This window comes from Corapipo altera, unplaced genomic scaffold (assembly GCF_003945725.1).
Source record: "Corapipo altera isolate COAL_440 unplaced genomic scaffold, ASM394572v1 58, whole genome shotgun sequence".
Lineage (NCBI taxonomy): Eukaryota > Metazoa > Chordata > Aves > Passeriformes > Pipridae > Corapipo > Corapipo altera.
The window spans coordinates 2,123,265-2,369,342 of NW_020884898.1; the positions used below are offsets into that span (position 1 = coordinate 2,123,265).

Below are 246,078 nucleotides of genomic sequence, written 5' to 3' on the forward strand. Positions count from 1 at the left end.
CCCTGAAAGATCAAAATATCATTCATTCGCTCTTGGAGCAGCTACTCCACAAAGGGTGACATAATGCCTGGTTTTCCTCTAATTTCTCTCTATGTGTCTGTCCTTTGACTGGGAACTTCTCTGATCAGAGAGTTCTCGGTGCAGTTCTAACATGTACTTGTGGCTAATTAATTGTCATCAAAGAGAGACCTGTAGGCACAGAAAGATTTCTCACCTCCTTGGAGAAAACATTGCCTTTCTCACGTTCCATATCTGCAAAGGAAACAAGTGCCCCAAACACCATCCATTGTCATCAGTCTGTTGTAAAATTTAGGGGCTCAATGATGGGAAAGGCAAGAACATGTCCTACCCAAGAGTTCTGAGGAAACTTCCATCCCCATGAGTAGACACAAGGCCATTCAGATGTTGAGAAGACACCCATATCTCAGCTATTGGAGCTAAATCCTGGTGGGTTCACTTCTGCCTGCAGGCAGCACAAACCTAACACTCCCCCAGAGTAACCAAGATCCCTGAGACAGCAATTTCTGTCTCCTCAGCAACTCTCTGCAATCAAGACACTCTTTTCCTTAAAAACCTCTCAACATGGAAAGCAAAAGCCAGACTCCAGAAGAAAGGAACAAAAGGAAGGCAGCTAAGGAGATGAGCCTAAAGGAGATTCCTCCATCCACCCCTTTCCACACCCACGTTAGCACAGCATGCATCCCAGGAGAAACTTCCTCTGGGAATGAAACTAACCAAATGCTGCTTCTCTCTGAAGGTTTTTGGTGCAAAGGTACACTCTGACCAAATCACAGAATCACAAAATTACAGAACAGTTCATGTTGGGAGGAATGTAGTCCAACCTTTTGAGGGAAAGGAAGCCTGCATAGGGTTATTTAGTACCTTGTGCTACTGCATCTTGAAAACCTCCAGTGATGGGGGCTCTACCATATTCCTGAAGAGATCGTTCCTCTTAAATGTTTATGTTCCTTAGAAGCCTCCTGGTTCTGAGGCAAAGCAACACAAAAAAAAGAGCCATCCTCCTGCCTGTTGCAGCAAAGATCTTGACAAGACATCAGGTATAAGTACCTACTCATGGGAAAACAATAACAACTGATCTGTGACCAAAACCAGTCTGCATGACGTGGACATGCAGGACAATGAAGCATGTTAATACGACACACTCAGACGTGTGCCTTTTTTTGCCCTTTGTGAGTGCCAAGTGTAGCAGAGGATATTTTCAAAAAAAAAAAAAAAAAAAGCCAGTTTCTCCCAGAAGAAACGGTATTAACATGCAGAAAGGGTGATGACTAATGCTGGACAAATTAATTTTGTTGCAACATTTGTTTTATGAAAAGCCTCAAATGAACCTGTTTAGTTTATTTCCAGAAAGTGATGCTCTTTACTGATGACTGACTTTTACTGATGGCATTCTTAGTAACCCACAAATGATCGGTTTGGGGGTTGTCAATGTGACTATTTGCAGGTGATGAAGAAAAGAAGTAAATAAAAATAAGATTTGACATTTCATTAGTAATGCTAGAGATGGCTGTGCACAGAGCAGAGGCAATAAATATTGCACCTGCTGGAGTGCAAGCAATAAAGGCAAATGCATAGCCTGCTCTGACCTCTAGCCTTCATTACCCAGAACAATATGCCATTCCCTGTATCCAAAATCATACTATGCTTGTGATAGCAGCAACCAGTGGCTGGATTTACATCCACACAGCCGGAGTTAAATTGCTATGATTCAGCTACCTCCTTCCTTTCTCTCTTGAACATAACCTGTCTCCTAGCTAGACTGCTGCCTTTCCAGTTGGGAATAAGCCACCGTTTTAAAGAAAAAGAACTGTGTGGGTGGAATGAAATGCTTGGAGGATACAATGCTTTGCCATTTAAAATTTTTTTTCCCCTAATAAAGAAAGGGTACGAAAAGGTGTTGGAATCCAAAGCACAAACCCAAGTGTGCGACTGTATCTTGGAGCTTCTTTCTTGATCATTTAGATAATCAGATAAAAAAAGGCAGAATACAAGATTCAAATTTCCAGGCTAATCCCAAGAAACTAGTCCAAATATTTAAATGGTAACAAAGATTAACAGTAACGTGATATTCCTCTATAAATATTGTGGGAATTCATGCAGTTTACAGTGGTATAAATAAGATGAGACTTTGACCTTGTATGAACACATAATCAATCAGTGAGCTATCCTGTGAACAAAAAGCCATTTCATTGTACTTGATACTTGAAGAGATTATGAGAAATGATACATTTTTTTATAAAACATAGTGTAATGGCTTGTGCCACTGCAGCTTGAAGGAAAGGTTTCATTCACAACCCATTATTAAGAAGAAATTTATTTTTCTGCTCATTCTTTACTTCCTTACTGGTAGTTCTTTACTTCAAAATGAGAACATCTAGTAAACATTTTTAGTTTTCCGGATGGTGGGGGTTATAAAAATCATTTCCCAGTTCCAGTCTTGCATAAGGTGCTCACATATGGCTCTAACGGGACCAGTGATCAGTCTCAGTGAGAAGTGTGCTAGGATAAGCTGGTATGTGAAGTCCAGTAAGTTAACCTTCATGGTGTCTTCTGGTAGAGAGAGTTGAGCTCAGCCAAGTACTACAATTTCCCTGCCCCACAATCCGTCAAAACTGAGTGCATCATCATGGAAAGTCTAAAGGTGTTTGTGAAATGGCTTTTTCTAAAGGTCTTTGTAATGGATCTGAGCTCATCTTGAATAAGGAAATTAGCTTTATGCTCGTGTAAATCTAGAGAGAGAGAGATACATAGTGAAAGATATACACTTATTGATGTATACACAAAGACATATATAAAGATATAAAATACATAAACATTTGATATATCCTTCTTTACAAATGGGCTACAAAATATTTATTTTTTGTCCAGCAATTCCTGTCTCTGTTTGGAGAGCTGTGCAGTCTCTGACAGCATCTGTTTGTTGGGTTAGCTGTCTGTCTTCCTCTTTTGGCCACCTCCCTTCAAAAAACAAATGACTTACAGTGCTTCATGCCTGAATTAATGAATGTCTCATTCCAGTGTGGATGGAAATCAGTTCTCTTGTTGACTTGGTTGATCACACACACACAAACACCTTTACAAGACACAATCCAATGGTACCTGGAAAATTTGTAATAAGGCATGGTCTGATGAGGATGATGAGAAAACTGAAGAGTCCCTCAGTGGAAGCTAGTGAAGAGTAACTATGCTGGTGGAAACACTGCCTAAGTGCTGCACAAATGGCAGAGCCTTTCCTGGAGACCCAGGCGATTAGGGACAAGCTTTTCTACGTGGTCATTAATTCAGATACAAAGTTATTTTATCGTCATCTTGCGATGTTTAACTCCTCTCTGTAATTCAAAGGATTATTGCAGGCAGCAAGGAACAGAGCTACCAGCTGTTATCAGTAAGGCTGCATCTAGGATACCTGATAGCACAGCATTTATGGTATTCATGACATGGGTGGGGGACACTGGCACATTCACTCACGCAGAAAGTGCAGTTGAATCAGTGTCCCTGTAGGTAGGTATGAGCCGTGACTACAGCTCTAAGAGATGTACCAGCATGTACCAGCATGTACCAGACATGTACCCACCTCTTTTCCAGATTCTCTTTTGCATGACAAATGGTCAGTAAAAGATATGCAGTTGATACAAACAATGACCTTGACAGTAAATAAAACATACCCGCAGAAAAATATTACTCTTGTGTTATGTAGTTATTTATGAAAATACTGGCCTAATCCAACAGAAGCCCTCATCAGGTGCCAGTATAATACAGAAACTGAAACAGAAAGGTAAATAAAGAAGATTAAACCTTTCTGAAAGCATAATGATTTAGCATTATTAGAGCATTAAGAGTGCAAGGGGCAGGTGAGGTATCTAACTCTTGTCGTTATTCAGTGAAGTCAGCATTTTGGTGCCTTTAGAAAATTTCCCTCATAATATCTGACAAAGACCTTAGACAGTAAGAAGGGAGGAAGTGTCACGATCCCCAGAAAAGTGAACTAAACAGTCCATCTTACTGTCACGTCTGTGCAGAAATTATTCTGAGCACGATTTCTGATCCATTCTGAATCACATCTTCACTCTATAAGGCAATAATAGGGACGGTACCTAGTCTAACATATCACTTACAATCCATAGCACTTGAAGTACCAGACTCATCCTTTGAATGACCTACTCAAATACAGAGTCAGGACTTTACAATTTGTTCTCAAAAGAGTGAAAGGGAAGTAGCAGCCATGCTCTTGTTTTGTCCAACTAAAATCAAAACTTTCTGTTGCACTGCGTAAGCCAAGAACCATAGGTTTAGGCCACAATGTCATTCAAAATATGGTCCAGAAGGCAAGCACAGAGTCTGGGGACTATCCATAAGCATATGTTTAAAACCAAGAATGCACCCTTTGCTGCTGCATTCACCAAAGGCAAATGTCCAGCACCTTTGAAGCACTTCTTTGACCCACAGTCACTGGATCTGGGCCAAGAGAGAAACAAATTCCTGGCTTCAGTGAGCTTTGCAACCTGCTCTCAGGTATATAAATCTGAAGGCACCTCATCTAATTACACTTTCGAGAGCAAAATATTGGAGGAAGTAGTTTTAAAAAAACATTGCCATCGCTTCTGCCACATAGATATTTATGATCTCATCTCTGTCTGCAGGGTCAACACTTCCACCTAGAGGTGGTTTTCTGTAAGAATGTCAAATTTATGTTGACGCTTTTGTAGAGCCGTTCTGCAGAAATGAATGGGCTAGAGACTGGGGAAAGCTCATGTCTGCAGCCAATTAGTCCTGTTTGGCAGTACTCCTTTCTTCTGTTTTTAAGTTGTGGCCTATCATTTCCCTGTGATTCACTCACACTTCAATGCTAAAACAATGTACAGATCCAGCACAAAGCTTAGGCAGTCAGAAGGCTCCAGTGGGTTACCCACTGAAGCCAGCTGGCAGTTCAGAGGAGTTAAAACTGATTTGTATACTATTAAACCTTTTCTTCCCTGGCTTGCTGGAGGGCTGGAGACAATATAAGGGGAGTTTTCTCATCCTTTCATTGGTGATCACTCCTGAAGTCTCTTCTTGGAGAGGATGAAATCTTCCTTCCAGCTAACTTGAAGACATCTGCAAAACTCCATCCTTAAAACATACTTCAGAAATGTTGCATAGGGCTCTCTACACAGAGGTGAATATTACAGGGCAGTGGCACATCAATTTCTTTAGCACATGCATATTGTCTCTGAAAATCCAGCAGTATGTTCTTACTTCAGAAATGATCAGTTAGCATAACATTTTTGCATTCAGTGTCCCTGATTCTGTTTTCATGAGCATATCTTGTACCCTTCAAGCATATATAACTTTAACCATATTCAGATACAGTTGCTCTAGTTGTTGACAGCAGAAGAATGGTTCACATTTATTTCATCTTTGTGACTTAGTACAGAGGCAAATGGTGAGTGTATTTGTTTTAAAAATAGCAAATTGTTTTCAGCTTTAAAGTTTCCTTTTGATTTTGGAATGCAATTGGCATTATATTATTCTGAACTGTGAAAACCCTCAACAATAACGCTGTTCTTGGAATACCAGGACAGTTATGTCTGTCAAAACCAATGCTGTCCTACAGACCATGAATCAAATCCCAGTCACATTGAAATCAGTTGTACAATTTAAATTCATTTCAGGGAAGCCAGAAATTTATTACCAACCATAATTATTCACAAACTGGATATAATACCTTTGCAGGGGCTTTCTACAGATCTTCACATCAGGGTTTTCCAGAATTTAACTGAACGTAAGGTTTCTGAACAGTCTTGATGGGGAACAGCCTGCTTTGACACCTCCATGTTTACATTGCTGTTCTTGTTTATCAGAATGTATTTTAGAAAACAAGTTGGGTACCTAAAATTCATAAATTTTAGACAGTACAAACAGCTTGTTAGGTCTTTGGGTGTGGGTTTTTTGTTTTGTTTGTTTTGTTTGCTTTGTTTGTTTTTTTTTCAGAAATGCTGCTCAGCTGGCAGCTTTGTGCAGAGGGGGTAAGAGAGCTGCAGCATGCCAAGTTGTGCCCACCAAGCTCTCTGCTTGTGCCAGCCACAGCACAGGTGTTTTTCCCCCACCAGAACCTGGAGCAGCCCAGGTTAAGCTCTCTCCATGCCTGATGATGGCTCGTGCAGGTTGCCCTCCCAGTGGATGCTGCCACCATGGAGTTATGGCACCAGCCAGGTCACACTCCACAGAGATGCTCCCCCCAGCCAGCATCCTGCTGCTGATCATGGAACATCACCCTTGGGGGTCACAGAAGCTCCCCCTCAGTCTTTCTCTGCCATGCTTCAAAGACAGAGTTGCAAATCCTGCTTCTTCTTCCGGTTTCCTGAAGGAAGAGGCGCCAAGAACACAGCCGCTTAGCATCCTGACATCTTAGCTGTAAAAACAGGGGTAACGCATTGCTTCTACCTTTCAGAAACCCCCATGAGGATGCACTAGGACTGTTAAAGTCTGGCTGAGGTCTGAAACTCACTGATGTGCAACATCCAGAAATGCCTTGTTTGTTTTCCTCCTGACCTATGTGCAGCTCCTGACAAGAGAAGATGGCACGCAGTACTGTGAGTCTTCCACACTTTTTTATAGGCTTCATCTAGAAAAAAAAAACCACCTGTCTGCTCCTTTTTATTACTACTGTTTGATAGTTTAGGAAAAGAAGTTGCAGGCAATATGTGTGCAAACCTTTTCTGTATCATTTGCTCAGTTATACTATCTCAATAACTGTTGAGATCAAAGTAAAGCAGCTCCATAACCTTTGCTTGGCTTAATGGTATTTGAAGCTGGTTCCTTAGAGGAAAAGGAAAGAACCGTATCATGAAACCTTGTCTTTACTGTCCCACCTGGCCAGTTACCAGTACAACCACTCAAAAATCTATTTCTGAGGGCAGTACTTGGACCTCAGTCATGTATTAGTATGAAAGTATGGTTGAACCTGTGCATGGAGAATCCTTCTTCACATATGAAGATATCTGACTATTTTGTCAATACTAATCAGTGCTCTCAGCAAGCAGTGGGGCTTTTCCAGAGGTAGCAGAGGTGCTTTTACTCTACCCTTGTTACCTACTGCTGCCAAGCTGTTCAGTGTTCCCAAAGCAAACATGGTGATATCCCAAGCCACTGCTAGAAGGAGGTTGAAGGTCTGACATGTTCAGATAACCTGTAACTGGCTGACAGGCCACTGACTGAGCATCCCAGCATCAGACAAAATATAAAGCAGTCTCACTGCCTTGGCAAGCTAAGCTGTCATCATTGACTTCAGCAACAGGAAATAAAGATTTCCATGCTAATTTCAAGTGAACTGCAGGGAAAAATTCAGAAAAACTCTTAAGCATATCCGATACTATCTTTTGAACCTGCTGCAATTTGCCACTCCTCATCCATTAGACCTTACCCCAAAACATTTCATGGCACCAAACACAGTGGCTCTGGCAGGGGGCTGCACTGTTCCTCTCCCTGAACCCTTGGTCACTTACTATGACCAAGTTAAAAAAAGCCTTAGAGATAACAAGGGTGAACCTAAGCCCAATACAGAAAGAAACAAGATCTGTATCACAAAAGTTAAGCCTTTGTGTTGCTCTCTGCACCCACGAGGCCTGCACTCTGACAGCTATGAAGGGATAGAACCACCACTCAGGACTTAGACTTCTACAGGAGTGGAGAAGGGAACCTTCTTACTCAAAATATCTAGCTGGGTAATCCACCTCAGGAAGAAAAAGCACAATCACATGGCGGGGAAAAGTTGCTACTATGTTTTTTCTTTAATATTCTGTTATGCATAAAGTTAATAGTTAACCACCTAGGTCCACATGGTATGTTTGATAGTAGGGAGGGTGTGAATGAGGAAGATTAAGGGTTGTATAAACATAGTCGTGAAACTATTCAGCTGATTTGTATGAATGTCCTGGTGGTTTTACCCATGCTTCTTCCTTTTTGTCTTTTTTTTTTTTTTTATGAGAAAATATGTTGGACGCAATCCTGGTCTCTCTGAGATGAATGGAAAAGAACATTGACTCACTTTGTGTGGGCACTGTGGAAGAAAGTGGTGGGATTTTTTTCAGGGAGAACTTAAATAACAGGCTGGATGGACCAGCATAGTGAAAGACGATGGAGAGTGCTGTGCAAAAGTGGTTGGCGGTGTTGTGATTTTTTTTTTTTAAAGAAACTAGGGCAGAAAAAATATTGTAGGTAGCTTGCTATTTCATTGGGGGTTGAAGATGGTGGAGTGAGCACATCCATTTTGGAAAGCTGAGCAAATAGGACAGAGTGCCACTGAGTAGTCATGGTGTTGAGCTGGGAATATGAGGAGCTACAGTTTATTCCCACTTTTAGCGGCAAATAGAGGTTCATGCCAGGCAAACCATTTTACCCACTGTAGCATTAAACCTGCATTATATGGGAAAACTGTGGTTTAAACAGGTTTTAAAATGGCTTTTGGTGGTGTCTTTGCAAACACATGCTTCTTCTTCCCAGCACCCCCTTTGTTATCCATGCAGGAATGTCCTGGGAAGGTGTCCTGAGGTGTGTCCCATTGGCCTTTGTTAACCTCTTCCTGTGATTGGGTGTTCCTGTAAACCCCTTGAGACTTCTAATTGGTTACTCTGTGAATCCCCCTAAACCCTATAAATGTAACATCCCCCACAATAAACTCTCTCTTGCCTCCTCTCCACGCCCGGTGTCCTGTGAGGTGTCTCCCTGCCGGCCATGGGGCCACGTGCGGGGGGGGAGGGGGGAGCACCTCTCCCCTCCAGGCTCAGAGCCTGAAAAACCCCCTGAGAAAAACCTGGAGCTCCCTTTCCCCATCCCTCAAGGCGTTGCAATGGTTCTTCAGATGGAGAAGGAACTAGAACTGGGCCAGCCCCACGCCGTGGATGGGGAAAGAAATCCAGAACCCACGCTGCCTTCTCCAAGTCCCTTTTCCATGACTGTTCCTCAGGATTGCTCTGCAGGGCAAAGCAACATTCCTGACTCCATTTCTCAAAGTATGGTTTAGCTAGAAAGCCCTAAATTGTTTTAGACCCACTCTTCCTTCACCTTGCCAGTGGCCACCATGATGCTGGGGCTTTCGCCTCCTTGCTGAACAGTGTGGCCCTATCCATGGCACCTCACGCCGTGCACTCAGGGATCCTGACTTTACTCCTGGCAGCATTGACTTGGAGAAGTCCTTAACAACCTCCTGGAGCAAGGCTTTGTACTCATACTTCTGGCAAATTCATGTGATGTATTAGCTGTCCAGTTCTCGTACCCTCTTGTAATACAAACAGTAAATAATGAATAGAAATGGCAGACATTCACTACAGCTAAACGTTATCCACTCCATAAAACTCAAACAGAAACAACTAAGAAATGTTCCATTGCATAATTACAACTGGAGATATTTCAGGCATTTAGTAGTGTGAAGTAATACCAATAAAAAGACAAAGTACGCTCTGGAGCCTAAAAGTAAATAAATATTTGTTTCAAAATTGATAATTTCATAAATTATGTTCACAGTCTCTTCAAAAGAGTCTGAATATTTACTGGTTAAGCCAGAGACCTGTGACATGGCCCTGGGCAAAACTGATGAGTGGGTGATGTGCTGCAGGCAATTTATACTTTGCCCTTAATCCCAGTTTCAGGGTATGATGCTGCCTGCAAGCCATTGCCTGAGAACCACTTCTTTGCATCAACATTATCCAGCCTTTTATCCTCAATAGACTTTACCTCCTTCTTCTAACAAATAAGAAGTTTCTGTCCAGTGTTCCTGATCCCATGCTTTCCCAACACTTGAGGACTCTGTCATACAGCCCCAATAAACAACTTGGCACAGCTCCACAGTCAACTATATGAATAAGAGAACACCTCCATTTTGGTCACTTAACACATCTGCGACTTGTTAGTGCAGTCAGACAGTTTGAGGTCCCTGAGAAAAAGGATAGCAGGAAGCAAGCTGAGAGATACCAAACCTCTGAGCAGGGAACATTATTTGTTACCTCTGCATGTTTGACAGGCTCCAGGAAAAACAAGGAGCAAAAAGTAGACTGTATTGAATCTTGTGACAGGGCTGAACTCTGCCCACTGGAAATTATTACACTTGTTTTAAACATATACTGTGGCAATTTATTGGTACCCCATACTGGATCCATGCATTTTTCATGGCCACAAAAACAGTAACAAATTTGTAATTATTTTTTTTTGTATCAGCACATTGTGTTGGGTTTGCTTGGCAACATTTTGGTAGCAAGGGGAATACAGGGGTGACTTGTATGAGAAGATGCCAGAAGCTCTCCCCAGGTCTAATAGTGCCAATGCCAGACAGCCACAGGGTAGACCCACCACTGGCCAAGGCTTGAGCCCATCAGCCACAGTGGTAGAGCCTCTGGGATAATGTATATGAGAAGGAGGAGAAAAAAACCTGGGCAACAGTGGCCAAAAATAGAGTGAGAATATGTGATAGACAGCTCTGCAGACACTAAGGTCAGTGAAGAAGGAGTGGGAGGACATGCTCCAGGCACTGGAGCAGAGATTCCACTGCAGGCCCTGTTGAAGACTATGGTGAAACAGGCTGCACCCCTGCAGCACATGGAGGTCCACAGGGGAGCAGATATCCACCTGCAGTCCATGAAGAACCCCATGCCAGAGCAGGTGAATGCCTAAAGAGGGCTATGACCCCGTGGGAAGCCCACACTGGAGCAGGGTCCTGGCAGGACCTGTGGGCTCATGGAGAGAGAAGTGCACGCTAGGGTAGGTTTGCTGGGATCCTGTGGGCAACCCATGCCAGAGCAGCCTGTTCCCAAAGGACTGTACCCCATAGAAGGGACACACACTGGAGCAGTTCATGAAGAACTGTAGCCCACAGGAAGGGTTCGAGTTGGAGAACTTTGTGGAGGACTGTCTCCTGTGGGTGAGACCCCACACTGGAGCAGGGGAAGAGTGTGAGGAGTCCTCCTCCTGAGGAGGAAGGAGCAGCAGAGACAACACATGATGAGTTGACCACAGACCCCATTTCCCACTCCCCTGTGCCTCTGAGAGAGAGAGAGAAGGTAGAGAAAATTGAGTGTGAAGTTGAGGCTGTGAAGAAGGGAGGTGTAGGGGGAATATGTTTTAAGATTTGGTTTAATTTTCCCCAAATTGAGCCTGTTTTGTCCAAGATGGTAACTGGTGAGTTACCTGTCCTTATCTCAACCCACAAGTCCTTACTTTTATTTTTTTCTCCCCTATCCAGTTTAGGAGGGGAATAACAGTGCTTTGGTGGACATCTGGCATCCAGCCAGGGTCAACCCACCACACACATAAAAAACCCAACACTATCCACTCCTGAGTGACACCAACACAGTCTTGCTATCTTAACTGCATTAATATCAGAAACCTCCTTCACTGGTTAGGTCAGCAGTCACATTTCTTCAGTTCCTATCAGAGTAGGGTATGCTCAATTTATTTGGGTTCCAGCAAGTCATCTTCCCAGAAATAGTAGATTTTTATCAACACAACAGAAGAAATGTAATTCCCTTATCATAAAAGATAGGCAGGCTGTGTCTTAGAGATTGCTGCTATGATGAACTCTACACTTCAATATGAACTAAGATACTACGTCCATTCTGAAAATATATAAATAAGGTGTAGGGAGAGATCCTTAGCAGCTTAGAGCATTGTAGTTCTGTTGATTTCAGTGAGCTATATTAATTTACATGAAATGTAGGTCCAGCCCTGCATTTCCAGTGCATCCTTCTCAGATGGAGGATAGAAAAAAAGTATAGAAAACACGAGAAGAGGTAACACTGTAGATCCAGTCCCTCAAGCTGAGTATTAATCAAGATTATACAGACATAAAACAGAGAGTAAAATCCTGATTTTATTTCTGATGGTGTATATTCATTTCTTTGGATTATTTCTTGTTTTCTCCATCTGAGTTAAGCACAGGTGCATAGGATCTAGACCATATCTTTAAGACTTCCTCTGATTCAACATCTAATAGTGTTTATCAGTTACTGATTTAAAAGGGGCAGAAGTCATCAAGTAATTGATGCCTTATCTGCAAGAAACAATTCTCTTGATAGAAGTCTCTGAGTAGCACAAAACCAATTATTATTTCCAGTAACTTTTAACTGAAGAAAAATGCATCCTTGAAAAATAGGAATCTAATTCCCAGTGATAAAACCTCATAACTCAAATGTTTTGTTCAGTTTTAATAATTTACAGCCTTTCCCCTGGAGAAGGCTATGTGCAGTGATCAGAGTGGTCATCAAATTAGGTAAAGTTAGGTTTCCAATGCTCTTAATTAGCTGTCCCATGCTCATTGGTTTGTGGCTAATAAGAGCTTGCAGTGGCTTCATGAACTACGATGTTGAAAAATATTTAAAAAATCACTTTTATCTATATCTGATAGACTTAGTCTGTCTTCTAAAGCTATTCGTCCTCCTTCCCTGAAAAGTTAGACCCAATTTGCTGGATTTCAGCTAAAGATTTGAGGCTGAGAGACAGAGAACAGAGAACACTGTGGATACCAAAGCCCATCCATGGAAATCACAGGCAGCCATCTGGCTGTCTCACTGGCTGCTTATCCCATGTCCTCAGTACACCTTGCTTTTCCGTCTTACCCACTGGAAATATTTGATTCACAAATGCTCTAGAAGATGCCCAAAGCTTGACAGTGTTCTGTTATAGTTCAATGGTGAATTGAGGAAAAGACTGGTAGGAAAGAATTTTTTGATTAAAGCTTTCAGCATCATTTTTTTTGTAAAAAGCTTTAGGATAATAACATTGAGGATGGTTGCCCTTGCCTGTTTTCCCTGAGTCCTCAATGGTGACAGCTGGAAATCAGAAAGAGCAATTCCAGTGAGGTGGTGCCATCATTTCTCCTCTTTTTCTCTTTGAGAGCAATAAACACCAGGCCTGACTTGTTTTCTCCCAGAGAGGTGAATGGGATGATTTCATGTGTAAATGAGGAAACCTTGGCAGTCTCAATGAAAGTTATAGCAGTTAATGTTTGAAAAAGTCAACCAAATGGAGTAGTCTCACTGTCAATAAAAATAAATGATCTAAAACAGTAGCTAAATCATAGAGAAAAGACTACTATGGGCAAATGGGTCTCAATAAAAAGAGCTGTTCTGGAATTATGAAATTCCTCGAGCAGTTTTGTAGAAAACAACACACATTAAACAGCCATCAGTCCAAGCTGAAACACAAATTAAGACTGAGTTAATTATTTTCTGGAAGAAAATGTATTGTGAGTACTTTTACTTTTTTGAGAAAAGTAAGATAAGTCTCTAGAGATAAATTCAAGCTCCCCTGTATTTTTATGTTACATGACATCTGTGCAAATTGTCTGAAGCATTTATAAACAATCCAGCAGTTTGTATTAATATTTTCAGAATCCTGGTAAGGTTATTATCTGTGTGATAGTAAATTACAGGACAGTCCCCTAACAAATAACCCATTTCTTTTTGCAGGATCTGGTCAAAATTCAGTGGTGAACTCTATGGTCATGTAACACATACATCAACAGCTGCATTCTGGTCTCCCTTACAGAGGGACCTCTCTAGTGCCACCACCTTTAGAGAAACAGAACCACTTTTGGAGAATAAATGGCAAGAGAACCAGTGACCAGGCAAAAACTGACCATGGGGGATTTATACAGGTCAAAAAGTGTACCTCCCCTGACATTGGGACATTTTGAACCATCTAAGGTGGTTCAACTTGCATTGGATCAGCTCAGAACACTGTGTGGATTCAGTGGAGCTGCAAAATTTTGTTCTGAAAGATAAAATTCAGGCTTTAGTTAATTCTTGCCAAACCCACTAATAACAACGTAGAAATATGGCTTCAGGTATGAAGGAATGCATGGACATGGATTAAATCAAGGAAATGTCTGCTTTGTAGTCTTTTAATAACACTGTTCCTCTGTCTCTTTATTACATCCATCACATTCATTTTGTATGGTCAGATGGTACAAGCTGTAACGTCTTGCAACTTACTTGTTTTTTCTGACTAATTTATGATCAACCTGATTATGTTTTCAATTACCAGTTCTAACATCTCTTGCCTATATTTGATTGCTTTTCTTGTTCCAGATTTTCTCTCTGAGACTCCCTGTATTTAAACAGACTGTGAGTCTGAACTCGCACTTTGTGACACCCATTTTGTGTATCCCCAGAGGCCTACAAGGTGCAGATACCTACATCTAGGACAGTTGTTCTTTACAGCCAGTGGAAGGAATTAGGCACTTATAGGATGTGATTTGTATGATCTATTTTAGACCTACATTAGATGGAACCAATCACAGCCTTGATGTGCCTATTTTGCCTTCTGTGGATTCAGAGGAAGCCTGGAATGAGTTATGTAGCTGTGTATATTTGCAGTTGAGATGCCTACACCATAGATATCTATATAATGTTAGATGGATCATACCTTGGTTTGACAGCCTTGTCATAAAATCAGTGTACCTTTCCAGAAACAGAACACACTCTTTGGTGAAGACATTAATCCCATTGAATTTGGCTTTTTTTTTTTTCCTTCTGGTATTCATGCCCAAATATTCTTCATTGTTAAGAGGAAAATGACCATATCTTTTGATGGTTTGGTGTATTTTTGAAATTGCTTCTTACATGTGCTTTTCCTTTTTTCCTTTTTCCATTCTTCCTCTTAGTAATGCTGTTAAACAATGAAGCAAAAAGAAATAGCAAAAACAAATCTCCATTTTCTACCAGGGATCTGATGATGGTTAGTCAGAGAAATGATGGCTTGGATTTGTATACTAGGTGTAAGGAATTTATGCTGGTTTTCCAATGGAAACCAATGGAAAACAATTGGTTTTCCATTCTAAAATACAATTGTTCTTTAATAGTTCCTGGGCTCTTGAGAACAAGAGGGTAAGGCTGTCCATGTTTCCCTATGGTTCACCATTTTCTGAATCCTGAATTTCTCATTAGGATGAGGCACATCCTAAAGTAGCAAACTTTTCTCCATGTCTGTAGAGATATAGCTCATAACAGTTTATTGGGGCAGAGTTCACATAGTCATGGACACAGACACTCTATAATTCAATACTTGAATATTACAGGACCTAAATTACACTGATGATGGAGCCCAAAGAGTTTGCAAAGAAGCAACAGGACGAGGTGAATAGCAGGTTGTTTCAAAGAGCAGATTGGATACTTTTTCCCTTGCGACTCAGGCATGCTATTAGAAAGAAGAAGGAATACAAGAAATAAATCAAATCATCAGCATTACAATGCCAAGTAAATGTCCAGAGGAATAAAAAATAAGGGAGATATATTCACCTGCTTACATAGGACTTGGTCAGAAAAAGTATACAGATTTCCAATGCAAAATTGCAGATACCCAATGCAAAAGTTACCTCTATCTCAGCACATGACAGTGAAAGCCAGAAATCCACCAAAGGCATAGACAGAAGACAAATAACTTCAAAAGCAAATTTCTCAGAGAAAATACTGTTTGTTAGATATACTGGGTTTGTAGCAAACACCGTAGCAGAGAGCTGCTCCAGTCCTTAGGTCATCCAGGGAAAAGGGAGTGGGAAACAACTGGAGAGTACACTCAGAATGAATCTACAGCATCTCTCAAAGCAGCAGGATCTCCAAGTTAGCTTCAGAAAGCCTCCATCAAGCAGCATATAAAGGGGGCTGTAGCACTCAACTACTATGAGGACACACAGAAGGCAACACAGGGAAAACAGGGATGTTGGATCCATGCTTGCGTCAGAGTGGTGGAGAAGGGACACTGATTCAGCCTGAAAAAATCATAACTGGAGAGCAGGATGACAACCATGGTAATCCCAAACTCCTGCAAGGTCTCCCCTTTGCCATCTCCCATGGATATCTAGGCAGTCCACACACGGCATGACAGAGTCAAGAACCAGTACCTAGTTTATATATTACTTAAGCCATTTAAGTAGTACTTAGCTAGAGATAAAAGAAGAAGGAAGTTCTTTTTTTGCCCCGTGTTCATCAGAATAATGTATTTTATATCTTCTCTTAGTGTAGCAAATGTAGGCTTGCGGTGGGTATACACTCAGGGATACATAAAACTTAGGAGCGTGTTTAACCTAAAGGGCAAAGCTGGCATGGAAAAGGATAGTCCAAAACTAGCTATGAGTAAGTTGACAACCTCCTGCATCAGAGATGCCCTGGAGCAACCTTTCAGGAGGAAGATGAGGGAAGGAAAACTATCCAGTAAAGTGACAGATTTATAAAAGAGGTGGTATGACCTGTTTGGCTGTGATAGAAGATAGCTGGGCACAAGGATTTTTACGCAGAGCAAGGTGATGAATACATCAGTTAAACCCAAATGATGGCTTTTGTTTATTACAGCCTTCAGAGTACTTTCCCGTTATCTATCACTGCTTCCAGAAAATCCTTGTAAAAAAAATTAGCTCAGACATATTAAATGTGGGAAGAGAGGAAAAGACAGCACAGGGCGGGGTGGGGAGGAAACATGTGCATGCACTCTGACTCAATGTTGCATCCTTAGTTCCAAACCACCTGAAGGAAAAAAAATATATATATCAACCTGTTCAAGCAGCAGCATGAACCAAGGGACCGAGTGCTGGCCTAGCTCCAAGGGTGCAGCTTAGGTCTTGGCATGCTGGATGACCTTCACCGAATCCCTTTATCTCCTGAGGTTCCCCATCAGCAGTGATCGTCAGTGTTGGTGATTACAACCCCTTTCCTCAAGGGCTTTGAGAGCTACACATTTAAATTACTGTATGAATTAGATCTTATCACTTTGCACAGATTTCGTGACAGAAGATTTCACTGTAAGCCTTATCCAGTACAATACTGTACACTCTTATTCCTACATGAACAACAGGTCCTTGAATATGTTCTTTAAAACTGTTTAAGAAGCAAACACTTAAAATGCCTTTTTAAATATCAGCCTTGGTAATTAAAAAAAAAAAAGGCAAACTGTAATCTAAACTAGAGCAAAATTGCTCAGGCATTCTGAAGTTTATGTGCAAATAGATCTTCACAGAAAAATGGAAAAATAGTTTGCTTTAGATTTTTAGGTCTCTAAAAATTTGTTACCAATATTTTTGAGAATGTGCTGAGCAGCACTGGGGGTAAGACCCTGCAATGTCCTTCGAATAAAGAAAGCTTTGGTTTCAGTTGACTCTGTTCTGATTTAGCACCCAAGAGAAAACTCATGATGGGGGTTCATCTTACTTCATTTTTCTTTAATGGGCTACCAAGAGCCCATACACAAAGTCAAATGTTAAAATTTCTAGACTGACATTAACTATCACACTATATAGACAAGGGACTACAATTTCTATCTCTAGGCATTGCCTTTGTATGTTTTCTCTCTTCATCTTGTCCAAATACCCTCGTCCCAGACAGAGAACAAGATGTAGCAACCTGCAAGCATTAAATGATATCACACAAGGAACAACTGGGCTACTCACACTTCCCAGGAAAAGTGGACCCATCAGAACTGTATATCTTCTAAAGACCATGCTGCTGGTTGGGATTATAGCTCCATAGGTGGCTTACCTCTCCATTTACCTTACTTTTTGTCCCAAATGTTTCAGGCTGATCTTGCACTCACTGCAATGGGCTTTGTTTTGTAGGAACTCAAGGGCTACATTACTTACTGAAAATAAAGCTGACCTGGCACTCTGGTGGGTATATTAATCACCAAAATTTGTTTTGGCACATACCTTTGTTTTGGGATGTGAAAAACATGGTGTGAATTTGACTTTGTTTCACCATATTACTGAATGACTGCATTTCCTTTTGGTACGTTTTATTCCAACTGAATTATTTTCTCCAAACTGCTTTTGTTTTAAAGCTGCTTTCTTTTTGTCGAAGAAACAATAAAATGATTGAAAGAAACTCTCTAACCCAGAATAAAATGTTTCAAGTGAGGTCACATGAAATATATTTTTAATATAGTTCTCTTTGAGATTTTTTTTTTTTTGAATGACAAATTAATCCAGTATCAGTCAGTCATAAGACTCTCCTCCCACTCCCTGCATGGGACTGCAGACCGATGCAATCAGGCCTGCGGCATTTTATATGCACTTCTGTTTGAACAAACACAATTAAAGGGTAAAGTAAAATACAGGGTAACGGGGTATCAGGGCTTTTGTCTTTACGGGTGATATCCATGCACTGCCTGTACAGTTTGGGCAGCAGTCCAACAGCCAGAGTTGACACAGCTGGCCTCTAGAGGTAGTCTTGCTTTTCCGTAGTGTAAACTATGATAAGGTCTATATTGCAAACCTATGCGGGGACTGAAACAGATTATCACGGTGTATTTGGGAATTATAACCAACAACAATGTAATTCCTGCCATTTGCTGCACTGAGTAGATTTCGATGCAGTTGAGAACATGGCCTGGTATCATTTCCTGCCTGGAAATTTCCTATTTGTTCATCTTTTAATGCCTTCAGCGAGGGAGCCCAGAGTATATTAAGAAGTTTAATAGATACCAGCAATAACAGGTTACATTTGTAATAATGTACATGTTCTAAACAAGCTTCTGCCAATAAATTTCATCAATTAATCCCAATGTCCTAAAGCAAAATTCAGTGCCTAAAATACAATACTTAAATTTTTTCTTGAGCTCTCAGATGACTTTTTTCAACTTCTGGTCCTTGCTTTTAAAAAAGAGAATGTGTGTATGGTGGAAAATGTGCCACAGGACTTTGGTTGAAATGAAAGAGCTACATCATCATCTTGAGCTGCAGAGATGCAACATCATTCATAAAATGCGTGAGTAATTATGTGGCATAATTACATGGCCTATCCAGGTAATTGCATGTGAAATTGAGCATGGTGTCATGTGGTAATGAGGATTACGGCTACACTTAAATTTTTGTGTTTATGATTGCATTGATTAAGATATTTTAAGTCTGCTCTTAATAGTAAGGGCTATTCAATTGTCTGGTCTAACTACTCCCAGCAGGGTGAAAGTCTACCATCACAGAAGTTTAGCACAAGGCCTTTTCATCACCGATATTTTTCAAGCAGAAATTAAATGTGAGCTCATTCCCCTCCCACTGTTGGTCCAGTTATTCTGTAAAAAGATGCCTAGCAATGATCCATTTCTCTTGTGCCAGTGGAAATCAGGAATAAACAGGAGAAATCAGGAAAATCGCTGAGGTCCTGCTACCACTGTCATGTGTCAATAGGCTGTGAACAGAATGGGAGATAAAGCGTGTCATGTACAAGCTGGGTGTTTAGTGCTGACATATCAGAGTGGTATACAGATGGTTATCCTATTGCCTCAGGGAGGGAGCAGGAGGAAGGCCTGGTAGACATGTCCTGGCATGGTTTTGCTCCTCACGGTGGTGGAGGGTATGTTCAGCCTCTCTCAGAATGCTGTTGCCCGTGTTATTTCGATATATTGTGGAGCCCCAAGGGTTGGTTTGAGGCTGGTGCTCTGCATAATTCCTGCAGAGGCCACTGTCCCCAAAGAACCTGCAGCACACTCTGCTTCCTGGTGGTTGGAGTCGCTTGCAACAACCATCATATCTCAGGGGCCTTCTCCCCTACATCAGGCCGGAGGAATGAACTGCATCACCACCCATGTGTAACAGCAGTCCTTCTCCACACTCATCCACCCCCCTGTCTTCCCTACACTCTGTCATTAGGCACTGGAAAGCAGGGAAGGGTCCACAGCAACAGCATGAGCTGGTCAAGTGACCCTTCTTGTATCCAGTATTACCTATTGTTACCACTGTCTGTGGGTATGGGAAGGCTGAATAGTCCAGGAGAGTTGGCGGAGGGGGGTGTGCCTGACCAAGGAAATTAGAGACAAATTAAAGGCTCATTTACAAGGAAGGTGAGATCATACCCGAACACAGCACCTGGCCTTTCTTGCAAGTTTATAATACTAGCACCTGCTAACATTTAAAAAAGTACCCCATTAGGAAAATTATTTCACCCACACTGTCTCACAGTTGTCTTTCCTTTCATTGGAAAGGGTACATTAGCACCAAAATCTTCTGCTGCTGTGTTCCCACTGGCTACAGTAATACTGGAATCAAGTCTAAATGTGAATATAATTGAGAACTCTTTTGAATAAAATTATCTCATTCAGACGTACTGGTTCTAGGAAGTCAGGCTAATGCAATCATTACAGTGGGAGTCTAGAAGTCCAGGGCTGCTTACCTCTCCCTCTGATTTGCCTACTGACTTGTTTTATGACTTTAGAAGCAACTTAACTTTTCTGTGAATCACTTCCTTCAGCTGGAAGATGGATATGATAATGTTTGTTTATTTCAATTAAGTCTTGAGTGGTTTAAAAGGGATTAATTAACCTCCATCAGACAACTTGGAAAGGTACTAATGCATAGTGTTAATAATACTATAATAACCATAAAAATGAGGACAGGGAGGACATTTTAGAAGAAGTTGCAGAGCTTTAAGCTTAGAGGTGTTGTATAGGAAGGCCAGACAGTATTTTGATGAGTGGGAATAGAGAAGCTACTACTGTCATCTAGTCCACTCTTGAGCAAGACAAGTCAGATTTTGTGTATTTATTTATCAGGGAACCACAAGCATTCTGTTTACTCCTTAGCTGCTAATTTGTTCCATCTAGTTGGGGAATGTTTTTGCATCTGTTCTCATAAAATCCCATTCATACCCTTCACTATTTCAAATAAATTATCCTGGCTTAAATTTGGGTATACTATCTACAGTTAATCCTTTCAAGGGTATCTTACACTGTTAATACATCCAATGCACAGTGCTTGGGAAAATAGACCTTGAAAGAGCATCAGATTTGCAGCCTACTCATGGCCAGCATGTTTTTTTTCCAGCACAAATTTGCATTTTGGGAGCTGAAAGTCTGAGCTGATAGTCTAAGTGACTTGAAGCAAATCACTACAATTTCTCTGAAGGCAATTGAGATCATAGAATCATAGAATCATAGAATAGATTGGGTTGGAAAAGACCTCCAAGATCATCAAGTCCAACCCCTGATCCAACTCCAATTACTATATCATGGTACTAAGGGCCACGTCCAATCTCTTTTTAAAAACCTCCAGGGATGGTGAATCCACCACCTCTCTGGGTAGGCCGTTCCAATGCCTGATAACCCTCTCTGTAAAGAATTTCTTCCTAAAGATACATCCATTCACAATAGCCAAGGCTCTAGTCTGCCTTAATAATTACCAGCTGTGTCTGTGTCAAAAATGTATAGTGTGAAACTGTACTTTTCTGTGTATTTTTAACCAAATAATTTAGTGTTAAACTCAGTCCTCATGTACAACTGTGAAAAAGCACCTGAGGGCAGAGTTGATTCTTGTCATAAATGTCATCGGTGTTTTTCTGTACCTTCCTATAGAAAGCATAAATCTGAGGACCCTTAGGCTATAAGATCTATCTCTTTCTATGAGTAGGTTAGAAGGAAATGGTGCTCCAAAGGTAGAGTTTGTGAGTGCTGGTGTGTGTCACCAAGTTATCGTTTAAGTTTGTCAGTGTTTTCTGAGGATTAGGCATTATTATGTCATGCATTTATAGGTTATATCTGCAATGACTAGAGCCTTGATTTAGTCCTGTTTGGAATACATGCCAATACACAACCAAATTAAAAATGATCACCATTCTCTGTGCAGTTGACCACTTTCACCACATCATCAATAAGATAAATAATACTAGAACCAAAGTTCTTGGGCGGCAGCTCACTTGTCAGTCCTTTTCCATGGAAAGATTGTCATAGTGTTGAACACCTTCTATGTAATAGCTCCTTCCTCTGTGGAGGAGTTATTCTTCTCCAAATATTAGTTTATTTTAATTAGACTCTACAGTCCCCAAATACACCACTTGGTCTCATCTGTATGCAGCTTCCACAGTTTTCCTTCGTGGATTTATTATGAATCCAGTATTGATGGTATTTTAGTGCTTGCAGCAAGTGGCTGTTTCTAAGTATTGCTCCTAGGGAACTTGTGGTAATGTTTTCAAAAGCACCTAAGAGCCAAGTTCCACTTTCAGTGGTGAGCAAGGTGCAGCCCGCAGACAGCCATTTCAACATCTGCCCCCAGCACTATGGAAGTGCAGAAATCTCCCAGCTTTTGATCACATTGGGCTGCTGAAGAGAAACTCGTGTTCACAGAGCCTTCTGGATATCTCCTACCTCATCTGCATTCATTCAGTATCCCTATGGCAACTAGAGCAGCAATTGCTCACTTCGAATAGTCATCTTAGGACGGTGTTATATCATTTCTTCTTTTAACTAATTTAGCATCTGAAAATAAAAGAAAAGAGTCAAAGACCATCAATGACCCAATAGGTCTATGGAAACAACATACAACTACTTAACAGGACCTGGAGATGTCCAAAGACTGCTACTTGGAACAACTAGACTCAGTAAAAATCTACAGGCATCTTTTTGGGCAGCACAGGACTTTTCCTTGGCACTAAATAGAATGTGGACAGGGAGAAATAGCCCTTAAATAAGGAAGAAACATCAAAACTCACATTTAGAGGAGGAGTAGCTTTTATTAAGTCAGTGTATCTGAGGTGTCTTATTTGTAGCATCATTCCTGAAAGGCTTTTGCATCTGTGAACTGAAATTCTTTATCATAGACTCTAAACGGCAATGAAAATCATACAGTGAAGGGCTCAGTTACTACTGGGAGATGTTTCTCTGCTTCATCTTATTATTGATTAGAATACATATCAATGCTTGGTGGGTTTGGTTTCATCCAGTTACTGCAGTAACATTATACTGTCTGCGTACCAGTACCTACAGGATGTTTTTCTTGTCTCTATCCACAGCCATTTCATGGAAAATGTCTGCTAAAATTCTCAGGTCTTCATAGTTTGCAGAAGTTTATGGTGTTTTGTTTTGAAGATCCATAGCTCAATCCCCAGTGTCAGCAAAGGTGAAGTCTCTCAGACCATTTCAAGGCCCCTACGCCACTTTAAATCCAATTTAATTTAATCACATGAAGATACTTTAGTGACGTACAATACTTGTGCTGGGCCTTCTTTTGTTCTTTAAGAGGAAATATTAAAAAATACCTACATTTTCAGGTCACTTCCAACCTCGGTTATTCTATGATTCTATGATTTTGATTTTTTCTAGATACAGTTTTCCAAATTGGTCTCACTTGGATTGGCACGTTTGGATTGGGCTCACCTCCAGTTTGCTCAGATTTCAAGTTGAATACTACAAGCAAACGTGCAACAGGTCACAAAATTGTAAGCTTAGCTTAAAGGTTAAAATGTTTTAAAATAGTAATATATCTCTTCTGGAGAAATTGTAGCTTTATGCAACACAATGACCTTTGTAATACGTACTAGTAAATTTGGCCATACGTTTGTAAAATAATGACTGGTTTAGGACTAAGAAATTAATTAAAGTTTCTATGTTTAGTTCCTATCAAAGCTTTATGGGAAAACATATCACACATGAGTGAAACACTGGTCCTGACAACACAGTCAGAGACAAGCTGGAAAAATTTCTTCTTTATGAAAGGGTTGGGATGTTTTTTTATCTACACAAGACCAAAAAAAGAGAAAGTTTCAATGCAAGTTATATCTGTGTTTAAAAAAAAAGACAACCAAAGAACAGCACACCTTCATGGCTTTAACTCTGAGCCTACCATGTGTTCTCCCACATGAAATGTGAGTGAGAGGAACCTCTGTGGGGGTGTATGTGTTTGTATACATCTAGTCACACAAATATTTTAAAACACTACTGAAATAAAACATTTGAGGATGAAATGTGTCCTCTTTGAAGCCAATGGCTAAACACCAACCTAAACATGTCCATCATTACCTGTAATTATGTCTTGAGACTGAAACCCCTAACTTCAGGGAACTAATGGGAAAACCTTTATTTCTGTCAGTGGAACCAGTCTCTCCTCTCCTAGTTTATTACAGATGGTTCTTCCCATGAAGATCAAGAGAAATTGTAAAAGGCAGGAATAGAAATCAGATTTTCCATTGGTGTATGGGAAATCTGACTGGCAAAAACATTCAAATTTACTGAGATGGAAATCTGAAGATACAAACATGGACTACAATTATTTGAAATATAAACTTTATTTAATTCAGAACTGAGAAATGGTAACAATTTTAGCTATTTCACACATTAACTTTTCTTATTTTATAGTTATATGTAAACATTAAAAGTTACAACACAAAAATACATGTTTTTGCAAATTTATACTTCAAAATATATTACTTCTCATGAATTTCCTTTTCATATTTTAAACACTGTATTTCGTTGTGAGTTAAAAAATAAATCAGAAAAGAGAAAAGAAATATATAGAGATATGTACATACTTTTATAATCAACATATGTTTAATTAAATTGTATTTTGCAGTGAGGTCAGTCTCCTGCTTCAGAAGCCTTCCTGAAAAATACATTTGTGTGGATGAATCATTTTAAGATTCAGCAGTCAGTAGAAGTTGACAGAGGCTTTTCATATGAAATATTACACAACCTTATGAACATCAAAATTATGTGGCAGGAACTGTTCTGTTGAGCACTACAGTCACTTTCCCAGGATCAGATCAATACATTTTCTGTCAAAGAAAAAAAATCTCCTAAAACAACCAGGAAATTTTTTGCAAGAAAATGCTATTTTTTATACAGTTAACAGTGCAATTCCACGCCAATACACATAGGCTCTAACATGCTTTCTGATAGAAGTGAACTTAGGAAGTACTACACAGGTTTTTCAGTACATTTTCACAAAATCAGGCCCATCCTGCAAAAACTTATGGACATGCTTAACTTTTCACAGAAGTGTTTTTATTTCAATAGGATAAGTCTGCCCACAAAGTGTGCACATATGTTAAATTTTTAAAAAATCAGTCATACAACATCTTTGGTTATGATCATAAAGGCAACTGGGATGAGCAATTTAAAGCTCATCCGTTTAAACTGGCTAAATCCCATTTAAAACATGCGAAAGGCTTGTCTTCAAAAACAGGTCTCAAGGTATAGCCAAATTCTGGAAACATTCTGCTTATGCATAGCTTTTCAGGGGGGCTATAATTAAAGACTACCTTATTTGATCCCAGTGGATCTAGCCATGGTTGCAGAATTGTTTTTAAAGACTTTTTATGTGCTAGCTCTTTATGCACAGCTCATGTGGAGGTTTCTGAGTAGCTTTCAAAGAATGTCAAGACCTCTTTCTGTATGATATGATACACAAAGATAAAAGAAAGGGTTGATATTTGCTTTTACAGAAATTAGAGTTATCTGAAGGACCAGTCATCATTTGCTCTCTTTGGCTTGGTAGACCTCTATTCTCACTCTCTAGCAGTCAATATTCCACTGTATCAGTAAAAATAGTTGGTTTCCTGTGTTGGATTTAACATAATTGCATTGCAACAATTGTAATGGGGTGAGGAATTGGGTAGTTGTTGAATTGGGTCTTTCTTTTTCGAGTTGCAGAATGTGTTTGAACTGTATGAACCGGATTATTTGAGGCACGGATCCCCGTATTCTTAATTTAAATCCAGTAGATAAGAAATTGGCATTTTTTAGGTTCTCTGTTCTTCTAAATCTTCATACAGAAAAACTAAATGGAACTGTGACACCATATAACTTCATGCACATATGTAACTCTGACAAAAGACAATCTCCTCAGATTCTGTTTATAGACAGTAAGAGGAGTTGAGCAACCACCAAAAGAAATCCAGAGTGGGTCCAGAACCAAGAGGATCCTGTATGTCTCTTCACCACTTACAGACAAAAACAAAGGAGATCCTACCTAAACTGAATACCCATCTAATTTTACTTGTTCTAGGCCTCATAATATATTGCTTACATATTCAAAGGACCCAATCACTTAACAAAGAGACAGCTACAATGAACTTAACCTCCCCATTCACAAACCCTTTGGTTATGAGTCTGTGCACAGGCCCACTTAGTCATTCATAGATTCTCCTTGAAAAACTGTGCCCGAAGTTTTACAGTTTTAATCCAAATTAAAGCACACGACTTGATAACAATGTCTTTGTTTGTCCTTCACCTTTTGCAGGAGGCTTAAGGTGCATCACAGCTGCCACTTCTAACAGATGCTCAGGGAAAGACATGGAGCGAGGACAGCAGGACACCTTGTGAAGTAACCACAGAAGATGGCAATAGCTGCAGTGCCTGGTGTCTTGCATGGGAGTCTCACACAAAGCCAAGGTCTGAGTTTTCAATGCCCACCTCCACTTTGGTGGTGCTTACATGGACAATGAGGCTCTGGGAGGGTGCCCTCCTGCTTCCTGATGAGCTATCATCAACCACATCACCTTCAATCAGGCAAACCCAATATGAGTATCTGCTGCTGTCAGTGTCTGAATACCAGCTTGCTCCTCTGTCTAGGAGTAAATTTCTCTGACAGGAAGGACCACTTAGGTCCCTAGGCTGTTTTTTGAACTTCTGCCAGTGCCAGAAATTTCTTCAATTTCCTAGCTGCCATGAAGACTCCCTGGAGCTTGGGAAAGGTACATTCTCTTTTCTTCTCAGAGATCATAGTGTTACTTTTCTTCAATGATGTCACAGTCATCTACAAAACCCATTTTTGCATCTGGGTGATGCAGGCCATGGTGTAAGAGACTCAGTCCTCCACTGGCTCACACTCTTCTCCTTGAATTATTGCAAAAAGAGAGAAGAAAAGAAACCAAGACTATGTGCTTTGCCCTCTCTGTGGACATCAGGAAAGCCATAGTCCACCCCAAACATCCTTGGACAAGTTGCTCACCAGTCTGCAGTACCATTTCATATCAGCCCACCTACAAATTACAACTGGTGTTGGTAGAGACAACTATCCCTACCCTTAAAAACCCTTGGTTTTATGCAATCCTGTGGCTGGTCCTGGAGTGACAGCAAAAGTGAATGTTTGTGATAAATTTCAACTCAAATTCTCTTCAAACATTTCTTTTTGCAGAACTGTGAGGCTTCAAATTTTCATTGTCTCTAGCCAAGAGAGAATGTAAAATGGCTTCATCAGGTGCAGCAAAGAAGCACTTCAGAATCCACCTATAACTCAACAGACACAAAGTAAATGTATTCAATAAATATTTTATTTTGACACATAGTACATATTTGTACTTTAAGCAAATACTATAGCCAAAGGGATGCTCACAAAAACATTGACAAAAAAGAAATAGCAAAGCATAAAATTATAATTTTCCTGAACAGAGATATTTTTGTACTTAGAAGAACTTTTATATTATTCATTGAGTACCATTTATGTGCTCTGTACTGCTAAGAATGTATAGCCAGCCCTGGGATAAATATTTTCAGAGTCATTCAAGTGATTTGGAGACTAAGACCTACTGACTGTCAGTAGTTATTAGGTACTTTTGATGGTGTTACCTGTCTTGTGCAGTCCACAGGGCTCCCTAACTAAACCCTTGAGGCCACTGAGACTTTCTGTTTACTTCAAAGGCTCTGTGTCAGGTCTGCAAGGTGCTGTAAGATCTCTACAAGGATATGGGAACGTTTCTGGAACAACAGACTGCTTCGGACTACAAGGATTCTTTTACTGAGGATAACATCAAGCATTTTTAAGGAGATGACACTCACTGTTAAAATGCAAACAGCTGAGGGAGTGGCTCTAGGATAGTGCTGCACGTGCATTTTGTCCTTTCCAGTGAATTAAGAAAAAAACCTACAAAAACAACATCCTAGTTTGCTTCAAACTGCTGCAGTCTTCACTCACACCTTATCCATGGAAACCTCAAGTAATCTTTGGCAAACCTGCAGCATCCTATCAAGATTAGCAAAGGAAAAAAAATTACTCACCTTGCTATCTTCTGTCTACTCGAATTTATAAGAATGACGGCTGCCTTTTGTTATGAAACCCAACCTTGTAGGGATTCCAAGCTGAAGAGTACGAGTGCCTGAAAATATCAGAGAACTGTGCCTTAGCAAGAGAAATAGGGAGTGAGTAGATGAGCCATTCTGTTGATTTTGGAAGGAGTGGTAAAAGTTCCACTGACTTCAGCTGGGCATGAGCCAGGCCCACTGGGCATTAAACTCCTCTTGGCATGTCTTCCATCTTCCACATACAATACTGACAGGGGTCCCACAGACAAAATTTAATTGATTGTGGCACTCGGACATCACACAGAAATATTTTCTTTGTGGTAGAGTCTACCCGTGTGTAAAGAGTCAGCACAAACAGGACTACGAGGGACTTGGATGGCACATAGACCTTGTTTTGTTCCTCTGCATAATTGAATTCCACCCTTGGAGAATAAGCAAGGAAGTCTACTTCTTGTTGGTTAGTCTTCTGTTACAACACATGATTGATGACTGTTTTTAAAATATTTGCAAAGGCATGTATGTATTATACTAAAGAAAGGTGTTAGTTTGATGGCATTGGGGAATGAAACCTTAGACTTAGAGATAAGAAATAACCCTTTAATACCTTCATAAAATCTCTGGTTGAAATAAAGATACAGCAGCATCCTACGGCTTCATCAGTCCCCAGCACTACAACTGTTTCCTAACAGATTTTTACAGAGCCAAATACAGAGGACAAAGATCAACAGGATGCTATTATCAAGCACCATGTGCTGGGAAAGAGTAAATGCTGAAACAGTCTGTGCTAGCATCCTTGTTGCATTATCTCTGCATCCATGGATAGTGAGAAAAAGAGGACTTCTTAAAGAACATCTAAAGAAATTGACCTTCATCTTATTATTATGTTAAATTACTACTTCATCATACATAAAGGAGTCTCAAAGTGGACTAGGACAGTTGCCATATTGAAACTTCTGAATTTTGTAGGATATTTCTCCTGTCTTTGTTTTACACATACACATACATGCATGACTGTTCAGCATGAAAGTTTACTAGCCAGCAATCCACAAAATTTCTCAAAGCACACAGAAGTTTTGCAAAAGAAAGGAATTAGTTCCATTGGCAAAATATGTGTTTGGTTACTGCCACAAGAAAGCAGACTACTCCTACAGACCTCAGTCCAGGGATGACAACCTGGCAAAAACACACTCTGGACTTACTTCGGTGTCATTGTAAAAGCTCTGAAAAAAGCTGGAGAACAGAAGAGGTCAAAACAATATTTTAGAAGAGAGTTTGTATTCTAACAAAAACAGCAACAAGATTTCACCAGCTGGGTCTTTTCTTGGGAAGACACTGAACTGTAACAGGGAAGGTAGCAACCACACAGTTTTTTAGCCAAAACCAAATTAGAACCTTGGAGAAAGTACATTATTATTAATAGTAACAGGAAAATGCTTAAAAAATATTTGGGCCCTTTCATTAAACCATCGTGGTTGATTACATAAAAACTAGTTTTTAAGAGGGATTCTCTATCTGCTACTTGCCCTAAACCATAAAGGAGTACAGATGTGAGGAAACTCATTTTTCCTCCATTAAAAGTGCTACTGAGTTGTGTTCAGCATAAGGAGACATACTCAAATAAGAAAAGCAATAAAATAAACTAGTGGGAACAACAATGGGCGTAGTTTCCATCCATATGTTGGCAGGGTGAAAAAACAGCACAGAGAAAAGATAAAAAGAGAAGTGAAGGTGGCAGTGGAAATACGTGAAACAGAGGGTGCCCATATTCCTACTTGAGTGTGTCTTGGAGTACAAGGGGCGTTCCAGCCTTTCCTACCATGACAGAACAACTCAGCAGAAAGCACAACATATAAACAGCAAGATTTTTTCCCTCAGGGGTCAATGCTTATAATCAGAAATCAAATGAAATTAATACAGAGGCAAAACCGACAAAAGAAGAACCACAAAAAAATCCCTAGTACAGGACCCCCTACTTCAAGAACAGACTTTGAATGTGTGGTGGCCCTTGCACTCTCATTTTCCTAGAAAATATTTTTTCTACAGGGCTACAGACAGATTAGGCCTAACCTAAACATTGAAGGAGAGGTGCTCTAGCCATTCTGCCATGCAAGATTATAACTCCCAGCCACATGTTGTGTCCAACTGTTGGACCATTTAGAGGCACTGACGTTCAAAGCAGCTCAGTGAGGCACCTGTGAAACCAGGCTCTTCCACCTAGTAGTGTTTCAAGGCCATTGCTGCTAGTTCAGTTGGATTGGCAACATTCCATTCAGAGAATTCATATTGTAAAACATCTCAAATTATTGAACTAGCAGACAGCTAAAGTGATTCTTGCCTTAGCTCCCAGTAAATTTTTTCCAAATGCAACTGACATCCAATAGTTTCAGTCCACATTTCATGTTTGTGTACACTGTATCTTAATAGTGTCCCTGTTTTCCCTTCCCCATTTCAGAAACAGGATTAAACATTCTGTAAGCGGGCTTGACAATTAAATATTTTAATCCTTAGGTATATATGTTGTATTACCCATGATCTTTCCTATGCTGATAGGCACAAATTTAAGAAAAACTATTGTATTTTGGTCATGTTCATCCCTGCATGATGGGATGAACCTCACAAAAATGCTGGGTGAATGTAAGTTTTGTGGAAGTGAACTTACTCCTGGAAATAACCTGTATTCAGACTTGCATGCTTACCCCATTTCCATATATTTAGCTCTTTCTGCTTGTAAATTCGTGTGTACAATAGAGTTCAGCCTATAAGTGTATTAATAAGCAGGTGAAACTGTGGAGACCTTATTCGTGTTGGTGGGCATTTACTTAGGTCATTGCACCTCCCGAGAAAGTGCTTGTCAACACGTATTACAGCCCCACAGTCTAGCTTCACATAATCAGGTTCTGCCTGTATGCTCCACAATGAAGCATTTCCATCCCTTGAAAAAGAGCTGCATGTGGAATCAAGCAAGCAGATATTTTTACCCATACAATTTTCCTCTTGCCAGAAAGCTGGTTGGATTTCATTTGCTTTTTGTTTGTTTGCATATTTGCTTGTTTGTTTGTTTTTATGAGGCAGCCCATGGGGAAATGCCATTTACACTTAATATTTTTTTTATTTATTTTGATAGTAAATGCAAACAATTCAATGAAGATAAACATTCTTGTTGGAATTAGTTGCACAAGAAATATGAAACATTTCTAATGAAACGTATTCATTTGAAATTGGAAGGTGAAGGGGTTCCTGTCAAGTAAAATGTGAAATACTAGGAGGATTTGTCCTTAAGGAAATAACACTTCCCACACCAGTTAACACTCTATGTGGTAAGGAAAGGAAACAGAAGAGGGTGCATGGTCACAGCTTCTACTCCACTCATCCACACACGCCTGTTACACCTGCATATGCGGATATAAAGATGCTGAACTCTAAATTATACCAAAGCCAGCATGATGGCAGAGCCTTGAGAACTGCCCCACACTGATTGACATGAATGTGATCCTTTCCAATAATTTTGTCAGGGTTTGGTACAGCACCATTCTCAGAATGGGTTCACACAGCATCACTACTTTGTGAGGGCAGTCAGGGAGCAGCTTCACTTTTTTGGACAATTCAGCATCTTATTTCAGGCACAGGGATGGTTCTAGGTGTATGTCTACAACTTCAGGATGGAGAAAACTTGGTTTAATTTCCTCTTTGACCACCATTTTCCATTGTCGCTTAGGAAGAGCCACTGTTCCTCTTTGTGCCTCAGTTTTCTACCTGTAAAGCAGACATAATAAAACCTACTTTCTTACCATTTGGAAATGAGGTGAACATACTTTGGAGTTAGTAGTACTCTACATGTAAGCAGCATGGGTAAAAGAATGGATACAGGACTGGACTGGTTGCTACTGAACCACAAGGTGGCTTAGATACAGGCACACTCTCCTATCTTTTCAGTGACTGAATCCTGCAAGCGCTTGTTGAGACCTCTATGTTCCCTCACAGCCCTCTAAAGCTAATGCCGAATCCTTCTGCAAGGTTGCTACAAGCCCTTTGTGCCAACAATTTTCTGTAGAAAGCCCAGTACACCCATCTGCCCACTGTTGTTACTGTTTGCACACAGAGATATTACTGTTACCTGTCACTTCAGCTGCTTGAGATTCTTAATCTACCCCCTGCTCTACCATGGTATCTGTTAGATTTTCCCCTGAATCCTTAGGGTCACATTCTGCTGTCTGCATACCCTTGGAGGGGTAAAGGCCCAGGTTAATTTGCTCGTTTCCTCACCTGCTTTTATAACACATATTTAATGCAACAGGCCTTTGGTGCAGCAGCAGGCAGAGAAGAGGAGCTGGGGGGGGGTGCAGTGGTTTCCCCTGCTCTAGAGCTCATGTGCTGATGCGTGAATCTCCACATGCCACCCTGCTTGGTGGCCAGTGTTATTACTCCCCCTTGTAATGAGCTTTCTGTGACAGCCTTGTCCTTAAGGAAACATCTCTGACCCCACTGGCAAATGTCATATTTAACTTTTCATCCTCAGATAAAAATGGCTTTGAACCCCAAAAATATGAATACCAGAAGTATTTTCTTGTTACTGAAGTATGGGAAAACCAGTTTTGGTACAGATGTGCCAGTGAAAAGCAATTTTTGTTTGGCTTTCGGTGCTTTGCATACCCATTCAGAAGTACAGTGAGAAAAATATAAATAAAAATAATCTATATAAAACTACATAAACAAATGTGGTTACACAAATGAATTCCCTCAATTCTTTTCAGTAACAAAAACTTGGGATGTAGCACTGGCTGAATGAGAAATCTCAGACCAGGTCTTCAATCTAGTTGTTGCCGTCTGTATTGCAAAATAAGAGAACCTGACAAGTATTTATAAACTGATGATAGCAGAATATTCTGCTGTAGTCAATGGGCTCCATCACTGCTTTTCATGTTGTCAGGATTTCGCTCACTGATTGTAAAGTTTTGGAGCAAGAAACGCATCTCAGCATAAAGCTCCAGCTTCACAAGGAAGACAGAGAAGTGACAGACCTTTGAAGCCAGTCACTTGTATCTGGGCAGGTCTCTTTGGAAGCACCAAGGTCATGCAGAGGCTTAAGTTTGTGTGCATGAACAGTTCCCTAGAAGTCAACAGATGAGTACATAAACCTCCCTTTGACTGCAACCTAGGTTTGGATGTAAGGCGCTCTAGTACTTTTCAGAATAAGGCTTTTATATGTGCAGAAAAAGCAGAGTGGAATCAACAGTCAGCCTGGAAATTTAAGAATGAAGGGGAAATAATAATTAACTCAATCTGAGCACTGCTGAGCATGCATGACTTGAGTTCCTCTCAGTAGGACTTCAACAGAGTCACAGATTTAAAGTTTCTTTATGAACATCCAGTTCATCACAGACCATAAATCTCACCATAGATCTCTGCATGCCTTCCACAAGTTCAATCTGAAAAAAATGCAGACAGGGCTGTGCAAACCACCAATTTTTCAAATTCTGGAGGTTAAAAAAAGGAAAGAACAAAAAGGGACAACAGATCACTTGTGGTAACCTGGATTGATTATTTTTCAAAAACTTAGGTTGAAGCAAGTTGATATTGAAGGCCAGGAAAGTGCACTAAAAATGCTATATTTCAGGTTGGAGCATTTTAAGGATTTTCGTTTTTTAACTGAAATATGAAAATGTTTAATTTGTAAAGCAATTAAAAATTTAAATTTTTGCAGCCAAATAGAGGTACTTATACCTCCTCTTCCTTTCACATACATAAATGTAAATCCCCAAACCAGCAATTGACAAAACTCATCATTTGAAAAGAAATGGCCTGGTATTGTCAAAATGATTTTTGCTGATAGGGTTAGAACTTAAAATGTGGATCAGCTCCACCACTTACCTTTTACAAAATTACAAGGAGAGACAGCATTACAACCAATGAAGGCTGTAACTTCTACTGATGCAGAGATCTCAACACAAACAAATGCTTATGGCTAGAGCTGCAAACAGTCAGAATCCACCACGGGTGTTTGAGGGCTAAACCAAAGAAGCTTGGCAGACAGACTGCAGTGTGCCTGCTTTATAAAGTATCTTCCTTGCTTTACCACTGTCACTGAGGAAAGTCACAAGAACCTGCTGAGTTCAGGGAAAAGCCCCATTAAGAGGGCACGCAGGAAGGCACACCGTATATTTTAAAAGAGCTAGTTCTTACAGACTGGTCTGCCAACAATTCTCATGTTGGAGCAGGGAGGACCAGGAGAAAGTGCCCTTCTTAAGTTTCACCTTCTTCTCCATTTGACCCTAGTGGGACAGAAACAATGCAATGTTCTGATTTAATTTTCTCTCATGAGGCCTCTCACCTGGATGCACTGAAGCAGCACACAGCCTTGCTCTTGTAAGAATATTTATAGTGGGTTGCACTAGTCCAAGACATGAATTTTTATTCCTTCCTTTTTTCCCCCCCCTCCTGGAAGGCCTCAAGATCCATCCTGTTTTGCTCCCCACTCTATCTTTCTTTAAAGCTGATAATTTTAATTCCAAAAGCAATGCCTCCAAAAGGAAAGGTTAGATGTATTTGTGCTCCATACAGGCTGTTGTATTTGTGTACCACTGGATTGGATGCTTCTTCTCTCTTTGACAGAAACTGAGCTCTGTGTCCTCTGCCTTTGCTATGTCACATGGCTACCACCTGAAGGAATAAAATTCTGATCTCTGCCTCTTTGAAGCCTCTCCTTTGCAGCGATGAACAAGATCCCTAGTATTACATCTGCAGTGCTCTTTATTTCCCTAGATATAATAAGAGTCAAATACAATGTATTTGAGTAGTTCAGTGACTAATGCATGGTCTTGTTATTTAGGGTCAAATGGTCACTTGCTTTATTTACTTTACAAATGGTAGCAGCACTGTGTGGCCAAAGGAGCATGCTGCAGTCTCACAATGAACATAACTACAGGCATGAGAGTGGGGCAATGAGATGAGTCTGGGAAGCTCACCAAGCTGTAAGAATTCATGCTCAGACCTAATGGGTGCTGCTCTTTCACTTGAGTCACTGTAGGGACTTGCCACTTCAGCCAAGCAGTGGATTTAGCAGGTTAAGAACTTTTTGATCCTTAATTGTCCTTGTTCATCTAGACAGAAGGAAATAGATATTCGTGAGGTAGATCTAAAGTCTCTAGTGGTATACTGGAGGTTGGAGGAGGACACTAGAACACAGTTGTAGTTTCTGTACAGCATCATGAACATTTATAGAAAAGCAAAAACAAGTAAACAATCAAATAAATGTTTGAATAATACCAGAAGCAGAGATAGGAAAAAGAGGCCCTTGGGTGGAGGAGGGAGAAAGCTACTTGATAGTACTAAACTGTAATAAGGGGAAAACAATCTAAAATTGAAATATTAGTTCCAATTACATTTTATGCTTAAAGCAGTTAAATATTATTGCAGTTTACATGAGAGATAAAGCAGTAACTGTAAAAAATTGGAAGGGTGGCATTGAGGGAAAGCTTCTATCCTTTGGCCCAGCTTTTAATGGGAACTTTTTCAGTAAGTCTGAAGGAATCCCAAGTTACTGGATGTGAATGACAGACCCCTTGCTCTCATGTTGCTGGCTATGAAAACTGATTTGCTTGAGTTAGACTAACTCAAAGGGCTACATAACCTCATGTGAGCAGGTCTGACCTGATTTACATATTTTCTGTAATGCAGTATACTTGTATAAACACAAGGAAAATCTACTGAGTTTAGAGATTAGCAGGCAATTGTTTCATTAGTCTAGACACTGTATATTTCCCATACACTAGTGTGTTTAGTTAATATATATTAGTTTAACATATACATAAATGTCTTGCAGAATCAGCAGCAGTTTTTTACAGAGGTGATAGACTCGGATGGATGTGGATGTTCTGGCTAACCTATTACTCAATTCTTCTGAAACAGGAAAAAATAGCTCCTCAAGGTGTAGTAATATTTCTCTGAAAAAGGGAGGCACTATGAAAGAGAAATCTCAGAGCAACGGAGAAAGAAATGCATGGAGCAATACATTGCAAGTTAGAAGGTCAGATTTGATTTTTTACTTTCCCACTTCCATACTATGAGACTCCTGGTAGTCATTTTACCTGTCTGTTCCCTTTCTTACTCTCTTGTCTAACTTGTCAAAGGAAACTGCTAGCAGCTTAGGCCAGTGGTTGCTTGTAGGATCTAATATTCTTAGTGTCTGGTTCTGTTAGAGGGTTGTAGTGGTTTTTTACTAACTAGTAAAAAGAGGTATTAAAAAAAAAACCAAAAAAAACAGTTGACAGGAGACAGTGGGAATTAGATGCACAGGTATAGAAAGAGAACACTCAGAAGCAGCATCTCAAAATTATGAAGAAAATACCCTGATTATTCTAATGTTGTGAAAGAAAAGGAGTAAGGAATAAGAACAAAGAAATACAGTCAGAGTTTAACTGTGCCCTCCTACAGAGAAACCAACAGAACAAGTTGGCCCTTTCTTTGACTTCTACATACTTCTGTTGAGTTCTCAAGAAACTGAAAGTGGGGCTGAGGTGGGAATAATAACTTCCTAGAAGTGTGGTTCTTGAAGAATGGCTGTCCTGCACTGATCCCGTGGCTCAGTTCCTACTCTGCAGAGGATATTCTGCAGCTTTAGTTCAGCTAAAATGCCTCCTCCCTTCAGTGCTTGCACATAAATTGCTATTAATGTTACCATGTTATACAAGTGCATTGGGGAGGAAAATAGGCCCACTAATGCATTGTCCTGCTCCAGTGTTTTTTAACCTGGAGGATGCCACGCTATTCCATGGACTGTGGGTGGGCACAAGCCACAGGAAAAAAGCAACAGAGGTGGGACATGCTCCATAAGGCTGCATCTGCCTCACCCTTTCTTCCCCATGCTTCTCCCCAGGCTGTGTGCAAAGCTTAACGCAGATAAAGCATATGCTCCCAGAGTTGCCTTATGGCCTTCTTTCCCTGCTCACATGACAACCGTCACTTGTAGTCAGCCATGGTAGCAGCTCAAAGGGATCCAGGGCCTGCAGGCTCAGGCTGCAGCTGGCTAGTCCAAGCTTCCCTTTTATTATCCGAATACATTTACAATGGCCATGGAAGCACACGTGTACCTCAGCCCGGAAGAGCTACCAGTGGGCAACTTGGTTCCACAGTCAGCAGGTAGCTTCCACCCTGGGCAGGAGGAGCAGAGAAAATGGTAATCAAGGATCAAACTTGGCCCCCTCCCCAACAGTATGGCAGGCCCCAAAGGAAGGGAATAGAACAAACCCCAATTACTGTTATATATATTGATGTTACTATTTTTCCTGTTATTATTACATAACAACAAAGCGAAATTAAGTATTTTTTTCCCCTCTTGACAGAGCACAGACACATGGCTGCTTAGGTCTTTCATGTTGTGCCACGGATTAATTAGGAGGGGACATGGGGTTGGGAAGGAGACACTCTGCCGTCAGTTGAGCACAAAACAGGCAAACCCAGATGAACTCAGACTAACGCCACTGATGTGCAACTTTGAAGCCCCAAATCCCACTGTGGGTGCATCAGAGCAAACCACTTTATCTGTGCTGAGGTGCACTGACTCCAGCAGAGTGCTGGCTGTAACAGGAGCACATGGGAACGTGCCACAGGGTAGGGTTGGGGCACCTCACTTTTAAAAACTAATACCAACTACACAAGAGTGACAGAAAAGTGCCATCTGATGACACAAGACTTTGCAGAAAAATCTAGAAATGCAACTTGTGTGAAGTTTTAAAATAACAATCAGCAATTTTAAAAATTGCGGCACTTTCTGTCCCTTGAAAAATTCCTCACAGACACTTACTAACACCTTATAACTCTTGATAACAGTGACTGACTAAAGTCAGAAATATCTCCAAGTGGTCATGCAAAGAGATTAATTTGCTTAAAATCATATATAGAAAAATGGAAACCCAGAAATATTTGCTAACCTCTCCCTCTCCCCTTCATGACCTCAATGTTTGCAGAAGGCCCTGGATTGATAGCCCAAGAAAATACAGTTCTCTCTTTCACTATAGACAAAATAAATCAAAGGTAGTGGAAATGCAAACATTTTATTTTCTGACCATAGCAGCATACCTCAGCTTACTCATCTCTTTTAAAGGGTGACAAAATACTTCTGCTTCTACAGGCCTAATAGGTGACCTGCCTTGCAACTAACCCATAAGCCATTTGTAACTGTACAAAGCAGACACAAACCACAATTGTTCTGTTTAGAAGCACTGTGTATCCATTTTGTACAGCTGTAAAAAACTACTTTACATGCAAGGTGTCCTTAGCCTGGCCTCTTTTCTGAAATGGCCAGTAAAGGCATCAAGTGTAATAGAGAGTTCTGTTAACAACAAAATTAAGCATCTTTTAAAATGAAGTTCATGTACACTATGAAGTGTCTACATCACTTATATTGCTCAGTAATTACCTGCTTTGGCAGGATTTTAGCAATGAAGAGGTATAAGAGGCTCCATGGTGTGCTATTATTAATATGGGTAAAAGAATCCAAGAAACAAGGCACTAACACTGACATGTAAGAAACTATACCATATAAATTTTAACTGTCTGGATTAGGCCTCTTACTTTTACCAGCAACTACTTATGCATACTGAAAAGATGCTGCTTACCCTCTACTGCAAAGCTCTTCACAATCTACAAATGGTAGGAGGAAGCTCTGTCTAAGAATCAGGCCAACCTTGTCATATGTGACTAATGAAATTTTTGTGCCTTCACTTGCCAGTGTCCCAAACTGTGACACCTGACATGCACCTGACTTCAAGTAGATGGTTGGGTCTGCCTTGAAACTGAAATAATGAAGTAGAATGCATTAATTACAAGAATGTGTTTATCCTGTTATTTTTATATTATTTAGGCACTGACAAACCCATGCCTGCTTACAACAAGCAAGAGGGAGGGGCATTTACAATACTTTTCTCACATCTTAAGAAAAATTTAAAATGCTAATTTAAAATGCTTTCTTAGAAATACAGATGCAATTTAGTTTTCTAATATCAGCTTGTACTTTACCCCACTATATTATTCAGACATAAGAAATATTATTTCACAGTTATTCAGCATAATTCTGCCATACTGGAAAAGGTGGGAGGAATGAAAGAAGAGCAGAAACACCATGGGAAGATGCTGAAATCAACTGTATCACAATGGAATAAAGCTCAGGACTGAGAACATACATGGAACAAACGTTGCAACATCCTTGGAGCGTTGGATATGTAAAGTCATTGTGAAGCACAAACATTGCTCTTTTATTGGAAAAAAAACAAGTACACTTCAGTTTCCATTGCTGTTATAACTATTATTATTTCTGACCCTTTTTTAATATGCCAATTGTCACCATCCCGCCTAGAGACAGTGCCACACACAAAAATTAGTGCTTCTTAACCATAAGAATAAATGCCATGTGTCTTCTCCTTAAAAGCCATAAAGGTCTCATGTTACATATATTCAAACCCTCACGAACATTAATACACAGGGTCAGTGTACACAGTACGCCTTCATGTTGTGTTTGATTTCTGCAGTAGAAAGGAGCTTCTCCAAAAAAGTTAGACTACATTTCCACAGGGCTTTTCCAACACCCGTCAGCACAATCGCCATGCAGCCACCCAAAAGCTGCTGGCCTCACACTGTCGCTTTGTGCGTACCAGCCCGTAAGTCACAGAAATTCTCAGATGAATTTCACATCCATGTGCCTGGTACCGCCCGCGAGGTGCAGGGCAGGGGGCCGGGCAGGATGCGGAGCGTGGCGCAGACCCCAGCGCTATACTCGGCTAGTTCTGCCGGCCGAGCTGTCTCTACGGGAAGCCGGTGTGAAGCCGGCCGTGCTGCCGATGCTGGCCCGGTGAGGGCCTCTCTGCCACGCCTGGGCGAGGATTCCTCCGGCAGCGGGCACCGCCCGGAGCTCCGCCGCATCCCCGCGCGGCGCCGCTGCCTCAAACCCCGTGGCCGGGTCAGGGGGCACCGCCGGCTCGGCCCGTCCGGCCCCGGGCCGCGGGGGTGGCTCCCCGTGTTTACTGCCCGAGCAGGGGCTGCGCGGATGCGCTGCCGCCTCCCGCAACTTCTGGCTCGCCGTGCTTTGGCCTCTGAATGAAACCCGCCCAACTCGGGCGAGTAAGTTACCGGGGGAGCTGCTCGGGGTGCGCCGGGCCGGGCCGAGCCTGCACCCCGCTACCCGCCGGCGCTGCCCAGGGCAGGCGTAGTTTACTCTTGCAGCACTGCCCGGGCGACCAATGGACAGCGGCTGCCCTCGCTGTGTCCGGCACGGCTCCGCGCTGCCCCGGGCGGCCCCCGCTCCCTGCCCCGCTTCGGCACCGCCGCCGGGGGCTCCGCGAACCCCGCGAGGGGCAGCGCGGCGATCTTTGTGTGAGTGTGTGCGGGGAGTGTGTGCGCGGAGCGTGTGCGCCGGCGGCTCCCTCGCGGGCCGCGGGTGTAACGGCAGCGCTGAGTGGCCGGCGGGCCCGTCGCTCAGCGCGCCGGCCAATGGTGGGCCGGCTTATATCGCGGGGAGTGTTGTGGCGCTGCCCGGGTTGCATGGCTCTGTGTGGAGCCGCGTTCCGCGGGCGCCGGGGCGGAGGGGCTGCGCTGCGAGCCGCGTCCGGCCCAGCGGCGCGGTGCGCGCCCCGCCGAGGTGAGTGAGTGCGCCCGCCCGCCGCCCCGCACCGGGCGGGCGGAGACGGGCAGCAGCAGACAGGGAGGGAGGGAGAGGGAGAGAGAGAGAGAGGGAGAGAGAGAGAGGGAGAGATGGGGTGCCCTCGCCCCACACTTTCCCATCCGCGCCCCAGCGGCGGGGCAGCCCCCCGCGCCCCCTCTGCGGCGCCGGCGGCCGGGAGGGCGGCGCGGAGCTTCCCCTGCCCGGCGCGGCTGCTGCCGCGGCTCCCAGTCACTTTTCCTCCCTCTCTCCAGCCCTGCCTTCGTTTGGAAAGTTTGGGCAGCGGAGGACGGGTGGGTTGGTGCCGCCAGCCCTCCGCCCGGCCGGGAGGGCAGGGGTGACTGGGGGTGTTTGACGGGGAGGGGGCGAAGTGGATCGCGGTACAGCGCAGGGCATTTAACACACCAGCGAGCCGAGCCCGAGAGGCGGCGGGGGTAGGCCAGCCAGTGCCAGGCTGCGTTTGAAACCAGGCACCTCTCGCCGCCACAGAGAGAGGCAAGAGCAGCGGCGGAGGGAGGAAGGGGAAGGAGGGCGAGGAGGAGGAGGGATGGCCACCGGCCACCGCTCGGTGCGTGCCTCCGGGAGGACTTGACAGGGAAATCGCGGCAGGCAGAAACGAAACTTCATCCCGCGGGGCGGCGAGGCGCGGGGGAGAGTGCGCGGATCGGTATCGGCTGCCGCCGGCCTGGGGGGGCTCCGCGCCGCCGCCGGCAGAAAGGGTGGTGGGGGATATAAAACCGGAGAGGGGGAAGAAGCTGATCCGGCGGCCGCACAGGGAGCGGGAGGAAAAACCCCGGCGCCGACCCCGACAACAACAGCGGCCGCCGGGCTCGGCCGGAGAGTTGGGCTGTGCGTTTTCCGGTAGTCATCGGCGATGCACCCGGGGCGGCGGCGGCCCCGGTGGGCAGCGGGGGGGCGGGCGGACGGCGCTGCCGGAGTTTCGCGTGGATGCGGGATTATGTTGTGTCAATAAGTTTAAGGTGGAGAGGGAGAAAGGGAGGGAGGGAGGCGGGCGGGGGCCGGGGGGAGGCGGCGGCAGGCCTCGGCCGCGCGAAGTCCTATTTCTGAAGGTAAGTTGTGACATTGGGTGGTCGCGATGACAGAAAACTTGGCGAGGGGCGCCCTGGGGAGGGGGCAGCCGCCTCGGTGGGGGCTCTGCCGGCCGCCGGGAGCCGGATGGGTGCTCGGCTGTTATTTGCTGCTGCGAGATCGGGTCGCTGGTAAATTACAGAAAGCAGCCCTCCTCCTCCTCCTCCTCCTCCTCCTCCTCCCCCCCCCGCTCCCCGCCAGCCGCTTCGCTCTTCCTCCTCTCGGGTTTATTTGCAATGTATGAAACTTGCATGGCTGTGAGGAGAGCCGATCCAGTGTGGGTTTGCGAGGAGGAGGAGGAGGAGGACGGGGAAGGAAGGGTTGGAGGCAGGGGAAAGGAGGCAGTCGCGTTAATCCCGGGCGCCGCACGGCAGCAGGTTTGCGTTAGGAATATCGGTGGCAGCCCATTGCCGCCGCTGAATGAGGAAGGTAAAACGAAGCGATGCGAGAGCCGCCGAGGCGACATGCACGGCGGCTGGGCGAGAGGCACCGGCAGGCGGCTGCCCGCCCCCTCCCTCCCTGCCTGCTGCCTCCTCCCTCCCTCCCCGCCGGGGCGGGGAAGGACCGTGCCCGGGTCTCCCCCGCTCGCCGCCAGCCGAGCCGGGGGGCCGCGGGGCTTTAACCGTGTGCGGGGCGGATTCGCCACTTTTTCCGGGGGAGGCCCGCGGTTAAAAGTTTTCTGCGGAGGTGAGTGTGTGCGGGGAGGCCGGGGCGCCGCCAGGCCGGCGGTGGTCACTCGGGCCTGGGGCGCCGAAACCATTGCCCGTCCTGCTGGTGACACGTCCAAGTCCCGCAGCCCGGCGGGGCGGCGGAGGGGCCCGGCTCGGCCGCCGGGGCAGGGACGGGGTGCTGGTCTCCATGTGGCTCTCCCGGCGGCGGCACCTCCTCCCCGGTGGCAGCGGCGGCGGCAGCAGCGGGATCATCGCCCGGGCCCGCGGGGAGGAGGAGGGGAGCAGCAGGGAGGTGTTTGCTGCCAGCCTGCCTCGCCGGAGCCCGCCGGGGAGGGCAGCTGGGAGGGCCGGGGAGCCCCCCGCGCCCCCTCCCCGCGCCGCCGCCCCTTCCCTGCGCACCCGCCCGCCCCCAAAGGTGTTGTGGAGACTTTTCCCCCGGGAGGGTGAGATTTATGCGCTGCATTATTGCTCCTCTCCTCCCCCCTCAAAGCAAGATGGACTCTCTCTTCTCTCTCTCTCTCTCTCTCTCTCTCTCTCACTCACTCTCTCTCTCTCGCTCTCTCCCCCTCTCCCGGTGTCTTGTCAGCCTTCAAGATCGACATTTTGTAACTAGGATGCAAACTTGATGGTGACGGGGAGCGGGGGGCGCGGCGGGGCGGGGGGGTGTAGACGGGAAAACCCTGGGTCACGGCGGTCTTTCTCCATATTTAATACCTTTTCTTTCCACCCCACCCCGGAGCCCGAATTCCGGTGGCCCTACACTTTGCACGGGCGGGGTGGGCGGCGGGCGGGCGGTGGCTGCGAGCGCCGCTCCCCCCGCGTTGGCCGGGGGTCTCTCCCCGCGGGCTGCGGTGGCCGAGGGGCGGCCGGGCGGCTCCGCTGGGCTCTGCCGGGGGGGAACGGGCATTACCTGAAACTGTGCTCCAGCCTCGCAGCCTGCCGTTCGTCCCTCTCGTCTGTCTGTCTGTCTGTCTCCGCGGGTGGATCTCCTACCTGCGGGCTGGCGGCTCATTCTTGTTGTTAATTTTTGCGTTGTTTGGCTTATCCACGCGCGGGGATTGCTCGCTGACTTGGGAAGTTCCCGGGGGTTATTGTTATGTATGCCTCCTTGCAGATGGTGGTCAACTTTCTGCCTTTTATTTTGATAATACGTGCGAGTATCTCTGTGTGTGCATGTAAATAATTACGTGATGCATCCCTGTGTGTACGTATATGTGTCTGTGTGCGCGCATAAACATGCATCCGTGTGTGCGAGAGACAGAGGAAGAATAACCCACCCTGCTGATGCACACTCAGATGATTTGCTCCATTTGCCCACTCCGAATGCCCTTTAAAGACACGATGCATCTTCTCCTTGCTCCTTACCGATCCCTGCGACTGTCATCTTGTTTTAATGACAGCTTAGCTGGGGTGGGGGTGAGGAGGGAGCAAGTTTCAAGTTTTGGGATCTCTCCTCTTGTTGGCGTTGTGGTGAGTTACAATACTGAAAAATCATGGTGTGCTGATGATGTGCCTTTATTTGATACTTTATAGGTCACTATCACATGACAGAGGCTTTGGGACAGCTTCATCTTCGTCTGTCTGTAATTTCCATTTGCTTTCCTGGGTAAGTATGTAAACTGTACACATGGAAAAAGAACTCTGTTGTTGTTGACAAGATAGAGGTCCTCATGCTGCCACTGTTTGTGTGGAAGATGGTTTTTTGGGTTTTAGCGCCTCAGAAAACACATCTTCTCTGGGTGCTCATAGCAACTGCTAGATTACAAAGTTTGTATGTAGGGGTGCATCCAAGTAACCTGGGAATTAAAAGGCTGTGCATATTCAGAGCTCTCTTCACTTGTTTGTTTTTTTTTCTTGTGTTTTTTTTTTTCTTAAACTTTGTTTTGTAAAGATAGCTGATTGACTTAGGGCAAAAGTTTGAAACAGAGTAGCATTAGAATATGCAAAGTGCAACACACAGGTCGAAAATTTCATGAGCATGTAAAGTCCTTTTAAAATTCAGTGGTAGAAAAGTACAAAAATATAAACAGAATAGGTAATTAGAAAACTCCGGAGGTCAAGAATCAGTGAGAAGTTTAGCAGAACTGTAGTGCTACTGCAACAGGAGTCGGTTCAGTTTTAACACATAAACTGAGAGCTAATTAGAATTCCTTCCATGCTCTTTCTGTGTTAGTGTTTTTTCTTTTGGCATTGATTAATGCAGGTACCAATCAATTTGAAAGATGAATCTTAGTGACTAAATTCCTAAGCTTTCAGGTACACAACAACTTTTTTTTTATCTGTATGCTGGGGAAAGTTTTGACACGGTTTGAAGGGTTTGACACCTTTTAAGCTGAAGTAGAAGTTGAAAGAAGAGGTTCTAAATTTTTGGGGTCACATTCATAGATGACATAAAATGAGTGGCATTTGCAGCATTTCTCATATGATCGCCCGTGGTGGCACTGAACTGCATTTGGTCCAAAATGGGGAAGTGGGAGGTAGCATTTCTTTTTGGTACTATTGTGTACATAGTTAAAAACAAGACAAGACATGTATTTGGGGTAAGCTTAGTACTCATAAATGCAAATGATTAATAACATACTCTTGACCTTTTCCAGGCAGTGTATAGCAGACATAGGATAAGTGATGGTCCCAAACAGGCTGACTTGAAGAGGGCTGTTGGGAGAAGCTGTTCTGGTCTGATATTATGACCACAAAGCTAGTCCTAAGGCTGGGATAACCACTGTGGGAAGTTGGTTTGAAGGGAGGATTCGGCTGTTCTCCAGTTCCTGCAGATTTACACCCAAATTTCAGGCGTACGGATTTTGTGTGCAGTGAGGTTGGTATGTGTAGGTTTAGGGCTATAAACACCAAATTCGGTTACTGAAATTCTTTGACAGACTAGTTGCATAGGAGAATATTGCTTTTGGTTTTATAGCATTACTGACAAGGATTGTGTTCTGTGTAGAGTAATTGGTGCGACAATTTTTTCCAAGTAAAAACGCATTTGGAAATTCAAAAACTGGCAGATAGGCTTCAAAATGTTGTTCAGGGCTGAATACAAATGTACTGATTTCTGAACTTAGTTTTCTATGTGTTCAGGTAAGAGTCCTATTAGAGGGCTGTGAGTGCTAAGGACTTTTTCTTTTTTTGGAGTAATAGTAAAGGGTACTGAATGAGAGTAGCTCAGGGACCTTTCTTTAGGTAGCTTCTTCAGTCATTATCTGGTTTTAGTTTTATGTGATGAAGCCTTTTGGATGCATGAAATATTGATCCTGGAAGTGAAGTGGTGATTGTAGTCTTCCCACGCTGTAAGAGGAGTGGACCTTGAATTTGTGCATAATGCTGAATGTAGTTCTTGCCTGATGTTGAACTGGCTTGAAAAAAGAAAAGAAGGATAGGATATCTTTCTGACGAAAAAGACATAATAGAAACTTTAGAGGACGAAAAGAAATACATTTCCTCATAGCTTAAAAAAAGGCAATAAAAATAATGTGCCTAGTGAAGGTGAGAACAGAGATTTCATTAGATTTGTCCATTACTAGAAACCTCCATTTACTTTAGGGAGCCTTTATTTTGGTAAAAGGGAAGATTTCTTTTATTATACAGTTCTCACTGAAGTAACTGTTCATGAATGGGTTTTAATAATTCGTTCTTGAGGTACAGGAGAGACACTTGAGTTCTGGTCTTGCTTAACAAGTGCTAGTGGCAGTGGTGGTGTGTAACAAGCTGGAAGGCAAAGCTGCTTAGAAAGGGGCCTTGTGAATGCTTCAGAAATTGGCCCATGGTCTCAAAAGTTCATTGCATACTACTGTCCCTCTTGGCACAACAAGCTGATAAACCATGTCAAGCAGACACATAATTTATCGGAAACGTGACTGGTTTTCGTGTTGAGGTAAACTCAGACTATTTAAGAAGCTTGCCCTCGATGCTTTGGAGTTTTTGGGCACTGCTTGCCGTAAGCTCATTGCCTGCAAAGCTTCCATTGGCTTCAGCAGGAGGTTTATTTAGGAAAGGAGTGTAGGAGTGATGGTGAGGATGGAGAGGAATTTGACCATGTTTTTTTTCCTGTTCAAGGAAGAAAACCTTTCTCTTTCATAGCTGTTTTGTGAATAATTAAAGATATTAAATGTCAGTTTTCTACATAAAATATCAGAGGTAATTGTGCAATTATTTTCTAGCTAACGTTTTTCCTGTTCATCCAGAATGATCTTAATACACTTTGTTCGTAAATTAGTGGTTCTGTAGCTTGTGATCCTGTAAGCATGTGAATATCTTTAAGCAGATGACAACTCTTGTTAAATTCACTGATACAATTGCTCACATTCCGAGCTTAATGTTTTTCCAGGTTGCTGCCACTCGTGGTCTGCAGGCTGAGGATGCACAGTGTCTCTGCAGCTCAGTCAACATGGCGTGAGGCAGGGCAGTCTGCTGGCGTAGGCATGGGAAGAGAGTGGTATGAGGAGAGGGAATTTTGACCAAGTGAGCTGGGGAGAGTTACTCTTTCACCACGTGTGTTGGTGGGAAAAGTGCCAGTAAGGTAGATGAGACCTGTGGTGTGCAAGGCCCTGCTGTAGTGTGAAGTTTGTAAGTGCACCTGCAGTGAAATTTAGACACCTGGGAGGTGAGACACTGACTCTCTTTCAACAGTACATGGCTCGTGTAGCATTCAGGCCTCCCTCTTTATCTGAAGGCTGTTCCTTGGTAGAGGAAGGTACTATAAATTAAAATTGAAACTGAACCAAAATTTTAGTTTTAATTTTGAGTGTGTCACAGGCTGTTTCTGAACTCTGGCAAGTGATGTAGTCAAAACCAGAGGCCACTCTCCAGATTTTGGACCCAAGTTGGACTTTCTGTGCCCCTTCATGGGGGTGGCCTGCTGCAGCTGCTCGTGGAGTCAGCAGCACTGCTGTGGCCTGCTGGTGGCTTCCAGGGTCTTTACTCTTAGAAGCACAGCCAGATGTCCCTTTGCCACCTGCAAATGGAGACTAACGGTACTTCCCTGTATCGTTAAATCATATGGTGCCTATATATTAGGACAGTTTTCTTGAGTGAATTAAGTTTGTTTTAAAGCAGTAAAGTTGCTTTTTTACCTTATTGTAAACTTAATTTATGTTTTCTTTATTACTTAGGAGTCTATAAAACTGGACTGAAATCATATATGTATTTCAAAATATTCTTGAGAAGAAATAAGAAAAAGTCAACCTTCTGACTTCTGTACTATTAAGTTTCTTTCTTTTCCTTCTACCCCTTTCCTGGGATGTCATTGCCAGAAGCTTTTTTGTCCTGTTTTATGTCAAAAGATTATTAGGGCTTACTTCCTTTTTATTATTTTGTTTTTATTTTTTCAAGATCAGTGATGATACAGTGTTTCTATCTGAGAGCAATGGGGTGAGAGTGGTATTAGTGGACAGGTGAATTTTGCAAAAGACTCCTTCTGCTGTCACCCTTCTTGATAGTTTCAGAAGGGATAAAACCTGAACCAGCATTAGGATTACTCCAACTTTAAGAATGACTTGGTGGGCTGTCGTTAGGTTGCATTGCTTGGAAGAGAAAAAAGCACATGCTATTCTCTCAATAATAATGATATTATTAATAATTGGCAGTTCTAGACATTGTCTTATTCATGTGCTTTCTGTCTTGTCTGGCGAAGTACATAAGCCGTGCTGTAATCACACACCTCAAAACCAGGAACAATCATTTTTATCCCTGTTTTAGGCATCTGAGATACAAAGCTGTGAAAGAGCGTAGGCTTGCCTGCAGTCACTTAGCAGGTTAGCATTAGCAGGGAGTGGAATAGAATCCACATCTGACTTTCCAGTTTTGTGTCCTTCCCCTTGGTGTATGCTGCTGCTCTGAAGCTTTCCTGGTAAATGCCTGTCTTGAGATGTGAATAGTCTCATTGAATTCTGTGCCAGTTGGGCATCCTTTGCTAATACTCAACTTCGATTCATAAAGCTGCTTTAAAAAAAAGAATCTCACCTTCAGAATAGTATGACTTGTTACTGACTTGTAATAAGTTACTGACTTGTAACTTAGTTATATTTATTGACAGGCGAGTCTAAAGTAGGAGGAGAGCTTACTTAAGAGTTTTTGCCAGTAAACATGGTATTTAAACATGTGTTTATTGCACTATTTATTAACCTTACGTTTATTTAATACTAACTTACTTCGTGAACTTGATAAAAGGAAGGGAATGGTTTTTCATTGCAAAGCTTTTAAAATATGATTCATGTGAAATAGTTCTTCACAATTAAATTATTTTTTGTATTCATAATTTAGTGCGAAATCACAACTAATTTTCTTATGAAACACAGAATTGACAGAAGCAGCTACTTTGGCACTCTGGCAGTATTGTGACAAGTAGGGTAACTTACTTATTGAACTTTTATTTCTAGACCCAGTAAATGTGTAAGATTTTCAGATTTGCTGTTCACTGGTGTTTTGTTACTGAAAATAAAAATTTGATGTAAAAATTGGAGCCGTATTTGAGGAGTAAAGAATACTTAATGTCTGAGTGTAGATCGAATCGTAGTATTCTCATGATGATAGCAGCATTTTATTTTTAATATTTATAAATTTGGTTGCATAAAAGATGAATTGACAAAGAGGAAAAGCATGGGTTTGGTGCTTTCCACTGTTCATGCCTTTTCCTTTATAGCACACAAATGCATAATGTAATAGCAAGTCTTTATGAGCATGGACAATTCAGTATGTGAAAATAAGCTAGCTTCAGGCATATCTGAGCACAAAGAAAGCTAGTACAACAAAATTTCAATTTTTAGCAAGGGGAAGGAAAGTTAACAGGATTTTATGAGACTACACTAAGAAAATCAGTTGCTTAGGAAGCATGGAATTTTTGTTGTCAGAAATCTACCATGTGGATGTTTCTATGTAAGAGGTTTTATAAAATGTAGCAAATACTGAAAATAAGAAGCAGCATTTTATTGACCCTTAATGTTGCAGAGTCTCATTCAGCAAAGATAAAAATAATTCAGTGGACTTGCACAACATGGGATCTATGGAACTTAATGCAAGTGGAAGCTCTCTTGACAAGAAGCTTATCAAGTCCTGCCTATGCCTCCCCTTTCTGAGGGGAAGCAGGAAGGTGTCTTCCCTCTGCTTGTTTGGTGTGTTCTGCTTGGGGAGTTTTATTATTTATTTATTTATTTATTTATTATTTTTTCTTTCTGAAAGGCAGTATGCATGTAGCAAATTGTTGAGGAGTCTGCTCTGAGACGCTGTGAAACCACATGAACTTCATTCCCGGCTGTGGGGTCCCTCTCCTCTTATGCAGCTGTAGCAACAGGAAGGTTTCTGCTATCCATGCTCTCAGGAGGGGCTTTATCCTGTGCTTCTGAAACCCAGAGTTCCCCATAGCAGGGTTGGGTGCACACATTAAAGGCCTTTCCCTTATTACTGTTAATGGGGACTGAGCTGGACCATTGCAGGATTCAAGGAAGGGTTAAGCCTGGTCCTGGGCCTCTGGTGAGCTGAGTCGAGGATTGGTGACTACACTGTCCTCCTGAGTGTTGGGCAGTACTTTACTGCTGTTGGGTTGATGGCTTTCAACCAGTACCTTTCAGTTCTTTCCCCAGTATGCTCTTTCTGCGGGCTACAAAAGGACTTTTAAGCTTATTCCGTGTTAGAAGTTGTCTCTTTTTGTTTTGAGTTTGTTTTTTATTTGTATCCCTGTCCTACACAATCAAGAGTTATCCAGCAACGGCAGTGGGGAAAGCATGTCACATGATAACAGGATTATATCCCTTGTAGTAGAATAGTATGTCTTCCCTCTGCAGCCTGTGTGTGCTTTTATGAAGCAAATAATCCTAGTTTTTTTGTTTCTGTATGTGAGAGAATGCATTTTTCTGTGGTTGTCAAAGCAGTATTTAAGAGAGAGACATCACAACAAATTTGGAGATGAAGCTGGATAAAGAAACCATGGAGTGAAAATGGAAGGAGTGAGGGAGAACTTGAATTCTTACTTTATTTTGTCCTCTTCAGTGTGAAGTAGCTCCGTGAAAGTCAGTGGAGCTGAAATGCTGGGATGTTCTGCATTAAAATTTGTCTGTAGAAGTTGGAAGGAAGTTGCTCTTTTTTGTCAGGTTGATGAAAAAGGCATTTTTGTGGTTGGCCATGTTTTGGTTTGCTTTCTGCAAGTGGTCTTTGAGCCACATCATGCCTACATTTAACTATAGTTAGCAACATCATGCTTAATGTTTTTTTTCCAAACTGTATGGGGTGAAGTACAGGAACATCAGTTTGTCTTGTCCTAACATCTAAAGAGCTCAATCCTGCAGTTACAATTGTGCAACTGGATTCCTGAACAAAAAGCCAGAACCAGAGCTGCATCAGCAATGTGCACTCCTTTGCAGGTCTGCTGCCTGAAGTTCCTGGTGGCCTGTAATTCCTCAGGAAAGCTGCAGATTTCACATTATTCTTAATTATTGATGTTCAGATAGTCCTGCCAGGGTCAGGCACCTGTTGTACTCTGTGATCAACGCACAAGCTTATAGGCTGTCCCTGACCTGATGATGAACAATGTAGGAAGAGCTGGGAATAGAGAGAGAGACATTGCTGAAACATGTAGAGTTCACGTAATTGTGAAGAGGGTGGAAGAGCATGAAGTGTGAGAATGCCATTTGGTAGATGATAAACCATTTTGTTTGAGTGTATTTGCTTCCCAAGTTGGTTATCTGGGTTCGGGAAAGAGAGCATTCTGATGTACTGCAAATCAGTGGTCAGAGATGATAGATTTTGAAAGAAGTAACATTTTCACCTCCACTTCATTGATACGTCTGGCTTTAGATGTTCTTCCTCTTTGCAAAAGGCTTCTTTATATCCAAATATCATCTTGAATAGTGTAGAATTCTTGCCTGGCTCAGTTCTAATCAGTGAGTGCTCTGTGCCACAAAGTTGCGAGTTCCAGGGTTTACCTTTTGTTTGAGTATGTGAGTGATTCTTTTTCATGTTTAGGTAAAGTGTCTTTATTTGTATTTCTTCCCTCTAATTTGTTTGAGATTCTATTTCGTACATTGTGTTAAACATCAGTCATCAAGTGCTCATAATGTATTTTGAAACAAGTACACAAAATTGCAGCATGATCCAGCACTGATTACATAACTATAGCATATGAATTAATAAGAAAATAAAAATAGCATAATTAATTTCCAGCTGCTTTTGGAGAAACAGAGGTGTTTATAGGGAGAAATTTGGTGTCTGCAAAATGAAGAAAGGCAAAACTCGTAGCAAATGTATTAATGCAAGCAATTATTCACAATTTACTTCCTCTATTGTATTGATTAACATTGTGTTCCAGTGTTGAAAGAGTAAGCAGAAGCTCCAGTGCCATTCTTTTAAAACTGTTGGACTAAATAAAAAGCGCAAGTGTCAGAAGTACAGCAAGGGAAGGAAGTTTTTAACTTTATTTCTTAGTATAGAAAATCTTAAATAAGGGAAGTAAATTACACATAGATAAGTGTAATGGTTGAATGTGTCCATTTCCCATTGCTATGAGAAAGATATTCCCATCAATATGAGAGAGAATTGCCTCTGTGTGTGTGTGTGTGTGTGTGTGTGTGTAAAATAATCTTTTAAGTGTTTCCCTTGGTAATAAATCAGTATTTTCCTTGCATCTCTTGTGTGTGCTTGCTTGTGCTCATCTGCCTCCCCTCAGCTGTGTGTACCAAAGCAGCATAAAGTCTGTGGGTAAACGTGACCTGGGCAAAATCGTGCACTGTGAGGGCCCTCACCACACTTTGGTCCCTCAGTTTCCTTTGGAGGAAGCTGTTGAATGGATCTGGATACTCAGTTGCAGATTTTGAAATGTCCACTTAGTTCACCCTTACTTGGGGTTGGCCTATTGTTCAGGTGGGAGCTCCAAACAAAGCTTTGGGCCTGTGTGGCTGCAAAGTCTTCCTGGTTTTTAATCAGCAGAGGAAGATCCTGCCCTCCTGAGAGACACGTCTAGAGGAAGCAGATTATTTATTTATATAGTGAAGTGGACTCCCGAGGATGTCCCTGTCGAGCTTTCTGTTTTGCTGCGCTGTGTGATGACGGGGCCAAAGTGAGTGAGAGGATGCTGGGGTATGAGGAGGGAAGCACCTGAGAAAACTGGCCAGATACTGTGTTTCGTCTAAGAATCGTCCTGCTGTTTCTCTACCACAAGTGATCTAGTTTCTGTGTGCTGTCCTGGATGGACCCACAAGACTGCATTTGAAGTTTACTGTTATTCTTCGCAGAAAGAGCAAAATCAAAACGGGAGGTGAGTCTGTCATCACAGACATCCCCACGCAGTGGGTTACAGGAGAGAAGGGCACAGTTCAGGTCCTCCAGTGAGGACAGTATGTGTTCTCTTATTCAAGGATACTAGAGGGGAAAAAAAAAAAATCTTTGTGAGTGGGGGATGGTGTTTTGTGGAGCACTAACAGGCTTTGCAGAGATTGAGCAGGGCTGAAGGATAGCGTGGGGGCAGGCACACTGGAAGGAGGGAGGGTTTATGCCTTGTATTCCTGGCCCTTATGAGCCCCTCTGTACGTTCACTTGCGTGTCTGCTGCCTTGACATTCCAGTTATACCTATTGAACTGATTTAAATCATGATTTTAGTCAGTAAACACTTGGTTTAAATTGGTGCTTGTAATCTCATTTTGCTTTGGTATTTTTGTTTGTTTTTTCAGAAGCAATCTCTATTGGTAGACAGCCGTTAAAATATGTTGCTAAATATAGCCTTTACACTAAATTTGGCACTACTTTTTTGTTAGTTCAGAGGATGCACTGTATGCCTGCACACTTTGTAAGTGATTATATGACTTACATGCATTTATTTAGATTGCAACTGTTAAAGTTTTTATTTAGGACATGACAAATGATGCTGTTTTTTAATTGTGGCCTTTAAAAAAGTCCTATTTATTAAAGCCACACTCATGCACAAACACATATGTACACACAAGTAAATGCAAATAGAGTTTACACTTAGAATATCAGTAAAGTATTAACCCTAATACAGTAACCCATTCTACTTAACAGAATGCAAGCTTTTAGAGCTGGTAGAACTCAAACTTCTCTGCTTTGTTTTCTTAGATGAGAAGGAAAAAGAAATGATCTTGCTTTTTCAATTCCCATTTAGTTTCTCAGCTTTACAGCAAACACCACTAAGTGACTTTATGGAGCAAAGACTCTGCAAGGGCAGTGAAAGGTACTACTTTCAGGTAACTTAGTTCTAAACCTAATACTTGTTCTTGGTACTTCAGTGAAGACTTACCTGTTGAGTATTTGAGCTTTATTTACAGTTTTGACATCAAACATTTGCAATTTATTTTAATTTAATATATATTGAGTTATATAATATTATAGTAGAGTTTAACATTGATTTGTAATAATTTAAAGGCAAGTTGCAATTAGGTATTTCTATTAAAATACATTTAGCAACAATAACATCTGAAATTTGAATATGATTTCTTTGTTCGGAAGGAGTTTGCTTGTAACTGTATCTGTTTTTGTGAACTCGAATATGTATTTTTTAAATTACTTCATTATCTATTTTCCAGAGTTTCTGTTTGTAATAGCAGATGCCTTGGGCAGTATCTTCTGCCATTAAGGAATGCAGAGTAGCTCACTAGGTAAAACTGTGACCATATTAACCTTTCTTTGTGGGTACTAGACCCCTCTGTAGCTTCTAAAAGGTATAGATGTAAAGGATGTTAAGATGAGCAGATACCTGTCTGTTTACACAGATATGTACTTAATATTAAAAAAATTGATTCTTTTAAAATTCCTGTTGCAAGCTTTCCTTTAGACTAAGTGGCATGTGATTGTGACTTTAATTTGCACTCTCAGCACGTGAGAGCGTACTTTACAACATCCAGGGAGGAATCTAGCAGTACTGGTGACCAGAAACCGAAAAGTGAAACCAAGTTGTTACTAGATGATTCGTGTGTTACTAAGGTATTAGATGGGGAAAAAAAAAATTAAAAAAAAAAATAATTGGTAAATATGCCATAGCAACTCTGTGGGCTGACATGGGTAAAGAATTCTAACCCCCACCCTACCAAAATATTAATAGCATCCGAGCAGTCAAAGAGCTTGATAACATATATTGACTCTGCAGCTCCAGGCGGGTTTTCTGCAGCAGGGGAACTGTGTAGCAATTTCTGTGACCATTAAGGAATGCAGCGTTAGACCTCAGGTAGTAGAAGGGTTGTGCTCAGAAATGTGGAGTGTGGTGACACGGTTACACAAACTACTCATATATTGCTATTTTGCCCGCCCCCCCCCCCCCCCCAAGGAGGAGTTACACACTTCAAGAAGTGGTTTTACGGCCTCTCTCTGGAGCAAACTTAGGTTCATGATCCTGTCTTTGTCTTGTTATTCTTTTGTATCAATGTGTAGGGTATTCAAAGGTTCAGCAGTTATTGAGATCTTGTATAACTAAATATATAAAGATAAGATTAGAAAGCTAAATAGAAATCAGAAGAAAATCGAAGCAAAGGTTAAAATGTTATTGCAGGTCCCAAATGTTTAAAACACTAGATTTTTATAAAGAATAAAAAGAAAAACTTCCTCAAAAAATTGAAATGAGAAGGTTACTGAGTACTACCTATTCTTAAGAGAATAAGCCAATGTAAGATGAATCACTTAACCTGAAAGGGTTGTAATTTTCGTTTTCATGTACATTTGGTACAAGATCAGTAAGAAAATATAGTAGTCACATATTTAGGCAACTTTTTGGTAGAAGCTGTTTATTGCTGAAGCATTCATGTTTTTAGGTGCCCTAAAACAATCAGCTCTTGTTTAATGTAAGTGTTTAAACAGAATGCTTTACTTCTCCCTCTCTGCTGTGCTCTTGTGACAGCACACCTGGAGTACTGCATCCAGCTCTGGAGTCCCCAGCATAAGAAGGACATGGACGTGCTGGAGCGATTCCAGAGGAGGGCCAGGAAGTTGATCAGAGGGCTGGAGCATCTCTCCTGTCAGGACAGACTGAGAGGGTTGGGATTGTTCAGCCCAGAGAAGAGACTGCTCCAGGAAGAATTTACAGCAGCTTTCCAGTATCTCAGAGGTCCTGCAGGAGAACTGGAGAGGGACTTTTTACAAGGGCATGTAGTGGTAGGACAAGAGGAAATGGGTTCAAACTGAAAGAAAGTAGGTTTAGATTAGATATTAGGAAGAAGTTCTTTACTGTGATGGTAACTGCACATTGTGATTGTCCCATCCCTGGAAGTGTTCAGGGCCTGATTGAATGGGGCTTTGAGCAACCTAGTCTAGTGAAAGATATCCCTGCCCATGGCAAAGACACCTGGAGACTGGAACTAGATGATCTTTTAGGTCCCTTCCAACCCAAACCATTCTATAATTTTATAACGCAAAAGATTATGTAGTTACTGCATTTCCATAGGATTGAATTATTCTTGTTCTAATTTGCTTCTTTCCCCCCCCACACACACTCCCTCTTAGACATGTGAAATGTCGAGGCTTTCTTTCCTTTCAGAAAATAAGTATTTGAGCCAAGATTTTCTGTGGAGAATTCGTATCTTTGATGGTGTTCTGTCTGAGATCTCAGAGAAACCTGTTACTTAGCATGTGCTAGGCAGTGTTTTTCTGCTAGGTTACATTGAAATGGGCTACTGGTCAAGCTAAAAGATCTGGATGTAAAATTCATTTTGGTCTGAAATCAGAGTTGATAAGAGCTTGTGCAATTCCACTGAGGCTGCTGAACAGAATTTGGCTGCGTTAGTCACAGGGATTGTGGCAAAACCAGGTAGAAGCAGCATGTGTTTAAAACATTGGTGTAACTATATGAGTAACACTTGATTGGAAGAATGTCCCCCTTTTTTTTTTTTTTTTTTTTTATTTGGGGAGGGGGGAAGTGGTTGTGGTGTCACATCACTGCAAATAAAACTCACTTTTTTCCTTTCCTTTGAAGAGTTACTCAGATGAATCAACTCAGTGAAATAATCCACCAACAGTTCATGTTTAGATGATGGGTGGTCTCTTTTTTGGTACAGTATTGTACTCAGGAACTTAGAAAATTTCTAGTCACAACCAGAAGCACTTCTGCTAGTGCTGAACCAAACTAGTGTCTCTGCTAAGCAGTCTGCTCTCCTGGCAGCTCTAGACATGCATAGAGGGAGTGGAAAGGCAGGTGCCCTGTCTTAGCCTGAGCACTCTGAATCTGTACATAAGATAAGCTGCAGGGGAATGTCCTTTACAAAGCATCATAGATACTGTGTACTGTCTGCAAAACAGATTCTGTCACTTCCCCAAGTATGTCTTCTCCCACATGCCCAAAAGTGATGGGGGCAGTTAACCATCTGTGTGATTCCCCCACCTCCCATCCAAAAAAGAGCTGCTGCCTTGCCCAGGGGCTGTGCCCTGTTAGGTCTAATCACTGGCATGCTGAATTCAGAGGGAACTTTGCTATAGACTTCAGAGGAGGTAAATTTTGACTTCATGAATTTCATTGAGGTTTCTTGAAGGATTATCTGTACTTTACCAGTGTAATGATACTAGTGATTGGTGTGAATTTTCCTGTTTTACAAATGTTGGTAAAAGTATGTGGTTACCTTAGAGTAAAGGTACAATGTGCCACTACAACCTTTTCAACTATGGAGACCAAATAAAGCAGTAAAATCCTTTTCACAAAGATGTGTTTGCATTTAGGTAAGTTTACTTTTTAGCCTTTTGAGGTATGCTGGTATAATTGGAGTAGAAGTGAAGTGCACACCAAAAAAATCACTTGCTGGGTACAGACTTGTGTCCTGGTGCTGTAGTAATTGGTCCAATTGTCTTCTAGTATAGCTGAAGCAAGGCTATTTTCCAAGGTAGACAAATTCATAGAATAATGCATAGATTATACTTTAATGGTGCAAGGAGTGAAGAAGAGGGATCCTGGAGTGAGTTTCTAGTAAAATATGTCCCAGACACTGGATGAACTTTCTTGAAATATGACCTGGGGCACGCACAATGCTCTATCTAGTATAATTTATTATTTAGGCTCAAATATATTTAGAGGAATGAGGGAAAATACATTCCAACTCTGCACTTATATTTTAACAAGCAAATGAAAGGTTAGTGCTTCCTTAAAGGATTTTGGCAAAGGTTGAAAATTGTGCCATATGGAACAGAGGAAAAAAAACCAAACCACTGGCTAGTGCTGAAGTTTTTGCCATTAACTTGCTTCATGCTCTTGATTAGATTGCTACCTCTTTCTTTCTCTGTTTTTTCATTTACAAACTTGGGATAGTGATGGCTTCTTCCTTTGTGAAGTGTTGTGCAGTCTGAAAGAAAAACTTGGTAGTGAGTAGTGGGGCAGAAAGTTGAGAAAAATTGTCCAGATTATTTGGTTTTTGTTTGGTTGGTTTTTTTGTATTACCATGGGTTGGCCCTATCATAGGGTAAAATGGCAGTGACATTAATTGTGGTGGTGATGTAATACTTGGGGAAAATTTTACACTGTTTTGTTTGTTTATGAAGATCTAGAAAAAGATACCTGCTTCTTTCTCTGGAGAGATGGACTTCAGGTTGACTATTAGAATTTCGTTCTAACAGAGTCAAAACAATTCACTTTCTAAACAGATACATAAACAAAGTGTTTGTGTGTACTGTAGAACACAGGTGGTTTTGTCATTTATATATTACGTATTTTGTTAAACATCATATTGTTAGGGTGTAATAACACTTTGCTCTTCTGTTGTGTACTTTTACAGGCATCAACTAACTACATTTTACAAACATTTCAGAACCAGTGCTACCTGCCCCCGTTTTGCAGATGGCAGAGTAGACGCAGGGATGTTCAGGTAAGACCAGATGACTGGTGGCAGAATCAAGTACAGAATTTGTGAACTTCCTGGCAGTTTCTACATGACTGTTTAACTTACTACACCAGCTACCTCTTTATTACTAAAGCATTTGCCTTGTGTATGTCCACATTACTTTCTCCATATTGGTAGGTGAAAAAAAAATGATGATGAACTGTCATCTGTTGACTTCAGGCTTACTGGTTAAGTAATTGTGAACTTACATACTTGTGAAGTCTGTTAGCATCCAGGTTCAGTTCAGAATTCTTCATCTACATTTAAGAGCTTGTGCTGCATGATAGAAAAATAACCTTGCAGGTCAGAGCTTTTGGGCCTGGTGTTTTGTTCTTCCAACCCAGAGTCTCTTCTTAACTCAGTGCTGTGTGAATACTGCCCTCTGTTCTTCCTAATTCTCTGAAAGTGATTTGTGCAAGGATGCATAGGCATGTTTTGTTTGTGGCCCAAGATGTGTGAAGCTGATAGAAACATTTTTATGCTGGTTCCAAGAACAAGATAAAATGTCCTGTTGCTCAGGAGGATTTTGCAAGTCAGGCTTGATCTGTACCTATGTATTTCAGTGTGTTCAGTTCAGCTGTCTGTCCAGAGCTTCTTGCTCTAAGGGTTGGCCTGGAAGGAAGTTGGCATTGTGGCAGTGTGGGGTTTTATGGGGTACTTTGTAGTTCAGGTCCCAAGTTTGAACATGTAGTTTTGTACTAGGTCAGTAGCCAGGAAGCCTAATGACTGTCTTTCAAAGCAGATTAGGCTGAGAATCCATGGATCTTGTGCTTTCATTTCTCAGGCTAGTACAGTTCAGAGCTGTGGACTTTTGTGCCAACCTAGGGGTTTAAACATGTGCTGCTTTCTCTGGTACACAGTCTTGAGCATTCCAGAACTTGATTTCACAGAAAACTCTCTAATATCTTGTTCACCTTCTGATTTCAAATTAACCATCTGTGTGGTGTACTGTGAAATAAAATGATAGAAAGCTGAGAAGATAATTGGTAAAAATATATAGATCCTAAGGAAGTTATCCCCCATCCTTGCTCTACAGTTCCAACCAGCACTATCAGGATTTTTAATTGCTGACCCTTTTTTAAATGCTGACAAACTTCCATCTTTTGGACCAAGTTTTTCCTGTGTTGGGCTTATATCTTTAAGACAGGGGCCCTGTAGGGTTTTCATCTGAGGGAGATGAGAAAGAATTATTAAAATAAAAATATGTATCTTAAAGGAAAAACAAAACAACCGAAAACCAAATTCTAAACAAACCCCAACAAAACAAAAAATGGGTAAACGGCCTATAGATTTTAAGGAGCTTGGCCTGAAGAATGCTGGTCCTGCTTGTCATCCAAAGAATTGATTTTTATTTCACAAATACAAAAGTTTTTTGTTCAGTTCATTTTTAAGAATTGTGCTTCAGTCGTGGAGAGGACAAAGATCTTTATATACTTGATTACTTTAGTGCCCAGTCCTGCAATGCCCCTGTCACACAGTCTCCCTGAGCTATTGCAGTTGCAGGATTGAAGCCCTACATGCAGCTAATCTTACAGGGACCTGATCCTGCTCCAGGGCCTTTTTGGCACAGATCCTTGGGCACGTGCACAGTTCTGGGTAAGCTGTTGTGGCTTGGCATCAATGAAACAATGGTGAAGATGGATCTGATTGTGTATTCCGGTTCATGAAGCAGGGAGGTTCCTCTTGGAAATCTGATATGGCTGGTTACATACAGAAGTTTGTAAAATCTGTAACCTGAGTGATTTTTTTTTTTAGCGGTGTTTCTTAAGAAATAGGACATTCAGAACGTTCCTCTTTTCTCTTTGAAATGTAAGGCTAAGCAGATGACAGTGAAAGGAGATCAATAAGGATATGGATAAAATAAAAAACAGAAGGAGTAAATGGCCCAATAATGTTTATTTTGGTTTGGGTTTTTTGTTTGTTTTTAAATACTTTTTCCTACAGTTAATACATGAATACAATAATCAATTTGTGTAATTTCTTGGAAAGTTCCCTCAATAAAAGTTTGCAAAAGTCAAATAAAGTTTTTGTAGAAAAATAAATATTCTGAGAAAAAGTAAAACAAATCTTACCCTGACAGCTAAGGAGTGGGTTTCAGATGGGAACCAGGCTCAAGCCATGTCGTGACACTTCCTTGACCTGGACCAGATGTTTCTGTCTCCTTGGAGAACTCACAGTTTTAAGCAAAGTTAACGCTGGTCAGTTTTTGCTGCTGGTGTTTGGAATGTTGTAGACAACAGTGAGAACTGAAAATCATCAGGTATTTTTCATTCTGCTGCTGCTTGGGAGTTCTGCTTTATCAGGTCCAACTAAGTTACACTTACCAAGAAGGGGTCGTCTAGTTGGGGTACGAGAAGTGTGTTTATGCTTGCACTGGTTTCAAAGTATCCTGAAGAATAGGGTACTAGCTTGGCTGCCTGGTGCTGCAGTTAGGCTGCCATGGGCATGTAGGCACCAGAAAGTTAGTTCAGGGATCTTCCTACTGGATTAGTAACACTGCAGAATGTAGGATTAGTGGAGAAATAAAAGGAAAATAAGAGGATGTGGCTGGATATGGTTCACTTGCATCAAAGGGGAATTTCATGTGGGGTCCTAGTATTTTCTTCTTGTGCTTTATGGTGTTATTGAGACCTGCAGTGGGTGTTGGATCTGATCCATTCTGTTGCTAGAGCCTGCTATTTCTTTTCCCTTGTAGCCAAGGACTGAAGGTGGCTCTTAGATACATGTCTGCAATTACTAGTGCTCTGTAGCAGGGAAAAGTCTGAACCAAATAGCTCTGGATAAGGAGATGTGTTATATTTCTAATACTCAGAGTGAGGTAAGAGAATAGTGGTGCCTGGCATGTCCTGTCCTTGCAAGGTGCTGGCTGTGTTGGGATTGGCAGAGTGTGCCTTACAGTTCTGATCCCTGAACATCCAGATTGATGACTCTCTTCTATAGCTCCTTGCTAGTTTGTCTGTCTGGGTTTCCTGTAGTGGAGATTGGGATGGGTGAGGACAGCTGTGAGGAGCATTTTGGTATCTTCCAGGCAGTCAGGATGCAGACACATCTCAGTCTGGGAGAGATTCTCAGTATTGGAGCTGAGGTGTGGTCAGAGATTGTTGTGGACACCTGAACTTTGCCTTGTAAGTTAATTGTGTGGCCTACTAGGACTTTATGAATAGGTGGTGATAAGGTGTTGTGTAGGGGGGAATATGATGGCTGTCAGAGACAACCCCATTTGTGAAGTTACCAGGGAAGCTTATGAAATCATGAGACTTATTATTTAAGAACATACAATTTCTGTCCCTCAGGTGCACTGTGCCAACTTGATTCATAGCCTGACGTTTTGTCATTATTTCAGTGTTGAGCAAAAATTCAATCTGTTTATGGATTAAAAAAGACATTCCCGATATATTTCCCTTGGCTGTGAACCTGTAATTGTTGTTCTTGAGTTTGTTTGTGAGCTACTATGGCCTTTACTAGCGGTGATTTGCTTGTGGCATCAGGAAGAGCTGTTCCTGTTTTGAGTCTGACAGTTTTTCCTTTAGCAGGAGGAAGTTCCAAGGAGTTAAGTTTCATACGGTTGGCATCAAGTACGCAGTGTGGTAGATCTCCAGCAAGTTCACTGAAGCAGTTGTGGGATGTTGGAGGGGAAGAAGTGCTCCTCCCTAACTATTCTTGCTTTCTGTGCACCTGTAACAAATCACTTGGCACCAAGAATAGAAAGCAGCAGTTTCATTGAGGCTGTTGATCAGGTTCATGGAGTCACATCATCTGCAGTCCTCTGTGCTTTTTCATTTTTGGCATTTAGAGCAGCAGAGGTTTTGCTTAAATAGAGAGAACCTCATCCCTTCTCATTGATTGCTGCTGCTCTTGTCTTTTCCACCTCCACAAAGTAGGTGTGACAAGTTACCTGTCTGAGGGGCAGTAGACAACATGTAAGACACGAGGATGAAGATTCAGGCATCTTTACTGACTTGTTACTGTGGTGATAAAGTTTTTCCATTCCAGTGGCCTTATTCTTCTTTGGAGAACTTCACTCATTCATTAAGTCAACCATGTATAATAGAAGTGGAGGGGGATGAGGAGAGGAAAAACATAAAATAGAAAATTATAGTTAAAAAATAAACATATGAAATCAGATCTTTTGGTAGAACTAGGCATGTTATCACCATATTAAAAGTTAAACATATGTATAATTCCTTGTGAGACTGAGATTGTTATTTGGTTTCCAAACTGCACCTGACTGCAAAGATTTTTAGCCTAAATTTGTATTACTTCTGTGTAGAATCTTTGTCAAATATGTGAAGTTTACTAGGGGTGACAAGTATTTGATCATAATGTTATTTTAAACTTAGATACATCAGCTTCCAAAACTTAGGATTCTTGACAGGTATTTAAATATTTAAAACACCCTCCATAAGACTACGAAATACAGCAATTCAACTATATAAACAATGCTAGGGATAATGAACTAGAAAATATTCAAAATGGCATACCCTCTCCATAAATATTTCTCTCTTATTTTAACATTCACCAGGGTGAATCACAAGGAAAGTAAGTCTTGACTGTTTATTTATTCTAACTCACTAGCTTACTGATACAAGCTTTCAGGGAAGTCCATGAAGTCCCACAAGGTGGCAGGAGCTAACTGTTTTATGCTAGAGTCAAGGTCTGAGGAAAAATAAAGGTAATAAACTGATTTTGGTAGTTGCATGCATTCAAATCATAGGCAAATTAGGCCAAAATTTCCAAAATCCACTTTTCTGTTTCTTACACTTCTGAATAATTTTGTCAAATGAATGAGATTCTGTCCTCAAGAATCTTCAAAACAGAAAGTTCAAGCATTCTTACTTTGTTACCAAAACAGGACCTTTATTTTTCACTAGGTGGTGGTGATTTGCTTGTAAAGTGCATTGTGGCTGTGAATGGAGGTGGGGCACAGCAACAGCACTGAGGGACTGGGGAAGAGAAGGAATTCTCTGCTGCTTCAGTGAGGCTGCAGGGATGTTTTTCTTTGGAAAATGAAGAATCAAAACAGCATTAAAAGTGGCAGAGTTTGGGGATTGTTGGAAATAATTAATATGGTTTATCTTAACTAGTGAGACTGTGTTGCCTAGTATACAGAACATAAGGCTGAAATTTATTCCTTTCTCTTCCCAGTACCCTGATCTTTATTAAGGCTGTTGGAGTTCTTGTTCCACTTTTTCTTGCTTTTGTTTCCACTTACCTGCTGATGGTCAGCTCTTCCCTGAAACAGTGTGTGATCAGGATGTGAAGCACTACAAAAGAGCCAGGGGTTTAATCAAGAGTATCTCATCAAACACATTATTTGAGAACTGTGGTTATATCCTCATGCTTGCTTAACCTTGCACTTTGAGTTCCAAGTCTCTAATTTTTGAAAAATCTCTCAGGCCTGTCTTAGAAATCTGTGGACTTGAGAGTTTCAGTTGGCGAAAGTAACAGTGAAAAAAACAGTAATAAGACAAAGTGACTGTCTCTGATTCAATGGACCACGAAGTGGTGTTTTGAGACTTGTGAATCTCTTAATTTGTGATGAGATTTTATTTTAAATCAGCAAATGCCCATTTTTATTTTTTTGAATGAGAGGACAGATATGAGTATTAACCAGGTATCTTTGGGAATGTGGGCAGTGCTGTTTATGTGGACAGACAATGCAATTCAATAGGACTAAGGTGAAGGTGAGAATAGGTAGTTTTCTGAATTAGTAGATAGATATTGGAAGAAAAATAATTCAACTCACAAGAAATTTAAGTTTCTTCCATCCCACTTGGTGTCAATTGCTTGTCATTATGATGTAGAAGAAGTTTCTAAGCATGTGTGATGGGGCTATCTGGAACAACTATATGAATGAAGTGAAAATTCTTCCGTGCCTGTATGTGAAATAGCATTGTTGTTTTTCCAGCAATGATAGAAGGAACTTAAGGACGTTTAAAACCAATTGTGTAGTGACTTACAGACCTGTTGCACTGGTGTGTGTTGTCCAGTAAAATAGCTACACTTTGTTAGGGACAGGGGTGACAGGACAAGGTAGAGATGAGCATTCTCAGCAGCTGCAATAAAAGAATAGCATATACCATCCTCTTGCCAATTTATATGAGCTTCAGAAGCATTTCTTTTTATACTTCTTTTTGCAGGAATTATATATTTGTTGTTAGGGCTGACTTGAGTACTTTTAGTGGCTGCAGTCAGACAACACTTTTAATTTCAAAGTGAAAACTTTGCGATTTCCAGTGGTTACACCTTTCACTTGCCTCTAATTCGAATGGAATTTTAGTTCTTACATAAACAACCTAAAATAATTATTAGAAAGTAAATAATTAAGCAAAAATTCAGCATTTGATGAACATACTGTTGAAATCTGTTCTATGCAGTTGAAAAGGTGCAAATTTAGAGTTCTGTACCAATTGGTTCAGACTATCAGTATTTAAATGACTATCAGCTTGAATTATTAAGCAGTTGTTGCTTATTGAAAGAAACCTAGCTACATCTGTCATTACTTCTGTTTGAAATTTTCAGTCACACAGGTGAGATAGATGCCTCATTCCCATTGCAGCTCAGAAGCAGTGGGTCACTTAAGCTGATGAGAAATTCTAAAAAAACTCCACGTATGTAAATACAATTAAAAAAATCAGTGTCAGACTTTAAGATGGGAGATGCTGTGTTGCTGTGGTGTCTGTGTTCAACAGTGTTCTTTAAGTGTAGTCCCTGGGTGCTGCAAACGTGGAACTTAATGTGGCTTGCAAAGAGTTTGCTACTGCTGCGTGTTCAGAATACTATATCAAGGTAAAGTTTGTTTCTTAGGTTTCTTTATGAACAAAAGTTCAATGATCATGATAATACCAGGGTTAGAAAAAGTGGTACAAACAACTTATTTTGACCACAGAGTGAACAGAGAAAAAGGCTCTGGACTGTGTATTGGGCAGAGGGCAGCTTTCCAGAGAACAGTGGACAAATGGGTGGAATTGTTTCTCAGCAGTGACATATAAATGATCATGAGATATACCTACTTTATGGTGTATGTAAAATTATTACAGTGAACTGGGAGGTTCAGTAAAGATTACTGAATAGTTTGGCAATTGATGGCAATATCTGTGTGCATCCAAATTAATTACAATATTTCTAGAGGAAAGAGATGTGGGAGGTAAAGAGGACTGCACGGGGCGTGTGCCTCTCCAGTGTAAGTATCTTCTTCCAGGAAACCCGGGGTCTTCCCTCCCTATCTGCCAAACCCTCAGTTAAATGTTTAGCTGGTCTGTTGATTTTGTTTAATTTAGGGACAATTGGAGTTGTCCCATCCACCAGATCCCCTACCGAGGTGCTGAGTGCTTTCTCTTCTCCATGACCAGCTTGGGAATTCAGGGTATCACTAGCCTCTGGTAAATGCCCAACTCAATAAAGAGTCCAGCCAGACAAACAGACAAATATATACTGCCTGTTTATTAACAAAGTTAGGAGTTCTACGTGTCCCTCCCAAGGCTAATTTGAAGGATTTTGAGGTCTAGAGAGTTGGGTATGCAGAATGCAGTGTCTTTTAAAGAAAAACTGGAAAGATTCTTTACTATCAACTTTTTAAAAGCACCTGTTAAAATGTAGCATTTTAAAACACAGCCTATTGATAAAACCTGGCATCATCTGGAACCTTAAGAGTGTGTGTCTACATGGTTTTGTAGTTACCTGAGTGTGCCTTCAGTAAGGCAGAAGGAGTATCAGAAGGGGTTTGGCAGTGATAGTGTGGAGCTCTGCGCACGCTGATTTAACTTGCATTGAGTAAGAGTTGGTTGGATCACGCAGAGCTGGGCTGGGCTGCCGTAGTTAGAGTTCCTAGTACTCGATCAGTTGGCTTAAAAATCAGGTTGCTGTGTCTAGCAGCTACCAAAACTAACTGGAGTCTTTGGGGCCAGTCACTGACAGGTGGTGCCATATCCAACGAGGGCACGTCCTGGACGTTCCTTCAAGAGGTAAAAGCTGGTTAGGCTGCAATAACAACTCTTCCTGTGCTAGCAGGCTGCAAATCCTGTTTATGGATTTCTTTTATAGCACTGGATGTTAAAAACAGTACTTTCTCTTGGGAAATTATTATTCAATTAACTTGGTATTTATTTTTATATTAAGTTTTGTTGTTGTTGAAAGTGAAAAGTAGTTGGGGATAAGATCTGCTTATTAGAGGGCTTTTGCTTTGCTTTTATAGAATTGGAGGAGGTGGGGGAGGATGAGCTTACTGCCTTTGGTGCTCAAGGTAGAATTTTTGCCATGCTCTTCTGCCCTTCCTTAAAGAAGCTGTCATCGAAAACTAGAGCCCTTGGGAATGTCCGTGAAATACAGAAGTAAGTCAGCACTGAGGCCAAGTTACCTGTGTTTGCATCTAGTATGTGCCAGTCCATTTAGTATCAAGGCTGTGTTTAACACTCACCCCTCCTCACCCCCTTCCCCCCCCAAATGTGTGATAGGAAAAGTAAAATTAAAAACAAAATAACAGAACAGTTAGTGTGCTGAAGATTTACATAGGTGTCCATTGACAGGGAGTTAATATGTAGGTGTGGTTTATATACTGCATTGGTTTATAAGTGATGCCATTAAGTTCACAGGTCACATGTACACCACACCCAAGCAGAAGATCAAATTGTAACAGTGGAATCACTTTGACAAAAATGTGAACATTAGAGAAGATGTTGAACTCCACTAGGTCACTTGTTACAGCAGCCTCTTGCTCCTAGAGAAGCGCACTTGCCCTCTCTCAGGTCTTTTCATCACCAAAGCTAAGGGTTGCTGCTTTTGCTCTCCTTCCTTTTCCTGGGCTGTACCAGGCAGGGTCCCAGAGAGCAGCAGCAGTGGTGGTCAGCTGGGTGAGACACGCGGGGATGCAACTGATGACTTCTCTAAAGTTCAACATCAGCAGCTGGAAGTTTCACAGTCTCCTGTGGGTCATTGTACCTTTCTGTTGCAGTTCAAAATGCATTGGTAGAAAAAGCAGCAGTGGGTCAGCCCTGCAGCCGCTGCATTTCACAGCACTGTGGTTTTCATGTAAATACTCTTACTGCTAACCTGTGTTGAACTTAAGGAGTACAGGACAAATGCAGGAATAGGAGAGTTTGTGTCACTGGCAAGCCAGTGTTGCAGCCTAACAACTAAAGTGTGTCTGCGTAGACCAAGGGTACAAGGTTTGTATCTATAGAGCATTTCGTCCTTTGGTAACGAGTGGCCTATTGTAAACCTTTTCTTCCTGTCACTTAAAAACAAACAAACAAAAAAACCCCAAAAAGCTGCTTGTATATTACAAAAGGGCCAATATATTAATGCTGTTATTGTGCTTGTATTTATATAATTAGGTAGCTAAAATGTAGATTGGCATCTGTTCCTTGCATTCATGCTGGAGTGGCAGGAAGAGACCCACCCTCTTCTATAGTGTCCCACAGATGTATTTTAGACTTGAATGCAAGAAACCTATATGATTTTTCCTGATGAAGATGTTTGTTGTTTTTGTATGTGCATAAATCAATACTTTGCATACTGCTTTGACTTCTGATGGCTGAACCTAGAATTTAAAAAAGAATAATTTGGTTTTGGATTGGGCTTTTTTGGGGGTGGGGCTTGCATGTTTGAAGCAAAATGTGAATTTTGGCTGCTGGTAATTTGTTTTGCGTTCTCTTGTAGTAAAGTGAAGTGTTGCATAATAAAAACTTCTTTTAGCTTTTGGGTCCCCCACAAACTGGGGAGAAAACCACAGACCAGAGGAAAAACAGTGTTGTCTTTTTTTTTTTTTTCTTTTTTCCTTTTTTTTTTTTTTTAACTTGAATGACCAAAATTACTCATTTAGCTTTAGATAGTATGTAGACAAAACATAGAGAAAGTTTTAGAGGGGATGTAGTAGCCACTGATTCACATATCCGGCTTTGGTATCAGATCTGTAGATAAGAGTGAACATCATCACAGGTGATACACAGCAGATGTTTTGTTCTGGTATATGAAACAGTAAGCAGCACTTATTGCTGGACATGAAATGACACTTTATTTTTTTTGAGTTTGAAATTTGCAAGTTTTGCTTTTGCAGAAGCACCTCAAGTTCAATTAGTTTGCAGTCATTACTTGCTGGTAAAACAAAAGAACAGCTGAACATTGGGTGACATCTCATAAATCCACAGGAATAGTTGAAAAATTTACTTTATTTGCTGGATTTGCATGTTGAGTCCTGTATTTACATGGTGCTTTCATGCTGGCATAACCCCCCTTCCTCATGTTTCCAGGGAGGAGTCCTGTGTCCTTGCTCACAGCTGCGGTGGCCTTGGCTGGGGCCAGCCATCTTCCTAGCAGCTCTGCTTCCCAGGGATGGCTGTACCAGGCCTGGCTGTTGCCAGATCTGTGGTGTGTGCTGATGTGCCCCAGTAGCAGGGCAGGCACCCTGGGACAGAGTGGGTGCCTGGGCCCCCTCTGCCAGAGGGCAGGGGTGGGAGGGGGGAGGCTGTGGAGGTGGGAGAGCAGCTGTAGGTTAAAACAGTGTGAGGACAGTTAAAGGTCAGGCTGGGTTTGCTCTTAAGTAAAACTGAATGAAAATTATTTCCCTGCTGCCTTTGTTGCCCTGCTTGCTTTTCCAGAAAGCATGTTTATGGAGGAAAATATAACCTGAATATGCCAAGAACGGGATGGCAACCCACCTGCAGGGACCTGACCTCTCCTCCATGCTTGCTCCCTCCCTTGCTCGGTGCTGCCACAGAGACTGATCTCATCTCCTGCCGTGGCTGGCACAGCCGCCAGCTGTCCACAGATGTGGACAAAACACATTTCTTTAAGTCGTTGCCTGTTTCATGAATCTTACCCCCTTTGTTCCCCAACTTATTCCTGTGCCTACAGAGGTCTGTCAGATTTTTGGCCCTTAAATCTGAAAGGAACAGGTCACAGATTACATCCCCAAACAAAGCTAAACTTAGGGAATTTTTGCAAATGTGATACCAGTGGGACTAAGTTCCAAAACTCTGAGCTCTGATTCTGGAGCGCTGAAGTCTCACATGGCACTTGATCACCATCTTAATAATCAATATTCGAATTAGTACCAAACTTGGGCTTTCTACTGTGCGAGGTAATACTGAAACCAGAAGAAAATTACAAATGTATCCTGATTGCAGAAGTCAAGCTACCATGGTGGTTTTTCAGCATTTCATTAAAATAAATTAAATTAAAAAGATTTATTTTTATATGTATCAAGATTTGAATTCAGTTATGTACTTAGTGAATGAGATGTGAAACTGGAGGAAGTGGGCTTTTTTCTCCCTGTAGAAAAGATGACAATATTTGGCCCAAACACTAAAGGATTCTGTAAAAACAATTACACATACTCTAAAGGAAATCATTCAAATAAATAGTTGTGTGTAGTAGCTGTTTCTAATTGGGCTCAATGTTTTATCACAGTTAGTTTTCCATTTAGGAAGGAGGATAGGAACCATAAAACTTGATGCAAATTAGCAAAGTGAAATAGCTTTCTTTGCAGCTGCTCTTTGAATCTTTGCATGTCTTTTAAGTATATGCTTACAAAATATTGCATCAGTATATCTAGGGAAAAAAACTGGGTTGTTTTAAAAACAGAAGTATATGTCCTAAGAAAATGTTTCTGATAGAAATAGAAAATAAACAAGATTGTACTAAAGCAAGTTTCTTTTTAAAAGTGTGTTTTGCATTTTAACCTCATGGAGAACAGCTCTCATTATTATTAAAGCAAAAACTAGACAAAACCCTCCTAATGTTAAGAAACTTTGATACTGTAAATGTGCTGGGGGGTTTTTTGCTACAAGTAATGTGTGATCTTACATTGTGAGAAGCAAACTTCTTCATGTCTGAATTGGCTGGTAACTTGTTCTGGTAAGTCTAAAAAGGGGTCAACAGTGTTAGGATTTTATTCTGCCACATTGTATGTAGTATCTGAGTACCTTCCACCTACCTCAGAGAAGAACTGAGATTAAACTTCTCAGGATAACAGTGTGGGGGAGGGATAAGAAGGGACAGCATGCTGCTTGTGGTAGGATTTTTGGCTTGGGTATTTTGTGCATTATTTAGGTATGACGTTTGTACCTGAAGTTTTTCTGACGCTTGTGATGAGTGGGTGTGTATAGCAGGTAAGAGGGCAGTGGCTTTCTGGTGATGGAAATGTACTGTTGTCTATGTGCTGTTAATGTACTACATGGCTCAGAAAGCATTTGTGTTTGTGTGTGCATATATGAAAATATTTGATACAACTTCTAAAAAGTGCTGAGATACAGGAATCATAAAACGGTGATTCTGCTGTTTCTGAATACACAGATGGTTGATGTTGTTTTCTGGGATGTTTTATGAATCTGTTTAGTATTGTTTTAAGTGTGGGGTATTGCAGTGTTATATAAGCTTTGGATTGGGATTGTATCCATTTTGAGCTGAGTGGTGACTTTGTTTAGATTTAGTAGTTAATATTATATTTCTTCATGGAATTGCAGTAAAATGCAATTCCATACTAATACTTTATTAGTATTGCTGCAGTACTCTCTGTGTATATGTGAGCACAGTTCTTTTGTGAATTTTACAGAAGGCAAGGTTACAATAGTTGACTGATATCACATTTGGTTGGGGAATTGTTTGGATGTCTTCAATGATAGTCACTTCCAGGTTAAGTTTCAGAGTTTTTTAAACATGCCTTCAAAATGTTTGTTTGTTTCATTAATGTTATTGTTTGCTGTTATATTTCCTTGCTGGTTAGCAGGAGAAAGCTTTCAGCTATGCAGTGTTACTTTTTCCCTTTCTGTTGTCTTTGACCAGATCTTCCCCATCTTGGTCATTTACTAAGTTATTTTAGTGCTCATACAGTACCGGAGCAACAAGCCAGAAGTCATCCTGTCTTGTCAGTTCAGGAGAAGATATATATATATATATGGACGGAGTGAGTAAATTTGTGATCAAACTATCTCTGGCCTGACTTGTTTTAAATAAATATAGAAACAATTTGGTGCCTAATCTCCACCTGCCTGTAATGCAGGGAATGAGAGATGAGAAACTGTCACATATAAATGAATTTTGACAACTGTAGTTTAAGCAATACAAAACTTCAAGTTAGTTTTAAAACAGTGCAGAATGACTACTTGACTCAAAGTGAGTCGAGTTCTAAGTGTGTATGAATGAGTTCAAAGCACAAGAGTTCATATACTTGTAGATGTTTCCTATTTCCTACTTCATGCCTTTTTTCTGAGGTAGGTTTTTATCTAGCAGCTGAGGGATGATCCCTTTTCATGACTGTGTTTAAGCTTTCGAAAAATTTGTATCTCCCTACAAGAAAAAAGCTGACTCAATTTAAAGTAATGAGTTTTCAACTTTTTTTTTAATTACTCTAAAAACACTAAAAAAATGTCCTGTGGGTGATACAGACGCCTGAAAAATTAATGTAAATCTACGAACAATGGACTAATCCTCTTAGTTACTTTTGCAGATCCATAGGAAGTAATGACTGCAGTGTTAAAAACTGCTCATCTACTGCTGTATCTGTACTGAAGTTGGAGACCTCTGGACAGGGTAATAACACTGGTCAGCAAAGATAATGACAGAAGTCTAACTGTTTGGTAGTGCTAAGCACAAACTGTTTCACCTTGAGAAGAATGGTTGCCTAACAATGACTGTCACAGTCCTGCCCCTGAAATCCTACTGAAATGGTAAACTTTGATTTTAAAATGTACTTGTTATTTTCATGACCTCAGTCAAGGAATCTCATGAGGGGGAAAGAAGCAGAGAGGGTAATTTGAAGTACAAGCAGATGCTACTCTAGTTTCTCAAGGAAGTTTCTTATGTAGAAAGGCAGGGTTAAAGGAATGGAGCTTTTTGTACTAAAAACAATGCAATGCTTTAGCCTTTGTCTCCAACCTTTCCTTTGTATGACCTGTCATCTTGAGGATGAAGTGCCTTCAACAGTAAAAGACTGAAGTGGGCTGATAGAGAAGGGTATTTCAGAACGCTTAAAAATTGTTTGCAAAATAAATAATAGCAATTTAATTAAGAAGGTAAGAGAAAGTGTTTTATTTTGTTACTAAATCAGGATAGACTGAAGTAAAAGATATGCCTTTGTTGTTAAAGATGTGTATTGCTGAAGTTAAAGATATGCCTTAAGTGATTTGTTAGTTAACCTCATAAATTAGTTAATGATATTTATTGACTACTAAAAGTCCTCTTTGTTTAAAAAAAAAAAAAAAGGTGCTTTTGAGGTTGCTGGAATAAATTGTCCTTGTCTGTCATGTCAAGAGTGTCAGAGATTGCTCTTCTGTATCTAATGAAATGTTATCTCTGGTGCACGTGTACTTGAACTGAAGAAGCAGAGAGAAGGAAGGAGGCTGTACAGTACACTGTAGCAGCAGCATACCTGTCCAGTATTTGTGAGAACTGAGGAGTGCCTTTTCAAAACTGAATATCAACTTGAAAAGCAGGGGGAAAACAGTGTTCATTGTTTTAGAATCTGTCTTCTAAAAAGCAGGTAGGAAACAGCTTCCCTGAAATACATGGACTAACCCTAGGATTGGAGTTGGGCTTATGAGCTCATTTATCTTAGGTGTGGTGGACTCCCAGAGCTGTGAGTGATACTGTAGAAGTGTTGGGTTTGATTTGAAGAGAAGCCTAGGCATTTATGTAACAATACATATACTGGAAAAGCTTTGGGAATGTCCTTGCTGTTTCTCTTAGTTTGTTTACTCTTAAGAAAGAGCTCTTACCTGTATTTTCACCTTGTCTGCTGTTGTTCCACACACCACCCTCAGCACAATATCCTGTGCAGGTTTTGTGGCTTCTTGGTTTTAATACTCACTTAAATCTGTTCAGCTGAGTATAGAAATTACATTCCCACTATATATTCTGATATAGTTCTGGCTTTAAGCTATATGTTTCCTTAGTAAGGAAGCAGCTGTATGTCACTCCAGTGCTAATAGTTTCCCCAGAAGGAATAATTAAGTTCTCCTGGGAGTGAAATTAGTGTCTCAGTGTGTGAATGAAAAGGGTTCAAGCTGCCAAACTACAGGTGCAGAAATGGCATTGATACTAAGATGGATAGGATGTGGTGTGTTGCTGCTTGTACACTGGCTGGCCTAGTCTGCATGCTGAGATTTGGGCTGCCTTCCTTTCCTTGTGGCTATTTTGATGTTGCTGCAGCACCAGAAGATACTGCTGCAATGAGGCTTTGCATCCGCTCGGTCGGAGCTGACTGCTCCATCGGAGTAGCTGTACAGAGGGATGTATGTCTGCATCAGTGACCTTCAGCTTACAGCCTGAGGAGTTGATGTAACTGCAGTCACCAAAGGTAGGCTGTGAACTGGGAAGGCTGAAGACAAAGGCATGAGTCCTGCCTGCCCACTCTTGGAAGTGAAGGCCATCAGGCTCTGCAGAGAGGCTGGGAGAGTGGGATTGTTTTTCCAGCTCAGTCTGGATTTGTCTGCAGACTGATTATAGGACATACTTTGAAACAGTGTCAAAAAGTGAACAAACCACAGTGAATTTCAGAGTCATTGAATGCTTTCTTAGAAGTTGCTGATTTTCATAATGTGATCTTCCAAATGTGAGTTAGATATGCTACAGGTTCCTATATTGAGCAGACAAGAGAAAATACATGGAAGAAATGGTAAAAGTAAAATTGATTGGCCACCTTGCCTCTGTCAGTATAATGTAGAGGACATCAGGTAGGATTTTCAAAAGTGTAAGAACTTGACTTTAACTGATTTACTGTTTTTGTTTTTGCCCTGTGTCCATTCTGTATCCAACAATACAAAGTACTACAAATCTTGCCGTGCAAAACCACTGAAACCTGAAAGAGAGAGCAAGACAAGTGTCTTAACAATGCAGGGTATTCCTGCTTATCTTCATAGTCTCACTTAGGAAAATCCTAAATGCATGGAGAATGTCTGCTTTTGACTGAGAAATATAGATCAGATCCTGGCTGTGTGAGTGTTAGGAAGATCCATTGACATGCTGTTTCTTGTTATGGGTTTTAATTATTCTTTTGAAACACTGGCCAATGGCTCTAGTGATAGTCTGTCCACCTTGCCTTGTAATTTTTTGGCTTTACTTTGTTTTCCAAGCTCACATTTATTTAGAATGTTATATATTGCTGTTTTCTGTGGGGTTTGGAAGGCTATCCTAATGATACAAACAAACCCTGCTCCTGAGGAATGTGGGGACAGCATGGCAAGCAGCAGGTGCAGTCTGACTCCTGCAGAGGCCGGGAGGGCAGGTGGGGGTGTCCCACCCTGCAGGAGCCAGATCAGCCCTCCCGGCAGGGAACAATCCTGTGGGGAGCAAGCTCCCTTGGCCTCCTTTCCCCTGGGAACTGGGGCCTTGGTGGGGCTAGCATATGTTTTTGGGAGAGAAAGTTCTTACAGGGTGGGAGGTGCTGTCGTCGAGTTAAAGCCCTCCTTGGTGTCAGTTTGAATTTTGGCATGAAAAGCCTCTCCGTTCTTTAAGCTGTTTCCCTAAAGAATCCTCCCTCTTTTCTTTTTCTTTTCTTATTTTCATTTTTAAACTTCATCAAAGGAAGTGAGTTACACGCTAAACATGGCAGTCCAGTCCTTTAGAAGATACCATTTTTATTTTTTTTTTACCACGCAATAGGAGGTTCCCCCAGTTGCAAGAGCAGGAGTAGGACGTGCCCTTTCAAACCGGCTCACGCATGAAAGCGGGCTCAGCGTGGCACCCACGGCAGCCCTTTGCCCAGGCCAGGGTGAGCAGGAGAGGGTTCGGGGGCGCTCTGGGCCCGGTGGTGCCGGCAGGGAAGGCAGCGCGGGTGGGGGCCGGGTACCTGTGCAGGGAGTGCCGAGCGCGGGGCACACGCCAGCGCTGACATGGGCCTGTGCGGTGCCCGTGTGTGGGGAAGGGGTGTTGCTGGCCTCTGTGTCAGCCGTAACGCTGGTATTTCAGTAATGCGGTGGTGTTCGGTCGTACTGCCAAAACCAAGCTATAAGCAGCGAGTCTTTGCTCCACTTTTCCTCGCTCCATGCCTCTGCTCCGCCCCGTCCGTGCTCCCCGCGCTGCTGAGATCAGCTTCCTGCTTTTCCTTTTCCTCGCAACGACGCTGCTACTCCTCCCCTGAAAGAGTTATTTTCATCGGTCTGGAGTTAATTTTTATGAGTGGCTGCGGGCTCTGTTTCTGACAGGCAAACACGTCAGGCTGGAAAAGCGGTATCGTGGTGATTTTGTTGTGTTGCAGCGAAGCCGGGCTGTAGGCAGGATGGTAGACTGCTGCACCGAAAACATTTCTGTGCCAGCTCCGTGACTGGGGAAGGCTGAAGAGGTGAGTGCTGGTTTTACGTCCTGTAGGTTCATGGAGTGGATGAAGGAAGGAACCAAGTGTCACAACCTACCCAGGCTCAACAGCAAGAAACGAGCAATTATATTGTTATGATCTCTGATTAGATGATTTTGCTTCTACTAATATTGTAATGGAGTATACGCAGGAAATGATGTTTTTTGCTGTAGCAAAGATGTGTAGTCAATGAAAGTTTATACTTTGTAAATTTTCTCATTGAAAAGTGTAGATAGATATGACACAAATATAGCCGTAAAGGACAGATGATAAAGTTCACTCCAAACAACTTAAAATAGAAAAAACGCTCAGGTTGTTTCAAAACTTTTAGATGCATTGAGTAATGCTAGAGAAGAGACTGTACAGTGGTTTAGTAATAAATGTGGATCTAGAACAATGTGATGTATTTGAAGGAGTGTCGTGATGTTATAATATGAGGAAATAAAATTATGGAAACAAAATACAAAAAGGAAAAAAAATTCTTTTTACGGTTGCCTCCCTCAGAAAGGAAGTCAAGTTGGTTGAGAGAAAATGGAGTGTTTGAAAGAGTATCTCAGTTACAATGAGCGGGCAGCTTCTATGGAAAGGCATCTTCTTACATTGTTGCAATTTTTTTATTTGTTTTTCTTTATGGAGTGAAGAATGTCAATGTCACAGATTCATTAGTTAACTTTCAGCTTTTTAAGGTGAGCACTATTCTCTGTATTTCTTCTAATGGAGCTCTGAAATTATTAATCCATAACTGGTGGCAGGTTTACACAAACACTTTGGGGTATTTTGCTTCTCCACCTCTTCATTACTTCCTGTTAACAGATTAGTGGGATGACATTGTTCGTTCTCCCCGTGATGCTCTGAGTGATTTTGCAGAGGACTCTTCATGAGAAGCCACTCCAAACACGTAGCTGTGGTGGGCCAGCCAGGTGTTGGATGCTGCTGTCACAGCTACAGGGCACCAATGCAGGTCTGAGCAGCTCCCCAGGTGACAGGGGACAACAGGAAGAAGTCAAATATCTTGATGAGGATCATGGGGGATTTAGTGCATCCCAGGCTCTGAGGCCTGAGCAGAATTGCTTGTGCTCTTGATCCAGACCAGAGTGTGTGCTTTGAGTAGCTGTTTTCTGTGCTGCCAAATTTAATTTATTCGTTCTGCTATAAAATGAAAGAAATATAGGCTTTGATAAGTTCTTAGGTGAAGTTCTCCGGTAGCTTTGCTGAAAGCAGTTCTGGGGAAACAGAGGTTTCAAAGTTTGATGCATTTTGATGGAAAATGGGAGAGGTACAGTAAATTAGAAATTTTTTCACCTTCAGTTCACTACATGTGTAATGTTGACCCCATCTTCAACATAGATAGAAGATACACATATTATTTGAAATACAGCTCCCTGACAAGGAAGTGGAATAAAACTTATTTGACAGAGGTAATAGGTAAACCATGTTTAAATGGCAGCACTGTCACTGAAAGAAACAGTCCAAGCCTTAGACCCTTGCATCCTACCTTATGGGGCCGTGCTAGTGTTTTTGTAGTTGTATAATGAACTGGACTGGAGGACTGATCATTGCTAAAATTAGTGGGTTTTTTATTAGCTTAACTCCTTCTGCCCAATAAAGATAGAACTCACCACTATTGAGTGGATCATATGTCATGTTAGGAGTCAGACTGGAGAACTGAACAGCTCTATTGCCCCCAAGAATGGGTAGTAGAAACGGGACAGGGGACACAACTGCTTTTGGCTTCCGAGCTGCTTTATGCTTACTGCTTGTCAAGGAAGAGCCTTAAGGGCAGGCTAAGTGAAGTGCAAGAGGAGGAGGATGTATCTTCAGAAGTAGACCACTACTGTCTGTTTTTTCTACTAGGGACCTGTATGTCTCTTTTAAACATGGTTTTGCAGTCTGGATAGTTTCCAGAGCAGATAGCGTCAGTTGGTTACTGATGCTGAAGATAACGTGTCTTAATTGTGATGTTGCTTTTCTCTTTCACCTGTGTTCCTTTCTGAAGTAGGTGATGCCTTGCATTGCTTGCTTTTGTGGGACCCAGCACAGCATGCTACATGCCAGGCTGTTACTAAAAGTTGCATGGGACTTTCAGTGAGTGCGTTGATGGTTGATTTTTAGCAAGATAGCTCTGTCTAGATGCAGAATACCAGTTTACTACAGATTCATTGTGCTGGTTAAATTTATAAGTCTGGAGGTGGTGCTGTAAATTATGATCAGTTACTCTTGAGATTTTCACTAGTAGTGGACTACCTGAAAAAGAGAAGACCGCTTCGCCTCCAATGGCCTATAAGAAGAATATGTATCCCTGGAACATATAATAATATTTTTTTATTTTTTAGATATCAGGTTGATTGTAGTTGCTTGTGTTTACAGAGTTCAGGAAGTTTTTGTTAGCGGTTTTCAAGCTTTTGTTATGTGTCAAGTGCTGGCAAAAACACCAACAAATATTTCTCCATGAATTCACTGGGGTTGTGTTTTGGCTAGGGTGGTCAAATGTTATATCCCAAGTTAAAGATCCTATTTTGAGATTTGCTAACGTAGACCTGTGCATTTGGTTAGGGCCTTGTTACCTTCTGTGAGACTCCTTGCAAGTACAGAAATCCATGCTAGTGGATTTTGACAAGGGATTAAAGGATCAGTGTTTACTTTGCTTGGAAGTTGCTCAGATAGTAAAGAGTTGAAAATACCATCTCTGCTTCTTCCCTTGCCCTGCGAAAGTAAATTGAAAACCCATAGCAATATGTGGCAGATTGAGTCCTCAGATCTTCAAGTAATATTTTAGAGTACCTTAAGCTACAAAGTTATACTGATCAATGAAAACTTTATACAGACCAAAAATTATATTTGTGTGAAAGTAACAAAAGGAATGATAGTTTCAGAATGAGAAAGAAAACTTATTTGAATGTTTCTATCAAGCTTGCACAGCTTTTATAAAGCCAAAAGGATTGAAAGAACTACGTAGAAACTCTCCTTTTGGAGGGAAAAATAAGGCTCTCTCTTTTTGCTGTAAATGGAGAAGGTACTTATTAAGAGTAAACAACAAGAATAATGCTTTCTTTGTTAGGCAAATTATGGCAAAATACAAGGGACCTAATACCTCAAGAAAATTGATGCAGCTGGGCTGTGACCACGGTTCTGTAAATACACAGCTTCAGCTGGTGAGGACACCGAGGTGCTGCCCCTCTTGCAGCACCTTCTTACAGTGGTGTATCCATCCTCCTCATGGACATGGTGTAACGGCAGCAGCATTCTCCATGGACTTCTGCATGGATGATACTGGGAGAGCTGCACTGGGAAGCGTGGTCACAGCTGTGGAGGGACAGGGCAGGTAGCTGGAGTAGTGTGTGGCTGCCTCAGGACTCATTCTTCCTTGATGGCCAACTAACCTGAATTGAAACCCTGGCAGCATCTGAGATTTTTTCAGATGTGATGAAATTTGAGTATGGAAGGACACTCTTTTTGTAACGAGAGCTAATGCTTTACAGGGTACTTCTTATTTCAAAAGCAGCCCCAGAAAGGTGCTACCAGAAAAACTCGTGCATCTCAACTGAAGATGAGCAGGATCCACTGGAGGGGAAAGCTACTCAAAATGGATCCCTCACCTTTTATCTGTTAGATCACTATTGTACAGTAAAGTGCCTTTTATGATATCAGGAGGTTAAAATATTTTCAAATTAAAGGGATATCTATATGCAGGTGTTCAAACAAAATGTTTGTTTCCCAGACTAATTCCAAAGCGAAATGTTCTGTAGGAGAAATGAAAATAACTTGAGTTTTCCTGTTCCCAGCTAGGTACGAGAATGTATGTGGGCTTTTTTAAGTTTAAAATCATAGTAATATAGCTACAGATGTTCCCATACTTGGCTAAATTACTTTCTTTGGTAGCTGATGCTGCCCCTTGAAGCTTGTTAGTGTGTGGAATAACTCAGAAGTACAAATCAGGTGTGTAAACACCTGGAAGTTTCTTGGGTAAAAATGCAAGCAAATTCCATGTGAGACTACATGTGTTGACAAAAATCTCAATAAGCAGCATTTTAGTGAAACTCACTTAAGAAGCAGGTTCTTTCTAGTCAGGACCAATACAGAGTTACTAGGTTTCAGCTCTTTCCTTCTCCCTTCAAGACTTCAATAAGGCAGGCAGCTAGCCAGGCCCATTTGAAAAAAAAAACAAAACTGTGATATATTCTAACAACACAAGTGAGACCTTCCCGTCTGTGGCAGTGTTCATGGTTTATTCAAAGTGCTCACAGGAATAGGACTGTGGTAGAGGTTTTCCAGATTAGATGCTGGGCTTTCACTGAATGTCTGACTTTGAGTCCCTGCTCTGTGAATTCTGAATTTGCACCTGGAAATTTCTGCTGCAGGTGCTGACATCTGCTTTCTGGTGGACCTCTAGTGAGACAAGGAATCCAAATTGGTGTGTTGGTGAAGTGGTGGTTAGGCAGAGGAAGAAGAGGTACTTTGCAGATGAGCTTTCCTAATAAAATGAATATATTCTAAGTATTGTCATCAATTTACGCTGTTGCTTCTGACTAAATTTCCTGCAGTATGAGTTGACAGATGTACATAAAAGCAGATAAATCCTTTGCTCCTGGCAGTTCTGAGAGGTATATCAACTTGTCCTGCAAGTCCTTGAAGAAAGGCATCTTCAGTTGACTGATACTGTTTAACACATTTCTGCTGAGTAATTAAAGTGCAAATAGAGGCTGTTGAGATGCTTAGGCTTCAGTCAGTACTGTGTTTGTTTTAAGATGGTCAGCCTCCTTGATTTATACCTGGAAATAATTCTCAAACCATGTGCCATCTCTGGGAGATGAATGTAATACACTCCCTTAGTGAAATATCTCGGGGAGGCAGAGGCAGCTACCCAACTAACCCAAGTTCCCAGGTGGTGTGTGGTAAGACCTCTAGGAAAGGCAAATTATGGCTATCTATTTGGATGATAAAAACCTGGTCAATATAATAAACCATTTATGAAAAGGAAATGGGCCAGCCCAGGTATTTGCAGCACTAACAAAGTACATACTTTGTACAAAGTACCATGCTTTGGCTGATCTGCATATTAAGAAGTGATAGAAGCTCCAGAAGGAGCTTCCCATTTTAATTTTACTGCATGGAGGGAAGTATTTAAAGTGTGGATGTGGTATTTTGCAATTTCTAGTCTTTTTCAGTGTGCCACTCATTTATTTTTTTATTGTGTGGCTACTTCGCAAACCAGCCTACTGTGTGGTGTTTGCTTTTATCTTGCACGTGCCTGAAGAAAAGTATATATTGATAGATACACACATAAATGCATACATCTGTGTATATATGAATATGTATGTCATATAAAAAGTGTGTGCACCTTTCTTGTAATAACAGGACAAAATGGGCTTCAGTGGCTATTCCTAAGCCTCATTCACTCTTGCAGTTCACTGAAAACATGGTGTGAGACAGGACAGTGTGACTTGGCCTAACATGGTATACATGAGTAGACTTCTACTACTGTCTGCCACTCATTTCATCAGTGAAGTTTTTTGGCATGCTGTTTTAGGCCAGTAGTGAACCCACTGTTTCATTGCTCTTACCAAAAAATATTTTCTGTGTAAAATACATAAATAAAATAAAGAAATAAAATTAGAGTGAGTCAAATTTGCGTGAAAGTCTTAAGAGTAGCCTTACCTTTTGTGTGATGTTGGACAGTTAAGGCTGCAAAATATTGATACTATTTTTATTGACAAAGCAATTAGACCCTGAGATTGGCTCAGTTGGTTAGAGCATGGTGCTAATAACATCAAGGTTGTGGGTTTGGTCGCTGTATGGGTCATTGACCTAAGAATTGGACTTGATGATCCTTGTGGGTCCCTTCCAACTCAAAATATTCTGTGAAATTAGGCCTGTTTAAAAACTAGAGAAATAGATTTAGGGCATGCCTATACAACCCTCTAAGTGCTGCGGAACTGTTGTCTCACTGCCTCTGTGTTGAAGCCTTATTGAAGTCTTGAAGGGAGAAGGAAAGAGCTGAAACCTAGTAACTCTTTATTGGTCCTGACTAAAAAGAACCCGCTTCTTAAGTGAGTTCCACTAAAACGCTACTTACTGAGATTTTTGTCAACGCACGTAGTCTCACATGGAATTTGCTTGCATTTTTACCCAAGGAACTTCCAGGTGTTCACATCTGTTGTCTCACAGTACCTCTGTGACTGGGCCCCTGAGCAGTGAGTGGCAAGAAACAGCTCTTAGTGATTTAGTGACCTAAAAGGGTAAGGTGTCCTCCACTTTAGAGAACCAAATGTGCTTTGGGATCAGTCTTTCTGTGGGTTGTCCATGTAAAGCAGATCTGACCAAGACTTAATTTGCTAGACCTGTGAAGCAAGGTGCAGGTGCTGCCTGCTGAGATCAGGGGGCAACTGAGCCAAATACCAGCTTTAAACATCATTTTGCTGCTCATGCCTCACCATCTTGAAGGAACCTTCTCTGTTTAATTCTGACATTAAGGCTTGCAGGGCTCATTTTTCTTTTCTTTCACGTGTTGGTATAGTTGTGGTACCACTGTTTTCCACCTTCAACTGAGCTGGAAATAGGTCAGAGCTCCTTAGTCATACCATACTCATAATTTGCACTTTTATACCATTTTTTACTGGAATTGCCTAAGTGATGTATAGGATGAAAAAAGGTAGTTGACACCTTTGTGACTGAAGTGACTGAGGCAGATAGAGGCTCTGAGTCACAGGGAGGTTGAGTATGAATTTAAGGAAGTCTTTTTGGCTTCCTTTAGAGGTCTGGAGAACAAGATATTTCCTTATTTTGGGGAAGGGAAGCTGCTGCTGCTGCTGGAATGGAGTTACAAGATGGTAAACTTCATGGGGGTTTGTGTGAGAGGGGTGTTATAAAATGGAGGGGTATGTGTGTGTATGATAAGTAACACCTGATGCTCACTGTATTAGATTCACCTCTGACCAGCAATGCAAAACAGTTAAAAAGAAAATATATAAATAGCAATCCCTACTCTGTGGAGGAAGAGTAGCATCATGTTCTTCCAGAGCGTGGCATTAGAGTGGCAGCAAAGTGATTTCCAGAAACAAAAAAAAGCCTAGTACAGTCTTACCTAAGGTGTGTTCAGGTGCCTGTGATTCAGTCACTCAACAGGTAATGCAAATTAACTCAGAGTAAAAAAATGGATCCGAGTTTATTTTAAAACTAAGGTGTTGATGTGGAAAACCAGTACCAGTGTTTCACTTTTCTAATATAGTTGAAATGACCATTCATTTGAAGAATGAATATTTGAGATTCTCATGTAAAATTATACTGCCTTAAATTTCTGGAGCTGTTCAACACTGAAGGTGTTGAACAGAGAACTGATAAAGCATTACAAATTTTTATGAAGCTTAGTAAGATCTTTATAGATGTTAATACTGTTCATCAAAGTGTTACTTTAACTCATACATTAAATACATGTTTAACATGTTCCAGTTCTCTCTGAGTTTTGCATTGTTATTAGGTGGATGGTTCTTCTGTGACTGAGATATCTTACCTAAACACCCAGGAGCTTTGTCCAAACCTACACACAACTTTATGGTAGAGGAGGGATGTGAGCTGGAGTAGGACCATTTGGCTTGCTATGCTGCTGCTTAGCAGTTTGATCCGTGTCACTTGAACGAGTGCTTCACACAGGTAGCGACATTATTCAGGGAAGGCTTGCCCACCCCTGAAGAGGAACAGACAGCTACATATGGGTTAGAAACAGCACAGCCTTGTCTACTCCCAAGCATGTTTAAGAAGAATAGAAGTTGAATTTGGCCTTGATGTGGGCCAGAAGTGGGAAACTAACACTTAGCCATGCTAGGGAATATGGACACGGACCATCATGAACATGGATGCAAGGACTGTATCACGGACCTGCAAGGACTCTTGTCAGTGCTTTAAGGGATCAAAAACCTTGTCTTGCCCTCGCAGCCTGACTGCAGAAGCTGCGAGGCTGCAGGAATTGTCTGTGGCCACTAGATGACTCCTTCAGCCTGCTGGTAGATAAACTCAAGAGTGGAAAAAAAACTGTGAAGAGCTGGTACAGGAAGGAGGTGCTGTTCTGGGTCCGTTCTGAGAGACATACACCAAAATAAACGGGTTATGTATCTCCCAGCTGCTGGAAGTGTTAACGTGGTTTTTAGTTAAGTAGTTACAGGATAATAAACATCTACTGATCACTAATTTGTGGTGTTTGTTGATAAGTACTTCAAAAGGATTTGCAAAACAAAGGTCCAAACGTTCTTAAGGTCAGGCTAGATTCACTGAGGCAGTGAACGTCTAAAGAAGCTAATTTTACAAGTTGAGCTACTTGTTGTGTAGACTACAAGTGATACCTGGTTTTATGTCAAGCTCTGCTGTTCCAGCTCTTACTTTGCAAGCTTTCACAGAAACACTAAAAACTTCTCCCAAAGCAGCGGCAACATCATGCTATCTTTACTGCTTCTTTGCATCTTGCAGATTGGTGAATGAAGCCTTTTAGGCTGGGAAAAATGTAAACAGACTGTTGAAATTAAGGCCCAGACAGAATTCCCACAGCCTTGCTACAACTTTCATTGTATAGGCAGAGGGTCCACTCACCTTGTGATGCTCAGGATTAAATAATCTTCCTGTCATTTAGAGACAGTGTAAACAATGCTTCAGTTTCATAAACGTGTATTTGCCAGTGTCTGTATTAAGCATGTAGTTCCTTTATCAAGGTAATTAGTTGATGAGGTGGTACTGTTGTTGCTCCATGTGTTTCCTGACATCCGTTTTTATTTCTGAGACGTAATAATGAATCATTAGTTGCCCTTAAATATGACTAGTTCCTGGTGCAGAGTATGTGCTGGACAAAACAGTAGTACACGTGGCTGATTTATTTTTTTAATTCAAAATTGCTTTTGTAAGACAAGAATCCTATAGTGTTGAGACTTGACCCTGAACTATGGCTTGATCTGTGAAGGTGGTGTATTATGCTCTGAAGCTCTAGTGTCTGAGTGCTTCAGTGTTCGTGGTAAGTGTAGTACTAGTCCTGTTTTTAAACTTAATACACATTAAGAGTGTCATGTTCAGAAGTTTTCTTCAGCTAAAATTTTCCCTTTTCTCTCTGAAGTACTTAAAACCTGTTGATAAGTCCAAAACCTCTTTTGAATTAGCTTCCAGAAATGCAGTTCTGGATTGAGTCTTTGCAAACCAGGACTAGAATTTTCTTGACCCAAAACTATGTCTCTTTTCAGGATTATGTTTACCCAGCAGCATATTGGGGTTCACACGTTCTTTGGATGTGTGACAAAGACATGATATAAAAGCAGTTTTGTATGAGATTTTCAGTTACTTTCTATTTGTGCATATAGGATATGTATGTAATACAGTTCTTTATATAAATATACAAACATCCCCTGTCTCTCATTTTCCAAATATACGTACTTTGACATATATGCATGGCATCCTTTCCTTTCTCCCTTATTTTCTGCCCCAAGACCCCATCTTTGAGATCTGTATGTTTGAAAGCCTTAGATGGCAATTTTGTACTGATCTAAAGGGAAACTGCATGACCTATAGTTCAGACTAATGAGGAGAAATACTGAAATAAGAAAATTGTTTTCAAGTATTTGCTTAAATCGTTTCCATCTTTCTTGCTGCTGCGTCATCATTTTATTTGTTTACACTGAGTGTTCTGTTTAGCTTGCCTTCTGAGATTTTCATGTTTTTATCTGTTTACTTAAAAGCTATAGTTCTAAGGAGATGCCTTGCTTGGTTTAATTGAATGGTCAAGGAGAAAGGTTCAGGGGCAAGGCCAGGGGCAAAGCTAATCACTGTCTATTTAAACTTGGTTTGAGTGTATTCAGTGCGTTAATCTCCTGTGTGCTTCAAGAGAAATAAAATTGTGCTGCAGCGTACTAATATCAGGCTAATAGAATGTTTAAAAAAAATTAAAGAAAAAATGCCTAATCCTGTAGTTCTCATTAGCTTCTCACTTTGAAAAGTGTTTTATTGTTGGATTTATGCTACTTTTTCTGCTGCTGTCAGTGATGGTTGTAGATATGAATAGAAGGCAGCATGTAGCATAGATCAAAGTGAGGTGAATGAGCTGAATTGGAAATTCACCATGCTTGAGCTAATCTGGCTCTGGAAATGACATGAGCGGCTTGATTTTATTTAGAGCTGTGTAAAGGGAGAGGCATTCATGTGTGTGCATGTGTGTGGGTCCTATCTCCCCAGCCCTCTGCTGCATCCCTCTACTTGCTCTCCTGGGCCCCAAGTGACGTGCTTGGGGATGCACATGTTATCAGCTCTGAGGGCATCTGGCATTTCAGGAATTAGTTGGGCTGCTGCAGGAGTTGGGAGCACATGGGAGTAAGGTATATTTTATGTTCAGCCCCTCTCTGAAGTGGCTGAACTGAGTCAAGTGGCAGGGAAAAGGCTGAATGAGACCTCTAGCTCGCAGGACTTAGTGTGCTTGCCTGGCTACCTTCCTTGTCTGCTGACTGTCATCGGGTGATAGAACAGCCAGTCCCTTGGATATTGCTTTGTTTCAGCCCTTAATATAGTCTGTTTTCAGCGTGGTTAATAGGCATACTTTGTAATGTTATGTCTCGTTGTACAAAGACCCAGGAAAGGGAGTACTGAGAATGGTCGGGCAGAAACAGATAATGAGAGTTGCATTGTGTTTATTTAGGGGGAACAAAAACCCTGAAACACAAAACAAACTCTTTCAGAGTCTGAGAACCTTTTCTGTATGAAGAGGAGAATTTTGTTTGAGACAAGTTTGTACAGCAGTTTTACTTAAGTTACTGTATTTAGGATTCAGAAGGAGAGCTTCAGATATTTCTTTACCCACTTATAACAGTTTTCACCTCAAATACAAGCATTTGATTATGAAGTAAGATTTAATTGTAAATTTGAAGTCCTGTTGAGGACTGTTTGCAGATGTCTGAAAAAGTTTATCTTTTTCATTTATGTATTAAATTACATAACTGTAAACTGAATGTGTCTTAAAACAAGAACTCCTAAAATTTTTGATTCATCCTGCAAAACCCCAGGATATTTTCATGCATTACATTTTGCAAAGGTCTGTACCTGTATTACCATAGTCTGAAGTACAGGTGACATTGCGTTAGAGCTCTCATGAAGTTTCTGTCAACTGGAGTCTTTCCCAGCATCAGTTTTAGAAATCGGGTTTCATTTTCTAGTGCTAATATTGACACGGTTCTGAGACGGGTGTATTTAGCATTTGCTCTGAAGAGGGTGTGTTCTTTGATGTGCATCCAGAAAATTGTTTTGGTGTGGGTGGGATTTCTATTGTACATGGGCACCGGGGTGCCCTCTAGGATTAGATTTCCTCATCCTCCCAAAGCTGCTTTGAGGAGAATGCTTTTTGTACTGCTGAGAATTGGATTTGGTGTAAAAGCCTGTTGCAGTGCATTGTGTACCAACTGCCTAGGCCACCCTACGGTGCACGAGAAGTCCTCCCCTACCAGGGTGACCCAACTCCTACCATCTTCTTTACCCTTCCTGACTTTCAGAACAGGAAACCTATGGGAAAAGAGTGCTGAAATGCTTAAATAGCAGTTGTTAGTACTAATACCTCATGTTAGGATGATACACATGCTAATTTTACTGGTTTGTTAAGAATCCTTTGATGTCAGTCATAATCTCAGCCTGTCTTCTTTCCAGCATTGTATTTTCAGGTAATTTGCAACTAAACAATCTATTTATGAGTTGTGCCAGTGCATCATGCTGGATAAGAGGACACATCACTTTTTGCATGTGAAGTAAGGAGGATAAAGAATCTGTGTTTATTTAATAAAGCTCAGTTCCCTAACTGAGATTGCAGCAGAAACTCCACATGAGGTGGTACTAGACACCTAAAAGTAACACCTGACACTGGCCAAGCTGGCAGCCAGGAGTCTTTCTCAAGCAGTTTAAAGTTGCAGATTGAGTCTACAAAGAGATGGACTGTTTGTATCAGAGGTTTTACAACCTGAGATGGGCAGCAGTTCCTGTGTGAAAGTGGAATCTTGATGGTAGCTAGTTGAAATATATTCTGACTTTCTGAATTGTTTCTGTTATTCCCTCTCAAATGTAAAGGAGCAGCAAAACAGGCTTCTAGTACAGGACTTGATATTTATTTGTATATAGTACCCATTACATCCACGTGATTGATGGGTTATCTCATTTCATCTTGTGGTATATTTCTGCATCAGACACTTTCTTTAAATTTGGTAGAGATCTGTAACACCTCAGTTTGTGATAGAATCACTAATGTGATCTCACAAACCTGTAAGTGCTATTCATTAAAAACAAAAAATAAAATAAAAAATCACATGAATTAAAGGCATCACAAAACCAAACCCAAACAACAAAAAAAAAATCCCCAGCTATGAATAATTTTATGTATACCACAGCTCTGCAGTCATCCTTGACTTTGTGCTGTTGACTGTCCATATCGCTGGAATGGGTAAAAAACACTGAATAGTTTTCTTTACACTGTATTGTTGTTGTATTATTGTTTTTTCACAACTGAGTCTTAGTGCAGATGCTTTGCAAGTACGGCCACAATACATTCATTATTTTGTAAGAAACAACTAAATTACATATATGCAGTGTTGGAGACCCAAAGTATCCTCTTTTTTTGTCTAATGGACACAGATGAGGCATAGTAAGGAAATCCAGGTGGAAACTTGAAGAGTTGTCTTGATGCCACTTTCTCCTATGCTGGTATAGGCACTAGGACTGGAACTGGGTGTGTTTATCCAGAAAACGTGTAAATGAGCAGTTCACTTATTTTGTTTCCTGACTAAGTTTTATTAAAAACCAGTCATCTTTATTTGTAAAAATTTAAATAGTAGCAAGATATTTGTGGTTTTTCCCTCTGTCCCTGGCAAAAAACTGTTTTAGTTGACCATTCTGATAAGGTCTGTTACTGCATGATTACATAGCATTGGGGAATGAAGGAAAATACCATGCTGCTCAGCAAATACAGTCTACAAATACAGGTTAATGGTTAACTACATTTAAGTCTGGAAATGATCGTATATTAATTACAGTTAATTATGAGATGATACAGGCACATTGCCGTGCAATGTGCTCAGAACACACTGTAACTTCAAACTGTGCTGTTAGGAAAAGGATTTGGGTATTACCATGTCATTTTAAGACAGAAATACTGTTCTTCACAGTGAAATCACCAAAGAACCTTCATGGCCATGTCTGGTGCTGATGTGCAGACTCATCTTCCTCAGTGAGCTTTTCATATATGTACCTCTAAAGAAAAATGAATCAATTCCCATTTGAACTGCAGTGATAGCAACTTGTCCAGCTGTGCAGATCTCTGCCTGTGCTTGGCCCCAGAGCACATAAAGCAAAGGTAGTTTCTTCTGATGCATTTTTGGAACTGCTTTGAAACTCGTCCCTTTTAGAGTTGCCTTTAGGCAACTCCTAGCGTGCTATGTTTTGGCTTCTGCATATCTCTTGGCTGCACACCAAGCTGTGATACTTAAGAGTGTGCTGTGCTCCCCTCTGACTCTCTTTCTCTTTTGGGGCAGCCTCTGTGAAATCAGGATTTTTACAGCCAGTTTTCCCTGCCTTCCTGCCCTTAAATCAGTGGCTGTGACAGGAAAAAGAATTTTCTTTCTGGATTACTTTTTTTCAAGGCAAAATTAATCTGTTCTTCATCCCATGGTCTTTATCCCTTTTATAATACTACTACTACTATTTATTATTATTGGCTTGCACCTTTTGCTGAAAGTCAAGAATCTAAAAAAAATTTCAGCTTGTATGACAGGGACTTCTGTGTGCAATCCGTCTCACTCAAGTTTTGCAAGGTCAGCAGGAGTGCTGCAGCAAGTGAGAGCTCAGAGGTCACAGCTCTTAATATCCTGGGAATATTTACATGAAGGCATAACTTCTCCACCAAAGCTCCCTTCTGTTGACCTCGGGGATGACTTGTGTATCCGAAATGGAGCCCAAATATCAGCTCTTGCAAGTTCGTGAGAACAGGAAGGGGAGGCAGGGTGTAAATGCACTGCTGTGAAGGGCAGCATTCATTTTCCTGCTCCCAGGCTGTTGACTGGCCATCCACATGGTCTGCCTGGTGTCCTGGTATTGCTCCAGAAGACAGGCATCTTCTGGGGGTCCCCTGGCATATTTGCCAGCCCTTGGAGACCTCTTGGGTATTTCAGACCTTCTCACATGCTCACAGGTAATGATGGCCTGTTTTTAGGCAACAGTGTCCCATTCTAAGTTGTTTAACTCCATTTCAGAGCGATGAAATCTCTACTGAATTGGCAAAATTGAAGTCTATAAAGCAGTACTTTTATTTCAAAGAGTAACTTTTCTGAAGCTCTTAATAAAAATGCAGTAATTACTGAAATCATTGTCAGGGTCATGACCAGCTACTGCATCAATCTCCCAAGGCAGTCATGATTATCCAGTTTTCTTTAATACGCTGGCAATGTTCACAGTGTTGGAACTCATGCTAAGGAAGAGGTGCAGGGCTGATGGATGATAGTGGTTGAGTTGGTCTGTGTGTGATATTGGTGGAGGGGAAAATAAGTTGTCCTTTTGCCCTTTCAGGTTGCTTCCATTCTCTGTCAACATTCCAGTTACTGTTTTTTAAGAAACAGCTCTGTGGTACCTGTAAATACGTTTTATGAGGAGAGGAGAAAGTACTTAGATAGTTGCTTTCATTAATTAGATATTAATATGAATACTCATACATCTGAGTGGTTGCACAAAGTAATTAAGCAACAAAGACATCAGCATTTCTTTTTAAAAGAATGATTTTTTTTTTTTACCCTTTTTAAGTTTGATTTGGTTTACAAATGATTTGTAACTGGCCACTCACTGTTATGGTAAAACTAATTTTGGGTAACTAAGCAATGAATGTTTAACATCATAAAAGATAACTCCTGTAGTGAATTTAAAGTTGCTTTCTGTTGTGTAGTACAGACACAAATATGTGACTTGGCACTGGGGGATAATAATCCCTAGCTGACACCTAATGCTTCTTACTACTGCATTACTATGACTCTTCACAGAGGAGTTAATAGGTGTTGTCCTTTGTTTTGCAGAAAGCTGGAATAGGACGTATGTCTTGGGTTGCCAGCTAGATAGATAATGAAGTAGAGCCCTTTCAACACCTCCAGTTCTGTGTTCATTCTTACATGACCTCCTGATTTTTACAGGAAAAGTCAGTTATGATGTGCAGTGCTAAACGTAACAAACTTCCCTAATTAAGATCCAGAATTTGGGAAAGACTTGGAAGTGATGCCTACTGATTGAGGACACTTTCTTAAGGATCTCTGTGTAGGAAGATTTTCTGTCTTTGCAAAAGAGTGGGCACTGACACTGACCAGCATCCAAACAGTTCTGTTCTCATAGATCTAAATGGGAAAAGCTTTTGGGAAAGCCATGAGACTGTCTGTCTTCTTGCCAGCAAATTGCTACCTGATCCACAGTAAGATGATGCTCCCATCCCAGCATGCCTCCTTGTTATTGCACCCAAATTTATGTGAGGGCTGCCTTGAAAGTCCGGCTTTTACCTCTTCTGCATAATTTATATGAACCTGAAGAGGAAGAATAGGACTGAAGATGTAGCTGAAGGCACACTCGGATTAAAATTATCAAAGAGCACAAAGCATCAAAAATCTATACATTTATAGCAAGTTTATGTAATCTGTGTGTGAAACTTGGCACCATAGTACAATTTTAATGTTGTATTCCTGAGATGAAAAAACAAAACCAACTGGGATTATTTACCTTAAAACCTCCACAGCTTTGTTCTAAAACTCTTGTAAGTCTGGTTTTAAATACATCTTTGTGGACTTGTAATCATATTTAGTGTGTCTTTATTTCCTTAATTTAAATGCAGTGCCTCCTATTCTGAAATATAAACAGACTGGACAGGGATTATGAAGAAGGCAGCCTCACTGTGAGAGAGTCCCTACTTTCCTTCAAATTAATTTGGAACAGAAGTCTTACTCGAGTGTAGTTCTTTAGTAAGACCATTTTCTCTGTCAGACCTGATGTACTGAAAATGTATATGGATACAAACACACTAGATATATTTGGGAAAGGATTGTTTTCCTATTTCATCTATCTTGATTGCAGTCTTTTTGTATATGGGTTAATCCTGCTGCTCTTGGTGTATATAGTTTTATAGAAAGCCTGACAAGAGGGTATGCATATAGTCTTCTAAAATATTCACAACAGTATGGGTAAAGGTAGAGCTCCTGACAAGTCTTACCTAAACTAACCAGAAAAATATTTTCTCAGTGGTTTATTTCATACATATTTCTGTGCTTTTCCAGATTCTCAGACTGCCTAGAATCTAAGTTTTTCACCTTTTTTTCCACTTCAGGACTGCTGTTGGAAGTCAGTCTAATAAAAGTTAAAACTGCTAGGGAAACACTTCTGAGATTTTATTTATTTTTGTACACCAAGAAAGAAGAGACCGCAAAGCTGTTGGCTGATGCTAGAACAGCATGTTGGGGATGAAATAATTTCTTAATGCTAAATCATAGGTGTGTGTATGTAGATATTTTTAATATCTGGGTCCATTATTTGGTCTGTGTTTTTTAATCTGGTTAATCACAAGGTGTGAAAATAGAAGTAGCCACTCTAGTTGATTTTAGAAACTGACAGATAAAATGGAGCAAAAGATATTCTAGTGGCTGAGTATTTTGCTGCACTAAGGTTTTTGGGGTGGAAGTTTTCTGGTTTGGTGTTTTGGATGTTGTTTGGTTTTTACCTCAATATTTTGTGGAGTGAAAGAATTTAACACGGTGGTTTTATTTCTTTCCTTTTTTTCCTTCATTCATCATCATTCAGTATCTAACTGTTCTGTAGGATTAAGAAGAATTAATAGTCATCATTTGTCTCTTCGCTGTACTGTTTTCCAGTCTCTTGTAAAAGAGCTTTAATTTTTTAATACTAAAGTCTGTCAGATGATTTAAAACCAAAACAATGGAGGAGATTTTATCATTAGTTTTATTTCTTTCTTTCTGTTCTGAGAGCATATTAATTTCCAATTTATTTTCGGCATTAAAAGAAAATCAGATAAAGATAAGGATCCTGTTGAGCTGAACATAGCAGGACTCGAAGGATATATTGTACTCCCATGCATCTCCCATCCAGAATCACAGTTTCCTCAGCTTATTAAATGATAAGGTTATAGTTCCAGAAAAAGGAGTGCTGCTGCAGTTTTGCGCACCTGTCTGTCCATTCCACCAAAACACTTCTGCAAAACTAGAAGTGTGGCTTGAATGTTTGAACGTGGCTGGTGTGTGGACTAACTAGAGAAGCACGCTGGTGGAAGAGAGTGCTCAGGAATTCACAGTAAAATCCGGTTTAAAAGACTGTTTCAGCTGCAGGTTGGTTGTCGAGCTTCTGTGACAAATCTGCTGAATGCAAAAGCTGGGAGAATGATAGGAATGTGCATTGTTTGTCCTGCACAACTCGGCTTGGGGTAGCAGAGTTAATTGAGTTCTTACTACGTTTTTACTGTGTTTGATAAAGTTAATTTTAGGCCTGATTCTGCCTTTCCTGGCAGCTCTGCTATCCTGTTGGGCTGAGTGTGGGAGAAAGGGAAACGGGTCACATGCTGCACAGAAACTGGTCTTGCAGACAAAACCTGGCGGGCAGCTTTGGTGACGCAGAGCTGAGGCTGCGATCTGTTTATCCGCTTGTTGTTCTGCTGGCTCGGCTGCAGGAATAGGACTGGGGACTAATAGAACTCTTTCTGTCGTTAAAGTGAGCGCTGACAGGGGAGACTGTCTGCTGAGTCAGGAAATGTCAGGTTTGCATCACTACTTTTAGGAGTGTGTATTTAGGGAAAAGATGTTTAGTCCTAATGCAGTTTCATGTACATGCACTTTCTCCATTTTTTTTAGTAGCAAACAGCAGTTTGGCACCGCAGAGTTTTTAATTTGGAACACTCCACTTAATGTATGTAGTTAAAGAAATCCAGGTGAGATTTCAAAGTGGTGCAGAATAACAGAAGTGTATATGTGCGTCTGTGCTGGAGTTGAAATGCCCCTCGTTACTACTGTTTGCAGAATCGAGACATCAGTGTATTGATTTATTTATATATATTTTTGAAATAACATATAGGTTGCTGTTGCACATAAAAAGACTAGAAAATGTAACTAAAAAAGTGTCTTATAAAGTATGAAGTAGCAGTGTAACAGATTTTGCAGAAAACTTACATTTCTTTTGTAGTCTCTTGTTTGTTCAGGTTATATGTCTGCATATATATAGATAAAAGAAAAGATAAACAATATATATATGAAGTTATTTACTACATACGTTTTGCATATTGCATATTAAATAGAAGGCTTGAACATTTCCCCTCCAGGTGCTGACCTTATGGAAGTAAAATCTGAGCTGTTTCCAGCATTTTTATCTACATATCTTCATGGTTCTGTCAAACTTTGACCAGGGAGATTTTTTCATGCCTGAAACTTCACTATAGCAGGAGGCCAGGAGTTTCCATGTTGTCTTTGACACATGCTGGTCCTTCCTCAGCAGGCAAGGAAGGCAGTTTGGGCTACTTAGATAATTTTATTACAAATGAGTCCAGGTGCAATAATGAATATGGCTTGTAAGCTGTGTTACAGCTTCATCCTGAACTCTGGATGTCATAGTGATACTGTGGGCAGCTGAACTTTCTCATTCTAGCACAGGGTCAGTTCTAAACTTTGCAAAAAAAAAAAACAAAAAAAAACCCAACAAAAACAGCAACCCAACAAAAAAAATCAGATATCCAAGAGCAGTTATTGCTTCCTGATGTGTCCTTCTTTTTAAGAAAGGTGGACCAGGATGCTTTTTCAGCTTTGAGAATTTAATTTTCATTCATGAGGCTTATGATTTTAAACATTTTTCCTCAACTGTGAACTTTGTCATCTCTTCCTCTGAAGGAAAGCAGAAACCACTGCGTTTCAAGAATTTGCCACATGCTAATGGAATAATGATGCCATCAAACTTTCCATATATGTGTACCTGAGTTGAACATAGAATATGATTTGAAGGTACGAAAGGCTATTTCCCCACAGAATGAGCTATAAAGCTGTTGGGCCATGGATTATGATGATGATCTGAAGTTGCTTGCGATGAGTGTCTTTAGGGGACCATTTGGAGAATAAACGCAATTAAAATTTGCCTTATTCTCCTTGACAAATACCTGTTTATAGTTCCCAGAAGCTTTTGATTGAGCAGTAATATATTGTATATGAGGTACTAAATAAATATCAGGTACTGTACCAAGACTGGGGAGGACACTAAAATGAACATGTTAGGTGTGTTGGAATTAGTGTGACCCACCTTCAGGACCTGTCTTCCCATTTGTCAGGTGTCCGTGCACAGGCATCTTTCTGTAGTCTCAGTAACTTCATTGCCACTTGTTTCATAGTTAACGTGTTCCTGTGTAAGTAGCTGAGAGCTCTTGCTGTGCTTTGTCAGAAGTTGTTGCATAGCAGTAACAGTACATGTAGCAATTCTGTGGCTCTGCTCTACCCCATTTACAGGCAAACTTGTGCACTGTCAACCACAAGAGTCCGTCTCTGGGATCATCTCCATATGCTGGCTTGGGGAAGTTTGGCAGAGCAAAGAGACTGGGCCCAGGAGTTCGGAGTGGTCTGAAAGAGCCCAGGAACACACATAAGGAAATATGACTTTTTTCAACTTTCTTTTCACAGTCATGTTTGTAAACTTGTCCAAGCTATATCAACATTCAAGTGAAAGTAATTTATGCTTGTATGGATAACACTTGAAATCATTATGCCTTATGCCAAGCTTTGTCTTAATGAGAAATTCTGTTGCATGACAGAATTAACTTAGGGAAGTTATGTTTTTTTCTTTTGAAATTCGTTATCAATTATCTAATCATCCCTTTTACCACTGGTCCTATTCTCCCCAAAGGGAAAGCTGTGGAGAAAGAAGAAGGAAAATTTCTTTTGAAACTCAGAATAAACTCACTCTCATTCCTTTCTCCATCTCTTTCTTCATATGGTGTAAAGCAGGTAGCAACAACTTGTCATAATTCTTGTAGATGCATGGGCAAGTCAGTAGGTGTTCAGATAAGATGCCTCTATGTTACTTTCCTTTTTTTGTCTTTTTTTCTCCATCCCCTCTGCTTCCTTCTCCCCCATGCCTCCCCTCCCCTTGCCCCAGCCTCACAGATTCAAAGTATCTTAGGAGTTACCAGACAAGACTTGGGATCCATTGGGAGGTGATGCTGAAGAGCACTTTCCACGCTGATTTTCAAACAGTCCATGTGCATAAGCCTCTGAGAAGTTGGGGGGAACTGCATTTTCTGGTTTATGTAATTATGAACTCTACCCAGGATCATAACAATATAATGTGGTGAATGGGGGTAATTCTCAGATCTCTGGATTCTTTGCCAGCCTTTTGCAGTTGGAGGTCGGTTTCTGTGTCAGATTCTCTTTAAGCTGTGAGATCCTTAGGCAAAGGGTTTTGTTGCTCAAGTGTTAAGAGAAGACCATATGTGAAAAGTAGAAAGTTCTGGTACTGTACAACTCTCCTGAAAAAAGCTTTTTACTAGGGATTATGCTTGTTAAATCAGTGGTTCTCAGTGAGCCACTAACTGAGCCACTGCTCTGAAGCCGGCTGTTGTGAGCTGTAGGGGATACACCTGCAGGTTTGCTTGCAGTTCCCACTTGCTTTGTTGGCATTTCTCAAATTTGATCCCTTCAAAAGCAGAGAGCAGGATTGTTCGTTACTTCCATGCTAAGCAAACAGGCAAGGAGCATCCTGGTGAGCCTTGGGAGCGGCGATTCAGTTTACAGTCACTTGTGTCTCTGTGGCGCTTCTGTTTCCCATGGAGATTGTGGCCTCCTGGGTCCTGTGGAGCTCCTGAACATGTGTCTCCAGGCTTGGGCAGGCATCTGTGGCTTGCAGCACTTCTAGACTATAACGTCTTCACTGGGAATAATCTCTTTGCTAGAGATTAGATGAACACTTCAAAATCTTGAAATATTTCTTCTGTCTGATTAGCGTTGGTTTTAGCTGCAGTTACCATTCATCCAAGAGTCCTGATGGGGGAAGAATGTGGGTAAATTTTAATCCTGTCAAGCCAGAGGTAATGGTTTTAGAGCTTAGAGGATGCAAGGAGTTCTTTGATAGCATGGATCAGATCCTCCAGGTGCTGTGAATCGGTGTAGTCAGCCGAAGAAAGTGGCCTTGTTGAGATTGTGACCTCTGACTTAAAACAGCGAACAAGATTCAAGAGAATGGTGATTAGTTATGGCATCTGGTACTGTCTCACTGTTCAGGAAGATGACTGCTTCCCCATTTTACTTCACTCAAGCTTGTATTTATATCTTCATATCATCTTAAATTAAGCCCCTGCAAATACAGTATTGTGCCGTTTTCCTTTAAGCATAAATTGAGGAGTGCAGGGCACACACAGAACTCCAGACAGTCCTTGTTTGCTTTTGACTCTGGACAACTTCATTGAGTTAGGGTGAGTTGGGTAACTGGTACCTGGCCAACATCTGATTGTGTGTCTGAGCCTTTTAACAGTGGGTTCAGTCACAAACAAAGGGGTTAGGTAATGTATCATGATCTGCAACACTCTATCTCAAAATTCAGCGGAGTGGGAGAGCTCTCTGTCACTGTAGCAGTGGCCAGCCTACTGCAGTCACTTGCCAGCTGCTGCTGTGTCTGCCTTTGTGTCATTGTGAGATGCATGAAGAGCTGGCTGTTACGTGTTGGGTACGTGGCCAGGCAAATGGCAGGACACACCATGCAGAGTTTCCACACATGGAGAATTCTGTATGGTCAGTGCTTCCTGTAATGTGGGCACCTGGTGGGTGTAGTGGTTCTGATACGCCAGTGGGATGGACATTGCAGCAGACCACCAGCTCAGGATGTTTTGATGATTCGGTATCTGCAGCTTCTGCTGAGAGCACTCTTGTTGCAGTGATGAAGTAAAGTAGGTAGACTCCATAAATCTCCTTTCATTGAATTTTCTCCATTCAAATCTCCTATCATTTGACTTTCATAAGCCAAAAATGTGCTTGACCTGGCTTTTGCTGTAGGCTAAAATGCACATGTATGGTCAGTGACACAGCTCAGCTGCTCAGATTGCAGTAACTTACTCCTGTTTCTAAGCTCATAAATCCGTTTAACCTAAATCAAAGTAGTGAACTCTCTAAATTATTTGTGTCATGAGGCTTCAGCTTCGTGGCTTCTTTCATCAGGAATCAGCCTGGGGTTTGTGACACACTGACAGTCACATGTCATGGATGTAAATTCCAGCATTTGGTACAGCTTTATTCCCCTGGCATCTTTTGAGCTTAGTGGTGTTGAGGAACCAGCCTAAACTATCTGAGAATAAACAACTCAGACTAAAATAAGAACTGGAGGCATCTGAGTTAATTTTAATTTAATAATGTGATTTCCTGAGTAAACAGGGGCCCGTTCTTGTATAGGTAATATAACTTCCATAGCCTAAACAAGTAGGAAATTTTAGAAATCTGTTTGCTGATGTGAATTTGCATAAAGGCCTATGAAAAGTTGTGTGACACAGGTAATCTGGAGAAGGCAAAATGTCAAATATCGAACACTCACTGCGTTTCTAATTTGATATAGAGCTGTAGCAGGCTGCAGCATAAATGGTCTTCTGAGATGTATCTTGTTAGGATTTCATGTCATAAAGCAATTCATAATTCAGAAGTCTTTCTCACTCTCCAAGGGTAAAATTACCCTTTCTTGGTTCTTATAAATATGTGTATACAGTAAAATAAACAAGTTTGATAGAGCTGCAAAATGCAAAAGTTGCACATGTTAAACTGTATCTCAACTATTTCAATTTAGTAATTTCACTGTATGTATAATACAACAGAATAAAAAGTGAGGTTTCTGGCAAATTACTTATTGTTTACTTTCTCCAGTGAGACCATTTTAAAACACTCTGCATTTCAGGATGCTTTTATTGTGCAAAGCAATGAAAACTGCATTAGAACTATATCAGATAGGAGTTAAAAAACAGCGGAAGTCAATTTTTCTTCTGTAAATACCCATTCAAAGTGATAACAATGCATACAGGATGCTCAGTTATGTTTTAGAGTCTACAAAATATGAAATTACAAATCTGAATGTGTTTACCTGATTTATTCTGACTTGTTTATCTTATTTATCTTTGACTTTTCTGGAGTCTTTATATGGTTTAGAAATGCTCCAGAATAAAGCCATAGAGTGGTTCAGTAGAGGTGTGCAAGCATCATATAAGCTATCAGTTTGTTTTCACTCTTTCTGGATCTTTCTGCTTCAGTAAGATTTAATTTCCATAACCTGGTGTAGGTATTGTAGGTCATTATCTGCGTTGTGAAGGCTGCTTTTCCCTGTAACAGGGAAGGCACAATCTCAAATTGTCTAAGGTTGTATAAGAAAACTCTTTGAGTACAAGGGTATCTGTAGTTCAGTAATCATCTGTATTCCCATCTCTCATACATACTGATATAAACTAGTTTTGAGTCTAAGCTTGGTGTAACCTTAGATACTTTTATGTGATTTGTCTGGTATGATAATAGAGACTTTAGGGCTTCCTTAGCAAAACAAGACAGGGAGGGGGGAAAAAAGTAACCTGGGATTTTTGTTTGTTTTGATCCCTTATCTCTTCTTCAGAGAGATGTCTTAGTGGTGCTGGGTTTTTGTATGTGATGGTTATTGCACTTGGCTTGTTTATAATTTGTGTGTGAGGATACTGTTCCCTTTTAATGAATGTCTAGGAAAAGAGTTAATTACTTAAATGCACAGTCTTTTTAATAAGGAGATGTTTTCTCATGCATTACACTGCTTTCTAAAGATGTCTTTGAAGCTGAACACAGTAAATTTCAAGTCTACAGTGCTCTGCAAAACAAAAACCTAACATCATCTTGGGACTTCAGGAGACATCAGTTTGGAGTTATGCCTGGAGTCCTCCTGAGTACTAGCAGATACTTAGCATACTTGGTGTGCCCTTACTTGTGTAACAATAACTGATGGCAGCTTTTATCACAAAAAAGGTGATCTCCAAGGTGTGCTGTCCAATATATGTGCTGTCCCATCCCTCCTCTCCACACACACTTTCTTTTATCAGTCTTAGAGCAAACATCTAAATAATAAATTTTTATTTTTTTTTGCTGACTCACTATGCAGCCACTTCTCCCCTAATGATTTTAGGCTGCTTTGGAGTCAGTTCACCACTGTCACAGATGCGAGGATGGATAGAAGTCCTAACTTACAGCCCTCGGAGAGAAGGCTGGTGGTGGACTGGAAGGGTGGGCTCCGTGGAGTGAATGAGGGCCACGTATGGCCCCAAGCTTGGCATTGCTCTTGAGGCAGCTGAGGCTGTTCCAAGTGAAATCTCTGCTGACTTTGGTGATGTAGGAAGAATACTGAGTTATGTAGTGAGGAAGGGAATCTGCAACATAAAAAACTTACAGTGCCTCAAGGTAAATGCTGTAGCTGGAAGCACTTGTCAGCCCTGCCACACCAGATGTCACCCTTGGACATCGGAGGGACGCCCACACCCACCTTCCTGCAGCTCCTCGTGTGTAGGGAAGGGAAGGGAAGGGCTCAAGATGCTGTTCAGCTGTCCTGGCACCTCTCACATAATGTGTTGCCCTGTGGTAGCTGTAGGCAGGGATGTGGATGGCCAAAGCGACTCACCTGCCACAAGGTAGTGTGATTAAAGACATTCTATGAGATGGCAACTACTGCATTGACCTGGGTGTTTCTAAAGAAAGCTGTGTTCATATGGACACTGCAGGAGTAGGGAAGACTTGGCAATTATTGTTTGGGTGCATTGTGGGGTGTTCATTATTGTTTCTTCATCAGCACTGGATGGTCAGTGTCTTGTGCTCTTGGCTTCTGCTCCCTGCTGTTCCAGAGGATGGATGAATGTTCTGGGCAAGGCAAAGGTTGGGGGAGGGTTGATAGACAAATAGTTTTCTTGCTGCAAGAAGTAAGTTCACTGCAGGAAAGCGGAAAGGTGGAGGGTGGCTGTTACTGTTCTGCTCTGTAGTTTGAATCTACCTGCTTTGGTTCCTAATGCAAACAGAAAACAGAGCCTGATTAGCTTTGAAGAAAAACTAAGGCAGATTTGCCACATTTGAGTAAAACAAAATTACAGCAAATAGGAACTATTCCATGATCTGTGACTTCATTTGCAATTACTTTGCAATTACTTTGACATGATCAATTCCTTAATTGATAATTGACTATGCAGCAAATCATTATTAAAAGGATAAACCTCAATGACACTGCTGTGCCACTCAACAGAGAAAACAGAAAATACTTGTCCACTCAAAGAGATTAATTCCTTAAAAGTAGAGGAAGGAGTTTCATCAGCAATTATTCTCTTTGCAGGAATAGTGTGGTATTGATAGTTTCATTTCAGTAAACTATATTTTGACTTATCTGCGGGCACAGCTGCCATTTCTCCACTGATAGTGGCAGAGTAACTGGATATGAAACCTTGAGGTTATGACCTGATGTGTGTACGTGGTTGGATGTAGATATATCTTGCCTAAACGTCTATCTGTATTTCCATCTAGGAATATCTGCATAGGCATAATAATACAGTTTGTAAAGCTTGTTAAAAGTTTGGAGGCATTCACAAGTACTAAATTTTGCATTTGTTAAACAATTAGCAAAGGTTCCCAGTAGTGATCAAAAGAGCTGGGAAAACAATATTTCCATCGTTGTTTCTCTGTGGTCATAAAGATATGAGGATAAAAACCATAATGCCTACCTATAATCTTAACTATCCAATCTTGTTTGAGGTGTGGCTTACTTGTGAAGTGGCTTTTTTATGTTGGCTGGAGGTTTATTGTTTTGGCTTTTTTTTCTGCTGGAGACCTACAGAAGCAGTTTTCACCACCCAGCTGGAGCCAGACTGTTGGAGGTTTTTTTATTTTTTCTGAAGCCACTTCTTCTTTGACTGTTGGTTAAGAAAAGTGGGTTTTAAATAGGTGATAATGTAAAACAGAACGAGAACCAAAAGTTTAAATAATCTATCTTAGTAAGAGAACTTCTCCTTTCAGTTTTTAAGGCCTTTGGTAGTTTCTTGATGGTTCTCCAGAAATCCTTGCCAAAAGGAGATCTAATGAAACAGTCCAGGCTGATATCTGCCACTTGTGGCAACATTGTTTTTGACTGCAGTTTTTCCAATTTACAATTTTACTCTATATTTTTGAGTTGTACAAGGCATTATTAAAAAAGAAGAGCTGACAACAACAAAACCCCAAATGAAAAGACAAATGTTTTCCACACTTTTTCATATTCATAATGTGCTCAAAGAACTGTATCACAGAACATGGGACTTGGCAGCAGTGGGAACCCGTGTTTTATGTGTTAGCACTCTCTTTCTAGACCTCAGTGTTTCTTAGGAGTGCCTATGTCAAATGATTTCATACAGTTCTTTTTATTTTTCTTTACTTTTTTTTCTTTAAATCAGCTTTCTGGCTGGTTGCACTGTTAGTGGAAGTTGCTGTTGCTGCCACAGGTGGTCCTGAGGCATCTTTTCAAGAAAATATTCAATGCGTAAATGGGTTTTTTTGAGTAAAAATGAGTACTTTGCCTATACCTTTTGAGAATCTGCCTGTGCTGTCTGTCTCTGTGGGTTTCTTCTTCAGTGGTAGGTCTGTGCAGTGGAAGTGTGAATTAAAGATAATTGACTTGTGGAAGTGGTGTACTTTTTCCTGTGAGCTGGCTTGCCCTTGTACTGAAAATGTTTACAGTGATGAGAACTCATTTGCTCTTCCTAAGCTTTAGCCAAATGTTTGATTTGTCATAATTTAACTGTGATATAAAGCAAACTGAGTGTTTTAATGCCAGCATCAGAAAAAGTTACCAAGAGCCAGTTTTCACAAATCCAGTTTTAGTCATTATGACTGGAATGAGTCATTTAATCTGATGCAAAGAAAACAGAAAAGGTGTTGAAGCACAGCGGTGTCAGTTCACTCTCCACTTTTCATGTTCCACAGAAAAACTTTCCAATCAGGAGGACATTTTTAAGCTATCCACAGTGTAACTTGTAACTTCACAAAGATGCTCTGGCGTTTCCCAAACATGAAGGATTCAGGATTGTGTTAATGGGTGAAAAATATGTCTTTAGAGTCCACTGAACGAAAGGTGTCTCCCCACTGAGTTCGCATAGTAGCATGAAGAAGGTAGGATTGATCAAATAACCTGGCACATCCACAGTTAAGTCTGATTCTGTCGTTTGCCACAACATCGCAGTTCACGTCAGCAGAGGAACTCGGGTCATGGATAATGACCATAGCACAGGTGGTGGGATGTCCTCTCTACAGGAGCACAGGGAAGAGTAAACTGCATAGTGAGTATTTACTTGTCTACAGTAGCCTACCATCACTGATACCCAGAGTATTCAGGAGAAACCCACCTATTTCCCCAGTCTTTCAAAAATGTTGGATATACATGGAGATAATTTTTTGAGAGGGATGAGAACCTAAATGAGTTGTGGCTTGTGGGCTCATATTTTAAGAGGTTTTTTTTTAACTGAGACTGTTTCTTTTTAAGATCTCAGTTTATTAGGTGATAGAAAGGGTCCAACTTTGTGAGTTGCATTGCACTGTGAATGAGTATCAGAAGATAAAGACAAAGGACCACTCTGTATTTCAGAGATGGAGGTTTCTGAGTTACTGCTTAATGAATGGTATGTGTTTGCGTTCACACACCCATGAAATCCACCCATTCTGAGAGGGCTTCATTAAGAGCCCAGCATTTAAAAAGCAGGGATCCACAGCCATGTTTGAGAGGGTTTTTTGTGTTCCAAAGTACCCCTCCACTTAAAATCTCTTGAAAAAGAAAAGAAAAACCTTTTCCTGCTTCCTGCAGAGATTTCAGTGCAAACCTGGACTACTCCTAGAAGGAAATGGCTTGGCTGATTTTAAGTGTTTGATTCTTCTTGGGCTGACCAGTCTCTTGCAATGAGATCCTTTGTGTCACCACTTAAGACTTGTGAAAGACCCAGGTATCCCAGAGATTGCTGTCAAATTGATGCATCCTATAGCAGTTCTGAAGTATTTTAAAAGACCTGCAAACCATGACAAACTGAGCAAGTTAAGTTATTTTAAAACTTGAATTGGAAAGTCCTGTCCAAGCTTATCAAAGTCCTTGGGCATCTTCACTGTTTCCAGTAAGTTTTTGTGAGCAGATCATGTGGGATTGTCTGTCCAGTTGCTTACCAGCTCATCAGGGACCTGACCTGGACTTTCAGGGAAGCCTTGTTTGTATTTGGACCATTGAGCCTGGAACAACAGACTTCTCAACTGGCCTGTCCACTGCAGACCTCTGAGGGTGTCAAACATCTGGATTTTAGATTTTTTTTCGTTAGGTGCCAGGTGCTCTTATATTCTTAAATGACACACATTACTTGACAAGGAAGCTCCCTTGCTATTGCTCTCTTACTCACTGAGGTGTTTTTAGGGCTTGCCTCAGAATCACTGCGACTTCATGTTCTTCCCCCTACTGAAAAATAAACTTTTTAAAAAATTAAAATATGAAGGAAAGTGTGGACTAAATTAGACTCACATTTCCAAACACAATGAAAATACCATGCAATGTTTAAATATCATGGATTTTTAAATTATTTTTTTTAAATGGGGGAGAGGAGCTTGCAAACTTGGTTTTGTAGTATTGGGTAGCTTCCTGAAAAAAAAACAGGAAAGGTTGAGACAAATAAGCTGTGGTACCTGTTCTCCAGATACCAGTATTTCCAGCTCTTCTGCATTTGGAATTGCTGGCAAATATGGTAGCATGGTTGTAATCTCAGGTTACCACAGGTTAAATGAAATATTGTCATCATTCTCATGGATCATGCAGGCAGAAGAAATCAGACCCTGAGGTGTTTACTTGTGCTCTAAAGCACAAAGAAACATCTGGGAGACAGCAGAGTGGCTGACCTCAGCTCAGTCATTGGTAGGACTGCAGCACTGGTCCTCATGGCAGTCATTTCTAGGCACATGAAGGACAAGAAGGGGACATGGAGCAGCCAAACCTGAATTTACCATGGGCAAATTGTTCCTCACTCTGAAGAAGTGATGGAGACAAAATGCTGTGAACAAGGGGAGAGCAGAGGACTTTGTTAACTTTGATGGTACCACGGCTTTTGGCACTGCAATTAGCGTCCCTGGAGCCAAACTGTATTCCAACTGGATGGATTGTTAGATAGATTGTACAGTGTGTGAAAAATTGGCTGAGCCAGTGGTTCAGCATTGAACTGGCAGAGAGCTACTGGTGATATTCCGTGGGGACTGATACTGGTGCCAGTGTTTAATATTTTCATTAATGATACAAATGAGGGGTTGGAGTACACCCTCAGCAAATCAAAGGTTACACCAAACTGGTGAAGTACTGGATATACAGGAGCTGCCATTCAAAGGGACTTGAGAAAGTTTGGGCTAACAGGAACCTGAGAAGATTAAGGAAAAGAAGGGCAGAAAACAGCTTTGCAGAGAAGACCTGGTGATCCTGGTGGGCAGTAAGTTGACTAGACCTCTGCAGCAAGACCTTACAGCCACAAAAGCAAACTGAAGGCTGGACTGTGTAAGCAAGAGTGTAGGCAGCAGGTTGAGCTGTGCACCTCTGACACTGAACACCCGTACAGAGAGACTGGAGGGAGCACAGGCAAGGACCACTGGGGCGGCTCGATTTGGAGCACATGACATACCAGGAGAGGCTGCGAGAGCTGGTTGTGTTTTGACTGATAAGGCTGCAGGGAGTCTCCAGTTGACTTCAACTATCTGTAGGACAATTATGAAGAAGAGGCAGCTAGACTCCTCTTAGGGGTGCTTAGTGAAAGGATAGGCAAGAGGTGACAGTGACAAGTTGCAGCTGGGGAAATTCTGGTTGAGCATAAGGAAAAATTTCCTCCATTGTGAGAGTAGTTGAGCAGGTGCCAGAAGAGGTGGTAGGTTCTTGATCCTTGGGCAGGCTCCTGAGCAGCGTGATCCAACTTTGAAGCTAATCCTGCCTAGAGACCCCCAGGTGCTATGAATTTAGTGTTTAATATTTCCCTTTTTGTGATATAATGATTTGTTGATGTATGCAAATTAATAATTACGTTGTCTAGTTTTAAGGGGAACAAAGCAAAAATATTTGCCCAAAATCCTTCACATGCAGCTCATACCACATTTTTAGCTTTGGATCTTTTGAAGTGGACATTGCTGAATCATGCGATTGTCTTTCCATGAATTAGAAATAAGCCAAGTCTTTCTTCTTAAAAGGGACTGTTATGTTCAGCAGAACTCGAGGTGGTGATGCATTTTTGCAATGTTAGTGAGCATGCATATGGCTTGAGAATGGGAGCATTGTCTACAGCCCTGCTTACTTTTGATGGCTTAGTTCAAAGCTTATTTGGGAGAGAGGTTGTTAGGGAAAAACTCTGAAATGTCTTATGACATAAAGCTACCCTGGCAATGAACAGATTTTTTTGGTAGCTTGCTTTCTTCCAGGAATTTGGAATCATTCATACTCAGCATCCACTGAGTTTCAAGAGAATGTGGCTATAATGCTACAGTGAATTGCCATCTATGAAAGATGAGTCTACCTCATTACACAGTTATGGACACTGTTTGCCATTATACTGTATTTTCTAACTCATGGTGGTGTATATATAGCTCTCAATTAAAGCAATTTTTAAAATTATAGTATGTAAGTAAAAATTTTTTTTTCTTAATTTTGTAAGCTGTGTGTGTTTGGCCTTTAGACCTTTTCCATCAAATGAAGTACTTTAAATCTGCATGCAGAATTTTTGATTGCATTTTATCTGCAAAAAAAGCAGCAGACTTAGGCTTGGTGTTGTGTGGCATCCTGGGGGAACTCTGCTAACTTGGCTCAGATCATTTTAATGTGAGGGCTCCTAGAGGGGGCACATCTGAGGGAATACACAAAATACTCTTATACTAAAAGAAACTAGCAGCCATGTAGGCAAAAACTTCCCTTCCTTTTTAATGGATTACCTGAATAGTTGAGTGCAGCAATTTAGACAATGTGATAATGGAACTGTGTGACTTTAAATTACGTTTATTATTTCAATAGATTTTTAAAGGGAAGTTTAATGTTCTGAGTAGCTGAGGCTGCCTTACTGAGGCTATATATGGAATAAGATAACATTCTACCTTCTGAGGAATTTTTTTAGTAACATTGTTTATTTTTTCTTATCTGTGTGTTATGTAATTTTTTTACTCTTTCTGGCATTGTGTGTGCCCTGTTCTTGTATTCAGGGGCAGCTTTGTGATTTCCTGCATCTCCAGATCTTTGCATTGCTTTTTATATAATCTCCCAGAGGTAGTTTCACTATCCTATAGGATTTCCAGGACCTGTACATGGATTATTATACTGAGGATGTTGGATAAGCCCCAAATCAGATAGGCAGGTTCAATGGTGTGTTTAAGGGCTTGAATGCATTACTAATGGGAAACAGCACTCAGGTCTAAAATGAGGTGCTTATGGTTTTGTCCACTGCAGTGTTTTGTTGGCACAAACAGTTCAGGTTGCCCAGCAAACTCCTTACTGCTGGTGTCCTGGTGGGATGATGTATCTGGCTGGATGAGGCTGTGCCACACACGGGATGCTCACCCCTGGTAGGGGATGGCACAGGCTGTTCAGGGCATGGGCATCAGCGTGGGCTGCACAGGGGCATGTGCTGTGTGTGCACTTCCACTACATTGTCTGAGTTCTGCAGCTCCACAGAGGCCTAATGGAGATGAATCTTAAGTGTGCCTCACTGGGCATGTGTAATGTCTCTCTGATCACCCATGTAGCAAGCACACAAAAAGATTGCTGAATGTGGAAGTTTTCTTTTCGGTTTCTTCACCTTCTGGAAGGGAGAGACAGCAGAAGGGAGCAGGGGCTGGGATCAGAGTTACAAGCTCACTTCCCAGTTTGACCATGAATTTGTTTCTGACCTTTTTTTCAAGATTTTACACCTCTCTCAGACTCTTTCCTAACTGCAAATATTAGGAAGATAGTGATGTTCTCACCTTTATTAAAGTGCTTTGAAATCAAGACAGAATGAATAAGAGCTAAGTGTTTTAATAACTTTTTTCCCCCAGCAAATGTGATTCTGCCAGAGCAAGGTAGCTAACAAGTCTTTCAGTAGAAAAATACTGAAGATGATGTTTGGTAATGGTATGTTCTTAATTTTGGCTCTGTCTCAAACTCTGTGTTCTAATACTTTTTCTATAGGCCTAGATAGGCACACAATTATATGCATATTACCGTAACGCTCTGAAAGTATGTTACAGAAATAGAACCATCTTCCTTTTAGGCTCTCAGAGGTTCGCAGTAAGGAAGCCCAGATATTTTCATTGGTTGGTTGGCTACCAGATACAGACTTCCGTATTTGTGTCTAGGAATTTCCAGATGGAACTGGAAGCACGTATGTGTCTTTCCATGCACATTAAATTCAGGATTTGATATGCTCTGCATGTTTCACACAGGTTGTCTGCGCAGTACGGTCTGCAGGTTTGATTTGATGCCTTCTTGGGCACACTGTTGCATGTGCACATTTGGCCATTTTTTGGGATACCTAGTGTGAGCCCACTTCCTTATACTTGAAGAATAAGAGAATATTTGAGATGGAGACACACAAGACAGGAAGTAATTGTTCCAGTTATGAGCCTAATATGTTAAGTGACCAAATCTAGCTGAGTATCAAAGTTTTGGGCCTGCATAAGATCACAGGTTGGGTCAAGTGTAAAGCAGAAACCTCTCTATGGCACTGTGGATTTTTGGCTTTATGCAGTGTAAGGAATGCTTAGAACATGCTTTATTCTCCAGGATTTTCTCATTACGTTCAGTTGAGGCCCTAATTATTTACAGACTTTTAACAAGACAAAATTTTCTCATGATAAGAAGTCATTAAGTTGTACTGAAAAAGCTTTAAATAATGAACTGACATTTATGCCTTGTTTTGTTTCTCTGGATAACATGGATAAATTTTTTTCCCATTTTTCTTTTAATTCCTTAGTCCTGAAATCAGCTATTTTCTGGCCCAAATTCAGTTAAACAAAATGCTTAAACTTAGGCTTAATTTTAGCATCTACTTACCATTACAGGGTCAAGAGTTGCAAAATAAAATATTAATAAATAGTAGAAATAACAAAGTTTAGAAAAATTTTAAAAACGAGGAGTTTTCTTTAAATACCAAATTGTAATAAAAAAGAAAATAACCACTAGATGGCACTTGAAAATTGTGTATTGAGATAGTACATCTGCTTTCAAAATCATTACAAATTTTTATAGACCCAAAGGTTTTTATGTAGATCTATATAGTTCTGAGAGAGGGTGACGGTTCCAAAAACATAATTAAAGTTCATTTAACTGTGTCTCCTTCTGTGATCAAATTAAAGCACTGCAATAAGGAATCTTGTCTGCATTAATAAACCATTCCTGACGTTTAAAATGCTGCCTTCGGAAAGAAGATACATAACTGATAAATGTGTGCAATGTAGTTTGGTTTCCGCTTATTTTTCTTAGAACCATAGAATTGGTTAGGTTGGAAAAGACACTGAAGATCATTGAATCCAACCACTGACCTTGCACTGCCTGGTGCACCAGCAAGCCATGTCCCTAAGTGCCGTACCTGCATGTCTTTTAAAAGACCTCCTGGGATGGTGACTCAGCCAGATCCTTGGAGAGCCTGTCCCTATGCTTGACTACCCTTCTGGTGGGAAAATATTTTCTTATATCCAGTCTAAACCTCCCCTGGTATGTCTTGAGGCCATCTTGTTATTTGGGAGAAGAGATTTATAGCCTTTTTTTTTTGGCAAAATTTTACTTTGCCTTGGCATTCTGTTTACCTTCTTGGTTATCCTGGTTTGAGATACTATGTATTTTGGGAAATTTTTGCTGCTTTAATATGGTCAGTAGCTTGGAAATTAACCCAGAGTCTGGTAGGAAAGGGTTCAGGCAGGGAACAGACTCCCAAGGGTTCACTTTTCACTAATTTTTGGCTTTTACACTCTATCTCTTGGTAGGGGGAGAGGATGGGAGATGATTGTGACAGTTTGATTCTGCAGAAAATGTTTTAGTAGCTAGGAATTTATTATCAAGTCAGGTTCTGTTAGTGAACACTGCACAAGGCCATTTTATTTGAAATTTTTGTGGAGCCTTCTTATTGTTGTTTCTGAGATGCATAAGAGTTATGTTACCGTGATTTATGAGATTTATATTGAAGATGCTCAGAGCTGAGTAAATACTGTCTGTAACCATTAATTTCGTGGATCTTCCATAGGAGCAGTGGGTAGTAGCTGTCTGAGGGGATATTTAGACAACTGTCTTGGCCTATTGCACTTGAGTTGCAAAGGGCAGAAGGAAACGAAGTATAATGCTGGGTTGTGCAAGGATATTTTATGGCCTATTAAATATGTATTAAGGGAGTAATTCTTTCATTTGCTCATACAGCTGTATATGGTTCCCCTGACACTGGTGGTAATTATAAGTGAATTTTATTATGAAAGCTTCGTTATGCACGTGGTAAACCTTAGAATGGAGTACAGTAGGGATGGACACAGCTGCATTGTCCAGTTTTGCAGAACTCGCCAGGGCACAATCAACAAGAGGTGAAAAGGAGAGTTGAACAATTTTCCCATTCAGCTGTGCTCACCCTGCGATGTCTGCTGCAGGAACATCTCCTCTTTTGTGCTGCTCTGCGCTGTGCAAAAGCACTTGGCTGTGTTTCTGCCATGACTGGACGCTACAGCAGTCTACTAATTAGTAGCCTACTGCCTACTAATCAAAGATAAAAATGGAGTTTTGGGAGTAGCAAGTCAAGAACATTGATTTTTTTTTTTTTTTTTTTTTTTCCCATTCAGAGGGTCTCATCCCTGAAGGCTGTGAGCAGAACTCCAGGCCATCCTTGTTCACATACAATTCCAATTTGAGTTCTTACCCAATAGGCCCTTCAGTGAGGAAGCTGTTGCTGAACTGCAGATGCCCTCCTGGGAATGATCTGATGGGAGTGCCCATGCACTGAACATTAAGCATTTCCTGTGGCCATCTTACCTGTGAGCTCACCGGCTCTAGGGCTCTTTTATACTGAGATTAACTGTTTAGTGAGTTGCAAAAGCTAGAGGGAACTCCTGGTGATCCTGTTGACACATGGCAAAGATTTTTATTTTGCGACATTAAAATAATGGCAAAAAAGCAGGACTTGACAGCTGCCTTTCTAGAAAAGCTGCTCACTATGCAGGCTCAAGTAGTCTTGCTCACACAGGAGCACAGAGCAAATTTTTCAGGGTGTGCTTTCTCATCTCTAACTTGCTAAAAGTCAGTGGCTTTTTGGATTGTGCTGCTGCTGTGGTCTGTGATGCTCTGCAGACAAGCACTCGTCTCCTGTCTGAGAGGTGGTTGCGTTTCACAGTCTACCCTGTGTTCATGTAGGAAAAGTACTCTGTTGATAAATTGCTCTGGTGTCAGCAGAGGGCTTTTGTAGCGGGTGTTGTCATTATCCCTCTCTCCGTGGGAGGAAGCATTGCAAAGTAGGTTGGGCTCTGCCTCCTCTATGTTTTGAATTTCAGGCATTTTATTCTCCTCACCTTCCCGAGTTTCTTGGCGCTCTCTCCTCTTGTGGCAGCAGACGTAGGAGCAAAAAGAAATGCTGCATTGGAGCAAAAGGATGTCAAAGTTTTCAGGCTGTGTGGGTTACATCTCCTTCACCTTGGAGCAGAGACAGGCTTGGTAGTGCAGGGGTCCCAGTGTGTCCATCCCCTGGGTGAGCAACCTCACCTACCTGTGTGGGAGGCCTTGCCCCAGCTCCCAGTGTGTGCCTCCTTTGCGTTAGTGCTGCACAGACCATGAAGCAAGGAAACCCCCCAGCCTGCTCTCCAGGGGCTCCAGGAAAATAAAAGCATTGGGCTAATAGTCCTGGTGGATTTTTACAGGAGATGCACAGGGCTGTGGGCAGACCTGCTGTGGTGGTCATTTGGCATGTGGGACGGTTAGAACCCCATGTCCAGAAAGGCAGCTCTCACCTTAACAAACGCTTGTCTTCTGCACTTTAAGACCCAGAAATTTTGGCTAGCAGAGTGTGTCACTGGAGTCTTATTTGATGAAGTAAGTGTAGCTGTAGCCTGTGACTTGCTGGGTTTCTGGTTTTGTTGTTTCTGCCTCTGTAGCTGCTGAAGGCTGAAATGAATCCTGGAATAGCAACTGTCCTACTGTAAGTTAAATTCAAGGCAAATAAAAGGCCTGGTTTGGTTAAGACCTGTGTCTTCATTCAACTGCTTTTTTTCCAAGTGACTCTGTAGGCTCCTGTCTGGAGATATTAATATTTCTGTTTGGATAAAGATGTTAGTGATTTATACCCCCAGACCTGTTTCTGCATGGCAGACTCTTCCATCAAAGTTGCACAGTACAACACAAGGAATGTGAGCAGCTTTCCCCTCACTCTGCACCAGCACATCACTTCAGAGACGAAATTGCACACAGACCATCTGGGTGTGTTGGCTGGTGTTTTATTTCCGTGGTGTGTGCTGCTTGTATTTGGGGATGTGTTTTTAAGTTTACTTTTAAAAGGGCGAACCTTAGGTTCAAACTTCTTTCCTTAAAGCTACTCCCACCCTAGGGCTGCTGGTTTGGAACCCTCTGGGCTACCAGGGGCTGGAGCTAGTTTGGAAGCAAGGATCTCCAACCCCTTTACCTGCTGCCCAGGCACAGTTCTGCTCTGCATCTTCCCTGTCCTCCAGCACCGAGCTGGCAGAGAGCTTGCTCTGGGAAAGTCTCCTGCTTGGCTTTCCTCTTGTCCCATGAAGGGCTCCTGTGAGGGCATCACTCAGCAGAGCTGCCAAATGCATGGCTTTTCCTCTTAGGTATTTACTGCCCTTTCTCTCTTTTTGAAACGCTGAGTGGTGGCTTTATGTGACTGGAGAGTTGGCATTTTAGTGCAGGAGCCCTAAGACAGCCAACATGCGCAGCCCCTTGCCCACAGGTTAGTGGCATGGGAGCGATGCCTGGCTGGACAGTGGGACCTGTACCCCCTGCACCCCGGGAGTGGCACCAGCCACTGGGCATGCACCTGTACTGCCTTGCTGTGCCCCAGGCTCTGCCAGCCCAGGGGGCAGCAGGCTGAGAGGTTGCCCTGCCCCAGGCTGCCCCGCAGCCCCTACCTATCCACACCTCCCTGGCTGCCTGGCCACGGCACAGATGCTGGGTCCAGCAGCTGGGCACTCCTTTTCAGCCTCCCTTTATCCTGCCTGGGTACCAGTGCCCTGGTGCAGTTACCAGCTGTTTTGGTCACTGTTGACACTGGGTAGCAACAATGTTTTTGATACCACCTCCTCTTCCTCATTTGCCCTGACCTGGGCTCCCTCCTGCTCCCAAATTGCGGCTGTGTTTCCTGTACCCCTCCTTTTCTGAACTTAATGCTCACCTTAATACTCGCTGAGTAGGTGTTTCGGTTGTGGCTGTGTGTTTTTTCTGAGTGGACTCCCTGTTTTGTTTTGATGTGGAAGTGGTATGTTTCTGCCCAACAGAAACTGCATTGCCCAAACAGGGCAAACATTTCCTGTGGTGTTGGTGGCTTGCCATTTAATCTTCAAGTTTCATTAAAAGCTTGGCCCAAAGTAGAGCCGAACCTGTTGTGCCTGGCCTCAGCAAGTCCATTTGGAAAGTTTGGTCACTTTATTATTTTTTTAAAATTAATAATTAGTGTTTGAAGTCCTGACTTTTTTTGAGAGATTAGGTCTATCTAGGAGAAAGCATAGTAGAAAATAAAAGCTTGACATGATTTCCCAAACCATTTCTCACTTCGTAAAGGCTATTATTGCAGGTCCAGGAGCTGATTTTTGCAACCATGGTAGTTGGTACCTTCCAGCACTGATAAGCAAACACTTGCTGGCAGACAAACCATGATACACTCTTAACTTGGTTTTCCAGGAGGTAACGTAGCACTTCCAAGTTGGGTTACATACCCAGTTTCAGGCAGAGTGTTGGTTGAAATACTGGCATGGCTGAGTGAAGTCCCAAAAGTGGGTTTGTTCTCTGGCAGGAGCATAAGGAAAACCCAGTAGATAGTCAAGATGTATACTAAGATTTGGGTTGGTTTTTTTTTTTAGTTTCTGTATCAGTTTATTCATGCACTGTAATGATAAGATCCAGTTTATGAGCGTGTCTTTTGAGGACAATTTTGTAGTGGGCAGGGTTTGCCTGTCTTTCCCTTGTTTTAATGAGGATGTTCCTAAAGCCTGAAGAATTCCCTACAAATTAAAATACTATTTTAACATATTTCCTCATGTTGTCTTCTATAAATGAAGAGGAAAAAAAGATAATGAGAAAGAAAATCAAGAAATCGTTATTAAAAATTGGCCATCATGAAAAGACTTCGCAGTAGATTACATATCTCATGACTTTTCAAGCTTTACTTCTTTTATGCTCAAGTCTCATGGAAAGATTCACGTTCATTTAGTAACTTTTAAAACGCAGTTTTCTAGAATGGTGACACATGTGGGCACAGTATTCCTTGCACAGATTAGGCAAGTTTTTTTCTGTGTATTGAATGCATGAGGTTTTCCTGCTCAGTGTGAGCTTTTCTTGTGCCATCCTGTGCACTTGCTATCTCTGTGGTTTCCCTTCTAAAAGCAGATTTGGAGTGAGCTAGCATTTGAAATGCCCTTACAACCATTCTTACTGATAGCTCTGTGGTATTAACTATGACAGTATTAAACAAAAGCAAAGCTAAATGAAATGCACATAAAAAGGAAAAGTGAACACTAGTAACAAATTTATCCCCCTCTTTTTTTTTTTTTTTAGTTAAAGCATCCTGATAGCATGCTAACAGTGAGTACAGTTGTTCAACATAAAATGCTTTTCATTGTAGACAAAACCTGGTTGATTTCTTTGCATTAAAAAAATCCCAAAGAAAATCTTACTTATTGTGCATGAGTGAATGAACAGAGAAGGAGCAGAGGTGAAGTTTAAACTCTATTGACTTGTGTTATGTGTTGCTTTTATTCCTTTTTGGTAGATATGAAAGGGACACTTAGAAAAAAAATCAAATGAAGAAAACAACAAAACCCCAAAATTAAAAAAAGTGCTGTTGGCATTCTTTTTATGATACTGGAGTTTAATTTTATGTATTAAGAGAATAAAGAAAGCAAGCAACTCAGATCTGAGTTTGAGAATAAGGAACAGTTTAAAATACTTTATGAAGATGGAAGAGTGTGTCATTAAAAATTAACTAAGACTTGTGGCTGTGTTGCTAAGTGTTTCTTGTGCTGATAGTCTATCCCAAACCTCCGCTAGCAAACAGGACCCCATTGAGTCTCAGCATGTCCTCCATTAAACCATCATATCTCCGAAAATTAGAAAGCTCATTAATGGCTTTCTGCTGTGAAACAATAAAGAGTATATTCACTGACTGGTCAGCAATTAGTGCCAACTAGTTTTTGTCATACATTATAGAAATATTCTGGTTCCTTTTTTCCAGAACTAAAAGAAATTTATTTTAAAAAAAACCACTTGCTGTATTTGTGTAGGTGTATTTCACAGCCAGCAATCTCCTTTTACTTTTATTTGAAAATGCAAATACCTCTTCAGTTCATTAGACCTGCAAGAACACGAACTCATTTCCCAATCTCCTGCTTCTTTGTTGAAACAGCTCGGGTCACTGACTCAGTAGCCCCCACAACACCAAGCTATTAGTGTCATCATTCAGTCCTCTATTCTCTCTTTGGTGTTTGTTTTTATGAAGTAGTAGAGAATTTAGTGTAAAACAGAGCAGAAAGTGTGGGAAATCCACTTGGAACTCTCCCTTTGCTCCTTTGTACCAGTAATCTTCATTGAGTCAGCCGAGGGCCCAACTGGGCTCCAGGAAATGTGATTTTAAGGTAACAGGAAAGCAGAAATTCATTTCCACTGTGTTCGTGGAAATAAGCATTGCTGAAGTTCAGACGGTGTTCCATGGAGAACCTTCCAACAGGGACTATACCACAGTCACAATTCACATCTCTGGGGTTCTGCTTTTGCAGGTCTTGGATTTCTTTCTAGCCTGTATTACAGTGCTTCGTTGTTTTTGAAGACCTTTATAAGGATTTTGGTGTTTGTGAATGTATTGGGGGATGCCTGGTGAGCTCACCTTGTTCAGCACAAGCAGCATTTTCAGTGACAGATCAACAGTGGGGTGAGATGGTCCCAAAATTAGTACTGCAGAAGTTGGTCACCTGTGTATATAAGGTTTTATAAATAACAGAGTAAGCTAGGAGGAAAACAAAACTTAATGTTACCAAATGTAATCAAACACTTGTTGTTAATGAACACTTAATAAATGAAGACTTGCATACAGTTGTGTAATTAAAATAGAAACATATGCAGTAAAAAGGTAAACAATCAATCTTCTCCCCCGCTCCCCCTCTTCCACCATCCAGCTAAAAGAAATCTTAATGTTTTTTTCTTCTGAAGCTCTGTTAGGTATACATATTTATAAGACATCTAAGAGAACTGTGATTCTTTGATTAATGTTTCCAGGACCAGAAAGGAAATAATACAGCTAGCATCAAAAAAAAAAAAAAAAACCAACGCTTTGTCTTTTTTTACTGTTTGATCTGTATCTGCACAAAAGTAGGTGTAGAATGTCACCCTGAAGGTATTTCTTGCTGACAGTGGATCATGAATGTCAGCCTTGACAGGTATCCTCTGGTGATGTTATAAAGCATATGTGGCTTATTTTAAGCAAAACTGTCCATGCTTTTGTCTCGTTGAAATATTCCTACTTTCTCCCTAGTGGCTGTCACCTTTTTTCATCCTTAAGCTGAGAAGTAGCTTGTACAATCTTGTTAGCTGGTTTTAATGATTTTTACTCTTGCTAACTTCTAAAAGCCATTACATCTGCCTTAAAAGATGCATGATATTTTTACTGATGCTGTTGAAGAAATTACCTTTTTTTTTTTTTTTTGTGATGTGGTTCATAAATTCCAGTTATTGCAAACTTTGCACTTCAGGTGCTGTGTATCTTCTCTACTTTTAAGCCCAAATCCCGCAAAGACTGCCCATGACTGGTGTTGTGACTTTCTATGGAGCTTTTTAATTGCCAAGCGTGCTTCAGGTCTTGTAGGGTCCAAGTCCAGCTCTTTCTTCAAATCCTTGCTGGTGGGGATGCTTGCCAGCACTTGGGGATCCCTGAAAGTAAGAGCAGGAGCTGCTATTTTTGCTTGCTTCTGTCTGCCAGTTTCCAGTCTCTCATGCAAAACAAGCAGCTAACATGTTATTGGCAATGTGTCAAGGCAAAAAATAACCTCAGATAAATAAATAGAATCTTAAGAATCAGGTAAATGGATTCCACTGATGTTTTGCCATTCACAAAGTAAATAATGCCAGTAAAACTTTCACTGTGATTTAATCATACATACACTCACTTGACCACAGAGTGTCTTGTCTAAGTAGTTACACCGCATTTTGTCAGAAGGAAGGAAAGTATCCATGTTAGCTGTATTTTGCATTTGCCTGGATTTTTTTGTGGTCTTTTCTCATAATTATATGAGTATGTGAATATCAACAGTTATGACAGAAATGCCCATAAAGTGGGAGGGTAGTAATATGAAAGATGAAGCAATCCAAAGGAAAGCAAGTTCTATGCTGGCATCTGTTTTTAAGAGGAAAAGTCCCATGTGATGTAGTAGAGAATTAGAACGTTTTTCATTATGCCAATCCTATCTTTGACTGAGAAAGGCATCAGAAAAAAGTGAACACCAAAAAAAGTGTCTGAAATATAGATCAAAACTAATGAAAATTTGAATATGCCAAAATGCGGAAAAAGGATTTGGAGACATAGATGTATTAAAAAATAGGGGCTGAAATAATTTTGTGTTCATGTTATGAATGACCCTCTATTTTATAGGCAAGAAGAGAGAGCATGGAGGATAGAGTATATGGCTTGACATACTTAAGAGGTGAGGGGCTTGCAGGCCATGCAGTTAAACTTTAAAGTCAGTCTGTCGTTCTTAAAGGCAGTCAGTCCTTCCATCAGTGGGGTCAGATCAGCAGGGGTTTTGTTGTTGACCATTGCAGAGATTCACTCCGAAGTGGAAGCAAAGAGTGACTCTGTGTGTTTCTGTAATATATGATGCCTGTGTAACAGCCAGGATCTGACTTACTCTGTGTCTTGGGTCTCTTAAATGCATGTTCAGCTGGTAGGGTAACAACCCATCTTCCTTAAAAGCCCCTTTTTTTAGTGAAACTGCAGATTCAGGGTGACAAGTAGTAGGGTAAAACAGTTCACAATTTAAGAAAACAACTAAAGGAACATCCCTTGAATTCCTGAAGCTGAGCATACATTTCTATTTTAGTACTAATGTGTGGTGAGCTTTGGTTAATTTATTTTAGAGGTAACAGAGTGTTCAATACCTACCTTGGAAAACAAAAATTATTTGTGAGCTGGGCTGTAGTGAAGAGGCATAACATACTGAGAGTCCCTTTAGGATTTGCAAGGTGATGGGTGCTTAGGGTCTGTGCCACCTTGCTGAACTCAGCATGGACCATAGGCAGGGCCTCAGGAGTGATGGAGAAGATGTGTAAAATACACTGTGGAATCACTTAAGTCTTGTGCTCATCTTTCTAAGGAAGGGCAGCAGGCAGAGAGGTGCCAGTTAAAGGCAATGCTGTTGTTGAAATAGCCCTGAGATTTCAGCTGAGCTGAGGAGGATACGGAGCACTCAAACATTAATTTAGTTTCATGCTAACAAGGTAGAAGGTTGCCAGTAATACTTACGTACTTAGGACTGATTGTAGGCAGAAGCCATATGATTAGCTCACCTACATAAGTCAGTGGTAAGGGCTGGAGTAGCTGACTCCAGCCCATCGTACTTGTAGCATATTTATCCTGCTCAGAAATAGGCCACATACTTTATTGACTAGAGTTATAGGTAGATCTGTATCTCTTAGCAAACTCTGAATCTCTGAATGAATCTCTGCTACCCATAGGAGCTGAAGTTCCTGCTTGAACATTAACTCAGCTTTGTTGATTTGTGTCTGAAAATACCCAAACAAAAGCAAATGGTGGTCCAGCTCTTTAGGAAGAGAGGCAGATGGGGAACATGGTGCAGTGGCAGAGGTTACAGTGGGATAAAAACAATTTCAAACATGCATTTTATGATACTGGATTGCAGCTTAATTTTCCACACTTTAATGTTTTTTTAAAGCCAAAGTTGTTTGTGTATTTGGATCTGTTTTGCAAATCACGGAAGAAGATTTAGGTGAAATGGGCCATGATTAAGTGCTATATAATACTTGCTGTAACCAACAGGAGTTGATTACAGAAAATGAACAGAGGAGTGGGTGCTGTGAAATCAAAGTTTAAATGTCCTCCGGGTAGAAGTGACATTATGGGGATAGCAAAGTGTGTAACTTAATGGGAAGCAGCTGCGAAGTTACAGGGCCTCCTTAACTGGTAGGTGGCCGCAGTCTGCTGACAAGTGGGGAGGAGCTATCAAACCCTAATATACATCCAGGAAAATGCCATTTTAAAATGTAGGTTAAAATATCTGGACCTATTTCCTTCAGGCTTCAGTTGTTTCCTCCATCAAGCACTGTCTGAAGGTCCTTCAGCTTTCTGCACTGTTGGAGTCAGCAGAGGAAGCAGCTGCTTACTCAAGTTTCTGATGCAAACAAGGGCATATTGCCAAAATGCCAGTGAGTTAACCAACAAGAAACATACCTGGAGGAGATCAACCAAAACCAGAAATAGTGATCGCTAAATGGGTGGGATATGTAGGAGCCTGGCTGGAGCTGTGTGGGCTGTATTCACTGTGTGAGATTGTTCTCGTGAGTCATTTGCCCAAATGGTGGCACCATGGCTTGGGCAGGCAGTGTAAGTGCAGGTGTGGCAGCTTTCCCTCCTTCTGCTTTAGGCTGAAACATGAGCATTGTACCTAGCATCTTCCAGAAAGCAGCATCCTAAAATGCATTGTGGTCTTGCAGTTTGACCTCTTTCCATGCCCTTCTCCTGAGAATCAGCAACAGAGCTTCTTCTGGCTTTGCCAGTGGGACCAGGACTTAGCCCAGCTTCTTTTTTCTGCTGGTGAGAAGCCCCTGTGAGACTTCATCAATTTTTGTTGGCTTTATGAAGATATAACTTGCTAACTGCTCTTCAGGTTCAGTTTGTTTAGATGTTCTTGTTGTGTTCTTAGAAAACCAGCCATGCTTCTGTCAGGCTTACCATTGACAGTACACAGTACAAACAGAAGGCTATGGGGGACCAGACTGTATGCCAGCACCGCTGGCTTGCTGTGGGCTTCAGTACTTGGATGTGATGTGCTGCTTTTATTTTATTTATGTATTTATTTGCCCCTTATTTGGGTAGCAGATCTCTGAAGTCAACTCTTAAATTTGTAGTTGGGATGTGTTAAGCTTGTATTTTTACTGAAAAGTAGTTTTGAGGTATATTTTAGATAAGGACACATGCAGACAAGATAGATGAGTAAATAAATATGATTAATCTTCTGCACGCACTTGGATCAGCACATGGTATTTGTTTTCTGTGAAGTACTTTGGAAGTGTCAGCATAACTACTTCTGATTGTTTGCCTCAAACTCACTTCTCTTAGGGACTCAGATTTCCTTCCCTATTACACCCTTTAATGACACTGGAGAAACCCTAGTTCATAGTATCATGGGGTTTTGTATCAACATTGCTATATATAAATGCATGATTAATGAATGAGTGGCTGGTGATATGTTCCACTGCCAGAAAGAGGGATGTCCTGACATTTTCAGTCGCAAAATATGAAAAGCTACGATGGTTACAGGTATGGGAGAGCTGTGGAGTCTCCCTATCACTTGACTAGTGAAGTGTGAGGGCTTCTCAGCTATGCTTCAGACAGGAGCACATTTGAGAGCTGGACTGGCTAGCATCCTTACTTTATGCTCTTAAATTGTATGTTGCTAGTTACTGTAGGCATTAAGTGGAAACATTAAGATTGGAAAAGGTACATCCATCCTTTTGTTGCTAATTGGAATAAATCCCTATCTAGTATCTTACCAAAAACTTCCAAGAGTCTTGTATTAGTGCTTCATATATTTTTCACTGGTTGGATGGTCATTTATGTCTGAGAGTTTGTTGTGAACTTATCAATATTTTTTCGTGACAGGTCACAGTAATGAAAGGCAGTAGTAGGAATAAGGATCACTCGACAGAAGGAGAAGGAACTGGGAAGCGACCAAAAAGGAAGTGTCTTCAGTGGCATCCCCTGCTCGCCAAGAAACTCCTTGACTTCTCTGAAGAGGAAGAAGAGGAAGAAGAAGAAGAAGATATTGATAAGGTAGATTTCATTGGATGCTTTGACTACAGATGGTTAATGGTGGGTCAGATTCGCCGTAGCTGTGTTTTTTATTTTGTTTGTGTTGTCTTACTCTCTTTTGTGAACAAATACAGACAATAAAAATAAGTGATGCTGTGCCCATAAAGCTATAAAGGCAAGTAGTGACACAAGAAAGTGAATTGTCAATCATGCTTTTAAAATCATGGACAAATTTTTTTAGAGTTAGACCGTAAGAGTTTTAACCGGGTTGTTTTAATAACATGCTGCACATCTCAATCTTGATTGCTCAAGATGTGTTTTGATGTGGTCTTTTTAATTGTTTATTTTAGACATGATGTTGGTCTGTGCTTGGTATCTGCTTCTAGTGGCTCTGAGGCCATAACAAACTAATAGTTTTTGTTCTTTTTCTTTTTTTTTAAAGATTAAAAAAAGACAAAGATTAAAGGGCAAAAAGAAGGAAAAGCTGTCAACAATTTTTGCTATCTTTGCATATGAAATTCAGCTTATCCTCTAGAGTATTGAGTGCACAGCTGAAATAATCTGTCTCCAGTTTGACACTTGGTATTTTGATATTGTTCAATGACACTGACCTTATCCTGTTTTCATAAGGACCCCCCCCCATGCCATGTGGCACCTCACAGATCTGCTGTTAAAATCATCCTCTCTAACAAGAAGTGGGAATTGCTTATGGAGATGTGATGTTTCCATCATGTGGGTAGCATTCATATCTGAATCTCCTTGATGCCTTCTTAAGGCAGGAATGAAGAGGTCAGTGCTGAGGAGACTGCCTTGAGCCATGTGCTAATAAGGGAGTGTGACCTTGATAAGGAGGAGCCTGATACTCTGACAGTGCTTTCTGTTGACCTTACAGGTCACTTTCCCAACGTGGTATAAAACAGTAAGTGTTGCTGTTAGGTAGGAGGTGGTTTTCTGTGTCATGCAATAATTTGTTTCATTCAGTCAGAACTAGTCCTTTGTGGCGTAACCCTTGTAGGAATGGTACACTGACCTGTAAATGGAGAGAGCGTGTTCTGGCAGTGTATTGTGTTGAGATTTACCCTCTGTCTCTGACTGAGCTGCAGTGCTGCACAGCTCACAGGCTGAGCAGTGAATGACGGAGATGGGGAAACATCGTTACCTGTGCCTTTTCCTCCCTGTGTGCTCTGTAGTTGCAAACAGCAAATAGTTGAAGACCAAGGTAGCTCTGCTTGCCTAATCCCACCAAGATGATTTCCAGGTTGTTGGAAGGGCGTAGAAAAATGAACTCCTCCCTCCAGCCCCTTTAGAACTCTTACTAGAGAAAGCTCCTCAGCTTAGAAATCTGTTCTACGTGAAAGTCAGAGTTTAAGTCTTGCAGAGAGCATGAATGAACCTTGGACTATCAGGTGAGGAGGTTTGATGTAGAACTCTGCATCTCCTGGATGGAACAGATGGCCTTTGGAGACAGCTGTGTGCATCCGTGTGCTTCTCCCTCATTCACACTCAGTGTTGGTGAGAAACGTGGATAACTGAGTTCACACCCCTTCCCTTTTGGTTCTGCCAGGTGCCGCTCCTTGGCCCTGATGGTTTAGAGCAGGATGCTGATGAGACTGAAGATGACGAGTCCTCAGAGCAACGAGCTCGCCGACCAATGAATGCATTTCTCTTGTTCTGCAAACGCCACCGCTCTCTTGTGAGAAAAGAACACCCTCGCCTCGATAATCGTGGCGCAACCAAGATCTTGGCAGATTGGTGGTCTGTTCTAGATCCAAAAGAAAAACAGAAATACACTGACATGGCCAAGGAGGTATGTTCTGTCTCAATGGTGGATGTAAAGGGAGTTTATTACATATTTATCTTCTTTTTCTCTGTGTATTAAATGTTTTCTGTGGGATCTTTCTCTTCTCTGAGTTTCTCAGCTTCCCTAGTGGGGTTATGGTGCCCAGTTGCTGATCTTGCTTTAATTCACTTGGTCCTTGGGACCAGAATGAAAAGAAATTGGTCTGGGTACACAAACTAATCTGGCTCTAGTAGTCATTGGTACAAATGCACTTTGTGATAGATATCACCTGATAATTTCTGCAGTACAAGCATTAACACGTGGATAGCGGCCATTGAAAACAGTAACACACAGTTCACTGTCAGCTGACTAGTGATACTTAGCTCAAGCTGTTCATCTGATACCAGTAATACAGGTTGTTATTATAGTACAGGTGGACCAAACCAAAGGCACAGTCAAGAAATGTAATACCTTTTTACCTTTGATGCTAAAGAATTAAAAAATTATTAGTGTTTCGTGAAGTATGTTCCCTGTGTATTGCTAACTAGTTTCTGATGGAGCAACCTTTGGTGAGTCCAATACCAAATCAGAGGGCAATACATAAGTCAGAGTCCCTTAACTGGGAGCAAGGGAAATATCTTTCTTGGTAAGCTATCCCCAAGAAGGCTGTAGTTATTGATAGTACATGGAGAGAAACACAGTGAGTTACTTAGGCTGACAACATCAGCCCAAAACAGATCCCTGTAATTACCTGTGTGATATAGATTGTGGATAACTTTTTAATTCAATCTTAATAAAAATAATGGAGCACCAGTGAGAAGGAAAAACATCTCTCTCATTTGTCAAGTAGTGCTAGCACACTATGGGAAGTGGAGGTAGTTGTGAAATGACTGGGAAAACTATTATCTGTACCTGCCCTGTGACCTGGAGGTGTGTGCTGCTGTTAACATGTGTATATAAGGTCTGGCTGTTCAGTAGTTTGTGTGAGCATGGAAATGTCCACAGGAAAAACAAAGTGTTCTGCATGGCAGGTCTCTTTTGAAGCAGGGTCTGTAGTACCTCTGTAGTTCCCCATCTGTGGCCCAGATTTGAAATATTTGAGCCTCAGCTTTGTCCAACCATTTCTGTTTTGTTCTGCATTCCCACTTACAAATTAATGATGCTTCTCTAAATATGTGGGGAAAGGGCAGTTAACAGATTCAGTATAGATGCAGAGAAGAAAATTAAGAAATAATTTTTAGAAGAAACAGACACAATGTAGCTGTTTTTTTTAGTCTTTTGTCTTGCTGCAGGAAACTCATTCATTAAGAGGAAAAATTGCAGAACTTCTGTATGAAGTGGCAGATCTGAAACTATTAATCATATTGTTGTAGAAATCATTGTTCCTGTAGTGATGGGTTTTTTTGGCATGAAGAACAAATTACATATTCAACATCAAAGTGAAACAATAAATCTTAGTAGTTTACATCATTATAAGTAGTTCCAAAAATGCATAGAAAAGAGATAGAGTATAATTTGTATTCTTTAAACAGTGTATGTTACAACAATAATTAGCAGCTATAATGTGCTATTGAATATATTTGGGCCTTCACCAACAAGCCCACTCTGTATGTGTGGATTGGTCATTTTATGTTAACGTTTGCTTTTGACAGAACCACAGAACAGTTGGGCTTGGAAGGGATCTCCAGATATCATCTAGTCTAACCTACTGCTCAAGCAGGTTCACCTAGAGCAGGTTGCACAGGTTTGCCTGTACTTAGGCTTACTACTGTCAAAAAGAGGTTAACTCTAGTGAGAACCACTTGTTAGTGTTTTTCTTTTTCCTAAGGAGAGATTATTGAAAAATCAAGAAGGTGAATGCCTTTAGAAGAACATAAAATTACCATTGTACCAATAATCTTCTGCTTTGGTACCTATATGATAAGTTCACTGAGGTTTAAAATACAGCAGGTAAGCTTCTCTTACTTAAATGTAGGTTTTCAGTGCTCTTTGACTTACAGTTTTCACAGCATAGTCTCTATCCATTGTACTGACAGGGCACACATCTCCCAGAGGACCTTGTATCATGTCTGCTATCCCCAGAATGTGTCTTGGGTACCCTGAGCATCTGAATCAGAGGTACAGGTGGGCCTGACAGAAGTGTTCCCTACTGCAGTGGCTACAGCCCCTGTTGTTCTGCAGTCTCTAGAATGATTTTTCCTACTTGATGCTGTAGTTTACAAAGCCAGGTAGGTTAGATCAAGCATCAAGAAAGAAGCTTTCAGTTTCTTAGCTGCTTATTACTAGCAGTGATACTGTCTCAGCAGTATTTAAGTCAAGGCATTTGTATATTTATTTACATATGTCTAGGTATATGCAAGATCTAGCATTTTGGAAGATAGGGAGGCGCCCGAACTTTTTGCCAGTCAGATGTATGTGACGTTTCCTAGTGGACTGGACATCCCTGACTCCCACTGAGAGGCTAATCACGTCTATAGTTCATTTAGACACTTTGGAAAATCCCGTTATGTACCTGTCTGCACCTTGGGGTGCCTTAATTATCTGGAAAAACTGATTCCACACCCCCTCTCTTTTCAGTCTTGTGGTTTATGGTCTCTTGTAGCAACACCTGCCCTGGAGACCTGATTCTGCACCTGCAGAGCTTGATATCTGCTTCTGATGGTATTTTCTTTAGGACCAGGCTTTCTATTTCTGTCCTGCAAACTTCCTAGAGCAACTTAACTTTAAAAGTTTCATGACCTCGGATATAAACCCAGTAGCTGGTTAATACTCCAAGTGGAACCAGAAGTGTTGCTACCTTGTTAGCATTTTTCTTCACTGATGGGAAATTAATCTGATCACTCATAAATATGCTCCAGCATTTTTATTTACTTCAGTAATAGGAATAGTGTTCTTTGTTAGCTCTTACAGGACTTACTGGAAGTATTCGGCCACCTTGGAAAGTGAGATTGTTATTGTTCAAGCCCTGTTCCCTTGCTAAAAGACACTTCAATTTTAAATATGTCTTTGCATCAGTGAGATCTGGGCAGTCGGGATTGCTTCCTGTAGGGAGCAGCCTGATAAATGTGATTAGACATTGAAATGGACTGCCCAGGGAGGTGGTGGAGTCACCATCCCTGAAGGTGTTTAAGGAAGGACTGGATGTGGTTCTTAGTGCCATGGTATTGTTGACATGGTGGTGTTGGGTCACAGGTTGGGCTCAGTGATCTCAGATGTCTTTCCCAGCCTGGTTGATTCTGTGATTCTGCTGCCATTCAGTGGCTGAGCTGAACACTTGAACCTGCGAGTCCTTGGCCCTCGACGTTGTAGGTACAGCCAGCCCAACTTGGAGCTTGCTGGCCTTGAGGTGCCACTGCTTTGGCAGCTGCCTCAGGGTGGGAGGGGATGAATGTTCTGGCTTGCTGGCTGGAATCTGGAAGTCCACAGGGTGACACGTGTGTAGTGCAAACCCGGCATCCTCCAGGAGTGAAAAACTGGTGTGTTCTATTTTCCGGGAATTCTTTTTTTTTATGTTAGATCTCTGGGATTCATGTGACATTTAATAACCAGTTGATGGGATTTAAGCATACATTTTAAGTTTAAGCACGTGCTAACTGCTACCCTGAGGTGTAGCTGGAATCCACTTGTGAACTCCTGTTCCTGCTACAGCTGGAGAAAGCAAATCTTTTTTTATTTGGTGATGAAAGCAACTCGGGGAGTTGCGCTAAAGCACAACACATTTTTTAACCGCAGCTCTGAAGTGGCACCAATCCCACTGCATAACACAACATTCCTCAGGCTTTCACAAAACAGAAACGATGCATCAGACTAATCCCACAAACATATCCTGGATTTTATCTTACCTGGAGTTTTGGGATGGGACCATGCTGGGCTGTCCCTCCTACTTGTGTGGGAACCAAGGAGGTGTCTTTGCATTCCAGGTTAAGTGCTTACTGTTTGGGTTGAGGTTTCTTGTGGTTTTGTTTGTTTGGTTTGGCTTGGTTGTGGTTGGTTTGTTTTAATTGACTTTAGAGGTGTGCTTAGGCTGGCTACATTAAGTTAGTTTACCTCACAGTTGGTCAAAGGGAGGAAAACAGTCAACTCCAGTATTGGTTTTGACATTATCTTATTACTGCGTAGCTCATTAAAGTTACCTTCTCATGACCTGGCAAGCAGAATGTATCTCTTCATTTTAAGCCTTGGTCTAATAGTCTCAAAAATCAATAATGAAAGTCTTTCTGAGATTTGGACCAGGCCCCTGTATGCATTTTATAAAAGTCCTTCTTTGCCATAATTTGACTTTTTAAATCTTCTTTTCTTTTATGACGAGTGTTGAAACTGAACAGTTCCAATGAATTGTCCTCCCTTAGTTTGTCCCCTCCCCTTCAGAGAGTGCAGTTAATGTTCACTTCTTGGCTTTGCAGAGGAAAAAAAAATCTGTTAATACACCAGCGCACTTGAATTGCTCTTGTTGAAAACTGATTAAAAGCTTATTGCAGCCTCGTCTCGCAAATGGTATGCGTTCTGGTTCTCATTTGATGGGCAGCCTGTCGGCTTGTCAAATTACTCAATAGAATAATTCAGTTACTCAAAGCAGCATTGCTGATCTGAAGAGCTTATGTACCTCATCGTTAGCAACTGTGCTTTTCAGTCCACAGGCTGGAAACATGATTTGTGAGCGGGCTGTGGCTTTAACAATAGACGGCAAAGCTGCTTCGCTGCCGTGTATTTCCTTTTCTCCTCTTCCCTTACCCTCCCCTTCCTTTCCCTTCCCTCCACCAGGCTATTTTTGTGGTGTACTGAGCTCCCAGACCAAACTGAGGGAAAGGGAAAAGGCGCGAGGTGAGAGATGTCGCAGCCCTTAGTTTGCAGATTTAATACATACACCCTGTTCAGAAAATACAGTGTGTATGTGGGTCAGTGATCCCTGCAGATCTTTATTATTTATAGCCATTTCTATAAATACAGGACTTCCCACAGTGGGTTCATGCAGTACTGTGTTTCTTGTAAACTGAAACGTTTTTATCTGTGCTACAGTCTGGAGGTAGCAAGTGCCAGTTCATAGGTTAGGACAGAAATGAAAGCAAGCAGTGCACATGCGATGGTGATCCTGCCACAAGGCATGCTGTTTATTGATCTGGGAAAACACCGTAGTGGCTCTATCAGAAGACAAGGTTTTCAATGCTGTTTCTGTATCTGATGCCCAAGGGATTTTTTTCCTCTCTGCCTGTGTTTCTGTGCACGCATGTGTGTGAAACATAGGTGCTTCTCTGTGCCGTAAGTGGGACTGATGACAACTGTGTGGGTGGGAACGAGTAATCACAGAACAAACTTCCTGCAGCTGCCCTGCCGTGTACTTCCAAGGATAAAACCACTCTTTTGGTCGTTTGCTGCCATTGAGAGCTACTCAGTCCTGAGGAGGTACTGGGTTCCTTCTCCCTGCAGTGGGCACTGGTACTTACTGGGTAGGCTCCCCCAGCAGCCAGTGCTGAACACCCCTATCAGTTGTTAGGCAAACATCTGCAGCTGGAATGTGTGGCATGTTCCTCTGATTCGCTAGTTCTCCACCTTGCATAGCAACACATTTAAAATACTGAAATGCAGTCTTTCTATTGCTGTTAACATTCAAAAATCTCATTTTAATCTGGTCAGCAAGATACTTGAAAAATGTTGCTGTTGCATTTTGTGCATAAAATAGGTCATCGTCCTTTCCCCTACCCCCCAAACTGTGTAGGATCCAGGCCTTTTTCCCCACCCACCATGTGTAATCTGGCTTCCTTTGTTTTGCTGCCTCATACCAAGAACACAGCAAACAACCGAGATGTGTGCTGGGTGCTCAAGGCCAAAGAGTGTTTTAAATGGTCACAGTTTATTTTATGCAGCCATGCAGCATGGCACATTTTGGAAGAAGCACTGGGAAGATGTATCCCAAGATACTGAATATGGGATTATACTGGTTGTGATTTATTTTTGGTGCCTGGTTTGGGAAAGCATATACTCAAATATTCTAAAATACAAAACTATTAGAGAAGAATGGGTGCAAGGTAAGACACATCGTGCTGCATTTGTTGCTAAATGTATGTTTTCATTTAATTCAAACTGTAAAGCAAACAAAGATTGTACCTGCTAAAGAATTCAAATATCTATTTCTCACAGCATGAGCATGCAAGCACTGAGGAGCAGTTTGCAGGATCAGAACTTCAGCCTGCTCTGGGTAATGGACCCTCAGGAGAAGAAGGAGAAACTCCACTTTTTTATATATGACTCTACATATCTTAATATTTCTTCTTAGCAAATTGAGTTGGTGGTCAGACTCTAAGCATGTGATTAAACTGTTAAAAAATCAAGATATTTAAGGATTATTTACTGTATTAAATCCTCTTACATGCAGTGCACTCTGTTGCCCTGTGGATAGTATAATGTCATGACTGGTAATTTTCCTTTTCTTTTCTAGTACAAGGATGCATTTATGAAAGCAAACCCAGGGTACAAGTGGTGCCCCACAACCAACAAACCTGTGAAAACCCAGACATCCAGTGTTACAAACAGGAAAAAGTTATGGGCCATTGCATCAGATTCTGCAAAAGACTTACCGAGCCCAAGGAAAGTAACCAAAAGTGAAGAAATGCCACAGCTTAACTTTGGGATGGCAGGTGAGATTTCCATCCATGTTACTCAGCTGTAGCATCTTCATTTTGTTTGAGGATGCAGCATTGAAATGGAACTGTGATATTAGTTTTCTTTACTACACATGGTACTGTACTGCAAATAACTTTCATGTCCCACATTAAGTTGCCAAAACTCTAGTTAAACCTCTGTGTAACAACTTTCTAAGATTTTCTGTAGTACATGAGTACTTTCAAGAGTCAAGTCCAGATATGTGGCATCATAATCCATACCTCATTTGGAGTCCAGATTTGATTGATTTTTGATTGCAGTGTATCTGCTGTTAGAGACTTTCATTCTCTGGTCAAAAAGAAAAACGCTGATTGTCTGCATTCTGTTTATGTGTCATAGAGTGTTGTACTCTGTTTAGTAATTTGCTGCTTGCAGAAATAATATGTGGGTGTCTCTGAAGTTGGAGATGTTGACATTCTTGTGAATCAGTGTACCAGTGGGGCTAACTTTTTTATATTTAAATCCAGAGAAGCATAATTTAATTTTGTTGAAATATGCTCTTTTGCCCGTTATGTTTATATCTTGGAGGGGCAAATTCTAATCTTTTAAACATTTGAAAAAAACCTAAATATGTAAAGAAGTGTAGGTGGAGTGCCTGAACTGGTAAAAACCAGATAATCTCTCACTGATATCCATAAATAGCAGAACTGTTGTAATCATGACCTTGAAATACAGAGACATTATTGTTAAATACTGGCAGCTTAAGAACCTAACAGTCAAGATAGAAAATATTTTTTCCCCCACCATTCTTTTTTCCATCCTTTTTCCTTTTTTTTTCCTCATTTAAAGTTTCAGATACATCAGTATTTATAAAATTAAAAACTTTGTCATATCCTACCTAGTTTATGACAAGTGTGTGGCAGATAGGACTTTTCTGCTTAGAGAGATTTTGAGCTGGAGAGTGGAAAATGGTTTTATGGAACAAGTGTAAGGATAAAAGGCATGTATACCTTAGTATAGTGGTATGAAAATTTCCATAATGAAATTCCTTCTGGCTGTTAAGGAGCTGTGAAATGTGACCAAATAAAGTTTTTCATGCTATGTAGTTCTGATATATGGGAGACCAGTTCCAAAATTCGCAAGCCCCTTCATCCCAATCTGCTTTTGCTATTAGAGGAATCACCTCTATGCTCCTTAAATATTTATTAACCTAACGCAAAGAACAAGTAATAGGTCTTGACCTACCTCATCCATCCCCTACAGCTCCTGCTGGGCTATCCTAATGTAGAGTTTTTGAGTACAGAGATCTTGAAGCAACACCTGTCAGAGCAAAGGACAGAGAAATTGAGAATTAAGTAGAAACTAATCTAATCCACTGTTTTATCTATAGAGCCATTCATTTCTGAAGAAGGGCCTTTTGTGCTACATGTGATAGTCTTTATTTTTATTTTTTTTCTGCAGACTGAGTCAATGAGCATAGTAATTCATAGGGATCTCGGTCCAGTCCTCACACCAATGAAGGCTGACAATTTCTTGAGTATAACAGTAGCTCATAAAATAATGAGAGGTTCTGACAGACATGTTAGCAGCATCCACATCATGACAAGTGTGCCATGCCAAATGGATTACTGCTTTGTCAACTATATAACCAGTTCATGCTAAATATATTTATTGTGCTCTTCTCTTCTTGACTTCACATGATAGTTCAATTCAACTCTAACTCTTCTCTCCAGTACGATCTCTTCTAAAATCCAAGTTGTTTACTAGCTGATGAAGTGAAATGTAGCTGAACCACCTCAGAAACACTTTTACCTTTGACATGCCACTGACTGCCTTGTATCTTCAAGGCAGATAACTTCCTTAGGACAAAGTTTATATGACTCCAGAGTCATGCCAGGAAATCTGTTTTATTTGTTGGTAGTTGCTAATCCTGTCTTTTTACATATTACATTTAATTTTGGGAAATGTAATATATAGGTAGTAAGATCTTTCTTTTTTTTTTTTTTTTTTTTGAGTCCCACACAGGCTGTGCCTCTCCTTTACTTTTTTGTCATTAAAGGAATAATCACCCCACATTTAAGTGTCTTTTGTTCACCTACCTTTAGGTCAAGAAGCTGAGGTGTGGCACTAGCATTTGGCTTCTGACCTGCAGACCAACAAATCAGTGTCCTTGATCATCTGGCCTGGAAGTTGTAGCTGAGCATGCTTTCCTCATGGCATGGCTCACCTGTGATCTGTTGTAGGGTGTAGGGCAAAGGCAACTGTTGTTTGCAACAGCTTTACCGTAAAAATGTGCAAGATTCCCAGTACTTTTCACATTTTTGCATGAGAAGAAAATTATCTGAGCCAAAATGGTTTTTAGTGAGGCAAAGGGTGGAAAAAAGACCCTTCCTAGAGTAGGCTGTATCCCTATAGAAACGCTATTTTTGTTTTTCTGGAAAGAAGCTTAATTATGTTTTACCCAGGTAAAAGTTAGCTGGAGCTGGTACCTGCTGGCCTTCTTTCTGCTTAGTTCTTCCTCAGTTCTTTCTTTCTCTGACTGAAAAATGGCAAAGATGAACAAGTTAGCCTGCTGAGTCTCTTACCAGCCCAGTACTAACAAAGTATGTCATTCCCAAATAGTGTGGTGGTTTTAAGTTTCATCAGTATTAAAAGCTGTTGAGAAAGTCACGAATCACCTCTCATTCTGCAAGTCAAATGTGTGTGCTGTTTTCTCAGTACTGTTGATCTAACTATAAATTACTCCAAAATACCTCTTGAAATTAACTCTTCATACTACTAAGTTCTTAGTGCCAGAAGAGAAACATCGGTGTGCTGAGAAGGCACTATAAACATATGGCAGTGTTTGCACATGTACATTTTGTCTTCCCTTAGGTGAAGTTATTTTGTAATTTGAAACCTTAGTAGAAGGATTTTTGTTTTTATCACGATCAGACATCTAAGCACCAGCCCTCTGCTACAGCTGCAGCATAAGTGTTCAAGTTGTTTAAGCATCAAATTAAACTTTCACTTTCCACTTAGCTGTCATTTTTTCCTTCCTCTTAATTTTTATATTTAAATAAACACTTTAAGTATTTGCTTACTTCAGGAAAAAAACACTTCTGTCTTTGTCCTCTTATGATAAGCTACTTATTTGAAAGGCAGAAAGCCAAGACCACTAAGAAGATATTTAGAAGAGGGGCAAGAATTTTACAGCCATGAACTGAGTGTTCTCCAATTGGCCAAAACTGAGGAGGGGGAAGAAGACCCATGGATAACTAAAATGAAGTGTAAAAGAGCAGCTGGGAGTCATCAGTACAGTGTGGGCATAAGAGAGTGCTAAGGGATTGCTGGAACCATTGGAGAAGGATGTGCTTGATGACATCAGGAGATCTTGAGTTATTTAGACTAGGAAAGCAGGTGGAAGAAGAGTAGGGCAATTCCTGTAAATGCCTAAAAGGGAGATGCCATTTAGGAGAACAGTTATTAAAGATGCAGGCATCAGAAAAAGTATGTACTGCCTGACCCTGAATATATTTAAGCTCAAAACTAGAAGAAAGCCCTTAATGCTTAGAAGATTTGAATTCTGCAAAAGCCTTCCAATGGGAATAAAGAAAGTAGAAAGCAACCAGCCAAGCCCTTACTGTTTAATATGCAGCTCTATAAGTTTATGATGGGCCTGGAGATCTCTTCTGATCTCTCCTTCCTCCAAATTAACAGCCTGCTCAGGCATTATTTTTCAAGATACATGTTCACTTGTCACTTCTTAATTGCCCTGATGTCCTCTGGTTTGAAGGACTGAATGGTTTCTGTTGGCATAAAGTACTGTGCTGACAGGATAACTTCACTTACAAATTGTGCTTAGGTACTTGCTAGCCTTTCCCATTTTTTGTCTCCATTTCTTCAACCACTTTTTGTTACTAGATTCTACATTTTCAGTAATTTCTTTTGTCTTCATAGAAGCTTAATCTTTTTTTTTATTTTTGTTTAAAAATAAAAACTCCTTAAAAATATGAAAAACCCCACACACCTTCTACTTGTTTATTATGGTGAAGGAAAAAGATAATTCTAGTTGAATATTGGGTATGAAGCCAGATGCTATTTAGGATGTGTTTTAAAGATAATGATAAGCCACTCTTCTCTCCTTAAAATAGTGAATGAGCCTGGTTTATTCACATTGTTTTCCTCTGCTTCTATTTAATGCCCTTCTAAGAGATTATCGAAAAAACTTACATGTGAAAAAACTTACCTTGTGAGTGTCAGTGTGAGATGCTATCTGCCAGAGAATTTTTGGCAATATCTGTGGTATTGAATTAAATAGCAGCAATGAGTTATTCCCATGAACTGAACCTTGGTCATCTGTAGCACTAGATTGTTTGGGGGTTTACAGGTACCAGTTTGGCCTATGTCAGCTGAAAAGATCAACAAATTCCTTGGCCTCACTCCTGAGTGAGAAGGGGCCAGGGGATTTCCCAGTGGGCATTTTAGTTGCAGCTATTTTGCATCCAAATTTTGCATACCAAAATGGAACTAAGTGGGCAAAGGTAAGTGTGCCATTTGGCCTCCATTCCAGGGAATGGCCCCAGCTACATGCAATTTATTGTTGTAGAGAGAGTTTTTGTATAGTTTAGTAAAAGGATGCTTAGTGAAACCTGGGGAAAGTTCCTTAGCTTTGGTGTGTCTAATTGTTCTGAAGTTGACGTTTCAGCAATACAGCAAGGATAATGCTTCCGTTTCTCTCACGTTGTGGCTGTTGTATGAGATATTTGGACCACAGTGTGTCTCCCTCTCTCTATATGACACTGTTAAATCAGGCCCCGGCATTTCTTCCAAGGCATTCCCCGAAAATCAGACAGTTAGTCTTCATAATGATGAAGAGCAACCACTGTTCTGAGTGGAAAAGCCACTCCATGGCTAATGCAGTGCCAGTGTTTATTGCTTTCACTTGTTGTCATTTTCTGAGCTCCTGAAGTGCAGGAAGGCTGGAGGCGAGGAGCTGTCAGTATCAGATACTTGGAGAAAGAACATTTATATCTCCATTTTACTTGCCTCAATTATATATTGTATTGGCAGGGCAACAAGTAGGCAGGCAGCTTGCCTGGCCAGTGCCTGTGCTGTTCTGGCACAGAGGATCAAGCACTTCATGCTTCAGAGCTGTCAGGCTGGCACTTTTCACCACTAAATGCAGCTCTAAATTAAAGACAAATGAAAATAGAAATTTTGCTTCTGAGCTTGATCATGTTGTTTTGTTCCATCTTTTAATTTGTTTGGTGGCTAAAGAAGGAACCAATCCCTTGGTAGGAGTATCCACTGAGTTATAAACGTGTGCATCTTTGTGTATATTTATGTATGAGATCATTACAGTTGCTGTTTTAAAGATATTCATCTCTGTAGTACATAAAACCTTTGGCAGTAAAATTGTAAATCCACGCAATGGGGTGTTAAGCACACAAATCCAATTAAATCCTTCAAACAGCTTTGAAAGCCTTCCCAGAGGGTACAGAAATGGTTATTTGTGATTCTCTTGAACTGCCTTTTATGGCAGCTTGCTTAGAGTGTCTGTGACAAGTAGTCTTCTGGGGGTTTAATGCTGCAAGTGGTAGGTTTTTTAAACAAGCAAATGAATCAACTTAAGACTTGGTTTTACTCTTTTAACAGATCCTACACAAATGGGAGGCCTAAGTATGCTGCTTCTAGCAGGGGAACATGCACTTACTGCACAAGAGGTAAGGAACTTTCTTCTCTCCCTTACCATGAGACCTCAGTTTAAAGAGACCTCATAACAGGAATATTTGACAGTGGGGAATGAAATTTAGGACACATCTCAGGTAACCTCAGGTGGGACTGAAGTATGAATCTTGTATCCCAACTGTGAATGTAGAAGTTGAGTCCAGTTTTTGTATCAGTTCTATATTAACTCTGCTGACTGAATATTTGATCACACCTGTCAAGTCTACCCTATGAAAGAATATTGCCAGAGGTAGAAGGCTTGAAATGCTGTGGCTGTGTTAACAAATGGGTGGTTTGCAAGCTTTTGTAGGCAAGGATTTTATATGCTTTTGTAATACCTCACACAACTGTGACCTTGGCACTAACAACAAAATAAGTACCTAATAACTTCCATACAGTCAATGTCATTGTATAGGCATTCTGAAACCATGCAAGTGCTAGGGGGTAGTCAAAGTGTTGCAGTCTACTCCTATTCACTAAGTCTTTATATCTAAAAAGAAGTTTGTAGTTCAGTTGCCATCACAAATGTTTTTTATATTTTTACAAAGGGGTCTAGTAAATAAGTGTGCCTGCATACCTCCAGTAGTGCAGAGACCTCTGGTCTTTCTTTATATTGATTATTAATATGATCTGGTTTTGAGGCCAGCTTTGGAAATTGTTCAAAAAGCATCTTGTATGTTGGGTAAAATAGGTAGTCACTGCCATGAATCTCTAGCCTGGAAAGAGTAGCAGAAGTGAGGAGGGTTTCTTTTTTGTTGTTGTTGTTGTTATTGGGAGGAAAAGCAATAATTAACTTAATCTACATGTGATACCCCCAAATGGAAAATGTGTAGTGTGTTTGAGATGGGTTGTTCCTCTACCACCAAGACTCCTCGGTGCTTTGCACACCAGTTTGAGCCATGGAGGTTTTTGTGCAGGTGTGGCTGCTGGCCTTCCGTGCTGCAGAAACACTAGTGTCAAGTTGGCAAAGAAGTGAAAAGAAATGTATTACCTTGTTCTAAAATGATTCTGTCCTGTACTTTTCAAACTTGTAATCTCTCAGTTTGGAGCATAAAAACTGTTTTTACTATGCTGTTATGTTTCAATGTAAGGGAAGGTATATTGTAGTCACAGATACTAAGTTCCATTAAGAAAGGTCTTTGTGAGTTGAGTTTTCTTCATTTTGTATAATAACCTCAAGTAATATGATTTTAGGTGGCAGTGAAGGAATAAAATCTACATGTAGATTTAGAGACAAATCAGAGAGAATGCCATGCAGTTGTTTTAGTACATGGATATTCTTTTAGTCAGGACTTTTTTTTTTCTTTGAGCGAAAGACATGTTTCCCTTGTGCCTAAATAAACCTCATTTTTTCTGATAGGAGTGTGCAATATGCCTTGTGATGTAATATTCACTTTATGTGTAAGCTATACTCTTCTGTACTCTTCTGGGCCTGTAGTCTTCTTTTGAAACCTGGCTCTCCACATCAAAGAAGCAAGCTGTGTAATCTGCTTTCCCCAAAAGTGGGGAGCAAAATTATTGTCATAAATACAGCCTGAACAAAACTAATTGTGGGACTTGTTGGCTGTGCTTAGAATCACGATGGGCCATAAATTAGCCTGTACTAATCAGTTATACTATTTTAATTGTACTACCCTCTCTGAGAAGTGGGTAAGCCACAGAGCACTTTCCCAGGAAACTGCACATCTCCAATACTTTTTGAGGGTCCACTATGTAAAATACATCCTCCAAAACAATCTGGGTGATTGGTATTCTCAAAGGGACCCAAATGAACGAAGTTCAGTCCTCCTACCCACGTGTTAGTGGGAATTAAGTCTCCAGCTGTGTTTCCATGCACTGGGAAACTTTCTCAGTTTCTTTTGTGTGGCAGCCCTGATGTGTCTTCTATTTTGCTTTTCATTGTGTTTCAGCGATGATTAGATACAGAGCAAATATTTCTTAGGCCCATGTTTCTGAAATGCAGTAATGATACAAAACCTATTTAGACTTGAATAACTGAACAACTCTTCTGTCTTCCCACTGTTGGGCATGTGGACAGAGGAGGCGTAAGATGTTCATCTTTGCATGCCTTTATGAGAATCTGTGGTTGGATTTCCATGCTTATGGGTTTACGCTCCAACCAGCGTTTGGAAGGTTAGCAGAACATGCTAGGAGGTGGTTTGACAGGCTCAGAAAGAAGCTCAAGAATTCATCATGGAGTTGATGGGCTTCTTTGCTCTTCGGTGGAGAGGGCTCAGTTGTATTGCTTTAGAGTTGGCATCGACATGGCAGAGAATTTGGTGTGCTGAGGTGACTGCTGAGGTATGGTTAGTGCAGAGGTTCAGAAGTTGGTTAACTATGGAGAATATATGTATTGTTTTTATCTGCACGTAAGTATATAAACATGTTATACATCTAAACCCTGGCATTTCTATTTAAAAAAACATAAAAGGATGGACACTGTCATTTTTAAAAGAGTGCTCTAAATTATATCACGTAGGTTTCATTATCATTAAAGTCTGTGTATACATTTAAGATACACATGCATAGATATGGTTCTTAAACTGGGAGTCTGCCAGGCAGAAGATTATCTGTCAGAATGCAGTGTGACTGCTGTGCATATGTGTGATTATGCAGGCTTGGGTGGCCTGGTAACATATGTCTTAAATACTATTGTCATCTTAAAAGTTGGCAGTGGAGAGGAGGGCAGCACTGGCATAGTTTTGCTCAGAACTTGGGAGAAGATGAAGGACACTGCACTTGTCTATTAATCCCACATAAACATTTTCAACACCTGCCGATGTTCTGTCAGGATTATGCTAAATGGATGTATAGGGTTTTTTCAAATCAAGTGTTTAATCTTCGGGTTGTCAGAAGCCCAGATGTCAGGTAACAAAGTGACCTGCCAGCAGGAGGATGGGAAGAGGCACAACAGTGATATTTACAGAATTGTTTTGAGGCTTCAGTCGCCATCTCTCGGTGTGTTCCTATTTTTGTTATTTTTTTCAGTAGACTAGAGAGCTTTTCTTCTACTAACAGAATTCATTGTTGGCATATAATTGATTTCCAGGCAGCAGCTGGAGTTACTCAGCAGATAAGCAAGAGAAGCTACAGACCTTAAGGGCAAGTAGACAAAGGATTTGGATATGCAGGGAGTTTCCACCTAGGTTTTGGGTCACAAGACTGTGGTGTGTGTATGAGCGTATTTTGTTGAACACTTGAGCAAAGACGGGTCTGCTCCAGCTGCTGTCGTTGTGCCAGGCAGAGCCTGATCCTCACCGCAGGTTATTAGCAGGACGGCCGAAGCTGGGTGAGCAGCGCTCCTTGTTTGCCCATTTGCCTCACTGCACATCTCCCTTACTGGTCCGTCGGGCCCTTTCCTTGCCTTAGAGCAGCACCTAGTGGCCTCTCTGTAGGTTACTGCCCAGAAATCCCAAAATCCGTAGTAGAGTCCAAAACCTGTCTCTTCTACCAGTTGCCAGGCTTTCCACTGCCCAGCGGCAGACTCCTGTCCCACATCGGGACAGCATTAAAGCTTCACATCAGGCAGTGACAGGTGAGCCAGGGGCTGTCCTAGGGTCTGTCCTCCACCTTTGTTTGGTGTGATCATTTTAGAGCAGGTTACAGTACCCTGGAGGGAAAGGAAGGCCACAGAGGTGTTATTCTCGTGGTTTCCTTCTTTTTTAAACAAAAGGTTATCTTGCACGTGATGCCAGGTCTGTGCAAGGTGTAAATCAGAAGTGAAAAACCTTTCAGTGCAGCTTGAGGGAAAGCTGGGAGGAAGAAAGAGGAGAAGCAATGAGATGTTGAGGACATTTTATTACAGTAGGAAATGAGACACACCAAATGGCACTATCTGTGCATATTTTCCCTCTGGTAATTATTTTAATGCTTTGATCAGGTTCAGCCTGGCAAAGGTTAGAAGTCCTGGAGATAATAAGTTTCCCACAAGTCAAGAGTGTTTGCGGAGCAGCAGAGTAGAAGAAACGAGCTCAAATTAGTTCTCTGTCAAGCAAGTGCAACAGCATTAACTTTTTAAAGAATAAGAGGAAGTGATAGGAAAAGTGTAGTGGTTCCAACTGTAAAATCTCCTCTGAGTTACTGTGCACCAGCAATCTGTCCTTTACACACAAATCTATAGAAAACTGGGCTTCGCATCTTCCACAGTAAGTGATTGCTGTACCACAGAGTGAGCAAGCTGTGCCTACCCCCAGCACAAGAGGAGGCAGCGAGAACACTCATTTTCCCCCTGCCCAGGGAGGGAATGTCTTACAGCCCTGGTGTTGCAGGGGCTGAGCTGGGATAGCCTCCCTTGGGAGGGCATCTCCACTCCAGCACGGTGCTCCTGGGGTCCATGGGTCAGTGGCTCCTAACCCAGAGCTGCTTTGTGCCGTGCCATCTCAGGCATGTATTGACATGTTCCGGTGGACATGGCCCTGGATAGGCAGAGGGAGCTGTGGAGCCACAGTGTCTGTATGGGCAGCTGGGCAGAGTTCAGGAATGCGTGGCCCTGCAGTGCCCACCTTAGGAGCTGGGAGTTTTCACATGGCTTCTCCTAAGCAAAGTAGTGCCCTTTTGTGTGGTGCGTTGGAAAGGCTCCACTATGAACAAGCTGCTTCAGTAGACACTGCAAGCTAAGCTACATAAGGCAGAAAAGTTAAGTTATATGGGGAACCAACCTCAAATTTGGTTATTCCTGGGAGAATCCTACCAGTGAAGTGGCCTAAAATAACCAAATGAGTGCTTAGCCATGCAGGCAGCAACCTTACATATTTCACACCACTGCAGAGTCTCAGACCTGCAGAGATGGGTCACTCAACAGCAACAAGATGCTTTCCCAGAACAATCCTGAGTACTGCTGAGGCACAGATATTTTAAACAGATCCTACAGAAACATAAGAAAAACCAGTAACAAACATTACATCAGTGAAACAAACCATTGAAAAAGCAAAAGACAGGCATTAAAGATACATTCTTTGTAACCCTTTGGGCTGGTACACTCCAAAGTATACTGATAAAACATCCTTCTCAGTGTTTGATAAATATAATGGAAATATAGATCATAGGAGTCACTGGTGCTGCTTGGTTTTGTGGCAGGGAAGAAACAAACAAGCAAATTGTCGTGTTGGTATAGTTCCCCTTGGCCTGTGGGTCGCTACACTCAGATTTAGTGTTTTCAAGGGAGCGTGGGTAGCAGATTCCTGAAACAGAATACCACTGGTGCTATTGCAGTGCATCTCAGACAAACAGCAGAAGTGCAAACAGCACGTTATGTAGGTCTGCATTTTCTGTGGTGCTACGTGCTTACCAGCAAAAGGTGCAGTTGGTAGCTATATCTTGTTTGCATTCACAGTAAAAGCTACTGATATACTTGTTTCGGTAATAAATAAGAGGAAAAAAAACCCACATTTGCATTGCAGTGTTTTAAGTAAACTGAAATTTTGTGGAAAAAGTAAAAATTGTTAGGGAAAACAATTTCCATTCTGTAACTTTTCTTGAAATCTTACAAAGCCTCCTTCCTTTTCTTCTGTTTCTTAAAAGCCATGTTACACACCTTGTTTTATATTAAAGGTACTTTATGCTCCTAGGAGTTACATATGTACATCTTTCACACTCAAATGTGATACTTAATGAATATATCATATTTGATAGAGATCCTTTACAGAATGAGGTTTGGTTAAACATTTCTAGCTAATAAGAATAGTATGGCTAAGCTCAGTGTTAATTCAAATAAGGCTTTTGGTTTTGAACAGTCAGTTTTTGGTATTTTTATTTCAGGTGTTATGGCTCTTTCTTGCACTGCTTCTCAAAAGCCCCCCTAAAATGGATGTTTAGGTACATTATTTTAGCAATTTTAGGCTAAAATACTTATCTACTTACTTTCATGCTGTCAAGATTTGGAATTAGTTATCTAATAAGTATTTCCATCACTTAGCAACTCTGAGTGTCTTCAAAACATTTTTTACCTTCTAGATAATCTTCTTATTCAGAATGATAGCACCAACTACAGATATAGCAATGTTGATAGCATCACCAGTACAAGATAGTTGAGTGTGTAGCCCAATATAATCCATTTAGTATTCTGTTCAATAAAACTATTCTGACAAGTTCAGAATTATAAAAGAAAAAAACTGGTATTTTTTGTAGTTTTTCTTCTTAGATGATTTTCAAATGCATTAAAATGAGTGCTAAACTATCTTTTCATCTATAAATATGATTTAATCTTTCCAGGACTGTGAAACATTAGCTTGTCCATTTTCTCTTAAATGCTCTGTTTGATTTTGCTCACTGTTGTTCTTAGCTTGAAAGAAACACTGTTGAGGTCTTACTCTGCACACTCCTTGTTTCAGGTTTCCTCCAGTACCTGCCAGTCTGATGCAACTAATTCTACAGAAGCCTGTCAGAAGTCATCATTGTTTCAGTTTGCAGAGGTGAGTTTCTTTAAAAAGGGGTTTTTTTCGAAGTGTTTCCTTTTAGGAAGCATCTGATGTTCAGCTGAAAGAAAAATCAAAATTCTTTAAATAAAATTTGTGCTTTTATTTGTTTCTTCTTTTTGGATTAATGCTATTGAATCATTTATAGGTAGGTCAGACCTATCATAGAGAGGTAGGTCAGACTTGAGTGTGGAGCGTGTGTTTAGGAGCGTGGTGGAAACCCTAGTGCAATAATGGAGCTGTGGTCTAAGCTCTAATTTAGAGATATGTCATTCCTGCACTTAGTTTTAAACTAGAACCTTATTAACTAAAGTTTTAAGATGTGTATTTGAATGTTACATTATGTTTCTGATCTGCTGTGGTGGCTTTAGTCATCAGCTTCCATAGTTCTGGAATTTCCAAAATTTTCTTCTGTTCTATAACCACCAAATAGCTCTATGCAACGATGCTTTAACTTTGCGATGTATAATGTTTTTGTCAACATATTCCACTTACTGCTAGAAGTGCAACTGCGGTGTGGTGGTGGTTTTTTTTCTTTAAAGTGTACACTGCTTCAGCCAAGTGTTAGTGGGTTTCATTGGTATAAACACAACAAAAATAAGGTTGCAAGGAATCCTGGCCATCTGCAAGCATCACTTGTTTGTATCGTTCCAACTTTTGAAATAGTCATAATCAAATGACATAGAAATACTTAGCTGCATAAATAGTGATTCTACAGGACACCAGGTGGTGTTTAACTGCATACGGAAAGAAATTTTGTCATAACCGGGGCTTCTTTTTATTATCTGTATCCACACCAGCTGTGAATCTGACTCCCTTATCTTTAATATTCATTGATATGTACTCCTTCATACTCCTCCCTAAATGCCATTACTTATGGACCAGATACATTGCAATCCTAACACACAGAAAATATGATAATTTTTTTGTTTGTTTTAACATTAACGCACAAGAACTTGAGTTCCAATTTAAGATCCGAGGCTTTCAAAATTTATTAGAAATAAATTGGAGCACTGATCCTTTATTACTGATTAAAGGTAATGGCCAGAGTTAAGTAATTAACCTGTAATTAGGCTCTTAAACAACCTGCTGGCTTTTCTTGTTAAGAAGAGGAAAGGCCTGGTGTACCAGCAATAAAAAGCAATACTTAGAAGCTTCTTAGAATTGGTTAATTCCAGTGTCACTTATGACACTTCTATGGTAATGACTCAACATCCATCTTCCAGTATTTCTGAGATGCTTCTGTACACTTACATTGCCAGTAGAGCAATGTCATACATTGTATAGTACTTCTTGATAATGGTCTGTTTCTTGAATTTCACTGCTGAATCTTTTAAAGTGTAAGACAAATAAGACAAATACCAGCTCGCCTAATTGTTTCAGTTCATTTTACAGTGCTGAAGCAGGGAAGTGCCAGATCCATGTGGTAGTAGGCAGGAATTGTGTTGTGTGCTGCTCTTGCTAAGCCAGTGGTCACAAGCCCTTTTCTTTACCCATTGAAGAAAAATTTCATTGGGTGCCAGGAAACAAGCTCTTGTGATTTAAAAGTACCTAATTGATGATCAGGAATTAGCAATGCATATTACCTGGTCTTACTTTTCTAGGATGTTAAACAGCCTGTAGTGAGGGTGCACCTAACAAGTGCATTGCAGGTGTGTGTGTCAATGGCAAAATAATTAGTACTTGTACCAAGGCCTAACATTAATCAGAGGTGTCATTGGCAGTAAAACTAATTGGCACAAGTTAAGCAGCATGAAATGCAGTTACCTTAGTGTCTGGGATAGATCTGGTATCTCAAAATACCTGCACACATTGTGTCCTTGTCCACACTTACCTTCTGTGCAAAGTAGCAATCTGTGCTCTGTCATCACCACTATTCTGCAGTCTCAAGTCTTTCACTGAACTGTGAAATACAATATAGTGTTAAGTTTTTGTTGCTAACCCTCCTTTGACATATCAGCCAGCAAATAAAAGCCCTTCAAAAAAGCCTGTTTTGTTGATCCTAGGAAAGGCTTTCCTTCTGAAAAATAATTTAAGATTACCATTTCACAGATCACCTATTTACCTGCCTCCTGGAAAGCAGATTGTTGTATGGGTGTGCTGGGGGTCATTTGCTTGCTCTTGGGTACCAGGAGTCTTTGTGTGTGATGGATCAGAAATTTAATATGTTGAAGTTTGATACTGAAACTGAGGAGTTAGGTAATGCAAGCATAATTGTTTTCCTGACAGATCTCATCAAACACATCACAACCTGGAGTCCCAGGGGCAGTAAAACAAACGGAGGAGTCCGCATTGTTTCAGTTTGCTGAGGTATAATGGCTGAATACGGTGGGGGAGGATGGGAGGAAGCAAGGAACTGGTAAGAGTTGTCACTGAATGGCTAAGCACCCTGTCTTACAAGGGATTCTCATCAGTAGATGTTTGTCTTCTTCACCATTGTGTTAAAAAAATCCTGGGTGGAACGGACAAGATGTTGGCCAGTTGTACCAGCTGGAGCATGTATGAGAGATACTGGTCTTGTGAACATTACTTAGCTTTCCATACCAAAGGATCACTGCAGATATGTTTTCAAAATGGCCTTTTAATTTACATCTAGGAAAACAATAATTAAAAGACATTCTGAAATTACACTAAGCACTGCCTCTGGAAGAGGCTGCAGCAGTGCAAAACAGCAACTGCCCTACAGGCAGGATCATTTGAAGAATCCTTGCAGGTCAAAAGAAGCTTATCACAACAGCTACAAGGATATTTAACAGCATCGTTAGGTGGTGACTTATCAAACCTATAAATTACCCATAAGTATATAACCTATCCACCTTCCTCCACATATTGAAGATTTAGAGTTCATTAAACATTGCTTTTAAGAATTTCTTTGCCCATGTATTGAATGTTTCTCTGTGAATTGAGTTTCCACACATATACTCTTCTTACCCATTTGGGGGAGTCTGGTACTTCTTGCAGAATCAATTATGGTACGGGTATATTCAGTGTGTCTCTGAAAAGTCTGGGATTGGAGCTGGCACTATTGCAGAGGAGCATAATGGGATTAAAAGATACCCTGTTTGTTACTCTGTGTATTTACGGAGGTTTGACTACGTACAACACGCTTCTTTCAGTGAAATGTGCACTGTGTGTTTTTAGCTTAGCTAGAATGGGCCTTGGTGTTTTTCTTAGGAGGCCCAATGAAGAAGAAACAATTTACTGATTCGGGTGCCATAAAATACCTGACTGCAAACACCACTGCAAAAGATACAATAGAGTTAATATTTTTAATCATGAGGGTGTTTTCATACATATCATCTTTTTTTTTGAAAGTTACAAGTCAATTTGGAATCTTTTGAGAAAATTATTAGTGGAATTGAGCAGGGTGAAGATATGTACTGAGGCCAGCCTTTTAAACCAAGTTAAAAGATATATGCTGGAGAACATTTCTTGTGAATTTTATTGCAAAATATTGCACAAATGAATCTGCTAACTTAGTTTTAAAAATGCTAGCCATCTTACATTTTAATTAAACACCAATTTTGGATATCTGCAGAGTTGAACAGGGTATGTATTGCATTTAGTACAACATTCTTAAATTGTCAAATGTGGCTTAGCCATACTTTCAGAATTTCACAGAACCTAGAATCTCTAATTGAACAAACAACAAAATAACAAACCTGAAAATTGTCATATGGATGTGGCAGTGCTTTGAGTTGCATGCCACTATGCCGAGCCAGCTCATTTTGCACATTGGAGTGCATGTATGAATCATAGAATGTTAGGCAGAAGAGGTGCTTAGAAAGTTTATTAGAATTTACTGAGGACGGTTTTAGAGTCAGAGTTAATCTCTTTTTCTTGTAAAAGTGTTTAAATGTGTTTAGAGGGGTTTGGTTTGTTCTGTGGCTAGAAATAAGGGACAGAAATCTGGAAAAGAAAAGAGAACAGAAAAAGCCCACATTGTTGGCCATGGTTATTCCTCCCATAAAACCTTAATGGCAGTGATGAACATGATGTTTTATCTGTAGCAGTAGAGAAATGGCATTTTTCTAAGCTTGCAGCCTGATTTCATTTAGGTTGTTCCAGGGGAAGGTACTGAGCATATTACAGAACCTCTTTAAGCTTTCTCCCCCACTATTAAAGCTGCTTGTACTCGATCAAATATAAGGACTTTCATTTGCACAGGCTGTCTTTGTCGAGCTTGGCAAGAGTCCCTGTTCCTTACTGTTCCACTTCCTACTGGGTCCTGTCTATATGAATGCATTACTGCATTTAGTAAGCTGAATTATGGCAAGCAATTTGCAGTGGGCTGCTGTCAGCAATGTACAGTGCTACAAAAGAAAAACAGAGGGAGAGAAAGTAGTTATTTAACCAGTAGCCAAGTAGACCTGTGAAGAAATGTGAAGTGTGCTGTGGTCTGATGTGCCTGGAGACTTCTGGCAGCCATCCCAGCTCAGTTTTGGTTCTGGCTGGGTGTTCTTCGTATGTTCCCTTTCTCTTCACTGCCTTTGCAGATGGGTGAATAAGAGTACCTCTTTGTGAAGACAGTGATCCCATTGAGTAGATTTGTCATTTAAAATGGACACCTTTACCCCCAGAGTACAAGTCCCCTGTCACTCAGAAACAACTCGATTTATGTAGAGTAGGTGGGATTCTTTTTGTTTTTACAGCCTTAGTCTTTCATCTGGTTGTCTGTCCCAAGTGCTATAGTTGTCAATTAAAGCTGTTGAGGATATGGCTAATGAGGCCTGCCCAGTGACTCGCCACTACAGATGATGAAAATCCTGGGAGCAAGACTTTGTTGGATCTTGTGGGTGTGCAGGCAAGTGCCTTGGAGGTCTTCAAAGGTGATGTGACATCCTCGTAAGAGTTTTTTTTGAAGTTTGGAGTGTTGCCAAGTTACACTTCCAGCTTTCTCATGCTGCTCTGATCTTGCAAATACTTGGCCCTACTATTGTCCTTCTCATCTGTACCTTTATGGAAAGCCATTATATAGGCCAGTGGTTGCTGAGCAGTGAACTGTGTTCCTTAGCGTGGTGGCTGTTTGCAAGCTGTCTGCTCACATGGGCTGGTCGCTGTCATCCTCCTTGCCATGTGAGGGAAGCAGAGCAGATGGGACCCCTTGCTCTCTTGGTCTTACTGTATGTGTTTGGCAAACGTGAACAGATGGTGACGATTGCTTCACTGAGAGGAAACAAGAGTACCTCTTGGATTTACTTAGCTAAACTCTCATCTGTTATTAAACAAAGAAAAGGCTTCCAGGAGTGGAAGCAGAAAAATTGCTAGTTAAGCCATCTTAAAACGAAAATGAATCCAAACCTCCAAAACTCTTTGCTTTCAGCAGCTTTTCTTAAGTTTTTCTCTAGGTGATTTAATAAAAAAAAAAAAAAAATCACATGTGATATGCAACAAGGTGGATTTGTTTTTACTAGTCCAGCAGCTTATTTATCATTTAAGAAAAAATGCATGCTTGGGGATGATTTTGTCCCGTCTGCATTCTCACATGCTCACTTTGAGAAGGCTTGCAGGCAGTTTTTTCTGTTTATTTCTGTGCTAAACAGAAGATTTTAATCCAAAACTTTTCAATGCCTTAAAATGGTAAGTGTAAGAATTAATCTGTGTCTTCTCTTCCAGTTTTCCCATAGGGAAAGCTGTAATCTTCCCAGACAAAAACAAATGTATTTGCTGTTTGCCCATATGCTGAAATGTTAAATGTTTGTATTGAAGCGCAGTGCCTATTCTAGGAGGGAAATAAAATTGTGGTGCCATGGCACATGTTTCTTATGCAAGCTGAAATATAATATAGTAGCTAAAATTATACCTGCATTGTAATAAAAGATAGTAACTTGATTCTAATGATCCCCCAACTTAAATCTCTACATAACAAGGGGCTATTTGTGGTTGTAGTACTGCAGGTTCTGATTATTCTAGTTAAAGCTGGAAGATGTTGTTAAGACAGGGAATGGGATCTGTAATCTCACTGAGAGCTGATTGATCAGCCATCCTCTACCTTCTGATGTTTGGCCAGCAACTTCAGCAGAATGACTTATACAGTTGTCACTTGCAGTTTGTTTTCCTAACTCTGAATTTTTTTTTTATTTATTTTTTTTTTAACTGAAGTGAATTTTTGGCTTACTCTCTTTCCATTAGTACTACAAAGGTCTCACATTTTGTTAGGAGCACCTGTTGTCTTGTCAAAATTTGCTTACTCTGTCCTCAGTTTGTGCATCAGGAGGCAAGATATGCCTGTATGTTCTCAGACTATACTTCAGTGTGTGGATGTTATTCTGTCCCTTTTCTGCCATTCATACTGTGCTGAAAAAATCATTAAGAGGTGAGAATTTATTATGGTAGAAAAATTAAAAAGTTGAGACCTTCTTCCTGCAAAGTGCAGTGTACAAGATCACTTAGTTCAGTGGGGACCTGAGCAGGTTCACTGAACAGTCTCAAAGCAAAACTAGAATGTTGAATTATTTTAGTTTAATATTAAAAATTATTATTAGTGCACATTTGGGTATTATTCACTGTATTTTAAATAGCTTGAAGTGAAATGAATGTCCTGGATTTTGTGGAGGGGGATGAGTGGGGAGTGTAATAAATCTCTTTGACAATTGAAAGGTAAATTCTTCAAATAATCTAGTTCAAAAGAAAGAATTAAATATAAGGAGAAAGTCAAAGCTGATAATTTTTGCATCTGAAAGATCATAGAACCATAGAATTGTTCGTGTTGGAAGGGTCCTTAAAGCCCATCTCGTTCCACCCCTTGCCATGGGTAGGGACACCTTCCACTAGACCATGTTGCTCAGGGCCCCATCCAACCTGTCCCTGAATACTTACAGGGATGGGGCATCCATGACCTCTCTGGGCAACCTGTTCCAATGCCTCACCACCCTCTGAGAAAAGAATTTCTTCCTAACATCAACTGTCCTGTTTCAGTTCAAAACCATTGCCCCTTGTCCTGTCACTATTTTCCCAGTCATGATGCTGAATGTGATTTTTGTGATGAGGCAGATCCCATGGACACACTGGAAATCTTGCCCCAAGGCTTTTCAAGGCTTCCAGGTCAAATACTACCATGTAATACCATGCCAAAAAAGGTCAAATCTGATAAATAATTATTAATTCTTGCGCTGGTGAACTTACAGTGCTGCACTTGGAAGCATGTCTGAAGAAATCTGGCTGTAAAAGCAATTGCCTGAAGTGTGGCAGTAGTTATTTACTCAGGGCTGGTGGTGGTACACCAACAGCTCTTTGGAAGGCTAGATTTGATCTCCAGACATAAGGTCTTATTTCCTTTTTCTAACTAAAGAAAGTGAAACAAGCAGTGCCTGTGAGGACAGATGGTCCTCTTCTATGTCTGACTAAATGGGAAATACTGCCCAGACCTTTCAGGAGAATTTCATTTAACCTTGACCACCACAGTTTGTGTTTTCAAGCAGCAGGTATATCTTGTTCACTTAGTTACATAAAACACACATAAAACTCACAGCATGATAGAATATTAGCTGTGGACAGTACAAACATAGATTGAGTATCCATTAGCCTAATCTAAGGAAGAAATCCTGGTTTGCTTGTATTTCACTGTCTTCTAAATACCTATTAAGTGTTTCTTGTTTGGGATTGTCTATCTGAAGTAGGGCCTTTTGCCAGAAGGATGTAAAAGTGACTGATTTAACTAACCCCTTAATTTTTCATTCTTTTTCTCCCTTCCTTTCTGTCTTTCCTGTGTACCACTGAAATATTTTCTCTTCTGTTCATTTGTAACTAGATCTCATCAAATACTTCCCAGTTGCCAAGTCCTGAGCCAGTAAAGCACTGTGGGAAGTCGGCACTCTTCCAGTTGGCAGAGGTAAAGTGATACCCGGTAGCATCACTATGAGAAGATGTGTGTATCTTTTCCCCAAAAAAAAAACTATGTGTAAGGTTTGCTCTAGAATCAAATTTGGTATTTCCAGAAACATAGATTAGTAAGTAATAAAATAGCAGGAGAATTAGGCAGTGGCAATGGCCCCAGGGACCTAGGGGGTTTTTATACACCTTTATGTACAATGTGCATAGTTTCTTGGAGACAGCACAGAAAAAGTTACATTTCCTTTTAGAAAAATTGTCTTTATAACTACAGTAAAAACAGTGCACAGGACAATAGCAAAGACAAGAGATAACAGCATTCTTTTTAATGAAGAGTTGGATACCAGGATTAAAAAAGTAAAGCTTTGGTTATAAGGATTGAAAAGTGCCTTGCTTAATCAGGGGCTGAGAATAGGAAAAGAAAAGTAGACTTCGAGGTCATCAGAAATCTGTATGAAGAACTGGAAGTTGATGCAATGTATTAAGTTCTGAAATTGGCAGCTGTCAGTGGTAATGAAGAATGCTGGATCAGGTTTCCCAAAAGTCCTAGAAATTCCCTGTGAGTCTTAAATATAACCTTGTAGAGGTCTCCTCTTTGATAGGGATGATTCACTCAAAACCATTTGAGGCTTGATGTGCAAATACTATTCTTCATGATGTTTGAAAGATGAAGATACATGCTGTATTCCAGTTAAATAAGGGAATATGGTAGCAAGTTATTTGTACACTTTTTTTTTTTTTGCTTATTTTCTGGTTTTTTTTTTTTTTATTTCAAAACCACATCCTATTTCAGTGAGGAAAATGGTTTTCTGGATTCTGTCTAGTGACATCCAGCCCTATATCCTTGCTAGTGAGGTCAGTCCCTCTCAGGAAAAAAAAAGGCAGATATTGGAAGCACTGAAATAAAAGTATTTCACGCTTTGTTCCATGGATAGTGATGCAACTATCTGACTTTATAGGAACTTAAATGAGTGGAAGAAAACCTGCCTTACCATGCAGGCAGTCCCTGGCAGTAGTAGAGTTTGTGAATATGTGCTGTGTTGTCAGCAGTGACTGTGCAAGGGTGATTACACCTAACTGTAATCAGTGATCCATAAGGGTGTTTGGCTGGTGGAGCCCTGGGACAGCAGAAGGGTAGATAATATTTAGTCAGGGACACCAGAGGTTTTTGAGGTATCCCCTTAGGACAGCAGCAGGCTATGAGTGGTGCTGTTCTGGAGTAAGGCTTTTGCTGAGTGCAGTCTGATTTTTGGAAGTCAGCATCAGAAGTTGTGATGTGACTGTGAAGCCCTAATTTAGGGGAGGGACAGGTGCTTGTCCACGGGAGTGCACAGTTTGTACTGCAGGTGGCAGAAAAAGTGAAGCTAAGTCTGGCAGCATGACGTGTATGTTGGACAGGTTTGTGTAATCTCTCAGTGATTGCTCAGATGGATTCCTGCAAGCCTAATTTAATACACAAAATGAATGTTAAAGGCTCTGATTCAAACATTAGTGCTATTGATTTGTTTCTTCTTTTTTTTCTTTTTTTTCCCCCAGTTTTGGGGATCTCTAATGTTGGATTATAATTGGATAAATAAAATCTAAGAGACATTCAGCTTAAGTTTTCAGATAGCAGTTCAGGACCTGGTTTGGAACATCCCAAATAAACTGTGTTCTTTATCACCTCAAGAGTGCCAAGTTGATTTGGCAGACAGCTGTGCTGTGCCACTGTAACTCCAAACTGCAGGTGCTGTGCACTAGAGGAGACTGGACTGATGTCTCCATGCTACTGGCATGGCAAGTGCATGGTGTGTGGGAGCCTGTCTTCTTCAGCACACCATACTGCTCTGCTCCTCCTTCATCTTTCCGCTGTGTGGATTAACCAATTTTATTTTCTTTTTTTTCCCCTCTTCTTTGTGCCTTCCTTTTTGGTATTTCTCAGTATTTCACAGATGGTGATTAAAATAAAATGCAGAAATGGGTTATTTCCTAAAAAATCCTGAGGATTTCTAAGTTTCCACTCTGCAGCCTGCAGCCTAGGAGACTGTTGCTGATCAGCTCTGCAGAGTCTCTTGCTGTGCCCAAATGGTTGCTCTGTCTTCAGGCTTCAGAGTGGAGGCATGAGAGTGAAGAGAGTCAGTGGTGGGGTTGAGCATCACCTCCTCAAGGCAAGGAGGCCACTTCTGCTGCAGAGCACTAACAACACTTGGCTATAAGCAACATTTGAAGACTTGGACTGTAATGGTCAGAGCTTGGGAGATGCTGTGAAGAGTTACAGCTTCCAGGAGATGTAGAGATGGCATTTGGTTTTGTTTATTTGCTTTATGGCAATAATGGGCTGAATTCTGCAAAGTTGACTTTGTGGGCCCGTGTTGGTTCAGAGCAATGAATACTGAGTGTGGGGGATAGGGAGAGCTGAAAGGGTGTAAATGCTACAGTTCTCCAGTCCCTTATAACTTCATTTTCTTACACTTTCTAAGGAAACAAGTGTAAGAAACCCGCAAGCCTGATCAGAGATGATGGAGTATGTCCTTAAAGATAGAATATTTTGTTCATACTAATGGCCAATCCTGAGACTGATACTTTTAATTTGATTAGAAAAAGATCATTTCTTTGCACCTAGCTCAAAACTGATACAAAACACTCTAAAGTACTGATGAGGATCACAGCCTGACACAAGAAAAAGATTCTGGAGGATAATAAGCTACCTGCTTGCACGACAGCCTCTTTTTACTCTGAGCAGTACCAGAGGCTCGAGGGTCTTAATTTTGGTTTCATAGGATCTCTTTTATATGAGTCCTATAGGACAGCAACAGGCAATGCCATAGTCTGAAAGGAGTAGCCTTCTTAACCTATGATAGTGAAATGATTTTACAATCAAATGACCTACTAAGCCTTCAGAAACACCACCAACTGGGTTGCAAGCTGGTGTAGATTGGTGCTTAGCTGCTGGAGTCTGTTCATGTGTGAGAGAGCATGTGCTTTTGGTTCATCCTGCTCTTCAAAGGGCGTCCTGACAAGAAGAACCCTAAATCTGCAAATACCTTTTAGTGTACAGTGGTATTATCCACCAGAGCAGTGGTGGAGCAGGGTTTTATTTATAACAGCATGCACAGGTCTGCACTTCTTTTTCGGTATATAATCTTATGAATTAATTTTGGGAAGGGGAGGGGGCAATCCATTCAAAAGCTGTGTCATAAACGTAAAAGAATTGTGCTGATAAAAGAATGTTTTATTTGTGTTGGTTTTTTTTTCTCCATAGATTTCTTCAAGTACATCCCATTCAGGGCCTTCTGATTTAACAAAACAGTGTGGAACATCAGCATTATTTCAGCTGGCAGAGGTAATACTGAAACACTGGTGACTAATTACTGCAGGTGCAGTGGGATGGAGAAATTAATGCTGTTGATTGCTGAAGTCTGGAAGGCAGAACAGTGCTACAGTTATAATTACACTGCTGCTTATAGAAGCATAAGTTTTCATGGCTCGGGTGCAACAAGTCAGGATTTTCCCAGACTAGCCATCAACGTCGAGAGAGTTTCTAAGTCTGCTGCAGCTGACCAATACCACGACTTCCTGGTGGCAAAGGGACTTTCCAGTCACCATTGAATTTGATTCAGTTTCTTGGTTTGACTATTTGGTTTGGCTGAGGGTCACAGATAGTTGAGAGAGGGCTGGATTACTCTGTTACTCAAATTAGGGCATTGCCATTACAAATTCCTATTAAAGATCATAAACTGTTCTCATTTATTTTTGCTTTTTGTGCCCACTGTTTTTTTCCAGTGGGGAATTAACAGCTCAATAACTTCTACAAAAACTCTGCTATGATATTCTCAGCAGATCTTCCTTCTGGGAGCAGTTCAAACCAATGGCATCTTACTGAAATTTTGCATCTCTTTCATTTCTAAACTTTTTTTTTAAGCTTTCCCAAACTTAAAGACAGTTTAATTACAGATTTATTTACAGCTCACAAAACAGAAGTCATCTTTTTGTAGGCACATCCATGCCTCTATACTACTGGCTACTGCAGAAGAAGCAAATGTGTATGTTGAATTGACAAAATATTATTAGTCCAATGAGCTGCATTTTAAAGATTGATCTTTAGATTTTGGAAATCACCAGCTGTGCTTATATTGCAGCATAGTAAAAAAGTCACAAAGCACCTTGCTACCAAGAACCCATATCAGCATAGTTGTGGGGTTCTCCTTTGCATTATTTAACCTACTTCCTGGTAAACACTGTGTGCTGCCCAAGCTCTGGTGTTTTGCAGTGCTCAGCCCAGCTTGAGCTGAACCAGATCATTAATTTCTTACCCTGTGAAGCAAGAGTTTTGGAAACTTACTGCAAAACATTTTATCACTGTTATGCTCATGTATATATTGGTTGGTATAGGAGATTTTTTTACTTTGCAAGCAGTCTAAAATCTAAAATAGACCTAAAGAAAGCCCAGTGATCTGCGGGAGGTACATCCATACTGACCACATGCCCTGTGGGCTCATCTGTGGGAAACTTCTGATGTTTGGTTCAAAGAAAACCTCTTCCATCTGGTTTTGCTCCAGGTGACTAGTTGACATTTGCTTCAAAACCAAAATAGCACTGGGAATTCAGCTTGAGGGCTTTGAGAGGGGAGAGTAACAAGAAGTCATGTCTTCCCAAGGGCAAACTGGTTGGTGCTGTGAAGGACTACCCTCTGTAGCGATGTCAGCATATCTTACAGGTGATCCAAAACAGAGAGGATCTCCCAAGTCAGCACTGCAGGAACATGGCAGCTTGAGGACCTTTTTACAGCTCTTTTCTAGAATATCAGTGTTCCTCAGACAGTATGAGGATTTTGGTTGCCATTAGTGGAAATCCAGGAGAAGATAACCATGGCAACCACTGCTGCTTTGCAGTTCTCTGCAGAATAAGTCTGTGACATGAGAAGAAAGGAAGGCTTTTGTACACTCTCCCAAATTACTTCACACATTCAAGTAAAAGAAAATAATCTCGATTACTGAGATTCAATTAACTTTTTTCCCCTCCCTCCCTCAGGGCCACTTGGAAAATGGAGAAAGGAATTGTATAAGGGACATCTGAGAGTTGAAGGGGGAATGGATGTAAGATCTCAAGTAACTTGTCTGTGGCAATAGTCAGAGATAACTCTTTTGTGCTGTTACACAACAGATTCTGAAAATCAGTCTAACAGTGGGTTTCCAGATTATGTAAAAGACTCTTAAAGGATTGTGGAAACGCCACTGAGATCAGTTGAAGTCTTTTTCTGTTAGAGCAGTAGAACCCACCAGCCTTATTCTAGCACTTAGCCATCATCACATTACATCAGTGTCAATAGGGCTTCAGCATGTTTTTCAGTAGTGTCCTTTTGCAATTTGTTTTCCTGAACTAAAATGACAGGGGAACTCCCTGCTCCTGTTAATATAAGTAATATTAACAGTTGATGTTTTGTTTCATGGGGCTTGTTTTTAACTTGTTTTAGATGTGCCTTGCTTCAGAAGGAGTAAAAGTGAAGGAACCTGGGAAAACAAAAGTGGAAGCACTGGAAGATCTGGGAGGGGAAGTTTCAGAGGAAATGGAAGTAGAACTGGAGAAAACAACAGTAAAAGACTCCTGTAAAGGAAAAGTAGAACAATCAGAGGTAGACAAAATTCAAAACCGGGATGAAACAAAAACTGAGGAATCAGAAACTGCAAAATGCAGAGATTTTACTAGTCTTGCAATGGAAAACAGTCCTTTTGACAGAAAGGATAATACAAAGGATCACATGTGCTGTTCTCCAGAACTTTTCCTGGGTGACATGAATATCCTTGGGCTGAAGCCGGAAAAAATAAAGAAGAAAAAGAAAAAAAATAAGTTGGACCGGCACACAAATGAAAAATCCACCCCCAAGAAATCTTGTAAAAAAAGGCAGTCCTCAGAGTCGGACATTGAAAGTGTGATGTACACAATTGAAGCTGTTGCAAAGGGGGACTGGGGTGCTGAGAGACTCATGGATACTCCCCGCAAAAAAAACCGCCCTGTCTCGAGTGTGAAGGGAAGCGTGTTGGATACAAAATCACCAAAGAAAAAAGTGAAATCGAAAGAGAAGAAAACATCAAAGGAAAAACCGATGGAGACCACCAAAGAATCAAAGCCTCCTGATTTCCTTAGTATTGCAGCCAGCAAGGAAGTACCTTGTGAGGCTTCTGATAACATTAAAGTGGAACCACTGACCCCAACAGAGGAGGTGGTACCCCAAAGCTTACCAGAACAGGTCAAAACTGAGGACAGTGACTGTGTTAAAAAGATAGAAACATGTGGCTCCAGGAAGTCAGAGAGATCTTGCAAAGGTGCTCTTTATAAAACTCTGGTGTCAGAGGGCATGCTCACATCTCTGCGCGCTAATGTGGACAGAGGTGGGTGGCTTTGAGTGTTTTACAGCATGAATTGCAAAAGCCTGCCTGGAGTGGGAGGAAAAGTGAAAGTCCATGTTTAAGCTGGAGTTTTAGCAGTGTGTGATGGGAGTGTTGTATCTGGTCACCTGAGATGCTGGGGGCGGGTGGAGGGACTGGACTCCATGATCCAGGGCAGGTCTTTTGAAGTCTTGCCATCTGTGTTCCTACTTACAAACTCTTAACCTCTCCTTTTTTGTCTTTCCTGACCTGAGATTTAACTTCTTGACTGAAGGCTTTGTTGGTTAATTTGTCAGCCTGCTGATAGATGTATGCAGGGCTTGTGATCTGTGCAACCTGGACAATTACCTTGTTTCTATATAAACAACTCCTGTGGTTGTGAGCATAGTTCTCAACCCTACAAGAAGCAAACGTGTTCTTATTTTGTTTTGGCTGCTAGTTTTGCTGTAGGCAGTGAGCAAGAACCCTTTACCTTTTGGAAAGATAAATCTGAGCTAATTTCTGGAAGCTTTCAGTTGGGTGTCTTTTTCTGACTAGTAGATTTATATATGCAGTTAGAACAGTCAGAAAAGAAAAAAGATGTTTGTAATTTAGGGAAGTTTTTTACTTCTTCTCATCTTTTTCTCTTCCTTTGTACCTCAAGAGATCCTGGCTTTAGAGGCAGGATGGAGAAGGATAGGGACAGGGGACGCTGCATACTTGCCAATATCATCACTGCAGTTTAAAATAAAAAATGTTTTGTAGCTGCCTTCAAGAAGGTCAAGCATCATAAATTGAAGTACTGAATGGGTACACAAGTCTCTTCTGAGCCCACTTTGTTTTGGCACATTTTTTTTAAAGATGAGAAACAATTTTCTGCCTTCGTCACAGGAAAAAGAAGCTCAGGAAAAGGCAACTCCTCAGATCATGAAGGATGCTGGAATGAAGAAATCTGGGCCTTTTCCCCAAGTGGGACAAGTGGGAACAAAAAGCTGAAAAAGACTAAGCCAAAGGAAGAGTTTGTTTTTGGGTAAGTCTTGGTTTAACACTGTTCAAAGTTTTATTTAGGTCAGCCTAGTAATTTAAGAGTCCTCCTCACTGCAGCCAAGTGAACTGCATCCAACACCCAAATAATCACAATTAGACGGCATTCCTGAAAATTATAAACCCTGTTGGACTGAGTCATGCTTTAGATACCTGGGGTTTTTTATACAGAAAAGTAATTCCTTTGAGATCTTTCCTGATTTACACCACTGTAAATAAATGTGAATGATGTTATTTTGCTCAGTTCTAAAAAAACCACACAGTATATTTACCTGCTCAAAAAAGTGGTGAAGAGGATTGCTTATGTTTTCAAAGCATTTTGCAAGCAGTATTTAAAGTTCTGTGTAGGTGCTTAGTCATAAATCAAATTAGACTAGAAAAAATAGATCTCTTTGCCTGCTTCAAGGGATTGCTTACAGAGGAATAGTAAACAATGTTCTTACATTGGCAAATAATTATGATAAATGTCATTTTTCCACTGTAGAGAAAAGATATTTAAACTGTTTATGTACACTATGAAGAAGTTAAATATATCTTAAAAATAATTAATGAGTATAGATGCATTAAAATTTAGCAAGGCTGCACAGAATTCCTTTTCTAGTGTACAAGTAATGATTTTTGTCAGAGTATTGCAGACTTATTTAACCTCAGACACAATAGTTAAAATCTGTGTAGCTATTCATACCTGCTTGCAAATTCTTGAAGATGTCAAAATTAATTAAAAAGGAGTAGATTTCCATACTTCTTGCTTAAAATTGTATGTTTCTTTTTGCGGGTTTGAAGTAGCCTTTTTTATAACCTAGTTCATGTGAAATTTAGCTGCAGCTCACTTTCAGCAAAGATATTAAAACGATGAAAATCTCCAAGTCTTGTTTGCTTAGAATAGTCAAGAAAAATTAATGGAACGTCTAACCTCTTTAGTGCTTTGAATTAGTTTTGTAAATGTTTTTAAGTTTAAATTGAGCGATTGAAAACTTTTCACACATAATGGTGTGAAAACTTATTGCATCTTATAGCAAAAAAAAAAAAAGTAGTTGTAAATTATTCATTCAAAGTAGCTAGGAAAATTGTCTAAATAATTAATTCATTCAACAAGCACTGTTCTTCCCTCATTGGCTGGCTGGATGGGGAAATACATATTTCCCAATCTTTCGTCTTTATTCAATTGTATGAATAAATAATGAATATTATTTAGTGAACTCTGTAAAAGCAGAATGGGGAATTTGTAAAGCATAAGTGCTGGAGAAGGTATCCATTATCCCTGTTCATTGCATTACCTGATCTTCTGGCTACTTGAAGAGCTGGTTTTGCCTCTACCTGCTCTACTTAACTCCTTCTGCTCCCTTCAGCATCACATTTCAACCTCATTTTGTGTGTGTAGGTGAAAGGGTCCTAGGCCCTTCAGAACTATGTCATTCTCCCCATGTCCTCTCACCTTCTCTGTCAGCAGTTGCCTGCATTTCCCTGATGGTCAGGGTCAGGTGTGCTTCCTCCATGTGCAGACCAGTCCTTTGCCAAGCAGTGCTGTACCTGCATGTATCCCCTGGCAGGGCTAGGCTGTACGACCTCAGCTCAGCTACATGTGTCTAACCAGCCTTGTGAGATGCTCTGAAAATTCATGACAATGTGAATGATTTTTATTTTTTTTGAATAATTAATCACTGACATAGAGATAGCAGCACTCCCCACTGTCTCCATGTTGCACAAGCTATGAATTACAAGCCAGGCAGCTCATCTGCTGTCAGGTGAGGTTGGGCCTTCCCAATTAGAGCTGCAGCCCCTCATGTGCCCTTGGGGCAGGAACTGAGGCAGAGGATGGAATTGCATGACACCTGTCAGAGCAGAAAATCAACTGGTTTTGAGGTTGTCAGGGAAAATCCATGTGGAAGAGAAAGGTAGCAGTAGCAAGCACCACTAATGTCAGATACCTTTGTGATTTAAAACCAAACCAAAACATGCATGTACACACACAAACAGAAACCTCACCATGCACAGAGTCTGCCAAGAGCCAAGGCTGTATTTTAAGATGGAAGTTTGTTTACTGAAAGAAGTAATGATTACAGAAATAAAATGAAGTATCACTCTGTGTACCAAAGCTTTCAGAATGCGATTTGTTTGAAGTGCTGCTTCAGAGAGCAGAGAGAAGCACCGTGTTTCTTGTGACACTTCAAGTGTGTAAGGGCTATCCCTCCAACAATCATTCAGACCTTTTTCTAGTTGAGATTTTTCATAGCAAAGAGAATTAAAAATAATTAGAAAATGTCATTGTTCCCCTGTCATTGGCGGTGCTATTTATAGCCTGCCCAGCTGTGCACACCACCCTGTACTAAAACACAATTCATACTCCTGCCTGGCTGCAAAAATTTGCTGGAACAGAGTGCTTATGCAAGCCAGCATAGTCATCCTGCTCGAGTGCTTTGTTTTCATCTGGTTATTAGAAACAGTACTACCATGTCTGTGGATTTCTTGAGTTGTAGGCAGGCTAGTGACAGTCATTCAGGTTGGGCTGAAGTATGAGGCATGTTGGGTTTCATGGAAGCATGAGCTAGTTGGGTTTTTCATCTCACAGCAAATAAAACATGAGGGGAGAAAATATAATCACCCAGAATAAATACAAAACTAATTCCCACCCCAAAGCATCATGTTTCAGAGTATTCACAGAAGACTGATTAGTTTGACATTTTTCTTCCAGTTTGAAATGTTTTCATTCTGGTGTAAGAACGCTAATGTGAAATTATTTTATTGGTTTATTTATTGGTTTTACTGTCTTTGTTCATTCTCCTCACAGAACAGACAAATCTCTTGTACAAATCTGTGCAGCAAACAGAGCTAAATGTCACCAGTATGACATTGATTTTTTTTTTTTTTCTAATTTTAACATATGCAGCTAAGGTAATCAATTTGTACTGAGCTACAAATGCAGAAGCTGGAGTGTACATTCTCATTCCAAAACTGGATTAATATATACTGGTTTAATAAATATAAACAGTGTGTGTGTGCTTATCTGTTTTCCCCCCACTCTCTGTGTAGACCAGTGTGCATATACTCACACATGCTTTTAAACAATATATTTTTTTGTCCAGAAACAGAGTTACATTTAATTTGATTGGTTTTGTTTCCCATTTAGCTTAGCAAAATTGGAAGAAGAATTTGCAAAGAAATTCAACAGCCTCCCTCAATACAGTCCTATTACCTTTGACAGGAAAAATTCAGCTGTTCCGAGGAAAAAGCGAAAGATGGGAAGCGGCTCATGTGAACTACCAAAATCCAACAAAGGTAAATTGCCATGTGCAATACATTCTTAAGCAACAACAGTGCTATGACAAGCTCAGGAATTTATACATCCTTACTTCACTGTTACATGTGAAAAGTGTGAAGTCAAAGAAGAAATTTCCTACCACTGAAGTTAGTTGGTTCTCACCTGGGTTAGTTTTCAGACTGTACTCTTGACTCCTGATTTTCATGAAGAGTAGAACTGGTTAGAGTTTGTACATGAAATATATTCCTCACAGCAAGAAAGTTTATCAAAAACATGAATATTTGTGAGATGAGTGAATTTGACAAGTTTTTCCAAGAGAAAATGGAGGAAAAAAGGCAGATGATCCAAGGTTATATTTTGACATTTTTCAAAATGTAGTTTTATACCAGTTTGCATTTCACTGTAATTTTAGGCTCTATGAATTAAAACATAAGATACCAGAGATGTCTGAATGAAACATTTGGAATTTTTAACTCCGTCATAAGTTTGGAGTACAATGTCCTGATGTGATAAAAAGGGTTAGAGGACACAAAAACTGATTCCATACCCAGCTCCACTGTTGAGCCTCATGGAGGGGAGAAACTCTTGACACATTTAGCTGTTTCATATACAGACAACCTGTGACACAGAAATGGTAGAGAAGTGACAGTGTGGTAGGGAAAGCTACTTTTAGACTGCATCAGAAATACTGATGCATACGTACAGCATACAAGCATCACAAAATGAAGGAGTGATGTACCAGTAATTCCACAAGACAAAAGGATGCTCAGAAGGATCCTCATTAGGCACAGTTCACAGTGTGAAGCTCGTTTGCTTTTCGGCTACTGTGGTAGTTCCACTGACTGACAGGTTTTCAGATCTAATACGGCTGCTTTAGACAGGTGACCCTGGATTAGATCTATGCCTTTTGAATGCTTCACAAATAATCACATTACAGTGTGCAGGATTGAGCAGCTGTTCTTCTCTAGTGCATGCCAATTTTGGTATTGATTTTTGTATTTATATAATTAGATGTGGAACAGCCACTTTGCAAAATTAGACTTCTGCTAATACCATTCTGACTTCAACTGCCTTTAATTTTTTTTTTATGGTGTGTATTTGACAGAACTTCTTAAATGAGCATGAATGAATTGCTTTACACTATGATAACACACTGGTTAATTAAGCAACATCTGCTGGGAACAAGATCTCCTCTTATAGCATGATCTGGCAGTTGAAGGTGTAACAGCAGCTCACTGGATTTCTTGCCACAGTATTTACCTGTTCAGCTGTCTGTATTTTTAAAAACTCTGCAGGCCCTGTGTTGTTAAGAAATGGCACACTAGAATGCTGCCTCAAGTCAAGTAGCCCAGAACTGCATTGTGCTTTTGATTAGGCTCATACATTAGAATTTAATTTTTATTTTTATCAGCATCACTTAAAAAGCTTTGGAGTATATACAGCCATGTCTCAAGGGAAGGTCAGAAACATAACTGCAGGGAGGTTACAAGCCTGATATGAGTAGTTTTGGCACAGCCCTGCAGAGACAACCATGGAGCATTTGCCTCTGGCTGACAATAAGGGCTCTTTGAATTAAGCCAGCTGACTTTGCGCTGAAGCAGATGGTAAACAGTCACATGAACTTTTCCACCAACTGAGCTGTGGGGTTGGAACAAGCAGCCCCAGGGCAGGAATATCTGATAGTGACACTGCTTTTCTGTAGTGAACATCTAACTGCAGCTCTGAATTAAATCCAGATGGAGCTGGTGATATCTGCTCCTGATTTCAATGAATGTTGAATTCACTTACATTAGCTGGGCAAGCTGGCAGCTTGTGTCAGTCATTCCAGCTCCCTGGAGAGCAGAGGTGGGCTTTCAAGAGGTAGTTGAAAAACTTTCTAACAAACTGCTTTTCTTTTGGAAAAGAAAGATTGCTAAAAAATAAATATTTCATGACAGTAGGTCGATTTAAATGTGGTTTATTTTGTTAGGATGTGTAAAATTGGGATGCAGGTTGTGGATTTGAAACGACCTGACCCAAAGTGCAGACAAGCAAGCTTACTAGCTTAGTAAGGGAACTGTTCCAGCTGAGCCAAACGTTTATTAAGCTGAATCCTCAATTTAATTTGTAATGTACTGACAGGCTATTCAGCCTTGTTGTCCTATTGGCTTGCCTGTGAAATGTGATGAGTCCAAAGACTGTTAGCGAATACTGACCTCCAAAGATGTGGTACATAAAGGTCTGTGTGCCAAGGTCCTGCAGGTATTGCAGGAAATTAAACTGATATATTGTGCAAAATAATAGAGCTTGGTTTGGAATGGTTCTGGGTTTTTTGAATTGTCATGTTTTTTTACACCATTAGAATTAAACAAAATTAACATCTAATTCTTGCAGTGTGATGAACATGAAATGTGAAGGGTCAATATAGTTTTATGGGTGTGATGTGACTGTGTTGGGATGTGGGAGTCCTTGACTTTGCTCTGCTGTGCTCTGTGTTACTGTGTTATATGGAGTTGTTTCTACTGCTCGGCTTTTCCTTGGGTTTCTCTGTCTGTAAGGCAATTGGAAGAGGTGTCCAGCACAAATAGTGCCTACAAGTTGTTGAGGACTCTGGATATTTCCAAACAACAGATAATAATCTGTAGGGGTTGGTTTAGTAAACACGCTTTGAAGTCATTCCCTGCTTTTTCTGAATGAGCACATGCAAGATCATAAACTTCCCAGGCATTCTCACTCAGTTCACAGATAAGTGCTTAAATATTGCAGTTTACAGGTCATTGTCTACTAAATTTAAAATTTAGAAAATATATTGGAGTGCTGCACACTAGACCTTCCCCAGAATGTTAGGTGAATAAAAATGGATAAATACTTTTGTTTGTTGGGTTTGGGGTGTTTCCCAGCACCTCACCCCCAACTGTAGCTGTATGCTTTAGTAAGTTTTTATTTTGGAGTAAATGGTACCAGATTGATTTTCTGTCAAATGTCATTAACCTATACCTACAACAGGCTTGATCTGCTACCTAACCACACAGGCATGATTATTAGGATGTTTTCCTGCACCTGAGTGGAAAATCATTGGGTCAGTGCTCACCAACTACTTCTCCTGTGCTTGTCATGTCCAGTCCTCACTTCAGCCAGTTCTTTAGTATAAAAACACCTGAAGAAGAACCCTGTAATGTGAAAACTGTTTCAGGTCCACATGTATAAAGGAAAATTTGAGAAGCAATTTTTTCCCCAGAGCTTTTCAAATTGTCCAAATTCTGCTCCCACTGAAATCAGTGGGGGTCTTTCTGCAGTGGGAACAGAACTGAACAAGCCAAAAGGCTTTGACAAAATCCACCTCAAGCATTTTGAATTGGGAGTGTGCATATACAAAAATAATGTCACCAAATGGCTGAAAAATACAGCTATATTGAATCTGTGCAGATGACCTGCTCCGACATTTGCTGGAGCTGTGACTGTTTTCTTTTTTTTTCCTTCTTTCCAATGGCATATGTGCCAAAACATCCCACCACACAGAAGTCAGCTGTCTGCAGTGACTCACTAATCTGCTTGTATGCAAAAGTGAGCAACAGGCATAGTCATTATTTCTGCCTTGTACTGTGAAGAAATGCTCACTTATACACCAAGCACTGCACTAAAGCTTTCATTTGGGGAAGGCAAAGAGGAATACATAGTGTGCTTTTATTTGGGAAAGAGATTGTCTACAATTTTTTTTTTTTTTTTTGTCTGTGGCCTCTAGGGCTAGAAATAAAGCATCAGCTTAAAATGGATGCTGCTTTGTGGCATTCCTCTCGGTCTTCGCTCTGGGGCTTTTTTGGCTCAGTTCAGAGCATTCGGATGCCTGGGGATCGCATGCAGCAATGTTCCAGAGATCATGACCTAAAAATACAGCACCTTCCTCTCGAGAGATGCAGAAATGTTGTCCTGATTTTCTTAGGGTCTTGTTGAAGTGTTCTCTATTTGAGTAGGTCCTTTAAGATAGGGAACTTCATGAGAGCAGAGAAGGCATATGCCCAGAAATGTGGAGGAACTGCAGTTACAGTTCATTTTCCTGCCTGCTGCTTCCCCGAGCAGCTGCCATTGGCCGTTGCAAGTATTCCCAGGAGGAAATCCCTACCGCCCTCAGTGAGCATAATGGACAAGCCAGGAATTAAATCCTATGGCAATTGCTGAAGTGCTAGGGAGAGGAAGAGCCATGCAGAATATTTCCAGTAGAGAGAGATGAGCAGGAGAAAAGGATTTACTTTATACTTGCAGATGGCTGTATAACAATAAGAAGTAAAGTAACATTAAAAGTTGTTTTCAGCTTTCTATAGGAAATCAGGGTCCATTGCCTAACAACAAGAGTTTCAGGTTAGTTTTTTCAGTCATGAATTTTCTCTGGATTGAATGTTCACAAGTAGCATTTGTTTAAAGTCTCTGTGACTTGCTGTCGCCATGAAACTGGTGTAGCCCAGCCAGCCATCCTGTCAGTTCCTGCATGGTGACTGTGCCTAAACTGTTCAGTCAGGGAGTATGGAAGCTTCTCATGGAGTCAGAAGTTATATTCTCAGGTCTGAGTATGACATGTTGACCTATTTACTGTTAGCCTCCAGGGTCCCTTCTGGCAGAAGATCAGGTTTTGTGCTTCCCCATGAAATGGCAACTTGTATTAGTGGAAGAGGAGGTTGTATAGTACATACTACAACTATTGTACTCTCTTTGAAGCTGCTAATGAAAAGTATATTAATGTTGTCTGTAGGTTCATTACAGTCTCAGAAAAAGAACTAATTCCACAAAATTGTCAGAAAAGTTAAGCACAGAAATAAGTTCCAGACACAGGTACTGATGCATTACTTAGTTGAGGTTTTGGGCTGCCTTCTTCCTCAGTTCAGTCTCGGAGAAATGCTTCTACACAGAGACACCTCAGCTCTCTAGTCTTTGATTGTCCCTTATTTCCCTGCTATGATTCCATTACCTCCTGGCTCCAGTTGGTCATATTACCTTATTCCCGTACAATGCTGTTTTGTTTTTACTACGCATCTCCGTTTAATTACAATTTCCCTGTTCCAGACATCATGCAACAGAGCTGGCAAAGCAGGGGCATTTCTGCAATTGGCCCTGAACTCTCTATCTTCCAAAGCCCATGGCTCTTTAGTCCCTTAGTTGCTCTTATCTGCATCCCTTCTATATCACTGGCCATATTATTGATCCCTTTGCCAGAGCATTTATCTGTGTCCCTATCTCCTATCCCTGTGATTTCCTGCTGTGTAGAACTTTGCAGACTATACCTGGTCAGAGTGTAAGAATTTGGTCAGGATGTCAGTGCTTTTTTTTGCACCGGATCTCAAAAATACTAATCTCCAACCCTGCCTCTGTAGAAATCTTAACCAGCTTTCTATTTGCGTCAAACTGAAGATTCCTTCCACACTCCTTTAAGTTATGTTCTAGACTTGCTTTGCCTGCTATCCTGCTGGTAGCTCTCCAAAGTCTTTCTCTTGTTACAGTATTGTGATCTTGCACACCTACACGTTCAGAACTCTGAGGGGCATTTTCAAGTGTACAAGATTATAGCTTTGCCTGCTTCCCTGGGCCCTCTTTTCCATGTTTTTTTTTCTTTCTTTTCATATTTTTTTTTTCTTTTGGAGTCATATTGCCCACACTATCCAAGTCATGCCCAGGCTGTTCCTTAGCTGTTCCACAGGGGGAGTTCTCTCCCACATTGTCCTTGTGTAGAAGAACCTCCCTGGTGCTGTTTTCTTAGCTCCATTAATTTTGTCTACTTTTTCCCCATCCATGTTTGTCTCTAAGATAATAAAATCACTGTTCCCATCTCTAGTTCCCCCAGGTACCTTTATACTTAATATATTTCCCTAAGACTCAACCATGTAATTTCCTCTCCTTTCCTGATGCTATATTTTCTGTCACCTGTGATGCACATGCACTGTTTTCCCACATAGGCTCTGCCAGCTCTGCTGCATTCAGTGGTGCAAGTATTTTGAAATTACTTGCTCTGTTTTGTTGTATTTGTACAACAGACGTGTTGTGGGAGTTGCTTATGAGAATTGGCTATCTTGCTCCAATGCCAGTGTAAAGAAGGCATCATACATTAACAGAACTTTTATTGGGTGCCATTCAGATTTTGTTCCTGAATTATTAATAGACATGTAGACAAATTATTAACAAAAATGGCTGATCAAAGTCTCCTGTGGAAAAAGAAACAGGAAGTGTTTAATACATGATAAAGTAAAGAGTGAAAAATATAAATATCTTAAAACCTGCAGATAAAAATGTGGCTAAACAAAATGTCAAACCCTGCATTTGTTTAAAAGAAATCAGCTTGTTTTGATACAAAGTGAAGTGTGCACTATGATCAAAGATTCAAGCCTCGCAAGTGTTGAGTACACTGGTCTTGTTCCAGCACAGTGCAGAGACATGTCCTTGGAAGTTAAGCATGTGAATAATGTCATCGTTGTCTAAACATTAAAGATGTGTCTGGGCATTTGCAAAGTGCCTCCCAAGACTAAAGCAAAGGCATGAGAAACTTAGGAGCCTTACACAGCCCACATGGAAATCATCAGAGGAAAGGCAGTGCATATGTGTGTGTATATATATATATATATATATATATATGAGGAACTGCATTTTCCCTTGAGTTACAAGGGGGAAAAAAATCTGTGGTCTTGCTGACTTTTATGTGTGCCATATAGTGACACTGAAAGGGAAGTGTTGATCAAAGTGCAGTGTGGGCACAGCCTTGGCAGGCCCTGAACATCCTTGCCGTCGTGTGCTGCCCACATAACTTCACCCTCTCACAAGTTCCTAGGCAACAGGGCCCTAAAATGTTGAACTACACTGTGCCATCTTCTGCAGCATTCAAGCTGGGAATCCTGGAATCTTCATTTCAATTCAAGTGTTTTTTCAAGGATTTAGTGAATTGAACACTAAATGAAAATTTCAACTCCTTTTTGTAGTTAGTCTGTACTCATGGTGAATCACAAATCTGTAGGATATATGATTTCGGTTTTTTATGAAGTTAATTTTACGGGAAGAAAGAGCTTGAATATTCGTATAGATGAAGAGGAGACACTAGGAAGGCCAGCAGAGGTCATGCTGGCTTCGTGTTTTGTCGTCTTGAAAAGTATGTGTGCCTGTGTGCATCTGTGTTATGAACAAAGAAAAGTAAGTGCAGTAAAGGCATATTTTGATGTGATTGGATCATGTTGTCTGTGTCTCTGATATGAAAATATGAGTGAATTTTGACTCCATCTGACCACATTGTACACAGCAGCACCAGTGCAAGTCACCATATTATGAATTTGCAGGTGTTTATAGAGCTGTATACAGCCCAGTAAAACACCACTACACATGCTCCTCCTAGCAGAGAGTACACAGTCATGCAGCATGTTAAGAGATACATCCCATCCTTAGGAAGGCTGACAGAAGCACAGCTGGACCCATGCCTGTTCAGGAAAGTTGAACACCACACAGCTGAGAGTTTTTATTTTTCTGCCACTCTGTCAAGACTTTCTAATGGGAAGCAGTACTTAAAAACATCAATTGCCTCTTTACATATACTCTTAGTGAGCTGTGCTGAGGGCTTGTGCATGGCTTTTGTAACAACCAGCTGCAATATTGACCTTGGCACCAGAAGGGAAGAAGAGAAGATGAATATATACACCAGTCTTAGCACTAGTTAATGTGTGAAGCAGACCTGTGCCTTATACTGATCCTCCAGCAGCTTTCCCATGCACACATCAGGGCCCTGTTGTATGGGACCTGCAGCCCAGAGGCACCCAGTAGCTCTGTGCTTTGGGCATCCATTCCAGCTGGAGGAGGGCTGGGTCAGCATAGGCTCACACAGCAGAGCTGCTCACACAGCAGAACCTCCCGCCCAGGCAGCTGTCTTGTACACCTGGTTTGACCATCTGCTGCTTTGCCTCTGCTTGTTAGTCCCCACCCTTGCTGCAGCTCCATGTGCTGCCTGACCCCACAAGCAGTATTGTAGCAGTGTCCTGTTGTCAAAGAGCTGGAATTTCCACCAGCACATCAGTCAGTGTGCTTGGCATCACTTCCTTGGTGAAGTGGTTCCCTAGGCACTGGTGACTTGAAGCTATGCTCTACCTTGCTAGATTTTTCCTTTTTGACTTCATAAAGCATTACAGCCCACCTTTCCTTCTTGATACCAGCATGCTTAAACCCACAGAGCCTTCATTCTGCACTAGACATGGTTAAACTTCTGCAGCTCTCTCTCATAACAGATAAGCATCATTAAAGAAATTCTTTTAAATCTGTGTTTTGCTGAGGTTCGGTCTGAAAAGCTTGTCCTCTGTTGTGGTGTTCAATTGACTTCATTTTTCTTATTCACAGATATGGGGAGAAATAAGGCTACATGTACTCTGCATGCCTGCAGAAAAGAGTAAATTGTCCAAATTTTAACAAATCTAGCTCAGGAAACCATCTGGCGTAGACCTCTAGATACAGAGAAGTACTCAGAAGACTCTTGAGTTGTTCTTGCCACTGTGGTATAAGCATGGCAAAAGGCCCACATCTTCATATCATGTTCTCAACACTGCTTGCAAAAATAAGCCTGTAGTTCTGCACGTGCCAGTGTCATGTGGAGAGCTGAGCATGCAGATACCTGTTGGCAGGACTGCACAAGTAGCTGTAGAATCTGATTTCTTTCTAGGCAGCATGTTCCTGAAAATTAACTGAACTCCTCATGGGACAGCTCTTGAACACAGGATGGTGTGGAAGCAGAATGGATGTCAGATGGATTAAAAGGCATTACTAAAGAAAAATACAGGGAATTAAACCTTTTTAGCCCTATCCTTTCTGCAGAACAAAGCCAAGTCCTGATCTGGAGCATCTGTATGGTTATACCTTTGTCAGCTGAAGCAGTGGAATGCTGTTTCTCTTGAAGAAGGTGCAGGAGGACCCCTATTAGCACCTGGTTTAGCTTTACAGTTGCTGAAGCATGAACTTTCTCCCCTAGAGGTCAGTGCAAAGGGTCTTGTGAGTGAAGCCCTTGTGTGATTTCCTCCAAATTAGGTGTTATTGAATAGTACTTGAATAGTACTCTATGAAGAAGTCAGTGAAATGATTTCTTAAACCAATGTCCACTACGACTGCTAGCGAGGAATAAAGATGCTCTTCCCTTCCGCATTCACACTGTACCGACACACAGAAAAACTACTCATTGTTACCTTTAATCCTTCCTTCTTCAAAACTGTATGGTAGCAATGTTATGATGAGGTGATGATAAGCTTATTTTAGAGCTAGAGAAGAAAAGGACTCAAGTCTCATTTCAAAGATTGGAAAAACTTAAAAACCTGGAGAGGGACTATACTTGCTGCATCTGAGTTTGTAGAGCCACCTTCTGCTGTTTCTTAGTCAAACACACCAACATCATATATTCCTTACGTCTTTAATATTGTTTCTTTTTATTTTGGCTTTCAAGGGTTTTTTTCTGCTCTTTATTTTTTTTTTTTTGACACAGGCAGTATGAAAAGGAAAAATGTAAAAGGGAGCTCTCGACTGTGATCAATAAAGTTGATTTCTAGTGACCTGACGTACAACACATCTAATTAAACACATACCAAATCTTGTTGCTCTTTATCATGTGTTGTTTATTGTTTGAAATAATCTTAATTTTTTTATTAAATGTAAAAAAAACAAAGTGAGTTGTAGTACTAAGATTAAAACCAATAAAACTCATTTAAGCTAGAATTAGGCAGCACTGTCAAAGTACTAATTAGAGCAAATCAGAATTAACAAATAGTCTTGGACTACAACCAGACCATTACATTAATACATAATCAACGATTTTGAATTCCCAAATAAGAAATCTAGAGAGAAAGCTGCCTATTTAATTATACATTCCAATTAAGATTTTCATCTCAGTGTAGGAAGCTTATCTGAACATCTCGCTATTAGTCCAATTGAGTTACTCGAAAGTCATATTTGCAGTTACTGGTGCTTCTGCTTAATTGGACTGTGGATCTTTTTCTGTACTTTCTCTTGCTCTCTTTACAAAAAGTAAGTTTTACAGCATAGCTCTGCTCTGGAAAGGTTAGCAGCTATAGCTGAGAAGCACTACTTGAAGCTGTGTCCTTTTTTTCAAAATAAAGAGCGTGCACAAGTTCAAAAATGTTTTACTAGAGAACATATGAGAGTGAATTAAGGTTATAAACAAATTACGGTTTGGAATGTTTCCAGATGTTTTTACACGTATGTACTCGACCTAATTGTATTCTTATGCCATAAAACATTAAAAGGTCCCTTCCTATTAAAACAAAAGAGCAAAGGGCAACCGGTAACAAGATAAAATGTGCTGCAGCTATTCTCTTCATCTAGTCCAAATCCTCACACAATGAACAGTTAAAGAAGCTCACAAAAGATAAAGGTTTTATTAGCTGTATCTTTGAATCGGAAGCTCATTAAATCTACAAAACAAACAATAAACAGAAATACACAATAAAATGAAAGAGGGCAAAGGCCATGCAGACTGCCTGGCTGCTGTGCACAGTTTGTGGGGCTGGGTGCTCCTGCATGACACAGCCAGTGCAGGAAATTGGTCTTTTTCAGTGCTTAGCCCTTCTGAAACAGCAGCTGTTTGCACTCTGGCCTCAGTTTTGTGTGTGTAATTTTTGCTGGTCCAACCACCCAAAAAGTGAACAAATGTGTCTTTAAAATGGGAAGAAAGATTAAAAGAAACTTGGGGGAAGAGAAAGCTAACTGGAGACACAGTAACAGCTGTGAAAAATATATAAAGGACTGTTGCAAAGAGATGGGCTATAGTCTGACAGGTAGTAAAGAAAATAACAAGCGGAAAATGCAGCTGGGGAGAGGAGGTGCAGGCAGGCATTAGGAAAAAAATGTTTAATCATTCAGGATGGCAGTACACTGGGGAAGAAATACCTCACAGACTTGATGCAGATGCCAGGTATGTTCCCAGTTTCAAAACAGGTTAGACAGGCATCTGTAAAAAATTAATTGGGCATTCCATTTTCTACCTGTAGCTTCTTTCTAACCCTAGCTGACACTGATTGCACATGGGGTAGGCTTCATAATGCTTTTATCGCAGAAGGAAAAGTGATGTCACATATTTGCTCTGTGGACTAGTGATACCCCATGGGATCAGCAGTATGGCTTATTAAATCAATGCAAATTGAGAACAATTGACTACTGCACACTGATCTTAGGCTTTGGAAGCTTAAATAAATATGTTTTACGATTACTGTCTGACCAATTTCTTTGTGAACAAAATTAAAGTAACTTTAGTCAAGTGAAAATTTGGGATCATTTTCCAGTTCAGGTCAAAAGGCTACTTCGAAATGCCAACACTGGAACTACTGAGAAAGATTTAAAGTGTACCCTTCTCACTCTCTGACTTTATGTGGGCAGTATTTCTTTCACAGTATTTTATCCCATGCTTACTTCCTTTTTTTAGCGTTCTTGTCTTCAGCTGTGATCTAGCTCTGCTTTTGTACTTACTACCACTTTGGGGTGTTTTTAAGGTTTGTTGTTTTGTAAAAAGGCAGTATTTACCTTTGCTTAAAGGAGCTGATGTAGAGTGACTACAGAGGTAAGACTGGGGGTTAGTCAGGAATTCCTGAATTCTGCTCGTGACTCCATCTGTGAGCTAAGATAAACTTACATGAGGATTCTTACTGTTCCTTAAATACATTTTGTCTCTTAGCTACTTGCTGGCATCTTCTGTTGCAGAGTATTTTATACAGACTGATACCCTGCTCCCACTGAAATGCTGCTGCCCGTCTCACAGGTTTCTACTTTCCAGGATATCTTAAAGAGCAGGTGCTACTGCTCCCCTGCAAACACCTGTGACATTCAGATCACATCTTGCCATGGGTTGTGCTCTGAGTACCTGTGAGGAAAGGTTTTATGAAGAAAGATGCAAAATGGTAAATGAGCATACCTAGTAGATTAATTATTCTGTATGTAAAATTGCATTTTTGTCCTTTTCCAGCCATACTACTAGAAGACAGAAATTCCAGTGAGTCTACCTGGAAGAATAAAATTTCTATATCTGCCCTAAACACTCCAGAGCCAGCAATGATGCATGAGCCTTTAGTTGGCAGCCAGAAAAGAAAAGCAAGGAAAACTAAGATCACACATCTCGTCCGAACAGCAGATGGTCGAGTGTCACCAGCAGGAGGGACACTGGGTAAGGAAACTGGGGTTTAAATTTTTTTAAAGCTGAATGGTTGGAGAAGGCTTAAGCGTACGAGCAACCTATCAGGGAAAGTGGTTTTCGGTTAGCTTGTTTTCATACCTGCTTATAAAGGTCATTTTTTAAAATACAGGTATCAATCAACTGGGAAATCAGCGAGTCCATAATGACCAACTTCTTTAGTTTGAATGACCAGATGTGTCTTCTCTCCTTGGATATTTCACTCTGAGAAGTGATGTAGAGAGAAATTGAGAATGGTTACCTTTCATAATTTGTTTCCAATTCAGCAAAGAAATTACACTGCACCTAGTTATAGGTTGTAAAAGTGAATTCTGTACTATGACAGTCAATGCCAGAGTCCTTGTCTGAGTTCTCTGCAGTTAAGGTGATCTTTCAGGACTACTGCATACACAAAAGCTCTCTCACCTGACCTAAAAGATCATATTCAGTTGAATGCAAAATGAGTAAACTGCTTCATAAACCTTAGTACTGTGCTTCTGCCAATAGCTTGGGTCAGAAGAGGTTGCAGCATGAATCAGATTACACTTGCAGAATCGAAGTCCTAAAGGTAAAGATTCTGTTAACACCAGACTAGTCAATATATCAGTAGCCTGCTGTGGATTTAATATCTGCAAACTTAACTTTCTTTCTTTGCAGAGGAGAAACCAAAAGAGCTGCCACAAAGTACTCTTCAGAAAACACCAAGTGCAGAAACAGATTACAACAGTGAATGCTCCAGAAATGCAGAGACAGAAGAAAATCATAGTATTACATCAGATATGCCAGCGGTGTCTGCATTTTTTAGCTTAGCTGCTCTGGCGGAAGTAGCAGCCATGGAAAATGTGCACAGGTAAGGTTTCCTTTTCCTCTTGTTGTCTAAGTGAATAGTGTGTGATGGACAACTTGTTCAGAAAGCATGTGAATAGCAAACTGTTTAATTTGGCCTGCATTTCCTCTTCCTCAGCTTTCTGTAAACGCCTGTTTTACACCACTTGCTCAATAGTGTTAGTCTTCACCTAAATGACAGTGTAATCTTATGTAACAGTCAGTAAAATTACCCTTCCTGGTAAACCTACCTATGCATTTTTGTATAAAAACAGGTTCATATGCTGCTTGAGATCCTAATGATTGATAATTATCAAATGCTATTTGTCAGAAAATAGCAGATTTAAATAGCTGTTGCATGCTCATTCATGTTTTTCAGTGGCCTAAGACGTTGGAGGAAATTTCATACAATTTGAGATGAAGTTTTTGTGCTGAACATGGCTGAAGGAATCTAACTTGTTATTTTTACTCTTGTGTTTTGCTGTGTAGAAGGCAAAACATCTGGAGAACAGCATGGGTCAGAACAACTCTGAGTGATCGAAAGCCACAGTAGTTTGGGTTGGTCCTCTCAGTTACTGAGTAGAGTGTCCACAGACAAAAGGTGGGGAAGGTACAGGTTACTTGGACTGTTTAATCAGTTCAGCATGGTCAGACCTGTGATGAGAGGAAACCAGTGACAGCAAGTCCTCCTTGGCTCTTGATAGTTCAGTGTTGTTCTTTGATGGTGCAGCTTACTGAAGATGAAACCCCATCCTCTCCTGCAGTGGAAAGTCAGTGAGGAAGCGCTGGGCCAGTCTGAAACCATCACAGCCTCTGTAGATGGCATTTGAGAGATTACTGGCTGCCTAAGAAGCTCCACAAGGCAGCAGTTGACGAAACCAGCCACAATCTCAATTTACTGTTGTTCTCATGGCCTCCATTGGTGAACTCAGTCCTGTGTGTTCAGGCTGGACATGAAACACTGAAAGGCTTTTTAAGAGCTTAGGGACCCTACAAGAAACGGAGCTGCACCCTGTCTGCTAGCTCCTCTCTACAGAAGCCGTTGTCTTGCTTAAACAGCATTGTTTTGGGTGAGGAGTGTTTTCACACTGCAGTCAGCCTGGCCTTTTCTCACAGAATTGCAAAAAAAGTGTCTATTACCATGATGAAAGTCTGAACTTGTTTCTGTCATTTTTTATAGTCAGAAGCCACAGAGTGAGACTCTGTGAAGTGGTGTGGTATGCTTTGCTCTCACTCACCCTTTTGTTTTCATTGATTGCCATTAACACTGACCGGAATTATACTAAAGCAACAGGATTCACTTTGCTGTGGCTTTTTTCCTCTTTATTCCTCTAAGGGTTCTTGTCCTTCTCTTGTCTCTCTTGAAGTGACCAAATGTTTTGCAGAGCCTTCTTTTTCGGTCTTCCTTTTTTAATCCCATCTTTTGTCATGTCATCATGAAGCTAAAATAATACAGGACCTTCAGTAAGGCCTGAAAACACCAAACTGGCAGCTGTCCGCAACAGTTGGAAATGACAGCTTGTTATCACCCTGGGGGAAATGGCAACAGGGGAGGACTCTCTCTCAATACAAAGTTAACCATGTCCCTCCCATACTTGGCAAATGGAAGTCAAAACAGAAACTTAAATCTTACCAGCTACATGCTTCTCTGTTTTCTACTCTGTTGACTGTTATTATTTGCAACTCACTTTATTTGCAAATGGCTGAAAACACGAAAAAGGAATTAGAGGTTTGCTTGATGTGTTTCTTCAGTGTCTGAATTTAATTATTAAGTAGTTTCACAGAACCTTGGGACATGGAAACCTTTTGGCAGTGTGGTTTTCATTTCAAATTTTCTGTTTAGCTTTATTTACCTTGTGCATGCCCTGGTTAAGCACTGTGAGCCTGAGCTGCATTTTGTGCCAAGGCTGCTGCATTGCACTCCAGTTTTGCAAGGCACGTTGGTACCTCTCTTTCTTCTGGGGTCTTAGCTGTGCCAGAGTGAGGTAAAGTGGCGTAAATAAGAAGCGGGCCTCCAAAAAAAAAAAAGAACAACCAAACAGGTGGTGACATTGCTTTGTGTATGTATTTTAAAAGGCAAACTGCAAAGTTCTTCAAGTCCATTTGCTGCAAAGACTGATATTGATTTCTAGCACTTAATTCTGACACAGTTTATTTTTATGATAGCCTGTGCCAGGGGATCATTTTTAAAGTAACACTGCTGTAGTAATGAAAGCAACGTTGTTAGGCTGATGTAGTGATCAGCCACATAACTCAGAGTAATCCCAATGTGCAGTTCCACTGATGAGTATATTTACATATTGCTTAAAACCTGGCTGTTGGCTCGCATTAACATGATACACCCCTCTGTGCATTTGCCTTCTTTTGCTACACATGAGCTGTATACTCTTTCTTCTGAGGGCTGAAGCCCTTACAAAATTAGTAGCAGCACTTGAGCGCTCTTACTTTCCTCTTCAGCTGTGCATTTTGTTTTGTGTTGTTAAATACCATCATGTCTTGTTTTTTCCTGCCTTTGCATTGTGTAGGCTGTCCTCAGGGTACTGTGTTACTGTTGCAGAAATACCTCTAAAAAGAGCACCCTCAGTATGTGAGCACCTGCAGCAAGCAAGGACTCATGGTGCTGTAGTGTTGGATGTTATACAATACAATATGCTGATTTCCATCCCTTCTGATCTGATAAAAGCACCTCCCATGCTCCAAATATTGATGGGTGGCTTTTCTTTTCTTCTTTTGCAGAAGTCAGAGGGCCACACCTCTCCCACACGATGGACAGCCAAATGAAATGTCTCAGGCTCCAGTGCTTATTTCCTGCGCTGACCAGTGAAACTCTACTTTATTGTAAAACATTGTGCTTTACCTAATATCCTAGCCTTGTCTTTACCAAGGGAAGCTAGTCAGTCCATATGATGGAACTAGAGACTGCAATAAAGTGCTTATTGCTCTGAGTGGCCCAGAATTCACTGGAAGCCAGACGTTAGCAACTTGGGCCAGGTCCTCAAATCGGAACCCAGTATGTAGGAGGGTGATATTAATTGTCTATTAATGAACAGAAATGAAGTGGAATGATCCCAGAGCTTGCTTTCTATTGAAGGCTTTTAAACAGTAAATAGATGGTTGGTGTGAAAAAGGCTGCCTTTACTGTTAGCTCACACAGCATCTCTTTTACCAACCAGAGAGTATGGCAACTAGTTTCATATAATACCTAGTTACTCTAAATGAAAATGAAAAAAAGGAAAAAAAAAAACCAACAAAAACACTGACGCACTGCACTAGTTATTATTAGATATTCTTAGTCATTTTTGTACATGAAGATTTAAGTTCTAAGATGGTTTATATTAATAGGGTATGCCTACGTTTATATTGTAGAGTGAATTTAAAACCTGTTCCAGAGAACTCAAGGCAGCCTGGACAGATGTACCATTGTTAGCGGTGTTTGGGCAGCCATGTGGTCCAGATGTTCTGCACTTTTATATTTGCCACCAGAGTGGTAGAGTTTACTGGGAAAAAGTCTGACAGGCTATGTTTGGGTTTGTTTCTTTTTAATTTAGCTTTGAATAACCAGGATGATGTGCATTAGAAAAAGGAGTGGTGTATGGAAAAGAAAATACTGCAGATAATTGACTTGTCTTTCATGCCTTGGAGGGTTCCTTTATTTTTGCATAGATACCTGAGCGACTTGGTGAAACTTTCCTGTAAACAAAAAGTACTGCAAATGCGTTTTTCAAAAGTGACCTTAGTATTATTTCACCGTTCTGAAAAACCTAAAACCATGACTTTTCGATATACGTGTACATCAATACACATACATTTTACATTTTACAGACACTGGCATTGTTGTAGTTACTATGCACAGTCCAAATCAGCTTCAGAGTTTTGCATAAAGGGCCAATTACAGATCGTGTTGGTCAAGTGGGCAAGTTGTATACAGATAAACTACAACCGAAGAATAGCATTTGACTGAATTCAGACTACCAAACAGATCCATCTGCCAGTTTCTGTCTTTGCTTGTGTTGAATTTTTGTGTTTTGCTCTCATAAATACATCCCAAAAGCAGGCCAAATGTATCACTTGGCCTGTTATCTTCACTATCTTGACTTACACTCTTGTATAACCAAGCATTGATTCCTACCAATAGATGCAAAATGATCACTAGTAATTGATCTAAAGCTACAAATTCAACAGGGTACTTCTTCTATAGCACAAGATGTTTCCCTACTTTTTGCATTGTAGCACAACAATTTACCAAATTGGACTCCAGCAATAATTTTCTATTAGTCTTCGTCATACCGGCTGAACTTTTGATAGTATTAGATTGCGTTTGAAGTTCTTTGAATTAAGTCTTTAAATGATGCGAGTTTACATCATTCTATCAGGCATTCTTATTTATACTTGACTGAATTGATAATGTGTTTTGGGGTTATTTTGTAACTAATTTGATGTAATAGCCATATGGACCGTAACTCTATTAATGCTTGCTAGGTTTAGCCTTTCATTGTTGTAGTTAAGTGAAAGTCTCTGGTTCAGTGTCAGGAAACAATATACAATGTACCACATGAGTTTTAAGAAAGGATTAAAGGTCTGACAAAAGGCAGGTAGCTGGGGAAGTGTCACTGAAACAGCACCATTGAGGATGCACGTGTTGAAAGAAGGGAACAACAGAAGAACAACAAAATTTACAAGCCAATGAGTCAGTGAAAAGGTTTTTTAAAAAATTCAGGTAAATAAGAGCCCCTAGAATGCCATTGCAGCCTATGGCGGTATTTGAAATAAGATTTTATTAAAGTTTTATAAGTTATTTTAACAAGACAGGAAAAACTTAAAAGACTTAAAACTTGTGGGTCACAGCAGGGTGGCTGTTGGAGTTTTGGACCACTTTATAATTAGCTGAAATCCAAATATGTTACAGTGCAGGCCGTTCACGTTGACAATGGTACTAACTTATTTCTCTAGAAACCTTTAGAGTAGATATATTTTTGTCAAAGCACCCCATCCTTCCTCGATTTAAATTTCAATATTGTTCCTGGAGATATTTCTGTATATTAATGGTACCTTTTTTAAAAGAAACAGAAAATTACTTTTTTCTATATAAATTAATATCTTACTTGATCTGCTTTTCCTTGACTTTCCCTTAGAGAGGGGGTAGGGTTGGGTCAGTTTACTGGATATGACTGTTTTCAGATACTTATAAACCTTTTTGTAGATATGCTTAATTTTTAAGCGATTAGGCACTGAGAGTAGCAGAAATCCTGCAAAGCTTTATAGTTCACTAGGCATTTGCCTTTGTTGGTTCTCTGAGTGATGTCTCGATTTGAGTAGCTAGAATTTTCCCTGAATCTACTAGAAGGAGTATCAGTATTTTCAGGTAACAAAGTCTGTTAGCACAACAAAAATTTCAGACCAATATCTTACTGTATTGGGGTTGGGTTTTTTCCTTATTTGTTTTGTTTTAATTTTTATTAATTTCAGCTGCTTTCATTTTGGAAAATCTTATTGCTATTGTGTGTACTTCAGTATACCAGCAAACACTGTTACCTGTTAAAACGTTGTCCACAAATGCCTCTAGAGAAGAAATTGTTGCACCTTATGTATATCTCAAGCAAACCAAAATATGATGCTTTTCTGCTTTGTTTATTCTGAATATGTTGTATCATACTTTACTGAACCCATTTTAACTTAGCTAAAGCTATCAATATTTATGCATTTCACATTATTTTCTGGATCTGAACCTGTGTATAAATCTTTCTTTAAAAAAAAAAAGACAAGCATTTACTGTAGTCGTCCTCTGTGACTTATCCATGGGAGGGGGGAATCTTGTCTCAAGTGTAAAATGCAGTACTGTCCCAGTTTTCCTTGGCTTTTATTTATTTAGTCATCTTCGATATTTCATATGTAGTTTTGAGGTAAACAAAATACATTGTCGTAGCTGAAGCTACAGATCTAAGCAGCTGGGAGAAAATTACTGTAATGTCTTCTTAATTGTTCTAGTACTGTATACAAATATGGGAAAAACGTTCTGCAGAACATTTGAGATGCAGATTCTTATCCCCACAGTAGGCTATTTTCCACATATTAGACCAAATCAATCAAAACTCCATGATCTTATAGGTCCTTTCCGACTAAACAATTCTAAAAACATCTATGGAGATTATTTAGTGCTCTGCTTATGGCAGTACCTACCCCTTGAATGTGCTGTGATTTCAGAAAAGAATATATTTATTTAAGATGACTGAATGCTCTTTTATACTGATACAGTATCCCAAAGTCACGAGCAAGAGACTTCTTGGTAGTTTGGGTTTCTATTTTATAGCATTGTTGCATGACTTTTGAAATTTAAGTGATAAGCATTGTTGGAAAGGGGCACAGGAACAAGGGACTGGTAGAAGTGTGTGAATTTGTGGTGTTTAAATTTCAGCTTTGGTCTTTATTATTTGGGTGAAAGCTGCCTCTGTAGCACAAGGCTGAGAAGAGCATTCTGCAGTTTGTATCAAGTAGAGTTGTAACTCACATCAGGAACAAGGGAATGCCTTATAGTTTGGATGCTGTCTTTTGCAACGGGATAATAAATTGAAGGAGTTTTAATTTCCACTGCCTGTTTAGCTACTGTACAGATACTGAACAGACTGAAGGCAACAGTTATAGACTTGTGAAAGCTGAGAGAGCATGAAAGGAAAGCTGGCCTTTATTCTCAGTATGGCAACAAAGGGGAATTAGAAAAAAAGATAGATGTATATTTATACGTGTGTGTGTGTGTGTGTGTGTGTGTGTGCGCCTGCCTGGGTGTGTACATTCTGCAAAAAAAATAATGTAGGAAAACCAGAGACATGATGGGTCTACAAGACACTATAATATATGTTGACCCTTTTGAGTGCACTCCCTTTTTTTGAATGCTGAGTCTAATATGGCTACCTCTCCTAAAAGACTACTTTCGTTAACTTCCATTTGCTTTCGTGCTCGATCATGTAATCTTTTTGGCCATTGATACCATTTGTATATTGCTGTGTGCTTTATTTTCCAAGAGCAACATTTATATAGTGCAGAAAATGTAAAGGCTGAATATATGGTGGTAGCCAAACTATGTTGCTGGAGCTTTTTTATTTATCTTCTGCCATAGTCATATGGGTTGCAGGACGCGGGCCCACTAGCTCTCCTTGGTTCAGTGAGATCAGATTTTGTAACAGCAGCAAATGCAGCGATCATGGGGTGGTGGGCTTCTGATGTTTCCAGAGGTGACAAAGTAAACCAAGTGCTGCTCTTGAAACTTCTGGAGTTTACGTTTGCAATCCTGATTTCACAAGGAAACATAACTGCGCAACTTGTGTGTTGTATTCCATACATTATCCATTAGATGCTGTCTGTTTGCCGTGCTTGTTTGATAGATTGTAGAGCTCCTAGGTGTCTTTGCCATGTTTTGTAATACTCGTGGCATTCTCCTTACCTTGTACATATTGTGGAACTGTCAACTAGAGCTGCCAGGATGCTGAGGCATTTCAGGACACTGAGTGCCGTGAACGAGTCCATTTAGGCTGTGAAAGAGTTATTTGCCTCCTCCCCTCAATTCCCCAATAAAAAGGCACAGTGAGGTTTATGCTCTCACCTAAGTACTATTATAGTCATTTATATACTCATGAATTGACAACTTTGAAGAAGCTCATGAGATAGATGTATATTTTATGTTCCCCCACTAATTCTTTGAAGGCAGAAATCTAGAAAGACTTGACATGACATCTCCACTCAGCAACAAACCTAAGCTTAGGCTGAAAACCCTCCTTACTTAAGGGGCAGCATTGTTGGCACTGTGACAGTGCAGGAGCCCCGATCACGGACCACTACGCTCTTGGAGTTAAGCTTGGGCTTGCGTGATGTTCCTGGGGGAGGCACGTCATTGTGACCTAGGACCTTCATTCAGATGCAATTTTTAAAATGACTGCAAATAGCTTAACATTTGTTGAGTTCTTCCAAAGAATTCCATTGCAGTTTCAGGGTCTTGACTGTTAGCACATACCAGCAGACCCTCAGTGTACTCTACTGGAGAAACCACACCTGTTCAGGTTAACTAACCAGGATTCCGAATGTAATGGTCTAGTCTACTCTTTTCACCTCCACAACTGAAACTGTGTTTTCCCCTTCGTACTGCTACACTTTAATCAGTGATTGGGTCTTTGAAGGTGACAGAAGCAAGAGAGGCATATATGTACATGTATCTGCACGTATGTATATGTATACATCCACACATGGGAGTGCAGTGACTTGCAGCATGTACTCTGTACAAAAGTGTTGCCACATTAGATCATAAAACAACTTGAGGTTTCTCAGATGATAGTTTTCCAACTTTCTTGCTAGATTTTGGTCTCTTCCCTACACATTACACCATAAGGTGTGAGTTTCAAAAATCACACCTGAAAAAAACACAGATCCTGCTGACCTGGATGCTGCAAAAACCTTCTTTCTCAGCAGTGCTTGCTTTTAATAGCCAGAATCTGTTGACAGTTTTAACTCAACTGATTTACCATGAATTTTCTTCTTAGAGCCCAATCCTTCAACTTCTATTCTCACATGTATTTCCAGTGAATTTTGACCTAGTATTTGGCTTTATTCTCTCCGAAGTTTGGTGTAAACATGCCTTACAATAGTTCATCTCCATCAATGGTATAACAGAGCTACTGCCTTCTTAGATGTGTGTAGATAAGTCAATGAGCACATTTATAGAATGTCATACTTTCTTCGAAAACCTCTAATTTGATACTTTGAAGTGCACATGTTAAGTCATGTGTATAACATGCTAAAGTACATTAAACTGTGATAATGCAACTGAATAAAATATTTAATAAAATATTTGAAATATTTGATAAGGACCTTTAAATAGATTTCTTTATGTTCATTCTATTTTGGTTACCTAGTGTGTGCCTGTAAACAGTTTCCCATTTAAAACTAATGATTGCAAATAAATACTATTCAAATGGAGCTTCTTTGATGCTTCACCTGCTTTACTATCAAATGATTGTTTAATATATGGCTGAGATAGCAGCATTTGCAGAATTCATTTTTGGCTACAGTATGAATTTGCTGGCTTTTTTATACTTAAACAAGCTTGTTTTCATCTGAAAATGGAAGATGCCAAAACCCAGATATGGATCCTCAGAACTGTAAGCTGTAGATTCCTGTCAGATCATCCACTCAGCTTCTACACAATGACTGTGAAGATGTCGCTTATTTTGCAAAGAATTTCTACCCATTTGTTCTTGCTTACCTTTTTCTGTACTATTGGCATTGTTGGGAAGATCCATAGGTCCATTCAAGTGCCCCAGAATTCAATGGATTTATATCGCATAAAGCCGGAGATTGTGGGACAGAGAGCACCGGGACTCGGTGCAGTTAGGCTGTGGGAGAAAAGTTTCCCTTTTCTCCTGAACTTTCCAGGTATCCACTTTGTGTTTCTGCATTTTATCTTCTTTACACAACTCGGAAGCTCGTTTATAGTCCACAAAGGTATAAGAGAAGTCATCCCACGTGAAGAAACCCTTACTATGTTTTCAGTCTTTGGGCACTAAGAGAACTTACTCAAAAGTGGATTCTCTTTTGGAAATAAGTAGCAAGTGACATCAGTGTTACTTGCTTAAAGGTACCCTACTACTATGGAAACTTATTTAAACCAGAACTCTGTTTTACCCATATATTTTACCCTCTTGGGGCTTGAAAATTAGACTGCTGAGGATCTTCTCTTTTTCTGTCCTTGGATGCCTGAAACTCCTTTGATTGCAATGGATTTTTTGATCACGGAAGGCCCCAGCACAGTCTTCATGAACCTAGTAGACACTGGGTGTTCACATAGGAACAGAACTCCTGTCTCTGAATCTAAAGTAGCAAAAGGGAAACCTTTAGGTTTGTGGCTTTTTTTTAATTATGTGCCATTTACTCAGGAAAGAAGAAACGTATGCAATCTTGCACTGCCTTTTACTGGGTATACATCAGTATATCTGCAAAGAAACACCTGGAATGGAAGAGCTTCAGCATTAAAGACCATGTAAAGATCATACTCTGGTTCAGTGAACAGAAAAAGTGGAAGAATTTTAAGAAATCTATATTCTGTCAGTGTCATATGCCCAGTCAGGGACTTTGAAGTCACTATTCTGTATTTTTTATTACCAAGTTACCAGTTGTCTTCATTCCTCAAACTCCTATCTTATCATCTGCTTTCATTTTGTTCTTCCAATGAAAGACCTGCTGAATTCGACTAACTCTCAGTGCACCTAGATCTGGTTTGTTACCGAACTCTTGCTCATGTTGCTTCTCGGAGCTGCTTGGCATTACACTGACTCTTAACTGTCAGGTAAGATAAATTTCCACTAATACTTTTGCAAAAACACAGGGTGGAAAGGCATCATTCTACTCAAGCACCACGCTTCTGCCAGACACTCCGATGTTCGCTCCTCGATACCATTTGTCGCATCCTTTTTGTTGTTCAACGTACAGCTAACCCTGCTTTCAGAGAGACTTTTTTTTTTCCTGTGATATGACAGCCTCAAGTGAGACACAAAGTATAGCTGAGCATACTATACCCATGCTCTATACCAGCTTGTGAAGCTGTCGGTTCTTCAGTAGGACACTAGCACTTTGTAACAAAATACGAGATGCATTCCTATATCTGCTGCAAAGTTCTGTTTTGTTTTGTTTTCTGAAATAAAACCTATAAGATTTAATGTCTACCATCTATTCAGTGTCAGCTTCTTTTTTGTGGACTGTTCTTGGCACAGCAACAGTAAGAAATTGAGCTCTAATACAGTTGTATTTAAAATATACTTCAGATTTCAGCAGGGCTTCATTGGTTGCTTTCTGATAGGAGAAGATATAAGCAGAAATAAGCTGGCTCACAGTGTAGCTGCCACAAGCCCAACTGAAACTGCGGTTGAAAATCTAGCCTATATAAAGTCCAAAATCCAAAAAACACATTCCATATAGAGCAGCACTTCAACTTATTCATCAGCCCATGAAACAAGAGGAACTAGTTGAAATAGACCCAGAAATCAAACGAGTTGAGTCACAATGACAGGCTTAGCATTGTAGCACACTAAAAGAAGGCCAGTGTTGCCATCAAACAACATCCAGTTTAAGAAAAAAAAAAGGTGGGGGAAAGAAAAATCTGAGCTCTCGGGAGATGTCCTTCCAATCCAAAAGATGTCTTTTGAGTACATCTTTGGAGTTCAATAACAAGTTCTGTATGTGGCCCACCAAAGGCTTCCCAGTTATGGCAGACCACCAGGCTTCAGTCAGTAATTATGAGCATCAATTCCCTTCCTTCCAAGGTCTGGGCAGGTTCTGTGGTCAGCATTGCTGTGGAGTATTAAAACATCTTGCCATTTTTAGGAGTTAAGGAGAATTTGGAAATCAGATAGTCCCAATCTGTCAATAATTGGTTTTGGTGTCAGTATCCAGTAATAGTGGCTTTTGTAATGCCACTAAGTCTTTCTGCAGTGATGAGCTCACTGTGAGCTATGCACATTGTGGGATCTGGAGTTCACGTGTTTGCGGTTTTGCACAATTAATGACTGTGATCCAGACAACCTGCAGCACACCACTGCCATTAGCATTGGTCAGGGTGATGTCATGTGAAGCAAATTCATTGCGTATCTCTCTGACAGACAATTCCCTGTTATGTTCTGAGATGGTCCATCTGGTTTGGTCCTCACTGCCTTGCTCAAAAACCTATTCTTGCCTGTGAGTGAACCTTTGTGGGATTTCTAGTTGTGGTATTTGTCATGAAGCAGGACTCTGGCAGAGGGAGGTTCTTTCACCGCAAGCCTCTCCCCTTCAGGATGACAAAGTTTATCTATTCCTCAACAACTTTGTGTGGGATCTCTTTTTGCCTGCAGCTGCTCAGACAGATTTTTGTAGTACAAAATGAAACAAACCCAGCCGGGAACTTGGTGATAAAGTCAGACCTCCACAAGCTTCCAGGTTTCAGTAGGCGGTATTTTGAGAGTGAGGGGTGTAATGTGTCTCCAGTGAGAGCAGCTATGTAAATAGCGTGCAGAGATTGACAGGTTATGGCAACAAGGCTGTGTTTCCTTTTGTTTTGAAGAGCAGTGTTTTCTAATTGAAGTAAGGTGGCAGGAAAATTACCATCGCAGCAGGTGGACTATTCCATTGTCTTCAATTTCAAGAGCAAGGTTTGCCAACCAGGTTGAAAAAAAGACGAAATTGCAGTTCAAGTCTGTGGCTTGTAATGGATGCTGTGTTTTGCTTCAGTGACTGTAACAATAACTTTCCAGTTAGAAGTAATGTGTGAGCTACTTAAGGTGTGATGCAGTTCTAAACCATCCCATTCACTTCTAGATGACAGATGTATTTGGCATGTGGTGTAAGTGTTGCTAACAAGTGCTTCCCGGCAAGTACATCATAAATAATACCAAGTGTTCATCATTATTTTAATTAGTAATTAAGAAAATTCTTCCTGCTATGTTTTAGGAAAATATACAGTACTTGGCTAGCACAAGGCATAGTTTCACCTTGGAAAGTAGTGGAGGGAAGCATTTCCTATGAGACTGTTTGATCTCGGTACTTAATTTTTTCAAAAAATCTTTGCTAGTAACTATCTATAGTGTACCGTATTTAGGATATAGTTAATTCAGCTCTGAGATCTTTTAAAGTAAAGGTAACTAATTACTTCTCATGCAGAAATCCACACGGGCAAATAAATATCTTAGGGATGAATGGTTGCTAAAGAATGCTGCATGCAAATGCTGGATCTCTTTAGATGTAGGACATGCGAGATGCGGGATTACAGGCCTAGGAACCAGGCTGTTGACAGGTATCAGCACAGGTTCACAGTGTAATTGTGCTGGCTTGCATGAAGGGAAAACAAAAGGGCCATGTTTAAAACCCATGTGATTCACTGAGGCCAACATGTTGTCGTCAGCACCGCGTGTGTTCGTGCTGGGGGAGTTTGAGGGTTGCTGCAGTGAGACAGTCCCTTGCTGCGCTGCTTGTCCTGAGCTGTGGCTGTTTTTTGATGTTCTGCAACTCAGCATTTTTAACTTACACTGTCTCTAAAGATAGTCATGGAGCCTAGGTCCATCACAGCTGTCATATATGTAGTGAGGGATATTTGGTACAATAGTGCTGTGCACTGACAGGTGCAGCAGCTTAAAGCCATGAAGTGGTAGCCAGCAGTTCTTGAGGTCCTCCAGGGACCTCTGTGGGGTGGCCAAGTGCAGTTACTACCACTCTGGGGGACAGTGTGTGGGTGTGTGGTGGCAGCAGCATCAAGCCTGAGCAAAAAGGCTGTGTCTGTCCCTAGGTCACCAGCAGCTTCACTTGGGCCAGGCACTGGGAACAGCAGAGTTGGAGAGTGCTTATAAAAAGTCCTTACAAAAGTGAAGCACAATTTTACTCATTTGCATCCATACACATAACAGCAGGATTGATTCAGTCCTGGCTTTTATATAAAAATTGCCTGGAATACACAATGTTTGCTACCATGAGCTCTGGCAGCTGCACTGCTCACACAGCATGCACTGTGCACTTGGTTTATTATAATTGAGTGAGGGGAACATATATAAATATTTTACAGATTTTTGCATCCACCTGTTGGCAAAATGCACCCTGGTCATCAGGTGGTTAGAAGACAGTAATTTCCAAATTATCTGTAGCGCTGGGTCCTTGCTTTTAGCATTTTCAAACAGGTAGCATATGTGCAGATGCATTTTTGAAATAACTGATTTAAGCGGGTTGTACTCATGATATGTGTTTCATAGGTGAGAACCATGAAAACACCATAAGACACACCAGTCAATATAAAAGCAGTAATTTCATATTCAGAGATTCTGTTAATCTGCGAGTAGTTTTAAAAACCTAGACAAAAAATATATTTGTGCTGTTCCACCTGGGCACAGTGATTCTATAATTGATGACCAAGGGTTGCCAGCAGGAATCTAAAAGCATCTTTATTAATGAGATAAAAGTATATTCTTAAATAAAAATTTCTGGCCTTTTAGATCATTCAGAAAATATTCAATGCAAGATGAGTAATTTTTTTACTTCTTTTGATCAATAAAACTACAAATACATTTATTTTAACAATCTTCAGGTAAATAGAAAATGGTGAATGTAATTTTTTAGATACTATGTGTTGCCTAAGTCCTAGATGGGAGTCTCTTGGCAGCATTATCCTGTCACACTTGACAGTGCTTGTGGGAGGATGTGGTGGCATGTGTGGAACGTGCAGCTGCCTTCAACATCAAACCATCATCCCACAAATCTCAGCCATTGGAAATCCAGTGCCGTCAAGATACAAGGGGCATAAATAGCACAATAGCTGTTTAAAAATAAGAACTGGTTGGGTTTTGTCACTTCTGGCAAATCTGCTGTCCAACTGAAAATGCTTTATATTCCGTAGAGACAAATCGCCACATTGGATGGTTTTGTTTATGTTGCAGCAAGTGGGGAACGTCAGGCTTCGCTTGCAAATCTTTAACCTTGCTTTTCAGTCATCTTGCCTTTCCTCTCCTCTCTTTTCTTGAGCAGATGAACACTTGGTGGACATCAGTAGCAAAACATCCACAGATTTTCAGTAGGATGGACAGTATCTCACACCTTCCTGAGCTACTGCATAACTCTGAAAAACCCACAGAGTGGTTTTTTTAATTAGCAGTATTTTAACAACAATTTTCCTCAGCCATGGCTGTGCATCAAACGCAGCTTCTGCAAAAAGATAATTACAAGGAAGTGGGATCCTGCAGGGAAATGGATAGAGCAGCAAAGCTCCCTGGGCCCATCTTGTCCCCCAGCTCTCTGTAGGAAAGCCCAAGCAGCACCAGAGTCAGGCACCTAGCACACTTTTGAAATATGATAAATTATTTCCTCCTCTTAACAGTTTGTTGTTGAGAATAGACTCACAGTTTATTGGGATTTGGCATGTTTTATTTTTTAGTGCATGGCTTGAAGGCACACCCCTTTTTTAAAAATAAACCCAAACTCCCTTCAGCACTGCATATTAGTCCTACAGTGTTTGCATTAGGTCATGCTGAGCCTTAACTTACCAAATAAAATTCTTACCACATATCTAAATTTCTTTCTTAGTGGGGGAAATGAAAGTCCCCAGACAATGAAAATTTTTTTTCTCCATAATTACTGAAGAAACTTTCAGATCAAATAAACATGATACCGGCTTTTCCAGTTCCCTTGCTGGTACGGCCTCCCCTAGGCCAGCAGGCAGACGTGGGGGAAGCCTGTGGGATCAGGACCATGTTTACAAGCAGCAGCATTGCTTTCCCTCCAGAGAAGACCCCCTGGCCATCGGAAGCCCCTCTGCATCCGAACAGGTGGGATGGGGGTCCCAGCTGAGGGATGCAGACAGACCCCTCGGCACTGCTGCACTGGAGTGCAGTCTGAGTAGTGCCTGAGGGAGTCACATATCAAAGAAAGGGCTGTTGCTCTGCATGTCTTGTCACTAAAATGTTGCTTTTAATTTCTGCGTCTTTCACCTACTCCTGTTCGAAAGCTGTCCTAGGCACTTTGCATGGCAGAGATTGTGTTGGGAGAGCAGTTCCCTGTGGATTTGAGTTGTTGTGGTCAAAGATTTGGCAGTAGAAGCATCAGATGCTTGCTGTTGTAAACTCCTTCCATCTCTTTGAAATGCTGTTGTGGTGGTTGTCTCAAGGCTCTGTGCGCATGGTGTAATTGATGCAAAGACATTTTTATCCTCATTGTTACTGAGCATTGATTTCCTCAAGAAACATGAATTTGGAAAGAATGCCACAGACTTTCACAGTTAAATGTATCACTGGATGGTCTTTTTTCACCCATAAGTGTGGGGAGGATAATTCGGGGTGCAAGCAAGTCTATAAGGAAAGACCAACATCTTCATAAATCAAATTCTACATTTTTTGCTTGTGTTTCTATGGTGGGAGTGGGTCGGCAAACTGCTAAAGTAACTGCTCACTGCAGAAATGGTGAGTAGTCAGATTGCCATGGCCATCTGTAGGTGAGCGTGGCAGACCAGTGCTGCTGCTGTTTATTCACTTCCTTTCCTTCCTTGTAGGGCTTGGTGTGTGAGGTCAGCTTTGGGCAGTTGTGTTACATGAAATGCAACATTGCACATCATCAGCACAGTAGTGTTGGTATTTCCTAATGGCATTTCATCTCGATGTTTGTGAGTGCCTGTTTTAAAATGTCCCAGGCTCCTAGCTCGAAGTTTGTTCCTTTTTTTTTTTGTTTGTTTTGTAAACCAGGTCTTTATATGAGTTACTCATAGCTGATTTTAAAAACCAGCTGCTCTTGGAGTACCCAACCCCTGCAAGCTACAAGCAAGAACTGGCAAAGAATATTTAAGAGATGTAGTGATTCTTGTCAATGTGGGGTTTTCTTGTTCATTATCAACTTGTCAACAGTTCAGTCAGCATTTTTCAAGATGGCAAAAGGCTGAAGGAAAGCTTTCCATGCAGCTTTTGAATGTCAGGATGGACATTTCTCTGTGTTCTTCTTGGTTTGCTGCTTCCCCTTGTCATTTTTTTTCAGGGTGACTGTATAAGTAGACAGGCTTTTGGTGGTGGTGTGAGGAAAGTGCAAGCTGACTCCTAACAGGATGTCTGAAGTGCTTGTGTGTTCCTGCACAAACAGCAAGCCAAGGCAGAAAACCAAGCAGCCAGTCAGGATATTAAACACATCCTGGGTTGTGGCAGGATGAGATCTTGGCAGTATTTCCTTGGCGCAGAGTCACAGGACCAAAAGGGACTTGGAGACGTCAGCTAGAGAATTTCCAGTGCAGGTTAAGCTATACTTATCACAGGCCTAATGGGTGTGTGTTGAACGTGTCCTTAAAAGCCTGTAATAGTGGAGAATCAACCACTTCCCCGTGATGATTTTTTCCAGAGTTTGGCTGTCTTTTGAGGGTTGTTTATTCCCCCAGTGCCTAAGTACAAAATTTTATGGTATAGGAGAAAAAGAATCATAAAAGTATCCTTGACAGATATTAGACAGAGAAGCATTTTAGCTCTTTTTATAAATACAACCTTAGAAATAATGGTCAGATAAAATCTGAGACAAGGTTTTCAAGGAGCATCAACCCAACTTTATGCTTGCCATAGAACTCCTCCATGCCTTTGCAAACCTCTTCCTTCAAATTGTGTGTCAGGTTGATGGTTAATAGCCATACCAGAGAGGTTCAAAGAGACCTTTCTCCTCATGCTGTTTTCTATCTAGTGGTTGCTTTCAATTTTTTTTTTTTACAGAGTTCAGACAGTGAAAAAACATAAAAACAAACAAACAAACAAACAAAAACAAGCATCACCAAACCAACCCAGCTTTCCAGCCTTTTTCTGATACCACAAGTCCGTCATTAAAGCCATATTACAAGGAGGAAACCAAAGGAGAGCAGCATCCATTCCAATAGGCAGTCCTTGTACCAGCCACACCAAGAGGCTGGAGAGCCATCAGGTGCCAGAGCCTGCCCTGGCTCTACAGCTGTCCTCTCTCAACTGCCTCCGGCCTTGGAAATGGGCATTTTCCTGGCTGCCCTCTGGTGGGATGCTGCTGGCATCACCTGTGCTCACAGCGAGGTCCCTGTCTAGGTCTGATCCAGCCTCTACCTGGAAGATGTGGGAAAAGCAGCCTCTGATGGTGTTGGCAGCACAGGGACCAGGACATCCCTGTACCTGCAGTACTCTCCAACTCCAAAACCAGGAGTAGTGGAACAATTCTGAAACACTTTGGAGACTAATGGAGCAAGTCCGGTGTTTTACAAGAACCATGAGCTCTGTTGCTGCTGTGCACAGATTTACTCTGGACAATACCATAGTTTATCAAGGAGTCTCTGAGAGACAGATCATGCTTCTCTTCATGCTGAGTACCCATTTCTGGGAACAGGCATCCTCTAGGGAAACAAAGGAGAGAACACATCCTTCAAGCAAGGGGTGTAATTGCCTTCATTTTCTGCCTGTCCTGGTCCATCAGGAAGCTCCCTACCTACACTCCTGGTCGCTGTGCCTGGTGCCAGGGCAAGGTATTGCTGCGCTCGGCAGAAGTTGTAGGCTTGCAAGAAATGGGTTGTCAAACCCCTTACACTCCAGTGGTCCAGGCACTGGACAAAGATGGCCCCAGCTGTACTGGTGTGCTGCTGGCCCCCTGCCCCAGGCCCACCAGCCCTGCTCTTTGTGGCCACCCGAAGCTCAGAGGTGGGGGAGGCGATGGCGAAGCGCCCTGCCTCCGGCGGCAAGTGCCGTTAGTGCCTTCTGCAATGCACGGCAGCCCCCTGCCAGCCCCACACTGCCATGGGAGGGCCTGAGGGCTGCACATGGTGCTGGGGTGCTGCTGAGCCTCAGCTGTGCATTTCCAGGGCGTTGTGACATCAGCAGAACCAGCTGCAGGCTGTGGCAGAGCTCCGATGCTGCTGGAGGCACGCAGTGCCCATCGTTTGCCATTGTGGCCCCATTGAGCTGCTCCATGTGGTGCTACAGACCTGGGCACTGACACCCAGGGAGGCACAACAAAGCAGCACAGGGACTGGGCACTGTGTTGTAGAGCTGAAATAAGTGGTACCATAGGCAGGACACAAAGCAGAGGCCTCAGAAATGTTGGCTTCCTGTGGATGGTCCCAGTTACAGGCACAGATAACGGCAAGGGGCTTGGATGGATGAGGGATCCAGGTCTGTTTAGTTCCAGTAAGAGCCACTGATGAAACTCTCTGCAGCTGTGTGCTGACCAAAGACTGACTTTTAAGGGCAGTATCTCCACAGACAACCTCCTGCAGTAGTTGGCAATCTCCAAGCATTTGAGAGAGAAAGCATTTAATGACTAAAAAGGAAAGGGGGGCAAGAGAAGAGTTTAAAAATGCAATTTTCTCAACAGCCTTGTGAGAGGAATAAACTGCACTATAAAAGGGGAAACAAAACCTGTGGAAGGGATGAACTGATTTTCCCCAAGCCCGGTAATCATCTTTACTAGGATGGTCTAGTGCTATGAGTTTTTGCTCCTGGTTTCACACACACACAAGTAAATTCAGTGGATGCCCATCAGGCTGCACTTCAGTTGCAAATTAACCAGCATGTTCAGCAGTCCTTGACTTTCATGATCGATATAATCTTCAGCGATGCCTAGAGAAGGAAAAGTGTTTTCCTCCATGTTTCACAGTTTCTCTCCTGTTCTGATAGACTCTTAATCCCTCGTGCTCCCCTTGATTTTCTCACTCCTGCTTGCACCTAGGAACCCTACCTAGGATAAGCAAAAAAACCAAGTTGCAGTGGAGACAGAAGTGACAAAAAAGCTGTACTTTGCAGCGGATCAACCGCAGCATGACTTCCAAATTACACCCTCTTCCTCAGTAGTCAAAAAACAAGGGCAGCGAATATGAATCTTCAGTTGATTTTATATCCAGTGTAAGTGCTTCTCTCTTAAAATTTGTCTTTATTTTCTCTTCTGCCCAGCATAGCAGGATGCTTCTCACATTTTCCCTGCTATTGAGTATCAGCATGTGCTTTGAGTCCTGTAGAGCTGGAGAGGAATTACTAACAGAATTGAAAAATGACACTGATCCTGTTATCCTTGCAGGCACAGAATTCTTAGCAAAGTACAAGAAAAAAAGGGCATTTCTCTTCTGTTGTGCTTGCACAATCTGCGTAACAGCAATGGTAAAGCAAGGTCCAGGTGCATAAATAATGTGAAGTGATGGATGCTCTGTGATGATGCAAGAACTGAAGAGACTGAATTTTAAACAGCATCCATACACAGGCAGAGGATACCTGCTGCTTGGATACCTAAGATTGCTTCTGAGGTCACTATGAAATATCAATCAGGAATTTTCTGTCTACTGTTTCATAATCAAAGATGCAGAGGGCAATGCTGAATTCAACAAGGATGTGTTTACCTGGCCAAGTGCTCATGGCAGGTATGCTTTTAGGTACAGCCCATCCTTCCTTCCTTCCCTAATAGTGCAAATACGTCTTGTTCCATCAGGGTGTCCTTCTTTCAAATACCCATTTTTAAGCTCCCCTATCAAAATGTCAGAATGATTATGGGAAACAATTTATTTATTGCCTCACTTTTCTTGATACATGTTCTGTGCTATACTCAAAAGACAGTTACTGTTGAGGGTGTGCTGTGCACTTTTGGCCAGATGTTGGTGCTTGTGCTGGAGGTTGTTTCTGCCAGTGGCATGTACCTGGCTGGGGGTCTGGTGGAGCAGAGTGGTCCCTTGTGCTGGTGGGACCATGCTGAGTCACATGGGCCAGATCCTGGTTTGGCAGGTCACGAGGAAATGTTGCAGGCTGTGGGGGATAGCTGGGCACATGGGAAAACAGAGCCAAAGCAGAAACAACCCCCCCACCTTCTCAGCTGTCTTACTCCACTGGATTTTCTGGCCCAGTGGGAGAACCCCTGTGCCTGTGCTACTGTTTTCCAGGTCACTCTTAGGTCTGAGCCAATTACTTCGTACAAACCCAGCTCTTGCCTGTTGGGGTGGCACCTGAAATAGAGCAACTGTGTATCAGCGTATCATCACTGATTTGGGAAGAGGCTCCTAAAAACCCTAATGGCAAGGAGTGTGTGAAGGAACATCTCTGTCATGAACAGAGGTGATGTTGCACCTCATGTGAGCAGTGAAGCCTGTAGAGGGTTGGGCTGAGAGCAAAATGGCATCACTTACAAGAGGGGCCTCCTCCCTCTACCCCTGTTTTTTGTGCAGATCCAGTGGAAGGGGTGCTGCCTCTCTGCATGTGCATGCTCCTGCTTTGCTTTTGTAAATGGACCCCAAGACATAAACAGGGAGCAGACTAGAAAAGGGTGGTACAAAAGGCACCCTTGGTTTTGTCAAGTCATCATGGTGTCCCCAGCAAAGGTCTCTCCCTTCCTCTTTCCTTGCTTGGTGGCTTGGGCTTGGTTCTTGGGCAGCAGCAACAAGCAGTGCTCTGTTGCTTGTCCACCTGCTACAGGGAGCATAAGGCTGAAATAACCCAGCTGATATTAGGCCCAAAAGGCATTAAAAGCATTTCCTCAAACAGGCAGTTTTTATTTTAATAAGTCATATTTAATAGCCCTCAGGACACTGGCTGTGTGAGAGGAAAGGGTTATGTCCTGAAAATAAAGTTGGATGGATGGATGGGTGGATGGCTGAATGGGTGGATGGATTGGTGGATGGATTGGTGGATGGATGCCGTCTGAAAGGCTGCTGAGAGTTTGGTGTGGGGTGAAAGGCATCACATCTTCCTTAGAGAGAGGAACCCTTGCAATGTGGTTGAACAACAGGGAGGGGGATTAGCAGGGGAAGCACTTTGACTGAGAAATGTTCTTTTAGATTAAACAACAAAACTCTGCATGCACATACAGACTAGATCTTCATAACGCGGCCAGGCTTTGACAGTGTACTGCAGCATTGTTGCTATTTATAATCAACAATTACTAACACTATAACCCAGTAAACTTAGTGGTAGCAATTACAGCAACATAAATAGCAATCCAGATGACTAAAGGCATTGCTGTCAATGGGGGTGGCAGCTATAGCATTAGAAAAAAACGCTGGAGGGAAGATATCGAGACTCGATATATGAGCTTGAGTCTGCTAGTCTTTTATATACCATTTTTAATATACTTCCTGAAATGAAGCTTCAGAAAGGTACACTGCCTCTTTAAAATTAGTCTAGGAACTACAGGTAGTTCACATTATTTTTAAAATAATAAATCTCTCTATATATATCTATATTAAAATATATGTGTATACATAAGTTGGCTAGCCTACCTTGTGGAAAGGCTGCAGCTAAACTAAGTCTGAGCTAATATTGTATTACCATGGTCTTCTGGTTTGTAGATAGCCCTTCCTTATTAGATGAGGTTCTGTTCTTGCTCCACAGAAGGTGCCTGTGTATATAACTCCTTTGTATTGCTTTCTGCAGAGTCCCTTATATATTTCTTACTACTAATGCTGTGTAGAAAAGGAAATCCAGAGATTTTACTACTGATAATTAACCATATAATGGCCATTAGCAAAATAAAGATTTAGTTGTTTGGAAAACAGATTATTTATATTGTGTATGGTTTATTGCCTGATTACTTGTTTGGTGACTGGATATTCTTTTCCTTCTCCTGGTCCTTTTCTGCTTTTTCCAGCTATGGTGTTTACTCCTCACTTTGATTATCTAGCAGGCAATAAAGTATATTGTATGTTTTGAAGCCAAGTGGTGTGATTCTTACTTGTCCATTACGGGGAGTCTGTGTCAGTGGAGGGAGCTGGAGCTGCTGCCTGGCAGGAGGGCGGCTCTCCAGCCATGGCTGGCACCTCTCCTGGGGCAGCTGCTTGAGAAGTCAGGGCCCAGGGGAGTGCCCATACAACAACCCAGCATTTCCTACTCAAAAGGAAGGAGCTGCAGTCATAGCCTTGCCTCCCAGTCATCCCTAAGGACATGAGGAGACCCTGTGGGCACAGAAGAGTCACTGCATATCTATTAAACTCACATAATCACTCTTTTTACTTCTCCATCATGGACAGTGGTGGCAGTGGCAGGTACCGTCACTGTCACTGGCAGCTTCTGACTCTCTCAACAGCCTTGTGGTGCTGGGGTTTCGCCCCAAGGTACGGATTTTGGCAGAGCTCAATGCTTATGCCAGGCTCAGCTCTGCAGCCTGGCCAATAACAGCAGGGGCTGCTCTCCTGCACACAAGGCAATGCATCCTCCATCCTCAGCAGCTACACACCCAGGCAGTGTGTGTGGAAACATTGTTCGAGGCAACACACTCATGCAGTGTCAAATGGCCCAAACGTACCTGCTCTGCTTGTTTAGGGCTGTATTGCTTTGGTTTGTTTTGGTCTGAACGGAGAACCAAGTCCTGCATGGCAGTTCCTCCCTCCTGACATCTGGGGCATTTTTGTATGCAATTCAAAAATTTCACTCCCAGAAGTGACTGGTGGGAACATGCCCCTGGCTGAGTTTGCTGGAGGAGTATGTCCTTCTCTGCCACATTCCCTTCCTCTTCCTCGGCCGTGGTTGCTCAGAGGTCACCTGTCACCTCCCAAGGGAACTGTGGCCTCACCCTGCGCTTTGCCCTCCTCTCAACAGCCTTGGCACAGCACAAGGGGCTGCAATCAGGTCACTCACCTCACGAAAACAGTCCTTCTCTGGGAGCCAGGATGTGGGTGCATGTCCCCAATCCCGAGCGGCAGCTCAGGGAACAAGGTGTGAGAGAGCAAAGCTGCCTCCCACTAAATCTCCTAAGAAACAAACAGCTTTGGCATCTGCAGAGATGAAGCTGCTAAAAAACTTAGCTTTTGTCAATCAGCATAATTTTCTGGTGTTAATTTTCCCCCATTCCACCCTGAAGCAAAAGTTTAAATGGTGGTGCTGTCTGTGCAGCAAAGCTTCCCAAAGAGCAGTAGAAAACTCTCATTCCTAAGTCAAATGGAATTCTTTTGTTTCAGTTTTTACCTTCACATATTTTGCTGGGTTTTGCATGGGCATATGTGTGCATGCTACACACAGGTACACATGGAGGGACAGGTGAAAAACCTTAGTCACAAACCTCCAATATGGTCCCCTACCATCTGCACCTCTCCTGCTGGGAAAAAAATGTGGGCTTTTTTGCATTAATAAAAGTATTTAGAGGTTTATTTAATTTATTTTGACATCAACAGGAAAGACAAACCAGAGACTTGCATCCAAGAAATGCCTGGCTTGATCTTGCTGTGCTTGATGCATCATGGGGGAAAAAGGTCATTCTCATTTCTAAGCAGTGGGGCTTCTCCCTGGGGTCATGTCCCCCTCAAACACTGTTCTTGTGTCCTCAGATGCCTGTGCCAGGACTTGGCCTTAATTGCACATCTCGCCTGGAGAAATTAGTTGGTAAAGTAGGCAAAGCAAAGCTGGCAGCTCAGAGTGGGTACAGCAGCCCACAACATCTATATTCAGCAACTAATGAGCACTGGAGAAAAATCTCAATTATGAAACATATTTTATACGTGTATATTGTATATTTTTTCCTTTTTAAAATTGCTAATTGTGGCATATTTATGATTGACAGTTTGAGGGTTTTTTCATAGTGCAAATTGGATCCTCAGAGGCTTTTTTACCAGCACAAACGAGATGTTCAAAAAGAAGGGCTGCTGCAGGTACCTAGGGAGGTTAATGTCTTCGTCTCTGGATTAGTCCAGCTGGCAATCACAGGGACTATTTGTACAAATAAAATGAATCTTGCCTGCATGCTGGCCCCAGGCAGCAAACACTCCAAGGTTTGCAGAGGGAAGGCTTGCGTGTGCTCCAGGCTCCTCCAGCAGCTGTGCTTTCAGTAAACCCTGTGTCTTCAGCCACAGACCAGTGCCTTTCCATAATCTGTTTCACCATTTGGTGAACAGTTTGAACTGGCTTGCCAAAGTCAAGGTCTCGCATCCCAGAGGACTGAGGAGCACTTTCAAACTGATTGAAAGTCTGACAAATGTCTGTGTGGACCTGCTTGTTTTAGGTGAAAACAGAGTGAGTCAGAGAATGACCCACCAGTCTGTACCAACCCAGTTGGTTTTGGGTAGTAGTGTTGCTTATCAGTTCAGTGGTCTCAGGACATGTGATTGGCAAGGTTATGGGGAGTATCTTTAATTAAGCCAACTGGTTTAGGGCAGAAAATGGACACTGTTTCAGCCTACAAGTCCTGGGGCTCAGCTGTGCAAGCATCATCACCACTTGTGGCTTTCCATTTGCTGCACCAGGGCCGTGTTGGACAAGAGCCTTGAGGCAGGGACCTGCACCCAGGCTCATTCCTGACCTGAGGCTGTGCCAGTCAGGCCCCCTTTGAGCAGCCAAATCCTCCAGTGTGGTTGGTGGTGAAATGCTTGCACTGAAGGAAGGCTTCAGTTGTGTGTCACTGAGCAGCAGTGATAACCTCTGATTTAGAAATTAAATTTAAAAAAAAAATAAAGTTAGGCACCACAGCCTACTTGGGGCAGGAATCCTCCTTCTCTCCCTTACTGCATCTCATTGGCTTCCTTCTATTTGTTCAGAGAGATTTGAGGGCTCGATTGGGCTGGCACTTAATTGCTTGTCATAAGAACTGGACCCTTTAATTAAAGGCCTGTCATGGTTTGATATTGAAAGGAATGGAGAGGAACCCTCAGTGTCAGTGGTGCTCATGGATGTAAAATCTTAACCAAAGTCCTCCACCTTTTCTGATCTTAATTTCTCCCTAGCTAACTGAAGTGGATCTTTCTTCATTAGTGTGTCTCACTCCTTATACTTTCTTGAGTTTTCTATGCTGTAATGATTGATACATAGTCTGCTTTTCTCCTGATGGCACACAATGAGATTTAAAATGTCATGGGAGAGGAAATTGCCTGCAAACTTTTGGCAATTCCCTTTTATTTAGATAGAGTTGGGGAAGGGGAAATCAAATGCATATATTCTCAGTGTCAGACATCCTTTTGGAAGGGAAATCTCTAATTGTACCAGTCTGGGAAGACAGTTTTTCTCCCAGGATCTCCAGCAGTTGTGAGCAGCAGGAGGGATGGGGATCTCTACAGTGTCTTATTGTGCTTTTGCTGCTTTTAGTTGACGAGATTTAACTGTGCCAACCAACCTTCCAGGACATGTAAGGAAGTCATGGTGGCATGACATGGTGGTAACAGCAAGCTGGTGCTCATCTCTCCTTTCAGCTCTCCTGGTGTCCCTGTTGCTCACAAGCCGGTTTTGGGCCACACCACTTTTGCCACCATCCAGCCCAGAGGTGGTTGCTTTTGGTCTGTGATTTGCAGGGGGAAGGCAGAGCCTTTCGACCCAGAGCACATAAATCACTTTGCCAAGGGTCTGGAGCACTCTTGAGTGAAAGAAGTGACAGAAACCCAAGACCTCTGTCAGTAGCCCTGGATTTATCACCTGCACAACTCATTGTCCAACAGCCAGCTGCTGGTCGATTCATTAGCTGTCGGGTCTTTTCAACAGGCACCATTAATGGCAATGGCAGGTTTGATGTAAGAGCTACAGCCCTGTGGCAGGCAGGCAGCACACCAGGTGGCCCTCAGAAGGCATTTAGTTCTCCCAGGCATTTCTTATTCCCTGTGTTCCTGGGAGGGATGCTTTTGCTGCCGTGCCCGAAATGCTCTTGCAGTCAGTGGAGTTTCACTACACGAGAAATTTTGGTTTCTAAATCTCCAGATTATTGATATGATAGAACAACAGTCAGAAAAGATCATTTTACAAGCAGGTTCTTTAAAGGCTATTTGAAAATATTAATATGTATTTATGTGTAATAGAATGATTCCCTTGTTTTGCATGTTACTGAGGAAAAAACAGTGTATTCATAATACATGAACTTTCAAGGCAAATTTTAGTTGCTTGAAAAGTCTGGATTAGTGGTGTATTTGATTCATCCTTTAGGGGTTGGAGTGTGGTTGATTCATCACTACAGCTTTAGCTAGGTGTTTAATGTCCTTTTCCTTTTCTTCTTCCCCCAGCCACCTGCATGTCTAGTTCCTGTTGACTTTAATAGCAATTAGCCCTGCTAATCCCTCTGAAATTTTTGAAAAATCCCAACTTCAATGTTTTCCTTAAAGAAATATGCAGAGCACATGGATGCAAAGGATGACAGCCAGTGGCTCTCCCACTGCCCCCCAGGACACAAAGTCACGGGTGCCACCGGTTTCCAGTGTGCTTTGCTTTCTTCTTCTGAAAGCACCAGGACTGGGCACAGCAGCTCTGGGAAAGCACCAGTGATGAAGATGATTTTGAGATTAAACTTGGAGGCAGGGGAAGGTCCCCTGCAGCACAGTGGGGATGTCTGCACGAGAGGAAAAAAACAGGGAAAGGGAAGGGGAAAGGGGAAAATCCCCAGTGGGAGTTGAGCAATCCTGATGGAAGATTTATGCCTTCAAAGGCTGGGACTGCAGAGCTGCAATCTTGTTGAACCCCCACCCCTGCAGGGTGCTGCCACCACCCCTCCTGCTGGCCCCTGCTCCAAGCCCTATCCCCATTTTCCAGGTGTCAGTGTGAGCATTGGCAAAGTTTGGCATCACGTAGAGTAGGACTAATCTCCTGATCAAGCCACTTAGGATACAAAGGACAATGCTGCTTGCTTTTCCCTTACTCCCTAGCTGATGCTCTTGGTCCCACGATTTTCTCCTCTATCAGGTCAAAAAGTGTTCTGTGAGCACTTTTCTGGAAATTTCTCCTGCTTTACTGCTGTACAAGTTTAATTTAACTGACTGGGCTGAGGAACCACATCTGGTACCTGAAGCAGTGAGTATATTCATAGTCTAACAAAGCCTTGCCATTCTAATCGAAATAAACCCTAACAGGTTCTATTAATTCAGTTACAGTGTTACTGAAAAGCATAATCCCAATTATCTAATTATTGCTAATTTTTTATTCTTTTCCCCTTTCCGTGCTTTGGTATGGGAAGGGTAAAATAATAATGGTCTGCATCCCTGTTTCTTTGCCAGAAGGACACCAATGGTGCGGTTTCTTCCTCTTTGGTCAAGAGCCCATTTGAGGCCATTTTTATACACATTTTATGCAGTCTGGTTGAGCAGCCTTGTTTTTGTTTTTTTTTAATTATTTGTCTGAAGATGTAGGTGCACAGTGGTCACTTGCATGATAAGGGTCTGACAAACTCTTGTTATCATTTCCTTGCACAAAATGAAGCTAAAAGCAAGTTAGGCAACAGTCAGGCAATGTGCTCTTTCAGCAAAACACAGGCTGAAGTCCCATTAAGACCACCCAAAACAAGTTTGTCTAAGGCATCAGGCTTTGTGGCACTGCTTGGAAATCTTATCTTATTGCAGAGGTTTAACTCAGGTTCCCAACTCTGTCCCTGCATTCCCAAAATATTTGGGTTTAGGAGTGCCTCCAATGGCTTCTTTTTGCCAAACAAAGTGTTTCCCAGGAGCTATCTGATTTTGGGGCACTTTTCCTTTTTATAACTGGAAGGTGAACTACCTCCTATTACCCAAAGTACTGGGCATGAAACTTCCCTCCTACCTGACTCAGTAAACTTTTGTTAGGAACAATTTAAATTGCCATAAACCTGGGGAGGGGATGGATATTTCTCAAGTCTCACCAATGTTGCTTCTGCTCTTGAGAGCTGTCAAACTGGCACCATTCATATCATGTAAACCACTTTACTTCACCCTGATCTCTATTCTGCAGACTCGTTTCATCCAGTGATGTGATCCAGGCTGAATCACTGCCTGAACATGGAAAGACTTTGGCTGGCTGGTAGGGGCATAGTTCAGCTACAGCATTTGGTGGCAATGCAAATAGTTACAGCAGCCCTATGGAGGAAGCTGTGGTGCAAGTGAAATGCTTGCATTTCTCCCAGGTGAAATGCTCGAAGCATGGGTGTAGCATAAAGAACCCAAGCTCTGATGCTCAGCTGTAGTTTCATCCTTTTTTGATACTGAGGTCAAGATTTAGGGGTCATGCTTCTGAGAGCAGCATCAAACATCAGGTGTGACTCTCCTGGAGGTACCCTAGAGTTGCTGGGAGAGGGAATTGCTATTGAGCACCTTCTGGACAAGACTAAAATCAGTACAGAATCATTAAAAATAATGCAGCCCAATACAAAACTTTCTCTTAATTGCTAGTTATTTAGGAAATTCAGTGGTTCTCAAACTGTGTGCCCATAGGTTATTGGTCTCCTGCAGACCCAGGCAAGCCAGTGATGCTTTTCAAGTAGTACATACTTGGGTGAGCACACTCCACTTGTGGTGTAAGAGCTGCCTACACCCACAGTTTACACTGATTAGGGGCTGTTGCAACGTAAGCCACAACAAGGCCAATCCTGATGTCCACACAAACATTATTCAGATTATCATAGGTAAGTACAGTGGACCTGGCCCAAAACACCCAGTAAGAGGGGACAAATCCAATTCAAACCCAAAAGCCCCCATGCAACCACCACATTGCACCAGATTTGCTGTTAAACTGATGCATTCAGTAATGCTTTGGCTCAGTTCATCCTCTCCTGGCTCTGCTGGTTTGGAGGAGTTGTGTGATGTTGGACCAACTGCTGGTGTGGGAATGGTGGTGCATGTGCATTAATTTTCTTCTGGCATTTAATAAACCGGCAGCTTTGGGTCAGGCATGCCTCCATGTGCTGGGGTCTGGTGCCTGGTGTACAAGCAGGGAGAGAGGTTTTGGTGGCTGGATCTGTGTGCCTCAGGTAACACAAACTGAATGAGACACAGCAGTGGCAGCATCTCCACTGGGACCATGTCACTGCAGGGTCTTCAACTGCAAGTTCAAGATCTCTTTTCCAACTGTATCCATGTGGTGTTAGCACATGTGAGATCTCTAGCACTGCTAAGTAAGTAAATGTAGAAGTCTCTGGAACAGCAGCTTTTCTTGCAGCCAGTCTACTTGCTATGCAGAGGAAATGTTATTTCTAACTAACTGCTTTATGGTTTTCTTATGCTCCTTCTGTGTAAGGTTTTTATCAGATCAAATATTTATATCATATCAAACATTTGCTGTGTGAGAATGGCCGGGCTGGTGGTGAAGACCCAATGTGTAATACCACTACTAACTAGCACCAGTGGATTTTTATTTTTTATTAAAGCATCATATCAAACAATATCCCAAGGCTGTGAAGGCCTGAAACTGGGCTGGCCATCATGGTGTGCCACACCCCAAGGCTCAGGGACTGCTGGTCTCAGACACATGATGGATACGGTCACAGCTACGGGTGACAAGGCATTGCTGACAGAAACCCATGTGCTACAGCTCACTCACTGGCTTTGGCCAAAACTGCTGCTGGGAGCCTGGACACTGGCCTGGCACTGCAATGAGTCTGGGGCCAGATGCCCGGTTGGGCTGGAACCACCCACCCTGCACAGCCACATGTGGAGGGACCCCAGGACAGTGGCCACCCGGTGGCACTGGTCTTGCTTGCAGTGTGATAAGAGAGGATGCTGCCGACTCTCATGCTGGCAACTGTGAGGGAAGGCACCCCAGCACATGCACTGTGGATGCTGTTTCACTTGGGGTTTGATGGGAGGACAGAAAGGAGAAGGGGAAGCAAACATCAATCAGGAACTAAGAGATGGAGTTGAAGCTGAAGCCACCCAAACCCCTTGCAAGAAGGGAAGGAACTCACCTTATCATGGAAATGTTACTTGTGAATCTTGAATTATGTCCAAGTGCTGCAGGAAGCAGGCATGGGTTAATGTTTTGAGGAACCCTCACCCCCAAAATATGTTCTTATACCCCGAGCAATCTGCAGGGAACTGAAGACAAGTTGTTTGCAACTGGCCAGGAAGCCAAAAACATTTCTTTTAAAACTTTAATTCATAGATCTAACCCAGCTTGAAAATCCATCTATAGACCATTTTAATGTTTGCTGGTGCTGAAGCTGGGGATGGTTTAACGCCAGCTCATAGAGGGAGGGTGAGCGAGTCAATGAGAGATCACCCTGCCTTTGTCTTTACAGAATCGATCCTTAAACAGGAGAGTAAAAACAGTCTAAGCAAGAAGGAGAGATCATTCACTAAAATATTTGTCTAGAACAGATGGCTCTGGTGACTCAGACAAAATACTCCCCCTGCTACAAGCTAGCTGGAAAACAACCATGGTTTGCCATTTAGGAAAAAATGACACACCATGGTGATGAGCCTATCTAGGAAACATGGAGGGGGAAAAAAAGCACTCAGAGGTCCCATTTACAAGATAAAAAGGTTTATCTGGATCATTTCTCTGGTCTAGCACCAGTTTGGTAGTGCCTGTGTGCAAGGATGGGGTGTGGGACATATCAGGAACTGATGTGATACTCATCATTTTTCAGGATGGAGTTATATCACTTACAAACTCCCAGGGCACAGGAATTTTCATAAATACCTTCAGTTTCATAGTTTCAGTCATGTCTGTGGCATCACTGGCTTTTTCTTCATTCGGGAAAAATTATAGGATACAGGTATTTTTGCCATAGCTTTTATGCCTTAATTCACCTTTCCTTTTCTACCCTTGCAAATTCACTGAAATCTTTTCTTTTGTTGTTTTTGGTTTTGCTTCTTTCTTTCCACTAGCTACTTTACATATACCTGCTGCTCCACCTCTCCTTCTGAAACTTTATATATGGTTTGCTGTTAAGTAGAAGATTTCCAGGGGGGAACCATAATTTTGGCCTTTAAAATATCTGGTTGGGCTGTTACATTTGCTTTCTTGGTTTCCACTGAAGGTTTCCTTTCAAGACTGTGCAGCAGGAGTTTCTCAGACTTTAGCCGAGTGGACTAAGAAGGGTTGGATTTCAATCAAATCCAGTAATAAAGCGTGCAAGTTGTTGGAGGAAAGCAAATGTAGAGTGAAAAAGAAAAGATCTGATTAACCATCTCTTTCCTTGTTTTCCAAGCTGATGGACCATCACTGGTTGCAAAATAAGGCTACTCTTGCCTGTGTTCATAGACTATGGTGCATTCACCACTCCTGTATGGTATAATGTATGTAATATACCCATACCTGTAATGTGTGTGCTTGTATCTCATAACTTACCTTATATACCACAGTGCAATAGTAGAAGTTCTTCTCTTGTGTGAAAAACAAAAGATGCACTTCAAGAAAGGTGCAGCACAGAGCTGCATTAAAGGGTAGAGGAGGCCTAGCCAATACTTTGGTGAGCTGTACCAACAACTACAGCCGCTTCGTGCTGCTGTGACCCCCCCACAACCAGTCTGACATGGAGAAAATACCACTGAAGCCTCCCCCTCCTCCTCCCTCTTCCCAGTCTCTGCTCTTCTCCAAAGCATTGTGAGCTCCCAGCACTTTCTCTTTGCTGCTCACTTGGGGCTCCCCAGTTCTTGGCCTGGCTGAGCCTGCTATGCATCAAGGATGTTTTGTTCAGGTTTCCCAGTCCAAGGCTGTAATCTGGACTAAGAGCACGTTCAGGGCATGGCGCAGTCCCTCTCCAAGCACAGGTGGTCAAGGGGCTGTTTTCATACACTTGGTAAATAAACAAGTAGTGACTTGCACCTTTCAGCACAGGGTTCTTCTCTTGCACTGTTTGTTTTGGGGTTTGGCATCTTTTCCCTCATTGCTTTTTGACATGCGCTGTGCTATCCATTCATCTGCAGAGCTTGTCAGGAGCTCACACTGTCACCAATGAAGTACATGTGGCTCCTGTAGCTGGCCCTGGGGGACAGGAACCATCTTATCCTCTGTCACCTTCAGTGTGACTGGCACAGTCATGACATATTTTATCATATATTAATCATACTTCCTCACTGATGCTGTACACCTTCATTGCATGCTCAGTAGGACATTTAAAGCTGTTTATGCTTTGGTGCTCTGGTGTAATGCCACTGCAAATGCCAACAGCTGCCTTATTCAGAATTTGGTGAGTTTCTTTGTTTCCCCACTTCCCAATACTATTTGGTTTGTATCATTCACTGGAGAACTGCTGTGAAGAACAAAGGACAGCATAAAGGGCAATCTAACAGGGCTATGGCAGCATCAAGGCATCCCCTTTATTAAACAAACACCGCTGTAAGGGTGGCACATCTAACACACTGCTCCAAGGCTCATCCATCCCTCCTGATCCTCACCCTCTTCCTCAAAGCTAGGCTGGGGCTCCCTCCCCCACCTCCTGCAGGCAGGCAGGAGATGATGAGCTGTATGGCCACCTCTCCCCCCCAGCCTGGAGAGCACCGGTTGTGCTGCTGCTGTTGAAGCAGCGGAGGAGGCACCGGGGGTCAAACCAGGAGGGGGAAGGAGCAGGAGCCCAGTGCCCCCTGCCCAATCTCCTGCTGGGATGAGATTCTCCAGTGATGGCAGGATCAGAGGAAATGACAGGTAAGGGGGACTGTAAAAAGAAAGCAATTGCCCTCCTTCTCAGAACCTTTTTTATCCACATTTCTTTATATTGTTAAATAGCAGTATCACAGTACTGTTCAGCTTGCTCAGTCTATCAAAAATTACCCTGTCTTTTCCTACCTACATACCAGTAAGGAAGGACATTTTAGGTTCCTACAGTGGTACCCATTTATCTATGCCAGCCAAAACCTCACAAACTTCCTACACCAGAAACTGCCTGGTTCTCTCAAAGCCTGACATACTTGGTGCAATGTATTCATTCTTAACTGTAGCTCCAGCTACAGAGGGATCGTGTTTCCAAAAACCTCACTGTTTTATAACTGCAGCGCAGGCTACAGAGGAATCTATTACCAAACAGGGCTCCTTTAATTATAATTATATAATTTTATTATGATCCTTCAATTCTCAGTGTTTCTTAATGTGGGACAAATCAAATCTTCCAAGTTCTATCTAGGCCAACTCCCCATACCTGCAGAGCTCTGCACACCACACAGCACCTTTGCTGCCACTTCATCTTTAATATGGTGAATTTTCACTTTTTCAAGCAGCTGAACAAATAAGAAATGTCAGAGAATCCTAAATCACCTTTTGCCTCAGTGAGACTATCTTAACTGGCTATGCTCAAACTTAAAAATTAATTGTAAAGAACAGACCTTAAAGATCCCTTTTCTCCTTATTGTTGTCTTCAAACTTTCCATCGTTTGTCCTTGGATGAACCTTCTGGTCAACAGCAGAGTGAATTTCTGCTGGTTTGTTGCTTTTTCTCTTTCCCATGTACCTAATTTATTAAAGAATACTGCTTTCTTACACAGCAAAAATACAAACCCCAAAAAACCCAAATGCCCAAAACAGAACCAAATGTTCTTGTTCTGAAAGCAATTCCCACAGCACTTCTAGAAGACAAAAAGGAAAGGCAAATGAATGCAACCAAATATAACCTCAAGCCAAACCTAAGGCTGAAGTTCTGAAAAAGGTCATCCTTCATTTTTCCACATGTCTGGTAATTCCTAGTTTAACCTGCACCCACAGGGAGTGCTGCCTAACTAGCTAGAGCAGTTTCAAAATCTTTCATTAAGTGCAGGTACATAAATTGTGAATGACAGTAAAATTCAGTACTTTAATTCAAGCTGAAGGTGTGCCAGACCTTACCCTGCACCAGGTAGTTACTATGTCCAGGGGACATCACTGAGGTGTGGAGGTAGCATGCTGACTTCATTTGACAACTCTATGTCCCCAAGGACCTCTACATGGTCAGCTGGTGGGAACACTATACAGGTTGGAAAAGACCTCCAAGGTCACTGAACCCAACCTTTCAACACCACCTTGCCAACAAAACTAGGTGCCATGTCCAGTTGTTTCTTGGACACCTCCAGGAACAGTGACTCCACCACTTCTCTGGGCAGTCCATTCCAATGCTTGACACCCTTTTCAGTAAAGAAACAGAAATAGTCCCACAACTCCTAAAGGGTCCAAAAGTACCACTGTTAGAGACAATTGCTCCCACACTTCCAGCAAATCTGCAGTTCCTATGCCCTTTAAAAATACTTCTCCCACCAACTATGTATTCATGGCAGACTCTCTTCCCTGCATTGCACCCACTCTTCAGCCCAGTAATTTCAAAAGCCTCCTTTCTGTAGTCTTTAAAAAACAAGCAAGCAAAAGAACAGAAGGAAACCAAAACGTGTTTCAACACTGCAGCTTTCCACCCCCAAAGCAGATGATCCTTGTCTCCCTGCTATTTACATTTGTGTATTAAATTTTCTTGCCAATTCATCATTTCCCTGAAAAGTAATCTGGTTCTGCCCTTTCCTTGTCCTTTATAACTACTCCTTGCCCTTATACCACAGTCCAGCCACAGCAGGGAAGGGGGCTGAGACAGGGGTGCAGGCACCCTGTGCAGGGTTTGGGGCACACCTACAAGGCCATGATGGACCACTGCCCCACTTCTGCAGCAGGCACAATAGACAATCAACAAGGAAACAAGAGACACTCCAGCTCACAAACTTTTTTCATCATGAAAGCTTTGCAAGAATCCTCAAGGATACAGGAAGCATGATGTACTGTAGTCCAAGATAGTACTGGCTGTATCTATGACGCAGGCACAGAGCACCAAAGCACAAAAGAATTATTTACTACAGAAAAGGAATAAAATTCTTCTGTGAAGCAGAATGAACTAGAGAATGCCCACTTCTACTATGAGGCAGGTAGCTTGGTGATAAACATTCATTTACAGAGCTCTGATAAAGCACTGAAGCTTCTGTCAGAAGGCTTCTGGACTGGACAGCTGAGGTTGGTTTTCCTGGCTTAACTGAATGGAGCAGTCAGGATTACAGGTATTAGGTATCCCCAACAATATTGCATTGAGATATCCTCCAGCCACATACACTTAGATTAGCACCGTTTTTCTCACCTCAGAATTCAAGCACGCAGTTTTCCCGAGCTTTAGAACCAGGGCCACTCTGAGCTTACAGTCCACTTTGCAGTTAGGTCCCCGCACAGCAAAACTGTAAAACTTAAATTTCATCGCTCAAACTGTGGTTCACGGTTCCTTTAGAGAGGAAAGTGTGTCTAAGGAAGTCACAAAACATTTCTGAAGGGATCTTTTAAGTTCAACAGCCACGGTTCAAATCACCTTGAACAAGCAGGGAATTGCTAATAAGTTCAACTGTTCCCATCAGCTCAGCTCCACCGAAGAGGAGATGCGAGTGGAAATGCTACCGGTCAGCTCTTGTGGCCTTCTGTCTTTTCTCCACTGTCAAACATCAAATGTAACTTCAGAAAATCCAGAATTTATGCAGTAGTGCTTTAGCAGTAACACAAGAAATCCTCTTCTCACGGAAACACCACTCCAGCGCTACAAAGACTGACTAGAAATACGCGGTGCTCTGCTGCGCTTTTCAAGTTACACCAGGAGCTTGTTAGTCCTCAGCTCATATTTCCTCCCACAGCATACTCCAGTGACAACATCTGATGGGTGATGTCAGTCAGCGCCATTGAAGTTATTACAGGGCAATCTACACACTTGCTTCTCCAACCAGATGACCTTCTGAAGGAGAAACCCAGCCAAAACCATCTGCAGCAGCCTCTGTAACACTGAGAACATTCCTGTATATCCACTAAGTCATACAGGGAGAAGAGCAGCTATGACTGTGAATTTATGGAAGCAGCTACAGAAGTGCAATGTGCTAGCAACAAGAAAATCTCCCGCAAAAACAACTTAAAATTACTTTATTTTTTAAGTATATTAGCACGATATTTACAAAATCATTTCTTGTTTAATAAATAAAAACATTTTCTTGGGTAAAGACTATAGATCTATAGATAATTCAAATGTCTGTATGTTTATATATACACACATGTACACACACAAATGAAAGCACACAGTTATGAACAACTTTGGTCTTAAATTACTGGTGGAAAAGGGCTGGATGCATCAATGACTTTTTAAACTCTTGCTTTTAAGTTTGTACCTACAAGAAATCCAGCCCTTGACACAACAGGACAGTGGGTTTCTCCCATTTCTGGGGCAACTGATTCTGCAGCTCCTACATGGACACTGAGCTCCTCAGGTTTTGAGCTCAGCCTGATCCCATGGTGACACAAACGGGTTCTGCTGCAGTTTGCTTTACAGAAGTTAACATAAAGCTATTGTACATAACAGTTTTTATAAGGCAGAATACCTCAACAGAATTCCAGTTGATTTGGTTTTTTAATTCCTCAGCTGCTAGACTTTCAACTTGCCAGAGGGAATCACTAGTTATAAATAGGGAGCACTGCACAGTACTAATCAGATAAATTCTTACACTGAATTGTTAACGGAGAATCATCTCCCATCTTTAGCTAGAGATCACTGACATTATGGAAAAACCTGCATCGAAAGATTCATAGGTAAGAGCTCAAATCTTACATGAACACTCCCACTGACAAAGTATGACAGTGAGTGTAAGCCATACATGCTTCTTCCATGTTTTATCACATGAATGATTCTCTTCTCTGTGCCCAGTTCCACTGATCCTTGTGAGGGCTGGACCATAGGTTGCTTTAAATGGTTCAATCCTGCAGCCTTAGCAAGAGGGTTGTTTACAACAGCACCTCTTGTAAAATCAGCTATCTCAATTTTGTTTTGTTGAATTCCTGATGCCAAGAGCATCAAGACTTGGAGCTCAACATGCAGAGACCCAAATCTCTGCAACATGCACCCACAATATGGATATGGAACCTTACTTTGTAACATTCAACTCTGAGAAGTGCCAAATTACTCAGAATCTTTAAAAACGTGGATTTTATTACGTTACTGCTTGGCAACAGCTTTCCAAACGAAGTTTTAAATTGTTAGGAGAAAACCATGTGTATCTTTGAAATACAATACCTTAGTACAAACAGCAGACAGTGTCAAGATTTCTACAAAGTATACATAAAGTCCAAGAGAAACCAAGTATATTGGAACAACTCTCATAACAGCTGTAAAATGTGGTAAAATCCCATGGAATGTGCAAGTCCTAGAAAACTGATTTTTAACTGTACCACATATATATATACAGAAACTGAGCTTCCTCATTTCTCATCAGCTCCTCCTACTTACTTTGTATTTTATGTATTTGTGATATAATGGTAGCAACATAAACTTCGGTGAAAAATTATATAGCTCCTTTTTTCCATTCAAGAAAACAAGAGTTTAAAACTCTGCCAAAAATACACTAAATAGGACGACTCCTATTTTTATGAAGCATCCACGACTTTTACAAATTCACTGAGTTAAGAAAACCTGAAATTGCTTCCAGTACCAAACACTGCACAACATGAACACACACACAAGAACCACATTCAGCATGAAAATTACTAACTGCTGTGCTCCGTAATTCCAGTGCTGAATTAGGCTCCAACAGCTGAGCAGTTTCTCATCCAGGAATACAGAGGAGGCACGGAGAGCTCCCTCACTGGACAAAAATACCGGCCACCACAGCATACATGGCTACTGTCCAGAGAGAGGAATGATGTTTTGTGGAATTAGAACTCTGTTAATGACTTCAGGAGAACTGGGAGTAAACTTTGTACTTATGCAACTTTGTGTAAAAGTTTTTACTTTTTCTTATACAAGTTTTGCTGAATGTCAGAAAAGATGTATTTTTACAATCTCTACTTCCTGCTTGTATCACACACATAGACCATACTTTGCCCATGCACACAAATAAAGAAAACAATAGTCTAAATGGTATTGCAACCTCTGGGCTGAGCAGGCCCATTATCAAAGCAGTGACTAATGATAGTTTTTGAAAATAATACCACTAAGGATTACTGCAGGGAGACCCTGTAGTGGGCAAACAGTGCTTTCTATATTCTCACCCTCAACCATCCCATATATACCATAACAAAAGAAAATAAAGATCACATGTGGGCAAACACACATGTTCCTTGCTACAGCTGCTGTGACTGTAAAATTACGTCATTTATATCAAAAGCACTTTTGCCACACATGCAAAACAACCAGTTTCCTGAATTTCTTCTCGTTGAGTAGTGCATCTTCAAGGCCACGGTGTATCAACAACGGTGTACATTTTGTTCACGCATCACATAACTCTGCAGTTCTGGGAATTTAAAAGAAAAGACAAAAGGTTGTTTGGGAAGAAAAGCAACCCAAGTTACAGCTTAAAAAAAAAAAGAAATAAATCACTTCTTCTTTCATTTCAAACTTTGAAAGCACGTTTAGCGGTCAAATAATGGAAAAGGGTGTTAGTAACAGCAAGTGATGTTTCAGGCTCTCCACTACAGAAAAGTGGACACTGCCTTGGAGACCTCTCTCACTTATGAACTGGAATAAGTTGAAGTGGCTCCCAGACTCAGCTGTCTGACTCACCCTGTCTTTACTCCTAATGCCAGTTTACTTTCACATGCTATTTTGTAAGCTAGTGTGCTTCAAGCATCTGACTCAAGCCCCCTTTGGTGTGTGTGTGAACTTTCAGGGGAAGGGTACAAAGCAGGTAGAGTTCCAAAGGTTACTGCCTCCAGCTTGTGAGTCAGAGCACTTGCCTTCCATCTGTAAAACCTTCTGTTAATTTTTAGGAGCCCTCTTTCTAGGCAGAAAAAGCAGACAGATTTCTAGCCTTACCCTGAAAGGAAAAATGAAATGGGTAAGTGGCAATTTGCGGGCTTTGGAAGCTCTACCTCAGCACTAGAAGAGGAGGTGGGTTTTCATTAAGCTTAAAGGAGACCCAAGAAGAAACAGTCAACTTATTTAAAATTGAATCTCCAAGCCAAACTCTACCTTGTCTTTCAGCAGTATGTGGTAACTGCAGTGGACCCATCCTTACCTCCCTTCTGGTCTCTTTTGAATGCAATAATCTGACAAATATCTATTTGTTTCCTGATCTCAAACCACTCTGTGAAGAACAAGCAGTAGCCACTTCTGGAGTAAGATCTACCTTCCATTCCTCCTAATTCAGATTCTACTAACTGGTATGCATTTAGGAGACACCAATGCAGTTGTCTTTGGTACTGTAGAAGTGCTTGTATTCCTGCTGGTTTAGAAAATAATTATATTGGATACTTGGATGAACCATGTAGTAGTTGCAAGTAACATAAACAGTATAGTAACATAAAGTTATATGTTACATATAGTAACATAAACAGCACATAGTATTTGTAAGGAAGTCTTGTTTTAAAACCAACTCACACACCTTTTTCCAATTAGGGCTAACTAGGATCTCACTTACTCTCACATTGTAAATTCACGCCTCCTAGAAGTGGCATGATATAAAACTATTTCAAGTGAACCAACAGATTTGAGTAGCCTTAGTCTTTATCCTGAGTAGCAAGGGGTTGTCATTTAATGCAGGAGTACCAGGCTAAGGGTCTAGTGATACCTCATCACAAGCTTGTTCAGTTTCCAGGAAGAAACATAAATACCAATAGCACCAACAAGTGCTCCTTTATCCTATTCCCATGAAAAGGAAGTACAGTTTCTGAATAGAAAGTGATCAACCAAACCATTTTGATTTTCAAATGTTAGCATCTAACCTAAAATTGAAGCTCTTCAATGAGAGCAATCTGAAAAAATAATAAATTCAGTGAAATTTGATTGGAATACAAGCAATCTAATGAAACCAAGAGAAATAAAGTAGCACCTAAAGAGGGGGAGAGGGACAGAAAGTTACTTTTAAACCACTTTCTTGTGAATTTCCATGGGCGATCACAAATTAAAAGCATAGTGAAAGCTCAGTTATATAAAAAAATCCAGCAATAAAACTCCAAAAAACTCATATAGAACAACCCACCACCAAGGAAACAGTCCATGCATCTTGAATACTACTGTGTGAGCATAAAGGAAGCAGAAAGGTATTTTACTTTCTGCATTTGATCAGAAACAGCCTATTGAATAGTTCTCTCACTGACTCATTCTCTTCACTGTTTAGGAGCACACATTCCTCCCCTGTGTGTGATATAGAATACAAATTCCCCTTCTTTTCAATTAAATATAATTTGAATTAAGAACAGCACCTGCCCCGAAACTGCCCTCCAAGTTTCATCATATTAGCACTGGGTAACTGTAAATATCCTCAAATACACGTTCAATTAAATATATATATCTTGAGATATATTTGGACTTACCATCATTCTAACATCACTCCTTTTGCATCTTTAAAAGCCAAGCAAATGGATTAGTAACAGTTCAGCAAGAAATGCTTAATAATTAACATTCAGATTAATTCTAAAATTCAGGTTAGAACTTGCTACTACTCAGCATGCCAATTAGTGATTATAATAGCAAAGAAAAAAAAAAAGACAAATAGAATTTTAGAGTCATCCCCTTCTCACTGTAAATTTCCCTCACCTTAAGTGCTAGCAGAGTTTCCCCAAACCATGCCAGAGTTTCCCCAACCCAAAGAAATATGGGAAAAATAGAGTGGCAAGGATAGATTTTACTATAATTGGAAGTATTTCACCTAAACAAATGGTTTTGAGGAATTAATATCAAGACCTGTCCTTTTTCTCTTAAAAGCTGGACATTTTGCAAAGCAGAGAGGGTGGATAAAATATCCTAAAATATTAGATTTGTCCTACAACAGTCAAACAATGCCACTGGCTAGCAAGGAAAGTAGCATAAAGCAGGGAGCCTGGATCTGCCATAACTTCCTTGAGAGATCAAACTCTTGTGACTCACAGAGCCACATACATTGACATATTGATCTGCCATTTCAGTGCTCTTCTACTGGGAACTACAATTATTGTTCAACCTTTTTCCAACATTAATCCCTTAATTAGAAGATAAGCCTTGAATATCACCTACCATTTAGTGGTTCTTCTACAGCTTTCTGCAAAACATTTAAAAATATATATATGTATAAAAAGCCTTCATGTTTATTTTTGGCTCGCCACAGTTAAATTACTCTAATTGACATATACAGTAAGTAGTGATTCTAAAAAAACGAAGAAAGCTTAACGTTAATCAAATTGCTGACTAGAGTTCTGAAAAAAATTTAGATCAATTTGCATTCTCCAGGTTGTTTTCCCCCCACTGTGAATGTTGGCTCAGATGAAATACCCCTAGGTGGCAGCAGAAGGCATGCAGATACTACTTTTAAGCTCCAGCATCTGACTGATTATTTGTGCCATTTGATCAATGGTTAGTAACAAAGCAGCAGGACTAAAAAGAAAAAAAAATTAGTAGCCAAGCAATCAAGTGGAATCTCCTCAAAAATAAATACACGACAGTTGTGCATTTAGTCTGGAAGACAATCATTAGAAACAACACACGCAATTACAGAAGTGCTAAAAAAAAATATCAGTACTTGGTTAAGATGGCAGATTTCAAAACACACAGTTTTTCCCACCTCTGACTCAAGAAAATCTCAATCATTTTGTAAGTTTGCTCCAGTGTCAAAATGAAGCCCTTCACCAATATTAAATTTTCCATAGTCTTTAGATGACACAGAATCAAAGTATATTTTCAGAATTCCTTCACACCTATTTACTGCCTCAAAGCACAGTAATATTGGCTGAACAGCCCAGGGTGGAAACAAGCAACATATTAACACACTTCAGTTTCCACTAAGTCTTTCCGTGAGGCCTGTACTTCACGGACACAAATTATGTCACCCGAATTCCTTTGTATCTAATCCTGCACTAACAGCAGCTACAAAAAACATATTTTTAATGGCTTAGAGTTCCAAGAGACCTCTAAGATTTCAAAATTTCTTTCACTTTCATTCCTGTCTCCAATTCAGAGAGTAACACGATGTTCACTACTACCTTACTGTCACTTTTTGTTTATTTCTCAAATCCTTGCTGCAATGTAAAACCACCTTGTAAGGAGAACAGCTCACAAAGAGGACAGAGTCCTCATCAAAGGATGCTATTTTGCATGCTGGTTTCTATTTCAAAGTTTATTTACAACCAAAATTAAGTTAAGGAAAAAAATCTCCTCTTGCTCTGTTTATTTCCATTCTACAAGTAAACATAAGGATGTTAGATACAGACAAGACTGCATGTTGAATGAAGGATATCTTTAATTAAATTTCTCAGCTCATTTTTATAACATAATTACCTTTCTGAACTTCTTTTTCTTCTTTTTTTTTTAATCTCTGTGCATTTATATTCCTTCCATAAGTGAGACCAATCCTCTGAAATACTACTCCTTAAAATGACAATGGATGAGAAAAAGTAAAGGAAATAAAAAATTAAAAATCTCTTGTCCTAACTGCAGTCAGTTCTCGTTTCCCATTTTTGGAAACCATCTTTCTCTAACAGCTGGGTCTCAGGCTGTAGACTGGAGACCTGGAAAGGTGCCTCAAATAATGGCTGCCACCAAAGAGATGTTCCTGTGCTACAAGGAAATTTTACTGGTATTTTACAGTTGTGTCTCTTTACTTCCTTGTGCAAAAATGCCAGAAATCAGGCAGTTCACATTCATGAGTCACTTGAAAGCACTGCCCAAGTTTATGAAAATTACTGTTTTGGAAATTATTACTCTAGAATTCAAACCAGCCATCTGAAAAACCTTCTTTAAAAATCCAAGGTGTTTTTTGATTTGTTCTGTGTTACCTAAAGACAGAACTCTGTTTTCAAAAGGTCTCTTCAAATTAAGGGGCGTCATAGGGAAACCAGAAAAAAGGTCAAGGCTATACCATCCACATAGCCAGGAATTAAAAGAGAATATCACAGTTTTGATGTACAAGACAACAGAAAAAAACTCCTAAGTCTTTCTTACAAGCCACCTGGATGTTTTGCACTCACCTTAATGAAAAAGCTTTTCAAGAAGGTGAGCAGGAGGTCTTTATAAATATAGATGAAAGAGTGCATTGTAAAAGAATGCCCTTGACATCCACCACCTTTTAGTGACAGCAATGGAAACTCCATTTGGGCACAACAGTCAGAGTAGCCACCAGGTAAGGGTGGCAATTACAGTACTACAGACACACTCGATAAGGACAATGAAGACCAACTCACTCAACATTAGACATCTGTTACACAGCCAGAACTTTTGCTTGCTACCAACCTGGTCTGAATTCGAACTAGTGAAGAAAGGTTCAGTATCTCACTACAATCCCCTGAGCCATCTAGTCACCCCAAATTTATTAATTTTAAGCTTACCCCTGGACGAGGATGATCTTTCATTCTGGAACCTAAAATAATTACAAAAAAGTGACCAGGCAGATGAATAAATGTCACGATCAACCAAATAAAAACAAAGAATCATAGACTTGTTAAGGTTGGAAAAGACCTCCAAGAACATCAAGCCCCACCATTCACCTAAACACTGCTACCTTCACCACTAAACCATGTCCCCAAGTGCCACAACTAGGCAGTTTTTGAACACTTCCATTAACAGTGATTTCACCATGCCCCTGGGCAGCCTGTTCCAATGCTTGACCACCCCTTCAGAGAAGAAATTTTTCCTAATATTCAATCTAAACCTGTGCTGCTGCAACTTGAAGCCATTTCCTCTCATCCTGTTACTTGTTATCTGGGAAACAGTATTATCTACTGATAAATCTTGCAACAGAGTAGCAACATACAAAATTGAAGCTTCCCCTATCCAAAATGACTTAAATTGATGACCTGCAAATTCTTAAAGCCTCTAAGCACTCCTCTGTTTACGAACTGAATAATCTTATCACACACAGTCTGCAAATTGTCTCACTCATGCACTCAGCTCTAAAAATGAATTACACTACACACTATTCACTGTGCTTATTTTGGTGTGCTAGTCTAGCCCCAGTCACATTTGACTTCTTCAGCCAGCATAATCAAACCACAAATACAACATTTATGCAGACCTATAACAGCACACAGTACTTAAGTCATATAGAAGTAGACCAAAGTCAATTAAAAAAAAATACTTTTATTGTTGTTATTAAAAGGCTTGCTTCAGCTCTGTCACATTTGTGACTCATCTTCATCTATCTTGGATATCAAATATTAGGCATGCTGCCTTAATTTCTTCTTTACTGGAAATCTTCCCTGTCTCAGTGTCCATTATTTCTGGCCATGCCCACATATGGTGTGCACGCACTAAACCTGGAAGCCTGCAGGGTTCAGTGCAGACTGGGGAAGGAAGCAATGTATCCTCAACTGCAGAGTTCTGTGTCCAAGCTAACAAGCTGCTTGAAGAGCCTTCATGCACAGCTTGACACAAATAATGTCCCTCTGCTTTCCCACCCAAGCTGTGGAGTCCACATAATGTTATGCTGTGTTGTGCCAGCATTCCAACCACACAGCATTGCTGTGGTTGTTGCTTATTTAGCAGATCTTTAAATCTCTCATCTTTTTGAGATCTGATGAACAGACCAGGCCAGTTTCTGAAACAAAGCCTTGCTATTCTTTTCTCTTGGTTTTTAAAATTAAGCGTAAGTAAACCCACCATTCACTAAAAATGAAAGGTGTGCATTGAAATTGGTCTTACTTTAACCCACCAATAACCAGTGCAAACCAGTAGGCAGATTTTGCTTCTTTAAAACCATATTTTGATAAGCTCATCATCACCATCCCAAACCCACTCCATGATATCCTTGATATCCTTTTGCTGTCTACATTCTAAGCTTCAGCAACCCAACTGTGTAAATGCAGAACATAAACAGCAACCCTCCTACAACTGAAACAATCTTACTTAAGAAACCTGGCTGTGTTATCTCAAAACAGTTTATGATCAACTGCAGATTTCTTTACTCAAGATTCCCTACAGGCTCTATGAAACAGAGCCAACACATACAGACAACTCTTCAGTCATTTTTAAAACTATGTAATTATGAAATCACACCTTATGCTCAAATAAAAAACATCTATTTAAAAAAAAAAAGCAGAATATTAGGTGCTACTTACCCATAATAAACACGTAAACCAGACTGAGCAAACTTGCAGTAGCCATAATAGCTAAGCCAGCAATCAGAACAGACGCATGTAATGGAGGACAGGCTGTTTAAAACACAATAAAAGCAACTGTATCATCTGACACAAGTAAAAGCACAAACTTTTATTTTCAGATATAACTCATTATTAAAATAAGTAAGCCTGATAAAACCAGATGTGATTAATTTCTCTTTCAAAGCTATCCAGGAACTACTACTGCATCTTTTTTTTTTGGTATACATTCTTTGGTGAAACAGAGGCATTTACTGATTTATTCTACTTAAGTGTACTATTCTATTAGTTTAGGTGTTCTACTGACATTCACTGCAATTGACAACATTCTTTCTAACTGTACTTTAATTTTAAACTTTACATCTTCAATGCCAATTGTTTTGAACTGTAATCACATCAGATTACAGAATACAATACTGCTATTGAAAAAAACAGGATTAAAAAAGGGAAGAAAGGTGCAGAATCTGTGGGTAGTTCTGAGGCAAATCAACCACAGATAACAGAAATGCTCCATGTTTACAGGGATACCAGAACAGGGAGAGGCTATTAAAACCTAATCATACTTCACTACTAAAACTCCTTGATCTCTCTGATCCTCCTTTCCAGGGACTTAAAAGTCATTGCAACTATCTGCAAGCTCAAGCCAGGATGAGCAATTTCTACTGATGCCCCTTAAGGGTCATTGAGCTAAACTTCCAGAGAGACAGGTAACATCAACCATGTATGACCTGGGAAGAGACCACCCTGAAAAAACAGAGAGGCTTTTCATTGAGAGAGTAATAAAAACATCCTCCATTTTGTGTTACTCTAGAGCATTAATGCTTTACCAGAAATCTCCTATCAGTTTATTTTACTATTACATCTTAAAACACTTATTAGGTGCCCCTTAAAAATACCTCTGTAAATACTAAACAGTAAGCATAAAACTCAAATCATAACCTCACTGAAAGGTCTATCATTCCACTCAGATTACACAAACCTTTAAAAAGCATTTCAAGGAAAAACAGGTCTTAAATCCCCAACCAAATAAATTACTAAAATGAAGAATGTCTCTAAGAAACAATAAATCAGGAGCATAAAGCACCTACAAGGAACATGAGTATGTGTATATTCTACTACTAAATATACTGCCAAGGATGCCTAGTCCTAAATTCACCCTTTTCTCTGCTGTAGGGTTCTCTGGTGGGTGCAGGGGAAGGCAGGGAGGGGGCAAAGGGAGGGTCAGAGGTACGAATAAGGGATATCACTGTGTGTGGTGTTTAGTTAGTCCCTTTACCACAGTGACTGTTTTTCAATGGTGAAACAGAATGCCAACCAGAACCAGACTTAAAATAATCCAAGAACACTTCCAAGTTTTAGTGTCTCTACATTTACCTTCTTAATGTGTTTCAATGGTATTCACTGAAATATTCATGGACTCAGTTGAATACAAGCAGAGATTAACAAAGAATTTCTGATTTACTCACTGAACATGAGAAAATTATTATGACTCTAGTTTCTAAATACCCTAAACCTCAGTAAGAATAACAATAACAGTCACCTAAAATCAACACTGACTTTTAAGGCCCTAACGTGCAAAATTAAAACAATTAGATTTCATTTTTCATAAAGCAACTGCTTCTAGAATGCAGTCATGAAACTGATATATGTAATACTGCCTTTGGGCTATTCTTCTTTCACCAGATAAAAGAGCATTAACACAGTAGTCCTAAACTACATTTACAAAAGTTACTTGCTAACATTCCATGTAGGGTAGCCATTTTCACATTTTTTTAGGGTTAGAAATAAAGAACATGAGCTGTAAACAAAATTAAAGAACCACTTCAATAGAAAACAAATTGCTTACCTGGGACACACAGTGCAAAACCAACCACTGCAATTATATAACCAAGAATTTTCAAACCTATCAGAGCCAGTGTTGTATGAGGTAGACTGTCAAAAACTGGGAAAAAAAAAAAAAGACAAACAAAACTATAGTTTTTCAAGTTTAACTACAGAGACACAAAAGGTAGATAATTCACATAAAGTTAGAAAGCAGATTCTCTTAAATTCTAAGCTCAGCCAGTCAATGTCATAACAAAACTCAAAAGTCACTGTAAGGCAGGGCTCTTGTAGGTATACACACACCTAAAAATTATGTACATATAAATAAAACGATAAATAAACCACAAGTAAAAAAAAAATTAAACACACATTCTGAGAGCTAGTTATTCAACTCAATTCCTAAACCCAGGAAGGAAGAGCAGAAATCACTCAAATGTGCTACCCTAAATCTCATTCTTCAAGTAGACAACTCAGCCAAACAAACAGGCTGAACATTTTATTTTGAGATAAGAGAAATGTCAGGAATGCAGGATGCTATTGTAGCACCTATTTGTAAAACTGAAAATATTCTGTAGGTTATGGGGGGGAGAGCTCAATTTTTTCCATCCATATGTTAAGGAATAAATAAACACTCACCAATTCCAAACATGAAGTACTGTAGTGGTACCAAAATCACAGCAGGGACTACAATTAGGCCAAGACCAGCTTGATTCAGTGCAGTGTAGCCATCTACAAAAATTTATATGGAAATTAGTAAAACAGATGTCATTAATTGGAATAAAGCACAAAGCAAGAAACATAAATCATTAGCATCATCAAGCTTCCAGGGTTCAGAAAAAATCCCACTGAACCATGAGAAGTCACTCTAGTCCCTAATATTCACCCAAGGCAGTAGGATAGAAAACATAAATAAATTCAGAGACTGTATCTTCCTATGATCACTTCAGGGCCTTACAACCCCAACATTGTTTCTGTTGTAGTATGTATAATTTTTTTTTAATTTAAAATAAGTAGATGGCAATTAATAGGTCGTGCTAACTTCCATCCTACAGCATGGAATAGATCCTTTAGTGCTGTTTTTCCCTTAAATTAAGAAAGCAATTTTCATCACTTACCTTGGACGAAAAGAGCAGTGCCTACACCAGCTACAACTGCTAAGATGACAACTGCTACTATAATGCACACTTTCTTCTGAGATTCAATATCATATTTTAATGCTTAAAGACAAAAAAAAGGGAGACAGAGAGGAAAACAATCAGAACTGTTCCTAAGCAAAGAAACTCAAACTCCTAAAAATTAAAACTATGTACATTCCCAAGATTTTATCTGCTTTCATTCCTGGATATGGTTAATACAGCTTACTCAGAAAAATGAAACCTGGCAGTGGTGTTCTGGTCAAATTCTTAAATTTCTCCTTCCATACAATTCAGGTGATATGTTAAAGTAACCTGTGCCATGTCCCAAAGTTAACTGAGGTAGGTGCACTACTGACGTTTAGATGTTACAGTGAATTTGTTACTCAGGTGGAATGTCAGATAGGAATTCACAAATTCCAGGTTTCATTCTCTTCCTCATGACTCTGTATGAGCTCAGACATATCACCTCTGTCCCCAAAGGAACTTAAATCCTAAAAGCCAATCCTGTAAACAAAACCCCCAAAAAAACCCACCTCAAACAAATCAACACAACCCCCACAACCCACAAACCCCATATATTCCCAAGTGTTACACAGAAAAATCATGCCCAATTTAACAAGCTATTTAAAGGTATACAGTAGCATTGATGGATTCACAGGTTTCCCAAAAGGGTACAAATTAAAGGAAAAAAACCCCTCCTAAACAAACCAAAAAATGCCAACAATTAAGTTAGAGGTAGCAAAACTCTTTTCCCCACAGAGGTCAAAGACCTTTCAATAAATTGCCCAGGTGCAGAAACATCCAAGCACACTCAAATTACTCCTATAAAACGACAGCACTTCTCCATGAAACTATTGCTTTCCTAAAAATGTTGAAGTTCTGCTCTGAACACAAGGTAATGACAATTCCTGAACATACCAGAGACTCCTAAGCCATAAACAAAAATTAATCCAACACTATGGAAAAAAAATAATTTTTAAAAAACTGTATTAGTTTTCAACCTCTGACCATGGATGAATCTTTGAAGAGTCACATAGCACTTCCAGAAGTTCATGAAAATAAAGGAAATGACATATAGATGGTTGGATACATATCTGATTATTACAAATCACTCTGAGTGCGATTTTTTTCCATTTCTCATGGACTTGACTCTTAGCAGAACTGAGGTGGTTTTTTTTTAATTTTTAGAAGTCTACAAATTGAGAAAGCCTGAAAAACCTCAAAGATTGATGTAACAAACTGCACCACAGGGATCCATCTGAAAGGCCAGAACAAAGCACACTCTACATTGCACAGCAGTTGGACACCACTGCATAAAGAGCACCCAAGGATGTCTGACACTGGTGAATGATTGTATTGCCTCTAAAAACATTTAACAAAATCACAGATGTTGGTGTTAAATCATAACTCAGTCAGTGCTAAGAGACTAATGAACAATTTTACATTAAGAAGACAGAACCACCCTTCTCTAACATTGATTTTATGACCATAAAATGAAACATTTTTGTTTCTAATTTTACAATAAAATCACGGTGTACCAACTGTGAAGAAGAGTTTCCTTGTTGTAACGAACGACAGTACCCATTACCAATTACACCCCACAAAAATTACATACCTGCAAAAGAGCACATCGTTTTGCAAATGATACAGTCCTGGCAGCAAAAACAGCCTCAGATGCAGATGAGTTCTAAACACAGACCCCAGAAAGTAACCCCTATTTGCCTCCAAGGAAATGAGCAGCGTGGCCCAGACCACTTAGGGGTAAACACACACCACCTCCCTGAGTATTATCTGCATTGATTCTACCCCCATTTTTCAGATGTGAGCACCATCTTTCATTTTGCACAGATGCCTGTATACATGCAAGGGATTTCAGGACAAATCAATAACTGCAAAGAATTGAAGAGCTGACACTTACCAATAACAGTGAGCTGAGCCGCACACAAAATAATAACTATGCACAGCAATGATATGATGATAGCCCTTTCCACTAGGAGGAACCATGATCCTAGAGAACAAACAAAGAAAAACAGTAGGAAGAGAACAAAAACTGAGGTTATTAGCTTTGCATTTATTGTTCCTTTCAGGTTATGCCCTAGATTGCTCAGTATTATATGTAAGTTAGCATTAAGAGTTATAATAGGCTAAGAAAGCTATGACCTCTATCTGTGTTCTCCCTGATCTTGTGTGTGACAACCTACTTTTTCAGTATTTCCAGTTACCTTAACATTTTCCAAACTGGAGGTCTTACCCTCCACTGATATGTTGGTGTTAATTTCTGGTACTACAAGATAGTGAGCTTGTAGAACTACAAACAGCACTGCAGATCAGAAAAACAGTGTACTTAGGCTAAGCAGAGAAGATATGAGAAATCTGATTTGATACTTCCTCAGCTATTCTATTCTATTTTCAACTGCTGTAACTCCAGAAGAAATCCAGGTGTGTGGTAAAGAGTACAGGAGCTCACCTAAGTGAGAGTGAAACACTGCTTTGTTAATTTTAGGTCTTCCCAACATCATCCATTTAGTCTTTTTTCCCCCCTGCATTTTGGATGCCTTAGGCTGTTCAGTCAGTCGTGCTGTAAGACCCTGTAAGCCACCTTCCAACATAAAATTCTGAAAATATCTCCACTGAACTAGAAAATGTAGTTAATTCTTGCATCTCTGCTCATATCTTCATTTAGACTCACTCAGTGAATCCCAAGTCTCCATTTCTTACATTACACTTGCCACCATTCCTCTGCCTGCACATTGGCTTCCAAAGAAATTTCTAATTTTCATTAAGATGCATATTCATTGCACTTTCTCTCCATATACAAAAGCTGTATCTGTAGCTCCAGAAGCGTGGACTTAAGTAGCAATACTTTATAACTTTCAATGCCAAGTGAGTATCCTGAGGACAGGATTTTAGTTCTTAAATTCCCCTCCTTCCCCTCCCTCCCCATCTCCCTCAAGAGTTGCAGAAGATGATACTGGTGGATGCAACAGAAATACAAGACAAATGCAAAATAGACTGAAGGCAAAGAAACAGGAAGAATATCTGCCAACTTCCTAAACACCAAAACAAAGTTAATTTATTGAATAGTTTAAAAGAAGGCTTTCAGCTTCATTTGCGTTTTCAAAAAAGCAACTAATATTGAACAGTAGCTTCATGCACTGTTGCCATTCTCTAGATAAGCCAAATCCCAGAAATAACGTTTGATGCAACTGAAAATAATTAATTAAAAAGAGGATCTGCAAGCAGAGACTTAGAACCAACTTCACTTCCTCTGTAGCATTTCCAGATGACACTATCTGGTATTATAAACAGAAAAAGAGCAGCCACAAAGCCTGGTATCTGCTAGGACTTCAGCCAGCAACACACGACCACGTATAGTCCAGTCTTAGACTATAAAAGAACCTACTGTACAGAAATGCTTGCAATATTGGGCATACATGCAACATGTAAATAAGAGGAACAGCTGAGCACATTTTCCTGGTAAGACATTTCCCTTACTCTGGTGTTTCACAGGAACAAACTAAACTCCTGGCAATAAGTAATATTTTGAGAGCCAATATAAGCAAGTCAGTTCCAAAGTCATGAGAGAGACTTCCAGACTGAGGCAATAGAAGAGTAAAGAGAAGAGGGAAAAGAGAAAGAAAACAGGGGAGGAAGAGAAGGAAGAAAAGAAGAGAAGAGAAAAAGGAGGGAGAAAAGAGAAAATAAGAGTGGAAAAGTGGAAACTTGACAGTCGCTGTCCTGATCAGGAAAGAGTGTGCACAAAGACAATGGCACTTGCACAGAAATCTTGCTCACTCTGCTACCTAATTCCTCGGTGAATCCAGGAATCCTCTAGAGTGAGATGGAGAATGGTTGGCTCTTGGAAGGCTATCTTTGTAAAAGCATCAACTGGAACGTGCTTGTAGTGACAGCATGAATTCATTGCTCAGAAATGACAGAGTGAAGACTGGTACAGGATTTCCATAATTCACTAACCCTTTTCAAGACTCAGTTGCTACACTTCCTTCTATTACCTTATTGTCTCAAGAGTTTCTCTAGAACACTGAGGAGGAACAAGCAAGAGAAAGTTGTACAGAAGAATGGCAAGAGAGAGCAAGCAACTGTGTTACCTTCGGCTAAACTCTTAAACATAAGATTAAGTTTTATGTTTTCTAGCATATACTCTCAAACCTAATGTGACCTTGAAACTATGAATTATTCACAAACCACCTTCTTCCTTTGGTGTTGCATTTTCATCGCCGCAACTGACAACTAGAAAATGAAATCAGAAAAGTTACATCAGTTTCCAGCTTTGTTGTCTTTGTACCAATTTCAAAAATTGTAAACACAGTAAAAATAAAATTCACAAACGGAACTCGATTCTACTACATTCTCAAGCCTTGTTTCCTCTTCTAGAGTTCAACAATGAATGGCAAAACCAGCAAAAAAAAGGTCGCATAAGAGAAGGAAGGGAACTGTGTAGACCTCTTCCTGTTTTTGCAGTGTTCTAAGAAACAAATGATTCTGTAGCATCTTCACTTTCAGTGGTTGTGCCCCTCTCAATCCATTTCAGGATCACAATCACTTTGCAGTGTATATGGCTAACTGAATAACTAGACCCAACTGAGAATTACACAAATGTCCACAGCAGGACATCTGTCTGAGCTTCCTAAAGATTTAACTTGAAATGCAAAAAGTTCATAACAAAAACATCCCAGGATAATTCTAGAGCGCATGGGTAAGGCAGCATGTCCTACACAGATGCAGCAACATGTGGTGCTTCTGAGAAGCTCTCCAGAAGCAAGAAGCAAAAGAAGTATAAAGTGTACACACAGAAAAGTGCTCTGTCACTTCTGCAGAGCATTGGACAGACCACACATGTACAGCAGAACCCATTATTCAACAACTGAGGTACTGGAGCAAATGGGCAATGGATGAGAAAGTCTTTGACTGAATTTCATTAATTTTAACATCACTTTAAACATCATCTTCTGAAGATGACATTTAATCCTAGAAAATCATAACACATTATCAACTAGTAGTTGCATTTTCAACCTCGCTGGAAAACTGCGTAACTTCTGATCAAGTTTGAGAGCTTTTACACAGAATTTTTATTAGTTCTACCTGTAATTTTCCAGCAAAGATAAAAGATTGCAAGAAGCAATTCTTCAAAGAAAAGATCTCTGCAGACACTGTAATGAACGTACACATTTCAGTATTGTGAAGATATTAGGAATTTGTTTCAGTACGTAATGCAATAACATGAGGCGTTGAGTATATCAAAAACTGTATAATCTAAGAAAATGTGGGAAAGCATAGATTTTCCTGTAGCAGACAAATCATCCTCAGACATTATTACAGAATGAAAAAATGCATTCCGATCTTTCCCACAGAAGCACTCCCCTGTAACTTAAACCAAAATAACTCTTATTAGCTTTCAAGTTAGAAGGTCTGGATGCTACATTTTTTGTATTTTCAATTCAAAGGAATACATTGACATGGTCATTATTTTTCTCCTTCCCTCAACATTTCGCTTGTTTTCCATCCCAACAGGTTCTAAAAGAATAGTAGGCAACTCACCTGAGCTCTGCCTAAGTTCCATTTTTGTTTCTCCTTCTGTGTTTGATTCTGTTACTTCACAACTGTAGTTTCCAACAGTTGCTTGTCTAGTGGTAAGCACCAGAGAGGCCACACCCTTGGCTAAATCCGCCCGAGAGAACAGTTTTGCTGACGAAAAGTCTCCATCTCTATAAAATTCGTTTCTTCCTCCATGAAAAGAAAAAATTACCTTTCCTTCTTTTTTCCATGTAACAAACATGACAGTTTCATTGTTCTTCCTTAGATTAGTCACATAACAAGGTAAAACGACAGTTTCATTACAGTCGTTTTTTTCAACCACGTCTGTTCCAGTGAGTATCAACTTTGCAGAACCTATAAAGAAAAATGAGAATGGACACATTCAGAATTATTTCTTAATACACATGAGAACAAATTAAAAATTATTACAACATGTGACTTGGGAAAACAAAACAAACTCTCCCATGAAACCACAAAAAGAGAACCATGCTTTAAAGGAGTAACAACAGAAGGCAAAAAGGGCATTATTATAATTCTCTGCACAGACTTAGCCATTCTCACCTCCATTTAATGTATAGATATCATAACCTATCATAAATTTAAAATAAAAGCAGTAAAATTTTGTGTTGCCACTTACTTGGACACTTCCCCTGAAATGCCATATGCAGATATACTGCATGAAGGCCTGGTTTCTGCAAAGCATACACACAGTATTAACCACAAGTTGTGTCATTGATGTTCAAATTTCTGCTCCTGAGCATGCAGGTTAAAAAAGTCTACTTTTATACTTCTGAGAGAAGGCAAGCAGGGCAGCTTAGTCAAGAAGGGTTTGTTCATTTGTTCCTTCTTATCTCTGAAGGTGGAGCCAAATTCCCACAGCTTTAGAGCATTTCTTGCAAATTCTCTCTCTTTTCCTTTCCAATGGAGAAGGTGCACTCACAATACCATATACTGAGATAATTACTTACTTCAATTATAGTGTAATTATATAATTATTATTATTCGAGTGTATACACAGCAGAATTTAAAATGGAGAATTTGTAACAATGAAAGGCTTTCAATGTTTTATTTTCTATATTTTTCCTTCTTTGGGGGAAATCATAACATAGTTAAATAGCTTTCTTAAGAATAATTGCTCCCCAAAGTTCCACAGACATTAGTAATCCAAAATGATTTACTACATCCATCTGATAAAACCAAATATGGGAAAAGGTATGTAAAACAAGACCATGACCCCTAATACTGTAAGCACAGACTTACACACTGGAGAATCTCCATGGACCTCAGAGAACTACTGCTACTCACATGTATAAAACCAGCTCAGATTAATCATATGTATTTGATGATTAAACTTCATTAGGGGAAGGGGAGAAAGGAGAAAAAATAAAATCAATAAAAGTTGTGTCACTATTTGCTGTAGCTCTTTTTGTCAAAGCAAGAGTCTGAGATCAAATTTAAAAAGCACTCATCTTTGAAATACTGCTTTACTATTCTCACACAGGTCGCTGGATTACTACTGAATATCAAAAGCTTATAATAAACTGGCTCCGTTTGCATTATGCATGATAGTGCCTTACAAGGAAGAAGGAAGGAAGAATTATTCTCTGGCTTACTCACTGTGTTGCATTTTTAAACTGTACCTCAAATAATGAAAGTAACAAAAGCAGAACAAAGGGAAACTATACTCAAACCTCAATCTGTGCCCTAAAAAACCCACGTGTACACAATTAAATGCTTAAACAGTTCTTCGTGAAGTAAATTTCACATGTGTTTCCCACTACCTCAAGATAAAAGTTTGGGGGTTTTTTCCTCCTTTAGAGCCAATACATTTATATTTCATAGGAAGAATTTGTTCACCACTGGCTTCATTTCACCGAGAAAGCTGATTTTTCACTAAAGGAAGGGACTATACTTCCAAATACTTACCAAAGCAAATAAAAACCCAACCATCCTGAAGGAAATAAAACCGAATTGATTAAAATCTTCTCCCTAGTATTAGAGCAGAGCGGCAGCGAACTGTAAATTCCCGATTCCACCGGTCTGCTGGCGTGCAGTCCATGAGAGCTGGCCTGTTTTGCCTGCAGCCAGTGCAGAAGTGCCGGTGTGAGCTGCTCCCCAGCCGAAGGCTGCGGGAATGAGGCACAGGCTCCAGCAGGGAACAGACCCGTCTGTGCGGGTTCTGCCCTCTGCGAACGCGGCTGCTTTCGCACAAGAGTCTGTGCGGCTGCTCTTGCACTAAAGGGAACCTCACTGCTTGCTGCAGATGGTGCTTCCACTACCAGCTTCCAACAGTCTTCTTGTGGTAAGAAGAAGCCAACAGAACCCTCTGGCATTAGTTCCCAAATCCCGCAGGCAGCGGACTACTGGGCGGGCTTTTCTCCTGGAGTATCAGTTTAGAGGCATCACGTTAAGGCGACAGTTTCAGAGCCTTACACTAAGCAGTTTGGGGGCTTCTGAAAAATATGCAATCGTGAAGCTGACACAGAAGGGCTGTTTCAGATGATATATGCCCTGCCAATTCGGAAATGCTGCACAGGGTTGACAAAACTGGCTCAGTCTGGTCACTTGATGGGCGCTTGCAGTTCTCACCGACTACAAACCGTGCTGGGGGAATCACCTCTTCAACCCGACTACTGCTAACTCAGGAACCCAGACGTACATACGAGCTTTAAACACAGATACGAACTTTAAACATGCAGATTTAGATGTGCTGCTTACCGACAGAAGAAAAAGCCCCTAGCACCTGCAGCTCGATCAAAGTGTCGCTACTCTTTTAACCCTCCGTCCCCCCACCGAATTTCTTCTCAAGGCAGAGAAGAAGTTAAGATGGTGCGGTGTCACAACTGCATATCGACGGCACGCGAACTTTTTCTAAGATGAAGAAACGCCGTCAACCATTGACCCTGCGCAGCCGGCGGCCAGCTGGATTGTTTCAGGAAAGCACACTGAGCCGAGCTGCCCTCACGCACAAGAAGGCGAGGAGCAGAGCTCTGCGCACGGTGTCCCTCCTCTCCCCCGCAACTTCTGCGGGAAGCAGCGCACGCCCGGCCCGGGGAGGGTGCGGGAAGCGCTAAGGCGGGGGGCTGGATGGCAGCGTGTGCGTCCCCGCTCCGTCCCAAAGCACGGCGAGCTCCCGCTGCGCTCCCGCAGTCCCGCACGCTCCTGCTGCCACCAGGGACAGTGGGAGCTCCTGGCAGGGGCCACGCGAGTCCCCGCGCCGGGGGGATGGAGCGGCGGCGGGACCGGGACGGGCGGGGGCCGCTCGGGAATAGCCCTCCCACCACCGCCACCCACCCTGGCCCTTCCCGCGGGACAGGGGGGCGGCTCAGCCTTTGCCTCGCACCCCCAGGGCCCCGCCAGGGACACCGCCGCGGACACCGCCGGGGCGCCTGCGCCGGGACCCGCTGGAGCCGGGGGCGCACGGGAGGCGACTCGGGGCGGCTGCCGCGGCCGCAGCCAGAGGGGCCGGGGAGAGAAGGAAGGAGGGCGTGCGGCGGTGTCTCACCTGCGCGCAGGGCGCCGAGCAGCACGGAGGCGACCAGCAGCCACATGGCGGGGCGGCGGCGGGAGCGCGGCCGGGCCGGACCGGCGGACTCGGAGCGGCGCCGCAGCGGGCGGGGGAGGAGGGGGCGCGCTCCCCACTGATTGGCTGCGGCCGCTGGCGCGGGGGCGTGCGGGGCGGGGCAGCCGCACGGACAGCTCCGCTTTCGTCGTCCCACTCCTCCTCCTCCTACTGGCGGCGGAGCTGCTGCAGCCCGCGCGAACGGCTGCAATAAAGCTCGTTTTTTTGGTTTTGGTTGGCTTTTTTTATTTCTTTTTTTTAAGCAAATATCAGGACGCGTATCCCACACCCGCGCGAGCTCCGGGGCCCGGCGTTCCGGCTCGCGTTTCCCCGCGCGCCCGGGGGGACAGGGTTGGGGTAAAATGGCTGCTCTGTGGCGGCCGGGGCTGCCAGGGGAAGGTGCAGCGTCAAGTAGCGGGGAAAGCGTTGACAGGGCGACTCCCGGGCCCCCTCTCTAAGCGACTCCCTGATCGCTTCACTGATTTCGAACCCTTTATTTTGTGAAGGATAAAACACCCGGGGGGGGGCCTTAAAGCCCCCCCGTCCTCGCCTGCCGGGCTGTGGCCCCGCGGGGCAGGGGCGGGAGGGAGCGGAGGGAGCGCTGTCGTTTCCCGGGTCCCTTCTCGGCAGTCAGCTGACGCTGCGCGCATGAATAATCCCGGCGAGGACATCGGAGGGATTCCTCCTTGTCGCTAAAAGCCTGTGGAAAACCAGCCCTTGCCAGGAGCACGTTTGCTTCTGGCTGTAGTGATACTCTCTACGTAAAGACAGCACAAAAAACACTGACGAATCTGTAAGTAATCTGTTGTCAATTAAAAGTGAGGATAAATGCTCCATTTCCCTATTTCTACGTCTGCTGTAATACACATATTTTACTATTTCAGTAATGGACTTTTTTCTCCAGGAGTAGCCTTCTTTAGGACCTTTCTTTTTAATGTCTCAAAATTTTGGCTCCATGAGTACTTGCACTCTAAATGTATACTTTGTTCTTAGGTGAAGAACATATGTGTTGGTGAAGCTTTGAAAAAGGACTGATAAGTATATATCTATCTATAGACAGACATGATGTTTTTACAAGTCTCAAAGTTCAACAGAGGACGAAAACCAGGGCAGAACCAAAATTCTGTGAGGAACTGAATTTCCATACTTTTTATGTCTCATATGGGATTATTACATTTATGGGGGTTTTTAGCGGCAAGATTAATATTAGCTTGGCTGGTTCTTCCCCCCCCTGCTTCCTGAGACTCCATTCTTCTAGATTCTTCCCTGTAAGTGATTAATGGATGCCTTGACTGCTGTGTTTGTTTCCTCCAGATATTCATAAAGCGCTCAGACATCCTCAGGCATTCAAGTTTAGTAAAAAGCCTTGAGCAGTGGGAGCCATCTGACTCCAGAAATGATGGAGGGGGCTGGCACGAAGCTGCTGATCCTGCTCCTGCCAGACTGACTCAGATGATGTTCTCTGGAGGCCAGAAGAAACGAGCTGGAGCAGAGGGTAGCAGGGAAGACATGTCTGCGTCAGCAGCAGCTCATGCATCTCTGCCCAGACTGAGCACTGGTGTGCTGATAGGCACAGGCATTGGGGTCCCCTTTGTAGGGAGCTGCACAGCGTTTTCTTTAAGCAAACTGGGGATGCTCTCCTCCCGCTGCAAAGAGCAGAAGGCTACAGCTGCAGCACGCATTTGTCCCTGTTGCTAAGGCAACAGTAGCACACCCACGCTGGCCTAAAAGCAAAACAGCGCGCATGGGAAATTTCATCCGGCCAGGAGTCTCACGTGGGAGAGCATCGCTCTCTCAGGTGCTGCCTTCTGCACTACTGAACCAGGTTTCAACAAATCCCTGAAAGATAACTCTCTGTGCATGCAGTTTCCCTGGTTTTGTTGGGAGTAGCCATGCCATCCAGAGAGGTGTCCATCTGGAAATACTTTGTCTTGTAATGCTCTGCCTTCTGCTGCTGAGGAAGGTCTGTAACACCTCTGCTTGCTGGTAGTTTCAGACAGCAGGATTGTGCAGCACAAAGTAGTTCAGGTGCCCACTGAGACAAAGGTCGAGCAGCTCTGCTTTCCTTTCTGTACCAGGAACACAAAGCAAACCCTGCTGAAATAGAAGAGCTGTATGCTTTTAACCATTTTCTAACATCACTGTGACCATTTCCCTCTTGTTTTGCCCAGCAATGTCTCTCTTCACCCAGTGCATACATGCTGTAGAAGCTCATACAGAAACATATCTCAGAAGCTGTGAAAAGCACAAGTCTGACATATGGATTAAGTCCAAGTGCTCCAAAAGTGAGAGGTCATATATTTTGAAAACTGTTCCTGAGTCAGTCTCTTATTTATGACTTCCAAGGCACAGTTTTGGTCTTTAAATTAGGTAACTATTTTATTACCATTACTAGGCACCACTACCATTTTATACTGGTTTACTGCTCTTTGGAGTGCCATTGATCACTCTCTGGGGTCAGCAAGTGAAGCTGTGACAGGCATGAATCACATACACAAGCCAATGTACAGGAGGCAGCGACTGCTGTGGCTGGCAGGAAACTGCTGAAGAGTGACATAAAAGCCTGAGTGCCTAAAGCAAAGGGTGTCTGTAGCTGTGATTTGTCAAACCAACTGTGAGGGCTGTCTCCCTTGGCAAGAAATGCAGTGGCCAGACCTCTGTCTGTGTTCCTGGACTCAAGAAATGCAGCAGCCATACCTCCGTCTGTGTTCCTGGACTCAAGAAATGCAGTGGCCATACCTCCGTCTGTGTTACTGGACTCAAGAAATGCAGTGGCCATACCTCCGTCTGTGTTACTGGACTCACTCGAGACATTCGTATGATAAAACTCACAGGAACCACTCACACCCAGAAGTCACAGGGCAGCAACTTCATGGGTAGTAAATACCTTGCTCTCCCTCAAGCACCAGGAAGCATTCACAAAGGAGCCTTTTATCCCTTTCGCTTTTGATCTGGAAACCTAGTCATGCCAAGGTTAAATGAACTGACTAAGGTTGCATAATTAGCCAGTGGCAGAGCTGAGAATAGACACCATCTCCATTTTTCCAGGCCTAAGATCTAACTCTTAGGCCCTTCCTGGGGGCATAGGCAGGCTACCAAAACTATACATCACAGCTCTATAGAATATGACATTTTTAGAACAAGCTCAACTCTGAACTTACAATAGTCCTAAACAACAAAAACAACAACACAAAACAAAAACAAAAACAAAACCACCAAAAACAAAAACAAAAAAAAGGGGGGGAGGGGAATTGAAAAATAAAGGAAAATAAAAGCAACAATATTATCTTCTTACGAGTGCTCCTGCCTGGGAAGAAAGTAAAAATGGAATTCAAGTGGCATTTATAAATATTAATGGACTTCTAAGCACTAGCACATTAAATAAGTTCCCAAGGGCCAAAGCCTGAATTAACTTTGAGTAATAGTTGCTGGAGACCTAGGCAAAAATAAAGCAATGCTGTGAAAAAGTGCTAACCTTTCACAGTTTGATGAGGCTAAAATGCAGTCATTTGTCCTCCATTTCAAAACAAAATATTTTAGGGAAACAATTCTTCTTTCATGCTTCCCCTTCCCCTTCCCCTTCTTGGTTTACAATGCATTCAAATACTCCTGTTGAGTATTTGAATGAATTTTTTTTTTTTTGCATTTCCTGTTTTCACCTGCTGCTGTAGCTGCTGTGATTCATCAGGTAACTTACTGGCCTTAGTGACTTGGTGGCAATTGAAACCCCAGCATGTGAAACGCTCTCGTTTCACGAGGGCTCCTGAACTCAGAAGATTTATGTTCAAGGTCACTGAACACCCACTGCAGGCCACTGCTGAGACAGCCAGGTAGAGCAGCTGTCTTGGGGGTTAGCTCCAGCTGTCCTCTGCTTAAATGAGACGCCTGGAGAGCTGGACCAGGTTATCGACAAGCCTAAAGAACTTATATGCTACAGTATTTAGGCGATGAAGATGGCGATCTTCTTTCACTCTCGGCATTTTGCTCCTTCCAAGAAAGTCCTGTAATGGTGAAACACTATGTGTCATTCCAGGGAATGGGTCAGTTAAGCAAAAACTGCAGTTTTCTACTTGGTTCTCAAGGGTTCCAGAAACCTCTCATTTCAGTCAAGATTTGCTCAGAGACAGGGTCAATTCTTCTAAAATATTTAAGAGGAAATGTTCCTAGCTTTAAAGCTCTTTAAGACATGACTTCCCATGCAGTGCAAGTCAGAGTTTCTTTTGATGTCAGAAAGAATTAGGCTCTACCTATCTTTAGGTATCTTTGTTCAGTCACCTAAATGTATTTACAAACCTGGCCTTAGCAGCTTTCATTAGTGTACTAGCACAGAGAACACACTGTCCCCCACATTACAAGCCTTTTTTAACAATGTACCCATTATGTTCAATTAGTTACAACACAGAGCATACGCTGGCCATGCCTTGCACTTGGCCCATCCATCCTCCCTGGGGGCACCAGCCAGCCCAGCTCAGCCGCCATCCAGGTTTTGCAGCCTGCAAGTACAGGCCCAGGGCAACACAGTGCCCCTGCCTGCATCAAAACAACTAAATCTTCTTCCTCCATCACAGCCGGCAGAAAGGAGGTGTGTGCCTGCTCCCTGCTCCCCCTCTGCACAGCGGCAGCCGCAGACACAGCCAGGTCCCCTATGAAATAATACCCATGGGCAAGAGATGGTACATCTCATGAGATGTCTGGAGAGACAGGCCTGCCGACTGACTCTCTAGTGCCTGCCTCCCTTCAGCCAGGATGGGCTGGGGATCAGCTGAGGCCTCCCAGATTTCCGTGACATGGCACGCTCTCAGTGTGGTCTTGTGCTCTGTCCTCTCCCTCCTCCTTCCTAGCCCCAACCCGCTCTGCTTCTGTCTTTCACAAAATCCATAGAAATATAATTATCATGGAGATGTCTGCCTCTGGCAATTTTTTTCTTTGGAAATAATTATAATTGGCAGTGGCAGTTAAAAACTTATCGGAGTAGACAGATGACAGACAGCACAATCACATAAGCTTCCCTCTGAGAAAATAAAGCTAAAACCCATTTATCATCCTGCTTGGAAACAAAAGGTCTTCCTCTGAAGAGGCAGGCTGTGAAAACACAAAGAGAAAACTGTTATGCCCATGGATTAAATCTGTGGTACATAACCAAGCACAGGCAACCCATTTGCAGCATGATGGTACCGCAGTAATTATAATATCACTCCTTTCATCTGAGGAATACCTAGCTAGGGACATATCACTCTGTACAGAGGCAGTGACTGAGATCCCAAGAGGTTAATTACGTGGCTGGAAGCCATGTGGGCCCAAAGAGTGACTGCACCACAGACACAGAAAAATGTAAGCATATCCCCATAGTGTCTGTAAGGGCTACTTGCATGAGGATCCAAAGCTGGACACAGATGACTTATTCCTGGAGTACGTCAACTGCCCTCTCCCAGAGAGCAGGAAAGTTTTGATTCCTAGGTATATCTCTGAAGCAGAAAGTCTCCTGGAGCCATCTTTCATGTGACAGCTCACATGCCATCCCCAGGAGAAGCCTGTGCCCTCTCCACTCAGCTTCCCAGCAGAGCCTGGGCAAGGACTGTGCAGCCCTTAGAACCATAGAATGGTTTGGGTTGGAAGAGACCTTAAAGATCATCTAGTTCAAAGCCCCCTGGCACAGGCAGGGACACCTTTCACTAGACCAGGTTGCTCAAAATCCCATCCAACCTGGCCTTGGACACTTCCAGGGATGGGGCATCCACAGCTTCTCTGGGCAACCTGTTCAAGTATCTCACCGCTCCCACACTAAATAATTCCCTCCTAATATCTAATGTAAACCTCCCCTCTTTCAGTTTGAAGTCATTCCCCCTTGTCCTGTCACTACCTGCCCTTGCAAAAAAGTCTCTCTCCATCTCTCTTGCAGGCCCCTTTAGGTGCTGGGACGTGGCTACAAGTTCTCCCTGTAGCCTTCTCTAGGCTGAACAACCCCAAATCTCTCAGCCTTATTCTCCCTCTAATTGGTTTAGCAGCTCTCATTCTCCAACAGGGCAGGATAAGCCAGCCACCCTGCCCACAGTTCAAACAGTAATTTTTTCCAAATTATTTTGACATCTGGCCTCTCCTTGGGCTGAATGGGTTTCTAACGGCACACAGGTTGGGGGCAGCTGGGGAAGCGAGTGGGAGAATTTCTCTTGGTAATAATTTAAAACAATTAAACAACTCATAGCAATTCCTGAGATACTTTTAAGAAAATAAAAGCTGTGTGAGGAGAATGGTCGTCCTGTGTAAGCTGTTGACTACCCAGTACATGTGAACAGATGACAGCCTCAAATTCCATGAGACATGCTTGGTATTCCATGAGATCTCTTGGTATTTGCATAGGCACAAAGAAATATATTGTTGGCATGCAAGCAGTTGTTGCATGGGGGAGGGCTGATAAGAGGACGGGAGAGGAGAGGAAGAAGGATGGGAGAGATAAGGACAGGGGAATACCAGAAACAGAACTGCATAAAATGTTTCCTGTAGGTCTAGTTCCCAGGATTACAAACAACCCGTCGATGAAATCACTAACTGATATGCCTCACGTGCAGCCACAATAATGTCACAACTATTTCACTTGGTCTAGTGCTTGCATTTCACTGACAAACTCCTCTACCTTTGGATGAAATTGTGGATGGTTTCTATTTTTTTTTTTTTTAATAGTCTTCTTGGCTTCCAACAGCTTTGCCTGGTTAAATTTCTCCCTCCAGCTAAAAAAAGAAATTAGACTGATCTCTTTTGGCAGCTGTGAAATGGTTGCATATTGTGTATGTTTTCTTGATAAGCTTGCATGAAATGGAATTTGGTTTTCTTTGGATGGATACACCACTTTTAGCACAATGTCCCTGCAAGATTAACAAGTGTCTAATTTTTTTAGAGAATTTTTATGTGCATGTAATGTCATGTATGCCATTTCTATACAGCATTATGAATAGCACATGAAGCTGCTTGAATAGGGAGACAGAACTGACTAAAGAATGTTTCCTCAGCAAGTACACAATATATGTGATAGTGTGTAATCACAAAGCTTCGGTTGATGGCAAAAACTCCATGAGATTCAGGTTTTAATTCTGACCACTTCTTGGAGCCAAATTCAGGTGCTGTAGAATACATAAAACTGGCTGCACTGGGTGTGCCCTAAGAACAATTTAGCCCCATGTTCTGTAATGACAGTACCCAGAAGTGGATGCCTGGGGATGAGGGCAGACGTATACCGTAGTTCTTACTTTCATACTTCCTCAGCCTCCAATCTTTTTTAGCTCAGACTCTCTGAGCTCCCATTTTCTGCATATATTAGAGCCCACAATGCAGAGAGAGAGAAAGAGAGAGAGGAGGTGCAACTTCCACTGAAGACAACAGATATTATGCTGAAAAGTACCGTGGGTGAATGTGATTGCTCTGACTTCTTGTATGGTTATATGCATGAGCCTCAGCCTAGCCTGTGCTTCATTGCAATGCTATTATTAAGATTAAAACCAATTAATGACGAAGGAGATGTTCCAAGACAACAGGGAAAAGGCCAAAATGAGTGTAAAAGGGTAATAATATCATACGAGATCTTTATTATTATAATACTATGAGATAAAGTGGCTGGCATTCTCCCATTCTTTTACCCAGTGTTTATTTTAGCCATGAAGGTCTTTCACTATTATATTCAAGGGAGTCGAGAAAGAAGTGGGGGGCAAGGAATCAGTTTTGTCTTGAAACTAAAAGCTCTTGGGAGGTGGAGGTGGGACCATTTAACCATTTATCTGACAGGACCTCTCAAGATTATATTCAAATGTAAGAAAAACTAAGTACTGGAATAATTAGCAGAGTGTTTTAGTTATTATATACTGTTTGCCTGCCCGTATGGTGAAGCTCTTCAGTACTGGCAGGAGCCAATAATGGCTAATGCAGAATCACAGACTCTAGCCCTGCAGGCTGCAGCCAGACCACCAGTGCAAGCTGGTTTAAATGTGGATTGCCAACAAAAAATTCCCCACTGCCTTCCTTTCATCTGTTTCCCATTCTGTGTCTTCCCAAGGGGCTTCTGAGCCAACTGCATGGGGTGGGTGGGCAGAGGGGGCTCCTACCAGATCAGTTTTCAGCCTGATCTGAGCTGCTCCTGCTCATCACACTGCTGCACGTTGGCAACTCATGTGGGGAAGTAATGGAAACGTGGAGATCAGGAAACAAAACGGGCAGCTGAACACACAGCAGCAGCTTCTCATTAGATCAGCTTAAGTGAACAGCAAAGCTGAAGTCCCAGGGCTGTGGGTTTGGTTTTTCCTTCTCCAACTGCAGCAAAGTGCTGCATCTCCAGACAGGCTTCATCCCAACACACATCTGTACAGCCTAGTAGCTCTTGGAGCTGGGGTTTTCAAGGCTTCCAGAGCCAGTGTAGGCAGTCCACAAGGCACTGCAATCTCCAGCTTGGTGGACCTCTGTGGAGTCAAGAGTCTTCCCAGGCAGGCTGGCCCAGGCACAGGGCACAGAGACATATGGTTAGTCTGTGGCTCGGGGGCAGGATGCCAGGGATGCAGGCGGCACTCCAGCTGAACCCTAGCTGGAACTCTGCAACTGGCTTTTCAAATACAGCATTTGAAAATGGCCTCTTCATGTGGGCATTTTTCCACCTGAGTTTGGTTACACATGAGTATTTTCAGCCAGCTTGTCATCAAGCCTTCAGTTTGGAGTAGGGACAAAGAAGAAACAAGGATGAAGTTATTTTCTATGTTATATGAAACAACTTTAAATTTAGCTTATGGCTCTCACTATAACTGCCTTTAAACCTTCCTGAAGTGATAATTGTGGGTTTTGCTCTTTGACACCTAATTTCAACTTGGAAACAGGAAAAAAATGGGAGTGCTCAACAGGAACTCCACCGGAGTTACCACTGGTGAACTGAAAAACTGTAAAACGGCTTTGGTTTTGTTTGAAATTTCCCTATTACTTGTAAAAATTATACCGAACATACAACATTAAAGAATTAAATCCTGTTTATCTACCAACTAACAGCAGTTAAATGCAGCTCATCTCCAAAGAGAAGGGAAAAAAAAAGCAAGAGGCAAAACATAGTGCCCTGGAAAGGGTTACTCTAAGAATTTTTGTACCCTTTCTCCTCAAAGCTGTAGGCAAACAAAGCTTGTAGCTGTTACAAGTAGGCCCTTGCTTGTATTCCTGCAAGAGTTTACACTGCGCTTAACTGTTTCTTTGTGGCTGCAGCAGATAATGTAATATCTCCCTGCATAACAGTGGGAACACTTCCAGCTATTCAGAGACCAGAACTGAAGAGCTACTAACAAAGGAGGTCTATGTGAAAACCAGCACTATTCCTGCATACTCAGCTCACTGGCCTCTGCCTTTCTGCTCCTCCCCCCTTCCTCTTCTCCTTCCGTTTATATTTCCTTTGCTTGTGTATCTGTTTCTGAAGTGCCTTAGACTCTGTCCTCACCTCACCTTTTGACTCCCCCGTTTTTTCTCCTCTCCTTATTTCCTTTCATTTCTTCTTGAGGCTTTTGAACACCAAAGGTAGGTCTAGGTAAACAGGTTGGTTGGTTTGTTTGTATGTGCACATAGGCTGGTGGAAATGTCCTGTGACTTATGTTAGCTTATATTAAGGCTGTAGTGAACTCCAGTTTCTTATCAGTCTGTCCTCCCCACTCTCAGTAGCACTTTTTTACCTCTTCCTGTAAGCAAGCTGCGTGTTTTTCCTATCAGGTGGGCTTTTCTCTTGCTGGTCTCATAGCAAATAGACTTGCTCCAATGTTTTGGTTCCTTGCTGGCTTTCTCTGCAACTGCAGCTCCCTTCTGCCCCTTTGCATCACAGAAAGAGCCTCCTCCAGCTAATGATGACTTTCCCCATGCTGCAGCCTAACCATTTCTTTTCTGGGATTGTTTCTCTGCATGGGCACATCCAATTGTTTCCTCATGTTCACCAGCTTTTGTCTTCTGAGTCTGTTCATGGAAGTGATCACAACTACCATGTCCTTACCCTTGCCTTTCTTCCCTCTGCAGGCTGGGACTGTTGCAGGTGCCTGTAGGGTCTCAGTTCCACTTTCAGCTCTCTCCAAGGCCGAGGCACTGGGTGTACGGTCTGCAAGTCAGGCTGGCCACTGAAAGCAATGCCCTTCTGTGCCTGAAACTTTTCATAGATACCCACAGTCACTCCCTCTTCACGAGGGGATGTGTATGCCCAAGAGTATGATTTCTGGGTAAGAGCAAGGTGTGGCTCAGCGATTCTAGTGACGTAACTGCCCATGCTGGTCATGTGGTGGGAATGGAGATAAGCAAAGAAATCTTAAACACTGCTGGTTTCTGGATGTCCTGGTAAGAGTAATGCAAAACAGTCACTCAGAATAGCAATTGTCACTTGAAAACATGACTCATTTTGACACTCTTGGCTGTTTTAACTGTATACACCATTTGTAGGGCTCCAATGACTAAGTGTGAAAATTTGCCTGAACAGCTTGGGAAAGGCAGGTCAGTGCTAGAATTAGCCTCAAAGAGAGTCCACCGCAGCTCTTCTAGGGAGGTGGACCTGAATGAAAGGGGGCCTCGAGTGCTGGCAGTTGTATTCCAACATAGGGTGAAAAGCACCAAGAAGTGACTTCCAGTACTAACCTGCCCAGCCGCTGAAACAGATGCCTTTTTGTCTGGCTTTTGTTTTCAAATGGCTAATAAGAACAGATCAGCACTGGCACCATTGTCTGCAATAAATGTCTCTTCACCCAGTGGAAGACTGTGGTGTGTTGTAAACAATCATGGCACTGAGTAAAGCAGAATCGATCACACAAATGCCACAAAGGATACATTTGCCAAAGCATGGTTTAAAGATCAGGATCTCTACAATGGAGCCACCACACTTAAGCCACAGTGAAAAGGAAGTACCAGCATTTTCTGGGATGAAATACAGAATAGTGTTATAAAAAGACTGCCTAACCCTTTACCATGGTTGTGTTTTCTTCATCACAGTAAAGCTTTATCTCTTGCTTGTCAGAAGGTCCCTCACTGATAAACTGGTATTTTGTATTCTGAGTAACTACAAAATAAATGCCACGGTTCATCTCAGATGCAGACTCAGTTTCTGTTGTGCAGTGACAGATCTTTCTGTAAGCCATGGGTCCTTTTCATTGCTACATTGAAGCTTTTTATTGCTGTCACTCTGCTAAAGTCAGGAATGGCAAATTTGGGTGTTCAGAAACACCACAGAGTATGAGGCCACAGGAAAAAAATCTGAGTTCTGCAGGGAATATTACAGCTTTCTAAAGGCTACATTCTGTGGCTGTATCTTCTTGCATTTCTCCTTTTCTTCCACCAGTAGACCAAACAACTTTTTTCACAAATGAAAGTTTCCCTCCTTCTAGCCAAACCTCATGCTGATAAAGGTCAAGTTAAGCTGCTTTGAAACCCTGGGTTATCAGTACAGCTCTTCATGGTGCAGACAAAAAGGAAGACTTTTGCAGAAGTAGGTGGTTGAAATATAAGCGGTTTTGAAAGATGCAACATAAAAATGTCTGTCCTCCAGACAAAGAGATAAGCAGATCCATCCAGAGTTCTGAGGCTTTAGGCATACGAAGAGAGAGGTGGTGAAGATCTAAAAAACACAGGTGAGGTAGGAAAGCCAGTCCAGACTCAGAACAACATTTAGCCTGACCCCACGAACAAGCCAAGAGAGCAAGTCTACATGGAGAATACTTCAATTTGTGAGCAGCTTCTGTGTTTTATTTTCTGCTTTTTGTCTGGGCACAGAAGTTACCACCTGGCTTCATCACCACTTTCTCCTCCCCTCAATTACAGGAATCGATGAGACACTGAGTTTTGATTAGCTGCTTTTAGCAGAAGAGTGACAAACACCATGGTGTTCACCCTCCTGCTCTATGTTGCTGTAATAGCAAACGCAGTCTGATCAGCCTTCTACAGGGTTTTCGTAAATACTCTGTAGAGAAGCTGAGGTTTCTGTGGCAGGGTAGGCAGGGGCACCTTCCTCCTTCTCATCTCCTTTTGACACCCACACTGAATCGATGTCAGCAGTGGCTGCTTACACACGGCACGCTACAGAGACACCACGTCAGTTCCACCCAGGTTAGCAGAAGCTCAGACAGACTGACAGCATCAGTTATATTCAGGTCATGTTGTCAAACTTCCAATTATTGGCAGGGAAACACCATCACAGAGGAGCACACTCTTCACCTCAGAGGGATGAAGAGTAACTAGAAGTAACTAATGGAATGTAAGTGAAGGCATGTTTTCTACACTGAAGAAAAGATAATATGGAAGACCTTTTAAAGGAAGCTTTTTCGTTCTATCTATTTGAATTTGTTACCTGTGTATCAATCCTGTTCACAAGTGAGAGAAAATTGAACTGACTTTCAATAACTTTTATCTTCTCTAACACAATTACATGCATTTCTTTTTTCAGCAGAGTTCTCCCAAACCCAAACATAGTATTAAGTATTCTCTTATTCAAACAGAAAAGTCAGTGTACTAAAGTATTTATAGCAAAAAACCTCCAAACCTGCCACACCTAGAACATACCTTTCCGCCCCAAGAAAAGTCTTCTCAGAACAATACTTTTTATTCTTTCTTGTTGATGTAGCTGAAGATGATGAAAATCTTCAAGAATGTTTTACTTGAGCTTATTATATGGGCACTCTACAGAAGGCTGTAATGTAATGGCTGCTGGACAGATCAGTACAAAATCAATGAGTGACACTCTAAGATCACAGAGTTTTCATTGTTTTTACTGTTGTTAGATAGCATTTGTCAAATGCAGCAGAAATCCTTCCTGCCATCATACTAGGAACTTGTGCACTTCCTGTAACAATGGACATAATGATCTACAGATGCTGACAAACCTCTTGAAACCTTCTGCACCATTTTTTGGCTCTAGTTTCCAGAAAAATTTCACAAACAGCCTGTCTCCCTTGATCTGACTACTGGCTTGTATTCTTTCCCAAATGGATTCTTTGAAAAGAGATAAAATGCTCATGGGCCAGCAATACCGAGAGAAGAACAGAGAGGACCCTCTAAAAACTTACAGTAGCCCCCCCTACCACGACAAAACAAGAAACTTCTGCCCTTAAAAGTAGAGGAGGGATGGGAAACTTTTGATCCCAGGGATGCCAGTTTAATTCTTTGTGTTACTACTGAATAACACTAAGATGCTATTTGAAGTACTGAAAGCCACAGAAACAGGAAAATATGTTTGAATGAACAATTGCAATTAGTGAGTCATCAAGAGGAATATTATTAGAAATAATTACTCTCTCCTTCTGACCTTAGAATAGTCACCTTCGTTGATTTTTACAACAGGTAGCTAAGACATGTGAGTGAACTGGCAGGTCTCAGCCATTTCTGCGAGTACTGAGACACAACCATTCTTAATTACCAAGACCAGGAATGAAAAAGAACAGAGTAAAACTAGGCTGTAAGTGAAAGACTAGCATTATTCAAATTGTTACTTCTCTTAATGAAAAGCTCTCAACCCTGCTCAGTGTTGCGTGGGAATCATTGCAAAATGGCAGGGCTGTTACTAGGAGGCTGAAAGACAGACATTTCCAGCAACACCAAGCCCTGGAGCAATAGCTAAGCATTAGCTAATACCAGAGATCGGAAGGAGGAAATGGCAGGCGAAAATAACCTTTGCTATCTCAAAGCCTTCTGTGGAACAGCACAGATGCAAAACAGCCAGCGCTCATACCCCCTGTTTACTCAGCCTCACAGGTGCCGATGAACTTTTCCCAAGTTTCACTGCAAGCCTTTGTCGGCAACCACCCAACCATTCCCTTAAACATTAACTCATCGACAAGCAAAGTGGAAAGCGGTGACTCTGCAGGAACTAGGCCGGGGTTTTCACAGGCATGTTGTTGTGCTGCCGAGGTCTCTGCCGGTCCCAGCCAGAGGGGAGGCGGCAGTGTGCGCACGCACGTGCAGCTGCCTGCGGGGGCACAGAGCGGCATTGACATTCCGTGAGCGGGCAGGGAGCCAGCGTGACAAGACACAGCATCACACCAATTCCTCCTTTTTTTTTTTTTTTTATTTTAATTAACATTTGCCAAACTTGGAGAGAAGCCCAGGCTGCGAAATTGGGATGCAAAAATTCAAAGAGCGCAGAAGCTGGAAACATTCACATACAGGCTCTTCATTTATGCCTAGCCTTTTTTATAGGTCATGCAGAGATGACTTAATTGCTCTTATTGTAACTTACAATTAGCAATACAGGGATTTTTTTGTACGTCGCAGTTCACAGTAGAGCTGTACTTCAAAAAAAAGAGGCTAAGTTTAATAGTAGGTGGACATTTGTTTTCCTTTTTAAGGAAGAATTTTCCCTGACGTTTCTCTCTTTCGGGTGGGGGAAAAGGGGAAGGCCTTTAACGCCACCAGCAGACAGGAGTGAGAATATTTTGACCAGATCCGGGAGTTGTTTCTAACTTGGGTGTGGTTTATCAAAGTCACGTGAACTACTAATTCACCTTCCTGAACAGCACTTCCTGGTGCAAGTTCAAATGATTAACTTGTCTCATTGCTGAAACACTGAATTCTCAGCATAAGACTGAAACCCACTATTAAACTCTTGCAATTTCAATATTGCGTCACCAACACCAAGGTCCTCTATGAGAGAATTGGATTAAGAGGTAAAAATCCAGCCCTTTGCATTTTCCACCAGCACGGCGCATAATATTCAGCAATTTATGCTATCTGCTGAAATTAGAAGAGAATGGGGAGTGGGACACTACATTTATTAAAGTAAGATGGTAATACATTAACATCACTCTCAGACATTCTAAATGGCCTGTAAACAGCACCTCTAATAGGGTACCATGCACTAAAAGTCTATTTCCAGTTTCCAGTAGAGCACTTACATCCTAGCCTAGACAAAAGGCAGCTCAGGGAAATAAGACATTGAGTCATATTATGAGGTTCAGAGGGATGTCAAAGCTGCAGAAACTCTGAGAAGTAATATGCTGCTAGTGTTCCTCTCCTGGAGCTTTGGAGGGTACATGCAAGAGAGTTGAGCTGGCTACTGATGAGCCTTCCTCAAAACTCATTTCTAAAAGCCAAGTGTCAGCTTTTCCTGGGGCCACGTACAAGATGGAACTATTGCAGTCCTCATGGCAAGGACAAAACCCATGGCTTCTCTGACCAGTTAACAAATGAAGCTCCTTTTTTGTCCCTCTGCATGACTTCTGGATCTGTCTACAGCTAGCTTCTCTTTGGCTTCTAGATGACATGTGACAGTGACACCATGCCTCCATGCTGATGTGTTTCAGAGGGCTGAAAATGTTAAGAGACCTTGGAAGAGGAGATCTGTATATAAAAGTTAACTCTTAAATAGTCCTTCTGCCCTAAATATTCTTCAGAAGAGAGACTCTTTTACAGCACTGCTTCAAATGCAAATAAGGGACACCTTATTTTGTTGCTCTTCAGTTTTAACACTGCATTAGATAATGAGCAATGTAGGAAGTAATGTGAACCAAGTGATTTAATTTTAATGTGGCTTCTGCTTCCTGCATTGATTCAGCAGTGGAGTAATTACACAGATCATTGCTTTTTTAGAAGGGCCTTTCAGACTGCTCCTGACAGGCCTCACCGCTCTTCTCATGCTTTTAAGGAAGGTGGAGTGGCCACTTGCCGGATCAGTAAGACTGTTTTCAAAGCAGGATCAAGTGGTTTTACTGTCTAAAGGGACAAATGCCACTCTTTGCCAGATGACAAGTAAAGGCCATGTATCACTCCTGAGACAATAACAGAAGTGTCCTACTTAGATTAACGCAGTTTCAGACAGTACCATTAAAAATAATGTAGATCAATTACAGATAATTAGCATGCTATTTTAGAATTACCGTGGCATAAAGGCAGCTAGCTTTTCTTCCGGAGATTTTTCTGTCACATTAGAGGGTTTTTGGCCATGCTTGTCTCAACAGATTCACTTCTAATAGAGTGCTCAGTCCATAAGGGAAGGGTTTTGATTAATTGTGTTTGCTACATTAGCATGAAGGAGGAGTTTTTTTAGGAAAGTATTTACATAAACAGCACTTATACAGCACAACATCTGAAATCCCAAAGCATCAGAGAGCTGCTTTGCAGACCATGCAGAAGGGAGTTGCTTTAGCTTAAATTTAACTAACCACACTGCTAAAAGTAAATTCGCAGTAGCAACACCACCTAACAAAGGGAATATGAATAATAACTTTTCTAATTTCAGCTGAATGTGGGAGGATATAGGTAGGCAGCAAGAAGAGTTGGAAACCAATTTCCAATGTGATTCATGGAGATTTTCAGCAGTTGCTTGCACAGGTAAATTATAATAGCTGACATTTACATATAGCTTTTCACTTATTAAAATCTAATGGGTTTAGGGCTTTTTCTTTTTGGTAAATGAAATACTCAAGCACAACAAACTTGAACTGGCTCATGGTACTGACTGTGTCAAGCATCTTGACTTTCAGATACAGAA

At 41.2% G+C, this 246,078-nt stretch overlaps 2 protein-coding genes and 2 long non-coding RNA genes across 40 annotated transcripts; 2 read left to right on the forward strand and 2 right to left on the reverse strand.

The window, feature by feature from the left end:
• Positions 1-22,072: 22,072 nt before the first annotated feature.
• Positions 22,073-26,091, reverse strand: LOC113949750. Its single transcript, XR_003528549.1, has 4 exons — positions 25,967-26,091; positions 24,267-24,337; positions 23,758-23,867; positions 22,073-22,218 (listed from the first exon to the last, which is right to left on the reverse strand). It is a non-coding gene; the product is annotated as an uncharacterized LOC113949750 (long non-coding RNA).
• A 408-nt stretch (positions 26,092-26,499) lies between these two features.
• Positions 26,500-27,629, forward strand: LOC113949749. 2 transcript variants are annotated; one of them, XR_003528548.1, is made up of 3 exons: positions 26,500-26,739; positions 26,873-26,985; positions 27,376-27,629. It is a non-coding gene; the product is annotated as an uncharacterized LOC113949749 (long non-coding RNA). The 2 variants fall into 2 exon arrangements; XR_003528547.1 differs by having other exon boundaries at positions 26,500-26,733.
• A 12,715-nt stretch (positions 27,630-40,344) lies between these two features.
• On the forward strand, positions 40,345-181,398 carry BBX (BBX, HMG-box containing). 25 transcript variants are annotated; one of them, XM_027648625.1, is made up of 18 exons: positions 42,055-42,181; positions 43,699-43,771; positions 74,551-74,659; positions 75,146-75,229; positions 120,333-120,503; positions 122,047-122,289; positions 128,696-128,894; positions 134,497-134,564; positions 140,898-140,978; positions 143,211-143,291; positions 148,732-148,812; positions 152,053-152,133; positions 154,264-155,179; positions 156,047-156,185; positions 159,327-159,475; positions 171,409-171,606; positions 172,270-172,462; positions 175,174-181,398. In XM_027648625.1, the coding sequence occupies exons 5-18, from the start codon at positions 120,342-120,344 to the stop codon at positions 175,259-175,261; spliced, it is 2,679 nt and encodes an 892-aa protein (XP_027504426.1). In that variant the 5' UTR covers positions 42,055-42,181; positions 43,699-43,771; positions 74,551-74,659; positions 75,146-75,229; positions 120,333-120,341; the 3' UTR covers positions 175,262-181,398. The 25 variants fall into 25 exon arrangements, with proteins under 25 accessions (XP_027504433.1, XP_027504434.1, XP_027504431.1 ...); XM_027648632.1 differs by lacking the exons at positions 42,055-42,181; positions 74,551-74,659; positions 75,146-75,229 and adding exons at positions 40,345-40,384; positions 57,850-57,939; XM_027648633.1 differs by lacking the exons at positions 42,055-42,181; positions 74,551-74,659; positions 75,146-75,229 and adding exons at positions 40,345-40,384; positions 57,883-57,939.
• Positions 181,399-208,401: 27,003 nt separating this feature from the next.
• Positions 208,402-229,659, reverse strand: CD47 (CD47 molecule). 12 transcript variants are annotated; one of them, XR_003528530.1, is made up of 12 exons: positions 229,566-229,659; positions 226,064-226,414; positions 224,711-224,755; positions 222,423-222,512; positions 220,484-220,585; positions 220,005-220,097; positions 219,391-219,486; positions 217,506-217,598; positions 215,778-215,809; positions 213,475-213,604; positions 212,796-212,823; positions 208,402-210,775 (listed from the first exon to the last, which is right to left on the reverse strand). XR_003528530.1 is itself a non-coding variant. In XM_027648653.1 (12 exons), exons 1-11 carry the CDS (start codon positions 229,609-229,611, stop codon positions 212,798-212,800), a joined length of 999 nt encoding a protein of 332 aa, XP_027504454.1. In that variant the 5' UTR covers positions 229,612-229,659; the 3' UTR covers positions 208,402-210,775; positions 212,796-212,797. The 12 variants fall into 12 exon arrangements, 10 of the variants coding, with proteins under 10 accessions (XP_027504454.1, XP_027504462.1, XP_027504453.1 ...); XM_027648653.1 differs by having other exon boundaries at positions 213,475-213,499; XR_003528531.1 differs by lacking the exon at positions 212,796-212,823.
• Between the last annotated feature and the right edge of the window lie 16,419 nt (positions 229,660-246,078).

Coding starts and splice junctions, on each gene's coding strand:
- CD47 (XM_027648651.1), bottom strand. CDS start 229,611: ATGTGGCTGCTGGTCGCCTCCGTGCTGCTCGGCGCCCTGCGCGCAG. Junction 226,415..229,565: donor GCTCGGCGCCCTGCGCGCAG/GTGAGACACCGC, acceptor TTTTCTTTATAG/GTTCTGCAAAGTTGATACTC. Junction 222,513..224,710: donor AACACCAAAGGAAGAAGGTG/GTTTGTGAATAA, acceptor TTTGTTCTCTAG/GATCATGGTTCCTCCTAGTG.
- BBX (XM_027648632.1), top strand. CDS start 120,342: ATGAAAGGCAGTAGTAGGAATAAGGATCACTCGACAGAAGGAGAAGGA. Junction 122,290..128,695: donor ACACTGACATGGCCAAGGAG/GTATGTTCTGTC, acceptor TTTCTTTTCTAG/TACAAGGATGCATTTATGAA. Junction 143,292..148,731: donor CATTGTTTCAGTTTGCTGAG/GTATAATGGCTG, acceptor ATTTGTAACTAG/ATCTCATCAAATACTTCCCA.